The following is a 288,358-nucleotide window of genomic DNA, read 5'->3' as shown; positions in this document are numbered from 1 at the left end:
TTCTGAACAAAAACGTGGAATACTTTTATAGAAAAGAGAAGAATTGAAAGTGAAAGTCAAAAAGCAAAATGGGATCGGCTGGGAAAAATTTCTGAGAGCCGAGAAAAAATTCTGAGTCAGAAAAAAAAAGAAAAAATATATAATATATATATATTATATAATATATATTATAAATACTTTTTGTTAATTTTTATCATGTCTTCTAGACATGATAAAAATTAACTCATCCCCCTTTTGTCTGGGTATGTTGTCTCACCGTTTCTAAAAATAGACCAGAACCCAGTCTTTTCTTGGAATTTAAAAGGATGAGTCATGGTCTATTTTTAGAAAGTGGGAGACAACATTCCCAGACAAAAGGGGGGTGAGTTAATTTTTATCATGTCTAGAAGACATGATAAAAATTAACAAAAAGTTTTTTTTTTTTTTTTTTTTTTTTTACATCTCAGAATTTTTTTCTGAGCTCAGAAATTTTTCCTAGCCGATCCCATTTCGTTTTTCGACTTTCACTTTCAACTCTTCACTTTTCCTATCCACTGTCTTTGGAATTGTGTTCACTGGAGGCTATTTCTTTTTTTGCAATCTCGCTTTTAGTTTTCTCTGAGATTCTATAGAAATGGCTATACAAATTTCACCATCTATATAGAAATGATGTCCAAACAAAGTCGTCCCCGGACCATCTTGATGACCGAATATGTATAGAAATAGTCTGAAAATGGGCTTGAGGGCCGGTTTCTGGGTGATTCCTCTACAAATTCGGCCGCATCCAGAAAAACAAAAATACATAGTTTCTTTTTTGGGTGGACAGGAGATGATAAATTTCTTTTCTCTCTCTCTCTCTCTCCCAATATTGGAGGAGAGAGTGGCCCAAAAAATGGGTCTCGGAAGGAATCGAATGCATTTTGAAATGCACTCATTTCTTCCAAGACCCATTTTTTTGGTCTCCTGATTCAACTCTCCAGTCTATGGAATAGGGAAAGCGGAGAACGTTTCCCCTTCTTTAAGCGACTGGAGACCATATCGCATCATCATCATCATCATCACCATCACCATCGTCCTCTTTCTGATACTTTTCAAAGAAGGCTTGATGTCTCTGGATGATTTTGGGGAGATGATGGATCCCGAATTGAGTGATGAAAAAGAGAGGACTCTTTTTCCTTTCTTGTTCGTCTTGCACAGTCTCTCGGAGGGTGATATACGTTTCCCCGTCCTCCTCAATTTTCGTCAGAGGTCTCCAGATTATTTTACACATCCAAAGGAAGAGCGACTTGTTATGCAGGGATTTCGAAGCGACGAAGGCCGCTTCATTCGAAGTGAGGACAATCTGGTTCGGTTGACCCCATTCTTTGGAGTAGTTGTCCAAATCGCCTAGTCGAAGAAAATGGTGTCGATTAGGAAAAAAGACTTGGAGAACACTCGTCGTATGCGAGACGTTCGTAGGTAAGAGAGTCAAGATATCTTTGGCATTCCAGTACAGGAATCCTAGATCCACATACGCGTGCACGTAATAGTCATCGTTATATTCCAGTTTGAGCAGCATGGCTTTTGTATTTTTTTTTTCCGTTCTCAAGGCGAAACACTCGTCTGATATGAACAAGAGCTCGCTGGCGATCCGTTTATATAGACTCCTCAGAGAGAGAGAGAGAGAGAGGGGAGGAGGAGGAACAAGGTTGATGAATTCTAAAATAAAAAAAAATGATAACGAAATGAGTGTTTGTGAAGGTCATAGAGAGATGATTATAGAGTTTTTTATTTTTTATTTTCTCAAAAGAATAAACCAAAAGGGTCCCATTCCATACGAAATGGCCTTTGAGAAGGTGACGGGGTCATGTGTCTACAAAGTTGATAAACTTTAGAATAAAAAAAAAAGCTTTCATCACGTAGCTCTCGAGAAGAAAATGACAGGGGTCTCTAGGAGATGGTCATAGGTAGTATACAAAGGATGGTTGTTTTTTTTTTTTCTTTCGTTCCTCTCAAACCCATGACCTTTGAAAAGGTGACGGGGTGTTCTTTAGGAAAAAAATAGAAGGTCATAGAGAGAGAGAGAGAGATAGACAAAGTTGATTTTTTTTCTAGAAGTCAACCGTCACGTCGCCCATCAAGTGGTCTTCTCGTATATATAGAGAGGCGAGTGGAAGACAGACTCTATTTCCCAGAGAGAAAGAGACTGCTGTGCGTATCCATATTTCTACTCAAGATGATGATCCGCGTCTTATATAATGAGTTTGTGAGCATTCGCTGTTATGTGGATGACGGAAGATTGTTTTGGAACGCTACGGACATTTTGCCTCTGATTCATACTTCCAGTAAAAGAACCTGGGATATTCTCTCCGTGTTTTTCGACGAACACCACGTCTTCAGGAAAATAAAAGATCTTGAGAGTCTCGGCAGTTCTCAAGAGGGATATGTCCTCTCCAGCGAAGAAATGTTACATCTGGCCGAAAATAATCTTAAAAATAATCAGCTTCTGGCCTGGGTGTATAGCATTTTAACTCAGCCGCTGGTTCGAGTTGTACCCAATCAACCCTTTTACCGACTGCTCTATCCGGGGAGAAATTTCCCTTCATCACCCTCTTTAATCTGGGAGTGCGCTACATACCGCCTCATCCAGGCATGACGGATTCTTCTACTTACCCTAAACAATATGCCAGCGCTTATTGCCAGACAGACCCCCGTCAAGAAAAGGTCGTCGAGACTCAAACGGATCCTCTGGTGGTCTCTTTAAATGTCACTAAAGTTATCACCTTCTAAAAAAAACAACCACCACCACCCAAAAAAAATTTGCTCCTCCTCCAAATTTTTTTTTATCTTCTCGAAAGAAAAAAAAAAGAAACTTTTCCATCTAGCCTCTTTCTTTCAATCCCTCTTAAGAGAGAGAGGGAGGAGAAAAGAAAGAGAGTTCTGAGGAGGCAAAAGAAATGGGTCTGGAAGGAAACGGGTGCATTGCGAGAAAAAGAGGGTCCTCTTTTCTTTTCTCGAAATGCACCCTTTTCCTTCCAGACCCATTTTTTTTTATCACTTCTTCAAACCAATCTTGGAAAGGTGGGGATACAATAGATTGTGCGTAAAGTCCATTTCGATCAAGACTGGATTTTTTTTTTGAAAAGAAAACATAATGTTATATATAGATAGCTAAATCTTTATCATGATATTCTTTAAGAATTTCTTAGCCATTTGTCAAAGAAGGGGACTATAATTGAAGAATTTATGAATTTGGGAACATGTCACCCATGACAAATCTAAAATCTTGGAAGTGGATACTGGAAAGCCCCGCTCTGATTATAATTCTGAGTTCTAGCATGGGACATTTTTTAGATCAATAAGCTAAACTATTTTTCTAGTCCCATATTCTCTCGTGACTAGGGTTTCAGATTTGGGTAGAGAGAGACACTGTTCTGAACAGAAACGTGGAATGCTTTTATAGAAAAGTGAAGAGTTGAAAGTGAAAGTCGAAAAACGAAATGAGATCGGCTAGGAAAAATTTCTCAGAGCTCAGAAAAAATTCTGAAATGTAAAAAAAAAAAAAAAAAAAAAAAAAAAAAAAACTTTTTGTTAATTTTTATCATGTCTTCTAGACATGATAAAAATTAACTCACCCCCCTTTTTGTCTGGGAATGTTGTCTCCCACTTTCTAAAAATAGACCATGACTCATCCTTTTAAAGAATAGAATCCAAGAAAAGACTGGGTTCTGGTCTATTTTTAGAAACGGTGAGACAACATACCCAGACAAAAGGGGGGTGAGTTAATTTTTATCATGTCTAGAAGACATGATAAAAATTAACAAAAAAGTTTTTTTTTTTTTTTTTTTTTTTTTTTTTACATCTCAGAATTTTTTTCTGAGCTCTGAAAAGATTTTGCCAGCCGATCTCATTTCGTTATCATTTTTTTTATTTTAGAATTCATCAACCTTGTTCCTCCTCCTCCTCTCTCTCTCTCTCTCTCTCTCTGAGGAGTCTATATAAACGGATCGCCAGCGAGCTCTTGTTCATATCAGGCGAGTGTTTCGCCTTGAGAACGGAAAAAAAAAATACAAAAGCCATGCTGCTCAAACTGGAATATAACGATGACTATTACGTGCACGCGTATGTGGATCTAGGATTCCTGTACTGGAATGCCAAAGATATCTTGACTCTCTTACCTACGAACGTCTCGCATACGACGAGTGTTCTCCAAGTCTTTTTTCCTAATCGACACCATTTTCTTCGACTAGGCGATTTGGACAACTACTCCAAAGAATGGGGTCAACCGAACCAGATTGTCCTCACTTCGAATGAAGCGGCCTTCGTCGCTTCCAAATCCCTGCATAACAAGTCGCTCTTCCCTTGGATGTGTAAAATATTCATGAGACCTCTGACGAAAATTGAGGAGGACGGGGAAACGTATATCACCCTCCGAGAGACTGTGCAAGACGAACAAGAAAGGAAAAAGAGTCCTCTCTTTTTCATCACTCAATTCGGGATCCATCATCTCCCCAAAATCATCCAGTAACATCAAGCCTTCGTTGAAAAGTATCAGAAAGAGGACGTTGTTGATGGTGATGATGATGATGATGATGAGATATGGTCTCCAGTCGCTTAAAGAAGGGGAAACGTTGTCCGCTTTCCCTATTCCATAGACTGGAGAGTTGAATCAGGAGACCATAAAAATGGGTCTTGGAAGGAATGAGTGCATTTCAAAATGCATTCGATTCCTTCCGTGACCCATTTTTTTGGGCCACTTTCTCCTCCAATATTGGGAGAGAGAGAGAGAGAAAAGAAATTTATCATCTCCTGTCCACCCAAAAAAGAAACTATGTATTTTTGTTTTTCTGGATGCGGCCGAATTTGTAGAGGAATCGTCCAGAAACCGGCCCTCAAGCCCATTTTCAAACTATTTCTATACATATTCGGTCATCAAGATGGTCCGGGGACGACTTTGTTTGGACATCATTTCTATATAGATGGTGAAATTTGTATAGCCATTTCTATAGAATCTCAGAGAAAACTAAAAGCGAGATTGCAAAAAAAGAAATAGCCTCCAGTGAACACAATTCCAACGACAGTGGATAGGAAAAGTGAAGAGTTGAAAGGGAAAGTCGAAAAACGAAATGGGATCGGCTAGGAAAAATTTCTGAGCTCAGAAAAAAATTCTGAGATGTAAAAAAAAAAAAAAAAAAACTTTTTGTTAATTTTTATCATGTCTTCTAGACATGATAAAAATTAACTCACCCCCTTTTGTCTGGGAATGTTGTCTCCCACTTTCTAAAAATAGACCATGACTCATCCTTTTAAATTCCAAGAAAAGACTGGGTTCTGGTCTATTTTTAGAAACGGTGAGACAACATACCCAGACAAAAGGGGGATGAGTTAATTTTTATCATGTCTAGAAGACATGATAAAAATTAACAAAAAGTATTTATAATACATATTATATAATATATATATTATATAATATATATATATTATAAATTTTTCTTTTTTTTTCTGACTCAGAATTTTTTCTCGGCTCTCAGAAGTTTTTCCCAGCCGATCCCATTTTGCTTTTTGACTTTCACTTTCAATTCTTCTCTTTTCTATAAAAGTATTCCACGTTTTTGTTCAGAATAATACGGGCTGTTGAAAAGGCAATATGTCTGGTCATCAAGATGGTCCGGGGACGACTTTGTTTGGACTCCGCCCCCCTCCAAGCCCATTTTAAGTATATTTCTATACAAATTCGGTATAAAATTGTCCGGGGACGACTTTGTCCGGAGACGACTCTATCCGGGGACGACTCTGTTTGGACTCAACCATGACGTCATTTTAATATAGTGGAATGTGTATAGAAATAGTCGGAAAAAGGACTCGAACGCCCGTTTTCAGTATATTCCAATACAAAATTGATTGTCCACAACATAAAAAAAGACATCATTTTTTTCTTGGATGGAGCTCCATTTGTATTAGAATATACTGAAAACCGACTCGAACGCCCGTTTTCAGTATATTCCAATACAAAATTGGCTGTCCACAACATAAAAAAAAGACATCATTTTTTTTCTTGGATGTAGCTCCATTTGTATTGGAATATACTGAAAACCAACGTGAACGCCCGTTTTCAGTATATTCCAATACAAAATTGGCTGTTCACAAAATAAAAAAAAGACATAATTTTTTCCTTGGATGGAGCTCCATTTGTATTGAAATATACTGAAAACCAACGTGAACGCCCGTTTTCAGTATATTCCAATACAAAATTCGCTGTCCACAAAATAAAAAAAAAGACATCATTTTTTTCTTGGATCGAGCTCCACTTGTATTGAAATATACTGAAAACAACGTAAATGCCCGTTTTCAGTATATTCCAATACAAAATTGGCTGTCCACAAAAAATAAAAAAAAAGACATCATTTTTTTCTTTGATCCAGCTCCATTTGTATTGGAATATACTGAAAACCAACGTGAACGCCCGTTTTCAGTATATTCCAATACAAAATTGGCTGCCCACAACATAAAAAAAAGTCATCATTTTTTTCTTGGATCCAGCTCCACTTGTATTGTAATATACTGAAAACCAACGTGAACGCCCGTTTCCAGTATATTCCAATACAAAATTGGCTGTCCACAACATAAAAAAAAGACATCATTTTTTTCTTGGATCCAGCTCCACTTGTATTGTAATATACTGAAAACCAACGTGAACGCCCATTTTCAGTATATTCCAATACAAAATTGGCTGTCCACAACATAAAAAAAAGACATCATTTTTTTCTTGGATCCAGCTCCATTTGTATTGAAATATACTGAAAACCGACGTGAACGCCCGTTTTCAGTATATTCCAATACAAAATTGGCAGTCCACAAAATAAAAAAAAGAATCATTTTTTTCTTGGATCGAGCTCCACTTGTATTGAAATATACTGAAAACCGACTCAAACACCCGTTTTCAGTATATTCCAATACAAATTGGCAGTCCTCAAAATAAAAAAAAGACATCATTTCTTTGTTGGATCGAGCTCTATTTGTATTGAAATATACTGAAAACCGACTCAAACACCCGTTTTCAGTATATTCCAATACAAATTGGCAGTCCACAAAATAAAAAAAAGACATCATTTCTTTCTTGGATCGAGCTCTATTTGTATTGAAATATACTGAAAACCGACTCAAACACCCGTTTTCAGTATATTCCAATACAAATTGGCAGTTCACAAAATAAAAAAAAAGACACCATTTCTTTCTTGGACCGAGCTCTATTTGTATTGAAATATACTGAAAATCGACTCAAACACCCGTTTTCAGTATATTCCAATACAAATTGGCAGTCCACAAAATAAAAAAAAAGACATCATTTCTTTCTTGGATCGAGCTCCATTTGTATAGAAATAGCCTAGAAATCAGTTCGAACGCCCGTTTTCAGTATATTGTAATACAAATGAAATGACATGAAAAATGCAAAAAGAGGAAAAGGACCTTGACGGAAATTCTATTCCAAAAGGGGAAAACTTGTATCCAGGTTTGCCCACAGCACGGCCGGAACTCAAGCGAAACTCGATAGGTTGAAATCGATCCATTAAATAACATTCTTAAAAAACAGTAAAGTTTTATTCTATTCCAAAAGGGGAAAACTTTTATCCAGGTGGGCCCACAGCACGGTCGGAACTCAAGCGAAACTCGATAGGTTGAAATCGATCCATTAAATAACATTCTTAACAAACAGTAAAGTTTTATTCACATCGAGTCGGCTGGGAAAAGTTTCTGAAAAATAAATTACCCCCCTTTTTAGTCTGAAAATTTGAAAATTGATGTCTTCAATTTTCGAAAAATTGAAGACATCAATTTTCAGACTAAAAGGGGGGTATTTTTTTTTTTTTTTTTTTTTTTTTTTTTTTTTTTTTCAGCCAGAGAAATTTTTCTCCGGCTCTCAGAAATTTTTCCGCACTCGACTGGATGAATAAAACATCCACGTTTCTTTAAGAATGGGATCACTGTTAACTATTTCAGCATTCGACGTTTCGCGTCCAAGAATAACTGCCGGGTGTTCAAGAATGCAGATGCACCTACTAGATTTTCTACAGAGAAGCTTGACTGGATGGAGAGAGTGGATGACTTTTTCCAAGATTCTCGACTTTGGACCGTCAAGAGGTAAAGGATCTTTTTGTTTTTTTTTTCTTTTAAGAAAATTTATGGATAGATTCATTTCTTTTTGAATGGACCTAGAAAAATAGGACAAAGTTCTTTTCCAAGATTGGATGAGAGAGGGACCCAAAAAAAATGGGTCTCGGAAGGAATCGAATGCATTTGCACTCATTCCTTCCAAGACCCATTTTTTTTGGTCTCTTGATTCGTCTCTCTCTCTCTCTTCTTAGTCCATTTGCATAAATATAGGGAAAGCGGAGAACCTTTCCCTACTTATTTCTAAAAATCTTTTCTTTATTTTTTTTTCTCCTGAGTTTATGTATATATCAATTCAAATACTTTTGAGAACGGTAATCCCAATTCTCTGTCGTCTTTTCGGTTTCATCGTCCAAACATTCAGTGGACATAGTCTCAGTGGATTTTGGAGCATGGGTCGTCCGTTCATTGTCCCAACATTCAGTGGACATAGTCTCAGTAGATTTTGGAGCATGAGTCGTCTGTTCATTGTCCCAACACTCAGTGGATATAGTCTTAGTGGATTTTAGAGCATGAGTTGTCCGTTCATCGTCCCAACACTCAGTGGATTTTGTCTTTGGATCCTCTGAAGATATTTTGGGGGTCTCATGAGATTCTTTGGAAGGTTCGTCCCAACAGGCTGCTGGATCGTAATGGGGAATATTTTCAGGTGTCTCCCCAACTCTCCGTCTTCCTCGAGTTATTGGAGGAAGTTGACGACAAAGAAGAAGAGTCCATCAAGTTTAAAGGCGTATGCTCATCCGGATGTTCCATCACTTGGAAACAGGACAGATTATCCCATTTCTGGATGAGGTTATCGTACGCTTTTGGGGACGGATCCTTCTCTAACTGATCGTAGGCCTTATCAAAAGCTTGCAGAGGATTGTCTGCTTCCTCCTGAATCCTCTCCTTTTTCTCCGTTCCGTCTGGATAGACGTGATTGATATGAAAATCTCCTTCCATAATATGCCATCCATAGTTGCGCACTTTGTTTTCGGCACAATGGAAATATTTCATCCTTTGATGATGTCGGGCACATTTTTCCCGATAATTCCAAATGATTCCATCTGGCACATAAATTTCCGTCACGGGTTTTTCATAATCCAAGGCTTTAGCAAAGAATTTAGCTTTCTGGCATCCCACCACATAAATCGTGGAGAAGCTGTGAGTGAGCGATTGGAGAATGCGTCCTAAATGGTTGTAGGGAATATGACCCTCGTTCCAACGAAGTCCGTGCCGGTTTCTTGTCAGCCAGGCATTGGTCTTTTGGTTTTTTTCATTCAGTTGGTGGAAGGGGTGAGGAGGAGTAAACGTCTACGATCCCACGGTCAAAAAATCTTTTGTCGCATAGCCCAATTCATTTAAAACGTAGGTAAATTCACCCTTCTTGTGGTTGTAGGACTGGAAACCCTCTAGATCGAGCACGATAAAGTTTTCTGAACACGCCATGGCCATGAATACGGTGCTATCTTCCACAAACAGGAGCAAGAAAAAGAATCGAAAAGGTATATATGTATAACAGGGAAGATCTAGAAAGGGAAAAAAAACAATAAAACGTTTTAGAGTCGTCGTCTTGAAAGAGACATTTTTCTTTTCAAAGGGTTAAGAAGTTTCAAAGGTCTTTTTAAATGAAGTTATGATTATTATCATTATTAAAAAAAAACTAAGAATCAAATCGAGTTTATAGATAACCATATTCATAGGACCAAAGGGACTTACCAGCTCAGTTCACGTCTTCTTCTGTTCTATGAAGAAATCTCGCGGAGGACACACACTTTTATACTCGCGCGACATCTGTCGGGATCGCGACCCCATCTAAATGTCAGGGTCATTCCAACCTCTTAAAAGGATCGGAATGAAAGAAACACTTTGATAAAAAATATATTTATGAAAAGATATCTGAGGGTCGTGAGAACATTTTCTCTCCCCACCCCCCGCTTATTTCAAAAAAAAATAATAAAAAGTCTTTCTTGGATCGCGTCAAGATTACAAAACAACTCACAGGACTTGTTTATCTCGATCTTGTCAGGGTCACCGTTTCACACAAGAAGATGGATGGACCCTGAACTTTAGACATGATAAAAATTAACTCTACCCGCCTTTTGTCTGGGAATAGGGTCTCACCGTTTCTAAAAATAGACCAGATCCCATTCTTGGAATTCTATTCTTTAAGAAAGGAGGAGTGATGGTCTATTTTTAGAAAGTGTGAGACAACATTCCCAGACAAAAGGGGGGGTAGAGTTAATTTTTATCATGTCTAAGACATGATAAAAATTAACAAAAAGTTTTTTTTTTAGGCTGAAAAATTTTTCTGAGAGAGCTGAGAAAGATTTTTCCTCCCAATCTTTTTCGACGATGAAAAGGGAAAAACTACTGATCCGATCTCCCTACGCTTTAGGGAAAAAAATACTTATGAAATATTCATGTGTTGAAATTGGCTATTCAAATAAGTGACATTTTGTTTCTCATTGGAACTGTTCAACGGCGAGTCCATTCGTCTCATTCTTTGGGGTAGGGGATGAAAGTACAGCGGTTTGTTGAAATCGATGATAGTTTCCTCTTTAGTCGGCGGAACTGTAAATCTATCCCGTCTTAACTCTTCTAATCTCTTTGAAAGTCTTTCCACTTGCTCTGCTAAGGTTTCCTCGGTACTCATGATCTCTCTTAGTTTAGGGAAGTCTTGACGTATTGGCTAGAGAACAGAGGGTTTTTTTCTCTCTATACATATATCATGTGGGAGCGTGTGATTTATAAATCCTTGTGAAATATTTCTACGTCTTGTGTAACTTGGAAAATTCGTCTTCTTCTCGTCGATTGGGGTGGAGTTATGGAAAAGAAATGGGATTGGAAAGAAATCAACATATTACAAAAAAAAGGAACTTTTCTTTTTCTATTTTTTTTTCTCTAGGGATTTACATACCATTTCATTCATGAACATTCAAGGGTTCTCTCCAAGACCAAATTTTAGAAGAGGACCACAAAGAGTACACTTGAGGATCCTCTTTCAGGTCTAGGTGAGATAAGGGTTGAGACCAATATTCTTGGGTCTCTAAAGCATCCCAACTTAGACATTTATTATTATTATTATTAGAAAATTCATCCTCCTCCTCCTCCTCCTCATCGTCGCACGAGTTCTCCTGGGGAGATTCTTCCGCCTCCTCTTCGACAGCTTTGCTCTCGGAGGGGTAACAATGTAATTTCCGGAAAACGTAACTACCCTCCATCAAATGGTATCGAAAATTTCTCACCTTGTTCTCGGCACAATGAATCATCTTTTGGAAATATTGGTGTCGCGTGCATTTCGACTTGTTCCGCCACTCGGTTTTCCCTGGGATGTAAAACTCATAAACGGATCGCTGGCAGAGCTTGCTGAAAAATTCGGCTTTATCGTATCCATTGACGTAGATCACCTCCACATTTTCGGTCAGTATTTTCAGGATTGTAGGAAAATGCTCGTAGGAAAGACGACCCTCGGTCCATTGCAGGCCGTGTCGGTTATTTGTAGTCTGGTTGACCACAGCTTGATTGCGGGACGATAAGTCATCGTAATGGACAGGAGGGAGAAAAATCATGGATCCGCATAAGGTTAAATCGCAAGTGATGTAGCCCAGTTCTTTCAAGATGAAACATATATCTCCCGTCTTTGGATCATAACAGTGAAATTATTCCATGTCCAGAACAATGTAGGAATCTTTGAGAGGTTTGGCACTCAAAATGTCCATCTTCTTCAATTGAGGAAAAAAAGAAAACAAAATTCTCTCTCTCTCGCTGTGTGTCCTGAAGGAAAAAATGGATAGCGTTCTCTCGCCGTCTCCTCTTTTATATATATATAGAGAGAGAAGGTTGCACGTGACAGGTCGTATGAATTCTGGGAAAGGTCACATTCGTATATATATATTTGTTTTTTGAATAATATCGTGCGTATCTCAATACACATCCATCATCATAATAATAAAGGTCACCTTGGAAAGAAAAAGAAATAAAAAACATGGAACTCTTGCTCGACTTTGCAGGTTTCTACGATTCTCAAGGAGCCTTTATTGTGAAAGAATTGGCTTACGTCACATTGGACGGTACTTCTCGAGGGGTATTTGTTTTTAAACCCCCGTTTCCATGGCAAATGCTCACCGAGAAAGAAAAACGAACCGCTGTGTGGGCGAGTGATTATTATCACGGCTTGTCGTGGTACGAAGGAGAAATTCCGTACAGTTATTTTCCATGGGTGTTAACGATGTTGACGGAACCTTTTTCCATGATTTGGGTGCGAGGAGAAATGAAACGGCGGTTTTTAGAGAAATGGTGGCAAAGATCCATTTATCTCATTTCGGGATCGACGCAAGAGATTCTCAAATACAATGGGATCGAACACATGAATTGTCCTAACCATACAAAAGGTTTTTTCCATTTCGCTCTACAAAAAGCAGTTCGGTATCATTATTATTTAAAGACACAGAGAAGAAATTCGCAAGGTCGATCCTGCACAATTCAATCTTGACAGAACTCATTAAAAAAAAATACATATATCACGTTACTTCTTCAACAGCATAGATGGTTCTGAAGCGAAACTTGGAATTTTGAAATAATAGATCAGAGAGAAATCATTCTTAAAAACAAATGGTAAAGTCTCGAATCGGCTGGGAGAAAAAAAATTTCTCAGAGGTGAGATAAAAGTTCTGTAATGAAAAAAAAAAAAAAAAAACTTTTGGTTAATTTTTATCATGTCTAAGACATGATAAAAATTAACGAAAAGTTTTTTTTTTTTTTTGAGTTATAGAATTTTTCTCAGCTCTGAAAATTTTTTTCCAGCCGACTCAAGACTTTACCATTTATATTTACGAATAGTCTTTGGATTATTTATTTATTTTCTTTTAAAAAGAAAAATTCTGAGCTAGACCTATCTATTGGCTTAACATTCTGGTCATAGAAACAGTCTAGAATCTCATTTTATTTTTCGAGGCTAATGCACGGATTCTCCAATCAAAAGGGTTACTATAAAGGGATTGGTTTGAATGCATTTATCTGCAAATGTTGTAGGATTCTGTTGTTGAGAAGGGGGTATATTATTATTATGATGATGATGATGATTGTGGCAGATTCGTTTTCTACATGGAAGTCTAATCTCCTCCGAAGACCTTTTCTGGGGATCGTCGATAGATGGTTTTTCAATAGGAATCGTTTCCCTCGGATCCTCAAGAGATAGAGGGGGGTCCTGTCTTGAGACATGGAGCGGTCTCTCCTCCTCCTCGAGAAGTCTTGAGAAAGGGAGAGGATTTTCGGTTCCCTTATTCTTGAGGGGTCTTGACAAATTGAGAGGTCCCTCCTCTTCGAAAGAGAGAGAAGTTTTGGTTCCCTTATCCTCGAGGGGTTTTGACAAATCGAGAGGTCCCTCATTTTCGAGGGGTCTTGATAAATGGAGAGGTTTTTCATCTTCGAGGGGGTTTGATAAGGGAGAGGTTTTTCATCCTCGACGGGTTTTGACAAACGGAGAGGAATCTGAACAGGCTTCTCCTCATCCCCATCATTATCGAGGAGGATGAGGATAGGCTTTTGGAAAGGTTTTTCTTTTTCTTCTGAACAGGCTCCTCTTGATGCTCGGGGAGAGGGATGGGGTAGTTGTTCCACCATTCTATTTTTTCTTGCTCGAGGATTTTTTCAAACGTCGTGGCCTCTCTATGATGAGACGAACGAGGAGAGTCCTCGAGAAGAATATAATATGTATTCTTCCCAGTCTTCTCGATCGAGAGAGGTTCGTGCAAACATTTATGCAACCATTCACTAAAATGAACGAGAATCCCTTTTGTCTTCTCAAGACGATCCATAATCCTATTCATTTGCGAGACGGCTAGAAAGTGGGACGTGTAAAAATATTTGGCTCGTTTCATTAACAAAATTTGTGCATCCAAAGGTGGAATGTCACGAGCCATCAACACGTTTTCGTCGGATAAAAATTCGTCCCGCATCTTTTGATAACTCCCCACGGTATAATAACCCGCACATTTTGAAAAATCGGAGGCTTTCAAGTAAACAACTCCTTGGATGATATAAAAGGAAAGATCAACATATTTATATTTGAAAGGAATACACGTAGTGAGCTGGGGATGCCTCTTCATGATCCACTTGGACAAAAATACGACTTTGTGGCTCTCCCCTTTTATTTATAGAGAGAAAGAGAGTGTGACCTTCCCTTCCCTCCTCCTCCTCTCTCCCTGCTTCCTCTATCTTTGGACGTCCTTGGATTGGAAAGGTTGACTTTGAAAAAAAAAAGAAGGTCATGGTTGGATAATTTTTTTGTTTATTAAATTATTACTTTCACTTCCTCATTCCCACACACATTCATCTTTTTAAGAAAAGAAAAAGAGGTCATGGAGATAAGATTTCTTGGAAAGAAGAGAGAGAGAGAAACAAAAAAAACAAATAAAACGGACGTCATAGAGCCTCTATGTGTGTCTGTGTGTGTCTATATAGATATATAAAAAGACGAGAGTACTGGGCGAGATCATTTCTTTTCCATTGGGAGCCATGTCGCTATTAGATGTTTTTCCAACTCAACGGATTTCGAACGGGGAGGATTTGAAGACGCTAAAGCAAATCTCCAACTTGAAAATTTTTTTGGCGTGTTATTGTGCGACATTTATTCCGCATTTACCACCTCATCAAGCGATCGTTTCTTTCAACCAAGATGTCGAATCCTCCAACCTGCTCGTTCAGAATATATACAGAAATTTATTCGAATCGCAACAAACGAAAGAGGAATCTCCCTTCTATTGGAATCGGATGGATCGAGCTTTGAGACGGCCCATTCAAACAGACCGGCAATATACAGATCCGCGCACGAGTTTTCGGTGGAAGAATATTTTTCTCACGAAACGATATTTTACGTTTGGAGTGAGAACGACGGCTGAGGACGAAGTTCATATTGTTCAAACCACAGCCGCTCCTATCGCCTATTACGAATCATCGCCCCCAATCTGAAGGAAAGAAGTTTTAAAGTCAGCGACAGGATGAAATATAAGAAATATATTCTAAGACCTTTTCAAAACTATGTCTTTCCCCCGAAAACGCAATATCTCATCGTCACAACCCAGAAGAGTCTCTTTCTCGTCGATCGGTGCTCGTACTCGCTTTGGAAACAATTGAAAGAGGAGATTTCTTTCCAATCGCCGATGATGTTTCAAGAAAAAGAAGAAGAAAACCCTCCGCCACCTTTACCCATCCCTTCCTTAGATGATAAGAGGAGCTGGACCAAACCGTTATTTCCCGAAACAAAATCGACCCGGCAACGGAATGAAATTGAAGTCATCACAATTGAAGATGAGGAGGAAGAAAAAAAATTACCTCTTAAAAAACGGTCGACTTACCGGAACCTACCTGGCGTGCAAGATCCGCTTCAGAATCCAGAAGCTTCTTCTTCTTCTTCTTCTTCCCTGACTTGTTCAAACAGGCAACCTCTTTCGGACTCCTCACAGACAGAACCTCTTCCAGTATCCTCTTCTTCTTCTTCTTCTCCTCCAACCTGTCCCGACATCGTAGAGGTAGAATGTCAGACGGGTCCACAAGCTTCAAAAAGTCCCGACATCGTAGAGGTAGAATATCAGCCGGGTCCACAAGTTCCAACAGGTCCAGAAATCATGGAGGCAGAATCACAGCCGGGTTCACAAGTTCCAACGGGTCCAGAAATCATGAAGGTAGAATCGCAGCCGGGTCCAGACATCCTAGATCCCTCCACTCATCCCAAAGAGACTCCAAGTGTTTCAAGACAGCCTTGTGAGGATCCAGCCCTTCCCGTATGGAATGATTATATGGACTTACAAAATTTGGTGCAACAGGAAGGAGAAGAAAATAATCATACGGATGGGTGGGTCAAAGACTGTTTAGATCATTTAACCTCGAATGAAATTGAACTGTTATGGAATTGCATTTCTGAAATCACATCGGAAATGGGCTAAAAACCAAAACAAAAAAAAAAACAATTTTTTTAATAACAAATTGGAGGAGGGTCATGATGTCATTTTTTTAAAAAAAATATTATATAGAGTCCAATCTTGGTGGTTCACTTCAGTTTTCCAGCATGAGGTGATCTACGTTTCCCGAAATATGGATCCCATTCCAAGAGAGATTGTGTAGAGCCTTCACTTCTGTTCTTTTTTTTATATACCAAGAGGAGAGGGTCCCCAAAGGGTTACCCATGTCCAAAGAGAGAAAGTGTAGAGCATTCATTTCAGTTTTTTTTCAAGTTTAGGGGAGGGAGGTCTCAAAATGACCCCCCCCCCCATTTTTCAAAGAGAGATGGTGTAGAGCGTTCATTTCTGTTTTTTTTCCACAGTTAGGGAGTTTTCAAATGGTTCCCATTTCAGAGAAAGAGAGAGAGAGAAGGTGTAGAGCGTTCATTTCAGTTTTCCAACATTAGAAGGTCCCAAAATACCTTCTGAATTCAAAGAGAGATCGTGTAGAGCGTTCATTTCCAGTTCTCCAAGATCAGAAGAAGAGGGTCCGCTTTTCCCAAAAGGGCTTTCCGCATTCAGAGACAGCGAAATGCAGACTTCAGTTTTCTCCCTCCCCAAGAATAGAGGGTCCCAAAATGGCTTCCCATTTCAAAGAGAGAGGGAGAGGCGTTCATTTCCATTCTCCAAGATAGGGTCGTCTGCTTTTTCCCAAAATGGTTTCCCAATTCAAAGAGAGAGAGAGAGAGAGTAAAAGGGTGTGTAGAGCGGTCATGTTCATTCTCCAAGATAGGGTCGTCAGCTTTTTCTCAAAATGGCATCTCCCCATTCAAAAAGAGATCGTAACCAATTTTTTCCAGTTTTTTCCAAGATGGGGGAGCGAGAAGAAAACCTAGGATGGAATAACACGACACACAGAGAGAAAGAGAAAAAAAAACGCCATCTTGTCATTTTCTGATAGGGTACCGGTGTTCCAATACTTTTGTGACCGACTGTCTGATTATACTGGGAGAACCATAAAATCGGAAAAGCGATGGATTTCACAGTTAACGAGGCAATCGAAGACAGACTGGGAAAGAGAGATCCTTTTTTTTTAAGCTGAGAAGCAGATTGCCCTGGAAATCCATAACTCTGACCATATAATTTCTCCATAGACTCTTTGAACGGTATTCAGGAGACATCCTCCATGAGGGAAAAAAAATCTCCCCTTCCCCTTCTAAATCGACTGGAAAGAGAATGAGGTGGAAGAGATCCATCCACGAGAGATCATACTCTTGAACGTCAGACAAATATGAAGTCGAATAGCTTAAACAAAAAATGCTTGAAATGTCATCGAGTCTCGAAAATCTAGGCCTCTCTCTCTCTCTCTGAAGGAAATGAGAAAATGGGAATCTGTGTTTTTCTTCCTCAACGGCTGACATTCATCTGAAGTGACACTCGAAATTCTTAAATAGATAAACGAGAGTCCATTCTTAAAAAAAATGGCGCTGTGTCGTCAATTGGAGAATCGAGTCGGCTGGGAAAATATTTTGAGAGCCAGGAAAAAAAAATTTCTAACTCTCAAAAAAAAAAAAAAAAACTTTTTGTTAATTTTTATCATGTCTTTAGACATGATAAAAATTAACTACCTTCCCCTTTTGTCTGGGAATGTTGTCTCACCGTTTCTAAAAATAGACCATCACTCATCCTTTCTAAAAAGAATAAAATTCCAAGAATGGGTTCTGGTCTATTTTTAGAAACGGAGAGACAACATTCCCATACAAAAGGAGGGTAGAGTTAATTTTTATCATGTCTAGAAGACATGATAAAAATTAACCAAAAGTTTTTTTTTTTAAGAGTTAGAGAATTTTTTTTTCCCGGCTCTCAAAATTTTTTCCCAGCCGACTCGATTCTCCATTGACAAGACAGCGCCATTTTTTTAAGAATAAACTCTCGCTTATCTATTTAAGCATTCCCAGTTTGGCTTTAGATGAGTGTCAGCCGTTGAAGACGAAGCATCCTGTCACTTGGGAGAGACATATTTTGAGGAGTCAACATGTTGTGTGGACCGTTGAGATCGATTTTTCTCTTCCCATTGTGTGGACATTGTTGAGCGTTTTGTGAAGCTTTGAAAGAATGGAGGGGTTTTGATAGAGAATATTTCTTTTTATTGAATTTTTTTTTAAAAAAAAAGATTTAAGATTCACATTTTATAACAGGTTTTACATGGAAAGAAGGTTTTTCTTCTAGTTTGACGATTTCTTTTTCTTGGGAGATGTTTCTATTGGAAAGATGGAAGGAAAGACGATTCCCACATTGAAGAAGGTTCATGAGAAACTCGTACGGATCTTGGTTCTCTTCTCGAGCCGAAATATCATACGGAATCCGGGACATGTTTTGCAATCGCTCCAGTTCCTCCTCGTATTTTTGCTTGCTCGCCAATTTCATGCGGGGACGAAACTGGTCCAGAATATACAATCCCTGGGGTTGAGTCACTCGAGAAAAAGCGACATATTGCTGAAATCGATTAAAAGGTCCGTGCATGTAAATTGCGATCAACGGAAAAGTGGCTCCTTGGGCTTTATGAGCCGTAATCGCTTCGGCTAACATCAAAGGAAACTGTTCGCGATAAAATGCGAGTGTTTTCGTCGAACAGGTGTCAATACGAATGGAGACGCGATCGATAGGAGCTAGACTATTCGAAAATTGCAGCCAGACTCGCGTCACAACTCCGTCTTCATCCTGGTCTATTTGGTGTAGTGTTCCAATCGCTCCATTCATCCATCCTTTGGATCTGTCGAGCGTTTTAGTCAATTGATATCGCGCTCCTCTTTGTAAATGGAGGACGGATTCGAGATTCGCCATCTGAGATCGATGTAAATGTTGACTCCGTTTCATCATCCTCTTCCGCAATTTTTCGCTCTCGGAATAAATCACGTCTCGAGCCAGACACGAACAGTACGTCCCTCGGGATTGGAGACGTTTCATATTATATTTCTCTGCATCCTTGCTCGAAAAACAGAGAATAATAGCTTCGCGAGGAATTTCGTCGAAACTGCGAACGCGGGACTGGAAAAATCCCACATCGTCCGGTTCTAAAAAGTGATTTCTCGTTAAACGATCGAGTCTCTCCTCGTAATCCAGAGAGAATCGCATACATTCGACTAGTTCATAGTAGAGCATGGATTGAGGCGTCCACCACCCTTCAGAATAAAAAATGGGCATGTCGCGAATCGGTTGGAGCTGCTGCAAATCTCCGAATTTAATCATATGCACATTCCCAAACGGCTTATCCGGCACATGACACAATTGTCGAAGTTGCTGGTCCAGGCGCGAAAATAAATTGGATCCGATTGTGGAAACGTCATCCAAAATCACCATCCGTAAAGGAGCATACAGGGGTCTGTAATAGTCTAAAGTCTTTTGGGTCAGAGGTCGAACAAAAGTCCCGTTCATTTGAAGACGCAGGGCATGATGCAAAGTATCTCCCGTAATGTAAACCGCTCCTTAAGCACTGAGTGCGAGTTTGAGAACCGAGCACGCTTCGCTAAAAAGAGGCGTTCGAATCAGAGTTTGGTATAAAGCTTGGATCAGGAAAGATTTACCCGTTCCGGCAGATCCTTGCACAATAATATACAGAGGAGGGGGACGTTTCGATTCAGGTAACGCGTAATAAGTGTACAAACGGACGAGAACGTAGATCAGGAAATTGTATTGCTCTTTATTACATTGTCGAATACATTTTTGATAGGCTTCTTCGGACCACATATCCTTATACTGCAAATTCGTATAGCTTTCCCACTGCTTGGGAGGAAGATATTTCTTTCGCGGTCGGGAGTTCTTTTTAAGAACAGCATAACGTTCCCTTTGAAGTATTCGTTCTCGCTCTCGATTAGCTGAATTGCTTCGCCAGCGTCGTTTCTGTTCAAGCATTCTTTCCCTAAGACGTTCTCTACTGGATAGGCTCATCGTGACACCACTCAAAAAGGTGAAGTGTGTGTATAGAAAATCACTTCCTATAATTTATATACATATACTATTTGAGGAGGAGGAGGGGTGTGTGTGTGAAATGACCTCGTCTCGAAACGAACCAATAGTACTTCGAGAAGACTTGGAACGAGATAGGTTTCTTAGAAAGAGAGAGAGCGACACAAAAAAAATATATAAAAAATCAGAATGATTTATCCGTCGACCTCTGGGCTAAAAGTAAACAAACAAAATTTGAAAAGGTCAAGGTGAACTCACTGAATTCATCTTAGAAATCAGATAGGAAAAAAAAATGAGGGTACCCATGTTTCCTCTTCAACAACATAGACTCATCTAAAACGAAACTCGGAATGCTTACACAAATAAACAAGAATCCATTCTTAAATAAAAAAATGGAGACGTCTTGTCGATCGAGTGGGGTGGAAAAAATTTATGAAACTCTGAAAAAAAAACTTTTGGTTAATTTTTATTATGTCTTCTAGACATGATAAAAATTAATGAACCCCCCTTTTTGTCTGGGAAGGATGTCTCACTCTTTCTAAAAATAGACCATCACTCACCCTTTCTAATAGCAACAATTCCAAGAATGAGTCATGGTTTGTTTTTTCGAATGGGTGAGACATCCTTCCCAGACAAAAAGAGGGGTCAGTTAATTTTTATCATGTCTACAAGACATGATAAAAATTAACCAAAAGTTTTTTTTTTTTTTTTTTTTTTAAACTCTGAGAATTTTTTTCAGAGCTCTGACAATTTTTTTCCCAGTCAACTTGGCTGGACAAGACATCTCCGGATTCTTTCTGGAATGGACTCTATGATCTATTTAAACATTTCGAGTTCCGAGTTTCGCTTCAGTTGAGTGTGAGCCGTTCAAGAAGAAGAAACCATCCTGTGAGTGGAGAGAGAGAACTATTCCTTTTTCCTTATGCCAAAGACGAATTGGGGCATGAAATGTATCCTAAAAAGGCGGATGGAGTCGAATATTGTTTAACGGCCGGCGATCGAATTCGTTATGCTCGCGATGCTTGGGGAAACGAGTTTTATCCTCGAAGAGCGGATCAGCAAACGGAATACCTCTGTGAAGAAGTGGTGTATGCGAAAAGAGCGGACGGATCCGAAACGTATCCTAAATTTTATATCTACACTTCTGGTTAAGATCTCTCTCTCTCTCTCAAAAGAGAAGAAAATAATAAAGAGTGTGTTACTGCAATGGAGCATTCTGACGCGGAACCTGTTTCGTATTCCATTTGGTGTGTGAAATGCCGAACCAAGACCGATACGGTCGACGTCCACTATCGCATGTCGAAAAATCGACGGCCGATTGTCACGGGAAAATGTCAGGCGTGTGGAACCAAGAAACAACGTTTATTACAAATGCTTCCGTTCCACCTGGAATTCAGTTCCTGGATGAGGAGGAAGAAAAAGGAAAATGTTCCGAGTAAGAAGAAACAAGTATATTGAAATCAAAAATTGGAAAAAGATGGATCTTACTATTATATGCTCTCCTAAAGCGGGTGGTTAACCTTTACAGTTTGGCATACAGACGGATTCGCATAATCCGATTCCAAGACTCGTGAATTTTCCTCAACCGGCAACTCCACCCTTAGATACTTCTTCTTTGAATGAGTTTTCTAGCATTCTGAAAGAATATCTAAACGTCGTGAGAGAATTGATTCTTCCCCTGCAACGAAATGTTGAAGAAAAGAGCTCTGAATGTGGAAGCAAGGACACGGATCCAAAGCCAAATTCGGAGGGTTGAAAGGAATAGGTGAAAGTCCATTATTAAAAAAAAGAAACAATGGTCATGTCATGTCTTGTCGATCGAGTCGGCTAGAAAAAATTCTCTAGATGAGATTGAAAAAAAAAAAAAACTTTTGGTTAATTTTTATCATGTTTTACAGACATGATAAAAATTAACTCTCTCTTCTTTTTTGTCTGGGAAGGATGTCTTACCCTTTCTAAAAATAGACCATCACTCACCCTTTTTCAAGGCAATTATTCCAAGAATGAGTCATGATCTATTTTTAGAAACGGTGAGACAACCTTCCTAGACAAAAAGGAGGGACAGTTAATTTTTATCATGTCTAGAAGACATGATAAAAATTAACCAAAAGTTTTTTTTTTTTTCATCATTTAGAAAATATTTTCCAGAGCTCTGAGAAATTTTTTCCCAGTCGACTCGATGATCCAAACAACAAGACATCCAAAATTGTTTCTAGAAGAAACTCTCGCTTCTCTATTTAAACCCCTCGCGTTTCCAACTTCAGATCCGTGTGTGCTGTGCACTCAACCTAGAATTGCGCTTCTCCTCCCTCCTGGAAAGAGCCTTTTTTTTCCCCTGAGCTCTTAGCATTTTTTCTCAGCTTCATTTCCATTCTCCAGGTTTCTGTCTCCTCCTTTCCGTTAATACTGCAAAATTTCTAAATTTCTCATCACTCGGAGCTTGGAAATCTGTCATCAAAAAAAAAAAAAAACATGATATAGCTCTGCTTTCAAGAAGTCGGTTTAGATTCGTCAGGATCATGGCTGATTTTCCATGACGGCTCTCCAACCTCAATATTAGAGTTTGAAAGGAATAAGGTAAAAAAGTTCGTCCTAGATATCCAACGAAACGTAAAAAGAGCGACGAGGATCTAAAAAAGCTACTACTCTTTCCAGAAGGGGGAAGGAGCAATGGATATTCAGGTGAGTCCACAGCATGGACTGCACGAAAATGAAACGACTTCCGCAGATAACAGAATGTTCGAGATGTCTCTCGTCGATCAAGTCAGCTGGTAAAATTTTTCTAAGAGCTGAGAAAAATGTTCGCATACCTTCACAGAAATTCTTTCCAGGAGGGAGAAGTGTGTATCCAGGTCGAATTCACAGCACAGACTGAACTGAAGTTGGAAACACGAGTGGTTTAAATAGAGAAGGGAGAGTTCCTTCTAGAAACAATTTGGATCTGTCTTGTTTGGATCATTGAGTCGGCTGGGAAAAAATTCTCAGAGCTTTGGAAAAAATTTCTGAATAATAAAAAAAAAAAAAAAAAAACCTTTTGTCTTCTAGACATGATAAAAATTAACTCTCTCTTCTTTTTGTCTGGGAAGGATGTCTCACCGTTTCGAAAAGCAAACCGTGACTCATTCTTGGAATAATTGCCATGAGAAGGATGAGTTTTGGTTTCGTTTTCGAAACGGTGAGACATCCTTCCTTGACAAAAAGAGGGGACAGTTAATTTTTATCATGTCTATAAGACATGATAAAAATTAACAAAAAGTTTTTTATTATTATTATTATTATTATTATTATTATTATTCAGAAATTTTTTCTCCCCCTCCAACCAACTCAATGGACTAGACGATGAGTTTTTAAGAATGGACGTTTTGTTATTTATGCAGATATTCCGAGTTTCGCGTGAGGTAAATGCGCGCTTACCTTAGATTGGATTCCCTTCATACAGGTCTAGAGATTGGATAACCCATCAAGAATTCTTCAACAGGTTTTTGGAAAAAAGAAATCGTCAAGAAGTGAGTATTGATTTTGATATTTTCTTTTCAACCTTGGGTCAGTTTCTAGTACTTTCCTATACTAATTCCATTGTATTTAAAAAAAATAATGTCAGCACGGACTGATCTGACCCGAAACGCTTGCCTATCCAGTTGGCTGCTGGAGGGAGGGGAAAAAAAAAAGAAATTTGTTTTGAAGGATATGTCAATTCTTTTCTAAAAATAGATTTCTAAGAAAAGAATGAACCTTTGTTGGAAATCTATTTTTAGAAACATGTCTAGACAACATGTTGACAAGAAAAAAAAAATTCTTTTTTTTTTCCTGAGAGTGAAATGATTTTTTTTCTTTCCACCCACTTTTCTTATTCTTTGGGAGGAAGGAAGAACTTCCCTTCCCCCGCCTTTTTTCCACTAGTATTTATATAGATCCGAGTTTTTCTGCTTACAGGGTTCATTCTCGTTCTTCCTTCTCAACCGAGCAAAACTAAAATGTCGACCGATGCTGTTGCAGTTTTACCTACCCTGGTGGAAATCACGCCCGTCTGTCATCTCGATGTAGCTGATCAATGGGAACCGCTCTCCCGTTTCGAAGAATGGTTTCGGGACCCGGAGCGTATGGAACAAATCGTCCAAGAAACCATGTGCTATTTATCCTGTTACGATGGAAAAATCCTGCATTATTTTTCGTCCATCGAAGTTTTCAAGCACTTTGCTTTCCAGTCGATGATGGAGGCAGGAACCTTTCGCTTACACGTTTATCTGCGATGGGAAAATGTGATCGCCGTCGATGCTGGAACTTTTTTTAAACTGTTTTACGTTTTACCCGAGTGGGTTCATATTCTTCAAACCGGAGAAGCTTCTATCCGTCTTTATGGATGGGAAATGGAATCAGAAGCCGACGGGTATCGTATGATTCCCTATCGACTGCGAGCTCGCTCCGTGTACATTATTCACGGACCTCTTTACTACCAACTCCAATTTCATGACAAGACGGTGTTTGCCGTAGACGCCCTCTCCAGGAAGAAAATGGAGTCTTTACGAGCGTTGCATCCTGAACAGCATTTCCAATTCCCTGCTCGCGAGGAAGAGAGGAGAAGGAAAAGATCCAGAAGGAGGAGACACCTAAAGAGGTACTAAAATGAAGTCGGAAGGTAGAAGCATATTTGTTTTTTCATTAACGGAAAAAAAACTGTGGATCATTCTTTGTATATTTCTTGGAAAAAAAAAAGAAGAAAAGACTAATAGTCATAATAGAGGGAGTTAGGAGGGACCCTATCTATATATAACTCTCTATATAAATCGGAAGCATCAACAGGACGGTCCACCGCAAACAATCTACCTTATCTTTCTCAGAGCAGAGTGGAAGAAAGGCCAAGATGCGTGGACTCATTGGAAGCAAAAAAATTCGAGTGGTTTAAATAGATAAGTGAGAAAAGATTTTGAGAGGTGTTGTTTTATGGATGGAGCTGGCTGGGAAAAAAATTGGCAAAGCTCAGAGAAAAATTTCCTAAATTAAAAAAAAAAAAAAAAAAAAAAAAAAAAAAAAAAAAAAAAAACCTTTTTGTTAATTTTTATCATGTCTTATAGACATGATAAAAATTAACTCTCTCTTCTTTTTGTCTGGGAATGATGTCTCACCGTTTCGAAAAATAGACCATCACTCATCATCCTTTCTAAAATAATAGAATTTCAAGAATGGGATATGTTCTATTTTTCGAAACGGTGAGACATCATTCCCAGACAAAAAGAAGAGAGAGTTAATTTTTATCATGTCTATAAGACATGATAAAAATTAACCAAAAGTTTTTTTTTTTTTTTTTTTTTTTTTAAACTCAAAATTTTTTTCCACAGCGCTGAGAAATTTTTCCCAGTCGACTCACTCATCCAAACAAGACAACTAAAATTGTTTCTAGAAGGAGCTCTCATTTTTTTCTATTTAAGGAACTTGAGTTTCGGCTTCCCATCAGTTTGTACTGTGCATTCAACCTGGATACCCATTTTTTGGAGATAGGGGGGGAAACTTTCGCAGTTTTTTTTTCCTGAAACGCTCTATGGATCAGAGAATCTCACACATATCCTCCTCCGTGGATCGAAATGGACTGACCGCCATATCTGTTTTAGATAATAATTTTGAATTTTCCACCTCCTCCCCAAGATTGGACTATCTCAATATTTTTTTTAAAAGAAAAACAAAATTATTTTTTATGATTATTCTACAATTTTTAGTTTTCCCCACTCCTCTTTAAGAAGAATAAAAACATAAAGCACATTGAAACAGTTCCGATAAATTTTGAAACTGAAAATCCATCACCTTGTTCTCCACGGGACTAAAATATGTTTTCCCGGTCTGAGAATCTTCTTGGATTTGAAGAGGTTCTCTCATCACACTCTGAAGCCAGGTCGAAAAGAGGAGAGCGTCTGGACCCAAATCGTTGAGCAGTTTTTCCAGGGAATTGAAGGTGATAAAAGGAGTATAGCGGAGAATCCGGCTAGGGCGGTCCGACGTATCGATCCAGAGATCCGTCGTTAAGGATCGGTAAGGGCGAAAAGGGGTTCGAGAGATCCATTGCTGAATAGTCCGTTGACTTTTCAGACTCATCCAAGTCCCTTGCTGGGAAAGGCAAGTTACGAGTTCCGATCCTCGAAAATAGAGCGTGCCCGACCCCAAGTAAAACGTGAGGGGAATTGTCTTGGCGAAACGGAAACGAATCGCGAGGGAAAAAGACTCTCGCCGTAACCACTCCATGGCGTTTGGTTTTCTCTCTCTTTCTCTCTTTCTCCTGAGGATGAGATAGAAAAAAAAAGAAAAGACAACTTTTCTCTCGGTTTCTTTTATATATAGGAAGAGAGAGGAGAAGGAGTGTTCTCGAAAAGACTCATGGGAAATTTCTTCTTCTTCTTTTTGGGGTAGGTGGGAGGAACTCGTTTTTTTTTTTTTGGTGGAGAGAATGCGTCGGATGACATCCCGAGACATTTAAAAAAAGAATAGATAGGATGGATTCTTCAAATGAGAAATGCGGGGTGGCTAAGGGATCTTATTTTAAAGAATATTATTACCATTCTTCGAGGGTGAGACGTCTTACCATTAAGTCAGGTAATCCGAGATGATGAGCATTCCTTTTGACATGCCTCATATGTTTCCTAATAGTTATGTAACATAAATTTTCCAGGCTAAGAATACGTGGTTCAACAGCATAATTGAGTAACCGCATATTTTCCTCTTCCAATTTTCCATTTTTTCGCCAGCGTTCTAAAACGCTTTTGGGATCGCAACACGGGACATTCGCACCAGCAAGCAACAACATATCCACGATGAGTTTGCATCGTAATTGACAGGCATAGTGTAAAGGGATAAAACCAAAAATATCATGTTTGTTCATGTCGCATCCAAGAAGAATCAGTTGCCGAACGATATCATCCATTGAGAACAAAATAGCGAAATGTAAAGCATTTCTTTTCGTTAATCTGTGTTCATAAAAAACGGGTGGTTCCGCGTTTATTATTAATTTTGTGAATATCCATTGATGAAAAATGTTAGAAAAACTCATATTGAATTCAACTCTATTAAATTTACGCGTAGCTTCTTTGATAGATAGGTAGGAGATATCCTTAAATTCTTCACTGGACGGGGTTCTTGAGAAGAGAGGGTAGAACCATGTTGGAGAGCACACACTCATTCTAAAAGGAAACACGGATTGAACTAAAGCGAAACTCGGAATGCTTAAATAGATGAGCGATAGTCCGTTCTTAAAAAATTGGATGGTTTTGTCCATCGAGTTGGCTGGGAAAAATTTCTGAAAGCCAAGAAAAAAAATTTCTAAACCTTAAAAAAAAAAAAAAAAAAAAAAAAAAAAAAAAAAAAAAAAAACTTTTGGTTAATTTTTATCATGTCTTAAGACATGATAAAAATTAACTGTCTCTTCCTTTTGTCTGAGAATGATGTCTCATCCTTTCGAATATGTTTCTAAAAATAAATTTCCAAGAAAGAAATGAGTCATGTTCTATTTTTAGAAGCATATTGAGACAATAGGTTATCAACATCATTTGAAAAAGAGGGTATAGTTAATTTTTATCATGTCTAAAGACATGATAAAAATTAACAAAAAGTTTTTTTTTTTTTTTTTTTTTTTTTTTTTTTTTTAAGGTTAAAAATTTTTCTGAGAGAAATATTTTTCCCAACGACTTATCTTTTTTACTCTTACCTACTTTCATTCCCCCCTCTCACTCTTTCTCTATATAAACGATTGCAGAAGGAATCGCGGCTCATTTTCTTGAGCAGATAGGTCTAGAACAGATGGCTACGGGAGACTTAATCATGACGTGTGAAGACGATAATGAACCCTGTTTGGACTTGCAACCTTCTTCGCCTTTATATGAATGTGTTTCTTCGGAGAATGAGTATATCACGTCGTGGTCTGATATATCGCCAACTCCTTCTCCTCCACCTGTCCGCCGTAGGATCAAAAAGAAGAAACCTAATCCAATTCGTGATACTCCTTCTCTGAATTTCAATCCGCCGTTATCGCCCATTTCGTCTTCTTCCTCTCATTATTCAGAAATAATGGACCAATCCTCTCCACCACACATGCGTTCTACAATAGAAGAAGATCTTCCCTCCTCATCTCATTCTACTTCTTCTACTAAAAAAAAGAAATATCGAACTGAAATTCATCCGAGTGTCATAGGTGTGCTGGCCATCACGTCTGATGGATACACTCTGACAAACAGTGTCCGGTTTGCCTCTAGAGACATGAAAACGTATCGACCGCATACCAAATGGATTCAGCAATTCAATGAGGATCTGCGAAAACTTCATATTCAAAGACTGTATGTCGCGAATGAACATTGTCGAAAAAAAAAATTATCAATTGCTCCGTGTTGAATCTGTATGGACAGTAAGCTATAAACCTTCTCGTCGTCCACAGCAATGTGAGTATTGTGGAACGAAATATTGTCATCGATTTATGGCTATGATCGCCCTGCAACAAATAGTGAAATATGGTGTCAATAAATATATTCATTGAAGAACCAAATGAAGTGTCTTTTTTTTTATAGATGATGATTAGTATTTTGTCCAACCTCCTCTGTGTTCTTTGACAGATGCAATTCGTCGAGGCATGGACGCGATTAATGTTTCAAAATAAGTTTCTTCCAAACTATAAAAAGCATCGCGGACCAAGTCCCATAATTCCAATCGGTTTCGAGCTACCCGATTCGCTAATCGACGTTCTAATTCCGCCCAAACATTTTCGACGGGATTCAAATCAGCTCCTTTAGGAGGCCAGTCTTCCACCATAGGAATTTCATGTTCTCGAATCCATTGTGTGACGCGTAAAATCGTATGGATCGGAGAGAGATCGTGCATGAACAAGAGACGGTGTTCGGTGATCAAAGGGTTTAAAGAAACATCGGGAGGTTGACTATGATCGAGAAGCACCGGCTCTAAAATATTAGAGAGGTAATAGTCGGCATTTAAATGCTGGATCCCGATTCGACGGATTTGGTTGGGAAATTTTCCGCTCATGCACATCCAGACACTGAGATTAAAACGACCGGAACGTTGACGGCCTTCTAACGCAGAAGAAAAATAACGTTCGTCTTGATAACGCAGGACCTGTCGAGGCCGCCATACGCGAATAGGATCGTACCCGATCGAACTGAATACTTTCTCGTCGGAAAATATAATCCGGGACCAATCATCGACCGTCCATTCCGCACGTTGAGAAGCAAAGTCGTAGCGTCGTTGACGATGAATCTCCCGCAAATAATCTTTTCGGACGGGGATGCGCGACACTAATCCTTTTTCTTTTAATCTTCGACGAACCGTTTGAGCGGTGCAAGGCACTTGTAATCGACGACCAATATCCGTCGCGGGTAAAAAAGGATCACCAGTCGACATTTCAAAAATACGTTGATCCATTTCTTGGGTCGTGGCTCGAGGTCGGCCGGATTTGTGTTTGGTTTGATAGTTCTCCTCATTTTCCGAGGAGCGGGAGATCCAATATTGAACTGTGGAAGGAGCGACATTCAAGTGTCGAGCAATTTGACGAACCGTTTGCCCTCGTTCATAATACGAACGACGAATTTCCCGTCTTATTTCAATAGGTGTATACGGCATGATAAGAATAAGAATAATACAAGTAGGATCTTGGTTACCATGTTCCTTGATTTCATTTCAACGTGTCACGGTCCCGATAAAATCGTAGCAGGTGTCAATGGTCAATTGCAGTGCACGGAATGTGATCAAATTCAAGATGCGTATGCTTTTATTTTACAAGCATCCTTTCCTGATGACAGTGATCCGTTCTTATCGGCGCGTCTAGCTCGAGAATATGCGAATTGGACGGGAGATTTGAACGTACCCTGCACATTTCCTCTCATAGGGATTCCTGGTATTTTACCGATCCGTAATGTTTCCGTCACGTTACGTATTTTATTAAACGGGATTCGATTATTACAATGCGTGAATGCCCCTTTTCGATCCCAGGCCGAACCTTTTGAATCGTATGAATCGCTCGAACGGTTCATGATCGAATACATGGACGAATACGCCCAGCATATTGAAAAAATCGCCAATGAAGAGAATCACTCCCAAGTCGATAAAGCGGCTCTGCACGCTCTTTTCACCAACATGAAATCGCTCATGGAAAATGTCCATCAAGACGAGGACCAACCTTTCAATTTCTTAAGTTATTATCACAAAGTCCTAGCTCCCTATGTAAAAATATGTGACGGCGACAATGCTTCGTTCCTTCTACCTTCTACTTCCAAGGATGTTGAAAAGGATCCCGCTTATCAATTATGTTTGGAAATGAAAGCCTCGAATCAAATTCGGGCTCGTTATTCTCCTTACACGACCCTATTTGATCTTGTGCACGTCATGATTTATTGCAATTTATGCCGGAACGAACTCAACGTGGTGGCGAATTTCGTGTTTGAGTTTGGAGTTCGCATTTGTCGTCGCCCCTTCTTCTTCAAAGAATCGTTCTTGACCCAGCAATTGCGAAAACTGGTCACTTCTCAAATTACGTACCATCGGAATACAGAATTCTACTACCTCCTTCGAGAGATTCAACAAGGCGGCACGTGCGATGCCTTATCACTAGAATTTATTGAAAAAATGAGTCGAATCGAAACCTTTTTAGCAAAAGTGTTTCTAGGAAAAGCGGATGATCGAATAAAGCAGTTTGCGTTCAAACAAAATTTGCTCTACGTCCTGTTTGTTCCGAAAGAAGACGAAGAGATGACGAAAAAAGCCACCCAAATTGATGAGTACCTCGGATATCTTTTCGGGAACGGGTTTATTATTTCCAAGCTCAAAGGTAAAGGATTAGTGAAAGGTTCGATCGCGACGGGTAAGAAATTTTACCGTCTTGTACAGAAAGTGGCCTTGAAAATACGCGAATTTGAAAAATCCGACGAAGAAATTTTCTGGACGATGGAAATGGTGAAACTGTTCTTATGTTCCGACGGGTATATGGAAAAAGAATTGAGAATGTTACTCAATGTAGCGACGAAGGAATCTCAAGTTCCCTCTCGTCAAGAAATATGTCAAGGAGGAGGAGGAAGAAGAAACGAAGATGGCGAAGAGATGGATATGTCATAATCAAGTAAATAATTGGGAAAAATGGCAGACGCAGAGGAAGAAATCTGTGGAATTTGCCTGAAGGCCTTCAAAGAAACGAAACGCCATAAAGTCTACAATCTCGATTGTGAGCATTCCTTTCATATTAAATGTATAAAGAAATGGATTCGAGAGTATGGTAAAAAGAAATGCCCGACCTGTCGGACTCGTATCAGCCAGGATGATATGCTGTATTTTACCAGCGGAACATTGCAAATGGAACATTTAAGAATAGATTCGGATGAAGAGGAGGAGAAAGAACCAGAGGTGGAAGAACCGCCAAGGCAACGACGAAGACGAAGACCCGAAGAAGAATTAGTCGATCTGGGAGGCCATGGTCTCATTTTTTCAGGGCCTAGTACCAGTCAAACGAGACCCAGAAGACAGAGAAGAGAAGATTTAGTGGGAGATTATGCTTATATGGATACACCTAGACAAAGTTCACCTACCTCAGATGAAGAAGAACGGGAAGTCAACCCTTATTTTGGTCGACCGAATGCATTTTGGAGAGAAATGAGACGACAAAGACGAAGTAGAAGGAATTAGATGATTCTTAAAATAAAAATAAGTACAGTACGCAAAAATGGAAAAGTAAGACTCACGACTGGTGTATAATATTTTGTTATCAACAGATCCATCTCCTATACATTCTTATATCAACAGATCTATTTCCAAATGGAAAAGTAAAACCGACCGACTGTTGAAAAATATTTCTCAAAAAAATTTGATAGTAAAAAAAAAAAAAAAAAAAAAAAAAAAAAAAAAAAAAAAACTTTTTGTTAATTTTTATCATGTCTTTTAGACATGATAAAAATTAACTGTACCTTCTTTTTTATTTTGAATGATGTCACCTTTTCTAAAAATAGATTTCTAAGAATGAATCATGCTTTTCTTGGAAATTTATACTTAGAAACATGTCTAGACAACATGTTGACATCATTCCAAACAAAAAGGAGGGTAGAGTTAATTTTTATCATGTCTAAGACATGATAAAAATTAACAAAAAGTGTTTTTTTTTTTTTTTTTTTTTTTTTTTTTAATACCACATTAGATTTTTTTGAGAAATATTTTCCACCAGTCGGTCGGTTTTGCTTTCTTTTTTTGGAGATGTTGATAACGATATATAAGTCGATATATAAGTTTCACTCACTGGGTTCTGATTCATTCGTTTTCGCCTTTGCTTTCACGAGATATCGAGACCGCTTCAGCATTTCGAAGGAAGCCCCTTTGATGTTATACTGTTTCTTCAATCGTCGCTTTAGATTAAATAAATACTGGTAATGAGTTTTTCCAAATAGTTTGGATGGAGGAGCATTAAAAAGAAACTGGAATAACTTTATCTGATTTGGATCCTTATAGACTTCTAAAGATTTAGACGCAAACGCTTTTCGTTTCTCTGAAGCCCAAGATAGCCCAAGATGTGAATCATCCTCAATTCCGTTTCTAAAAGTAATAAGACTATCAGCGACAGTTCATCTGTTTCATAATTGGAGAGACAGTGATTACGGATTTGATTCATCTGCTCTGCTGTAAAAAGTTGGTGTTTTCGACGACGAGGTTTCTTGACCACCACCTCATCTGCAGAAGGTAAGAACCATTTTCGTCGAATAGCATTTAAAGCATTTGAAATATATTTCGCGGAACGTTGTTTTTGATCGATAAGATATTGGTGATATTCTTGAAGTGTTTCGGTATGATTTAGATCTTTATGCATTTGTAAACACCAAGTTTCATATTGATTTTCATAAATAGAGTAGACTAATTTACTAGTTTTTGAGGGAGACATGATGCTTCTTTTATTTTTGGTATAATGAAGAACTCTTACTTATTTATAATTTTTTTAATAGGTTTTGAATCAAAAAAAAAATATTTATAATAAGAAGAAGAAACAGTAGAAACAAAATGGCCGAATGTTGTCCAATTTGCTTAGATGAACTCATTGCCGAAGATGTAGAAACCATTTCTACTTTAACGTGCCAACATCAGTTCCACACGAAATGTATTGACATTTGGAGAGAAAAAGCATTGACGTGTCCTGTCTGCCGAGAACCGTTTGAAGATGTCCTGCAGAAATTAATTTCTATGTTTCTCCCTTTGCGACGTTCTTTTTTATATGATGTAATTTACGATTATGAAAACCGCATCAGGTTTTCAGACGATGAGGCTGATGTAGATGATTTACTCATGTATGAATTATTGGGACCTTGGGAAACTTCTGAGGAGGAAGAGGAGGAGGAAACAGAATCAATCGAACCTGAGGAAGAAAACCAGAGTGAGGAAACTAATTGAGACTGGAAAAAGGAATCGAGACCATAGATGGGTTTGAGTAAATTAGCCGATGACGGATGTGAGGATCGGACTCGAACCGATGGAATGGATTGGGACTGATATTCATCCCATTTCTTTAATCCCATCCGAAGATTTAAAGCCAATGACTTTTTCATATATTCGGAAAGAAGGAATCGCCAGGTTTTGGGACGATACTTTCCAACAATCTCGAGAGCGTTTAACATGCTGAGATAGCATTCTTGAGCTGTCCGACACAGTTTCAAATGAAAGACAACATCCATTTCATTCTCGACTTGCTTCCACCATCTCCCAGTTTGATATTTCCTTGGGTACAGCACTTCATTGTGTGGATATATTTCAGCCTCATCTTCGATCCACGGTTTCATGGTACTGGAAGGAAGGTCGTAGGGATCGCCTAAATGATAATTCAGTAACTGAGAATTAGATAAATTGAGATGAAGATGGCTCGTGAAAACAATGAGACGATCGGCATAGGCTGGTTTGACCACCGAGTCTCCAAAATTCGGTTCGATCCAGATGAGAAGATCGCAATGCGTGCCGTCGCATTCGTAAGACGGATCTAACCCGCTGACGAACCAATCGTTGGAATCGTCGAGAAGAATATGAACCGTTTTATGATGTCGAACAAAAAGGGTTTCCAAATGATAGGATAAGAGGGAAGGATGCCTTCCTAAATTACCTAATACAACGGTCACGGGTGCGTCTTGACATTTCTTGAAAAGATCTTGAATGGAACCCATGCTGGTTGTTCCGCATACTTGATTCCCGAGACGAGTCAGAAAAGATCCCATGCTTCTTTATTTTTTTAACGCAGCTCACATATATTCTTGATCTTTCTGGAATTCCGATTCAGGATAAGGTGGCTTTTGAAGACTGGCATTCACTTCATTATGAAATTGAAACCAGACATGGGCAAAGTGTTCGCCTAAAAACCGTTCTTTATACGTTTTGAGTTTGGATAAGTAATGATACACACAAATCCCGCATCGGAGAGTTCGATATAAAGATTCTGTCACAAAGTCTCTCCAAAGAGTTTTCGCGAGACGAATATCCTCGTCCTGCTCGTCCTGAACTGAAAACGCTTCGGCCATCCAATGTAAAAGCCGCCAGTAATAAGGACCAAAGACCAACGTGTTGTGGTAATTGATGTGATGAAAATAATCTTCGGCTGAAAAAGGTTGTGGGGATACGGAAATGCCGATCCGGGTCATCAAGTCTCGAATCGCCTGACTTTTCCCCTGGAGTAATTCAATCACCGCTTCGTCTAAAAAGAAAAAGTATTCGCTCTTCCATCGAATACGGTACAGGAGCGTTAAGACGCAGTACGTAGTCAATTTAAAGAGTTGAATCCAACTGTATTCGCCTACCCAAGCTCCAGGTCGTAGAAACGTCCGTCCCCATTTATCTTGGTTCATTAAATTGGCCATGAATAATAAATAGGTGACGACGACTTCATCTAATCGTTGTTGGGGCTCTTCTTCTCGGAAAGCGGTCGTAAAGTGGGTGACGTCAATACCCGGAGGAGGAGGTGGAGAAGAAGGGGTTTTGAAGTGTAAAAGTTCATGAATTTTATGAGCCACGAACGGTGAAACACGAGCCTGGCTTTCTTGGAGTTCGTTCGAAACGATCGGTTCATCTTCTAAATAAGTTCGTTTTAAACGTTTAAAGGTTTGAGCATCCATTCTCTTTACTTAAACCACCATTGACGAAAACGGCAATACCAATCTCCCACGTCTTTATTTTGCACCAAACTGCCGAGCAATTCCCCGAAAGTTGTAAAAATCGTCAGCTTGCGAATGTATCCAAAAGCCAGAAAGAGAAAAATGAGTCCGTTGATGAGGAGGAAAAGGAGAAAGAACCAGCTTTGTGTCAAAATGAGACAAAACAGGATCACGAAGGACGTATACGCTCCAGCGACTAAAAGCGTTCCTAATGTTAAGGAATCCATTTGTTCTTTTTTTCTTCTTCTTCTCTATTCTTGACCTAATGTCTCGTAATAAAGGGTCCGATACGTAATATTCTGGTAAGCATTATAAACGGGATGGTGGATAAAGAGAAATAATAAAATCCATAAGAGGATCGATACCATATTTTTGTTTTCTTTGTTCTGAGTCAGAAGAGAAGAGATAATAATAAAGTAACTCATATTAATTAAAAAAAATGGTTCGAAGGGATAAATCCAAATCTGATAAAGCGGAACGAAAATTGCTTCGAATGGAAGCAGCTCCTCCTAATCATGTAGGAGACCCAGTCGTTGACAACCCCCTTAACAATCACCCTCCAAGAAATCCATCTAACCATCCTCCTCCAATCCATGACAATCCTCCTAATAATGATAATGTAGGCAATATTCCCATGGACGTGGATGAGGAAATAATTCGTCGGCATAGGCGAGATCTCCTCAATTACGAAGAATACTACCCCGATCGAATGAAATCAGATAAACGCTATGCCAAATTGGCTGACGGAAATGAGATTTATGCTAAGAATCGACAAGGAGATGAATTTTATATGCTGGATCCCGATGGAAATATTGTGTTTGCAAAACAAATCTCTCCCATCACCGGTAAAATAACCCCTGTCTATGCCGTCGATCATCTGAACCGTTCTATTTTACCCGTCGACGCCTAAAACCGTCCCGTGTATGGATTTGATAGTGATGGGGAACCCATGTTTCCCATGGAAAACGGAAAAATGGTGTATCTGTTCTACGGAGGAAAAGAATGGTATCCGGAAAATCCTCAGACCAAAGAACAAATCTATGCTTTAGACGAGCACCATCGACCCTATTTTGCCAAAGACGAGCATCAAAAGCCTTACTATGCTCGAAAACTCGATGTCAATCAATTCCCTATCGAATATGCCCCTCTCGATTCCAACGGTCAACGGATCTATATTCCCTTAGAGAACAATAAATTCCAATACCCGTTTAATCTCGTCACAAAACGACCGCTGTTTGAACTCTCTCCGGATCAGGACGAAATGTATTTCCGAAACAATACGCTAGGCGAATATTATCCCGTCAACGAATTCAACGATGAAATTTACGCTCGAGATCGTTTGCACAATGAAATGCCGGCTAGGAACATCGATGGAACCCCTTATTACGCTAAGAGAGCGAGTGGGGACGAATACTATCCCAAGCAACTCAACGGTTTCGAAACGTATATTCGAATTGGAAATAGGGACGAACCGGCCTTAGATGCTTTAGGAGGAGGCATTTATGCGAAAGATGAAAACTTGGACGAATATTATCCGAGAATTTACCATGACGACAATGACGAATAAAGCAAAACGATTACCAAAGGATCTTCGATGGCAAAAGATGAGTATTATGCAGTCGACAATCTTGGAAATCAGCGATATAGAAAGGATCGAAGGGAATTTGAAACATATATTACCACTGACGATCCCAGTCTACTGTATGCCCTAGACAAATATAAAGTTCCCCATTATGCTAAAAAACCCGTGTATATCGGTGGAGAAAAAAAATTTGAGGAGTATTATGGAAAAATCAATAACTTGCCCGTCTTTCTAAAGTACCAGGGTCGAGAAATTTATGCCAAAGAGCATTCCGGGGCCGAGATGTATCCCAAAGATTTGTTTGGGAACGACATGATTGCTCGAGATGCCGACGGGCGGTATTATTATGCTAAAGATGAGACAGGAAATGAAAAATATCCCTTGTTCGCCGACGATACGGAACACAAGCCCGAATACATGTCTTACGCCCTCGATAAAAACGGTATTCCGTTCTATCCTATCAATTCTCAGGGTAAACCCATCTATCCTAAAAATGCTACAGGCGATGAATTTTATCAAATCCTTCACCCTTTCACTCAGCAAGTCATCTTTGGAAGAGATACCGATCAGAACCAAGTGTATGCGCGGAAAGCGGATGGAGGCGAAATTTACCCGGATAGCGGTCAATTCGCCATGACGAGGCTGAAAGAATTCTTTTATGCTCATGATAAGAACGGGGTCATTATTTACCCGGTCGATCAACACGGCAACGAACGATATTTAGTGACGGACAAAGGATCGTACGATCAATTGATGAAAGATCCGGCCGTGAAACGATACGCGAAAGATGCAGACAATAATGAAATCTATCCGGAAATTATTCATGCCGATAAGCGCATTACCCAAAAACCTTTAGGAAACCGGTACGCTCAAAATAAATTGGGTGAATATTACTACCCGGTCGATCGATATAATAACGAGTACATTGTCCAGTTCAAGAAAGTGAGTGAGGAACAAATCTTTGCGAGTGGATACCCCATCACGTGTGATCAAATCATCATTGTTCCCAATTTAAATGACAAGCCCTGGACGCCTGCGTTTATACGAGACCCTAGAATTGAACCCGAAAATTTGATAGGCTACTTGTACCGATCGCATTCGAAACCGATGGATTATTTGACCAATTTGAGATCTAAACGCGCTTCTCGACACGGGTTCCAACCCTATAAAGTTATATATAATAACTCGGAGGGTAAAGTGGTCGAGAAAGTGGAAAGCGGTCTTCCAGGACAAGAAGATCCAGTGGAAGAGGAAGAGAAAAAGAAGAAAAGAAAGAAGAAAATATATGCCAACCCGATACAGTCTGATGAAAATAATCATCAATCCACCACCAACTGGACAAAAATCATTCTTTCTATGATAGGTATCTTGGTCATACTTGCGTTCCTAATCTGCATTAATATACTGTTTAAAAACTAAAGTCGTGAGAGAAAGAAAAATATCTGAAACAATCCATTCTTAAAAAGATTGGGATGTCTTTTCAATCCAGTCGGTTGGAAAAAAATTTTCAGAACTGAAAAAAAAAAAAAAAAACTTTTTGTTAATTTTTATCATGTCTTCTAGACATGATAAAAATTAACTATCTACTCTTTTTGTCTAGGAATGATGTCTCACCCTTTCGAAAATTAGACCATGACTCACCCTTTCTAAAAATAAAATTCCAAGAAATAAATGAGTCATGGTGTATTTTTAGAAACATGGTGAGACATCATTGAAAACAAAAGGGGTTAGTTAATTTTTATCATGTCTAGAAGACATGATAAAAATTAACAAAAAGTTTTTTTTTTTTTTTTTTCATTACAGAATTTTTTCTTAGCTCTGAAAAATTTTTTCCAGCCGACTGGATTCACAAGTCATCACCATTTTTTTTAGGAATGAACTCTTCCTTATCTATTTAAGCATTTCGAGTTTCGCTTCAAATGTGTACGTGCTGTTGAAGAGGGACCCACCTAGATCCTAGTTGACTCATTCATGGGGAAGGAAAAAAAAAGTATTCTATAACGTGTTGGATAATGTTGGAGGTAAGTCTCTTTCTTTTTCATTTTTTTCTAAAGATTTATGAATGACAAACGGAAAGGTTTCTTTCTTGTACTCTTGAAGGCGATGAAAATAAAACAAAGCTTCTTGGAAAGCACAATATTTGGTCCGACCTATATGTTTCGGACAAAACGATGAATATTCATAGTTCATTGGTATGGGCGCGGTATGAAACGCCTCCTTGTTCTTGGAGACGAAATTGAAATGAATAGGACGGGCCAGTATCTGGTACAAAACATTAATTTTCCAATAATGAGGGCAGTAAATGTTTTTATATCCTGCCGTTAGAGCTACGAGAAACGGTTTTAATTGATCGTACGGCAAATGACCCTCATTCCATGAAAAGCCATGCGTTATATCCGCTAACGGTAAATGAACACTCGATACACTTTGTTTGGCGGAATAGGATAATTCAGACCACGGTATGGGTGGTTCCACGTAGATAATGCCTTGGGAACGATCATGGGTGATATAAGCCACTTCTTTATTAATATAGTCGGAAAAGTCATCATTATAAGAAAGATTAAGTTCTTTGGCGAGAGGATCACCATTCAATTCGAAACCTTCGAAATTGAGAACGATATAGGATTCCATGTTTTATTTTTATCGGTCATCTTGTTTCAGGAGAACATTGAATCTAAAATCCTCTACGGTTATCACATGAAAATCTCTCAATTTGCCTTTTAGATAGGTGGCTCCAACTAAGTGGATGGATTGAGTTCCATATTTTTTCTTTAATTGTTGGAAACAAATCCGCTCTGATACTTGTACTGCAATAGGTCCTAGACGTATCTTATCCTTGCGAGTGAACAGAGTTATATATTCTATACCCACTCGATGTTGACGAAACTTTTGTAGAAATTGTATTAAGGACCAAGATTGAAGACCCAAGGTCGATTTTAAATCTCTTTCCAAATTAAACGTGGCAGTATGGGAAATAAGAACAATATATCGAAAGGAGGGACCTATTTGTCGATTGAACCGTTCGGTGATTCGCCATGGAAGAAAGGTTGAATGATTCATTTTTTTTTTCAATTTAATTTAATTTTTTTTTCTTCTTCTTCGGTTCGAAGGATTAAACAAGCATGGCAGAGTATTACGATATTTCTGTTTTGAAAACTATTCAATTACCGATTGATCGACTCATCCGATTCGTGATTGGGCAAAATCCTCAACTTGAAAACTATCAAGCGACGTACCGGTTTCTGAATTTATTTTTTGAGATTACGCCTCGACTCGTTCGAGATTTTCAATCACAGGCCGTTGCTCATATCCGTCACGTTTTGATAATATGTCGCAATATGGACACCTATATCTTTTAATCGATCAGCAGCCCCTGTTTAATGCCCTGGAATGGAATGATGAAGAATTTATTTTATCGAATGAAGAAGTCTTAGACCCTATTCGCAAAATGGCCAGTCAGTTTTTTCCTAAAGATTCTGCTCATTACCATATCACTTGCATCTATCTCTTATATTTTTACGCACTACTCGCGAATCCGAAATATACTTGGATCACAATGGATTATTTAATGCACGGCAATAAATATCATCAATATTTATTAGCTAAACATGCTCACGAAGAAAAGTAAAAATAAAATCATTAGACGAGAAATTTATTTTTGAAAAGATAAAGCAATATAATGGAATTTTATCCGAATCGATATGGTAGCGAATATTACAAATATCGAAAAAAAGATCCAGTCTTTGTGAAAAGTGAATATGGTCATGAAAGGTATGCCATTCACTCCCAAAAGGGGGAAATCTATCCCGACAAAGGTGATCCTTTCGCTAAAACCCGAGACGGCCTTCCATATTATGCCAAAGATCGGAAAGGAAATGAAAAATATCTTCTACAACGTAAAAAATCCCTCGTTATTCAAATTCAAAACGAATTCGTTCTGGCCAAATACGCGGACGGAAAAGAACGATACCCGGTGGATTTTAGAGGGAACGAATATTATTTAGTGAAAAATGAAGAACCTTACGTCCTGAAAGATGCCCAAGGTGAAATCTACTTTGCTAAAACATGTAGTGGAAAAGTCCTCATTCCCTGGAATTATTTTGAACAGTACAAGTATCTTCTCTCAGAACATTATAAACGCACATGCGATGCTGCAGGAAACTGCGTTTATCAATCCACGGTACCCGTTGAAGAAATTCTTAAAAAGTTGTTTCCATGCCTCTGTTTGTGCTTAGCTGAAATACCTACAATGGCTTTTATTCTAGCAGCTACGTTAATGTCAATACCAGGACTGTAAGAACAACGTTCTTATATATAGTCAGTGAGAAGAGAAAGAATGACTCGAAGCTGGCTGAGAAAAAATTCTATTAAAAAAAAAAAAAAAAAAACTTTTTGTTAATTTTTATCATGTCTTTAGACATAATAAAAATTAACTCTACCCCCTTTTTTCTTTTTGTTGTGAATGATGTCTCACCCTTTCTAAAACTAGATTTCTAAACAAAAGAATGAGTCATATCGTTCTTGGAAATTTATTTTAGAAACATGTTGACACCTGATTCAAACCAAAATAGGGGTGAGGGGTGGTAAAGTTAATTAACAAAAAGTTTTTTTTTTTTTTTTTTTTTTTTTTTTTTTTTTTTTTTTTTTAATCTTTAGAATTTTTTCTCAGCTGTTAAGAAATTTTTCCAACCCGACTCGATCGACCGGACATCACCCTTTTTTAAGAATGGACTCTCACTTATATATTTCAGCATTGCGAGTTTCACTTCACATGATTCTGTGTTTTTGAAGAAGAAACATCTTGAAATCTGGCTTTCTTCAGTCAACTTTTGTTTTTTCCAAGTCATTACACAATGAAATGTTGGGAACCTACCTCATGCATATGTAAAAAGGTTAGTAATTCTTGTCTTTTTTCAGATTTTTGATGATAACATTATCGTAATAAATAACTTGTCTTTTATGCTGAGGCAGATCAATGGGTTCATCGTCCACTTTTAAATGTTTCGTGGTTGAGTGTTCTCCCTCTTCGTCGTCATGCTTTCGTTTGAGAGACGAATTCAATTCGGCATTTTCAAACTGAAGGGGTTCTACTATATCCAAAGAAGAGGAAATATTATTTTCGGCTGAAAAGGAACTGAAATCCATTTCGGTCCGTTTCAAATGTCCAAATTCATCATTGAAACGCATAATGAGTTCCGTTTCGTGGATGGAGGTGTCGCGCATCGTTTTCAAAAATTGTCGAATCGCCGATTTCAGTTCGTTAAAGGTCGTAACAGAACCGGGAATGATTTGTACATCGGCATACTGTTTGAATTGTGTAAAAATATCGGTCGAAGATAGAAATTCTTTTTTGAATTCTACTAATATTTCAGGTTCGGAACGGTAACGGATCATGCCGTCCTCCATGTTAATATTGTGGGCCAGATGCAGATAAATCATTAAAAAGAAACCTTTATAGGAATCTTCGACGATAGAATCTTTGGTTTCGAGTAAATATTGATCCTGCATCACTTGTTCTGAGGTGAGGGATGGAGCATTTTTCGTAAACACGGCGTCAAAAGGAATTGCTACCACGCGATCATTAAATGCCTCTGTGGCCGTACACACTGGGAACGTATTGGTAGAAGCCATGAGTTTGGCACTGGGAATCGCTCCTACATTTTGCTCGTATAAATTCCGAAAACTGGTGGTCGAATTACCCGTGATTTCTTTCACGAGGTTTTCGTTTAATTTTCCCGACATTTCTTCAACAGTCACTACTCGACAACAAAATAACGAAGAGGCCAGTTCGGGTTGGGCTGATAGTCCTTGACCACTCGTCGTTTGTAAATTGACGGCTCGAATACCATGACTATAGCCTCCAAAGACCTTCGAGATCATTTGAAAGAATTTACTTTTTCCATTGCGCGTGTTGCCTTTCAAAATAAAAAATTTGCGACCGTAATTGGTCGCAATGAGAAGACTGGCCAGGACATCTAAAAGGTACATGAACAGATCGTATTCGAAACACGTATATTTACACATGTGCACATAAAAATGAAGCATGCTTTGAATGAGCGGGTTGGTTTCTAGTTTGTCATGAAACTCGCGCACTTTTTCCCGCAGCGTATCCAGTAAATCGTCCGTGAGGTCGAGAAAACAGCTTTTCAGGTATTGTCGAAAAAATTTCCGGTCGGTTAATAAACGAGAGATGGCTATCAAATCCGGATCGTGACGAAATTGTATCAACTCGTGTCGACTAAAATTGATGCCCAGACGTCGATCCGATAGGTAAAATTCCGGAACCGTCCCTCCTACATGACCCGTCAAGAGATTCAGAACCCCATCGTGGGTTCGAATATGCCATTTATGTCGATCCATTTGAATGATTTTACGATCAATGTTGGTTCGACTCAGAATGGACGAGACCACATAATTAATGTTGACCTGTTTCATAATGTCTGTGAAAGGACACATGTTTTTAGTTTTATCGGCAAACTGATTCCGAGCATAGGCCTGAATGGAGGACCAGATGGCATTCATCAGGTTTAGAATTTCTATCTGGTGGGGCACTTCTTGCCAGTACTCGTGGATGTTATTCCACATATAGCGTTGAGGTTTCTTACAGGAATTGTGCATGGTAATGACGAGAATCGGAAAATATCGCTCTTGAATTCGATGAATTTGTTCCACAAGCTGATCTCCAGACACCGAATATAAAATAACGCCTTTCATGGTTTTGATAATAGCTTCCAGTTTATCTTTAAATTTGTAAATTTTAGGATTGAGATTCGAACCACAAAAGAGGATCGTGTCGAGAGTAAAATCTTGGGAAATGATATCTATAATTTTACTGTTGATTTTTTCTACAGAATCTATGAGTTCGTGAGATTCTAATATCGTACGCAAATGGGATGCGAGTGTATGGGAGGACATTCGTAAATGTTGACACAAGGCACAAAAGACAGGTAAAAAATAGTAACCTTGATTGTACTGCATAATCGTACGAAGGGGATTGGGATCGGAATGCAAACTAGGATTGTCTAACTTGAGAGCTTGATTCACCGTCTGGAATACATCGTTTTCGATGACGATAGAATTTTGACTTTCCCGGTACCATCGTTTTAGAACCCGGTTATTCGATTCAAAGTCTGAAATCACAAACCCGTTAAACTTGATAAAGTAAAACGTTTTTAACCAATGATGACCTTCGGTTCCAAAATCCTTCCCTTTGTAAATATACATCGGGGTTTTTAGTTTATACACAAACGTAGCCACTTTTTCATCGTCGGGTCCAGCTTCCTCATCTTTGCTAATAAGCGTGGGATACGATACTCGATACAAAGGATCGTACAGTGTCACCACAGGCATCATATATTCATAAAGTTGTTTTTGAATATCCATTGGCTGGAGGTGGAGCAGTTTACGAAAAAAGGAATTGGTATTATCCTTGCGACGTTTAAATTTTGATTGAATGCCTAACAATCGCATGCTGAAAGCATTAGGATTGGTCAAATCTAAACGCCAGGTGGTTTGTTCGTCTACATAAATAATCAGCATGGGTTCGTATTTATTCGTATAGGGCTTGGAGGAATTCACAAGCGTCGCATTCGCTAAAACGTCCAACTGAAAAATAAATTCAGATGTTTCGTGATAGAACCGGGGTTGAAGTTGGCTGCAGAATTGAATATAATCATCATGAGCGATCGAGATTTCCGGCAAATGGACATGAATACCACCTCCTGGACGAACAGCCACAATAAAAGTAAAATGCTTAAGGGATAAAAAGTAAAATTTTAAGGTTGAGAGAATAACAGAATCTACATAATCGTAGAGCATAGATGAAGGAAGGGATGCATCGCATTCAGTTTTAATATCAATATCTAGGATAAGGGAATGATGGGTCGTCGAGCAAAGATCCATCGTTAAAAAAAGATTTTCGGCAGACGTTCGAGTATAAAATCGAGAAAATTGTGCGTAGTCTTTTCGGTTACAGTAAAAGATTCCTCCCGACATCTGGTAGAAAATGTAAGCATCGTTGGGCGCATCTCCAACCGAATTAATCCTTGTTAAATAATGGAGGCTCTGCGACATGATTATATATCTTTAACTTGATTAATATTTCTTAAAAAAATACAAGCAATGCTTTGTAAGTAAATATCCTATAAAATCTCCACGTGCTCCTCTAAAGAATAAATAAACTGAGCACTTTTACCTTCATAAAGTCTGTTCCTATATACTGTTGAATTCACGGCACAGAATGATTTAAAGTGAAATTCGTTTCGCACGTCTTAAATAGATAAACCAGAGTTCTTTCTAGCCAGAACTCAGAAAAAAATTCTAAAGTAGATATTAAAAAAAAAAAAAAAAAAAAACACTTTTTGTTAATTTTTATCATGTCTTTAGACATGATAAAAATTAACTACCTTCCCCTTTTTTCTGGGAATGTTGTCTCACACTTTCGGAAAATAGAATATGACTCATCCTTTCTAAAAATAGAACTCCAATAAAAGAATGGGTCAAGGTATATTTTTTAGAGAGTGAGACATCCTTCCCTGACAAAAAGAGGGGACAGTTAATTTTTATCATGTCTAAAAGACATGATAAAAATTAACAAAAAGTTTTTTTTTTTTTTTTTTTTTTTTTTTTTTTTAAATATACATTTCAGATTATCTGAGAAATTTTTCCCAGCCAGCTTTTACTTTTCTAGACATAAACGTCCTTGTTTATGTCCTTGAATGACGTCATTTCTCATGTATATATAAAGCGTGTAAGTTGGCTCTGTAGACTTATTCCTTTCGAGGAAGAAGGCGAGATAAAGTAAGCTCTGTCATGGATAATGAAAAGTACTACAATGTTTCGGATTATGTGGAAGTGTATGGAAATGTTTATAGACAATATTATTTTATAGCTGTTCGTTTCAAATTACCCATCTTCCATGTCGATACTTTGAAACATTTTAGCCCGGGTCTCGTTCGAGCACCTTGCATTCTCGTGGTCAGTGAAAATCGACTCGTTTTCCAAGGAGAAAATTTAGACAAAGACTATCCGTTTCCTCGTGGGTCTTTAGTCTTTTGCGTGCATGGAACAAAAGAGGATCCTCGTTGGATTAACGTCTCTAGAGATACGACCGATCAGTTTTTACAAAGTTTATTTCCCTCTCGAGATTTTATCAAGGTCTCCTGTGAAAATAATACCTTATTTGTTTGTTCGACCATCAATCCGTTTTCCTTGTTCTGGAAAGTACTTCCTCGCAATATGGCTTTTCGCGCCTTAAGCGATCTGACGATGACCTACATAAAAAGAGAACCTTTCCAGTTAGAGCATTGCATGCGCCTCCGATTTTTCAAACGAAATACGCACGTCTGGGAATCGTGGTCCAACTGGTATCACTATTTACATCCCATGCTCATCCTCCACTTCATACATTTAACGGGACAAGCTGCGAGTGCTCAATTGGCTGCCAAACTTCATAAATTGTTTAAACGCTCCCTTCCACCTTACCTGCATACGGATTCTATTCCATCGGACTTTTATACTTGTGAAATTACTTTTGACGACACGAAATTAACCGGTGTTTGGTTTGTCGTTTTGAATATGTCTTTAGTGATGTATGTTTCGCCCATGATTGCGTCATTCCATCATGAAACGTTCCTCGACGTGAATCGTGAACAATGTAATTATTGGCTACCGTTTTACCGAAATAATGAATTATGGACCCGAGAAAGATTTAAAATATACGTTTCCCACTTTAGAAAGAATCGTCGCTACTTGAAAGAAGTCGTGATTTGGTTATCGTCCCGCTCCGAAGAAAAATATCAATATATGTTGCTCGATTTGAACAAAGTAGCCTACCTTTTAATGATTTAAAAAAAAGCAAAAAGAAAAGAATGTTACGAGAACTGGTTCGATGTCTTATTCAATACCAGTCCGACCCCACTTTTATATCTTTAAATGTTGTCGATGGTCTCAAACAAAATCTTCGAGACGACGTGATCGATGCTTTTCTCCTGAGTCGACCTTTACTCCATCTCTATCCTCAACTGTATAAAAAGAGTTCGAGCATCATCGATTTCTTGTTTCGCATTTCGGGCTTGCATTTGGAAGAGATTGTTCCGATGGAATCTCAGGACCTGGAAAACAAAATCGCTTCTTTGGAAACTCAATTGGAGGCAGATCGGAAAGCTTTTGAGAAACAAATCGAGACGCTCCAACAAGAGCACAGGAACGAAATGCGTTATTTTCTAGCAGAAAAAGAACAATATGTGAATACCGCTCGATTCGGAAAAGAGCATTCAGTCGTGGATTTGCAACGACAATTGGAACGCCTTACATGGGAGAAAGAAACCCTGCAGACTGAGTTGGAGCAGCTGAAACGGAATCACGAAACCTTACAAACTCAGTGGGAGCAATTGAAACGAGATCACTAAACCTTACAGACACAAATTCGAACGCATGAGTCTGAAAAAATACAATGGCAGAGGCAAATAGTAGAACAACAACAACAACAACAACAATTGAATAATAATAATAATAATAATAATAATATCGAGTTTCCAAACCGTTTGATGAACGAATGGCAAATGCTCCACCAACGCTACGAAACGGGACTTGAAGAATGGATGCAACGAACGGAAAGTTTAATCCGCCCTTTGCAAATGGCTTTACAAGAAACGATCGAGCAACTGAAACTTCCTCCTTCTTCTACGACTACGGTCATTGAAACTTTACCGCTCGAATCGCCTCCTTCTCAGCAGCTCATGATCGAGTCGTCGCGATCTAAATTAGAGCAATTACAAGAAACCCTCGACCAGTTTTTAACATCGTATCAATCGGAACAAAAACAGCACGTCCAGCAATTGAACGAGGAACTGAAAGGACAATTGACCCTTTGTCAAAACGAAAAACGGATGTTGGAAAAGCAGTTGGAGCAGGGTCAGAAAGAACGAACCGACCTCCTGCAAAAATGGAAAATCGAGTCCGAAACACATTTCCAGGAAGGTATTCAACGCGTTCTTGACACGCTGCAAAAGAAAAATCCTCATATCGAGACGATTCTTCGAGACGAAATGGCTAAACAAATGAAGGAGTTCCACGAAACGCAGTTTATGACGTTTTTACAGACGATCCTTCCCCCCTCATTTTGGAAACCTTTAGGTGCGAACCAAGATTGGAAAACGTTTTTCTTCCAGCAAATTCAAACGTATATCCAGTATTTACAAAATTGGCAAACCCAGCTTTTGAACCAATTAACACTTCTCGGGAATGCTTTAAATCAATCGCTAACGCCCGACAATTTAGCTCATTCCGTTCTTCACAGTCTCCCTTCTTCCTCTAAAAGCATGATGGAAGACACGACCCTCTTGCAACGATTGCACGATCTTCAACAATCGATTGAGAACCAGAACGAAGCGAAGGAGGTCCTACAACAAATCCAAGCTCAACTCCATCGGGATCGTAGCCAAGAACATAAAAAATTACAGCAGTGTCTAGAACATGAAAAACGGCAACGCGTCGCTTTGGAAAAGAAACTGGAGGTCCTGAAAACGAATTTGGTAACTCTGATACGGACTAAATGGAATGCGTATTTTGGGGCCACGGATTACGATCAGATTCTCGCGGAACTCGAAAAAGTATTCCATTTCAAAGAAAATCTAGAGAGGACCCTCGAAACGCAATTGGCGCAACTGAAAGGTCATTTTCCCGAAATACCGGTCGTTCAATTCGATAATTTGGCGTCGAGCATGATCGAATGGGCTCGACAGGTCGAGAATCGCAACGATTGTGAAGTCGAGCTCCGTAAAACCAAAGAACAACTTTTCGAATTGAAACAGAAACTCGATCAAGTCGAAAGTAATTATACGAAATGTAATGAGTACCTTCTCTACGCCAAAACGAAATTAACCACGTTCCTAAAAACGATCCTTCAGAATGACCCTAGTGATCAGAGGGAAGATTGGCCGCAAGCTGTTGTCCATCAACTCCAAAACGTGATTCACGAGCATCGACAATTTCAAGATCTCGTTTATAAACAAATTGTCACGCTTCGAGCCCAGTTTCCGAACATACCGGATCCCATTGAAGAATTGGCGAATTCGGTGATTTTATATTTCGAGCAGGAACGAGACCTATATCGACGGCAGTTAGAGGAACGTCCTCACATTACCGAAGTGAAAGAACCCACTACTGCACCGGCCATTACGTATCCTACGGATCAAGTGGAGGAATTACAGCGGGAAGTGAAAGATTTACAAAACCAACTGGAAGTGTCTCGGTCTCGAAACCAAACTTTAGAAAACCAACTGGCTAAAGCTCTCGTAGCTCCGCAGGATGTACAAATGTCCGATACTTCGAAATATAAACGAAAGCACGTATCGACGGTCGACGAAGACTATGTAAGAGGTCTGTCATTGGATTTACAAGAGGCCAAACACGCTTTAGATCGATGTCTGGATGAAAAAGCCCACTTGCAAAAGGAATTGGAACACATTAAAACCGAACTAACCCCTTCTCCCTCCGTATCGTCCGATTTCAAAATGCTCAGATCAAATTTTATCAAATTATACGTGTCCTATTTTCGATTACGATTTGATGTCGTGTACGGAAAAACCGTTTTTTCGTCGAAGGAATATATTAGATCCGTGCTGAATAAATTGGATTTCGTGGATCGAAGCATTCGATCCAATATGACTGTGAAAGAATGGACCGATGTTTTATTGCTATACATCAAATGGGACGTACAAACTCTGACAGGAGGGTTAGATTGGCAGGGGTCGCATACAGCCTACATTAAAGATGAATTCTTAACCTATTGCATGAATCAAACGATTGAAATCATTGACCGGTACGCGAAAGAATTGAGGAAACAGACCGAGATGTTTAGAAGTCCATAAAATAATAATAAAGGGGAACTATGGAATATTCAGAGTTAATCGATCGTATTCTTGCGCAGCCGATTTTAAAAGCGGGGATTGACGAAATCGTTGAAAATAACCCGAGAACGTTAAACCTCGTGAGCCGAGAATGGAAAAATATATTAGCCAACAATCCTCAGTTTCAAGATTTTCAAGCTAAAGCGATCCCGTTCCAGCATCCCGTAGAAAAAGGTTATATTCAGATTGAAAATATTAAAGATTTCAATCATCATTATAATATTCTCGTAGCGGGGTATTGGGTTCTCTGCGCTACTAATTATAAGAGGAATCTGAATGCCCATTCTTTCATATGTAAACTCTGTCCTCCTCTGGTGGACATTACCAAAGCCGTGGCTGCCGATCATTCCCAAATGCTGATTTCAGAACAATGTCGGTTCTTCATTGAAAAATGTAGACCTTCTCTCTGTAAAGCGTGTCGACAAATGAGTCAACGAAATGATCTGAATTCTCAGATGTCTCAAAATCAATGGTGTTTACGCAAAACCAAAGTGTTTGATGGAACGACCCTTTTAAACGTGTTTCAAGAAACCCTGGACCAAGAATTTGTGAATAACGATATGTTTATTGGTATTTTAAATATTAAAATTAATTCGCGGTACTTTTACGAAACGGACGCTTTGTATTGTAGAGTAGGAGGCATTTGTAGAGATATGATTCTCTTTCAAGAAGATGCTCTGAATATGATCGAAAAACCCGTGTTTCAGTTAAATATTTTAGAACCTTCTTCGAGAAATATTATTAACGAAACCATTTCCACTACCTTCGATAAAGAGAAAATCAAAACTGAAAAGGTGGATCCAGACCAGGTTCCCATCAAAAGCAAGATCAATCCAGATCTGTGCAAACCATTCAAGAAAGAGAAGTCTAAGAAGGAGGCTGAGGATGTAAAAGGCAATGAGGATCCAGTCTATTTAGGTGAGGTTTCTGCCAGTTCTATGAAGAACAAGTTTAGTAAATTTGCGTATAAACCGTACGCTCTCAGGTCTCGTCGTGATCTGGATTAGAAGTTAAAAAAAAAAAAAAAAAAAAAACTTTTTGTTAATTTTTATCATGTCTTTAGACATGATAAAAATTAACTACCCTCCCCTTTTTGTCTGGGAATGTTGTCTCACTCTTTCGAAAAATAAACCGTGACTCATTCTTGGAATGATTGCCATTAGAAAGGATGAGTTATGGTCTATTTTTAGAAAGTGTGAGACAACATTCCCAGACAAAAAGGGAAGGGGATTGTTAATTTTTATCATGTCTAAAGACATGATAAAAATTAACAAAAAGTTTTTTTTTTTTTTTTTTTTTTTTCCAGATTTTAAAAATTTTTTCCAGCCGACTCGATCAACAAGACCATCATTTTTTTTTCAAGAATGTGTTCTCACTTATCTATTTAAGCCATTCGAGTTTCATTTCAGATCGTTTGATGCTGTGGCCTGTGTACAAGCTTCTACATGATGAAAACAGATTCTGTGTCAAGGTATATTACCATTTTGTTTTTTTTTTCCTTTTTACATAATAGAAATTTTTCTGTACTGACTTTTTAACCCCCAACCAAATCAATTTTTTTCTCCAAACCTTTTCGCATTTAGCAAGTTAGGAACCGCGTATCAGAAAACTGCATGGCATTTTTCATAATGAGATTATCGGGCAAATCCTTTCTCGTCAATTGTTTATTTAAAGCCGTTTCTTTGTGATACGTGATGCATTTGGATTGATAGAGATACGAAGATCCTGTTTCTTCTCCCATCACAACAATCGGTTCAGGGTGACAAATATCTTCTAACGTATAAAACCCAACCCCTTTCTTGTACGCGACATTCGAAATGACGGTTTCGGGAACGAGGTCTAAATTGGGTAGTTTATGAAAATCGAATAAACAATGCGCCAGCAGGAAAGTGTAAAAAGGAGAGAATTCCGTTTTAGGGTCGACAAAAAGACCTCCATTCGCCATGTCGCATATCTTTATCTTGTCGAAGAGCGTCGCTACATTTGAATTATTAATATAGTGATATAAACCGCAAAGACGTTGCTGAAGCGTGCTCTTGAAATGCACCATCATTTCTTCTTGCATCTTCGTGGTATTGTTCACGCCTAAACCAATTTCGTTCGTGTTGCCAACACTTAAATTCCGTAGCAGTTCGTAATGGAAACGCCGATCAAACACATCCATGGCGTTATTGCGTTTCAAGTCGGTCGGGTCTTGAGAATACAGGTGGTTGATATAGTGCTCGATGCACGGGTTGAGTTTAAATGTGAGATCGTCCAACTGGACGTCGTGTAAATCGGGTCGGAAATGTTTATCCAGGAACTCGCGCGTCGGTAAAATGACAGTATTTTTCGGAAACGAGAAATTTTCCTTCACAATCAGGAAAGGTCCAACGACTTTGGTATGCGATTCCGATTCCATTCGATGATAATAAATTTGCAATCCATAAGGATTTCGAAGATGGTTCAGGCAGAGAATATTCCGAAACGCCGAAATATTGTCCGACCCACAAGGAATTTTTCGATTACTAAAAATACAATTGGATTCGTTCATTGTCTTGGTTTCTGAAAATCCGGCAAGGGTCAAGAGACATGCGATTTTTTAACAAGTCTGGAGGCAAAGTCGCTAAACAATTTAAACAATTCGACATTCCTGTCAAACGAGCAGGGGAGGTCGCTAAAGTCGTCGCAAAGAATAAACCCCTTCAAAAAGCTTTTGATAAAGTGTTTAGTAAGAAAGCTCTTCTGACCGCAGGAGGGGTGACGGCCGTCGCGCTCGGTTCTCAATATGTCAACCAATACATTCGGGACAATTCGGGCTGTTTTCTCTACAACGGAGGGGACATGGTTTGTAAACTTAAAGAATTGAGTTGTTGTCAACCCGAACCTGTTCACGGGATCGAATCGTGCACGGGATTTCCTATTCAGCAATGGAATGCGTGTGAAGGGTACGACAACGAGAAAGAGGATACGTGTTGTCGATTATGTGATTGTCAATATCACGATTGTACACCGACGCAAGAATTGAAATGCCGTCGACCCACGATCGGAGAAGCTTTAACGCATTTCAGTCAAGACGTGACGGGTTCCATCACGAGTGGTATTTTAGATGTTTTGAGTAATATACCGTACCTAAAACCAATCTTGTTGGGAATCGTTCTTGTCATCATCGGCCTTATTATTTGGAAATTCGTATAAGAAAAGATGGATATCGTTACACTTCAATCCTTAAAAACTCCTATTGATCACCTTCTTCATCATAAATATCGTCCTCGACTGAATACCGTGGTACCTCAATATATCAAATTTCATAAATTTCCGCCCTTCACGAGCCTCGTCACGCTCGAACTGGTGCGCGATCCAGAAGTACGGGAAGCGGTGCGAGACTATATTCAAACGCTGTTTCGAGAAAAAGAGAAATACGGCTATTTGTATTTTTTGAGTGAACAAAACCTCGTACTTCCATTTACAATTCAATGGAATACAGAATTGGTCGTGGATCCATTGAACTTTTTTACTATCATTACGGAAATAGATCAGATAGCCGACCAGTTCGCTCAACGGGGAGATATGACGTACGAAATAACTCGCGTTGAAATACTCTATTTTTTAGTGTTGATTGTGAATATTCAACTCAATTGGATCACGGTCGATTATTTGCTACGATGTAATCAGATGTATGATTACTTGATTGCTGCTCCTAATCGAATCTTGACCACTTCCGAAATGGAAAAGAATACAATATGATCTCCAAGTTACGAAATGCTTCTTCTTCAACCCTCCTGAGCGATCTGAAGTAAAACTTGAAATGTTTAAATAGATAAGCGAGAGTCCATTCTAGAAAGAATTTTGAGATGTCTTGCCAATCGAGTCGGCTAGGAAAAATTTCTGAGAGCCCAGAAAAATTTCTGTAGATGAAAAAAAAAAAAAAAAAAAAAAAAAAACCTTTTTGTTAATTTTTATCTGTCTTAAGACATGATAAAAATTAACTCTCTCTTCTTTTTGTCTGGGAAGGATGTCTCACCGTTTGAAAAAAGCAAATCATAACTCATCCTTTCTCATGGCAATCATTGCAAGAATGAGTCACGGTTTGTTTTTCGAAACGGTGAGACATCCTTCCCAGCCAAAAAGAAGAGAGAGTTAATTTTTATCATGTCTTAAAGACATGATAAAAATTAACAAATTTTTTTTTTTTTTCTTTTTTTTTTTTTTTTTTTTTTTTTTTTTTTAGTTCTCAGAAATTTTTTCCAGCCGACTCGATTCACAAGACATTTCAAGATGACGTCATCGTTTCAAGAATTGTGTATATCAGTGGATAACTTTCGAACTTTCGCACTTCTTGTGAGTTGAGTTCCTAGCTGAGCTAAGGGAATCACCATCTCTCAATCTACAGATATTTGCTTCGTTTTTTTTCTCTTTACAACAGAACAACACATGGAGAGGAAACTGGTCGTTCCATAAATTCAATTCTTAACCGGACAATATCAAGAAATTTTCGAGCTTCCCGACTTAGGCGAATGACGATCGGGGACGATGAATTTCTTGGTACAATGATACCTTCTTCTTCTTCGGTTTCGACCGTTTCGGCCGAAAAGCATATTTTATGTCGAGCCAAAGTTAGAGCCAATTGAAAGAGTTTCAGATTGCCGTACCTGATTTCTGGATCCGTGGAACGATTCTGATGATAAAACTCCAGCCATGATTGAACCAGGTAAAGTAGATGAGCATAGGGTTTAGCAAGTGGAACTGGTTTTTCTTCTTCGATTTTGGTCAGACACCATAAATCATGAGGAATGGAAGCATATCGAACTCGGTGAAGCGCATGCTGACAATCGTATTCGTAACTCTCGAGAAACGTCAATTCGCTCACATCTGTGACGGGATGGAACAGACACGCCGTGTTTCTATTAGCAGGTTGTTTCGGATGAGATTCGAGCATGACATAACTTAAACATAAGAAAGCCTTTTTGTATTCAAACCCGATGATCGTCGAACAGAGTACGACCGGTTGAAGTGGATACGTGGTTTCTGGTTCGTAAAGAATAGGAATCCAGTGCACGGTCGTGGGGATGGCTTGATATTCCATGTACCGCTGATACGGTGATCGAACATATAAAATCGTTTCCGGTTCAGAACCGTTGACGACGAGTCCAATGCATTTCCCGTTAGGATTCGATCGAGTAGCATTTTCGAACCCGATTTGAAACGGGTATTCGATCAAGAGTCCGACCTTCTCAAGCGAATTTCTCTGATCGTACGTATTCAAAATATCTTGGACAATATATTGAGGATGGTGCTGATACGTCCATTGTTTTTGAATGAGCGCCGTACTCTTATTGTACTCAATGGGAAACGGGATGGGTTTCTCAGGATTCACGGACGGTAAAAATTCAATAAAGGAAGACGGAAAAGCCGTTCGCGTTTTCAGAGGATCGTAATAAACGTCCGGTCGATCTTTCCATTCGTTGATGAAATTATGGACGAGGTCATTCTCGTGATGGACCTGGTTGGACAAAAAACAAAGACGATACCTTTTCCCTCCGTCATCTTCTGGTAAATGTAATCTGGGCCCGTTTTCATCATCAAAGTAATGTCCTCCTGGATACGGTATATCCCATTCGTCTAAATATAGAATTGTATGATTATTTTGGGAGCGGTACACGTTTTCGAACACGGGATTTTGTAAATACCGTTCGATCGTTTTAGGATCTTTCACAAAAAATGGTGTGGCGAAAAGTTTGAAAAGATTGTGGGAGGATTCCGATGAATTCGGGATCGTGGGGAAAATGACCCGTTCGTTTTCTAAAAGAAGGATCCATGATGCATTGCGTTGAAGAAAAACGGTACACGACAAGTCCGACATTTTACAATAGGCGGCTAGGGCGAGAACGAGTGGTTTCTGACTCGGGACGACTTTATCGAAATGAGCGAGTTTTCGAATCACAGAAGGTTGAAGCCGCATATGGGCTAAGGGAAAAAAATCGTATCTTGAATCACATTGAATCCTCCTAAATGCAAGCCATGGAATTGGCTGTAAAGTGTAGCGTATTTATGAATATTCATTATCCTTTGTTTTTGAGAGGGTCGGATTAAAAAAAGAAGAAAATAGACATCTGAGAAAGTATCCGCAAGTGGAAAAGCTTACGATGAGCCGATTTTATAGTTGGCGTAGTATCCGAACTGACATTCGCTAAGGGGTCTAATAAAATCTAAAATCCATGGCTAGAGAATAGATGGGAAAGTCTTTTATGCTTCTGATAAAAACCGCTCGTTGTAAATCCAGAATCCATTGGTTAGAACAGATGCGGGAAATGTATTTGGAATTCTAATAAACAGACCAAACTGCCTTGAGTATCTGCAAGTAAAAAATCTTACGATGAGTCAATTTTATAGTTGAAGTAGAATCTTGGATCCATTAAGGATATTGATAGAACTTGTATGTAAATAGAGAGAAAGGAATGAACAAGATAAAATGAGTTATGAATCATTTCTCCGATCCGTTTTTGGATCTAATTATAAGACATTTATGCCTTTTATTCATACTATTCAGCTTTACTGTTTATTTGTCATTACATTAGTAATTTGTCTGACCATCTACATGATTTATGAAACACAGCAAGATAAACATTAGGAAAACTATGTTCCCCCTTCATGGTATTTGTTTTTCAGACATATATATTATGGATTAAGTTATTTCTTTATCAATAGCGTCAGATCCTGGCACCCATTCAAAAAATCATTAATAATAATTTAATATCATTAATAAAATTTTGAAACCTTCTAGTATAAACCTTTTTATCAAATTTTTAGTAAAATAACAAAGATCCTAAAATCCTTACCTTTTAAATCTAGTGTGTCCCATAGGACAAACCGGTTTGTCCTATGGGACACACTACATTTAAAAGGTAAGGATTTTAGGATCTTTGTTATTTTACGGTCAAGGAAAATTTAAAAGTTTTATGGAATCCTTATATTTTTTTAATCAATTTACTTTTTAGGTACCAAAAAAGGATTAGATTAAAAAATATAAGACGAAGTGAAAAATAATAGATAATAATTAATAATGAAGGGTAGGAGTCAAGATGGATACTGAGGAACCTACAATTTTATCTGAAAGGAAAAGAAAAAGAAAAGCATATTTGAAACATTATTGGTCACTGGAACGAGTAAAAGAAGCAAATCGATGGAGAAAACGAGAAAGGCGAAAAGATCCAAACGTTCGATTCAAAGAAAAAGAATACCAACGAATGAGACGATGGAAATGTTGGGATAACGCTCTTCCTAAACATAGACATAAGCCTGACAATACAGTATTCAAACAATGTCCGTCGATGGAGGAATGTCAAAATATTATTAAACGTATGAATATTTCGGAAGGAACACGAGCTAAGTATGAATTTTATTTTAATGAATTCTATGATTGGTATCAAAAACATGGTGACGGTATAAAATATCATTATAAAAGAGCACTAGAGATATATGAAAAGTATCTGACTGAGGAAAAGAGGAAATCGTATAATAAAATAAAAAATAAAATCGTGTTTTTATACCGTTTGCTCGGTGAAAAAAGGGAGCGCTCGAAACAAATTCATATTAAAAGATGTCAAGATCCTCTTCTTACATTAAATGATCTCAAAAAACTTAGAAAAATAGTTATAGATCGCTATGAATATGAAGAGATGGCTTTATTTATTCTTGTCATTCTTGAAACTGACTTAAAAGCAAACGAAATTTTAAAACTTCTGAACGAAACAGATCTTCGACGACATTATGCAGAAAAGAAATTGGCATCGTCCAATATATGGGATCAACGTAATCGGTTTTTGTATGAATTTTTGGCTTGGGTTATTGCCGGCCCACTTTTCCCTCGATCATTAGATGGTTGCTTAAGAAAATTAAAACGATTCTTTCAAAAGTATTTTCCGAATCGATCCTTTAGTCCTTCCTTTACCATCATTAAACGTTCTATGAAAATTGCAGGTTATCGTAAATATATACAAGAAGAAGCTAAAAAGGAGATGGAATCAGTAACACAAGAGTCTATTCTTTAAAAAACTTTCAAAAAATACAGGGATCATTGCTTTTATGGATTGAAAAAGATAACCAGATTGGATCTTCAAAAGCACTTCGTAATCTGAAGTAGAACTCAAAACACTTAGATAGGTTCAAAAAAAATAGGATAATCATTTCTTTCTAGTAAAACGAAAAATAATTAAGAAGGAAAAATCTCTTACCTTTATTGAAGCATTTGTCGTAAAGTAGAAGCTGCGTTGAAAGATGTTACCTCTTCAGCAGTACAGACTGATCTGTAGGGAATGTCGGATTGTTTAAATAGATAAGTGAGAGTCTGGATAATTAAAAAACCATAAGGATCAAGTCGATTAAATTGGTAGAAAAAAAAAATTCTCTCTTTTCGTCCGAAATTGATGTCTTCAATTTTTCGAAATTGTGAGACATCATTTTCGGACGAAAAGAGGGGTAATTTCTAATTGCACCCAATGTAAGATAGAGTCACGGTTTGTTTTTTCAAAAAATTTGAGACATTTTCAGACGTACATTTTTTAATGATCCAGTTCATTACGGATCCCGATAAAACCGAGCTATATTCCTATGCACACACTGAGGTTTTCCTTGAATCATAGCCTTTACTTGTGGAAATTGACACATGCATTCATGCTGATTGAACCCCCTATAGATAAATGTACCATTTTGACAAACGTCTTTCGCCAATTCTCCACAATCCGGTCCATTGTAAAAAGCTAGATCCGTACAGTAACACGACCACTGATAGAATCCATTTTTTTCGGTAAGAATAATCATACCCCCTTTTTCAGTTTGACACGGGTAAGGATTCAGTTTGGGCATACAGAGTCCTCGAACACATTGCATTTCTTCCCCGTTTGTGCAAAGAAAATCACATGTATCCACACACCAGACTTTTTCTCGTCGACAATCTTTAAGCGGTATAGATTCGTTCATGGGGATGGAATCCGATTCTATGACAGAAGTAGGAAAGAAAAATAGAAAGAGACCAAACATCATCAAGAATATATACATTTCAGCCATCTTTTTTTTTCTTTGGACAAAAAACAAAAGATAAGGATATGGAAAGACGAGTTGATCAACACGAAGAACGTCGATCTTGTCGTCAAACGGCTCTTCAGTCTAAAATTAATACTTGGCGAGATGCTTGTACGGCATGCTTTAAAATCATGGATGATTGGGCCACGATCGATTTTAAAAAATTCCATTTCATATTTGAACGATGGGTCTCGATTCTCAATCGTATCTTGGAAAATCCAATTCGTCGATTGGACCGTTACGAAATGTCCATGTATTATTGTGAAGAGCCAGGAGGACCCAAAGAGGTTATTCAGTTATATATTAATGAAACCGAAACCGAGGAAGGAAAAATTCCCGTCTACGTTATTTTTAATCTTTTCGAGTTTATTAAAATTCATCGCAATTACTGCTTAAACTATTCCACTTCGAACAAGATGCTAGTAGATCAAAACAGGGGCACGATCAATATGAACACCTATTATGCTAATCAGGTCAATGTAGATCAAACTCGATTTTATCGTAATGAAACGACATGGCAATTATTATTCATTTTTACTTTACATGCCTTGGCTCATTTAGATGTGTTTGATTTATACGATCACGCTTACTATGATACACACCAGCACGTTCGAGATTCAGTTTTCTTCCGATTATATTTCTATGGACAAGTCATTTGGGGAATATAAAGCAAAAAAAATGTCTTATCCTTCCAAAGTTCCTATTGAGTATGTTCAAAAAGTGTTAGAAGAGAAATTAAATCGAAACGTGCGTCGTTTTGAATTGACAGGGACATGTTCGTTGGGGCACGTTTTATTCGACTTGTCTCATTTACAAAAATTTTTCCCCGCTATAGTCCAGAAGAGTTTATAAAGTTTCGAGACGATAAATTTATAATCATTTCGGGAAATTACTGGTATGACGCTATGAGTGAAGAACCTCGTGTCCAAGACTATGTAAAACGTTTCTTAAACCGTAATAAAGTAGAAATAAATCCAAATATGCGGCGTCGATCTCAACGTCAACGTTCTAGAAGTCGATCGAGAAGTCGATCTCAAAGTCCAACGAGAGTCCGAACACGATCTCAAAGTCCAACAAGAGTCCGAAGTCGATCTCCAAGTCTAACAAGAGTCCGAAATCGATCCCGAAGTCGCTCTTCGAGTATAGATATACCCATTCGGCATTACTTGGCTCCTCTACCCAAAAAAAGAGGGAGAAAGAGAAAGTCCAAACTCAAAGCTCGTGTTGGCTACGATCAAAAGTTTATAAAAGCCCTCGAGACAAACGAATCGGGTCTGATTCTAAAACCGACTCGAGGAATGGATCGAGATTTAAATTTGCCGGGATCTATTTGTCGGGGTATTCGCCAAGTCTGTCGCTACAAGGATCCTCAAACGAAACGTTACATCAATTTTGTTCGTGACGGGAGTGAAGATGATGAGTACGTGCTGCAACTGGAATATTAACAAATGATGGGATTTTCTAACGGATTAAAAGCCAGCGGGACAAGAGCCTTCCAGTGATCCGAATAATATAAATTATAAGGATCGTAATCATATACATAAGACGGTAAAATTGCTTTATCGGTATGATTCTTCCAAGCATAATCATCTCGAAGGGACAATAATACTGATTTAGAAGTGCACGGTGACAATAAACCTTGAATCATGCGTGTTTCCAGTAAAAGAGATGAACGAGGTCCAAAATATTCGGGATCCATAATTTGATGAGTGATCTTGGCCGTTTTATAGTTATACACCCATAGTCGTATGGACTGGGGTAAATATCGAGTACTTTCGTCGTGAGTTAAGTTCAAAAATTCTCGAATGGCAGGAATGTTACTATTCAGATACATTATGAAATTATAAATTTGTTCTTCGAACATCTTGTATTTAAACATATCAAATTCAGCAAGATGGTGACTGGACAGTTTAACACGAAAACATTTTTCCGGATATTGATTTATATTAAAATCTTTAGGATCGATTTGTCGTCGAATAACCAATTTACTACTCTCGTCCGAAGTGATAAATTCCAGTTTATATGGATTGGGTTCTTCTAAATATCTTTGATTCAACTCGAAACATGGGGAGTCAAATCGTTTTACTTTCCCGTCTGATTTATAAACCTCTTTGTAATAAATATCCATGACCACATAACCCACTAAAATGGGATATTTTTTCTGTTTAAATAAATCGAGGACGAGTTGTTTATAATCCATCTTCTTGTTTATCTCACAGAAAGCCACGTTCGAATGAGTTGACGAATAGGCTCATGGGGCATGAGTTCTTGAAAAGTATCTAAAACCTCGGCCAGACTGCGTTGTCGACTTTTACAAATCAGTTGATGCGTTACATCGTTGAAGACGACTTTCTCGGAGAGAATGCATTGACCACGACATTTCTTCTTAAAATAATCCGGATGCATGAGTTTCACGACCGAATAATGTCTCGAGTCGTTCGTCAAGAACCGATGCCATTTCTTCTCGTTTAAAAATTCTCGATGACCGATGCGTTCTCTCTTTTCCACATTCAGAGCTCCAATATCCACGAGCACGGGATGATGGTCCGTGTACACAAAAGAACATAATTTTAAAACGGGAGCCTTTCCTCCGAGTCGATAACAAATACTACACAAGAAAACAATGAACGTGTAAAACGTTTCTGCTAAATATTCCGGTTGAAGAATGCGAGCACTATAAAGTCCAGGATTCATTTCAAAGAGACCTATTGTATATCCCGAACGTTCTCGGAAATGCGTCGCAAAAGGCAACACATACTCCGAACTCAATTGTCGATGAAGAAGGATCAAATCGAAAAAATGTTCGGGCAAGTCACAAGAGCTGCTGGCACTGTAAGATCTCCACTGCATCGAGTGGGAAGTAAACAGGCAGTGGAATCGTCTTTGATTGAAATTATTTAAAATGAGAAAACAGGCATAATCAAAATGCCAAGGACATTTGGAAGGAGCATAATAAACAATTTCTTTCACGTGTTCAATAATAGTATGAGTGGTGGATCGACTCATCTTCTTCTTTCTTTAAAAAAGAAAGATGGTGGTGGTCTGTGTCTTAGATATGGATGAGACGCTTGGATACTTTGAAGGAGAAACATTTCAAATTCGACCCAAAACCAATTTCCTGATCCAGTTTTTACGTCTTTGCAATATCGATATCATTTTGTGGAGTAAAGGTTCGGATGATTATGTCGAGCGAGTGATCAACAGTTCATTGCACGATATTGCACGATATGCGTATCGGATATTTGGCCGCACGCAATGTGAAAAGTCGTGCCGAAAGTATAATATTTCAAAATGTTCGGAACATATCAGAGTCTTGTACGATTACGACATTCTTTTAATTGGGGTCGATGATAACGTCAATGAAAATATGGACGAGCGCTATGATTTAAGAATTCACGTGAAGCCGTACAAGCAGATAGATCCCCGTGATCAAGAACTGTATAAAGTCGTGGAAAAAATTACCCAATTTTGTATAGATCATCAACGAGAGTTGTAGATGATCTATACAAAATTGGGTTTTTGCTATGTCAGCTGGGAACCCCATTCCGTATAGAGAAGTGAGTACGAGAAAGTTATGTGTATATAGTTCTTGAAGCAATGACGTCATTTTTAAACAAACCAATAGTAAGCCAGTTTTAAAAAATGATGATTGAGAAAAGGTCGGTTGAAAATCTGGCTGGAAAAATTTACAACTAAAAAAAAAAAAAAAAAAAAAAAACTTTTTGTTAATTTTTATCATGTCTTCTAGACATGATAAAAATTAATGACCCCCTTTTTTGTTTTCAATGATGTCTCAGCACCATGTTTCTAAAATACACCATGACTCACCATTTCTAAAAATAAAATTCCAAGAAAAGAATGAGTCATAGTTTATTTTTAGAAATGGTAAGACATCATTCAGAGACAAAAGGGTGGTAGTGTTAATTTTTATCATGTCTAAAGACATGATAAAAATTAACAAAAAGTTTTTTTTTTTTTTATTTACTCTCCAGATATTTTTGTTCCAGCTCTCACAAAATTTTTTTTTTCCACTCGACTTCATCAACCAAACAAGACATTGCAAAATTCCTTCTAGAATGAATTCTCGCTTATCTATTTAAGTCATCCCATTTTCGCTTCAAATCAGTTTGTGCTGCTAAAGAGGTAACATCTCCTAAGGCCAGTAGTCTAATAACCAAGATACTACATTCTACTTTGTTCGAAAAAAAGAAATCTATTGAGTAAGAATGGATTATTCGTTGATTATCAAGAATATTCTTTCTTCTCCCATCCTTGAGAAAGCTATCGACGAATTAAAAGAACGTCAAAGTGCTCTCAACTTAATATGTCCCGACTGGGAAGATGTTTTAAATCACGATCCGCTGTACGAGACACATTGTCAACAAAAAGTTCAATTTTCCAAAGGAACTCGAAAAGATACTGTTCACATCCGAAACATTATTGGTTTACAAAATTGCTATAATGTTCTCGTGGCTGGTTATTGGTATTTGAAACCGGGGGAGAATAATAAAACAGGAGCTTCGTTCATGACTCGACTGTGTGCTCCTTTAACTAAAATTGGCGAAAGCATGAAAGAGAATCCGCAACACAAATTTGCGGAGAATTGTCGTTTTTTCATGGACCGGTGCGATCCCGCGTTTTGCTCTGCTTGTAAAGGAGCCCAAGATAAATTTCAAATTCATAGAAATATGTGGTGTATACGAAAGAGTCGGATCTTTAATGGAGAGGGTTTAAAAAATACTTTTCAGTGTTCGATTGAAAATATGTTTGGTACGACGACTTCTTTTCTAGGTATTCTAAACCTTCAAATTTCTAACCGGTACACGTTCGGAGAAAATTCGTACAAGGTAGGAGGTTTAGTTCGCGAATTTATCTTATTTAAAGAATCTGTCCTGTTCTCGACCGATCTGGATATTGAAACTCCTCTTTCCCTCCCTGTAGTCGAAGAGATGGAAGAAGGGGAAGAGAAGTGTCCCGAAATTATCGGCATTCCCAATTACTTCAAACCCGTTACTCATTTTTAAATAAGAAGAAAGCATTTAGAAATGGATTTATGGAAAATCCATCGTCGACATTTATTATCCAAACGACGTTACCGATTTTTTGCCAAGATGGCTCAAAAAGAAATGGATCAACTTCGCTATCTCACCCCTCATAATATGTTTATTCATCGAGGTTTATCGGAATCGCTGTTGAGTAACAGTTTTGTGATTACCGATCATATGCTTTCCAGCATTATACACCGAAAAGCTCTGTTCTTCAGCTACGGGAGAGTGGGTTCTGGTGACTCAAAAAGGATTGAAATTCGCGACCTGTTTTTGTAAATATCCTCATCTCGTCACGCAAAAAGAACGCGGGGGGAATTGTGACGTAGACATTGCTTGCGGACCTCACGGCCGATTAGATCCTTTGAAAGAAGGTAAATGTGTTTGCGATTTTGGATACAAACCGCTTTTGCAAGGTTTCGGGTGTGAAGAAATGACCGCTCACGAACGATTAGCGTTTTCGAAGGAAGAAGAAAAAAACAACGTATGGGATCCGACCGTATTTTCCGAAAAGTATCTCGCGTCTTTCCAAAAACCCGGTTACTTCCAGCAGCCCTGTTCCTTCGATGCTTTTACAGGTCAGCCTTTAAAACATACTTTTTATCATGCAGAATTTGGAAGTTGTGTGTGTGATCCGAGGTATGGGAATATCGGGGTGCGACTCGATCATCCCTATTATTTGAAAAATAACGATAAGGGCTATAATGCTTGCGCGAATATTTTTAAAAGCGAACCCGATTCCCCGATCCATCATGTGAAACTGTTTGCCTATTTCTACATGTTTGATTATTCGCCGGTCGCGTTCATCGAATTTGAGAATTTAGACCCGACTCAATTATCCTATCCTTTCAATTATTACGTGGTCCAATCCAAGAAACACCATCTACAAATCGAAGAAACGTGGCCTTTTGACTACATGCAATATGTTTTTAAGTACCTTCCCTTTACGGTGCATACGCGTCACTGCCACGAAGATCCTATTTTTCATGTCAAAACGTGCTACGAAACCATTATTCGACAAATCCAGCTCACACGTTGCCAGTTGATCGAGCAAGAACTGGATGGAAAATTAAGTCAACACGCGAACGCCTACACGCTCCTGTATCGATATCCCGTATGTCTTTTTTCAGAGGAGGATCGACGCTTTCCCGAAATTTATCAAGGCCATGTCGTTCTCAATCCTTTCCATTTACTGTTGCAAACCCTCCCAAACCTTCTTCGATCGAACGGTATTCAGATGAAACCGAATGAGGAAGGCATGTGGCATGTCACGTTCGCTCGAGCTCCTTATGTAGAAACATATGCGGCGACGTTAGATCCAGCCGTCTTTCCCGATATTAAAGGAGAACCCACGAAAGCGTTGAAAAAGGTCATTTCTTTTAAAGAGAAAGAGAGAGAAAATCAAAATAAAAGAAAGGGAGACATATAATCAAAATAAAAATGAAACGCGCTCATGAAGAATCCGAAAAGGAAATGGACCATGAAGAGGGGGAGAAGGAGGAAGAAGAACCTACCCATAAACGAATTAAACAGTCGGACGTGTCTCTATTATTAGAGCTTCAAAATAAACACACGGATCCCGGTCAGCAAATGAATCGAGAATTGGAAACGGCTCGCGAAAAATATCTCGTTTCTTATCTACGGAAAGTCATTGAAAAATTGCCCATGAGTAAACACGTTCTAGATTCAACAACCGAAATTCCAGAAGGCTACGAAGGATTTTTAAAAATGTACAGTATCGCTAAAACATGCGTCCATTCGGAAATTCAGTTAAAAAAATTGATGGCGTTTAATTCCATCTTTGACATGTTGAATGGCGTGATCGGGAAAGTCATTCACGATAAATATATCGCTCCATATTTAACGAAACTCGTCACCGATCACGATTTGAATCGGGCTTTTGCCGTATTCCAAGAAACTCTGCAAGCAGACGATACGAACGTATCCACGGAACTTCATTGCGTTTCGTTTTTGATTCAAGACGAATTGTCAAAGAAGGAACCTCTCAAAGTCCCCAATCCTTTGTATAATCGTTTCACGCAGCAAATGTATGCCGTCAGTAAATACGTGACAAGTATATTAATGGCGATCGCAGCGAATCATGCAACTGCATCTACGCCTGACTTTGAAATGATCGGAACACCTAGAAAAGGAGAAAAATAACCAATGAAAAAAAAAGCTTAGGAATACGAAAGTCCATTAGTAACAAAACATGACAATGTCAGTTGGAAAATTTTTCTAAGAGCTGAAAAAAAAAAAAAAAAAAAAAAAAAAAAAAAAACTTTTTGTTAATTTTTATCATGTCTTTAGACATGATAAAAATTAACTCTACCCCTTTTTCTTTTTTGTTGTGAATGATGTCTCACGCTTTCTAAAACTAGATTTCTAAGCAAAAGAATGAGTCATATCGTTCTTGGAAATTTATTTTAGAAACATGTTGACACCTGATTCAAACCAAAATAAGGGGTGAGGGGTAGTAAAGTTAATTTTTATCATGTCTAAAGACATGATAAAAATTAACAAAAAGTTTTTTTTTTTTTTTTTTTTTTTTTTTTTTTTTAGTCAATTCGATGTGGACAAGAAGTTACCCTTTTTTAACCAGAATAAACTTTCACTTAACTATTTAAATCGTCAGTCAGTGCTGTGGCCTGGATCCAAGCTTATACTCCATCATAGGAAAAACCTACTTATTTGGGTCCATATTCTTAAAAGAATTTCTTTTTTTGAATGTCTATTCTCCATTCGATAAACCACGCAACCAACACCAGAAACACGATCCATCGAAACTGAAATATATAGAAGAGTTTAGGAAAGAAATGAAATACATGGAATATAGTTTCGGCCGCTTCATGATACCGTAAACGCCGATCAAGGTTGACGAGCTGTTTAACCGGTTCAGGAGCGATTAATAATTGTCTGTCTTGATTCACCAGAATCACGGAATGAGCCCAATCCACCTCATTTAAAGAATCCACGTTGAATTTTTCTGCCGAGGGGTAATTGGGATAAACATGTTCCGTTACATATCGTAAATGCGCATCTAAGAGTTGAGCTGTAAAAATAATATTTTTGGGATACGTTAATAACAATTGACTTCTTAGAAATTCTTCCTGATAAGGAATCCAAGCTGATGAACGATCAAGAATCGTTTCCATCATGATATTATTTCATCTACTCTGTTTTTTCCTTCTTTACCTATTCCAATGTTTCATGTACCGAAATTTACTCGTCTATTATTCGGGACAATCGATCCCTTTACATTTCAGTCTTCTTCAATGGTATCGACAAGTCCATCAAGAAATCACATAATAAAGGAATCATTAGTGGATAAAACAATGTTTGGTTTTAATCTTCGTTCGACTCTCGCCATAACCATTTTAATATGTCTGGTGACAACACTGGTCATCATGGCCCTCATCGTATATCGTCTCTCCTACGGCAGTGTGGCTTTCGTTTACGATGCTGCTGATCCGAATAAAGTCACGACCAAAGGAACGACAGCGAGCGATTTCTGGGCCAACAATAAAATGTTGCTCATTGCTCCAACGGTTGTCAATGTGATCAATATACTAATGGTCGGTTTATTACTTTACGTGTAACCGAAAAGAGAATAAAGACTAGATTCAAAAATACATCACGATGGATACAAAGGCTATCATGGTAATTATCTTATTAGGAATTGTATTTGTCTCGTTACTCAATTTCGGCTACCTGGCAACAGCTATTTACAGTGATGTGACACCCAAAACAGGAGCCGAACATTTTAATCAACGCAACTGGATGTTTTACCGAAATATAATGTTACATATTATAGCTCTGATGCTAGGTGGAGGCATTTTTATGAAAAAGTAATGATTTAATTTAAAAAAATATGACAAGACCTACCCAAGATGAATCCAAAATCTTTCAGAGAAATACTTTCATACATAACGATGAGTCACTCGTATTCATAAACACGTTCAAGGTGATGGACGGGCGTAACTTAAATCCAAGAAGAAATATACCAACAACTGCTTTTATTGACATCTTGCCCACTCAAGAAGGAAGAACAAGAATGATCAGAGTCAGCTAGAAAAATTTCCCAAAAGCTGAAAAAAAAAAAAAAAAAAAAAAACTTTTTGTTAATTTTTATCATGTCTTCTAGACATGATAAAAATTCACTCTACCCTCCTTTTCGTTTTGAATGATGTCAACATGTTTCTAAAAATAGATTTCTAAGAATGAATCATACTTTTCTTGGAAATCTATTTTTAGACACATGTTGACATCATTCAAAACGAAAAGGAGGGTAGAGTTAATTTTTATCATGTCTAGAAGACATGATAAAATTAACAAAAAGTTTTTTTTTTTTTTTTTTTTTTTTTTTTTTTCACTACTAGAAAATATTTTTCTCAGCTCTCAGAAATTTTCCCAGCCAACTCGATTGACCAGACATCACCATTTTCTTACAATAATGAACTTTCACTTATTTATTTAAACCATCCCAGTTTCACTTCAAATCAGTTTGTGCTTGAATACAAGCTTCTGTTCAGGTATGTTAATAATATATTTTTTGTTTCTTTGGCTTTTCGCGTTTAGTTTATGTGATTCGTCTTTCGCTATAGAGATCCAATATTTTATAATGGCAATTTTGATTTAAGATGGTCACCATTTTTGCCATTTTCCGTAGCGCTTGATCTGCTCGAGTGTCCATGTTGCGTCTATCTTCATAAGACATATCTAAATACAGCTCATTGGCGTTCGGTTCAATATTTAGGTGATACACTTCATGATTGCGTTCTTTGTCCATGAGAAACTTGAACACATCAAATTCATTTGGCCGGCGATCTGATTTGAACGGTTTCAGGACTCTCGGACTGTAAAGTCGTTTCCCCTTCGGATCAAAGACGAAACCCGGACAAGGTCCACCTTTTTGAGAACGAACTTCCACCTCGTCCGGTTCGACATCTTCTTCGACCTGTCGGCCATTGTCGGAACGATACTGTAATTTAAACCGTCGCCAATTGTCAATAAACGCGTCGAGAGTATCCTCCGATTCTGGAAAATATTGTCGGTAAAGCGTTTCGGCTTGAGTTTGTTCTTCGGGTAATAAATTGGCATACTCCACATATTCAGTGAACAATTTCCGGAAAATAGGATCTTTCTCACTTAAATAAGTGGCCATTTCATCCAACGTCATTTCGTATAACTGTTCGACAAAATTCATGATGGAAGTGCTTTTTTCTTCTTATTATTATTATTGAATTTTCAAAGCGGACATTATATCTTCCATTCTCTCACATTGATAACGGTATTTTAAATATTTGAAAGATGTGATGGCCATGAGCGCTAGAAAAATGACGAGCGTTAAGACCGTGAAATGAAATTTAAAGTGAGTTTCTTCCTCATGCACAATCAACACCCAAATGGAATAGAGTAATCCGCTCGCTAAAGCAAAGATACCGAACGGTTCTAGCTTCGAAATATTCATGGGGATCCTAAAAGCGACTGGGCAACAAGTTAGTAAATACTTTATTCCAAAATTCTTCGTGAATAGCGAGCGAATTTTCTAAAGAGGCCTGGAACGTTTCGTACTGAGGCAGAGTTTGAGCAAACGATAAAATACAATCTTTGGGATTCTGCATCGGCGTATGAACTAACTATTCGCGTAACCGGTTCCACGTCTCGGGCCAACATTGAATTTCTTGGTTGAACCGATCGGCAATTGAGGGACCGAACGTTTCATTCAAAAACCAAGAAATGCAAGCTACAGTTTGTTTCATAATCGTTTCTGAATTCATGGTTCCTTATTTTTAAATATTTTTTTTTTCATTTATTTCAGAAAAAGAAAAAGAAGAGCAAAGAATGAATCATTTAGACGAATTGTTTCAGTACCTTCTCCAACACAAGAAAACAATTGTGTTTGGGAACCTGAGTCGATTACCCTATGTGATCAACGATTACATTTCCAAATATTTATCCCACCTCACCATTTTTGTCATTTGTCCCTTTTATACGTACCCGTCTTCCCCTCATGTGCGTGTGATTAAACCGGAAGAATTGAGCACGAACACGTGCGATTTATTATTCTACATTGAACCTTTTCCGCATGCCGTTTTACACCACGACATTAAAACGGCTCAACACCTCGTCATTTTAACGAGCCACGTGATTTTTATCGATCGATACCATACGTGTTCCTATTTATCCTATTTTCATTTCCCGGGAAGTTTAGAAAGGTATATGGAAAAAACCAAACAGCTGATGGATTTGGAACAGACCTTCCTTTACAAAACGGATCTACCCGAAGTTAAAGAGTCCAAGAAAGCTCTTTCGATCGGTCCTAGTCCTACCCTGGATCGATGGATCAGTCCCGAGAATCCCGATCCGACTCCCTTAGAAAACATGTCATGGATTTTAATCGATCTCACGTCCTTCCGGAATACGTCGTCACTGTTATTTCATTTTTGGACAGCTTTTGATTACATGCTGAATCATATCGATCGCATTGAAGGCTGGCAATTGTGTTTTAAAACGTCCGCGGAAGCTCGTGCTTATAAGAAACTCGTTCAAAAATGGATCGATTATCTCTGTTGTAGGGAATTCCAGCACGGGAACGTGTTACAATTGAATGAAATTCTCTCCCTCACGCCTTTTTATCGAGCAGGGACGGTCGATCTTCCCATTATTTTAGAAAAGAAACGATTCGGACCTTTGGAATATATTTTTTTCACATCGGTTCAAGATGCGTATCGAGCTTCTATGCGATATAACTTAGATCCTGTCGTCGGATCCGTGTTTCGATTGAAATAAAGTCAGAATGAATGATCCTAACGAGTATGATGTTTCGAAGGAAATTCCACCTCTTGGAACACCCGAAGTTATTTATTATGACGATATTCTACCTTCACAAATTCAAAACCAAGTCGACCTTCCCGACGATTTCGAACTTCAATTTCCTCTCCACACGTATGCCAAATCCGATGTAACCACTAGCCCTTACATTATTCGACCGTCCGTTTCTCCTTCTTCTCGAAGTTCGAGTCCAAGTTCAAGAAGAAGTCCAAGAAAACGCAGTCCGAGTCCAAGAAGGAGCAGAAGTCCAAGTCTAAGCAGGAGCAGAAGTCCAAGTCCAAGAAGAAGAAAAAGTCAGAGAAATCGTAGTCGTAGTTTAGAAATACGTCATTCTAGAAGAAGAAGTCCTGTAAGAAGAAGTCGTTCGGCTTCCTTTTCATCGTCTGCATCTTCTTCTTCTTCTCCTTCCAATATCAATCGTAGAGGAACACAAAGACCCATTCGTAGAAGACCTATGAGAAAACGTCGAGGATACGTTCTTGGATCTCGAACCGTTCGTGTGGGTCCTAATCGATTGCTTCATAAATATGGTAACCATTCCATTACGTTTGTGACCGAAGGTGGGGCCCACATACGAAATAAGAAAATTCCCAATAAAGCTTGTCGATATCTATTAAGTCATTGCTCACGACGGCATCCAACAGCTCGAGATCGATTGCCATGACAAGCTCGTATTGTTTTGAGAAAGAAAAGAGCTTAAACACAACGAGTTGAAAAAGAAACAATATCCAAGCAATTCAACAAAATAATAAAGTTCACTTACCAAAATGTGTATATAATAGACTTTAACTGAAGCTCTTTCGAGGCTGGTATCCAAAGCACAGACTGATCTGAAACCAAAACTCGAGTAATTTAAATAGTTAAGTGGAAATCCTTTTTCTGGTTTTATCGATCGAACCAACTGGGAAAAATTTCCAAAACTGTATTTAAAAAAAAAAAAAAAAAAAAAAAAAAAAAAAAAAAAAAAAAAACTTTTTGTTAATTTTAATCATGTCTTCAGACATGATTAAAATTAACTATCCCCCCTTTTGTTCAAATGATGTTAATCTGTTGTCTCGATATGTTTCTAAAAATAGAACATGACTCATTTCTTTCTTGGAAATTTATTTTTAGAAATATGTTCGAAAAGATGAGACATCATTCCCAGACAAAAAGAAGAGAGAGTTAACTTTTATCATGTCTAAAGACATGATAAAAATTAACAAAAAGTTTTTTTTTTTTTTTTTTTTTTTTTACTACCCAACTTTTGCTTCTCCTTTCTACCTCCCCCCTTTCGGTTCACAGTATATAAACTGCTGGAGCTGAGACGATTTTCTCATTTCATACTGAGGACAAGATGGATCAGGAAAACACTGTAACCCTGGAGCCTTTGACATTACCCTTGAAGGATCGTCTCAAGTACGTGTTGGATGAAGTCGTGCTGGAAGAATTTAATCAATCTAATTTGTTTACGACTAAAACCACCGTTCAGTTGAGAGTTTTAAAAAGAATAGCTAATATGATGATGTTTCCGTGGACCTTGATTCAAGATTTGAAACCTCTTGTACCCGTCCATCGATACTGTTTAAATACCATTTGGCGTTTATGGATGGATGTCCAACAGCAGTTGGTACAAAATAAAACCATCTCCACGCCAGATGAATGGAATATGATCGAGAAAGTTTTATCTAAAGACTATTCTAGATCGACCGATCTAATAAGACTTTCCAACATCTTATTCAAACGACAGGAAATACCTAAGATAGAAGTGTATAAATTATTTGCCGTAGACGGATTGCTGGGCGAGGATCTGCAAAAGTATGTTTTTAATCTACAGTACGGAGGAGATGAAAAAACACCTTTAAACGAACAAGAAGCTCTAGATTTTAAAGCAGTTCATGCTCGAATCGTCCGTTGTTTATATCACGAAGTTTCCAAACAATCGGAATCTCTTCTCTACGTGGATGTGATTCGACGTACTATAGAAGAAATAATAAACACTACACCTTCTACCAGTGATGAAGTAAGCGAATGGGGTGCATTGTATTTAAAGTATCTTGGAGAGGATCTATTTTCAAATATATTTTACGAAATTAAAGTCTGGAAGACGAAAGAATTGGAACAATACCAGGCGAAAAAGAATCAACAAGAAAATAATTCTCAAAAGAGAAAGAATGTGAGAGAGGATCCTAGAATCAAGAAGAAAAACAGAAATAATATGTCGGACCCTACTTTAGCTTCAAGTGATTATTTCGACCCTTCGATTGTCGATTTGCAACCTGTTCGTTATCCTTCTCCCAAAAGTCCACCTCCATCGGAAAAGGGGAAAGAAGATCCTATTTCTCCCGAGAGTCCACCTCCATCGGAAAGGGGAGGAGAAGATCCTGTAGAAGCTTCCTTCGAAAGACTAGAGTGTGAAGACGAAAATGTAGAAACTACAAGTAGTGAACAAGGCAAAATGAACCCCTAGAGACTCGGAACATTTTTTCCATGGCTCTTTAATGGAATATAAAGAGTGAACAGTCCAATAATACATTGAAGGTATGTGGGAGACTATATATATATATTTTTTTTGGAATAGATTTAAATACTTTAGATGCACAAATATTAGACGAAATGAACTTGTTTTTGTCCTTTACAAGAAGAACTACTAACCATGATAAAATGTTTTTCGAATAGCATCCTTTCCAAAATATTTTTTCATCAGGTTCCATCCTCAACTGTAAAAACTGATTTTGACAAGACTTTATAGATAAGATAGTTCATTAAAAAAAATTTTTGAGAACTGGTTTTTATCGCTATTCCATACGCAACTGTAAAAACTAAAATTTATAGGATTTTATAGTTGAGACAATTTATTTTTTAATTAAAAAAAATTTTTTTTCGAACTGGTTTTTGTATATGTTCCATACGCAACTGTAAATACTGAATTGAATCTCATTTTATACTTGTTACTATAAAAAAAACGAATCCTTTTATTTTTGTTGTTAAAAAAGCAACAACATCGAACATTTTTTCGATATATAGGAACAAAGCCCTCCTCCAAGATGAAATGGGATTCGTTTCAAAATAGAAATGAATATACTGTCACTTCTTACGATCTCGATCACGCTATTCGGTATGCTCAAGAAGCGACTCAACTCTATATTTACGAACAAGCTCTTCAAAGTCGGTACGCTTTTATTTTTAAATATACCACCTTCCAAATAAGAAAAGCCGACTCCAAACGGGATTACTACATTCCTAAAACCCTCGATCCGGAACAATGTCACGTCGTCGAAAAATTTGTTTTTACGCAAACGGCATGTGACATGATTGCCTGCTTCCCTTTCCAAGAAAATTTAGAATCGTGTTCCCTGGAAGATGAACCGCGATGGATTCGACTCGGAACGGGTTTCAGTTTAGCTTGCCAACCCGCCTGCGATCGTTTATATTCCAACACGCAGCAGAGTATGGACACGGAATATCGAAATGGAAAATGTGTAGCCGTAAATCTCGCCAAGAAATTATTAGCTCTCTTGCCCGAGCAAGTTTTCTTTCAATCAAATCATCCTTCTCTTCCTCGTCATCATGCCGGCCTCAATCTCGTCGACGGTCATTTACGACTCAACCAGCCTTATTGTGAAGTGTACGGTCTTGTTTTCAACGGGTCTGATTGTGTGACGACGACGGGGCAAGATATTGGCGAATTTTTCTTGGGAAGCAGTATCTATCGATCTATTTCCACTCTGCAAAAAAATCATACGTTACCACCATATCCTCCTCATCTTCCCGACTTTGTACAAAATTGGCCCAAGAAACATGTGAAACGGTCCTTGGTTCATGAATTGGCGATTGATGTAGGGATCGATATCGGATTAGAAGCCGCGCAAAAAATCCTTGAAAAACGGATGCCTAAACTCTTAACCAAATTGAGTATGCAGTCTCTTCCCATTCAATCGGCCATCCTTCAAGCCGTCGTTCGGACCCAATTAAGTACGCTCGCAACACTTTCCAGAATCGCCGCGACAGGATTCTCGGTTAATTCCAATGTGCTGACGGGTATAAGTATTCTGTCCGCCGTACTCGATATATTGGATCCGTTTCATTTCAATAAAGTGCTGACCGCTCGAACTCTTTACGATATCGACTGGCGATTAGACGTTCAGTTTTATCAATCGGAAACGGACCATGTTCTAGAAATCACACCCGATCTTCTATGGGACGTGTTAGAAGAAGATGCGAGCGATCGATACCTCTTCTTTGCCGAGAAAGTGCAAGAATATTTAGATGCTATCCATAAAGTGCCCATGACCGATCGACCCCAAACGCGAATGTCATTTCTCCAAAAATCACGAACAGACGAAAGAACCCCGAAAAATTGGATTTATTTCACGATAATTGTTTATTTGTTAACAGGATTCACCTTCCTATTTCAACCCTACATGCATTACTTATGCGTGACCATCTTTTTCCTATTTGTGTTTTATTTTTATCGTCATTCTAAATGAAAGCTGAAGATTTTTGGAGAGAAAAAAAACGAATGACTTGGAGGGGGAGTAACTAACCAGTGAATAAACTAAAAATCAGTTAGTACTTACAAATTACAAGAAGATGTTTCTTCTTTCACAGCACAGAGTGATCTGAAGTGAAACTTGGAGTTTAAATAGATAAGCAAGAGTCTCTTCCAGAAACAATTTTAACATGTCTGGTTTTCTGGATCAACTCGGCTGGGAAAAAACTGTAAGAGCTGAGAAAAATTTCTAGATGAAAAAAAAAAAAAAAAAAAAAACTTTTGGTTTATTTTTATCATGTCTTTAGACATGATAAAAATTAACTACCTCCCCCTTTTGTCTGGGAATGTTGTCTCACACTTTCTAAAAATAGACCATCACTCCTTTCTAAAGAATAGAATTCCAAGAATGAGTCATGGTTTGTTTTTTCGAATGGGTGAGACATCCTTCCCAGACAAAAAGAGGGGACAGTTAATTTTTATCATGTCTATAAGACATGATAAAAATTAACCAAAAGTTTTTTTTTTTTTTTTTTTTTTTTTTCCAGCTGTGAAAAATTTTTTCCAGCCGACTCGATGGACAAGATACCATTTTTTAATAATGGACTCGTTTATCTATTTAAGCTTTCCAAGTTTCGTTTCAGATGAGTCCATGCTGCGAATACTGTTCTCCTGAAGATCTTTCAATAATACCACTTTCTCGGATAAAATTCATCACCATTCGCTTTTTTAGCATAACTTAGATAGATATAGAGAAATTCCTCATTTTTATGATCTTTCGGGTAATAGTCATTTCCATTTTCGTCTCGTGCATATCGGATGTAATTCGTCTCTGGCTTTTCCCGAATTCTATCCTGTATATAATATTCTTTTCCAATGCTGGATTTAGGATAAATCTCTCCTCCCCTCGCATTGACAGCATACGTTTTCACATTTACATCCAATGAATTTAACGGGTATTCTCCTCCATTGTTTAATTTAGGATAAAATTCGTCTCCGGAATTGGATTTGGCGTACCGACGAGGAAGCGCTATATATTCATGACCCCGATATTCCACAGCGTAATATTCATTTCCATGCTCGTCTTTGGCAAAAATAGGTCGATTGTCATTATCGAAATAATACAGCTCCTGTTTAGGTTTTTTAGGATCTTTTGGATATCGTTCCTTTCCAAATTCATCTATGGTGTAAACCGAAACCATGTTTTTTTTCCTTTACCGATCTTGATATTTACATGAGTCACCTCCGATTATCCAGTTATCTTTTGATACATCTTTCGAATCCAGTCTTCAATCGATTGGCCCGTCGTTTTGAGATGTTCGGAATTATGAACGGTCAAATAAGCCATGTAAGCAGCTAGACCAAACGTGAGGACTAATAAAAATAAAAAGATGAGCCGGTTCGTTAAGAGGGTGACTGCGACTAGGATGATGCTGATATAAACCGTAGAGTAAAACAATATGCCTTGACCTAAATAACGATCCATTTTTTTTTCTACTTTATTCCATTTGAATCAACGAGTCAGCCGAGACCGGATAGTCATCGGTCGTGACGGGCTTTTCGGTCATTTCACCTGTGTACAACAACGTCATGTCAGGATCGGGGAGGGCTTTTAATTTTCGGTCTTCCCAGTAAGCTGAACGAGGATGCGTGACGAGAATTCTAAAAAACAATTTCATGTCGCGCTCGGTCCAAATTTCATAGACTGAGGTAAGGAGGGGAATACCTTCGGGATGCTGCGTCGCATCAAAAACAGCTTCTCGTCCATCTATTTTATATCGCGCTCCATGTTCCGGTATAATACGACTCAGCTCTTGAACTTCAAGTCGAAGGGTTAATCCAGCCGGTAAAATCCCTTCATAGGCTTCTTCTTTGGGTACGCATACGTGATACCCGTACGGAGTGGCTCGAATTCCTTCTGTGGAGGAAGAAGGACAAAAGACAAAAGGTTGACGCCAATTACAAGTGGCGTATAATACGGAATCGGGAATAAATCGTCCCGATCGTATGCGATGGACTTCACGACACGTTTCGGGAACGCTATAAGTCGAAGCCTGTTTCACGAATCGCTGCGACCAAAATTTTAAACCTTGCCGTCGAACGCGTTTCTTTCGAATTTTTCCCTTTTCGAAAAGACACATGTGAGGAGAAGTGGGTAAATAAATAGCTGTTTTCAATTGTTTGAGGAATGGGTACGGCGTGCAGTCGGGATGAGAACAAATATTATAGCCGGGAATATAAACTTCTTCGTTGGTTTCGTCACAAGAGGTACGAGGTTCATGATCAAGAGTCGCTCAGGGCCGAATCCAATTCGCAACGATCGATAAATGATCGAATTTAAACACATCGAGATGCCGATACTGAAACGCGCCGGGGATGCGCGGTCGACATTCATTTCCGTCAAAAAATATTTGAGGAGGACACGTTTGAATTTCCCTCCGAGCGCAATCAAAATATCGATCGCTCGTATCGCCTATCGCGAGTTTTGACGATGACGACTTATCCTCACAAGCCCATTCAACCGTATATTGATCCGACACTCGATAGCCTGGTTCTAGAACCGTACGTTTTCGGGTTGGATCACACGTGTAAGCTACAGCTCGATCCAAAGATGTTGAAAATGGATAGGACGGGAGATGTTTCGTATACTCGTGAGCGGGAACGACAATTTCTTTCGAGCTCGGTTGAACATTTTCACAGAAAAGAGGCGGTTGACATGTTTGGGACGTTTCGTCGTACACCATCGGTAAATGGAATAAGGCATCGCCGATCCATGTATCCCAGGAAAGAGGACAGGATATAGTGTCGCGAACCATTCCGTTTTCACAAATCGCGTAACCCGGAGAGTACAGAAAAGATCCTTTTTGGACGATGGGGAGAGGTCGTTGCGTATTATCCGGAAATCCGTCGCAGAGATCAGACACGCATCGCCGATAATGTGTCGAATATTTTTCTCCGGGTGAACATCGAATCATTTTCGGTCGATGGCCACGACACTCGATATACGTCACCTCGTCAATCGGAAAATGTTGACCGTCTTCACAGTAAGATACGAAATGTTTTCGCGAAGTGCAAGCGTCGTAGCAGAAAAATGTCTTGGGCGGACAGGCGATTCGAATCGGTTGTTCGTTCTGGCATTCGTAATAAAAACGTCGATTGGTTGGATCGGGTAAAACCGATCCGTCATGCTGATCGATGCAGGGATTGACAGGAATGCAGGTAGAAGGAGAATGTTCTTCTTGACACATGAGCACGTCTAGAACACGACCGTGCCGACATCGATAATAATAATACATCATGGACTTTTCGCGGGGTACAAAACTCTGCGATCGTAATAAAAACAGGTAGAGGTTTTTCCCCGTTGCGGGGAGCTGAGTATCATCGGGCTGTCCAAAACATTCATCTTTTTCCCAAATCCGTCCTTCCGCGAAATAATATTCGGGTGGGAGAGGAAACGTCCATGTTTTTCCCGTGGAGGTGTGAAACGAAACCTCGTTGTCGTTTGAGGTCTCGATCTGATATTGGAAACGCGTCGTTGTCGTCGGAGGAGAAGAAGGAACTTTCGGGGACGGGACCGAAAAATTATAGAAATACAAGTAGCAGTAGTATAAACCCAAAACGAATAAAAGTATGGCGAGCATCCAGCCTTTATTCATAAACGAGATGTGCCAATTATGGAAAGAGCAAAAAATTCCGAAAAAGGACGCAGCAGCGTGTTGTTCCAAACCGAATTATCGACATTTTTTAAAACAAGATCGCGCGTTGGATGAAATGCCGGCTCTGTATCGTGAATGTTTATCCTGTCAACAAAAAAGAAAGATCTTGGCGCGATAAAAAAGTAAGTCAGAATGGATTCGTATCGTCTAACCCGACGTTATTTTCGTCAATTGCAACGGCTTCACTTCCTCTCGCAAATGCGGCAACGCGATTGGTATCATCATATCGTCATCCAATACGTGATGGATCCCCAAAAAGGACGCCATTTTACACTCTTTCATCCGGCTAAGGATACCCATACAGAAGAGTCGCTGGTTTTCTTTGGAAAACGTCGCTTGTTTCTTACGTTTATGTTGAAACGGATCGTTCACCAAGGTTTGAATGCCGAACAACGGTTACAACCGAACGCGTTATTACCTCTCAAATCGCTCGACGATCCCGTCTATGAAACACAACGCAAGGCCATTCAAAATATTTGGAAGGTCGAAGCTCATTGGTATACTACGGAGAATAAAAACGATATTGCCGTGAAGAATACGGCTCCTTTCATCAAAACCGAACCTCAAGCTCTGTAATTTAAAATATCCATCGGATGGGTGAGATGATTCGGATACGACACGATTTCAATCGTATGAGGCCATTTTAGCATGTATTTATAATGTAAAAGATCGTGCCGCTTCAGCGTATCGAGCCGGATAGCTGAAATATAGGTTTTTTCTTCGTTGGTTTTCTCATACAAATAACAAATACCTTGATCGACGAACACGTAAACGTCTTGAGGAAACAGTTGCAGAAGCGACTTGTCCTTGGAAAAGTGTCGAATCACAGTATAATGAGAACTCGTAGGGATCGGAACCGGTTCTAATTTATAAAGGAGGAAAGAAAGAAAAATGATACACCCGAGCGCGATCATTCTATGCATTGTATTTCTAGTGACTCTCTTGAATCTTTTTTATAAACCCAATCTCCGGATGCCTTCTATTCCTCCCTCATCATCATTAGCCTTACCAGAAATTTCAACCGAGACGTATTGCCCTTTCCAAATCTTTCAGTGTCCTGATAGCCATTGCGATTGTTCTCAGCTCTGTGAAACAAATCCCACGTTTTACGAAAAACTCACTCTTTCTGATAAAACATGGAATCATCTCGAACCGGGTACTTATTGTATTCCCCAAGGAATCCGGACCGCTTGTCTTTCTTCCTCGGAAATTCCTATTTTTTCGGCCTCGGGATGGCTCTGTGCTCCTCGTTCCTCTTTCACCCATCCCTGTCAACATCCAGAAGCCCGTGATCCTTCTCTCAATGTTTTAATAGATCATCGAACCCAACAACCCGCTCAAGAAGTAGCCGATTATTACGAAACGTTAGAAGATGGATCGTTCCGATACCAATGTCAATGCCATTCTTTAGATCGACGAGGTAATCGAATGATTCAAACATCTCCGTGGGTCTGTTCTGTCGATTACTGCGTTCGAGATTTGTGGAACGTGCCCGGACTAGGATGGGACGCCGAACGACACGTCTGTGAATGTGGACCCTACGTGCATCGAGTTCTGGGCGATCTATCTTCCCCCTGTGTTTTGGAATATACACACATAGACGAAAAGCATAGGTTAACGGGAAAACGAGAATGTATGACCGACCAATCTGTTGAATTCCGACCGATTTATTGTCCAGAGAATCAGTCGGTTTTACGGTTCACAAAACGGGTCTTGCGAGGCAACACAGCGTACGATTATGTCATTGTACATGGAACAAGTGTTCCTAAAATTTCGAGAGGTCAAGAATGACATCTCATTTCAAACGAATCGAGAAAAATTTTCAAACGGACCAAGAATTGAGTCGGTTTGAAAAGGAAGACGAAAGCCCCAAAGAGGAAGGATGGTCGAAGAGACAAACGTTCGCCATTCATTTACTACTGGTAACGGCGGGTCCTACGATTCTTTTCGCTTTACTGGGCAACGTATTGAAGATTCATTATTATGTCGTCTGTTTAATTCTATTATTTTACTTTGGAGCTCTGGCCTACTTGATACGATACCGATTTCAGTGGCTATTGCAAGCTTTTAAAGAAAGCCAGAAATATATTCGTTGAATATGGGACTTGAAGAGTGGATTATATAAAAAAAAACTTTGAAAAAAATGAAGAGGGAGAAGAGTAATAAAAAAGGAAGAAGCAATATTTTAACCATGGCGATGGATCCTGTACTTATTCATCTATCTCCCAAAAATTCTGAAGGTAAAGAGTTAGATTTGGAAATATGGATAAAACCCGATGATACGGATGACAAGATTATAGAAATACATCGTCATAATCGCAAAGACAAAACGAAAGAATTTGAACCCTGTTGTCAAAATCCTTTTTTAACTCCCGCTATCCTCCAACGTAGAGAAAATGAAAAGAATAAAACGATAGATAAAACATTAGAATTGACCAAAGAAGCCATTCACATGTTGAAAGAAGTCTTTTCGGGAAATGGAGAATTCAGTACAATGGAATTTGATGCATCGTCCACTGAGGTAAGAGCTGATTTTAGACAGCCGACCAAAGAACCTGAAGTTGAGAAAGCAACAAATTGTCAAAGTCGTAAACATAAGAAAAGAGTTAATAAAAAGAAATAGTACATTTAAAAAGACCTCCCCATCTTTCCATGAATTTCTTGAACAATGAACTGTTTTCACGAGACTCAATCCACATCTTTGCTGGATCTAAAGAGAATCTTGAGAGAAGACATGGCTTAAACTGTTTCCAGGAGAGTTGAAGTGCAGGCTTTTTCAACAGCACAGAGGGATCTGAAGCAACAGTTGAAATGTTGAAATATATAGAACAGAAATTCCATTCTTAAAAAAAACTGGGATGTCTTGTCAATCGAATCGGGTAGAAAAAATTCTTGGCTGAAAAAAAAAAGAAAAAAAAAAAAAAAAAACTTTTTGTTAATTTTTATCATGTCTTTAGACATGATAAAAATTAACTCTACCCTCCTTTTTGTTTTGAGTGATGTCTCACCTTTCCTAAAAATAGATTTCTAAGAATTATCATGTTTTTCTTGGAAGTCTATTGTTTACAAACATGTCTAGACAACATGTTGAAATCATTCAAAACGAAAAGAAGGGTAGAGTTAATTTTTATCATGTCTAAAAGACATGATAAAAATTAACAAAAAGTTTTTTTTTTTTTTTTTTTTTTTTTTTTTTTTTTTTTTTTTTTTTTACTGAAGAATTTTTTCTCCTAGTTCTTAAAAATATTTTTCAACGATATCTCGATACCTCTACCTATTTTATTCCCCCCCTCTCTTAGTATATAAATGGTTGAAAAAGAAATCGGGGTTCATTCTGTTTCGTAAAAAGATAGCGAACACATGGCAACGGATAACTTAGTCATTTCATGTGAAGAAGATCCCTTTGAGGATATTCCAGATACGGAACCCACTTTTTATGGACCATTTTCACCCGTTTTTAGAGTACCGAAAAAGTCTTCTCCTTCTCCAACTCATTCTTTGGAAATACTGTCTTCTCCTCCCTCGTCATCCACTCATCAGCGCTCTAGAAAGAAGAAATCCTCACAGACCAAGCTCCACCAAAAAATTGTTGGTGTGTTGGCTGTCACCTCTGATGGATATACTCTTACGAACTGCGTCCGGTTTATAGCCAGAGACCTGAAAACACATACGAAGGAATTTATTCAGCAATTGAATGCGGATCTGGAACGACTTCATATTGAAAAACTGTACGTGGCGAATGAACCCACTCGAGAAAAAATTCATCAAAAGGTACATCTCAAGTTTTTATGGACTGTTATTTACAAACCTCAACATCGTCAGCCACAGCAATGTCCATCTTGTCGATCGAAATCTTGTCATCGATTTATGGCCATGCTAGCGCTCCAACAATTAGTGAAATTTGCTGTTCATAAATGTATTCATTGAGTGGATAGGTAATCAAGGAATTTTTCTCTCTTTTTCCTTTTTTCAGATGATCCAGAGAAACGAATACTCTACTTCATATGGTTTAGTGGTAAAGACCTCATCAGGACAGGTGGTGATGATTCATCGAAAAATGCCATACTGTTTTCAAAATTATTTAATTCAGCTTTTAAAAAATAAACGTATCGAACCACCCTTCGATTTGGAAAAAATATCGGTGCTTCAAGATGAATTTGAAAACCATATTTATCCGACTCTCCATCCCAATTTACAAGACGATTATGATCGGTACAAGGCTAAATTAGCTTATGAAGATGAATGGGATTTCCCGCATGGACAAATGGATAAAAGACGCTTCAAGACAGACTACGACCCTCGATTCAAATGGTTCAGAGTCGCGTATCAGGAATTTGAAGAAGAGTCCGGCTACCGATTCGCCTACCAACCCTCGGACGTGGCTCAGTATCCCTTAATCAAACTAGAATTTACGGGATTAGATCAATGCATTTATACACAATATTTTTTATAGTCGAACATCCTAAACATTTACGCCGTAATACCTACTTTGATAATTATTCTCCTTTCCAATCTCAAGCTGCTTATAGAATGGCTCTCGAACGCAATATCGGGAGTATTGATGATCGGATGGTCTATCGGGGTTACTTAATTAAAATCGAAGAGGCTCTAAAGTAGCTAACACGTCAACAGGAAATGAAAAAGGACGGAAAGGATCAAGTGTTGCTATATTTTTTAGAAGGAGATAAATGGAATCCACCCGATTCTATTTGTTATTTAGAAAAGTAAAAAAAAATGGAATAAGATCCCTTAACCACCCCGCATTTCCCACTTGAAGAATCCATCCTATCTATTCTTTTTTTAAATGTCTCGGGATGTCATCCGACGCATTCTCTCCGCCAAAAAAAAACGAGTTCCTCCCACCTACCCCAAAAAGAAGAAGAAGAGGAAATTTCCCATGAGTCTTTTCGAGAACACTCCTTCTCCTCTCTCTTCCTATATATAAAAGAAACCGAGAGAAAAGTTGTCTTTTCTTTTTTTTTCCATCTCATCCTCAGGAGAAAGAGAGAAAGAGAGAGAAAACCAAACGCCATGAAGTGGTTACGGCGAGAGTCTTTTTCCCTCGCGATTCGTTTCCGTTTCGCCAAGACAATTCCCCTCACGTTTTACTTGGGGTCGGGCACGCTCTATTTTCGAGGATCGGAACTCGTAACTTGCCTTTCCCAGCAAGGGACTTGGATGAGTCTGAAAAGTCAACGGACTATTCAGCAATGGATCTCTCGAACCCCTTTTCGCCCTTACCGATCCTTAACGACGGATCTCTGGATCGATACGTCGGACCGCCCTAGCCGGATTCTCCGCTATACTCCTTTTATCACCTTCAATTCCCTGGAAAAACTGCTCAACGATTTGGGTCCAGACGCTCTCCTCTTTTCGACCTGGCTTCAGAGTGTGATGAGAGAACCTCTTCAAATCCAAGAAGATTCTCAGACCGGGGAAACTTATTTTAGTTCCGTGGAGAACAAGGTGATGGATTTTCAGTTTCAAAATTTATCGGAACTGTTTCAATGTGCTTTATGTTTTTATTCTTCTTAAAGAGGAGTGGGGAAAACTAAAAATTGTAGAATAATCATAAAAAATAATTTTGTTTTTCTTTTAAAAAAATATTGAGATAGTCCAATCTTGGGGAGGAGGTGGAAAATTCAAAATTATTATCTAAAACAGATGTGGCGGTCAGTCCATTTCGATCCACAGAGGAGGATATGTGTGAGATTCTCTGATCCATAGAGCGTTTCAGGAAAAAAAACTGCGTAAGTTTCCCCCCCCTATCTCCAAAAAATGGGTATCCAGGTTGAATGCACAGTACAAACTGGTGGGAAGCCGAAACTCAAGTTCCTTAAATAGAAAAAAATGAGAGCTCCTTTTAGAAACAATTTTAGATGTCTTGTTTGGATGAGTGAGTCGACTGGGAAAAATTTCTCAGCGCTGTGGAAAAAAATTTTGAGTTTAAAAAAAAAAAAAAAAAAAAAAAAACTTTTGGTTAATTTTTATCATGTCTTATAGACATGATAAAAATTAACTCTCTCTTCTTTTTGTCTGGGAATGATGTCTCACCGTTTCGAAAAATAGAACATATCCCATTCTTGAAATTCTATTATTTTAGAAAGGATGATGAGTGATGGTCTATTTTTCGAAACGGTGAGACATCATTCCCAGACAAAAAGAAGAGAGAGTTAATTTTTATCATGTCTATAAGACATGATAAAAATTAACAAAAAGTTTTTTTTGTTTTTTTTTTTAATTTAGGAAATTTTTCTCTGAGCTTTGCCAATTTTTTCGGTTCCCATTGATCAGCTACATCGAGATGACAGACGGGCGTGATTTCCACCATGGTAGGTAGAACTGCAACAGCATCGGTCGACATTTTAGTTTTGCTCGGTTGAGAAGGAAGAACGAGAATGAATCCTGTAAGCAGAAAAACTCGGATCTATATAAATACTAGTGGAAAAAAGGCGGGGGAAGGGAAGTTCTTCCTTCCTCCCAAAGAATAAGAAAAGTGGGTGGAAAGAAAAAACATCATTTCACTCTCAGGAAAAAAAAAAGAATTTTTTTTTCTTGTCAACATGTTGTCTAGACATGTTTCTAAAAATAGATTTCCAACAAAGGTTCATTCTTTTCTTAGAAATCTATTTTTAGAAAAGAATTGACATATCCTTCAAAACAAATTTCTTTTTTTCCCCCTCCCTCCAGCAGCCAACTGGATGGGCAAGCGTTTCGGGTCAGATCAGTCCGTGCTGACATTATTTTTTTTAAATACAATGGAATTAGTATAGGAATGTACTAGAAACTGACCGAAGGTTGAAAAGAAAATATCAAAACCAATACTCACTTCTTGACGATTTCTTTTTTCCAAAAACCTGTTGAAGAATTCTTGATGGGTTATCCAATCTCTAGACCTGTCTGAAGGGAATCCAATCTAAGGTGAGCGCGCATTTACCTGACGCGAAACTCGGAATATCTGCATAAATAACAAAACGTCCATTCTTAAAAACTCATCGTCTAGTCCATTGAGTTGGTTGGAGGGGGAGAAAAAATTTCTGAATAATAAAAAAAAAAAAAAAAAACTTTTTGTTAATTTTTATCATGTCTTATAGACATGATAAAAATTAACTGTCCCCTCTTTTTGTCAAGGAAGGATGTCTCACCGTTTCGAAAACGAAACCAAAACTCATCCTTCTCATGGCAATTATTCCAAGAATGAGTCACGGTTTGTTTTTCGAAACGGTGAGACATCCTTCCCAGACAAAAAGAAGAGAGAGTTAATTTTTATCATGTCTAGAAGACATGAACTAAATTAACAAAAATTTTTTTTTTTTTTTTTTTTTTTTTTTTTTTATTATTCAGAAATTTTTTCCAAAGCTCTGAGAATTTTTTCCCAGCCGACTCAATGATCCAAACAAGACAGATCCAAATTGCTTCTAGAAGGAACTCTCCCTCCTTCTCTATTTAAACCACTCGTGTTTCCAACTTCAGTTCAGTCTGTGCTGTGAATTCGACCTGGATACACACTTCTCCCTCCTGGAAAGAATTTCTGTGAAGGTATGCGAACATTTTTCTCAGCTCTTAGAAAAATTTTACCAGCTGACTTGATCGACGAGAGACATCTCGAACATTCTGTTATCTGCGGAAGTCGTTTCATTTTCGTGCAGTCCATGCTGTGGACTCACCTGAATATCCATTGCTCCCTCCCCTTTCTGGAAAGAGTAGTAGCTTTTTTAGATCCTCGTCGCTCTTTTTACGTTTCGTTGGATATCTAGGACGAACTTTTTTACCTTATTCCTTTCAAACTCTAATATTGAGGTTGGAGAGCCGTCATGGAAAATCAGCCATGATCCTGACGAATCTAAACCGACTTCTTGAAAGCAGAGCTATGTCATGTTTTTTTTTTTTTTTTGATGACAGATTTCCAAGCTCCGAGTGATGAGAAATTTAGAAATTTTGCAGTGTTAACGGAAAGGAGGAGACAGAAACCTGGAGAATGGAAATGAAGCTGAGAAAAAATGCTAAGAGCTCAGGAAAAAAAGGCTCTTTCCAGGAGGGAGGAGAAGCGCAATTCTAGGTTGAGTGCACAGCACACACGGATCTGAAGTTGGAAACGCGAGGGGTTTAAATAGAGAAGCGAGAGTTTCTTCTAGAAACAATTTTGGATGTCTTGTTGTTTGGATCATCAAGTCGACTGGGAAAAAAATTTCTCAGAGCTCTGGAAAATATTTTCTAAATGATGAAAAAAAAAAAAAAAAAAAAAACTTTTGGTTAATTTTTATCATGTCTTCTAGACATGATAAAAATTAACTGTCCCTCCTTTTTGTCTAGGAAGGTTGTCTCACCGTTTCTAAAAATAGATCATGACTCATTCTTGGAATAATTGCCTTGAAAAAGGGTGAGTGATGGTCTATTTTTAGAAAGGGTGAGACATCCTTCCCAGACAAAAAAGAAGAGAGAGTTAATTTTTATCATGTCTGTAAGACATGATAAAAATTAACCAAAAGTTTTTTTTTTTCAATCTCATCTAGAGAATTTTTTCTAGCCGACTCGATCGACAAGACATGACATGACCATTGTTTCTTTTTTTTAATAATGGACTTTCACCTATTCCTTTCAACCCTCCGAATTTGGCTTTGGATCCGTGTCCTTGCTTCCACATTCAGAGCTCTTTTCTTCAACATTTCGTTGCAGGGGAAGAATCAATTCTCTCACGATGTTTAGATATTCTTTCAGAATGCTAGAAAACTCATTCAAAGAAGAAGTATCTAAGGGTGGAGTTGCCGGTTGAGGAAAATTCACGAGTCTTTGAATCGGATTATGCGAATCCGTCTGTATGCCAAACTGTAAAGGTGAACCACCCGCTTTAGGAGAGCATATATAAGAAAGATCCATCTTTTTCCAATTTTTGATTTCAATATACTTGTTTCTTCTTACTCGGAACATTTTCCTTTTTCTTCCTCCTCATCCAGGAACTGAATTCCAGGTGGAACGGAAGCATTTGTAATAAACTGTTGTTTCTTGGTTCCACACGCCTGACATTTTCCCGTGACCATCGGCCGTCGATTTTTCGACATGCGATAGTGGACGTCGACCGTATCGGTCTTGGTTCTGCATTTCACACACCAAATGAAATAAGAAATAGGTTCCGCGTCAGAATGCTCCATTGCAGTAACACACTCTTTATTATTTTCTTCTCTTTTGAGAGAGAGAGAGAGATCTTAACCAGAAGTGTAGATATAAAATTTAGGATACGTTTCGGATCCATCCGCTCTTTTCGCATACCCCACTTCTTCACAGAGGTATTCCGTTTGCTGATCCGCTCTTCGAGGATAAAACTCGTTTCCCCAAGCATCGCGAGCATAACGAATTCGATCGCCGGCCGTTAAACAATATTCGACTCCATCCGCCTTTTTAGGATACATTTCATGCCCCGATTCGTCTTTGGCATAAGGGAATAAAACAGACGTATAAAGCGAATACTCGTCCCCATTTTGAAATTTCGGGTAGTATTCTCGTCCAAAAGCCGTTCGGGCATACCGTCGAGGAGCTAAAATGTATTGGTTTCCGTTTAAATCTACCGCGTAATACTCATGACCATTTTCGTCTCGAGCCAAGATAGGATTTCCTTCAGGATCCGTAACGTATAATTCGTAATGAGGATGTTGGGGGTCGGTCGGGTATCGTTCTTTCCCCGATGCGTCTACTAGATAAACAGACATGCTTAGTTCTCGTCGCCTGCTCCTTCCTTCCTCCCACTCGAGACCCGTTGAGATGAGGGTATGAGGTTGATATCTATAAAATGGGTTGACCCTTTCAAACTATTCTATTGTTAAAAGACAGGTGGGTTAGGGAAAAAAATATTAATAAAAGCAAATATCTGAACGGTTTAACACAATGGGTGAATGGAAAAAGGAATAGTTCTCTCTCTCCACTCACAGGATGGTTTCTTCTTCTTGAACGGCTCACACTCAACTGAAGCGAAACTCGGAACTCGAATTGTTTAAATAGATCATAGAGTCCATTCCAGAAAGAATCCGGAGATGTCTTGTCCAGCCAAGTTGACTGGGAAAAAAATTCTCAGAGCTCTGAAAAAAATTCTCAGAATTTAAAAAAAAAAAAAAAAAAAAACTTTTCATGTCTTGTAGACATGATAAAAATTAACTGTCCCCTCTTTTTGTCTGGGAAGGATGTCTCACCCATTCGAAAAAACAAACCATGACTCATTCTTGGAATTGTTGCTATTAGAAAGGGTGAGTGATGGTCTATTTTTAGAAAGAGTGAGACATCCTTCCCAGACAAAAAGGGGGGTTCATTAATTTTTATCATGTCTAGAAGACATGATAAAAGTTAACCAAAAGTTTTTTTTTTTTTTTTTTTTTTCAGAGTTTCATAAATTTTTTCCAGCCCACTCGATCGACAAGACGTCCCCATTTTTTTATTTAAGAATGGATTCTTGTTTATTTGTGTAAGCATTCCGAGTTTCGTTTTAGATGAGTCTATGTTGTTGAAGAGGAAACATGGGTACCCTCATTTTTTTTTTCCTATCTGATTTCTAAGATGAATTCAGTGAGTTCACCTTGACCTTTTCAAATTTTGTTTGTTTACTTTTAGCCCAGAGGTCGACGGATAAATCATTCTGATTTTTTATATATTTTTTTGTGTCGCTCTCTCTCTTTCTAAGAAACCTATCTCGTTCCAAGTCTTCTCGAAGTGCTATTGGTTCGTTTCGAGACGAGGTCATTTCACACACACACCCCTCCTCCTCCTCAAAAAGTATATGTATATAAATTATAGGAAGTGATTTTCTATACACACACTTCACCTTTTTGAGTGGTGTCACGATGAGCCTATCCAGTAGAGAACGTCTTAGGGAAAGAATGCGTGAACAGAAACGACGCTGGCGAAGCAATTCAGCTAATCGAGAGCGAGAACGAATACTTCAAAGGGAACGTTATGCTGTTCTTAAAAAGAACTCCCGACCGTGAAAGAAATATCTTCCTCCCAAGCAGTGGGAAAGCTATACGAATTTGCAGTATAAGGATATGTGGTCCGAAGAAGCCTATCAAAAATGTATTCGACAATGTAATAAAGAGCAATACAATTTCCTGATCTACGTTCTCGTCCGTTTGTACACTTATTACGCGTTACCTGAATCGAAACGTCCCCCTCCTCTGGATATTATTATGCAAGGATCTGCCGGAACGGGTAAATCTTTCCTGATCCAAGCTTTATACCAAACTCTGATTCTAACGCCTCTTTCTAGCGAAGCGTGCTCGGTTCTCAAACTCGCACTCAGTGCTCAAGGAGCGGTTTACATTACGGGAGATACTTTGCATCATGCCCTGCGTCTTCAAATGAACGGGACTTTTGTTCGACCTCTGACCCAAAAGACTTTAGACTATTACAGACCCCTGTATGCTCCTTTACGGATGGTGATTTTGGATGACGTTTCCACAATCGGATCCAATTTATTTTCGCGCCTCGACCAGCAACTTCGACAATTGTGTCATGTGCCGGATAAGCCGTTTGGGAATGTGCATATGATTAAATTCGGAGATTTGCAGCAGCTCCAACCGATTCGCGACATGCCCATTTTTTATTCTGAAGGGTGGTGGACGCCTCAATCCACGCTCTACTATGAACTAGTCGAATGTATGCGATTCTCTCTGGATTACGAGGAGAGACTCGATCGTTTAACGAGAAATCACTTTTTAGAACCGGACGATGTGGCATTTTTCCAGTCCTGCGTTCGCCGTTTCGACGAAATTCCTCGCGAAGCTATTATTCTCTGTTTTTCGAGCAAGGATGCAGAGAAATATAATATGAAACGTCTCCAATCCCGAGGGACGTACTGTTCGTGTCTGGCTCGAGACGTGATTTATTCCGAGAGCGAAAAATTGCGGAAGAGGATGATGAAACGGAGTCAACATTTACATCGATCTCAGATGGCGAATCTCGAATCCGTCCTCCATTTACAAAGAGGAGCGCGATATCAATTGACTAAAACGCTCGACAGATCCAAAGGATGGATGAATGGAGCGATTGGAACACTACACCAAATAGACCAGGATGAAGACGGAGTTGTGACGCGAGTCTGGCTGCAATTTTCGAATAGTCTAGCTCCTATCGATCGCGTCTCCATTCGTATTGACACCTGTTCGACGAAAACACTCGCATTTTATCGCGAACAGTTTCCTTTGATGTTAGCCGAAGCGATTACGGCTCATAAAGCCCAAGGAGCCACCTTTCCGTCGATCGCAATTTACATGCACGGACCTTTTAATCGATTTCAGCAATATGTCGCTTTTTCTCGAGTGACTCATCCCCAGGGATTGTATATTCTGGACCAGTTTCGTCCCCGCATGAAATTGGCGAGCAAGCAAAAATACGAGGAGGAACTGGAGCGATTGCAAAACATGTCCCGGATTCCGTATGATATTTCGGCTCGAGAAGAGAACCAAGATCCGTACGAGTTTCTCATGAACCTTCTTCAATGTGGGAATCGTCTTTCCTTCCATCTTTCCAATAGAAATATCTCCCAAGAAAAAGAAATCGTCAAACTAGAAGAAAAACCTTCTTTCCATGTAAAACCTGTTATAAAATGTGAATCTTAAATCTTTTTTTTTAAAAAAAAAATTCAATAAAAAGAAATATTCTCTATCAAAACCCCTCCATTCTTTCAAAGCTTCACAAAACGCTCAACAATGTCCACACAATGGGAAGAGAAAAATCGATCTCAACGGTCCACACAACATGTTGACTCCTCAAAATATGTCTCTCCCAAGTGACAGGATGCTTCGTCTTCAACGGCTGACACTCATCTAAAGCCAAACTGGGAATGCTTAAATAGATAAGCGAGAGTTTATTCTTAAAAAAAATGGCGCTGTCTTGTCAATGGAGAATCGAGTCGGCTGGGAAAAAATTTTGAGAGCCGGGAAAAAAAAATTCTCTAACTCTTAAAAAAAAAAAAAACTTTTGGTTAATTTTTATCATGTCTTCTAGACATGATAAAAATTAACTCTACCCTCCTTTTGTATGGGAATGTTGTCTCTCCGTTTCTAAAAATAGACCAGAACCCATTCTTGGAATTTTATTCTTTTTAGAAAGGATGAGTGATGGTCTATTTTTAGAAACGGTGAGACAACATTCCCAGACAAAAGGGGAAGGTAGTTAATTTTTATCATGTCTAAAGACATGATAAAAATTAACAAAAAGTTTTTTTTTTTTTTTTTTTTTTTTTAGAGTTAGAAAATTTTTTTTCCTGGCTCTGAAAATATTTTCCCAGCCGACTCGATTCTCCAATTGACGACACAGCGCCATTTTTTTTAAGAATGGACTCTCGTTTATCTATTTAAGCATTTCGAGTGTCACTTCAGATGAATGTCAGCCGTTGAGGAAGAAAAACACAGATTCCCATTTTCTCATTTCCTTCAGAGAGAGAGAGAGAGGCCTAGATTTTCGAGACTCGATGACATTTCAAGCATTTTTTGTTTAAGCTATTCGACTTCATATTTGTCTGACGTTCAAGAGTATGATCTCTCGTGGATGGATCTCTTCCACCTCATTCTCTTTCCAGTCGATTTAGAAGGGGAAGGGGAGATTTATTTTTCCCTCATGGAGGATGTCTAATGAATACCGTTCAAAGAATCTATAAAGAAATTATATGGTCAGAGTTACGGATTTCCAGGGCAATCTGCTTCTCAGCTAAAAAAAAGGATCTCTCTTTCCCAGTCTGTCTTCGATTGCCTCGTTAACTGTGAAATCCATCGCTTTTCCGATTTTATGGTTCTCCCAGTATAATCAGACAGTCGGTCACAAAAGTATTCGAACACCGGTACCCTATCAGAAAATGACAAGATGGCGTTTTTTTTTCTCTTTCTCTCTGTGTGTCGTGTTATTCCATCCTAGGGTTTCTTCTCCCCCCCATCTTGGAAAAAACTGGAAAAAATTGGTTACGATCTCTTTTTGAATGGGGAGATGCCATTTTGAGAAAAAGCTGACGACCCTATCTTGGAGAATGAACATGACCGCTCTACACACCCTTTTACTCTCTCTCTCTCTCTCTCTTTGAATTGGGAAACCATTTTGGGAAAAAGCAGACGACCCTATCTTGGAGAATGGAAATGAACGCCTCTCCCTCTCTCTTTGAAATGGGAAGCCATTTTGGGACCCTCTATTCTTGGGGAGGGAGAAAACTGAAGTCTGCATTTCGCTGTCTCTGAATGCGGAAAGCCCTTTTGGGAAAAGCGGACCCTCTTCTTCTGATCTTGGAGAACTGGAAATGAACGCTCTACACGATCTCTCTTTGAATTCAGAAGGTATTTTGGGACCTTCTAATGTTGGAAAACTGAAATGAACGCTCTACACCTTCTCTCTCTCTCTTTCTCTGAAATGGGTAGCCATTTGAAAACTCCCTAACTTTGGAAAAAAACAGAAATGAACGCTCTCCACCATCTCTCTTTGAAAAATGGGGGGGGGTGTCATTTTGAGACCTCCCTCCCCTAAACTTAAAAAAAACTGAAATGAATGCTCTACACTTTCTCTCTTTGGACATGGGTAACCCTTTGGGGACCCTCTCCTCTTGGTATATAAAAAAAAGAACTGAAGTGAAGGCTCTACACAATCTCTCTTGGAATGGGATCCATATTTCGGGAAACGTGGATCACCTCATGCTGGAAAACTGAAGTGAACCACCAAGATTGGACTCTTTATAATATTTTTTTTAAAAAAATGACATCATGACCCTCCTCCAATTTGTTATTAAAAAATTGTTTTTTTTTGTTTTGGTTTTTATCCCATTTCCGATGTGATTTCAGAAATGCAATTCCATAACAGTTCAATTTCATTCGAGGTTAAATGATCTAAACAGTCTTTGACCCACCCGTCCGTATGATTATTTTCTTCTCCTTCCTGTTGCACCAAATTTTGTAAGTCCATATAATCATTCCATACGGGAAGGGCTGGATCCTCACAAGGCTGTCTTGAAACACTTGGAGTCTCTTTGGGATGAGTGGAGGGATCTAGGATGTCTGGACCCGGCTGCGATTCTACCTCCATGATTTCTGGACCCGTTGGAACTTGTGAACCCGGCTGTGATTCTGCCTCCATGATTTCTGGACCTGTTGGAACTTGTGGACCCGGCTGACATTCTACCTCTACGATGTCGGGACTTTTTGAAGCTTGTGGACCCGTCTGACATTCTACGTCTACGATGTCGGGACAGGTTGGAGGAGAAGAAGAAGAAGAAGAGGATACTGGAAGAGGTTCTGTCTGTGAGGAGTCCGAAAGAGGTTGCCTGTTTGAACAAGTCGGGGAAGAAGAAGAAGAAGAAGAAGCTTCTGGATTCTGAAGCGGATCTTGCACGCCAGGTAGGTTCCGGTAAGTCGACCGTTTTTTAAGAGGTAATTTTTTTTCTTCCTCCTCATCTTCAATTGTGATGACTTCAATTTCATTCCGTTGCCGGGTCGATTTTGTTTCGGGAAATAACGGTTTGGTCCAGCTCCTCTTATCATCTAAGGAAGGGATGGGTAAAGGTGGCGGAGGGTTTTCTTCTTCTTTTTCTTGAAACATCATCGGCGATTGGAAAGAAATCTCCTCTTTCAATTGTTTCCAAAGCGAGTACGAGCACCGATCGACGAGAAAGAGACTCTTCTGGGTTGTGACGATGAGATATTGCGTTTTCGGGGGAAAGACATAGTTTTGAAAAGGTCTTAGAATATATTTCTTATATTTCATCCTGTCGCTGACTTTAAAACTTCTTTCCTTCAGATTGGGGGCGATGATTCGTAATAGGCGATAGGAGCGGCTGTGGTTTGAACAATATGAACTTCGTCCTCAGCCGTCGTTCTCACTCCAAACGTAAAATATCGTTTCGTGAGAAAAATATTCTTCCACCGAAAACTCGTGCGCGGATCTGTATATCGCCGGTCTGTTTAAATGGGCCGTCTCGAAGCTCGATCCATCCGATTCCAAGGGAAGGGAGATTCCTCTTTCGTTTGTTGCGATTCGAATAAATTTCTGTATATATTCTGAACGAGCAGGTTGGAGGATTCGACATCTTGGTTGAAAGAAACGATCGCTTGATGAGGTGGTAAATGCGGAATAAATGTCGCACAATGACACGCCAAAAAATTTTCAAGTTGGAGATTTGCTTTAGCGTCTTCAAATCCTCCCCGTTCGAAATCCGTTGAGTTGGAAAAACATCTAATAGCGACATGGCTCCCAATGGAAAAGAAATGATCTCGCCCAGTACTCTCGTCTTTTTATATATCTATATAGACACACACAGACACACATAGAGGCTCTATGACGTCCGTTTTATTTGTTTTTTTTTGTTTCTCTCTCTCTCTTCTTTCCAAGAAATCTTATCTCCATGACCTCTTTTTCTTTTCTTAAAAAGATGAATGTGTGTGGGAATGAGGAAGTGAAAGTAATAATTTAATAAACAAAAAAATTATCCAACCATGACCTTCTTTTTTTTTTTTTTTCAAAGTCAACCTTTCCAATCCAAGGACGTCCAGAGATAGAGGAAGCAGGGAGAGAGGAGGAGGAGGGAAGGGAAGGTCACACTCTCTTTCTCTCTATAAATAAAAGGGGAGAGCCCCAAAGTCGTATTTTTGTCCAAGTGGATCATGAGGAGGCATCCCCAGCTCACTACGTGTATTCCTTTCAAATATAAATATGTTGATCTTTCCTTTTATATCATCCAAGGAGTCGTTTACCTGAAAGCCTCCGATTTTTCAAAATGTGCGGGTTATTATACCGTGGGGAGTTATCAAAAGATGCGGGACGAATTTTTATCCGACGAAAACGTGTTGATGGCTCGTGACATTCCACCTTTGGATGCACAAATTTTGTTAATGAAACGAGCCAAATATTTTTACACGTCCCACTTTCTAACCGTCTCGCAAATGAATAGGATTATGGATCATCTTGAGAAGAAAAAAGGATTCTCGTTCATTTTAGTGAATGGTTGCATAAATGTTTGCACGAACCTCTCTCGATCGAGAAGACTGGGAAGAATACCTATTATATTCTTCTCGAGGAATCTCCTCGTTCGTCTCATCATAGAGAGGCCACGACTTTTGAAAAAATCCTCGAGCAAGAAAAAATAGAATGGTGGAACAACTACCCCATCCCTCTCCACGAGCATCAAGAGGAGCCTGTTCAGAAGAAAAAGAAAAAACCTTTCCAAAAGCTTATCCTCATCCTCCTCGATAATGATGGGGATGAGGAGAAGCCTGTTCAGATTCCTCTCCGTTTGTCAAAACCCGTCGAGGATGAAAAACCTCTCCCTTCCTCAAAACCCCTTGAGGAAGAGAGACCCCTCGAGAAGGAGAAATCTCTCCCATTGTCAAACCTCCTCGAAGATGAAAAACCTCTCCATTTATCAAGACCCCTCGAGAAGGAGGGACCTCTTCCTTTATCAAACCCCCTCGAAGATGAAAAACCTCTCCATTTATCAAGACCCCTCGAAAATGAGGGACCTCTCGATTTGTCAAAACCCCTCGAGGATAAGGGAACCAAAACTTCTCTCTCTTTCGAAGAGGAGGGACCTCTCAATTTGTCAAGACCCCTCAAGAATAAGGGAACCGAAAATCCTCTCCCTTTCTCAAGACTTCTCGAGGAGGAGGAGAGACCGCTCCATGTCTCAAGACAGGACCCCCCTCTATCTCTTGAGGATCCGAGGGAAACGATTCCTATTGAAAAACCATCTATCGACGATCCCCAGAAAAGGTCTTCGGAGGAGATTAGACTTCCATGTAGAAAACGAATCTGCCACAATCATCATCATCATAATAATAATAATATACCCCCTTCTCAACAACAGAATCCTACAACATTTGCAGATAAATGCATTCAAACCAATCCCTTTATAGTAACCCTTTTGATTGGAGAACCCGTGCATTAGCCTCGAAAAATAAAATGAGATTCTAGACTGTTTCTATGACCAGAATGTTAAGCCAATAGATAGGTCTAGCTCAGAATTTTTCTTTTTAAAAGAAAATAAATAAATAATCCAAAGACTATTCGTAAATATAAATAGTAAAGTCTTGAGTCGGCTGGAAAAAAATTTTCAGAGCTGAGAAAAATTCTATAACTCAAAAAAAAAAAAAACTTTTTGTTAATTTTTATCATGTCTTAGACATGATAAAAATTAACGACCCCCCTTCCCTTTTCGTCTGGGAATGTTGTCTCACTCTTTTGAAAAACAAATCGTGATTCATTCATGGAATGATTGCCATTAGAGAAAGGATGAGTCATGGTCTATTTTTAGAAAGGGTGAGACATCCTTCCCAGAGAAAAAGGGAGGGTCATTAATTTTTATCATGTCTAAGACATGATAAAAATAAACCAAAAGTTTTTTTTTTTTTTTTCATTAGAGAACTTTTATCTCACCTGTGAGAAATTTTTTTTCTCCCAGCCGATTCGAGACTTTACCATTTGTTTTTAAGAATGATTTCTCTCTGATCTATTATTTCAAAATTCCAAGTTTCGCTTCAGAACCATCTATGCTGTTGAAGAAGTAACGTGATATATGTATTTTTTTTAATGAGTTCTGTCAAGATTGAATTGTGCAGGATCGACCTTGCGAATTTCTTCTCTGTGTCTTTAAATAATAATGATACCGAACTGCTTTTTGTAGAGCGCAATGGTCAAAACCTTTTGTATGTTTAGGACAATTCATGTGTTCGATCCCATTGTATTTGAGAATCTCTTGCGTCGATCCCGAAATGCAATAAATGGATCTTTGCAACCATTTCTCTAAAAACCGCCGTTTCATTTCTCCTCGCACCCAAACCATGGAAAAAGGTTCCGTCAACATCGTTAACACCCATGGAAAATAACTGTACGGAATTTCTCCTTCGTACCACGACAAGCCGTGATAATAATCACTCGCCCACACAGCGGTTCGTTTTTCTTTCTCGGTGAGCATTTGCCATGGAAACGGGGGTTTAAAAACAAATACCCCTCGAGAAGTACCGTCCAATGTGACGTAAGCCAATTCTTTCACAATAAAGGCTCCTTGAGAATCGTAGAAACCTTCAAAGTCGAGCACGAGTTCCATGTTTTTTATTTCTTTTTCTTTCCAAGGTGACCTTTATTATTATTATGATGGATGTGTATTGAGATACGCACGATATTATTCAAAAACCAAATATATATATACGAATGTGACCTTTCCCAGAATTCATACGACCTGTCACGTGCAACCTTCTCTCTCTCTATATATATAAAAGAGGAGACGGCGAGAGAACGCTATCCATTTTTTCTTTCAGGACACACAGCGAGAGAGAGAGAATTTTGTTTTCTTTTTTTCCTCAATTGAAGAAGATGGACATTTTGAGTGCCAAACCTCTCAAAGATTCCTACATTGTTCTGGACATGGAATACTTTCACTGTTATGATCCAAAGACGGGAGATATATGTTTCATCTTGAAAGAACTGGGCTACATCACTTGCGATTTAACCTTATGCGGATCCATGATTTTCTCCCTCCTGTCCATTACGATGACTTATCGTCCCGCAATCAAGCTCTGGTCAACCAGACTACAAATAACCGCCACGGCCTGCAATGGATCGAGGGTCGTCTTTCCTACGAGCATCTTCCTACAATCCTGAAAATACTGACCGAAAATGTGGAGGTGATCTACGTCAATGGATACGATAAAGCCGAATTTTTCAGCAAGCTCTGCCAGCGATCCGTTTATGAGTTTTACATCCCAGGGAAAACCGAGTGGCGGAACAAGTCGAAATGCACGCGACACCAATATTTCCAAAAGATGATTCATTGTGCCGAGAACAAGGTGAGAAATTTTCGATACCATTTGATGGAGGGTAGTTACGTTTTCCGGAAATTACATTGTTACCCCTCCGAGAGCAAAGCTGTCGAAGAGGAGGCGGAAGAATCTGCCCAGGAGAACTCGTGCGACGATGAGGAGGAGGAGGAGGAGGATGAACTTTCTAATAATAATAATAATAAATTTCTAAGTTGGGATGCTTTAGAGACCCAAGAATATTGGTCTCAACCCTTATCTCACCTAGACCTGAAAGAGGATCCTCAAGTGTACTCTTTGTGGTCCTCTTCTAAAATTTGGTCTTGGAGAGAACCCTTGAATGTTCATGAATGAAATGGTATGTAAATCCCTAGAGAAAAAAAAATAGAAAAAGAAAAGTTCCTTTTTTTTGTAATATGTTGATTTCTTTTCCATAACTCCACCCCAATCGACGAGAAGAAGACGAATTTTCCAAGTTACACAAGACGTAGAAATATTTCACAAGGATTTATAAATCACACGCTCCCACATGATATATGTATAGAGAGAAAAAAACCCTCTGTTCTCTAGCCAATACGTCAAGACTTCCCTAAACTAAGAGAGATCATGAGTACCGAGGAAACCTTAGCAGAGCAAGTGGAAAGACTTTCAAAGAGATTAGAAGAGTTAAGACGGGATAGATTTACAGTTCCGCCGACTAAAGAGGAAACTATCATCGATTTCAACAAACCGCTGTACTTTCATCCCCTACCCCAAAGAATGAGACGAATGGACTCGCCGTTGAACAGTTCCAATGAGAAACAAAATGTCACTTATTTGAATAGCCAATTTCAACACATGAATATTTCATAAGTATTTTTTTCCCTAAAGCGTAGGGAGATCGGATCAGTAGTTTTTCCCTTTTCATCGTCGAAAAAGATTGGGAGGAAAAATCTTTCTCAGCTCTCTCAGAAAAATTTTTCAGCCTTAAAAAAAAAAAAAAAAACCTTTTTGTTAATTTTATCATGTCTTAGACATGATAAAAATTAACTCTACCCCCCCTTTTGTCTGGTAATGTTGTCTCACACTTTCTAAAAATAGACCATCACTCCTCCTTTCTTAAAGAATAGAATTCCAAGAATGGGATCTGGTGTACTGAAAATCGACTCAAACACCCGTTTTCAGTATATTCCAATACAAATTGGCAGTCCACAAAATAAAAAAAAAGACATCATTTCTTTCTTGGATCGAGCTCCATTTGTATAGAAATAGCCTAGAAATCAGTTCGAACGCCCGTTTTCAGTATATTGTAATACAAATGAAATGACATGAAAAATGCAAAAAGAGGAAAAGTAGCCTACCTTGACGGAAATTCTATTCCAAAAGAGGAAAACTTGTATCCAGGTTTGCCCACAGCACGGCCGGAACTCAAGCGAAACTCGATAGGTTGAAATCGATCCATTAAATAACATTCTTAAAAAACAGTAAAGTTTTATTCTATTCCAAAAGGGGAAAACTTGTATCCAGGTGGGCCCACAGCACGGCCGGAACTCAAGCGAAACTCGATAGGTTGAAATCGATCCATTAAATAACATTCTTAACAAACAGTAAAGTTTTATTCACATCGAGTCGGCTGGGAAAAGTTTCTGAAAAATAAATTACCCCCCTTTTTAGTCTGAAAATTTGAAAATTGATGTCTTCAATTTTCGAAAAATTGAAGACATCAATTTTCAGACTAAAAGGGGGTATTTTTTTTTTTTTTTTTTTTTTTTTTTCAGCCAGAGAAATTTTTCTCCGGCTCTCAGAAATTTTTCCGCACTCGACTGGATGAATAAAACATCCCCGTTTCTTTAAGAATGGGATCACTGTTAACTATTTCAGCATTCGACGTTTCGCGTCCAATAATAACTGCCGGGTGTTCAAGAATGCAGATGCACCTACTAGATTTTCTACAGAGAAGCTTGACTGGATGGAGAGAGTGGATGACTTTTTATAAGATTCTCGACTTTGGACCGTCAAGAGGTAATGGATCTTTTTTGTTTTTTTTTCTTTTAAGAAAATTTATGGATAGATTCATTTCTTTTTGAATGGACCTAGAAAAATAGGACAAAGTTCTTTTCCAAGATTGGATGAGAGAGGGACCGAAAAAAATGGGTCTTGGAAGGAATCGAATGCATTTGCACTCATTCCTTCCAAGACCCATTTTTTTGGTCTCCTGATTCCTCTCTCTCTCTCTCTCTCTTCTCAGTCCATTTCCATAAATATAGGGAAAGCGGAGAACCTTTCCCTACTTATTTCTAAAAATCTTTTCTTTATTTTTTTCTCCTGAGTTTATGTCTATATCAATTCAAATACTTTTTAGAACAGTCATCCCAATTGTCTGTCGTCTTTTCGGTTTCATCGTACCAACACTCAGTGGACATAGTCTCAGTAGATTTTGGAGCATGAGTCGTCTGTTCATTGTCCCAACACTCAGTGGATATAGTCTTAGTGGATTTTAGAGCATGAGTCGTCCGTTCATCGTCCCAACACTCAGTGGATTTTGTCTTTGGATCCTATGAAGATATTTTGGGGGTCTCATGAGATTCTTTGGAAGGTTCGTCCCAACAGGCTGCTGGATCGTAATGGGGAATATTTTCAGGTATGTCTCCCCAACCCTCCGTCTTCCTCGAGTTATTGGAGGAAGTTGACGACAAAGAAGAAGAGCCCATCAAGTTTAAAGGCGTATGCTCATCCGGATGTTCCATCACTTGGAAACAGGACAGATTATCCCATTTCTGGATGAGGTTATCGTACACTTTTGGGGACGGATCCTTCTCTAACTGATCGTAGGCCTTATCAAAAGCTTGCAGAGGATTGTCTGCTTCCTCCTGAATCCTCTCCTCTTTCTCCGTTCCGTCTGGATAGACGTGATTGATATGAAAATCTCCTTCCATAATATGCCATCGATAGTTGCGCACTTTGTTTTCGGCACAATGGAAATATTTCATCCTTTGATGATGTCGGGCACATTTTTCCCGATACTTCCAAATGATTCCTTCTGGCACATAAATTTCCGTCACGGGTTTTTGATAATCCAAGGCTTTAGCAAAGAATTTAGCTTTCTGGCATCCCACCACATAAATCGTGGAGAAGCTGTGAGTGAGCGATTGGAGAATGCGTCCTAAATGGTTGTAGGGAATATGACCCTCGTTCCAACGAAGTCCGTGCCGGTTTCTTGTCAGCCAGGCATTGGTCTTTTGGTTTTTTTCATTCAGTTGGTGGAAGGGGTGAGGAGGAGTAAACGTCAACGATCCCACGGTCAAAAAATCTTTTGTCGCATAGCCCAATTCTTTTAAAACGTAGGTAAATTCACCCTTCTTGTGGTTGTAGGACTGGAAACCCTCTAGATCGAGCACGATAAAGTTTTCTGAACACGCCATGGCGATGAATACGGTGATGTCTTCCACAAACAGGAGCAAAAAAAAAGAATCGAAAAGGTATATATGTATAACAGGGAAGATCTAGAAAGGGAAAGAAAACAATAAAACGTTTTAGAGTCGTCGTCTTGAAAGAGACATTTTTCTTTTCAAAGGGTTAAGAAGTTTCAAAGGTTTTTTTTAAATGAAGTTATGATTATTATCATTATTAAAAAAAATTAAGTATCAAATCGAGTTTATAGATAACCATATTCATAGGACCAAAGGGACTTACCAGCTCAGTTCACGTCTTCTTCTGTTCTATGAAGAAATCTCGCGGAGGACACACACTTTTATACTCGCGCGACATCTGTCGGGATCGCGACCCCATCTAAATGTCAGGGTCATTCCAACCTCTTAAAAGGATCGGAATGAAAGAAACACTTTGATAAAAAATATATTTATGAAAAGATATCTGAGGGTCGTGAGAACATTTTCTCTCCCCAACCCCGCCTATTTCAAAAAAAAATAATAAAAAGTCTTTCTTGGATCGCGTCAAGATTACAAAACAACTCACAGGACTTGTTTATCTCGATCTTGTCAGGGTCACCGTTTCACATAAGAAGATGGATGGACCCTGAACTTTAGACATGATAAAAATTAACTCTACCCGCCTTTTGTCTGGGAATAGGGTCTCACCGTTTCTAAAAATAGACCAGATCCCATTCTTGCAATTCTATTCTTTAAGAAAGGAGGAGTGATGGTCTATTTTTAGAAAGTGTGAGACAACATTCCCAGACAAAAGGGGGGGTAGAGTTAATTTTTATCATGTCTAAGACATGATAAAAATTAACAAAAAGGTTTTTTTTTTTTTTTTTTTTAAGGCTGAAAAATTTTTCTGAGAGAGCTGAGAAAGATTTTTCCTCCCAATCTTTTTCGACGATGAAAAGGGAAAAACTACTGATCCGATCTCCCTACGCTTTAGGGAAAAAAATACTTATGAAATATTCATGTGTTGAAATTGGCTATTCAAATAAGTGACATTTTGTTTCTCATTGGAACTGTTCAACGGCGAGTCCATTCGTCTCATTCTTTGGGGTAGGGGATGAAAGTACAGCGGTTTGTTGAAATCGATGATAGTTTCCTCTTTAGTCGGCGGAACTGTAAATCTATCCCGTCTTAACTCTTCTAATCTCCTTGAAAGTCTTTCCACTTGCTCTGCTAAGGTTTCCTCGGTACTCATGATCTCTCTTAGTTTAGGGAAGTCTTGACGTATTGGCTAGAGAACAGAGGGTTTTTTTCTCTCTATACATATATCATGTGGGAGCGTGTGATTTATAAATCCTTGTGAAATATTTCTACGTCTTGTGTAACTTGGAAAATTCGTCTTCTTCTCGTCGATTGGGGTGGAGTTATGGAAAAGAAATCAACATATTACAAAAAAAGGAACTTTTCTTTTTCTATTTTTTTTTCTTTAGGGATTTACATACCATTTCATTCATGAACATTCAAGGGTTCTCTCCAAGACCAAATTTTAGAAGAGGACCACAAAGAGTACACTTGAGGATCCTCTTTCAGGTCTAGGTGAGATAAGGGTTGAGACCAATATTCTTGGGTCTCTAAAGCATCCCAACTTAGAAATTTATTATTATTATTATTAGAAAGTTCATCCTCCTCCTCCTCCTCCTCATCGTCGCACGAGTTCTCCTGGGCAGATTCTTCCGCCTCCTCTTCGACAGCTTTGCTCTCGGAGGGGTAACAATGTAATTTCCGGAAAACGTAACTACCCTCCATCAAATGGTATCGAAAATTTCTCACCTTGTTCTCGGCACAATGAATCATCTTTTGGAAATATTGGTGTCGCGTGCATTTCGACTTGTTCCGCCACTCGGTTTTCCCTGGGATGTAAAACTCATAAACGGATCGCTGGCAGAGCTTGCTGAAAAATTCGGCTTTATCGTATCCATTGACGTAGATCACCTCCACATTTTCGGTCAGTATTTTCAGGATTGTAGGAAGATGCTCGTAGGAAAGACGACCCTCGATCCATTGCAGGCCGTGGCGGTTATTTGTAGTCTGGTTGACCACAGCTTGATTGCGGGACGATAAGTCATCGTAATGGACAGGAGGGAGAAAATCATGGATCCGCATAAGGTTAAATCGCAAGTGATGTAGCCCAGTTCTTTCAAGATGAAACATATATCTCCCGTCTTTGGATCATAACAGTGAAAGTATTCCATGTCCAGAACAATGTAGGAATCTTTGAGAGGTTTGGCACTCAAAATGTCCATCTTCTTCAATTGAGGAAAAAAAGAAAACAAAATTCTCTCTCTCTCGCTGTGTGTCCTGAAGGAAAAAATGGATAGCGTTCTCTCGCCGTCTCCTCTTTTATATATAGAGAGAGAGAGAAGGTTGCACGTGACAGGTCGTATGAATTCTGGGAAAGGTCACATCGTATATATATATTTGTTTTTTGAATAATATCGTGCGTATCTCAATACACATCCATCATAATAATAATAAAGGTCACCTTGGAAAGAAAAAGAAATAAAAAACATGGAACTCGTGCTCGACTTTGCAGGTTTCTACGATTCTCAAGGAGCCTTTATTGTGAAAGAATTGGCTTACGTCACATTGGACGGTACTTCTCGAGGGGTATTTGTTTTCAAACCCCCGTTTCCATGGCAAATGCTCACCGAGAAAGAAAAACGAACCGCTGTGTGGGCGAGTGATTATTATCACGGCTTGTCGTGGTACGAAGGAGAAATTCCGTACAGTTATTTTCCATGGGTGTTAACGATGTTGACGGAACCTTTTTCCATGATTTGGGTGCGAGGAGAAATGAAACGGCGGTTTTTAGAGAAATGGTGGCAAAGATCCATTTATTGCATTTCGGGATCGACGCAAGAGATTCTCAAATACAATGGGATCGAACACATGAATTGTCCTAACCATACAAAAGGTTTTTTCCATTTCGCTCTACAAAAAGCAGTTCGGTATCATTATTATTTAAAGACACAGAGAAGAAATTCGCAAGGTCGATCCTGCACAATTCAATCTTGACAGAACTCATTAAAAAAAAAATACATATATCACGTTACTTCTTCAACAGCATAGATGGTTCTGAAGCGAAACTTGGAATTTTGAAATAATAGATCAGAGAGAAATCATTCTTAAAAACAAATGGTAAAGTCTCGAATCGGCTGGGAGAAAAAAAATTTCTCACAGGTGAGATAAAAGTTCTCTAATGAAAAAAAAAAAAAAAACTTTTGGTTAATTTTTATCATGTCTTAGACATGATAAAAATTAATGACCCTCCCTTTTTCTCTGGGAAGGATGTCTCACCCTTTCTAAAAATAGACCATGACTCATCCTTTCTCTAATGGCAATCATTCCATGAATGAATCACGATTTGTTTTTCAAAAGAGTGAGACAACATTCCCAGACGAAAAGGGAAGGGGGGTCGTTAATTTTTATCATGTCTAAGACATGATAAAAATTAACAAAAAGTTTTTTTTTTTTTTTGAGTTATAGAATTTTTCTCAGCTCTGAAAATTTTTTTCCAGCCGACTCAAGACTTTACCATTTATATTTACGAATAGTCTTTGGATTATTTATTTATTTTCTTTTAAAAAGAAAAATTCTGAGCTAGACCTATCTATTGGCTTAACATTCTGGTCATAGAAACAGTCTAGAATCTCATTTTATTTTTCGAGGCTAATGCACGGGTTCTCCAATCAAAAGGGTTACTATAAAGGGATTGGTTTGAATGCATTTATCTGCAAATGTTGTAGGATTCTGTTGTTGAGAAGGGGGTATATTATTATTATGATGATGATGATGATTGTGGCAGATTCGTTTTCTACATGGAAGTCTAATCTCCTCCGAAGACCTTTTCTGGGGATCGTCGATAGATGGTTTTTCAATAGGAATCGTTTCCCTCGGATCCTCAAGAGATAGAGGGGGGTCCTGTCTTGAGACATGGAGCGGTCTCTCCTCCTCCTCGAGAAGTCTTGAGAAAGGGAGAGGATTTTCGGTTCCCTTATTCTTGAGGGGTCTTGACAAATTGAGAGGTCCCTCCTCTTCGAAAGAGAGAGAAGTTTTGGTTCCCTTATCCTCGAGGGGTTTTGACAAATCGAGAGGTCCCTCATTTTCGAGGGGTCTTGATAAATGGAGAGGTTTTTCATCTTCGAGGGGGTTTGATAAAGGAAGAGGTCCCTCCTTCTCGAGGGGTCTTGATAAATGGAGAGGTTTTTCATCTTCGAGGAGGTTTGACAATGGGAGAGATTTCTCCTTCTCGAGGGGTCTCTCTTCCTCAAGGGGTTTTGAGGAAGGGAGAGGTTTTTCATCCTCGACGGGTTTTGACAAACGGAGAGGAATCTGAACAGGCTTCTCCTCATCCCCATCATTATCGAGGAGGATGAGGATAGGCTTTTGGAAAGGTTTTTTCTTTTTCTTCTGAACAGGCTTCTCTTGATGCTCGGGGAGAGGGATGGGGTAGTTGTTCCACCATTCTATTTTTTCTTGCTCGAGGATTTTTTCAAAAGTCGTGGCCTCTCTATGATGAGACGAACGAGGAGAGTCCTCGAGAAGAATATAATAGGTATTCTACCCAGTCTTCTCGATCGAGAGAGGTTCGTGCAAACATTTATGCAACCATTCACTAAAATGAACGAGAATCCCTTTTGTCTTCTCAAGACGATCCATAATCCTATTCATTTGCGAGACGGTTAGAAAGTGGACGTGTAAAAATATTTGGCTCGTTTCATTTACAAAATTTGTGCATCCAAAGGTGGAATGTCACGAGCCATCAACACGTTTTCGTCGGATAAAAATTCGTCCCGCATCTTTTGATAACTCCCCACGGTATAATAACCCGCACATTTTGAAAAATCGGAGGCTTTCAGGTAAACGACTCCTTGGATGATATAAAAGGAAAGATCAACATATTTATATTTGAAAGGAATACACGTAGTGAGCTGGGGATGCCTCCTCATGATCCACTTGGACAAAAATACGACTTTGGGGCTCTCCCCTTTTATTTATAGAGAGAAAGAGAGTGTGACCTTCCCTTCCCTCCTCCTCCTCTCTCCCTGCTTCCTCTATCTCTGGACGTCCTTGGATTGGAAAGGTTGACTTTGAAAAAAAAAAAAAGAAGGTCATGGTTGGATAATTTTTTTGTTTATTAAATTATTACTTTCACTTCCTCATTCCCACACACATTCATCTTTTTAAGAAAAGAAAAAGAGGTCATGGAGATAAGATTTCTTGGAAAGAAGAGAGAGAGAGAAACAAAAAAAACAAATAAAACGGACGTCATAGAGCCTCTATGTGTGTCTGTGTGTGTCTATATAGATATATAAAAAGACGAGAGTACTGGGCGAGATCATTTCTTTTCCATTGGGAGCCATGTCGCTATTAGATGTTTTTCCAACTCAACGGATTTCGAACGGGGAGGATTTGAAGACGCTAAAGCAAATCTCCAACTTGAAAATTTTTTTGGCGTGTCATTGTGCGACATTTATTCCGCATTTACCACCTCATCAAGCGATCGTTTCTTTCAACCAAGATGTCGAATCCTCCAACCTGCTCGTTCAGAATATATACAGAAATTTATTCGAATCGCAACAAACGAAAGAGGAATCTCCCTTCTCTTGGAATCGGATGGATCGAGCTTTGAGACGGCCCATTCAAACAGACCGGCGATATACAGATCCGCGCACGAGTTTTCGGTGGAAGAATATTTTTCTCACGAAACGATATTTTACGTTTGGAGTGAGAACGACGGCTGAGGACGAAGTTCATATTGTTCAAACCACAGCCGCTCCTCTCGCCTATTACGAATCATCGTCCCCCAATCTGAAGGAAAGAAGTTTTAAAGTCAGCGACAGGATGAAATATAAGAAATATATTCTAAGACCTTTTCAAAACTATGTCGTTCCCCCGAAAACGCAATATCTCATCGTCACAACCCAGAAGAGTCTCTTTCTCGTCGATCGGTGCTCGTACTCGCTTTGGAAACAATTGAAAGAGGAGATTTCTTTCCAATCGCCGATGATGTTTCAAGAAAAAGAAGAAGAAAACCCTCCGCCACCTTTACCCATCCCTTCCTTAGATGATAAGAGGAGCTGGACCAAACCGTTATTTCCCGAAACAAAATCGACCCGGCAACGGAATGAAATTGAAGTCATCACAATTGAAGATGAGGAGGAAGAAAAAAAATTACCTCTTAAAAAACGGTCGACTTACCGGAACCTACCTGGCGTGCAAGATCCGCTTCAGAATCCAGAAGCTTCTTCTTCTTCTTCTTCTTCCCCGACTTGTCCAAACAGGCAACCTCTTTCGGACTCCTCACAGACAGAACCTCTTCCAGTATCCTCTTCTTCTTCTTCTTCTCCTCCAACCTGTCCCGACATCGTAGAGGTAGAATGTCAGACGGGTCCACAAGCTTCAAAAAGTCCCGACATCGTAGAGGTAGAATGTCAGCCGAGTCCACAAGTTCCAACAGGTCCAGAAATCATGGAGGCAGAATCACAGCCGGGTTCACAAGTTCCAACGGGTCCAGAAATCATGGAGGTAGAATCGCAGCCGGGTCCAGACATCCTAGATCCCTCCACTCATCCCAAAGAGACTCCAAGTGTTTCAAGACAGCCTTGTGAGGATCCAGCCCTTCCCGTATGGAATGATTATATGGACTTACAAAATTTGGTGCAACAGGAAGGAGAAGAAAATAATCATACGGATGGGTGGGTCAAAGACTGTTTAGATCATTTAACCTCGAATGAAATTGAACTGTTATGGAATTGCATTTCTGAAATCACATCGGAAATGGGATAAAAACCAAAACAAAGAAAAACAATTTTTTTAATAACAAATTGGAGGAGGGTCATGATGTCATTTTTTAAAAAAAAAATATTATATAGAGTCCAATCTTGGTGGTTCACTTCAGTTTTCCAGCATGAGGTGATCCACGTTTCCCGAAATATGGATCCCATTCCAAGAGAGATTGTGTAGAGCCTTCACTTCAGTTCTTTTTTTTATATACCAGGAGGAGAGGGTCCCCAAAGGGTTACCCATGTCCAAAGAGAGAAAGTGTAGAGCATTCATTTCAGTTTTTTTTTTCAAGTTTAGGGGAGGGAGGTCTCAAAATGACACCCCCCCCCCATTTTTCATAGAGAGATGGTGTAGAGCGTTCATTTCTGTTTTTTTCCAAAGTTAGGGAGTTTTCAAATGGCTACCCATTTCAGAGAAAGAGAGAGAGAGAAGGTGTAGAGCGTTCATTTCAGTTTTCCAACATTAGAAGGTCCCAAAATACCTTCTGAATTCAAAGAGAGATCGTGTAGAGCGTTCATTTCCAGTTCTCCAAGATCAGAAGAAGAGGGTCCGCTTTTCCCAAAAGGGCTTTCCGCATTCAGAGACAGCGAAATGCAGACTTCACTTTTCTCCCTCCCCAAGAATAGAGGGTCCCAAAATGGCTTCCCATTTCAAAGAGAGAGGGAGAGGCGTTCATTTCCATTCTCCAAGATAGGGTCGTCTGCTTTTTCCCAAAATGGTTTCCCAATTCAAAGAGAGAGAGAGAGTAAAAGGGTGTGTAGAGCGGTCATGTTCATTCTCCAAGATAGGGTCGTCAGCTTTTTCTCAAAATGGCATCTCCCCATTCAAAAAGAGATCGTAACCAATTTTTTCCAGTTTTTTCCAAGATGGGGGGAGAAGAAAACCTAGGATGGAATAACACGACACACAGAGAGAAAGAGAAAAAAAACGCCATCTTGTGATTTTCTGATAGGGTACCGGTGTTCGAATACTTTTGTGACCGACTGTACGCACGTAACAGTATAAACAGTACTTTACTACTTTGGTGAATAATAAATATTACAATTTATCATTCGCAACCTATTGTTATTGGTGAATAATTAATATTTAAATATATTCTTTACAGCCAGTCTGTAAGAGATCATAACACTGCTTCCAATTCAGTCTATCTTCATAAGGTGGTAGTGACTAAAAAGGTAAGGCCACTGAACATTAGCAGTTCTACCGGAGTTTAAATCCCGGTGAAAGGGCTAGCTGGGTGGGCGTTTTCTTGTTTTCCTTTTCTGAAACTTCTAATGTGCTATTTTCTCTTACGAAGCTATTCACGAGGGAATCGTTCTCATAAACAGAAAACTCTCACGTATTTAAACTGAATTCTTTTCTCATTACCAAAAAAAAAAAAAGTCACAATCATTTTTTCATCTGAAGGCTTGAAGATGTTTAATCCTGAAAGAACATGATATAAATACTAATTCAGAAGTCAAACAACAAAAATCAGCGTTAATTTACAAACTTTTCATAGGACTAGTTTCGATGGTTTTACCGAACCTTTTTTCTAACATATGCCTCGAGGCATATGTTAGAAAAAAGGAAACACAGAAGTCTTCTATTGCTCAAAATTGTTGGTCCGAAAATCACACTTTCAATTTTTCTGCTGCCAAAATTATTCAAAAAATATCTTCCATTGGAGAACTGGATTTTCTAGAGGCATTTCACATTCATAAAAATCTTTCTGTTCTAGTTAACGATCCTAATTCCAATCCAAATTTGCCTTTGGCTTTTAGAGAAATTATGTTTTAGTTCTGGTTTCGCCAACAGATGGCGCCACTTGCTTATTCTTGTCCAGGCTTTCTTATCTTATCTAAACATTATTTCCTATCTTGTTCATTTGCGGTTTTGCAGCTGAAGATGATGGTTCGGTAAAACCATCGAAACTAGTCCTGTGAAAATTTTGTAAATTAACGCTGATTTTTGTTGTTTGACTTCTGAATAAGTATTTATTCGGCGTGTTATTGTGTCTTAATGATATAAATGTTGAAGCTTGAATTCCTGTCATAGAATTTGCGCCTTATTATGCTCTTTATAGAAGTACTACAGAATAAAGCAGAAAACCCAGAGGCCGATTGAAAGTTTTAGATGCCAAATGATTTCGGTACTCTCTCATATACTTACGTCTGTTTTCCGCTATTTCTTCGCTCTCGGTCTTGGTTTAGTTACGCCAATCCGTGGTAAAACTGGCAGTGGAAATTTTTTGTGGTTTCCTTTTTCTTTGACGCTCTTTCTTTGACGTCTGCTTGCCTGCTTGCTTATTTTGTTTAATGGTTAATCCAGCTGTGTCAAAACGTCTCCTGTTTGTTAAAGAAACATATCGTTAGGTAAATGAAGGGATTTCGTTTTAAAATGACGCCAGCAATTAGTCATCAAAATTCGCATAAACTGCTGAAGTTTCATAAAGGGCAACATATCAACTTAAAACAATAACCATAATTAACCACAAAAACTGACATGTAGTAGAAGTACCAATTAGCTATCCATTAAATCTTTTGTTAGTAAACAAAGCTTAAATGGCGCCAGAGCGTACCGGACCCCGGCTACAGTATTCCTCACTTTCTGAGGTAAATCGTAATTCTACCGAAGCACTAAATAAAAGGGTTCCGGCCCTTCTTTATGTAAGTGAAACACGGTTTCAGAAGATAAATTTTATTCTAAAAATAAATATGCCTTAAAAATTGATTATGATGTCCGAATGATGCATGTCTTTTTCTGGGAAGCAAACACTTTGACGGAGGTTAACACTTTTAAGGAATTAAAAGCTCTATCCATATGTTAAAGACTTATTCTCCAGGTAAGCGCAATGAATTTATGAGAGAGGTTTAAATGTTTTGCTCCCGAAAGTAATGAAAGTGCACGGTTACCTTGCTCATGCACATCCATCGCTAGTGACTTCTAACTGCAGAGCTCCTGCGGACGTGGACTATTAAATTAAATGCGTTGTGGGGGGGCAAAAATTTTCACTTGTGCAAACCTTGTTTCTTCTCATGCTGTAATCGGATCGTATTCGGGGAAAATATTTCCGCGCGTTCGTATTCAGCTTGACAGCTAGAATTATATCGGCAGGTCTTCGAGGTTATCAGGTTCAATGTTCCGTCTTACTTTCTTTGGGAACATGCAAGGACCTGACTCGGAACAGGGAGCTTACTAAAGCTATGTTCAATAACTGTGGGAAGTAGACAAGATACACAGGAAGGGTATACAAAACCCTTTATTTTTCACTCTTTACAATAGTTTCCGTACTTCGGAATACAGAGACCAACTACTTGTGGTCTGAACGTAAGAATATAAAATATAACTAAACTCTAACTTAAATTTGGAATAATCAACAAGGGCCTACGTGTACGATTGGCCGGATATTAACAGGAAGCCGTATGTAGTACAGAGAACTGTTAACACTACAATACGTTAAAAATTATCACGAGGATTAAACCTCTGGCCTGGAAGGCAAACAGCAACCGAGTAAAACTTCTAAGGCAAGCGGCCTGCTTCGACTAACTCCTTCCTCTCTGTCGCTTGGCAAAAAGCCACAACTTAAGTACTTGGCGTTCGCCAGACAAATTTTGCATAAATAAGTTAACGCTTTTAATTCTGGCCGGAAGTAGAAAATAAGAAGTGATAGTAAAGATTTAAAATAAAATAAACGTTAGTAAAACTTAAGATCCTTACAAGGTTAGAAAGAGTTAGATTCTTCTCTCTTTGTTTCCGAAGTTACACATCTGCATTAAAATTTATTTCCATACTCTCATATTTTTCTAGCATTCTCTCTTTTCTCATTGACAATCATTTTTTGTTTTTGTTTTTCATTATTTTGCTGGAAAAGGAATGGCTTTGGTGTTTCTCTCATCTTTTGAAATAGGGCCGATGATATTCCCACCAGCGGTGCGATTATCCGCTTAAGCTATTCGCACCAACATTAACCATGCATGCGCATTGAGTTGTCAGATCCGTCATTTGATCCCAATCGAAAAGAACGGATTCTACGTACGCGAACTGCCTAAGTGTTGTAGTGAATCTTTTTTTTTTTTTTAAAGACGTGTTACTACCTTGGCGTAGTTTATCATTTTTTAAGCGTTGGCGACTTTTAAAAGTTTAGAAAGGAAAATGGGTTTCCTTTTCTTATAAAAAGAAGAAACACATTTCCTTTTCTTAAAATATATATAAACAAAGAGTAGATTTTTATGTTCGCAATGTTTATCGTTTTCCTGAACAGTTGGAATAATTTAAATGACTGATTTGAGGGGGGATGGACAAAATCTTCTTTGCATCTTTTTGTACTTCTTAGAATGCATTTAGCTTCAAACATGTGTTTTGAGCAATCAAGACTTTAATTCATTCCTTTTTGAAAATTTTCGTCTTTGTAACTGATAATTATTACTTGCAAATTATTCTCTTGCTGGTGAACTATTAACAACCCTTTCTATTGCTGAGTTACGGTTAACCACCTTCGCTCTCGCTACCGCCTGCCTTACGGAAATCGGCGTAAAATGCTGGTACCTGGGCTGATTGTGCGCATGCGCGAACGTAGGTGGTGCGATTAGCCACTGCGGCAATAGAAAGGGTTGTTAACAGTTCACTAGCAAAAGAATAGATTGCAAGTAATAATTATCAGATACAGAGACGAGGTCAATCTATATACATGATAATGTTCAGGAAATGATTAGATAAAATAGGGATTTGGTAATGGTTCTAATTGCAAGCGAGGACGTGTAACTAGTTAAAAATCTTTAATGTATTGTCAAAAGGCTACAGAAATTACTTAAATTCTTTTATTTAACAGAGGAATTTTTATGAAAACTTAGACCCTAGTCTTATAGCATAGGACTAACAGAATTTATTATTCAATAAGAAAACTTACTGAAAATTATAATATTCTTATATATTCATCACTTTTTCAGTATCCACACATGTTTATAGGTTCAAATGCCATATTTCAAAATCCAAGTTATTTATGAAAAAAAAATCTGATAAATTATTTGTGTGTGCAAATTTTTAAATCTAAATCTCTAAAATTAAATTATTTCCGTCTTTTAAATTACATCCGATTATTTATTTCAATTTAATTTAGTAATGTGTTTGTACTAATATTTCTAATTTCTTTGAAGTACTTTTTGTGTCTTGAAAATGCCAATTATTTCCATAAAAAAAATAAACAGTCATACAAAATTGTTAATAACCAGTATTATACGATTAATTATTCATTTAATAGTTGCTGTAATCGCTTTTAACTTATTTCATGTCTAAATTTTCTACACAGAATTCCTCAGTCTAATTTTTATCATCTTTTCCCGGACGAAAATTTTCAAAGAGGAATGCATTAAAGTCTTGATTGCTCAAAACACATCTTTGAAGCTAAATGTATTCTAAGAGTTGTTTCAAATTCTAAGAGTTGTTTTAAATGTTTTACTCAGAAATCAACAATGGATTATTATAGAAGTATTCACCAAGTTGTGATTTCAGTTGTGAATCGTGCAGCAAAAGGTTTACGGAAAAGTTTTACGCAATCTTAAAACACATCTCATCTCTCACTCAGGAATTAAACCATACTCATGTGAAATTTGTGGTCGTGGTTTTGTTCTGAGAGGAAATATGAAGACTCATCTTCGAACTCATTATTGAGAAAATTCATCTGAGTGTGAAGGTTGTGGGAGACGTTTCATCCTGAACGGTAATTAAAATACTCATATTTAATGTAATTTATACTCATTTATGTAATTACCTAAATATCTGCTTTTATTTATTAGTTTTGGTAACATCATGCTGGGTTAGAATTTAGCGTTCGTGAGTTTTTATTTTCTATAAATATCTCGTCAGAAGTTCTTATTTCCTCAAATATTTTATATAAAGTTTACCACTTTCCAGAATTTTCGCAATATTATGTTTCAAAGGAAAAAAAAATAATTTTGGATTTAAATCACACAAATTTAAAATCCGATGTGCATTATATGTGGTAATTTGTGAGCTCATAAAATTATCTTCTATAAATACGAAAAAAAAAAAAAAAAAATTATTCGCTGTGATTTTAATCAGTCTGTAAAATAATATTCCTTAAAAAATCTGACGCTTGATTTCATATCAATAAGTGAGTCAAATTAAATTAGTGTTTAACATTATTATCATCTATGTTCATAAATTTTCATCATCTACGAATGAAAATCAAAAGTGGTCTCGAAATTTTGCGGCAATAGTATTGCAGTTAAATCAATACAACAGGACTCAGACGGGCGTAATTTTACATGTCTTCGTGGTTAAGTATATGTGCATTTTACCTTTTAAAATTCGTAAGTAGCTCATTTTATATATACTGTTTTTCATTTTTATACCTTGTACGTTAGATTACTTTTGCTTTTTATTATTGATAGCTTGAAAAGAAAATCAACCAATCACAGTAAAGGAAAAACTGTATCATGCGCCATTAATATACAACTTTAGAGTATAATTAAGATTCTTTTTGTTATAAAGAGAAAAATGAAACTTTTGTTTTTAAATATATTATGCTCTAAATACAGGGTTTCAACAAATTAAAACATATTTTTCCGTTAACGTTACAAATAATACTTTGAAACTGACAGAACTGGCATTAGCTTTTGTGAACAAGCAAACCAGCTAGTTTTTTCAAAGCGTTTTTTTTACTCATCTGATGGCTTTTATCGATATGGAGTTATAGGGTGCCATTGGTTTTGTTTATGTGTAGTGGCTGTTATTTTTGTTCATTATGTGACAGAATCATTTGTAAATAGTGTTTTCAGCATGTTTTTTGCATCAATGATCTAATTTTTTAACTTTAAAATGTGTAAAAAGGCTAATTAGCGTCGATCAACTTTTCTGAGAAGTAGGATCCACTCGCCCATTGTTTATTGTGTGTCGCGGATTTCGCGAAAAAAGGTTTTTGTGCTTTAATGTTTTCCCGTGTGTTGATAAACTATGCTTATTGGTTTATTATTCCTAAAATACAGTTTCTAAAAAGAAATTCACGATGGAACATAACTTTTTACCTTCGGATCTACCGACCCAAGTACCTAGCCTGGCTGCCGCTATTGCGATGAGCTCATGTGCTTACGCTTATAGCATTTTCAGTGATCATCCGATGATGGAAAAACCTCCTATGCTTTCAATTCCAAGCAGTACAGCACGCACAGAAGGTGAAGTTCCAAACCAAAATTCTTACTTAACAACAGCACCATCTAATGGTAATATTAATCGTGTCAATCCGAGCTCGAATGCTGGTCAGTCTGAAAGGGAAGATAATAAAAAAGCGAAAATATTTCCCTGCGAAGTTTGCGGGAAAAAATTTTCGCAAAAAGGAAATTTAAAAAATCACATGTTCTGCCATTCAAAAATAAAGCCATTTAACTGTGAAGTCTGTGGGAAAGGTTTTACCCAGAAATCAACAATGGATTATCACAGAAGTATACATCAAGGTTTAAAACCTTTCAGTTGTGATTTGTGTGGCAAAAGCTTTACACAAAAGGGTAATCTTAAAACACATCTCATCTCTCACTCAGGAACTAAACCGTACTCATGTGAAATTTGTGGTCGTGGTTTTGCTCAGAGAGGAAATATGAAGACTCATCTTCGAACTCATTATGGAGAAAAACCCTTTGAGTGTGAAGTTTGTGGGAAACGTTTCACCCTGAAAGGTAATTTAAATACTCATATTTTATCCCATAAGGGTATTAAACCATTTTCCTGTGAGATTTGTGGGAAGACTTTTGCTCAAAAATTAAGTATGGAATATCACATGAATAGCCATACAGGTAATAAACCCTATAAGTGTGCTGTTTGTGGTAAATGTTTCACTCAGAAAGGCAATATGAAAACTCATATGAGGTCTCACAGTGGGGAAAAACATCATGCTTGCCAAATATGTGGAAAGTGTTTCACTCAAAAGGGTAATATGAAGACCCATATGAAATTGCACTGCCGTCCACCAGATGTTGATAAACCGTATCAGTGTGGTATATGCTGTAAATCTTTTGTTACAAGATCAAGTCTAGAATGTCATATGGCCAACCATGTTAATCGAGGAATTACAGGGGCAAATAAATCCGTTGTTGGCACAACTCCAACATTGTCAGTGAATAGACGCGGCAGACCTCCAAATGATCTGTCATTAAAACAACTTAATGAGCATTTAGCTAAACAGGCAAATGATCTTTCTATGAGACAAATGAATGAAAATTTGTATAAACAAGAAAATAGTGAACATGGAAACAAGCAAATAAATGATCATTCGGTGAGGCCACTGAATGATCCTATGTGTAAGACAGAAAATCCAGTTTCTTTACGGACTATAAATGATCATCTGATAAAAGCTGGGAATTCATCATTCAAACCTAATGATCCATTTAGCAAGCAAGGGAATGAATTATTGGGGAGAGCATTAAATGATTTTGGTAGATCTGGAAATGAAGCGCTATATAGATCTTTACATGAGCATATGGGTAGACCAGGTCATGATTTTCTGAGTAGGTCACTTAATGGCCATTTAGTAGGTAGATTAGGAAATGAAACTCTAAATCGACATGTTAATGAACACATAGAAAGATCTTTAAGTGGTCAGTTAGGGCGATTAAGTAATAATTACCTTGGTGGGCCTAGTAGTGACCCCATGACACGTCTCAATAATGAGCAGATTCTAAGGCAAAATGAACATATGAGAAGGCATGTAAATGAACAAATGTTAAGGCCTACGAATGATCACATGGGTAGACCAAATGCTGACCATTTAAATAGGCAAAATAATGATCATTTGAACAGACCAAACAGTGATCACATGGGAAGGCCAAATAATGATCATTTGGGTCGGCCAAATAATGATCATATGGGAAGACCAGGTAATGATCACATGGGCAGGCCTGGAAATGAGCACATGGTAAGACCTGGAAATGAACATTTGGGGAGACCAAGTACTGAGCATATGAATAGAACTAGCAGTGACCATTTGGTTAGAACGAATGATCACTTAGCTAGATCAAACGCTGAGCATTTAGGTAGGCCAAACAGTGAGCATTTAGGTAGGCCTAATAATGAGCATTTAGGCAGGCCAACTAATGATCATATGGGTAGGCCTGCTGGGGAGCATATGGCAAGAGCATCTCATATAGAAGAGCACTTGGGAAGACCTGGAGAACATTTAGGACGACCAAGCAATGAACATATGACACAACCTGGTAATGAACATTTAGGCAGCTTAAATAATGATCATATTGTAAATGATATGAGTAGATCTACGAATGAATTAATGGCCCGACCTAATAATGATCACATGGTTCAGCCTGGTAGTGATCATATGGGAAGATCAAATAATGAACATATGTCAAATAGAGGAGGAGATCATATGGGCAGATCTAGCCATGAACATATAAATAAGTCTGCAAGTGAACTCATGGTTAGTCCAAATCATGATCATTTTGGAAATGCTAGGAATGAACATTTTGATCGTGTTAATAATGATCATATAGACCCTGCTTCAAATGAGCATTTGGGAACTGTATCTAAAGACCATTTCCCAAGACCAGGTCCTGATCATCACAACAGAAATGAACTTCTGAATAGCCCACATAATGAGCACTTAGTACGACCAAGTAGTGCACATCTTGGAATGACTGATAATGAACCTGTTTGCAGTAATGGCAGCGATCATTTGGATAGGCCATCAAGAAATGCATCTGTTGATCCATCGGTCAATGAAAACATGTCAGAGACAGAAAACGAATTACTGAGGACCCCAGAAAATGAACTTCCTGTACAACTGACTCAAAATTAATCTCCTCTGATATGTGAATAGTGGGGTTAATGCTAGACTGCTTTGTCGTTAATGCTTGGTTTTTAATTTAGGAAATCTGCTTCCATCTGTGACAAGTTAAAAGTTTTAATCTGTACAACGTTTCATAATTCCCTAGCAGTTGATAGCAGAATTAATCACAAAATGTATGCAAAAGACAGATATCATTGCCACTACACATAGCACCAAGAGCCACAAGGACTAATAGAACTTTTAGTAAAAAAGCCATTTAGGAAATTTCCTGGTTTTTTGTCATTCAACTACAGTTTTTTATACAGAGCTTATCACACTAGAAAAATGTTATGCAATAAGAATTCATAAACATCATATGTTATTTTACTTAATGCCTCTATCTTGAGGTGAATGGTTACATAGTTTTGTAACTGTTCATAGATAATAATTGCATTTCATAGCCTTGATCATCTGCCTAGTTATTTTAATTAATCAGTTGTGTCAGGAGCAAAACATAAAATCAAAGAATTTCCTATGCACTTGATCTGCTTCTGAAACAACTGATTTCTCTTTATATCCCACCTACTCACTGTAATATAGTTTCAAAGCAGTAAAAGGATGGCTCAAATTGGAAATAATGCTTTGACCTTGTTCAAGGGAAAGTATGTTTCTGCTCTGTATCAGCTAAAGTACCTAAGTGACTTTATTTGTGTATTGGTAATGTATAGTAAATGAAAATTTCAGTTTAAAGCATAATTGATGTAAAACTTGGAAACGTGTGAAATTGACATTTTGAATGTAGCAGGATGTTTTCCTAAGTACTTATCTATTGTAGTTTCTGGACAACAAAATAGATTTAGTATCGTTAAACATTTTATTCATGCAATAATTTTTATCACTGGGTGCCCATATTGCAGATGAGATGAAACACATATTAAGAATGGAAAAAGTTGCTATTTAATTTAGGTAACTAGTAAGTGATTTTTTTTTTTTTTTTCAGTTTACATTTTAGCAGAGAAATATTTAAATAATTTAAATTATATATATGTAAATATTGGTTAATGAGAAATTTGAGTAACATCCTCAGCATTCTGAAGAAATTTGTTGTTAACAGATGTTTAATATTTATGTTACTAGAAAGTTTTTATACACCTTGAAATTTCTTTACATATAAAAAGAACTATATTACTAAATCATTATGGTGTCAAATGGGGCTATCTAAGAATGATTTAATTTTCATTTATGAAATTATTGATAAAATGTCATTTTTTTCACTACATATTTCATAATCATATTTTTCCATTAGTAAAGATTTAAAATTTTATATAAATTTTTAACCCGTATGAAGATTTAATTCCATATAACAAAATTGTTGGTGATAATTTACTTAGTCCACGACTTCATACTGAAGGTCACTTATTATTTTGAGAAGTTGGCTAATCTAATAGAAATCTATATTATACAATCATGTATCATCTGTGTGCCAGTTACAAAGCAACATTAAGATTTAATTTCTGTAGAATAGAATTCAAACACGTGACTTTTAGGATTTTATCGTTATTTAAGAAATACTCATTTACAATGCAATGCTACGCAAAAGCGTAGCTAAGGTTTTCAGCGCTCGGGGACACCTAAAGATTTTGCGCTCCTTTCTGTGTTCCAAGAATGGAAAGCATTTCATTCTGAAATGTGTATCATCAATTTCGTGCCTTCTGTATGCTAAACCCCCCTTGTCCCACCCTAGCTACACCACTGCTTTCACGTATTACACACAGTGTAGGGCGATGCCGAGGAACCTGACAAAGTGATGTTACCTATTCTGCAATACTCATTTGGCAAACAACTTTCTTTATTTTTGATGGTCATATTAAGCATTGTTTTTTTTTTAAACTTATGTTTAGTATTGTTTTAACATTGGTTGTATGAAGCATTGTTTTTCTACTTAGTATTATTCTCGAATAAATGTTTCTTTCATTTAATTTTCCTGTGCTTTGCCACAGTGGTAAACAATATGTGGCAGCATATGTGGTTTTATGATTTTCAATTAAAATGCTTATTGCAATAAGATACTGTAATATATTTAACATTAATTAAATTTAATTGTTAATAAATTTATCCAGTTTCCTAATTCATTTGTTGAGGCCCTTATGATATCTATAGTCTTCATTTTTTAACTTTTTCTATTTTATTGACAGTATTTGTATTTACTTTGGGTTTGTTAAAAAATTGTAAATTCTTTAAAGAAGTAAATTATTACATTTCATTTGTTATTCTAGGTACATTAATCTATTTTATATTTGTTTTATAGTATCTCTTAAACCATTTCCCGGCATATGTTAGTTTTCAAAGTAGATATATTTAATAAATAGTGTATTTTTCCTCTTTTCTTAGGGTAAATTCTCTATTAATAATTTAATTATTAATAATGCAAAAAATACCCAAAACAAAAGTAAATTTTAAATATTAAAAAACTAGTTATTGTCCTTGATTGTAAATTATCTGCAGATTATTAAACAAGAAGTTGAAATTACTATATAAAATACTAATTTAAATAATTCTGACTAAAGAATTTTTTTCATTCATGGTTTTAAATTGAATTTGTGTTCCTTGGAGATGGTATATGGAAAGTTTTCTTATTATAAATTATATATATATACATACTTGCTATCTTATTCAATTGTTTATAATTTATAAATAGTTTAAAATAATGCAGCTTATGAAATAGTTCATATTATATTGTATAATAGTACATATATTAATTCTATACCAGCTAGTATAAATATTATTTTGAACTTCATAGCTTCCATTTTATTTTTCCATAGTGTAATAAAATGAAAGGAGAATGATAGTATAAGAGTTATTCATTGAAGTAAAACATGAAGATAAATCTATTTTAAGTTGTAAGTTATAAAATTTGTTAAGAATTTTATATCAGTAAAGGAAATTTGTTCTAGACATTGTTAAAATAATTGAAATACATATAATGCATAATAATTTTAGAGTTAAAAATTATTAAAATTTGTTTCTAATGTTTTGAAAAAAATTTTATTTCTGTTACTCTTCTGTTATCAGGACTGGATTTAGTAATGTTTATGTGTATACATGTGCGTGTAGATGTAGTTATATACATTTATGCATGTGTGTGTACACACATGCATATATACATACACTACATACGTACACATGTGTCTACATACATACATTTCTGAATCTGAGCTTTCTTATTATGGTTATTTAGTATGCCAGATGGGACTGAATATATATTCACAAATATTATTTGTGCAATAATGTTTAATTATTCTTTTCTTCATTTTAAAATATTTAGCTAAGAGCAAATAACTTTGAGGTTTCATCTTAATATATTACTTTTATATAGTTCATTTTCATCAGTAATGCTTTTTTCAGTTAGTTTTTTTTGTATATTTTAGACCTTAAGTTATAGGTTCATGAAAGCTGTAATGATCTTAATTATGCATTTAGTACCTTTAAAATTAAACAGATACATATCTAGTATAATAATATGATATTTGTATATAACTGCTTGGTATAATTAAAACATGCATGTCAATAATTCATGAATATATAATTTATATGCATCTTCTAGTCTGTAATGAAATATATTTTATATTCACATAATATCTGATTATGTGTACAAGCTGCTGTTGTGCATGTATAGAGTTTAATAACAGCACAAGGTGGGTAGGTAATTTATTGTGACTAGTTATGCAAATAAAATAATAACAGTTGAACATTTTTGTTTATAGTTCAGTGTTTAACAAGGGCTAAAATTGTGAATGCAAAATGTTTAACCTTTAAATATTTAAACATAATGTAAAAAACATTGATATTTTCCTACTACCTAAGATCTGCTAATATAAAGATTCATTTTGTGGTGTGTAAAACTTTGTTCATTGCCAAAGGTTATTTTAAATGATTTTCGCAATTTCAGACTTGGGAGGGAAAAGGGTTGCAGTGAGATTTTGTTCCTAACCACCTTCATTCGTTCCTTTCATGTTTTTTAACATAAAAATTTGCCATTGGTAGAAGTGTTCGTGGTAAACAGTTTTTAAGTTTATGTCAAAATCATTTGAAGAAAATACTTAATGTTTTCTTAATTTTAAGTAGTTTTATTTGATTACTTCTCTTAGGAAATCAATATTTGTGATCATGTATCTGCTATGAACTCCTTGTAAGACATTTAATTTTGAAAATTGACCCCCTTTTTTAAAATTAAACAAATCTGTTTCTTAGAATTATATAAGGTCTGCTTCATTTTTAGGAAAGATTTGATATTTTAATTAACTATGTGATAAATATTTTAGAAACTTCTATCCCAGCACTGGAATTCTGTACTTCCTCTACTTCATTTTAAAGCATTTCATATAATTTTATTATAATCTGGATTTTTATTGATTGACTTTTAAAATCTATTATTACAGTGTAATTTTAATATATATATAATAATAATAAAATATAGTGCTGTAATCTATTATTACTGCATAATCTAATTGAAATTGTTGCTTACCCAGTCTAACACACATGGTTCATATAATTTTAGTAACTTTAGTTACCATATGAATTAAATGTTTATTTTATACTGTGCATACATATTCGTACATGGTTACTGAAAATATTTTTGTTTTCAAACCTAACAATAATTTGGATATTTGTATGCCAAGCTATAAAATTTTTCAGTGAAACTGCATTTATTTTGGAGTTATTAATTCCTTTTATGTATCTGTGGGCACCCATGTAACATTTAGCAAAATAATTATTAGGGTATTTTAAGAAATCTACTTATTTGCATGATATCTATGCAGATGGTTGAAAATGAAAAACTGAACAAATTATTTTTTATTATATTTATTAATTTTTGTATTTTCATATTATGCATTTCCTTATAATTATTATAATTTATGTCATGCTTTATTGGTCTTTTTGCTTAAATATTTATAAGTACATAAATTTAATTTCAGAGGTGCTAAAAATTTGATTCCTTTCTTTGTTGAGTATTATGTACTGTTCAAACCTTTTACCTATTATGCATTTTGCTATCCAGCAACTATGTAACATTAGAAACTAAGTGATTGCAGAACATTTGCTATGCAAAGTTGTAGTGTGCCATTATTAGACTGTCAGTTTCTACAGGGTAGTTAATGTTATATGGAAATAGATGTGTTAGTAGTTTGTTTACTTGCTGCCGGTGTATTGTATATATACTATGTATCTGTCATAGCAGAATATGTTCAAAGTATAACTATAATGCTTGTCTTACTGCATTTTAAGTGAAAGTCTGAATTAAATCAGATCAGTAAACAGTTTTGAACATTTGTATTTATATTAGCGTTTAATTTACTATTGACATAAACTACTCTACATAAAAATTTTTTTTAAAAATATATTTTGTTTTTATTACTCTTGTTATAGCTGTATGATGTTTTTCCAATTTTTCAAGTGGTAAACATATATTTTATTTTCATGTCAAAAATGAAGGTATCCATAATTAAACAAATCTGTTTCTTAGAATTATATAAGGTCTGCTTAAATATTTTAATTATGTTAATTGGTGAACAGTAATTGGTGAACTTTTAATGTATCTATACTTGTTGTATACAAAATTAGGTTTGTAATTATAAGACAGTTATTTCAATTTTTATGCATAATTTGTATCTCATTTGCGTAGTAAAGTTAATGAGTTTTTATAATCCTCTTTAAATTTAGAGGCTGTAATTTTAGTACTATGAAAAATTTGTTACATCATGTTTTTCCTTTAGTGTTACTGTTATTATTGTTTATAAAGAATGACGGTTATTTTCCAAAAGTTTTACTGAATTGGCATACCCTTGTAAAATTTAGTAAATATATATATATAGTCTAAGATTTAAATCACTATTAATCATTTTATAGTGATAGTTTGTTTGAGACACGATATGCATTGTTGAATAAGTAGACAACAAATTGTCACATTTTTACTTTTATCTGTTTACTTAAAATAAAGCAGTATTCCGACTAATTTTATATTATATCTTATGATATACTTTTCACTGTGTAGTTATTCTCAATTTTATGAATATACTATATTACGGAAATATTTGGTCTTTACATAACGTATATTAAAAAAATTATGAAATTTAAAATTGGATACAGTTTATTTAAGTGTTATTTAACTAAATTTTAATAAAAACTGCAAGTTTAATTATTTTCATTTTTGTATTAAATATATTTAAAATAATATATTTACATTAATTATATTTTTATACTTTTAATCATTAAATAATCAGTTTCTTTTAAAAGTGCCTGAATTCGTTTTATTTTCTTTGACTTTCAAACTTTAAGATCATTAATTTCATGAATTTTTATAACATCAAGATAAAATTAGTACTATAATATGACATTGTTTCTCTTTCTAATGCCATACTCTGCTACTTACATTAATTTTTTGAATGTGTATATTTAAAAGAGATGTGTCAAGGATTGATTACTAATGGAGGTGGAGATTTGGGGAAGAAAATAACCTCCCATTTTGACATTTTATGTCATCATAATTTTTTGGCATGTTATTTTAATTAATTTTTAAGTAGGTGATTGCTCTCCATACATCATTTAGATCTTATTTTTACTGTGTTTATATCATCATGCTTTTATAAAAGCTTTGCATAACGTGTCTCTTGTTTTTGTGTATTTGCTTCTCATGCATGAACAGCAAAATGTGCTTGTAAATATCAATGTCTTTGTGGTTTTGTACAATGTTCAACAATGACTTCAACAGCTTTTTAATTACCCCTTTTTTTACAGTTTCACAGCAGATTTGTAGTTGCGATAACATTAGAATCATAAGCACTTAAACAAGGTGTAGTTTTTATATTTAAATTTGACATTTCGGTTATTTGGGTTGTTGATACGTTATTAAAAATGTTTTTGCTTTGCTCTTTTGTGTCATTATTTAAACAGCAAACTGAAGATAGACACTGGATTGCAATTTCAAGAAGACATCAAAATATAATGCTTAAATAGTTTTTGAAATTCTTCCAGTCTCGAACTTGACATATGTTATCAAATAAAATCATTTTCTTCTATTTATAAGTAATCAACTTTAAGAAGTAAATAACATTATTCATTATCTTATGTTTGTATTTTCTAAAATTTTTTGGAAAGCTTTGGAACAAGAGTTAATTTTTTTTTAAGTCAATCCCCCCCTTTCTTAACATTTACAAAGTAGCTGCTCTTATAAATCCTCTAAAGGGCAAATTTTTAAAATATTTTTGCAAATGAAAAATCATGAATTACTCTGTGGGATATTTTTTAAAATAATTTTCAACATAAATTACAGCTGTTAGATAATCAGTGATCATCAAACTTTGCCAAATTAAGAAACTTCATAAAGCTAGCTGTACATATATTTACACATTACATATGAGGTGTGACCAAAAAAAAAAAAAGAAGAGCGACTAAGTGTGTAGCTTGAAAAGTGGAGTTGACAACAGCTGTTATGGTGACATCATGCCACACACCTCTATCCATGCGGCCAGTTTTGACTTAACTGACCACGCCAATGGGGAGTACTGTGTCCTTGAGCGAACACGTACAACTGCATTCTGCCGGGAAAATGTGTAATTTAAAAACCGAACAGCGAGTCAACATAAAATTTCTTGTAAAACTTAAAGAAATCAGCCACGGAGGAAACATTTCAAATGTTAACCGAGGCTAATGGAGATGAAACTTTTGTCTCATGCTCATGTGTTTGAATGACATAAGTGGTTTTCAAGAAGGGACAGTGTGGAGTTCATCATGATTGAATGGGTTCCAAGTGGTCAGACTGCTAATCAGTACTACTACATTGAAGTACTAAAAAGACTTCATGAAAAAATTAAGAAAAAAAAAAAAAAAAAAAAAAGGCCACAGTTGTGGAGTGATGGATAACTGTTGCACCAGGACAATGCACCTGCTCACATGGCCCTAACTGTCAAACAGTTTCTGCCCAGAAAAAACATTACTGTGAATGGGGCATCCTCCTTAATCAACTGATTTGGCTCCATGCGACTTTTTTTTTTTTTTTTTAAATTTCTTGTTAAATCTTACATAAAGGGAACCCATTTTACCTCAGCTGAAGAGGTTCAGGCAGAAACAGAGAATCTCCTGAAGGGCCTTCCAAAAACCTTGTTTCAGAACTGTTATCAGCAATAGCAGCACCGAATGCAGAAGTATCTGAATGCTGAAGGGAACTACTGTGAAGGTGATAATGTCACTGAGAACTAATTCTGTAAGTATAATGATTTATTGGACCAGTCTCTTTTTTTTTTTTTTTGGTGTGTGTGTGCGTGATACCTTGTATGCTGTACATATATTCACACATTACACATCTGTGCGACACTTTGGGCTTTTGTCATTCTCAGAATACACAGGATGATCAAAATGTTTATGTAATAGGGTATAAGAAACAATGCTAAGAGAAGCAAAGATATATATAATCCTCTCCTGTGGCAATCCAGCATTTTGGCAATGTACTTATTAAAAAAAGAAATATAGAGATTATAGAAAAAGATTATTCATCCTTGCTCTAAAACCTTTTGTCAGTAATATCCATAACATCATCATCACATGAAAAACACATCCAGCAAAGAACATTTTTCAGATTTCTAAACAGATAAAAATTACTTAAAGCAAGATTTGGCAAATATGAAGGGTGGAGTACCACTTGGATTCCTGCAGCAATTTCCTTTAGCAGAGTATTATGATCATAAAGAATTTCCTGTGGTAACTTATATCCTTCTCATAATCAGTCTTCATTTCTTACAATTTTATTATTACTTTACTGCACACAATGCTTTTATGATTGTTGTTCAATGCTAAAAAAAGTCGTCATCAACACTTTAGTATCCCAGAAACACTGGCTATAACTTTGGCTGAGGATGCTGACACAAAAAACTTTTTTTTTTTTTTTTACAGAAGAAAGCATGTTTCCAGATCATGTTTTGTTGCTTTACTGCCAAAGTGGTATGCCCACATTTCATTTGTGTACAAGTATCTATAAAAAAGCTCTTCTGGATCGTGCTGATACACTGTTTACATTGACTCGAAAAATTTCATATAATGAATTTTATATGTCTCTGTTAACTTTCTGGGCTGAGACTTTTCCCATCCTAAAGCGTTATTGATGCGTCCCATCCTAAAGTCTTTCCTTAAAATTGATTCTGTGCTTTCAAGTGATATATGTGCAATTTCTTTCATATGCCTTAATTCTATTACAAACTGAGTTTTTAAATGTCTATATGATATGATTTATTCCACTTTGGCAATTACTTCTCTTGTGATTGATATAAATAGATGATCTGAACATGAATTATCTTCACAAGTAAGGTGGGCTATTATCTCATAATATCTCACTTAAATTCCTGACTCGACTTGTATTTCAAACGTAAATATTTCGTAATGATTCAAATTTGTATTTCATCTATCTATTCAGCTGCTTTAAAAAAGATAAAATTACATTACTGATATTAAATTTACTATTAAATCTTACACTGAGTTATGTTTAGTAAAAATTTCATCTAAAGCTGTCTACTTTTTAGCTTCTCTACAAACATTTTGATTGTTCCTCAAAGACCTTCATCTGATTTATTCTCATTCTTGGGTAGTATGTAAATTTTAACACACCACCCTGACCATTAAGTGGTTAGTAAAAAGAAATCTTGGAGTTTTTAAGTGAATAGTGTCTGTGTAGCATAGGATAAAGTAACCAGACGTCCCTATTTTGGCGAGACAATCTTGCATTTTGGAGGACTGTCTCGCATCCCGTCGATTTTTAAAAATGTCCCGCTTTTTAGAAAACATCTGTATTTCTTATTTTAAATGTACTGTAAAAATATATTACCTATTATTTATTAATTATTATAGTAAATATAAAGAAATAAAAAAACCACATAAAATTCATGCAGAGTAAACTAAATTAGGCGATGCAACGAGTTAGGTTTACTCTGCGGTGTTGGATCATTGTCGTTACATTTCGTCAAGGAATATGTAATGTTAACGGAGGAACAGCTAGCATTAGCTGAAGGTCTATTTGCTTTCCACACCATAAACCAGAATCAAAGTTTCAGATCTATTGACTGTACTGACTGACTGAAAATTTGCAGGGCAAGGAGAAAAGCAATTATTTGGAATGTTTTTTCACTATATTCGTTTTCACAATTGCAGAAAGAATTAGCTAAATGCACATTTATATCCATATATTATGATACTTCCAACCACAAAGATTTAAAATTATTTCCCACCATTGTTAGACTTTTTGATATAGAAACAGGAATTAAAATTAGAATATTAGATTTTATTTCATTGTCGGGTGAAACTTCATAAAGAATTTTTGATTCAACAAGTACCTTTTTTTAAAAAAGAATAATTTGAACAATAAAATTATTGGCTATTGTGAGGATAACACTAACACAGATTTTGGAAGAAAAGCTAGAAGAAGCATCAATAATGCTTTTACGAAACTCAACGATTTGAACCAAAAAGTTTACGGAGTAGGTTGTGCAGCACACATTCTACACAGTACTATTCAAACGGCATCTGACTTACTTCCAATGGATCTTGAAAATTTTATTGCAAAAATTTATATATATATACTGTGTGTGTTGAATATTTGGAAGATTTTTGTGAAAGCGCAGAAATCGAATATAAAAGAATTGGTTCAGAAAAACATGATGGCTAGCTCTTTTACCAGCTGTAGAAAATATTCATAAAATATACGAACCATTAAAATAATACATTTTATGACAAGATAAATGTCCAAGAATATTGCAGCTCTTTTTTGAAAATGACATCACAAATTTGGCTTCAGTTCATCCACAACCAAGCTACATTAGTTCACAATGCTGTGAAAATTATTGAAGGCGACAAAATTTCAATTACGGAAGTGGTAAATGAAATCAAAAAATATTTTTAATAATGTATTAGCAACCATTTTCTGAAAAATAATATTTTCAAAAATGATCTTTTTGATGAGGTGTCATTGGTAAAAAGATACGTTACTGAAGAAAAAATTAAATGTTGGTTGTCTGCAAATGTGGAAACAGACAAAAAATGGACGAAGTTATTCCTTCATATAATATTCCTTATGAAAATATTTTGAAAATTGTAGAACACGTGCTCTCTCTTCAGGAACAAATGCAACAACAGAACGTGTTTTTTCTAGTATCAATAAAGTATGGACAATTGAAAAAACGCAGTAGAGCATCAAAACATTAAAATCAGTATTAAGAGTAAAATATAATTTGACAAACTCATGCGAGAAATTTCACAACATTTTAATAAATGATCTGAATCTATTGCAAAGTATTCACTCGAATAAAAAATATGATCGTGAAAAAAATATTTTTTTAAAAATAAAAAATTAATTAAAAAAACATAATATTCAAATTATAGTTTTTTACAAATATTTTTATAGTTACCAATAGTTAATAATAAATTAATTTTTCTATATTTATAGACAAGTATATGAATGTATATAATATTTTTTTTTGAATTATTAGTCTGCTTTTATAACTAAATTACAATTCTCATTTCATTCCATTTGTTCCACTTTGTCATAGGAGCACTTAAAATACTGGCTGGCCAAATGTCTTTTCGAAAGGTTACGCGTTTAGAGGGAAGAGAGGTGGGAGATCCTTAGATCCATTGCTCAAAGCGTTCTTCATCAAAATTTGAATGGAATTTTCCTTTTCTCGCAGATGTATATCTGCCACACTTGTGTGCAGCTTGTGCTGTGGTCTTGGTGATAAGACATCTAAATAATTTATACGTATCAGTCATTTCCAATGAATGTATTAAAGCGCAAGTATCCAACCATTTGAAACAACACATTTGCTGAACAATAATGGCAGGTTCTCTATGGTTCGAAATACCACTTGTGTTTTTAAAAATTTCACCTTATTGGGCCTAGTAATGCTAAATTTTTTCTAATGTCTAGCTTATTCTTTTCATCAAAACTTACATTAGAAATATTCTCAGTGAGATCAATTTTATTCACTTTAAATATTGAGTTTTCTATATATATAATACCTTATTACTTTGCATTAGGTTATAAAAATTTAAAACATATTCATGTATAATTTCACTTCTATTGAACATAGCTTTCCCTCCGAGTTTTTTCGGAGTTAAATTAACTTGGCTACTTAATTGGTAAATTGTATTCCTTTGATTATTTTTTTATCAGTGTATCCAATTTGTATTTGCATTTTTGTATTAGCATTTCATCCATTTTCCCTTCATTTATTATTTAGAATATATTTTGTGCATATTCTTCACTAAGCTACCTGGATATGGCAGGTGTTCTTAAGAAACTTTCAAAACATGTGATTTCTATTATTTATGTTTCCTCTATTATTTTTGTTCCAGCTCATTGTAGCTTTACCTATTGCTGATGCATTCGATCTTTCAAAATCATGGTCTTTAGTTTGCTTCCCTTCTTTTTGTTCCTCCAATGTCCCTCTCAGTGGCAGCTTGTGCCTAAAATTAGTGGGGGTGCTGTTCCAAAAAAATTTAACTTTTGTTTTAAAATTGTCTAAAAGAAAATAAACATGTATAAAAAGAATATTTATTTTGAAACTTCATGAAATCTTACAAGAAAAAAATTAAACAATTCTTAATTACTTTAACCAAAATTGTTACAGTTCAGTCTTTGTATATTCATTTAAAAATGAAATCCATTCTTCTTGTTTTAATTTGCACGAAAAGATCAATAATTTTCTCCTTGATCTCTGGATGACAACTGAGGAAATTTTTCTTTATTGAAATCAATGCAAGCACATTTAGTCTTGCCGAATTCCTAGTGCTTCTTAGAAAAGTTTTCATTCTTAATGTTGAAAAGCAGCATTCTGCCTCTGATGTAATCATGGAAACTCTCAAGAAAATTTTTATCTGTTTCGTAATTTCTAAGAACATCATCTAGATTATTTTCAAAGATAAATTTCAGTAGCTCAATTAATTTGCAGTATTCATGGACATCAGACCTACAATAGAATACTTTTAGTTCAGTTTCAAGCTTTTCTTTCTCAATCATTAAATATGCTTCAGTGGTCAGTACTATTTCTTCTGTAGAATGTTCATTCCTAAAACTAAGCATTTCTTGTTAAACAATTTAGCAGCTGCCAAGTGTTTAGTGGAAGAATATCTGTGCATTATATCAATACCTAGTATAAAGTCACATATTTCCTTAGCTTCTGCCATCAGTGTCTTTGAAAAATTCATACAGTACTTTGAGTTTCTTAATTCTAAAATAGCAGTTTTGAAATTTGTTATATATTTGTTAACTTTAAACAACACACGAATTTCTCTAGATTACATTTAGTCGTATATTATTTCAACATGAGGCATCTGATAAAAAACGCTCTAACCAAAACTTGAAATTATCATCATATAGTTTTTTTTTTTTTTTTTTTTTTTTTTTTTTTTTTTTTCAAAATTCCTGTTGCTTTTGCAATAGTTTGATCTGCATTTGATGTTGATTGAATTTCAGTAAGGAAATTTTTAAAGGTTGCAAATTTTCATGAACTCTGTTTATGGTCCATATGATGAAGTTCCACCTTGTGCAGGAATACCACACGTGCGGAGTAAAACGAAATAACGTTCCCAACAACATGCCAGAACTTCAGCACTGCAAGAGCGACAGTGCTTCTCTCTCCCTGGCTCGGTGTGCAGCTTTCTGTGTGCACATGTGCAGAACAGTCAAATACCATGTCTGTGGAACTGTGAAGTGCAATAGTTTGATCTGCATTTGATGTTGATTGAATTTCAGTAAGGCAATTTTTAAAGGTTGCAAATTTTCGTGAACTCTGTTTATGGTCCATATGATGAAGTTCCACCTTGTGCAGGAATACCACACGTGCGGAGTAAAACGAAATAACGTTCCCAACAACATGCCAGAACTTCGGCACTGCAAGAGCGACAGTGCTTCTCTCTCCCTGGCTCGGTGTGCAGCTTTCTGTGTGCACATGTGCAGAACAGTCAAATACCATGTCTGTGGAACTGTGAAGTGCGCAGTTCCAAACAAAGACATTCGTACTTTTTTCACAAACTGGGATGTGGCTACTGACATTAAGCTTAAGGATTATGTATTGTAAAAGTATAAAGAAAGAATTAAAGACTAAAGGGCACACTATATTAAATATTAAAAATAATAATAAGTGGAAATAGGGGGTGCTGCAGTTCCACAGTGCTTATTACGAGCCACCACTGGTCCCTCTTCAGAACAATGATCAAGTCTCATTCATGTGAAGTGCTCTTGGGTTACAAGGTAACTGAGCTGGGCATGTAATGCTGGCTGAATTAACATAAGAAATTGGCTCAGTATCCATCAGCTAGTGTTATTGTTCATATTACTATGTATTCTTATTGGAATGTAGATTCCTTTTAAAGAAATAATATGATAGTTACCAATAGATTGTTCATGTCTACTTTTTATATGCTATGTTCTTACTGTAACTACGTTCTTTGGAAATTAAATTAGTCACATAATTTTCACCTCTCAATTTTCAGATGATAGAATTAGTTAAAAAACAAGAAAAAATATGCAAGGAAATATGGTATATTCTTTAATATGGTACTACATAAGAATGTTTTAATTAATACAAATAATCAGACAACAGCAGCAAAAATATTTGATATTTCCAACAATTGCATTACTCAACTTAATTGCCATTACTGAAAATTCAATACCACAATCAACAACAACTTAGACTCAATATATGTTATGCAAATTTGTAGACCTCAAATAGTAGACAGTACTTCTAAAGATTGTAAATAATATGCAGATATAGAATTTGACATTCTTAATGCAATCTTTGACAATTCAGAAATTTCCATTTTAGCCTGTAATTCAATATAGTGTCATAACATTTTGAAAATATTTTATTTCAATAAATTATTATTCTATTAAAATTAACTATCACAAAACTTGTTCAGAATTTTTTTTTTCATCACAATTTTTAAAGTTAACGTTCATCATTAATAAATATTTACACTAGTTTAGAATAACCCTAATATATTTTAATACTTGATAACTTCATATGAGTGCACTACGCACTGAAAAATAAACTTTAGCAACAATTTTTTACTATGCTTAGTGTTTATCAGATGCATTTTTTATATTTCAGAAGTTGAAAATGAAAAAAACTTGTATACTGATATTAGAAACATGCATTAAAAAGATCTACAGTTCAAAAGGGAAATAATTATTTATTTCATAGCAGATCTTTAAAAGCTCAGGCAGATCATATGTGGCCTGTAAAATTTCAACTCCCAGATCTTTCAATTTTTGAGATTTTCGATTTAAATACCATTGTAGTGTAGAAAAAAAGCTGACTGGGAAGATACATTCCTGGACCTCTGTCGATCATATACTACTCACCCGCAAAGTTCCAAATTTTTAGGTCTTATTGGATCTGAGAAATTTTGATTTTAAATCTATTATTAGTCTAACATAATTTAAGCAGACAGTTACTCCTGTACTCTTATCAATACACACATATCAAACTATCTCTTATTAAAGGGGGAAAAAAATCTAGAATTAAATATCAACTTGATACATGGCAGCTGCTTCATTATAGTGCAATATACAAAGAGAAGGGAAATCTGCTAAATTAGATCTAAAGAAAAAGAAATGTCTTTAAATGTATTGGATTGCAATCACAAGTTAACTCTATCAATTTAATCAATGAAAAAGAAATCTGAAAGCTTTCAGAGATTTTACATTACGCCCAAAGGTTTTTTTTTTTTTTTTTTTTAAATGTCTTGTGTGTTACCTTTATTTATAAAAGATCATGCTCTTCGCACTTAAACCATAAAATTCAATTCAACAGCAATATCTCAAAATAATTTTAAAATGAGCATATCTTTAGAATACACAGTCTCATGCACTGGAGATAAAAATGTTGTTTTTTCCCGTACAGTGTTGCCATTACTCACTTTGAAATCGCCAAGTTTATTAATGAAAAATTCGTTAAAAGTGTTACAAAATATGAAATCGATAATAATCAAATTCCAAATTAGGGCTTCCAGATGCCCATATTCCATGGAGGATTACATTATTCAAAATTTGCTGGCTCTATTTACCGTTGTTTCATCACAATGCGAGAAACATGGATACATTTATGCAGATTCTTCATTATTTAATTTCTTTAAATATAATACAGGATGATAATATTTGGTGGCAAGAGTTTGAAAATGAATATCGCATTTCTAGTGATTAAACGCAAAATGCCAAAATGAAATTAATAACCCTTCTGGGCTAACACCCTTTCTGCTAAAAAAGATCTTCATTTACCTAATAAATTGTCGTATGAATCTTAAATACATAGGCTTACAGTATATTAAAAATATAATTCGAAGATGTTTTTACTAGGCTAAAATGAGTAATAATGCAGCATGGAAAATCCCCTATTTGCAAATGGTATTTCAGGAAGACTTCCAGAGTTTATAATTAATTATACAATTAAAATTGCAAACTGCTTTGTCAAAATTTCAAGCAATGAATGTTGTCCTTTACAAATCAAGTATACTAAAAACCAAGGAATTTTTTATACATTAAAATGACTTAAAAAATTTGTGCATTTAAGCAATTTTTGTGTCACCAAGTCAATTTAAAAATAGACTCATGCTTATTTTCATTTCTACAGTTATATTTAAATCACCTTTTATGCCGTATACTATCATTTGTTGCTGAAGTAATATAAAATAATTTGCCTAATTTAAATTAATGATTATCATTTTATTCTTATAAAAATTATAATTTATTTCACATAGATATTTACAATGTACATACAATATTTTCAGAAAACAATACAATTTATTTATTTTCACCATGAACTAAAATCACCAAATTTACCAGTTACATTTTTCTTCTTCTTAATTTCAACTACATCATTTTCAGTTTCTGTCCTGGAAGAAAAAAAAAAGGAGATTATGTCACATAAAGTAATACAAATACTTTATGTATTAGTTTTAATTTGTTTAGTAATATGAAGTCTATTTAGATGCATAATACAGTACAAAGCTGTAATCCGGACTCGTCGGGACTTTGGTGATTAGGGGATTTTTCGGATTATAGATCATCAATTTAAATCCGGTAAGATGGCATGCAGAAATTATACAATTAAAAATATGAAAACGTAATTGATGAAATAAAGAGCAATTATGATCTAAAGGCTATCAAAATTTAGAAAAAAAAAGCTTAATATTTATTTGTTTACTTTATTAGACATTTCTTTCAACGCGCGCATGTGTAATGTATGCGCATTTTCTACGTGCTGCGTAAAGTTTGTGGCTTTGAGGTCTGGATTATTTGTATACTTTATTAAACATTTCTTTCAATGTAAGTTTTTTAAGTTGCTTCATTTTTTGTGCTAATACTTTGTCTTTAATTCTATAAACAGACATAATTTCTTGTTCAGCTACAAAGTTCCACTGTTCAAGCTCTGTAATTGCTGTGTCGAGAATACTGACTAACTTGTCAATCGAATTTTTTTCGTTTTCAATAACCTCTCTGTCACTTTCTTCACTATCAAAAGCGGTATTTTCTGGATCTAGAACCATAGTATAGATTTCACTGTCCATTAACTGATTGATGATTGGGGCATTGTCGTCGCAATGAAAAACTTCTGTTATATCATCTTCATTTATTACCACTTCTCCACATTTCTTTACAAAATCCAATTACTGGAAAATTTCACCTTTAGTTTATGTCCAAAACCTTCAAATTCGCAGCTATCATCTTTATCGTCCTCGCCATGAAATATGGTAACTGGCCATAAATTATTCCAAGCATTTTTCCGTGGTACATTAAGAGCGCATGCGTAAAGGATACAAAACAAAAGTTTGTGGCTTTGAGGTCTGGATAATGGACGTCCGGATTATGGACTTTGTACTGTACAATCAAATCAGAAATTTTTAAAGATTAATTTTCATTTCCTTAACTAAAGTAAACAAAATTTTGATTTAATGAAAATTTTACTTTGATTTAAGAAAATTATCTCAAATTTTTATGTTCTTCCTTTTTTGAACTATTTTAACTGAATGGCAGCTTTAAAACAGGAAATGAAACTTCAACTCATACAATTTAAATTGTTGTGTGTCACCCAGATAGGAAAATGGTTAGTGACTCTCATTGCCATACCGAAGGGCCTGGGTTCAAATCCCAGAAATGGAATGGATATAATTTGCCTATCCCCTTATAGGAGGTAACAGTGGTCTATCTATTAGGTGCCTCCACAATAAAGTGACCACCATTTCTGGCCTTAGGCATGGCCAATGTGTATATAAATGGCTAGAACCCGCCATTAGGGTGAAAAAAATTGTATGTTGTTGATATGATTAGTTCTACTCAAGATTTGTGAAGTTAATTGACAATCACTAAACAAGCAGGTCTGATATTAAAACACGAGATGAAGATACAACAAACTACATTTACGTATGCTTTTCTAGTCTAAACATACCAAAACAATTCCTAGTAAAGTATGAAACAGTACATAGTCCCTAACATTTCCCAAATTAATAATGATGATGATGATAATAATAATAATAACAATTTAATAATAGAATGAAATTTTGAATAAATATTGGACTGTTATATCAGACTTTTCTTTCTGAACAATAAAATATTGCAAAACTTTTTAATATTTAACCTATAATTATGTTTATTTTTGTACTTACTACTGTTAGCAGCTTTCAGCACTATTGTTTCTGTTTCCTTTCAAGGTTCTTTTGTCATTTTCTGATTGGTAAATTTGCAAGGTTTTTTCCTTTAATACTGGTGAATTTTTAAGTTTTTAGTTTTCCTTCCAAAAAGACTAACTGTAAAGTAGGTTAGCTTTCTCTTTACTTTTATACCTGAGCTCAGTTAAAGTCAATTGAAATAAATGAATGTAAAAATTCGCTTTGAAAAACTTGTAAGTTTAATGCCACTTCTTCTCCACTCATTAAAAAAAAAAACCACAACAAATGTTTTGAAAAACATTTAATTGTATTTACAAGATCACTTGTAATAAATGTAACGTAAGTTACATCGGACAAACCAAGAACAAACTTAACATTAGGATTAATAACCACTGAGCTCACATTAAAAAATCTAAAAGTCTGCCTCATAAGGAAAAGAAAGTTGTCGGTAATAATACAGTGATTCTTGAACATTTTCAACTGCACGATTTTGAACAAATTAATATTTCTATTTTGGATATTACTCCCAACACCAAAATAAGACTTTTAAAGAAATCCATTTACATATTACAAAATAAAACACTTTACCCTTACGGGCTCAATTCTTATTTACAGAATAATTTAAGAGATAAATTCAGTTTATAGCCAATTTGGAGGATTCTGTACCAAAACAATAAGAGGAACAAGAGGAGGAGATAGAAATAAAAGACATTTTTTTACTTCAGATTTTGAAAAAGTGTTTACAAAATTTCACTTACTTAAATTCAAAATTTAAGTATTATCAATTTACTCCACATCTTCAAACACAAAATCCTTAAGCAATTGCTATACCACTTTCAATTTAAATATAAATGCCTCCAATTACTAAAAGACATTATAATAGACTTTTGTAAATACAAACTACATAGCAACAAATCTTTTGAAAATAAATATTTCTGTGCTATCAACTTCAAGCATCCCGTTTATAACTGACTAAAATTAATAAGATCTTTAAACTATACCAACATCTGTTTCCATACAAAGTACAGGCAATACCAAGCTATCGATATGAAAGAACACTAAGTAGCTTAATAATTAACCACCATGAGGTTCGATGATGCTCTAGATACTTGAAACTACAAACTTTCAGAATACAGCCCTTATGTCAATCAACACATTTATAAATTTAGAAATTATAGAAGATAGAAATTTAAGGCAATTAATGAAATCTTGGCACCAAATTTCGACCCACTTTCAAAGTTAGCAAAAAGTTCTGCATTCAACAATTCAAAAAAGATCTCACATAATATGCAAGATTTAGACAAGAAAGTTAAAATTTTAAAGGATCTTTTCACCATTACGAATATAAACAAAGTCAGTAACTGGCCAGTAAACAGGCAGTATTATTTGAAAGGCTTTCTACTATAATCTGATTAAAAAAAGAACTTCATAGTGCAGTTACTTACCATAATATTAAAACTACGGCAAATATGCTGCAAAGACATTTCACTGCAATTCATTGAAGACAAAATAACTACGAATAAATTTTCTAATATATTTTCCAACTTATATGCATTGCCAAAATTTCATAAAATGTCAAACAAATTTTGATTTATAATAGCTAAAGGGACCAGAAATTACATGAAAGAAATAGACTACCATTTTACTAAATTACTTTAAAAAGTTCTCTACTTTATTAGATGAAAGAACATAATTTTAACTGGATAATAAATGAGTAATAACAAACCGATACTAGAAGAACTTCACACTTTAAAGATTAAAAATATTTTCTGATACAACTTTGGGAATTTATACATGGCTTTTCCTTTACAAGATGTTTTTGACAGTCTTCTAACTAGATTTATTTCCACAAATTATTACTGTTATTTCAAAAGAAGAATGACAGCTATGTTTAAAATGTATTCTTTTTAATAACTACATTGCATTTAATAATGCTTTTTTAAAACAATGCTTTTTTAATAATTTAATAATGCTTTTTTTTTTTCAGCATCCTGATGGAAACTAGCACTAGGTCTGCAATTTGTAATTTGTACCTTTTCACCAAGGAATTTCATTTCCAACAACAGTTACCTTATGAACAACGTTCATATTACTCTAAGATTTAAAGATACATGGATGGTATTATCGCATTCAACAACTTCAGTTAAAATAAAAATAAATTACATTTATCCTTTATGTTTGAAATGTAATAAAACTAACTTTCAACAAGGAGATATTAATTACCTAGATTTTCAAATTATCAACTTCAAAGATATAAAAGATAAAAATTTACAACAAAAGATGAGATTTTGATTTCCCTACTATAAAACTCATCCATTCGCACTCCAATATCTCCAAAAGAGTAATACTTATACCATACATACTCAACTCCTTAGAATAAAAAATATTTCCAACAATGTCGAATTTACAAGAAGAAATCACTAAGTTAATCACAATTCTCTTACAGATTAAAACACCTCTATTTAACATTTCTCTAAAGCTAGTATTAACTATTAAGCTAGTATTAACTATTTTTTACAAAATTTCTCATCTAAAGTAATATGATAATTGATGCTTAAACCTTAATCGGAGGTAATACATGGATGACTATGATAAGAAATTTAATGTAAATATGTAGAAATATATTGTTTCTTCTCCCTTTTAATTATTATTTATACTATCTTTCTACTATTTTGTAAATTTAATAACTGGCAAAGGGCTTTTGAGCAATTTATTTTGAAAATGTACATGAATTGCATTCCTGGTAAAATGTTTTCTGAAGTATCTCCTCTCATTCTTGGGTTAATTCTTTAAATTTGACAGTGGAAAACTACCCTTTAACTTTTCACTGCTTGCATTCCGACCATACATTCTATGACAAATATATTGTTTGTATAACTGCAGCCTATCACCCAATAAAGTTTTGCCCACTTGTTCAGATTCACCCTGTATTTGATATCCTACATAGTCCTCCCCTTCAAAGGGAAAACAAAGGCTTGGCAATAGAATAGCCTTTTTAGAAGAAAGCATTAGAGTTTCCTAAAAATTTTTCAGTCGCTACCCCTTTTTATTACTGAGATTTTTTTTTTTTTTTTTTTTTTTTTTTTTTTTTTTTTTTGCGACCCTCAGGACCCCATAATATTTAAAAAAAATTTGTGGGACCACCATAAGTATTGTGCAAATCCGGCACTCGCATGAGTGAAACTGTCAATTTTTTCACTAGTACTGTAATATACTATTGCAGTTTTAGGTCACTAACTTTAATTTTTATTTTTAAGACATAGAACAATATTAAAATTTTAAATAAGTAACAGACGAAATGACACTGTCACGTGCAAAGAAAAGAAAATGAATATTTATATTATAAAAAGAATGTGTCGAAACGTTTTCGTTTTTTCTTTGTCTGTACTGTCTTATCTTTATCTATTTTCAGATACATTGCCTAAAAATATTTGTAATTGTAAAATTATTATAATAAGTTAAAGAACTATCAGAACTGCTAAAATTTTTGGCGAACCCCTGCTGCAGGTCCCCCGACCTCCAGTTTAAGAAACCCTGCATTAGAGCATGAATGAGTGAAGATAAATATAACTTTTGGAAAAAATTATAAAACTTTGAATTAAATCATTTTTATTTTTTAAAATTCTATTGAAATTTTCAGTCCAGAGTTTGACGTTTTTTCAAAACTTTTGCAATTCTATATAATTTGTCTCAATTCTGGTACTATGTATAGTGCCGGAGGAGGGGGAGGCGGACAGTTCTATATCTTCCGTTCTACTGGGCCATTTGATGAAATTCAATTTCAGTTTTTCATGTCTCGAAAGCAAGACTTAGGATATATATTACATTTATATCTAGCATTATTCTAACATAAATATTTTGACACAAAATCAGACTTTTTGTTAAATGACATGCCAATTTTTCTCCGTATTTCGATTCTACGACTCAAATTATGCCAAACTGCCAAGTTTTGTAAAAATTGCATGAGTAGTTTTTAAAAATTAGCTCTCAAAGTTTTACCTCCTCAATGTTAATTGAATTGGATATGTTTTTATTAATATCTCTTTTTTTAATTAAACTTACTTGATTCCTTCTTTCAGAATTCGAAATTTACACTTAATATAATTCACACATTTTTTATGATTTATTTTTAAAATTTGTATTTTTAAATATATTTTATAAATTTTTCAAAAAAATTTTTGCATTATGAGTTATAAAATTTTTAACATCCTCTTAAAGTAGACCTATTTCTAGGCACACCTGCAAAAAATTAGATTTTTATTCAAAATTTTCTAAGATATACATGAAATTGCATATTGGCACATTTTGAAATTTGGCATCTTTTTCTTTTAGTGATAATAATGCCAAATGTGGTTTACACACTTTGTTAAAATTATTTGAAAGTATTAAAGATGACTTTTTTCCTGCTCGTCTGCAATGCAAAACAGGAAAGGAAAATTGTGTTGTTATAAATTAAGAAGTTTGCCAAGTAAATTATTCTTGGCGCAAACTGAAAAAATTCCGCCAAGATAAATTTTCGAATTTCTCTGTAAATTTCGCACCAAATTTTACAAAATTGAATATGTAAGCATATTGAATCATAGAATTGAAATATGGAAAAAAATTGGCATGCCGTTTCAGAAAAAGTATGATTTGTGTCAATGTTAGAATAATGCTATATATAAATCTGATATATAAAGTCTTGCTTTCGAGACATGAAAAACACGATTTGAATTTCGTGAATTGGTCCAGTAGAACAGGAAATATAGAACTGTCCCTTTTTTTTTTTTTTTTTTTTTTTTTTTTTTTTTGCAGTGTACATCCTTACATACATTACTGACTTACAAAGAAGAACAGAGGAGAATTGTAGCTCCATTTAAGTTTTTATTCCTGATATACTGATTATGAATGACACTAAAAACACTTTTCTTTTACAATATATCTCCTCTTATGATCCCTAACGCACCCATTTATTTTCCCCTTCATAATTAGTGTCATGCTCCCGTTCTTGACCACATTTGCAATGCCACTGGTCCAAAGTAACCTATGCTTTAGTGATGTTAATTAGAGGTACACCTAGGTAGAAATCAGAGGGTTCTGAGTTCAAATTCTAGTGGAGGCATAGCATATTTTTCACATTTCCTGTTCTACAATGGACATAATGACTGTATATTGATTAAAATAACATTAAAAACAAATATTTATTGATAAAAAATTTGGTTGAATCTTCATAAAAATATCTGAAAATGTCTACAGTACATTAACACAAGATCAAATTTTATCAGATCAAATAAAATTTAACAAGAAAAATTTTATTGAAGATCACTAGGGATGAGGGATTGAAATGTGCACAGTTTAACTTCATTAATTCAATAATGAAAATTAAACTGTGCAAATTTTAAATGAACAATTTAATTTTATTGCTGAAAATTTTCTTCAATAAACGCTAAAAGTTAGAAAAACGAGAGGTGTGATGAAAAACTGGGAATCTCCTGGTAAACCCAGACGAGTTGGTAGCTATGTATGTACAAGAATCTTCCAATTTTATAAAATTTATTGCTTAGCCTCACCAATTAGTTAAATTTGGGTTGCAGCTTATACATTTTTTATCACATGAAACTCTGTTAATAACTGTAAATATACAGATCCCCCCCTTATGGTTAATGATATAAATAAGAAATCAAACCAGTCATTTTAATGATGATTAGTGTGTAGTCATTTCATAAATACATTCATATACATAATATTTCTCAATTAAATCAAATTAACATCTTATGTGACTTTGTGCTTTCTTTCTTTAAAATAAAATAAGGAAAGTGTCATACTCCATGCATGGATTTTATAGTAATTTGTTGAAACTGAGAATTTTACATGCACGAATATGAAATTTTCAGCACCCAAATATTACAGTAGTCAACTATCAAGAAATTTCCTAATGATTGAAATACATTTATTCAATTTATATGTGAAATACAGTTATTTAAAAAGAAGAAAATGCATATTTGCTAATAAAAAATGCTGTTAATATCTTACACTGATTTTGAGTCTATGTATTTTCCTACACCATTATGAAATGTTTTCAGTTTCTTTTGCTCTGGTTCAACCTTTTTCACCAACAAACTTTCTTTTTCTTCTTTTTCCTGCTCTCTTAGTTTCAGAAGCTAAAAAATGAAACAGAATAATTTTATTTAAAATAAGTATCTCTGTGCAACAGTTTGTAAAGATTGAAAAATACAAAGGGAACAAATTGTATAATTATAAAAATATGGGGAATACTGTATTCCCTAAAACTGTGCATTAAGGAAAACATCATTGTACTCAAAATGAATGCATTATGACTGGTAACAATAAATTACCATCACAGATCTTATTCAGATTTATTTATAAAAGTTTACTATGAGCTGCAATAAGGACATTTTGATAAAATTCAATTTTGTTAATAAAGCTATAAAGTATTACTTAATGGATAAATACAAGTGAAGACCCTTGGCAAGCTATACACTAGCATGGTGATTCTGTCAACTCAGGGAATCATAAAATTATTTTGGGAGCTCAGGTAATCCATACAATTATAATTATCTTTTGGAATTCCTATCATTTTCAAAAAGGCTCAAGGATTTAAAATCTATTAAATTGTAATTTGGAAAAATCAAAAAACATTTCAGAAATATAAAATATATATTATAGAAACTGATCTACTTCATGTTAATTTTACATTAACTGCTCTGAAGATCAATGAAAATCTATATTATTTACAAACAAATCTAGGATGGCTTTGCAGAGTAAATTCAGATGCTGACTGTAAGGAAACAAGTAACATGATATTAATTCCTGTGAAAGAAATATTAATAGTATTTCTAAGTTGTGCCACTTCTGACAGATATACTAATTTGTATTTGCTTTTTAAGAGAAACACAAATGCTCGCAGAATATGATCCTGGATCCATTTGTCATAATATGATCCTAGATCCATTTGCAATATAAGATTTACAATAGGATAACTTGGCTGCATACCAGTGTAAAATATTGATGATACATCCAAAAGCAGAGTATGATATATTTGGAACAGTAATCAAAAATTCCTAATGAGTATAAGAGAAATACACCACAGAGGCATGTTGCTAGGCTCAGTCTTCCTTCTTAGCATGGAATGACTCTCTGAGGGACCACAGACGAACAATGGTTTGTTAACATCAACATCTTTAGCACCATTATTGACAACCAAGACTATAAGATTGCCAGGAATGACTATCTTTCATATTGCGATAATTGTCCATTTAATTTCTTACAGTTATCTCCAGTTATTTTTTATATAAAAGAAAAGTTTGATTTAAATTTTTGAAAAATATTATAACACCTTTATCACATGCATACTAATGCTGAAACAAAATTGCTTTCAATATTCACAAATTTTATGAAAAAACAATTCTAGTCATTATCAGCAACATATACTGTTGAAAATGTAGCACATATTTCATTAATTAAAACTCATCAATGAAAGAACCTCACATAACTTCAATAGTTAAATACTAAGAAAAAAACTTACACGACAACTCAAAAATAATATTTGCCATGCATTAACAGATATATATATATATATAAATTTTATTTCACATATACTATTTTCTTCTTGCATGAAATGAAAATAATCCATTTTCTCATTTATGTGATAATAACTAATAAAAAATCTGATGTGTATACCACATGATTTCCTTGCATGGAATATTATTTGCATTTTTCCTTGCATTTCATTTAAACTTACTAGATTGAATTAAATCTACTTCGCCGATGCATAAACTACACTAGAATAAATGCACTCTTTAAAGTTCACTATATTTGTTTACCACAGTATTACATTTCGTTCATATTATAACTCAGAATGCACAAAATTTATATCATTTGAAGAATTATCTAATTGCTGCCACATGTCCTATTCAAATACTATAATAAATCTGAAACAATGTATAACAGAAATTAAGCAAACAAAACAAAAAATAAACAGCTTTTGACAGACGATTCAATATTTCTCATTCAATTAATTATTTCACTTCGCAACAAGGCAAAAATACATAAAAACTCAAAATATCTATATTAAAAATTACAAAGTAAATCTTTATTTCCTCAAATAAATTCCAGAATGGATTAAGCGTGATTTAATTCACAATAATAAAAAGAAGGTGTTATCTTTGTTATTGTGAAGCTTAAAATCTCTAGATTCGCAACAAATCTGCTATTCTAGTAAGTTTCAAATGTAAACAAACATGTCCACCATAGCAAAAATAATTAGGCTTAGCTGCACTTAAACAACTTTTAAATTGTTGATAATTCTACAAATATTGCATGCAGATTTACTAGAGGCATAAAAACCTTAACCAGAAGATAAGAACAACATAATTCAATCATTTTTAAAGCAAAAAATGCATAATTTATGAACACATAGGAATAAAGAAACTGTGATCACTGACCCGAATAACAGATTGGATATATATATACACATATATTTATATACTTTTGGTGTGCCTGATTGCAACCAAAATACGAGGTGCACATCTTCATGTTATAGCAGTCCTATATACAAAATTTCAACATTCTGAGGCTACTCGTTTTTGAGTTATGCGAGATGCGTACGTACGTACATACAGACGCCATGAAAAATTCTCTTCAGAATTCATTTTATATCAGTTTTATAATATTTTGGGGGAAAAAAAGAGTCCTGTATTTTGTCCTTACATACAGATGTCACGCAAAAACATCATTAAATTGCATTCGATAGTGGTGAAAATGGATATTTTTGTTGAACTATGATGCCTGAAATCCTTCCCGATTACAATACTTCCTTTTTACTTTATACAAGGAAATAAAAAGGATCTTACAATTAATTAGATACTGATTTGGGATATACTGAATTAGTACCAATAATATTGTCAATGGAATTATACTAGTAAAGTATTAATACACTTGTTGAACTCGAAGTAAAAGTTATGATGACTTACAACAGTTACTCGTAAATTTAATTAAAACTCTAAATGTGAAAAAATAATTGTGACAGGAATTTTGTTGCTAGAATCATTTATATAAAAGTTATTGCATTTTAAGATCATTTACAACAACCTTTGACAAATGAACTCTAATATTTTGGTAAGACTCCAAACACTACAAAAGAATTTTTTGTAACAAATATAATTCACAATAATCAATCTGTAGTCTGTTGATGGGTACCATCAACCAAGGCTGGTATTGTATAGAAACAAAATAAAAATAATTGCATTATCATCTTCGGAAATATTTGTCTGTAACTGACACAATGCGCAACAATAAATCTACATTACCTCATCAACCAAGGGTGTTATCACACAGAAATACCAAGAAAATAACATATGAATTGCATCGAAACATAATCAATGATCGAGAGGACATAATAAAATACCTATACGTGCTTATGTGAATAAAATGAATTAAGAATATGACAGAGTAGTCACAATATTTCATTATGCAAGATACATTGCACTTATATTATATAATTTCATAATGGTGTGCACTATGACTTTTCATCATCCATTAAAACTGTCACTAAATGCCACTGCATTTTTTTTTAATAACAAGATATTCTCATTAAAAAGTAATTTTTTGAAACACCCCCAAATTTTAATATCATCTTAAAGAAAGCATAGGGGGAAAAAATAAAACACTACTATGCATACTTCATGCATAAGAATAAAATTTGGCAAAAGTAAAAGTCTGAAATGAGAATTTTGCATATTTTAGCAGGTGAAAAAAATTACAAATCATTGTTTTTTTTTTAAACTACCATAATAAAATAAATTACTACAATAAAACTGAAAAAAGAAAAAACTAAATGAAAGCTATAACAGTAGCATCACTTTAGTGTTACATGAATTGTCTTTAACTACCTACTTCAATTTTCATTCAAAAATTCAAAATGATTATTTCATATCTAATCACTGATACAGTCAAATACCGAAAATCCGAAGACCTGAAATCCTCATTGCCTCTAAAAATATAAACATTTTGTTTATAGGTTCCGGAAACCACAACATGGAGTAAGAAATATCAAAGAAAAAATACTTACTGGATAATGATGTAATAATTACCGAATAATAATGAGTCATAATGGAAATACCAAATTATTGACATCATGATAAAAGTTTTTTCCCTCCAATCTGCATCGAGGTAAAAAAGCAGACGATTAACTCTTCTTTCAAGTTCAAGCTTCACGTTGTTGTACTTTCTGAGCTTTGCTATTTCACGAAATTATTTAGTAATGTCATTTTTTTTTTATCCGGATATTTTGTGGATATATTAAGAACATTTTAATTTTAGCGCTTTTTAATACAATGACAGATGAAAAACGCTCTCGTGATTTTACAGCTTGCAATGTTGAAAAAAGTAAACACGTTGCATTGACGGTATTGAAAAAAGTGGAAATTCCATCTAAAGATGTAGGCAGGTTCTACTGCTCGGTTTATAGCAGAATCATATGGAATTGCCACAGGGACTGTGCATGATATACGGAACAATAAAGAAAAGCTGTTGAAATTTTACAGCAACAGTGATTCTAACACTGGAATCCGAAACCGGAAATCTTTACATGAGGCGAAATTGGCAAACCTCGATGCTGTCTTGTACGAGTGGTTCCGGCAGCGGTGAAGTAATGGGGTAACTATTTCAGGACTACTCCTGAGAGAAAAGGGGAAGCAGATTCATGCTGATTTAAAAATAGAGGAGCCTAATGTAAATGAACAATATAATATAATCAGTTTATATATGTAATAATAATTTAATTCATATAATTAATTATTGTATTAATGTATATAATAATTTAATTAAATGTATCTAATACACCTTATTTATTTTGCCCTTTTAGTCTGAATATTATCTTTTCTGTCCTAAAATCTGAAAAATCATAATATCCGCACTATCTCTGGTTCCAAGCGTTGCGGATTTCTGAACTTCTACTGTATTGGTAAATTCTACATGAGTTCACTTATATTTCACAAATATGAAAATTGCATACCCTATCTAAGACATTAAAATGCATTTAACTGGTAACTTAATTTTGCTTGAATAGATATAATTATATTGAATTATTTGTATAATATGAATAATAATAATTTTATTTTTAAATGATTTAGATCAGCAGTTCCCAGACTGAGCTCAATGGCGCCCTAAGGGCTCAATGCACACTCTGCATGGGCTCTGTGGTCACTTCAGGGAAATAAGATTACATAAATTGAATTAAATTACAAAATAAGAAACAAAAAGAAGAATCAAAATAAGAAAATAAAAAATTATATTTTGAATAAAAATTTTCAAATTTGAATTTAGTGCTTCCTTTAGCAGATTTACACTCTAGCAGATGACTCTAAAATTATTACAAAGAAAAACAGAAAAGATAGTGAGGCAGAGTGGAGTATTGGCCAGTCATGCACACTCTGTATTTTAATGTGTGTCACAGTTAATTCTAATAGCAATACTTCAAAGATTTTTCTGTATATGTGAGCTCTTTGCGTAGTTGTATAGCTGCATCGTTACTTTAGAATAGAAATTTTGTCATAACCATGGGAGTGACAATCACAGCAGATGATTTGAGTAGCCTAATTTTCCTCTGCATTTTAGTGAGTTTCACTTCATGAAAGGTGCATGAATGAAAGTTCACTTGTACTATATTCTTAAATGAGGAGGAAATAAGTGCAATGCAGAGGTAACAACTCATGATCGCAAATAGGGAGGTCTTGCAAAGGCTTTGAAATGCCTATTTTAAAGTAATAGACTATAACAGATGTCCATAAACTGACTATAATATATGTTCAATAAGTGTATTCTGTACTACAACTAAAAAAATAGCAATGCAATATTTAGAAGAATAATGTTAGATTATTGACTGACTTTTGCTCTTTAGTTTGCAAGCAGGTAAATATTTGTATTTTGTTATAAATTTTTTATTTGCTTTAATTTTTGTATGAGATGAGTTTACAAAAGAAATCACTTCTGAGTCTACATGGCCATTTCAATCATTATTTGAAAAACTCAATATAATTCTTTTAAGAAGGAATAAATACAGTACAGAATCCAAGATCCGGACGTCCAATATCCAGAATGATCTAAAATCCAGACCTCAAAGCCACAAACTCTCTTTTTTTTGTATGCTTTACACATGTGCATTTGATTTTTCCTTCCATAATAAAACACGTAGAGAGTCCCGATTATTAATTTCACTTAGGCACTAAATAAAATACTTCGTTTTTGAAGAAACAATCATGTAAGCATAAATTTGTGAGATTAATAATTTGGCTCCGTAGCTGCATGTCTGCTTGGCATACATCTAAAACCAAAACATTCTACATGGGAACAGCATTGATTTTAAACTTACTGTATATCTCTGATGCTGGCCTGGCTTATCATTATTTATTATATTTTGCTTTCATCGCTGCATGTTTATCAATACATGACAGCTTCAGTAATGACTCATGCAGCAAATGTCTAAACATCTGACGGCAGAATTTAGGGAAGACAAAATTTTTGAAATTTGGAGAAGCACCGAGCAGCAAAATTAAGGGATGACACATTTTTTACAATTTAGGGAAAGCACTGGGACCGAAAGTTTAGGGGTGGTGAAAATTTAGAACTTGGGAAGGCGCTTTGTAGCAGAATGTAAAACCTGCAGACTGCATAAGGTGGTACCTAGCACCAGCTCTAGATAAGGCTTAAGTATATGTGGGAGTTTATTTATTCAAACTCAGATTAGCCTTAAGCATGTGCAAGAAATAGACGTAGGTATAATAACTAATAGAATTTAGGCATGATTCAATATGCATTAGAAGAAAGACAAAATTCAGCAGAACGACTTGCCTTTCACTGCCAATCTTGTGATACATAGCCAATAATAATGTACAGCGGATGCTATCAAGCTAGGCTAAAATTATCTTCACTGATTCTAAGGAATTTCAGTTAATGTAGCCGACTTGTGCTGCTTCTTAATCTTCTAATTTGATCCAGCTTATTATTTTTTGCAGACTGTTATTATTATAGCAATTTTACAAAAATTAAAGCTTGAATTTTCGATTATGCCGAAAAGAGTTTCTAATTCTGGAGCTGCCAAAGGATCTGCAAAGCGAAAGCATGTTTCGATGTCCATTAGATAAAAAGTGGAATTGCTGCAAAAAATCGATAAAGGCATATCCGTCTCAAAATTATATGAGAAGTATAGCATTGGAAAGTCAACTGTGTATGAAAGGAACTTTTGAATTTTTTTTGTTTGGACACCCCACTTACAATGAGTAACAGAGTGATGATTGAATGGGTCAGAAAGCATCGCAGCGAGGGCATGCCAATGATGGGTTCAATGCTAATGGCTCAAGCCAAACTATTTCATGAAGAAATGATATTAACAACTGAGTACACATATTCAACAGGTTGGTTAACCAAATTTAAAAATCGTCATGGTATATGGCAATTAAAAATTTCAGATGCCCCAACATCAATCAGTTAACGGACAGTGAAATTTGTAATTATGTTTCTAGATCCAGAAAATACTGCTACCGATAGTGAAAACAATGGCAGAGAGGTTATTGAAAACAAAAAAATTTTGATTGACAAGTTAGTCAAAATTCTGGACACAGCAATTACAGGACTTGAATAGTGGAACTTGTAACTGAACATGAAATTATATCCGTTTATAGAATTAAAGAGAAAGTATTAGCACAGAAAATCCAGCAACTTAAACACAAAAAGCTTCCCTCTCACAAAATGCTTTTAGAATGAAAATAACATCAGGAATTCAAGATAAACACAAAGAAATTTAAAAAAAAAAAAATTAAATTAAAAAAATAAATAAAACATATCTTGAAGCTTTGAAATACTCGTTCAAACATTATTTTCTGTTAGGTCAAATGAAGATGCTTAATGACTTTAAATAGGTACTGAATGAGTTCAACATGAACACATAAAATAAATCATTCAACAGAGCAGAATACAAAATTCTCATAGATTTTCCATCTTACACAGAACTAAAAATCCTTAAACCAAAGTGTATCAGAGTTCTGGCCGCATTTACAAGATGAATTGAAATTTTGTCTGAGGAAAGCAAAACTGGTATTATTGCCTTTCTCAATTACATATATCTGTAAAACAGTGTTCTCCACCTATACAGGTTCCAAAATAAAATACAGAAAAACACAGAAATGCAGAACTAGATACTTCCCTGTAATTAATATCAACTGAAACTAAAATAAGGAAGTTGTTAAAAAAGGTGCAGTTACAGATGTTCCATTACACATTTATATGTTAATTAATGTTATGTCTTAATTTTGGCCTGTGTTGTTTGTTCTATAGTGTACATAGTTAGTAGAATTAAATTAGAGTATCTTTTTTTATAATTAATAATAAAATTCTGAATAGAAATAATGAGCATATACAAATCTGAATTTAATTGGAGGAATGGAGTTTATTGTGTGGACCTTTTTTATCATTGCTCTTAATGTACTAAAACCTGTTGTAAGTATATGCCTTCATTTATTAAACTGCAGATGGATGTTTATATATAGCCATGTTTTGATAACAGCATATATATTAACGATAACTGAGAAAAAAGTCAGATATAATGATAAATATCAAAGATCTTAGAACGCAATTTCATAGCATGCCACCGTGCAATTGTTTAGACCTCTCTTTATAATCCCTTAATATATATATATCCCCTCTTCTCTACCCCCATACTATTACTCCTAAACACCATTACCTAGTAAGACATGATAAGCCAGAGGAGCTCCGCAACTGAATGTCCATTAAAAAAAGTAGCCTCATGTTCCTCATTTTCAAGACTCTTGGACAAATGAATATATATTCCGACATAAAAAGAGTTGTATTGTATGTGTGTTATGTCACAAAGCATTCGCATGTCACACATTAAGTATACAAAGACGTTTTCAAACTAAACATCACTCCACATTTCAGAATTCTGATGAGAAACTTGAAGTTATAAAAAGAACTGCTTCTGGATATAAACATTTTTGCATTTTTGGTCAAACAATTGGAACCAAACCTAAAGCAACAAATATAGTATCATAACTGCTCATTGTTTAGTTGCCAAAAGCAAAACTTTCATAGATGGCGAATATATTAAAAGAATTTTTTAAAAGTGTTGAAATATTGTTCAGCGATTTACCAAATCTACAAATCATAGTACCTCGAATTCAAGAAATATCGGCTTCTATGGGAACTATTGATAGACGATTCACTGAAATAGCAGAAAATGTAACAACAACACAGAATTCTGGATTACAAGAAATTGTTGAAGTGAGCCTTGCTCTTGATGAAACTACTGAAGTGAACGATGTTGTAAAGTCAAAAGTCTTTAATCCGGACTCATCGGGACTTCGACGATTCCAGATTATAGATTATCAATTTAAATCTGGTAAGATGGCATGCAGAAATTATAAAATTAAAAATATGAAACCGTAATTTATGAAATAAAGAGCAATTATGATCTAAAGAGTATCAAAATTTATAAAAAAAAGTTTAATATTTATTTGTTTACTTTATTAAACATTTCTTTCAAAGTGGGCATGTGTAAAGCATACATTACGCATAGTCAAAATTAGAAAATTGCAACCAGAATACTATTTGATGTGTATTCGTGATATTTATAATGACGAGGAATTTGATTTAAATCATATCAGAGTACATCGAGATGAAATACTACATTTAGTAAGGAATTATAAGCCGAATAAAATAAAAACATCTGCCCTGAAGATAAGGATAGTGCTGACAGATCAACTTCCAGTTCATTGCGCGCTGCATTTATTTGTATATAAAATTACATTATATTTTATACTATATAAAAATTTATATTTTTGTTTATTTTATATTAATAAATACATTTAAACAATGCATAATTGATATATAATAAAACTTTAACTCTGCATGCATTGCTGGGGGAATTTAATTTTTCAAATATTTCCTACTGTGTGGTACCCTGAATCATATTGGTGGATTAGTTTGGCACACCACAGCTATAAAGTTGCTGACTCCTGTATTAGACCGAAATATAAAACCTGATTTTTGTTTAATTCAAAAAATTTTATACAATTTATAAAAATAAGAAATAAAAATTGGTGGGACTGCTTGTTTATTATTCCATTTTCTCTTCTGATTAAACAGCATATAAAAAATTTGACAGAATTAGAAGTGCTCAGAATATGAATTGACATATAATTAAAAGTTTAAAAAAAAAAAAGTCACATCTGATGCATTCTGAAACTTAATCCTATTTTATTTGTTTACATTTCTTTATTATGTTTCTTTGTTATTTTTGATTGGTTGTTTTCTGTGTCTTAATTGTGATTCGTTAAACCATGATCTACTGTAAAGTTATATATATAAAAGCTCTATAAACCTTTTTGGTGTGTGTATTTCTTCTTTTTGCTCTGTAATATATGTTTGTTTTTCGAACCACTGTGTTTTAAATGCTCAACAGCAGAGCGTGGTTCGTCAAAAGTTAGAATGCACTGATCTTTTTTTTATCTAATTTTCTATGCCAGTGTCATATTTTATGGTTTGCATGATTTTGATTTTGTTTTGGTTTTTTGTGAATTATGGCTTTTTCAAGTGGAAGTGAAAAAGAAATTTTTTGTGTTGCATCATTTGATGGCGTTAATAACTTTACTGTTCGGTGTCAAAGGGGTTCAAGCAGTATTTACTGCACAGGAATTGGATACATTTTAGAAGCAAGTGTGGACAGAGCTGCAGATGTTTTGAATTCAAAAAAGGTTTGTGCCTTAATTCTTGCGCTTTTAAGTGATAAGTCTTGCTTTTCTTCAAAGTGAAGACATGCCACGTAAAATATGGAAGAAACTGCAAACTACGTATAGTGCTAAAGGTGCAGTGAGTCAAATTTTAACGCGGAAATGTTTAGCTACCATAAGAAAATTTAAAGTTGTGTCAATGAGACAACATATCGACAACATAATGAACTTGGTTAGTAATCTACGCATCTCTGGATCTGAAGGAAGTGATTTTGATGTAATTATTTACATTCTATTGTCACTGCCAAAGGAATATGATAATTTTAAGGCATCACAAGAAAATCAAATAATAATAAGTGATAATTTGAGTTTGGATTTTGTTACAAACAGACCTATTGATTCTGAATCCCTTATGTTTGATTACAAAAGTGAAAATAAGTATTCTAAACCAAATATGGACAACCCTGTTTTTATTAGAGCTTGTAAAGAACTGTTTTGTATTTGTTGTAAAAGAAAAGGACATTCTGTTAAATTCTGTAGGAAAAAGAACTGCATCTGTCATAGCTGTGGTAAAACTGGTCATTTCAAAAGTGAATGTTTTGATAATACTAAAAAGCAGGCAAATTCAAATAGTAATAAGTATGCATCACCTGTAATGTGTTTTATGGCTGGAAATCTTGTGCATGACAAATTTATTATTGATTCTGGTGCAACTTCTCCCATGTCTTCTCACAAGGAATGGTTTACCTCAATTAAGCCTAAGACTGGAACTGTTAAATGCACGTACAAATCGGCAGTTTTAGAAATGGAAGGCATTGGTGACATTTGCTGCAAAACTAAGAATGGTGTTGAAATAATGTTAAAAGATGTTCTTTACGTTCCGAAATTAAACCAACAATTAATTTCTTTAAAAAACATTGAAGCAGCAGTTTTAAGCGTAATTTTTTTAAATGAAATAGTTTACATTGAAAACAAAAACAAACGTTTTAGATTTGGATATTTGGACAAATGCGGACAATATTTTAGTGATTTTTCTCCAAACTTATATACAGCTTTAGCAGTAAAGAATGATGATTTATGGCACAGAAGATTAGGACACTGTTGTGATCAAAAATTAAAACTAATGAATCTTCCTGCAAAAGAAACATTTTGTGAAGTATGTGTTCGTGCCAAACAAAGTGCATTGCCTATAGGAAAGGGTTCTTGCAGAAAAGAATCCAAACCATTTATAACTATAAACACTGACATATGTGGTCCAATAGAACCTCAAACACTCCATGGGGAAAAAGTATTTCATGACTATAACTGATGACTACTCGTGATTTATGAAAATAAGACTGCTCAAAAGAAAAAGTGACATTGCTGATGAACTTAAACTATTCTTTAAATTGAATCCAACTGTCACAAAACTGCGCTGTGGCAATGCCAAAGTATAAGTCAGTGGAAAAATTTATGAAGTTGCTAAAAGAGCAGGTGTAAAAATAGATCCTGCACCTTCCTATACACCTTTTCTAAATGGTGTTGCTGAAAGAACAAATAGAATTGTGTTGAAAAAAGCAATGATACTTCAGGTAAATTTACCAAAATTCTTTTGGGGTGAAGCAGTACTTACAGCTGCTTATACAGGGTGTTTCATAGATCATAGGACAAATTTGGAGGGGTGGTGGAGTGTACTAAAACATGCATTTTTTGTAAAGGAATGTAGAGTCTAAAGTGACGGGTTAAGGCAGGAACGCAAAAAAACGACATGAGAGGAAAATGTGTTTATGTACAAAATAAATGCAAAGTGCTTCTTTGCAGCAATACATATTAACAACAAATGTCCAAAAATGGGAAATAACAGTAATAGGAACTACAGCTGTGATTGGCTGGCAATGCTGTGGTAGAGGGCGGTAGTGAGCCGGACAAACCATGATCCGATGCATCAGAGGATCATTCGCAATTCTAAAGTCGAGCATGACGGGTGAGTTTACACACAAGGAAAATGCTGACATGCATCTCATGTATGGTGCTGCTAATGGGAATGGTAGAGCAGCTCTACGGTTGTACAGAAATAGTTTCCAAACAGGCGTATGCCGAAGCACACAATGTTCAAGAGGTTGCACTGGTCTCTGTGTAAAAGCGGGTCATTTGAAACCACCTCTGACACTAGGAGTGGAAGAAGTGCATGACAACCTCGCATTGAAGAATCTATCTTGAACATTGTGCATGAATCACCTCAGATAAGTACAAGAGCTATTGCACGTTGTCTGCAGCTGAGTCATTCCACCGTTTCGAGAGTATTGCATGAAAATGGTTTGCACCCATACCATTTGCAGAGAGTTCAAGCCTCGCAAGAGACAGATTACCCTCTTCAAGTTCATTTCTGTCATTGGTTCTTACAGCAGTGTGCAGCGTTGGCATATTTCCCATTGGATGTGCTATTCATGGATAAGGCAACTTTCTCACAGGGCAGCATCTTCAATAGCCACAACATGCACGTGTGGGCAATTCATAATCCACATGGCACACGCCCACATGCAACCCACCTCTCCGTGAATGTGTCGGCGGGTATTGTTAACGACTACCTCATAGGCCCATACCTGCACGTACAAATGGCTTATGTTATCATATTTTTCTCAAGAGGTGCTACTTGAATTGCTGCAGGATGTTCCGGCTGTTGTTCGTGATTGCATGTGGTTCCAGCATGATGATGCATCAGCCCATAACCACGTGCGGGTCCGCAATTATTTGGATCGGACATTTCCGGGCCGATGGATTGGCCATGGTGGACCCATTCGATGGTCACCCCGTTTGCCAGATTTATCCAGCTTAATTTTTTTTATGGGGCCATCTGAAGAACATCATTTACGAGACTCCTTTGACTCACTGGAGGACCTCGTTGCACGACTATCCATTGTGGCTGCAAGCGTGCACAAAATGTCTGTCGTTTTTCAAAATGTTCGTCAATCTCTTCTGCGATGTTACCAAGCATGTATTACTGCTGCTGGTCGCAATTTTGAACATTTATTGTGAATACTGTATTGCTACAAAGAAACACATTGCGCTGATTTTGTACATAAACACATTTTCCTCTCGTGTTTTTTTTTTTTTTTCCCTGTCTTAATCCGTCACTTTAGACCCTGCATTCCTATAAAAAAATTCATGTTTTAGTATGCTCCACCACCCCTCCAAGTTTGTCCCATGATCTCTGAAACACCTTGTATAAATAATCGACTCCCAAGTTGTTCAACTGACAATCATGTTCCTTATTTTCTGAAGTACGATGAAAATCCTAATTTGACAAACATGTGTGTATTTGGCTGTGATACTTCTACTCTTGTGCCACCATCCCAAAGAAAGAAACTAGATGAAAAATCTGTCAGAATGATATTTGTAGGTTATTCCACAATGGAATATCATTTAATGATTCCAGAAACAAGACGCATCATTGTTTCCAGAAATTTTAAGCTCAATGAAGAAAAGAAGAAAGTAAAAAGTCAAAAATACATTCCCAATAATTCTGATTTGAGTGAAAATGACAATGATGACATTAAAAATGAAGACAAATCAGTTTCAAACACTGATAACAGTGAATTATATGCTTCAAATGAGAAGAAGGAACAGAGAAAATCTTCAAGAGAAAAGAAACAACCAGTTAGGTATCCTAATCCTGAGACTTACCAAGTGATGTTTGCTCAACAAGACACTCTGACATTTGAAGATATTGTAAATCTACCACACGTAGAACAAGATCTATGGAAAAGAGCTATGGACGAGGAAATGAAATCTATGGAAGATAACGACGTTTGTGATCTACAAAATTTACCCCCTGATAAAAGAGCTATTTCCTGCAAATGGCTTCAATGTAAAAAACGAGATGGAACTTATAAAGACAGGCTTGTTGATCGTGGCTTCATGCAAAAAGAAGGCATAGACTATACAGACACATTTTCTCCAGTAATTTGTATGTGCTCTTTACGTTAAATCCTAGTAATCATCAATAATGAAGGTTTACAAACTTTTACTTTAGATGTCAAGACAGCTTTCTTGAATGTAAGTTAGATGAAACCATCTACATGAACCAGCCCAAAGGATATCATGATATGAGTGGTAAGAAATGCAAACTTAAAAAGAGTTTATATGGTCTTAAACATTCTCCTCGACAATGGTATCAGAAATTTCTTAAGTATGTTATTAAATTAGATTTTACGCAATTGGACTCTGAACCATGTATTTTCATCAGAAATCTAAATTGTAAAAAAGTAATTATGGCTCTTTATGCGGATGACTTATTAATTGCAGGTTTGGGTGTAAAAGAAACAAGTAATATAATATCATTGTTATCTAATGAATTTTAAATATCAAAATCTGCAAGTGTCAGAATTTTTAGGCATTAGACTGAAGTATGAGTCGAGTTGTTTATACTTAGATTAGAAACCATATATTGAAAAATAACTTGATAAATTTAAAATGTCTGATTATAAAACTGCCCAAACTCCTATTGAACCAAAATCTACAGCAGCTGTTTTTTAGAAAGGAAATACATTCAGGGTTGCCACTTAAATAAAATATGTGTAAATCTTTAATAAATCAGACTGGATCTCAGTTAAAGTAATAAACAGAGGAGCGTTCTTCCACACAACATTTATTCACGAACACCAAAGACGAACTGATACATATACATAATTGACATCACAGTTTCTTTTTACAAACAAACATTACCGCCATCTATTGGCGATCTATGGATACACAATCCTAAACTTAACACCACTCAAACAGGAGAATGAAATTCCCTGACTTTTCCAGGTTTTCCAGGTGCGTTTCAAGAAAATTCCAGTCTATCCGCGTAATGTACGTTGGCTACGCTAAGAGGTAAATTATGGTATTACTTGTATTGTGTGTAGCAAATTCACTTAATTATTCAATAAATCCCAGAGGACATTTATTCTTAATTATTCTTGGTATACTTTGTTTGATAATTTTGTTTACTTTTCCACTTAAGAAACTTAATAAAATTTAAGATATATACATTGGATAACAAATGTATGTTTTATTTAATTATTACTCATGATCATCACCAGTTCAACACGAGGCTAATCCGGTCCTTATAAATCACAACGCAATGCTAAATAGTTAGGTTAGATTTTAGGTAAATTTAATTAGGTATGTTCTTAAAAAGCACCTTAACACTTGAAAACACAAATATAATTATAATAGTTCTTCAATCAAACTGGAGCTGCGAAAATTGGCTCTATGCCAGCAGACACTCACGTGATAGGCAATTCGCCAAAAAAGTTATCTCTTCCGACGTCGGCGCAAAAATCGCTTTTTTTGGCGGGATCATTGTATGAACTTCCCTGACTTTTCCAGATTTTGACAAAAATACTTAAATTCCCTGACTTTTCCCTGAATTTTTTGGTCAATTTTCGAATTCCCTGACTTTTCGCGGTTCTCCAGGTAGCGTGGCAACCCTGTACATTTCATGGCCCATATAAAGAATTAATTGGATCTTTACTTTACTTAGCATATATTATTACAAGGCCAGATATTTTATTTACAGTAAATTGCTTAAGTCAACTGCAGGAGCATCCTACTGATGTTCCCTGGTGTGCTCTAAAGAGAATTCTTAGGTACTTGAAAAACACCTTAAATTAAAAATTAATATACAAAAAGGATGATTTGGAAATGGCAAACTTATGTTTGTATGTAGATGCAGATTGGTGGTGGGAGAGATACTCAAGATAGGAAATCAATTACTGGTTACTTTATAACGTTTTCAAACTGTCCTATTATGTGGTGCTGTAACAAGCAAAAGTGTATTGCACTGTCATCAACAGAAGCTGAAATAATTGCTTTATGCAAGGTATTCAAGATGTTTTATGGATAAGAAATGTAGTAAATGAAGTTTCCAGTGTTAAAAATGTTTATATTTTTGAAGATAACCAGTCATATATTAAAAGTATTGTTAATGAAAACTTTTTAGGTAGGTTGAAACATTAGGATATAAAATTAAAGTTCACTCGTAAGACTTTTAAAGAAAATAATATTAAAATTGAATATGTACAATCAAGTTTACAAATCGCAGATATGTTAACTAAGGCTCTGTCCAAAACAAAATTTTATGAACTATTGTCATTGAACTGTTTAAAAATTGTGTCATTCTTTTAACTTTTCTATAATGTGCAATTATTGCGGAGTGTTGAGATATTTGTAATCGCATTTTTATTGGTTAAAAGGAATTATAGCTTTCTGTCACATCCAATGCATTCTGAAACTTAATCCTATTTTATTTGTTTATATTTATGTTATTTTTGGTTGGTTGTTTTCTGTGTTTTGTTTGTGATTCATTAAACTATGATATGCTGTAAAGTTATATACATAACCTCAGTAAACCTTTTTGCTGTGTGTGTATTTCTTCTTTTTGCTTTGTAATAAATGTTTGTTTTTCGAACCACAGCGTTTTAAATGTTCAATACTATGCAAAGCTGACTTTTTTAAGATAGCTTTATTTTTTTACGATGAAGGGTAACTAGACATAGTAAACCATCAAGCATAATAAAAAATTATAATAGATGATAATGCTAAAAAAATTCAAAATATTTCCCACTAGTATCATAATTAAACAATCATTTGATTATGCCGTTATATAATATTTATAACTAAAATTCTTGCACTAAGAGGGAAAAGGAAACTAATAAACAGATATAACATTTAATCCATTTTTTGAAAAAACACAAAATTTTTCCTGGCAGATAACATACATAAAGCCTTCAGAAACTTCTTATTTACCATTTTTTAAGAGCTTCTTTGTATTATATGAAATTTCATTTCATTTTTATATACTTTACCTGATCATCAACTTCTTGAAAAGGATCCACAAAGACTATAACTTTCAGTATTTTGATTTCTTCCTACAATATGAAAGATTGCTGCTGAAAGTCTTCACATGATTAGACATGCAATTAAATTGAGAAATATAACATTATTATTAAAATGTGTACTTTTAAATGTGAAAAATCTATTTCCATAATCTATATCAATAAAAAAGGAAGGCTATAGAACATTTTTTGGCTACTTAATTTTTTTTTTTTTTTTTTTTTTTTTTTTTTTTTTTTTTTTTGCTGTTTATTCCATTTGCTGAAGTGCTCACAGACAGGAAACAAAATGACTTATGCACTAGAAAATCAATGACGGATTATTCTACACTATTTCCCACCTCTCCCATTTCCTGTGAAAACACTTCTGTGGGAAATCCTTTGACGCAGTTATGTGACATGAATTCAAGGACTTCTTTGTATGCACAATCTCCAAGTTTTATCTGCTAGTTATTGCACAGCTGCAGGAACACTGGCAAAGAGGACTGGATGCTAAAGGACCACTTTGATACATAATATACTGAGTAACATATGCTGTATGTCTGTCTGTTTCTGATGATCTTGAATGGAAAGAACTTTTTGGTTACTTTGTATACTCATATACTGGCAGATGTCTTTTTTTTTTTTTTTTTTTTTTTTTTTAATCATTAACTTAAGTTGTAACTTAAGTTTCTCTCAATATACATCTAAGCTTCAAATCTTTTATAATTAATGTCAGTTAAAAGATTCCTTATTTCCTTTTTCAGCATTCTCAGTTTTATAATTTATTACAAGATCTGCATGCTTAAAATAGTTCTTTATTGCATTTTCTGAGACAGTTTTAAGATATATCTCAAATATGTACACTCTGCACAAAAATAGGGGGGGGGGGGCAGTTGTATATCTCAAACTCTAATGGGTCAACTGATGAGATTTAACTTGTGTTTTTTGTGTTTCTCATGATTCAAAAGTGTGACTTAGAATATATATTAGATTTATACACAGCTTGATCTAACATAGGTATTTTGACAAAAAATGGTACTCTTCCTGAAATGACATACTAATCTTTTTTCCATATCTTAGTTCTACGACTCAAATTATGCCCAAATATTAACTTTTGTAACATTTGATGAGAACTTACAGAGAAATTAAAAAATGCATCTTCATATACTTTCTTCAGTTTGGTTGTCAAGAATAATTCACTTGGCAAAATTCTTAATTTATAGTAAGCTATTTTCCTTTCCCTCTTTTCACTGTGCACATGAAAAAAAAAAAAAAAAGAAGAAGAAGAAGAAGAAGAAGAGGTGCATCATTTATTCATTCAGATAATTTTAACAAAATGCGTAAAACTCATTTGGCATTATTATTGCTTATAACAAATATGCCAAATTTGAAAAAGTGCCAATACATAAATTCATGTACATCTTTGAAAATTTTGAATAAAAACCTATGTTATATATATATTTAATTTATATCCGAAGTCATGCTTTTGAGACATGAAAAATACACGTTAAATTTCGTCAATCAGGCCATTAGCAGGATATAGAGAACTCCCCACTTTTTTTTTATTGCAAGGTGTACAGCATCAAGAGAAATAGGTCTCCTGAACCAGCTTATATTTATATTTTCTATGTTATGAAGGATTTCTTATAACCTGATATCCTTTCATCATTTAAGTGATCTCTTAATTACACGGTTAAATTACATATGAGGTATTTGCTGGAAAGCATAGAATACAACTTCAGTAAGATTTTCATATTGTGCTCTGCATTACTGCTAATGTAAGAAGTACATCATTCTTCAATTATCATCACATTAAAAAAATATTAATTAAAAATTCCTATCATCAGTTATGCACTTGACAATTTTATCTTATATTTGGCTACTTTACTTTAGTAAAAAATAAATTCCTATTCTATAACATTTTAATCATATAAATGACTATTTTATTATAATAAATGATGAATTCTATATGTTATTATACATAAACAAATAAATAACTATATCTGAATGGTAACATTAACCATGACCACATTAAATTACAGCTACTGTACTTTTTTATGCATGATTTTCTTTCAATGCTGGTGTGTCTTTATTCTGAAGATCAAGGTAGTGCTGCTATAACTGTTTGCAATTTTGGCACCAATGTTGCATTTATGCTTAAAGCAAAAATTTAAGCATGAAGATACTAAATAATAGGTTCTCATGGAAAATTCAAACAATATACGTTACATCAACTAATAATATATTCAAAAGCATATCATTCATTTGCAGTTCATAAATAATATTGAAGATGCAAATACATCTATTTTACTAATATTAGCCTTTAAGAGTTTCTGCAATTTCACTTATGCATAGGATAGCACTTAAATAAACGAGGAAATACTAAACACATATATAGTATAAGCTTAACTATCATGCTATATACCATGCATTTTTACAGGAGCTAATAAAGTTTTGCACTGGTTGATATACTGGTAATCGAGAGAAAACACTAAGCACATATACAATATAAGTTTAACTATCATGCTACATAACATGTACTTTTACAGCAGCTAATAAAATTTTGCACTGGTTGATGGCTTTGAGCAAGTGTCTATAGTTTTTGTCACTGCTTCTACCTTTTCCTCTCAAGCTTCTTCTGCTTGTGAAGAGCATTCTATCTTCTACTTAACTAATTCCTTCAAATAAGTGGACTAATATTAAAAACCAAGGTGACTTAAAACTCTTTTTGTTCTTTGTGCTTTTAAAAATGTTGCTATACAGACAGAAAGTGATCTTATTTGCCAGTAGACAAGCATCCTTACATAACAAAGGAATTAATGCCATAATAATACTTGACAATGAGTTCTATAAAATGTTATTAGAATAATGAGCAGTTTTGTGGTAGCTCAGTCATTTTTTTCAGCATATCTTATACTATGATTCTAATATCATATGCATAAAAATCCATCTAGTATTAAAATTTCTAATTAGTTTGATATTCAGTTTAACTCTTTGAAGACCATATTGGCCCAGACAACCACAACCAGACCAAACAGCTGAAATTCTGATGTAGTCTTCTTCCCTCCCCTAAGGTATGCAGTAGCAGGTGCAGTTTCCCCAAATGCATTATATCAGTTTATTGCAGACAGCTTACCCTAAAAGGGTTTATTTGTGGTTTCTTAGCTTTATTAATTAGAAATAGAAAGGATGCATTTTGAAATCTTCACTCTTCTTTGTTTCGAAAACCATTTTGAGTGTTTCGGTATTTTAACATACAGGTTAGCGACGACAAGCACTTTTAATGAGTTAAAGACCAAAATTGCAACTGTCTATTGCCAATGGTTCAAAAATTGTTAATTTTAAGTTTTGAATCACAGAAGTTTTCATACACTTCACATATAGATGAAATCCAGTTTACACATAAATACAAATTTAAGAACAGATTACTATTTTAAAATAATGCAATGAAAAGTATAACAGAAATACTTTAAACACAATAAAAATAAAAAAGTCATATTTCAAGAATTTTATTACGTTATGTGTTTCATGAATATGTATATTGCAATAATACAAATATCATTCCATATTTACCCCATGTATAAATATTATACAAAAAATTTTTGAAATAAAAATAAAATCCTGTCAGAATAATAAAGTTAAGCAATGCAATAAAATATCAATTATTTGCATAACACTACTGAATAAGTACACAATACTAAGGAAAAAGTATGACAAAACAATGACTTACAAGCGGTTTATCATTTTTATCGGTTTCAATTTTTTCCATTTTGCTGAGAGTATCCATGCCTCCTACAACCCTTTAAAAATATATCCATTAAGAAAATGATCTTAGCAATTTAATGTTCTGTGAAATTAAATATTTAATTTCAACTGGAAATAAAAATAGAAATAATTGATAAACTTATAAAAATTAAATAGAATTAACATAGGATAAATAAAAAATATGATTATTTAATTTGGTTTTAATACATTGACTGCCCCAGCACTTTTCGGATTCTGGTCCAAGACGCCAAATCGATTTAATCATATTATATTATTAAAAATACTAATTATGATTCATAACAATCATTAAAAAGTTTACAGGAACTTTTTTTTGTAGAAAAAAGGGTCTTACAAATTATCTCGTAGTCGGCTTTTGTTAGACAAAGCTGTACACAGAAGCCCACTACAAGTTGATTCGTACATACATCCTTCGACTTGTCGCCTCGGTACAGCTAAAACAAGCACTAAGGGAGTAAGTAGCTCATAGAGGCGCAAAAGTGGCAAGTAAAGAAACTACGAGATAACTCATATTGGGCATACTGAAGAAGAGCGCTAATACAAGTTATCTCATGTTGGGCAGTCAACTGGCTAACTATAATACTTATCTGTCCAAAATGCATACAGCAGAATTTTCAAAATGGAGTAGATTTCAAGTGTGCTATTAGAAGAAACCATTCTCCAGTTCTAATACATGCTTGAATGTGAGCTGTCTTTAAATGTTTGCGATAGTTGTTATAAAAGTGCATGTCACTTCCATTACATTTAGAATGATAAACTTGTCATTCAGTTGACGACTGAAGCAATCAATATGATTAAAATTTATTATATATCCATGCAGGTTAGGAATTCTTTTTTAGTGTTGGCTCTCAAAGTTTACATAGTGCTACTTTAAAGCACAGTCAATATAAATATATTAGAATTTTTTATTATTACCAATAATTTTGTTTATTATTTTAGGTTAATATATAACTAAAGTTAAAATAGGTGAAATAAAGATAGGAACTCTTTTCAATGTTGGTTCTGGAACTAAATATGAAAATTTCAATTTGATGGTGAATGTTCTCAGCTATTATCATAGGTCATAATATTCATTACAGATATTTTAATACTATTTTAGTAAAAAAAAAGTATTTGTATATTGAGCAGATATAAAATATAACCAGTACGTTAAAAATATCCCAATTAAAAATGAAAGTTTGACTAGCTATGACATTTTCATTATGAGGTTACACTGAATAACAGGGCCTAGAGTCATCAAGGCAAGAAATGCCACTCAATACAGTAATTCAGTCATTTTAATAATACATTTATGTGAATTATAATTTCTCTAGACAAAAAATAAGTATGTGGTTTGTTTACTTGCTTAGTGCATGCAACAGTTTTGTGCACTCACCTGGTATCAGACTTAAAATAATAAAAAATGTTACAAATAAATGACGGAGGAAAGTCTTATTCCTGAAGGAATGGTATTTCTGATAACTTTAAATGGCAATGGAGAAAAATAGTTAAAAATAAGAGCAATCAAGGCAGAAAAGAAATTATTATTTATTTATTATTTTTAAATGCTACAGTGTCCAATTAAGTAATTAAATTTTGATATTCATCCACCCTTCAGACTTATACAAAAGTCAGTACTTAGTACATTTATATTAAGCTACTTAATGGAAATTTCTTGCATGTATACTATAATTACATATTATAAAAATTTTAAAAAAAAGTTAATGAAATAAGTCTGAAAGCTTTCAGATTTTATACTGCGCACAAAGGTTTTATACTGTGCCCTTTTAACATTTCGTGCATTTACCTTTATTTATTAAATATCATATTCTTCACACTTAAACCACATAAAATTCAGTTCAACAGCAATATCACAAAATATTTAAAAACAGCATATCTTTAGAATTTCCGACAGACACTCTAGCACGCTGGAGATAAAAATGTTTTTTTCTTTACAGTGTTGCCATTGCTCGCTTTGAAATCGTTGAGTTTGTTAATCGAAAATTCATTAAATTTTACAAAATGTGAAATACAAAACAAATTCAAAATTTGGGCCCATATTCCCATCATAACTAAAGGCCATTTGGGCAATAATAAAAGGTGCCCATATTTGGGTGGAGGATAACGTTGTTCAAAATTTGATGGAGGTACTGTCGTTTTTTCACAATGTGAGAAGCAAACATACATTAATGCAGATTCCTCATTATTTAATTTCTTTAAATATAATACAGGATGGTAATATTTAGTGGCAATAATTTAAAAAGTGATTCACTGTTTATAGCGTAACCGCCACAAAATGCCGTTTGAGACTAATGGCTTTTCTGTTCTACTAAAGCAATAAAATGTTTTATACCATGCATAGAAGTTCATATTACACTTAAGAATTATGTAACAAATTGCAGAAAATATCATTTTACATGGGAATGAAAAAAACTGAGTATAAGAACATTAAAAAAATTAGCACTATTATCTGCCATGCCCTATTGCAAGTTGAATTTGAAGAAAAAATTTCAAATGCAGAAAATATATATATTAAAAAAAGCATAATATTGATATTATTTTTATACTTTTTCTAAAAAGAGGAAATACAGTTATTTAGAAAGAAATTAATTTCTTTTTGCCATCAAGCTGTGAAGCCTCCATTATCTATGAAGAATGGCATTGCATTCAGTGAAAAAAGTACAATCGTAAGCATGTTCAGAGAAAGAATTAATTGGGTTAAACCAAGGGTTCCCAACCTCTTTTTTTACTTGTGGACCTCCTAAACCCGAACTTATAGTATGTGAATCTCCAAATACACATATGTAATATTCCTAAGAGAAATATTAATTTGTATCATAATAAAAGCTAATAATTAAACATTTAAAAATTCCTAAATGAAATATTTATTTATAGGTTATTAAAAAGTAACAGTTAAACAATTCCAATACAATATAAAAAATGTAAATTAACACTTTTTGGACATTTTTAAAGGGTTCACTAAATCTTTTGCCTATCCACATACTTTCTAATTGCTCTAAACCAAGTTACAAACTGAGGTACTATTACGATGTCTGATAACCGTGATCAAATAATATTTTCAAACAGATTTGGGTCATAAATGATGAAGCAATGTAAACTAGAATATTTGGAAGAGAAGCACATCAATGTGAAATTTAATATTTGGCAAAATAAAATTTTAGATTACCGTATTTGACGGCATATAAGACGCACTTTTTTCCCTAAATTTGGTCTCAAAAAAGTTACCCGCATCTTATATGTGAAGGATACAGGTTAACTTTCAATACTGAATGCTATTTTTAGCCCAGATAAAGGTCTAGACTCACATAACCTTTTTTACATCTGCCATAATTATTCTGCGCATGTGTGAAATATCTGCCGCCAAGAAGCGCCAAAGCTTGAAGCTGATGTCGAAGTTCGAACATGTTTCAACAGTCACATTACGTCTATGAAGCCTTTCCTTTACATAGACTTTCTTTGACACAGCCGACACACATTTTGGTATCGGTGCTACTCCATGTCGATATCGATGCTTAAAACTATTTGTTAAAAAAAAATACCCTGGAAAATATGACTACAGGAAACGAGATTAAGCTATAAAATTCAGTATAAACTAGGAGTGTTAAACTACGCCAAAGTGCAGGAAAACAGAACAGCAGCAAGGCATTTCGGTCCACCACCTACCGAAAAAATGATACGTACTTGGCGACTGCAGGAAGATCAACTGAAGACTACTAAAAACCAAAAACATAACCTTCGATGCCCAGCTCTATCTTGGCCTGAACTTGAAAATGCCGTAAAAATGTGGGCGATAGATAAGAGGAAATCTGGGATAAGTGTTTCAACCAAAATGATAATCAATGAGGACAAAGGATTTGCAGAAAAAGATGGGAATCAGAATTTTTCAGGGTCTGAGGGCTAGTGCTACAGGTTCATGAAAATGAGGCTTATCAATGCGCACAAAAAGAACTATTGTACAGAAAATGCCAGCAGATTATGAAGAAAAAATACTAGTACAGTAGAAGTTCAGAAATCCGCAAAGCTTGGGACCAGAGTTTGTGCGGATTTTAGGATTATGCGGATTACAAGACAGAAAAGATAAAGCATTATATTCGGACTAAAAGTGCAAAATAAATAAGGCATATTAATTACATTTAATTAAATTATTATACACATATTGCAATAATTTATTATTACATATATAAATTGATTCTATTATTCACTGTACTATATGTACACAGCATCGAGGTTTGCCGATTTCACCTCATGCAAAGATTTACAGTTTTGGATTCCGGTGTTAGAATCACTGTTACTGTAAAATTTCAACAGCTTTTCTTTATTTTTTCATATATCATACACAATCGTGTTGCAATTCCATACCATTCTGCTATAAATCAAGGAGTAGCACCTGTTCCATCTTTTGCAGAATTTGCACTTTTTGCGTTACCGTCAGTCAATGCAACGTGTTTACGTTATTCAACGTTGCAAGCAGTAAAATCATGAGTGCGTTTCTTATCTGTCATTGTAATGAAAAGGGTTGAAATTTAAAATATTTTTAATTTACCCATAGAATATCAGGATAAAAAAAGGCAGCACTAAACAATCTCGTGAAATAACAAAGCTCAGATAATATAACAACGTGAATCGTGAACTTGAACGAAGAGTTGAGTGAATTGTCTGTTTTTTTACCTCAATGCAGAGATTAGAGGGAAAAAACTTTTATCTTATTTTTTTACACTTTTTTTTATGTCAATAATTTGGTATTTCTGTTAGGACTAATTATTATTCGGTAATTATGACATCATTATTTGGTAAGTATTTTTTCTTCGATATTTCGTACTCAGTGTTGCGGTTTCCAGAACCTATAAACTGAATGTTTATATTTTGAGAGGCAATGCGGATTTCAGGAGTCGGTAGATTTCTGGTCAGCGGATTTTCGGTATTTGACTGTATTTCATAGGTTTCTTATAAATGCATGCAAGAAAACTTCTTTTGAGCTTGGTCAAATAGGAAATATGGATGAAATTCCACTCACGTTTGATGTACCATCCAACAAGACTGTGAGTATTAAAGAGTCTAAATCAATAACCATAAAAACCACAGGTCATGAAAAAACCCGATATACGGTAGTTCTAACATGTTGTGCTGATGGCACAAAACTACCGCTGTTTTCATATTCAAAAGAAAAACTCATCCGAAAGAAAAACTTCCAATGGGTGTAATTGTTCATGTTCATCCGAAAGGCTGGATGGACGAAGCTGGAATGAAACTGTGGTTACAGAACGTATGGGCGAGGCGACCTGGTGGACTCTTAAGAAAACCCTCTCTTTTGGTTTTGGATCAATTTAGCGCCCAACTGCAGCCTTTAGATGTATCGGTGAATAAGCCATTTAAGGAAAAAGTGCAAGAACGATGGAACAAGTGGATAGGAGAGCCAATTGTTAAGTCCTTTAAGAAGTGCGGAATCAGTAATGCTCAGACGACGCATTATTCGAAGAAGATGATACTAGCGATGACGAAAACAGTACTGATAACGATATTCTCGTTTTCGATGATGAATCATAGTGAAAAGGATTTTTATGGTTTTAAAAGTGATTAAAGTCTAATTTCATGATAGGCAAAATTTTCCTTGAATCGGTGTTTTTTGTTGTTCAAATATCATGTTCAAAATAGCTTGCCGTTTGTTAATTTCCTTAATAAAATTGTGTTTGGTAATTGCATTCAATGATTGTTTATTTGGCTTTTACAAAACCTGAGAACTAAAAGAAACCACATTTTAAGTTACTGTAATACCGTGCTGTCGTGCAGACTATTGAAACTTTTTTCCCTTGTGTGTGGCCTTCTAAATAAGGGTGCGTCTTATATGTCATCAATTACGGTAATGTAGTACAAAGTTCGAGATGTGGACTCGTCGGAACTTTGGCGATTCTAGATTTGGGATTTTTTTAGATATTAGATCATCAGTTTAACACATTGATGCCAGCTCGGATATTCGCAGTCCGTTCCGTTCGGCGAAGCTTCAACTAGCGGTCCATCCTGGCACCACATTACACTGTTTAATGCTTGTGCCCTAATACCCACTAGCTGATTCGAATAGACCGAATTTTCAAAATTCTCGCATGGCCCGTGCTTGAGTTGGCCTGCCGATAGGACCCACGGTGGCCAGTCGCATGAATTGGGAAAAATCCTAATTCATTTTTTTATGGCCATAAGCCCAGTCGGCGAGCAAACGATGCATATGGTCAATGTCGTACTAGGAAAATGAAATAGTCGGGCATTTTTTGTAAATTATGTTGAGTGCGAGCGGTGATTTCGTCGAACCTACGACTGACAATTTCTAGGCGGCCAGGCACTCGAGGCCCCAATAGTATTTGGTTTTCTGGGCCACTGACAAAAGATATATATTGCTGGGCTAAATGGCTGGGGACTATTGCATGGTTTTCCAGAGATCGGTTTGTTTTTCGTTTGGAAAATCGTAGGCCTTGGAGTGGGCTTTAGTTGGGCGAACATTGACCCGCCTCCAATTAGAAGTACAGAACTGCCCACACATAGTGGAGAAAATCTGCAACTTTTTGGGAAATGAATATGCCCCAATTGACACGTTTTGAAATGACCTAGTAATGAGGGACTATTATCGAACATTTAGACGACGATGTGAGTTTTACTAAGTTTAGAGTTGACGGCAAGAGAGAAAGAATACTGTTAGTGTGCAAGTAGTCTGTGTGAAGTGCCTGTGAGGTGCGAGGTCAGTAGAGTTCTGACATAATGAATTATCTGAGCACACATTTCTTCCAGTAAGTGTAATGGTAGTAAAAAGTTTCTTTCCTTCTAAAAAGGCAGTTAGCATTTTTCCTTTTTAATTTTTGCCCATCTAAATATTATATGATATGGAATTCAGTGATTCGTCTGATGAATCCGTATCTGGAATCATGCAAAAGAGACAAAGAAATAGAATACTTTCATCATCGTCGGACACGGCAACTGATAGAAATACCACAGAGGAAGAAGTTTGGGAGTTTGATGTATTTGACCAAAATGATGACGTGGAATTGCGGAAAACAGCAGAAAAATTTGCATCAGAGGAAGAGTATTCGGAAGAAGAAGAGCTACTGATCGAAGATACGGACTGCGACGATCCTGTTGCATTATATAAATTATTCTTCATGGACGAGATATTGGAGATCACTGATGAGACAAATAGGTATAGTGAATAGTGAGTGATACCTGAATAGTGCATAGTGAATACGGCATATGGCAGGAGACAACATCAATAAGCATGGAACTCCGTTACAAAAAGTGAATTTAATACCTTTATTGGTATCTTGCTTATTATGAGTGTAGTGCAGGTACCCGAAATTCGACTATATTGGTCCAAAAAAGGGATGTATGCGAATGCGTGTATACAGAAAGCAATGAAACGCGATCGATTCATGGAACTCCGTTAAAAAAAGTGAATTGAATACCTTTATTGGTATCTTGCTTATTATGATTGTAGTGCAGGTACCCGAAATTCGACTATATTGGTCCAAAAAAGGGATGTATGCGAATGCGTGTATACAGAAAGCAATGAAACGCGATCGATTCTTAGCAATATTGAAATACTTGCACTTTTCCGATAATGAAACGGCTAGAACCGAGGATCAGTTACATAAACTCCGAAATGTAATTGATAAAATTCTTTGTACATTCAAAGATGCAGTAAAACCCAATAAAAATATAGTGATTGAGGAAAGCATGGTTTCGTGGAAAGGGCCCCTTAGTTTCATCAATATATACAGGTAAGCGGCACAAGTATGGAACAAAACTGTACAAACTCTGCCTTCCGGATGGATATACATACAATATGCATATTTATTCTGGAAAAAATGAAACGAAAATTGTAAAAACACATTCTCATGATGTAGTCATGAAATTTAAAGGAGATCTATTATTCAAGGGCCGGATTTTATTTACCGACAGTTTTTATACAAGTATTCCTTTAGCCGAAGATCTTCTCACTAAAAGATCATATATTTGCAGTACAGTCAAAATGAATAGAAAATTTCTACCGGCACAGACAAAGCAAAAACAGAAACGGGGGGCAACATTATATCTCTTGAAAATTGGAGCAGCGTGAAATTTTTAAAGTGGAACAGCAAATGACCCCTGTTCATATTAACCACTTCGAGATCTCACATTTGTGCCATTATTTGTGGAAAAGATGATAAATTAAAACCAGATACCATTTTTTCTTACAATAGTGAGAAAAAGTTGATATATCTGACCAAATGTGTTCCTATTATAAATGTTTATGGAAAACGGTATCGAAAAGTTGTCATGGAGCTAATATGCAGGACCTCTTTAGTAAATGCATGGTACATCCACAAAAAGCGGGAAACCAAGCATTATCAAATTTTAAAATTTAAAGAAAAAATTATTGATTATCTATTGAAGAATGTTGAGAATCCCCCTAGTGAAGAATTAATAGTAAGTAGATGGAAAAAACATTTTTTAAGTTCACACCAAGGATCTGCGAGGAAGATGAGGAAAAGATGTAAAGAGTGTTACAAACGCTTAACAAACTTAAAAGATACATAGTACGGCACAAACAAAACAAAAAAAGTAATGACCTTTTGTAGCAGTTGTCCGGATAAGGCGATACTTTGTTTAAAATTTTTTAAAAAATTGCATCGGTAACATAAGTAGTTATATTTTGTTATATTTAATGTATTGATTAAAGTATAAGTTATGTATTTTGTGTTAAATTTTTTATTATAAGTTAGAAATGCTAATGTATAATGTTAAATCAACAAATTACATTTTGTACTACATATTTTTTGATATACAAACGTGGCCCATCGGTGATGCATGGCGCCCCACGCAACAATCTAGCATAGGCCACCGGTGGGTCAGGTCGCTCTATGAAACAGACAAGCATGGGCCACTGGAGGGTCATGCCAGCGTCAAAGTGTTAAATCTATTAAGATGGCAAGTAGAATTTATAAAATTAAAAATATGAAATCATGATTTATGAAATAATGAAGCATTTATGACCTAAAGTGTATCAAAATTTACACACACACACACATACAAAAAAGCTTAATATTTATTTGTTCTTTCAATATTTCTTTGAATGTAAATTAGTTAAGTTGCTTCGTTTTTTTTTTTTTTTTTTTTTTTTTTTTTTTGTGTGTGTGTGTGTGTGTGTGTGTGTTGATAAAACTTTTCGGCTTGCCGTTTGCATTCCATCCATATATTCTATGACGAATATTACTCATATACCTTCTATCAACCCCTTAAATTACCCTCTACCAATTAGGATAACTGTGCAGCCAATAATATTTCTGACCTCTTTCTGAAAAATATTGCTGTCCTTTTCTACGAATACAGCTTCTAAGACTCAGCCTTTTACCAGAGCATTATATAAGCTTTTAAATGTCTTTACAGAAAAAATGTTCGGACACTGATAAATAGAATTGAATCTTGCAAAAATGTATTTTGAACGAGATAACTAAGCTGCTATCTCTGCTAGAGGCCATGAATATTACAATCAATGCACACGCTTAATCACTCAAAACACAGTTAAAATCTGTTTTTGAAAATGTGTCTTTTATGTAGAAGAGTTAGAGCAATCATAAGCTACACACAATGTTTCAGATGTCAGTGAGAAAATTTAGGAAGATTCATTTTTTGACTATATACCAACTGATGGCAATATTGAGACAGCATGTGTAAAATTGACTACAGTAGTATAAAAAGTATTAAACTGCAGAAACTGATAGTAAAAATGATACCAAAGTAAATAAATGATATGGCAACATCAACCAAATGTAGAAGAGCACTGCAAATTCAAAGAAAAACTCTTAAATTGGGAGGTTTTAATTAAAAAAGCTATCCCCAGTTTTATGAAATTGAGAATACAATTAAAAAATTATTGATGAACAATACAAAACAAACATGGATGGAACAATACTTTGTAAATCTAGTCAGTTAATTTTTTTAGTATATAATAATTAAAATTTAAAAATTAAATTTCAAAATTGCATAACTATTTTAATTTTTAACATTTTATTTATTAATTTAGGATTAATTGTTAATTATTAATTTACTAGATAAGTTTAAAACTGATGTTAAAATTTGAAATAAACAAATCAATGCCTATTAAACTAAGTCATTTATTAAACCTGAACATGAAAGTAAATGAAAATTATTTTAATAAGTGGTGGGTACTGTATGTATGTGTGTGTATATATACATATATATGAATATATGTGTGTGTGTGTGTGTAAGATTAAAAACATGTAAATCAAAATTATAATTTAAATTAGCATTAGTCCTTTTTATTCCCCATTTTAATTTGACTATTTCTTTTTTTCTGTTCTAAATGGTTTATAATAATTTTTCTGGACTGTGTTTCCAATTAATTCATTCATGCTTCCTTATGTAATTCTCCTGCATTGCAGATGGTTCTCATCCAATCATAGAGTCTATAAATACCACTGCTACTATTGCTCTGCCCTCTTTTTTCTGCCTCACCTTGCTGCCAGCCACATAGAGTTTGCTTTTTGCTTCATCCTTTGTCTAAGAAGGTGCAAGCTGTACAAAAGAAGGCAGTTCATCTCTCACCCATAAATGCTGCTGTATGAATCTGTTTATGCATATTAAGACTTGTTCTGTTACACAAATAAAATTATTTGTTTAATTCAGTGACCAAGTCTGAAAGCTTTTCTTTCATCTTAATAATCCATGCAGCTGTTTTCTGAATCCTCAAATCATCTACTAAGTTATTACATTTTAATTAGTCAGACAGGATCCCTTAAGTGCCTAATGGGAAAATTATTTAGGAAGCTCTTCAAATCCTCACATATTTGATAATTCAAGTGCTATAGCATGTTAATAATGCATCACTTAACCTATCAATGCTTCAGAATATAACCATGCATAGTCATGTACAAAGATGTAAGCTTACAAAAAGAAGGGGTTCATTTCTCACCCATAAATGCTGCTGTGTGAATCTGTTTATGCTATTAAGGCTTGCTCTGTTACACAAATAAAATTATGTGTTTAAATCAGTGGCCAAGTGTGAAAGCTTTTCTTCCCTGTTCTTTCATCTTAAGTATCGATGCTGCTGTTTTACGAATCCTAAAATCATTTCAAAAGTGCTTTGAAGATCACCCAACTGCATGTTTTAATTTTTGCTTCCTCCAACTCTTATGCAAATAAATTAGTCACATTATTTTTCACTGGTGCAGAATTGAAAATTGTGTTTGAAGTGTATGCTAGAAAATTATTTTCAATTCTGATTTTCTAATCACACTTATATTGCAACTTCATATTTTCCTTACTATACTATATTTTGAAAATGTAGCATTGCTACATGAAAAAAAAAAAGTATACTTTTATGGTATTAGAAATTTGATTTCTACCTGATTTAGTAGAGTAAGTAGAGAATTAAAAATTTTTTAAATTATTTTTAGGGTTATTAAGATAGATGTTTACAATTTTATGTTAGCTCACTGGTTAATAATATGGTTATTAAGATATATAATTACACTTTGAATTTATGTTGAAAATGTTGAATTATTGTAAGAATTTTATAATTATTTTGAGAACAATGCAAATATGGAAGCAGAATGAAAAAATTCTGAAATATTAGTACAGAACATGGATATAAAATTATGCTTTGAATATAATACAGAAAATATGTAATGTGTAAAATATTAAATATTGTTATTAATATTTCAGAAATAGTAAAAAATTAAGAGATTGAGTAATTGTGATAGTTTATATGACTAATGTAATTAAAAAGTAAAATTGTTTTGAAATTATGGTAAATGAATGTTATATAATTGTACGAGGCATATTCAGAAACTAAGTACCATTTTGAAAAAAAAAAAAAAAAAAGTAAAACAATTTTTTCGAATCCAATTTTATTTTTACATGAAAATACATGTCTTAAACTATTTTTCAACATAGTTTCCGCCAATGATCAAACACTTGTCATAGCGGGTGACCAGTTTTTGTATACCATCGTCAAAGAAACTTCCCGCCAATTTCGATAACCACGACTCCACAGCATTTTTCGTGTCATCGTCAGATCCAAAGCGCTTGCCACCAAGCTCGCGCTTCATGTGCAGGAACAAGTGACAGTCGGACGGCGCCAAGTCCGGGCTGTATGACGTGATCGAACTGCACCCAATGAAACTGTCGAATTAACGATTGAGTGACACCAGCAGTATGGGGCCGAGCATTGTCATAGAGCAACACAATTCCTTTACTGAGCATTCCTCTTCGTTTGTTTTGAATGGCACGCCTTAGTTTTGTTAAAGTCTCACAATATCGTGCCGCATTAATGGTTTCACCTCTGGGAAGATATTCAGTAAACAAAACGCCTTTCCTATCCCAGAAGACAGTGCACATGATTTTTTGTGATGACATTGTCACTTTGAACTTTTGTTTTTAGGGAGAATGAGTGTGTCTCCACTCCATCGATTGTTGTTTCGATTCTGGTGTGAAATGACACACCCAAGTTTCATCACCTGTCACAATTTGGTTTAAAAAGTTTTCTCCCTCATCACTGTACAGCGTGAGAAATGTCAGGGCACTACCAAGTCGCTTTGTTTTGTGAACATCAGTGAGCATTTTGGGAACCCATCGGGAACACAGTTTGCGATAATTCAAGCGGTCAGACACAATTTCGAACAAAACAGTACGTGAAATTTGTGGAAATGCGTCTGAAAGAGTTGTCATTGTGAAGCGTCTGTTCTCATGAATTGTTTCATGAACTTTCCTTACCAAATCATCGGTGACAACAGAAGGCCGACCACTCCGAGCCTCGGCGTGGACATTTGTTCGACCTGCATTAAACATTCTTACCCACTTTCTCACCATTCCATCACTTATCGCGTATTCACCGTAAACTTCTGTCACTTGACGATAAATTTCGGCCGGTTTAACATTCCTCGCGTTCAAAAATTTAATCACGGCACGAATCTCACAGTCAGCGGGAGAACTAATTGTCTTAAATATTTTGAATGTGCACAGCAAACTGAAAACACAACATAGAGCAACAAAAATGGCGACAATTGAAAGTCAGTGAACAAGAAAGACTAGTGCGCATGCGTGGGATACCTACCACAGCGCTGCGACGGCGCTAGAATGAAACGGTACTTAGTTTCCGAATACGCTACGTATGTAATGATAGAATATGTCGAGAGAATGCTGGTTCAGAAACAGAGGCTTGTTTTTACATCTGTATAATTGTTCCTTTTACCCTCCTCCATATAAGATAAACTTTGAAGGCTTTCCTTAAGAAAAAAATGCAATTTTTTTTTTACACAGAATTATTTTCATTTTTATTTTTTCATATAATTGAGTTTTATTTATTAATTTCAATATATAATGGAATGTTTTTGTGTAGTTCACTAAGCTAATTTGGAACTCAAAATTCCGAGAACCAAAACCCTTCCCTTAAAAAGCTTCCATATTGGATAACTTTCTGCCCTTCAGCCTAAGTAGATTGCTGCTTCTATTTTTACAGCACAGCTATCAAAAATGTAAAATGTTGAAATGGCATTGCATATACATATATGTATTCCTTTTATCATGGGTAACATTCATATAACATATATTGATTGGCATTATATTTATTCAGTATTCATTCTACTTTTTTTTTTATTCACTTAAACCAAATTACTTACTTTAATAAGTAAGCATAACTGAAATCTCACCTTCCAAAAATTGAATGCTTTTTATCCAAATGTTGACAAGAACGATATGTGATAAAGCTGAAATTAAAACAAATTACTTATTGCATGATTTTAAAAATTAATTCACAAAAAGATTGAATAAGTTAACTTAAAATTGAAATACATACAACAGAAAGCTTAGTTAGTTTTAAAACTTAATTTAACAATATCAAAGATTTAATTTTCTCAATTAAGTATCTAGTTTTCATTCAAATGAATAAAATAAATTGCTTTTGTGCAACTAAAAATACACAAGTGAAGGTAAAATATACTAACAACTGAGATTTATTTGTATTTGGGCCTGAATTTGCCATACTGAGAATTCCTCTGCCTTGATGACTAAGATTTGGGCTAAATTCATCTTTAAAAGCCTTTTTCCAAACTGATTCTCCACCATTCCCAGTACCAGTGGGATCACCACCTTGAATCTATTTAACATTGCAAAATAGTTTCAAATTATATCATGTGACATACATATATATGACTACATTAAAATGTGTATAATAATTGTAAAATACTCACCATGAAATTACGGATTGATCGATGAAAAATAGTACCTTCATAATAGCCATTTTTTGCTAACTTAATGAAATTTTCGCATGTTTTTGGTGTAATTTCACAGTGTAATTCTAAATTCAGTGGCCCTAAGTTAGTTACAATTCGTGCATATCCTTTTTTCTTCACTCTACCATATCGCACAATGTCATCATCCAGAACAGCTACAGTAAAAATAAAAAATTTCACATAGCAATAAGAATTTTTTAAGCATATTTTTAACTAAATAATTCATATTACATAAAATATTTATTCTAAGCTTTAAAAAAATCCATTTTATGGAGACACCCTGAAAATCAATATACATACTAGCCATTACATCAAATTTAGTCTGATACTTTAAACATAGTATAATGAAAAGCATGCACATTAAAAGTTATACCAAATGTATGCAATTACCTTCAGTTTTGAATGAAGAAGAAAAACTCTTCTAGAATATTCAATCACTGTGCCAAGTTTGGATGTTTTTATTAACAGCACATAGAAGAACACTTCTGTGTAAAAACTGCTTGTTCAGTGGTTTATCAAGAAATATTAGAAAGGGATGCATATGAAAGATCATTATAAGCAGCATTCAAAATTTACCAGAAATAATTTACTACAACATAATTTTTTTAAATGACTAGAAATGGATTAAAAAAAAAGTTGTAAGTATAGCAACTATGAAGAATCTATTACATCAAATAACATATGATATAGCATAAGTATAATGAAAGTTAAATATATGAAGAATCTGTATAGTTTACAAAAATAAAGGGGAAAAAAATTAAACTAAATTATTATATTTGTGTTTTACCATTCAGTTCTTAGAGACTCTGTAATTGAATTCAGAGAAATTTGTATATCATCAGACAATGTATTTTATTATACGATGGTTAAACTTGAAGTATTTTGAAGTTTTAATTGAAAAAACATGAAGCTTGCCTCCTATAGGCTTCTACAGTCAAGAAAGGGAATTGGGGGGGGGGGGCATTTTAATAAATAATCATTGTGTTGGTCTCTCAAGCAATTTCAATTTTTACTTATCTACAAAATTTCCTCCATTTATAAATTAGTTCTCCACGAAACTCCTTCTTCACAGAAAACTTTCATGTGAGAACCAGTCCTAACAGTGACTAGTATTTGGCAGAACACAAGTAAACATCAATATTAATAATATAGGTATCTGCAAAGACCATTCTCTAATCCAAATGAGATCACCAAATACATTTATTCATGACCAACAAAGCATATTAACTTCATCAATGTAAAATATTTCCAAGGAAAATACAAATTAATAAATATATCTCCAAACACAAGGGGGGAAAGGGGAACGCGAACAGGGATATGGTTGTTCATAAATTTCCGAGACAAATTTGATCCATATCTCAGCATGAGGTGATTTATCTTACAGACTTGTTTATTATGCTATACAGTCAAAAGTCCTTAATTCGGACACCCATAATCCGGACCTCAAAGCTACAAACTTTCTGCGCATGCGCGTAAGACCTTTATGGCTGTGCATATGCATGTACGCATGCGCATAATACATTTACGCATGCGCATTTAATGTATAACGGACGGTATAAGCTAAAATTATCTATTTCAGTTAATGTTGCAGATTTCGTTGTTCCTTAATCTTCGAATTGGATCCGGCTTATTATTTTTTGCAGACTGTTAGAGCAATTTTATAAAAGTAAGCTTGAACTTTCGATTATGACAAATAGAATTTCTGATGCTGGAGCTCCCAAAGGATCTACAAAGCAAAAGTATGTTTCGATGTCCATCAAACAAAAAGTGGAATTGCCGTAAAAAATGGATAAAGGCATATGCTTTGTTTCTCTAACCATTCCAAAATCTGTTTATCAATTTCGCGCTGCCTTGTGGAGGGGGGGGGGGACATCGCAGAGCGCTATGAACTGGAAGTTGATCTGTCTGATCCTTATCTTCAGGGCAGATGTTTTTATTTTATTTGGCTTATAATTCCTTACTAAATGTAGTATTTCATCTCGATGTACTCCGTCTTTGATATGATTTAAATCAAATTCCTTGCCATTATAATTCGCTTCCAATAGTGAAAAAAGTGACACAGAGGTTATTGAAAACGAAAAAATTTCGATTGACAAATTAGTCGGTATTTTCGACCCAGCAATTATAGGACTTGAACAGCGGAACTTTGTAACTGAACAAGAAATTATGTATGTTTATAGAATTAAAGAGAAAGTATTATCACATAAAACGAAGCAATTTAAATAACTTACATTGAAAGAAATGTTTAATAAAGTAAACAAATAAATATTAAGCTTTTTTTTCTAAATTTTGATACCCTTTAGATCATAATTGTTCTTTATTTCATAAATTACGGTTTCATATTTTTAATTTTATAATTTCTGCATGCTATCTTACCAGATTTAAACTGATGATCTATAATCCGGAAAAATCAATAATCCGGAATCGCCTAAGTCCCGACGAGTCCGGATTAACGACTTTTGACTATATATTCTAAATCAATGGTTTCGAATTTGCAACCTGCAAATACATTTTATTTGTGTATTTGTTGCAAATACAATGCTTATAGTTTAAGAAAACATAAAGATACGGATAGAGCTCATGTGCCCAACTACTACTAAAGGAAAAAAAAAGGGTAGGATTGATAGGTTGGGGCTTCTTTGTCACTGTATGCTTGTTTTCCACACCATATGACTAAAATAAGGTGGCAGAATTTCTCATACTGGTACAATCAGCATATTTAGTTTGCCAGCCGACAGCTACTGGTGCTTTAATATTAGTGTTTCCAATTTTCCAGCTTAGGTCAAAAGTAAGTTATTTAGTAGTTCATCAACATATTGCAATTACCTGAAATATATATCAACCTAAAATTTGATATTTAGTTGTTAATACATTGAATTATACAATTATAAACAAGAGAAATTTCTAGCAGGTACCAACCTCTAGACTTCAGCTAGAAAATAAACATAAATTCAAATTTGTTTCCATTGTGTTATTACTATTATTTTTTATGTATGTTTTGATAAATATTTCATAAATCAAATTTTAAATTTAGGCCTTTTTTTTTTGGTTTTGTTATGAATGTTTTTAAATTTTGTGAAAAAAATTGTTCACACTGTCAGGTGCCTTCAGATCAAGCATTCGGCCCGCATGTAGTTTCAACTTTAAACTACTGCTCTATATGATTCATATTACATGCTTGAAGTGTTTATACCAAGTTTTCCACTTCCTGTCTGAGCAGCTGATAAATACGGCAAACCAATTTTCAGTATTACCAAAAGGGAATGCATTTCTGCTTTTGAGATTATCACAATTAGCTACCTTTATTTCAAAATTATAGGTCAGTTGATGCATCTGTGCAGTACATTCCATAAACATTAAGTGATTAATCTTATACTAAGGCACAAAACAAAAAAGCACAAAACAATGTTAACATTCACTCAAAATGTTGCTGGCAAAGGAAACTTTCACATCCAAGAAAAGCAAAGCAAAAGTAAATAAAAATAAATAAATAAATAAAATAAAAGGGAGCAATTAAGAGTGCAAATTTCATAGAGTGAATACAGAGTGTTTTTGATATTACTAAACAACATTTATGAAATAAGGCTTTTATAAGCCCCCTTTGCATAAAAATCTCTTTTTCAAATTAAAAATAATTTTCACAAATTGAATTTGAGAAAATTAAGAATGAAATAATTTATTTCTCACGATTTTATTTTTGGTGCATTATTTTTTGAAGTTATAAATTTATTAATATAACATTATCAATAAACCAATATATTTCAATACACTTCAGTATTTCTGTTCAACAGATTTCAAGAGCAATTTCTTTAACAGATTTGAACAGGGTAAATTCATTATGCTGATGGATAACTGCAACCACAATAATTTTCTATAAAGCAATCATCTTCATAGAAAACCAAAATTGTCTAGAATCATGGGTCATCATCTCAAAGAGAGAGTTCACTATATATCTCTTCTCATAAATTCCATATAATAGATGATACTACCAGACCCTATTGCAGTTTTATATAGAATGAACAGAGTAATTTTTACCATGCAGAAACAGAACCGTATGTTCTTGATAAATGCATCAGCCATTTTTTTAATGCAGAGCTAAATATTTTATTTTTACAACACACACAAAAAAAGAAAAATTGAATCTATCCATTAAGTAATGCAGGCATGCTTTTTTGGGAAATTTAAGAGAAAACATGAACATGTCATGTCATGAAGACTTCAATCTTCTAAGCTTCTGAACATGACATGTTCAGAAGCTTAGAAGAAGCTTAGAAGATTGAATATTTACTTTTCTTCATTCGTTGAATGTTCACATTCAATGAATGTGAACATTCATTGAATATTCAGGCTCAATATTTATTTTTCTTCTTTCAGGTATCGTAGTTTTTCTATATTAGTTTTTGTTAAATAAACCGATATCATATCAAGAAGGAAGTCAAAAAAATAAGAAATGTATCTTTTCACATTTTTTATCGAAACTTAACAACACGTGCACAACATTACACCGACATTCATAGCTCGCACGCAGAGAAGAAACTTAGTGTTGCCAACATGGTAAAGATAAATGTACCAAACTAACAGTTTTATAGTGAAATAATTTTTATTATAAGCTCATTTTAATATTTAATGTTCATATATATATAAACTAGAAGCATGGATTTTCTACAGCTTTACATCTTTTATCTCATGTACATGCCTCTGGATGCTCCTTAAAGGCTCAACTGCTGATGTTAATGCCATGGAGGATGTAGTGAGTTTTAAAATGCTACCAAAAGCATGAAAAATAAGATTTTGTATGGCTGAAGTAAACAAAACACCCATCACAAGCATGTTCTGAAAATTCCACCTTCTGAGGATGGGGGATCAGGATAGTATTGGTAGGGGTCTCAGTACACCTGTATTGTTTCCTGAGATACGGGGCATCAAAATATTTTTTACATATTTTATTCTAGGATTAACATGGAAGATGACTTTTGAAAATGTTATTTGCTGAAGCACCAAACTTTTTTTTCTGCTAGCTTTAGCTTGACAACCTCTATCTATTTGGGCTAGTGCAAATATCCCAATAAAAATACTGGCCCTTCAAATTCAGCACTGAAATGTTTGCTACATATCGGATTTCATTACGATTTGATAAACATCTATGAAGATGATTTTATATATGTGAAAATGAAGACTGGAAATTCTTCAAGCCCAGCTCTGATGACTGCAAGATGATTCTTCCTCTCTGCTTCCTAGAAATATGACAATATAAATAAAAGTCGCACAGTATTGTAAAGCTTTTCTTCCGTGGATGTATACAGGCTGTTTTTCAAGTGATAAGTGGTGTTGTACGAATGTTTACTCCAATGAACTCTCAACAATTTCCAGTGACTGGACTGTGAAAGAAAAAATTAGAAAAGTGATTTAAATTTAATGCTGTGTGTTGAAAGTTCATCGATCACGAAGTGATGACATCTGATAAGATCTGCGGGTGCTGTGATCTGCATGGGTTTTCCTGTTTCAAGGCCGTGTGTAATGTTTAAAAAGTCCTGTGCTGTGCTTTTCATCAGCTACATGATGAAAAAATTTCGGTGTTTATAGCAAAAAAGTGTCTTCAAGTCTTTATCTAGTGATGTGTGTGCCCATACCAAGTGTTGTGTGCTGTGCAAAGTGATTGGTGAAAACCAATTCAGTTATTTAATGTGAATTCCTCAGAATTAGTTTTGATTACCCTTTTCAAGCAGCGTTACCTAATGTTGAAAGATCTCGAGTTTGGGAGAACAGATGAATTTAGGGGGAGATTACCAAACCTAGAATGTTAATTTTGAGGTCGGCAATTATTTTTTAAAGGAGCTATCATATTTTGTTATATAGTCAAAAGTCTTTAATCCGGACTCGTCGGGACTTTGGCGATTCCGGATTATAGACCATCAATTTAAATCTGGTAAGATGGCATGCAGAAATTATAAAATTAAAAATATGAAGCAGTAATTTATGAAATAAAGACCAATTATGATCTAAAAGGTATCAAAACTTAAGAAAAAAGCTTAATATTTATTTCTTTACTTTATTAAACATTTCTTTCAACGCGCGCATGCATAAAGCATACATTACGCATAGTCGAAATTAGAAAATTGCAACCAGAAAACTATTTGATGTGTATTTGTGATATTTATAATGACAAGGAATTTGATTTAAATCATATCAAAGACGGAGTACATCGAGATGAAATACTACATTTAGTAAGCAATTATAAGCCGAATAAAATAGAAACATCTGCCCTGAAGATAAGGATAGTGCTGACAGGTCAACTTCCAGTTTATTGCATGCCGTTACGTTCCCCTCCCCCCGCAGAGAAGCGTGAAATTGATAAAAAGATTTCGGAATGGTTAGAGAAACAAAGGATATGCCTTTATCCATTTTTTAGCAGCAATTCCACTTTTTGTTTGATAGACATCGAAACATGCTTTCGCTTTGTAGATCCTTTGGCGTCTCCAGAATCGGAAATTCTTTTTGACATAATCGAAAGTTCAAGCTTACTTTTATAAAATTGCTCTAACAGTCTTCAAAAAATAATAAGCCGGATCCAATTAGAAGTTTAAGGAACAACGCAATCGGCAACATTAACTGAAATAGATAATTAGATCATTTTAGCTTTGCTTATACCATCCGTTATACATTAAACGCGCATGCGTAAATGTATTATGCGCACAAGTAAACGCATATGCGCATACGTAAAGGTATCATGCGTTTACGCATGTGCAGAAAGTTTGTAGCTTTGTGGTCCAGATTATAGATCATTCCGGATTATGGACGTCCGAATTAAAGACTTTTGACTGTGTCTTATATATATGACATAATAAAAGCAAGAAAAAGACGGAGCACTGTTGATGCGTAGTTATCCTATATTGAAGAGGAAGTATTATGATTACGTCGTAAGCTAATGTGTTGACTTTGTAAATAAAACTTGGTAGTCGAGGTGATTTTAATTCAATTTTTATTTCCAATTGACATTATGTGGCCACAGATCACTTGGCACCCTAATTGTGCCTGTTCAAGAACATTTACATTATTGCTATTATTGAAGTAGGAAGCAGTGTCGTGAAATTGCATCCAAACACATCACAGACAGCAGCTGAAGTGCGTAGTTATGAAAGATGGAAGCACTCGAAGAGAAAAGTTGGGTTGGTTTATAATGGTAATTTCAATTCCAAACTATTACGTCATCAGAGCTGCACAGGCCATAGAGTGATCTAGAAATGACGCAATCCAGAAAAGTTATTGCGATTTTTAGAATAGAGAGGGAGAATTAATGTTTTACCGTTAGTTTAAATTATAATTTTGATTCACATATTTTTTATCTTATATATATAATATAGTAAAATTATAGTACAAATTAAGTCCATATTAGGCATGACAATTTTACTGATAGAATGGCAGCATAATCCAGTCTGTTATGTAATAAAATCCCATAAATATTACTCTTTGATTGCTTTTGAACTAATATGGGCATAAATTTCAAGTTGATTACCTATTGAGAAGGTAACAGATACCTGCATAAATACTTCGGTATAAAAAAAGACAACCAAAATTTAGAGCAATATATTGATATCAAATTTTGTGTGAATGGAAACAGTTCTACCAAAATATAAGTATTACTGAAAATGACACACAAAAATGTCATGGAAAAAAGTGATTGTAAAATGAATTGATTCTAAGCTATATTAAATGAGAGAGAAGTATATCAATTTAAAATTTAAAACTAGATAAAACTCAATCTCAAACTGCTACTGTTTATTTAAGGGGGGGAACAGTATCATGACAAATTTTTGCATAAATAGACCAAATCTAAGCTCTAATTGACTAATTTTAAGCATTGCATTAGTAGCCTGGCTATTATTTTAGTTTACTCTTTAGTTATTACAACAATTATTTAAGCAGGCCTAAAAGCTAATCTTTTTACATTATAAATGTGCAAAAAATATTAAAACATATACAGTACAAAGTCTGCAATCCGGACTCGTCGGGACTTCGGCGATTCAGATTAGAGTTTTTTCCGGATTATAGTTCATCAATTTAAATCTGGTAAGATGGCATGCAGAAATTATACAATTAAAAATATGAAACCGTGATTTATAAAATAAAGAGCAATTATGATATATAGGGTATCAAAATTTACCAAAAAAAAAAAAAAAGCTTAATAGTATTTGTTTGTTAACCAAAAGCTTAATAGCATTTGTTTGTTTACCTTATTAAACATTTCTTTCAATGTAAGTTGTTTAAGTTGTTTTGTTTTTTGTGCTAATACTTTCTCTTTAATTCTATAAACAGACATAAATTCTTGTTCAGTTACAAAGTTCCACTGTTCAAGTCCTGTAATTGCTGTGTCGAGAATACCAACTAAGTTGTCAATCGAAATTTTTTCATTTTCAATAACCTCTCTGTAACTTTCTTCACTATCGGAAGCGGTACATCGAAACATGCTTTCGCTTTGTAGATCCTTTGGCAGCTCCAGAATTTGAAACTCTTTTTGACATAATTGAAAGTTCAAGTTAATTTTTATAAAATTTCTCTAACAGTCTGCAAAACATAATAAGCCGGATCCAATTAGAAGATTAAGGAACAGCGCAATCTGCAACGTTAACTGATATGCCTTAGAATCAGTAAACATAATTTTAGCCTAGCTTATACCATCCATTATACATTAAACGCGCATGCGTAAAGCATAAAAAAAAAAAAAAAAATGTGGCTTTGAGGTCCAGATTATAGATCATTCCGGATAATGGACATCCGGATTACGGACTTTGTACTGTAATAATACACAGACATTTAAATGCCTTTAAAATTACAATCTAAAAATTAACATAAATTAAATAGCTTAACTTAGAGCTACTTAAATTTGTTAATTTTTAGATAAACTAAGACTTAATAAAAGAAAACAGTTTAAGACTTATACAAAAATACCTGCTTCATGAAAAGTAGATGGTTCTACAGCAGTAGATGTGCTACTAGCAGCAACAGCACCAGTAGAATAATGTGCAGCATTAAACTTGTCAGCTTTTCTCTTCACATGTGTCTCTTTTTCCTATGAATAAATATTAAATATTTTTAAAATAAAGGAAATATGAATTTCCTCCTCTCTTCTCACTGTTCTTTTCTGAAAAATTTATAAAATAAATGTTATGATTTATTAGAATTATACCATGATTCTTTGAGATTATATTATTTTAATTAATGTACAAATACAAATATATTTTTCAATTTTTATTCTGAAGTTCTGGCTGTTCCAAAATTATTACAAAGAATATTGTTCCTTGTATTATATAGATATGTATGTATATGATATATATATGTATACCTTTGTGTGCATGTGTGTGTACATACTGTATATTTATGAATATAAGCGCCGATAGTGCATTTTTTTATTAAAAAACTTATCAAAAACTCAACACCCACATATAGGCTGAAATGATAGGGAAGGAATCCTATAAAGTTGAAACATGTGGCCAAACAGGTAAAACGGGTAGAATATTTTCCAATGAAACTGTTGTAGAGTAAAACGCAAACATCAGCGATGATAGTTTTAACTTCTGCTAACCCTACATAAAGTTAAGTCATTTTTGCTGTTCATTTGTTGTTTTGTATATGATTTGTAGTATCAGTGCTAGTGTTTTGTTATTTTAATGATGCAACAAACCAGCAATATAAACGATTTCGAAAAAGAAAAAAACAGATAAGTCATTTCAATAAAACAGATAAGTCATTTTCATAAAACAGATAAGTTATTTCAATAAATAAAATTAAAATAAAAAAATTTTCCATAAACTTAAATATTATGAACTCAAGAAATAAAATGCTATACTTGGTAATGTTTGCTTGTGCTCAAGTGACAGAAAAGTACCTACATTTTTTTGAATTCATATATAAGCTAGCCAATGTAATTTAGCTTTAAAAAAGTTTTGAAAATTCTCAGCTTATACATGGAATGTGTGCATATATACAGTGAAAATCATTTAACACGAAAGAGGAAACTGAAATATTTTTTAAGGTATTGCAATGTATATATCTATATACATATATATATACATATTCAACCAAATAAAGTTTAATTAAGTCAAACAACAAAAATGAGCTTTATATTTTCAAATTTCCACAGGACTAGTTTCGATGGTTTTACTGAACCATCAACCTCAGAACAAATGAACAAGATAAGATACAGTGATTCGGTAAGATAAGAACTACTGAACAAGAGTTAAGCTACTGCCACCATCTGTTGATGAAACGAGAACTAAAACATAATTTTCTTATAGGGTGAAGTCAAAGCTGGATTGGAATTAGTGTCGTTAACTAGAACAGAAAGATTTTTTTGAATGTGAAATGCCTCTAGAAAATCTAATTTACCAATGGAAAATGTTTTTTGAATAATTTTGACTGCAGAAAAATTGAAAGTGTGACTTTCGGACCTGCAATGCTGGGCAACAGAAGACTTCTGTTTCCTTTTTTTCTAACCTATGCCTCATGTTGCTTAACGCGAAATTTTAAGGCCATCTTAGTTTGACCAATGTATAGTAAACCACACTGGCAAGGAATTCTGTAAATACCCCAGGAATTAATATCCAGAATGGGATCATTGAGTACAGAAATTGGAATTTTATTGATGGGAGAATAAACAACCCGAAAGTTAAATTTCTCTGTTCAATTTTATAGCTAATTGATGGAAAGAAGGGAAAGACAACAGAATTCTTATAATCTCCTAAAACAAGAGTGTGCCTTTTGGTGTGTGGAGATGAGAATTAATAATTTAACTGCTGGATTAATAATTTTGGGTAAAAAGCCCCTGTCAATAGCTACTGCTTTTAAATAATTTAGTTCTTCATCAAGAGATAGTTTGGAGGAGCAAACTTGAAGTGCACGGAAAACATAGGAATAAAATGAAGCTAACTTTTGTTTAGTCAGATGACATCATTTGAAGTGTGGTAAAAGGCAAACCGATGAAGGTTTATGGTAAACCGTAGTACTGAAGTTGGATGTGTTATGCGTGACCAGAATGTCGAGGAACGAAAGAGATTTGCATGTCTCAGGTTCGAAAGTGAATTGAATAGCCTGCAATAACACGCTGAATAAGTCAGTCTTTCTTATCTTATCTAATCACAATAGCTTATCTCATTCATTTGTGCTTTTGCAGCTGAGGATGATGGTTCAGTAAAACCACTGAAATTAATCCTGTGAGAATTTGAGAATATAATGCTGATTTTTGCTGTTTCACTTCTAAATTAATACTTGCTTGGCATGTTATTGCATCTTAACTAAGTTTATTACAGTACATTTTGTTTACATAGATATGTATATATGCATGTAGTTAATAAAAATCAATGCAACAAAAACATCCACAAGAACTCAATTTAATTCAAAATTTTCAAGTTTTTCGAAAAACAAAGCATTTACCATATTTACTTACATAACGGTCGCACTTTTTTTGCCAGTTTTTCATTGTGAAAGTTTAGGTGCGACTATTATGTGGGGAAATCTACAGCACAATATTATACACTTTTGACGATTTTTTTCTGCTTCAAAACGGGGGTGCAACTATTACACGAGTAAATACGGTATTCAGGTTTTGGAAAATAATCTGATATTTTTCTTTGCATTGTCTGTTTTAGCAGCAAATTGTCAACAAATTATTCAATGTCGTCCATTTTGTTATTCATTTCACCACAGGAATGTGTGTCTAAATAACTGTGCATGCTTTTCATGATGTTCCTCATTTCGGATGACATGGGAACAGGAGCTGCATTATTCGTTTCATTTTTGTCATAAGAATCTGCATCAGGGATATGCAGATTCTAATTAATCTTTTAGCTATGAACAAACTCCAAACTGTCTTTGTCTGACATCATCGGGGCTGTACATACATCATCATCATCTGCTGCAACGAATTCTTCCAATGATGCAGTAGGAAAGCCCAATAATACAGAAACTTTCTCAAACATTTCATTAGGTGCCGGCTCAGGTCCTTCTCCATTTCTTTTTCTCACGCGAACCAAACTCACTGATTTTTACACACACTGCGATGTACTCGTCACTGAATTTCAATGCCAACTGATGAGAGATGAGAGTTTTTAAGTGCCATTTGTAGGGGTTGAAGGTGAAAGTAGCTTAGATAAACAAAACTGGCTCATGTCACAGGCTATTCCGAAAGTAATTTAGAGCCAACTTAACTTCATTTCTATGAAACATGCGAAAACACCTCTCTTTCATTTCACATCTCTCTTAAATCTCACTGGTGCAGCTGGTGTTTTCCATATTTTGTTCATTCCCAGAAGGGAAAATCTTTACATGTTAAGCGATTTTCGTTTCGTGTCCAAAGAAAATAAATAGCAATTTGTCAGGACCGTTGCATTATTTTGTGTTAACTGATGTTTCATCTTAACTGTTTTCGCGTTAAACATATTTCACTGTAATATGAACCAAAACGTTATGACCATCCCCACATTTTTCAATAAACTCATTTAATTTATGAATTGCTTTTATATTTATGTTGATTAGTTAATTACTACAATTTAAATTTCTTTTTTGGTGGATTTTTAATTTTTTATAATGTATCACACATAGAAATTTACAAAGGACTATGCATAAACTAAGAATAATTACAATATATACTGATGAGCCAAAATATGATGACCCTCACCACATTTTTCAATGAACTCATCAGGATGACATGGAGGGCACATGATTAAGTGGGAATGGTATTTAACTGCTGCTTGGAGAAGGTAAGGAATCATTCTTATACTTACTTTCATAAATGATTGGAAAGGCTGCTGATCTAAGTGAATTTAATAGAGGGCAGATTGCAGTGGCCTGAAGACTCGGAATGAGTATCTCCCAAACAGCACGACTGGTAGGTTGTTCTCGATCTGCCGATGTTAATATTTATGCAAAATGGATAAATGATAGTAAAACCAGCAGTAGACACCAAGGTGTTGGACATCCATATGTCATCAAAGAAAAGGACGTTGAGGACTGTCCCGCTTGGTATAGCAAAATCGGCACCAAACAGTGGCTCAGATGACAGCCTAATACAATGCAGGTCCTAGTGCATGTGTTTTGGAACACACAGTTCAGTGGGCACTGTTGTATATGGAACTTTGTTGCAGATGTCCCACCCTTGTGTGCCTCTGTCGACCAAGCATCAGTGTCAACTATGCCTACAGTGAGCCCAGGAACATCGAGACTGGACCATGGATAAGTGGAAGGCAGTTGCTTGGTTGGATAAATCAAGACTTTTCATTCATCACATCGATGGTCGTGTCAGGGTATGCCGTTTTCCAGGTGAACAGTTCCTCCCCTGCTGTACAGCAGGTCATACACAGGCTGGTGGTGGCAGTATTATGCTTTGGAGGATATTTTCATGGGTGGCTCTCACACCCTTAGCTGTGATAGAACTGACCATGAAAACTGCAGACTACCTGAACATAACTGCGCATCAATTGCACCCTCACATGGCGTTTGTCTTCCCAAGTAAAAATGGAATCTTCCAGCAAGACAATGCCCCATGCCACAAGGCTTGAATTATGCTGGAATGGTTCGAGGAGCATAAGTCAAATTAATGTCCTGACCACATAACTTACCAGATCTTATGCCGATATATCAAATTTGGGATGCCATGGAGCGACAGCTGAGAGCTTAAACACCATTAAGTCAGAATATCTCGATTTTACGTGACGATCATAAAGTTTTGGCTCTTCAGTGTATATATATATATGTATGTGTGTAAGGAAGAATAAATAATATATTTAAAATTTGTCCCAATTCAGAACAAACTATATGTGATAATAAAAACCTGAAGCATTATGGTACACGTATGAAAGGGGAAAAAATGTTAAATGAAAAAAAAAGTAATTTACATCTTTTGTTGCATTATCATCAGGGGGTTGTGGTAGGAATGAAGTAAATACATCAACCTGAAGTAATAATGCCAAAAATTAAAAAATTAGAATTTAATATTAAAATAATCTCAGAAAATTAATAAAAGTAATTTTTCTCTTTCTCAGTCTAACTCCTACAGGCAGTAGTAACTAGTGCAAAAAATTGAAAAATTATAGCATTAAACCATAAATAAGGTTAAAATTCTAAAAACAAAATTAGAGCAAGAACTGTTTAGAAAGAAAAAATTAATACGTGCCTAGTAGGACAACACTGGAGATAAGCTTCAAAAAGGAGGAGAAAGTTTCCTGGTGTTAGGATATTGAAATTCCTCATACATTACTAAAGCATAAATAAGGTTTTAAATTACTTGCTTTAAAATGCCATATCTTTCTTTGTTTACATTATGGTAACTATCAGACATTCTTTGAACAATTTTTCTAGTTTTCTCAATTAGTGGACATAGATTTTGATTTTTGATTAATGGACCACATAGTAATCTTCTAGACACTAAATAAGATGGTGGGAATTTTCTCAGAGAATGTGTTGTATTATTGTATTCTTCAGTAACCTGTGGCAGCAATTTGGTCATTGCAATATTACATTGATAAGAATTTAAATTATATTTTAATCTAGTTATAATAATAATAAAGTTATAATAAATCTAGTTATAATAAATATTGATTAACTCTTTCTACTTTACCATTATTTTGTGATCACTTAGCAATATTTAATAACTGCATGACATAATAGTTTCTCAATAGTTCCATAACAGTTTTTTCCAGTAGTTTGGTGAGAAGAGATATTGGTATTAAAATTTTATACAATCCATGTTTCTTTAGTAAACACATTATTAATTTTCTCGAATTTACAGTTACAAACATTATCCAAATTTTGATGATTTTTAATTTCTTTTAATGAACATAAATTAGTTTGTACACACAAATGTTGAAATCCCTGATTTTGCAAGTTAATTCTTAGCTGACATCCCTAATTTTCCTAGTTTTACAAAGGATTCCTAGTTAACATACAGTAGAACCTTTTTACTTCCTTGTACGAAGTAAAAAGGAAGTATTGTAATCGCGAAAAGTTTCAGGCAGCATATTTCAACGAAAATATCCATTTTGACCGCTATCGAATGCAATTTAACGATGTTTTTGTGTGATATCTGTATGTAAGGACAGAATAAAATACTCTTTTCCTTCAAAAAAATTATAAAACTGCTTTAAAATTAATTCTGAAGAGAATTTTTCGTGGCGTCTGTACGAACGTATGTACGTACGTGTGTATCTCGCATAACTCAAAAATGAGTAGCCTCAGAACGTTTAAATTTTGTATATAGGACTGCTATAACATGTAGATGTGCACCTTGTATTTTGGTTGCAATCGGCCGCACCAAATGTATATAAATATATTTATATATATATCCACTCTGTTACTCGGCTCAGTAATCTCAGTTTCTTTACTCTTATATGTTGGTAAATTGTACATTTTTTGCTTTAAAAATGATTGAATTATGTTGTTTTTATCTTCCGGTTAAGGATTCTATGCCTTTAGTAAATCTGTGTGCAATATTTTTAGAATTATCAGCAATTTTAAAGTAGTTTAATTGCGCTAAGCCTTTTTTAATGGCGGCCATTGATGTTTACATTTGAAACAGGAGACTAGTGGATTTGTTGCCAATCTAGAGAAACTTAGCTTCGCAACAACAAAGATAACGCCTTCATTTATTATTTAAATCATGCTTAATCCTTTCTGGGATTTTTTCGAGGAAATAAGCGTTTAAGATTTACTTCGTAATTTTTAATATAGATATTTTGAGTTTTTATGTATTTTTGCCTTCTTGCGAAGTGAGAACTGAATTAATTAAATGAGAAATACTCAATCGTCTGTGAAAAACTGTTTCTTTTTTGTTTTGTTTGCTTAATTTCTTTTATACATCATTCTAGCTTTATTATAGTATTTGAATAGAACATGTGGCAACGATTAGATTATTCTATTCTTTAAATCATATAAATTTTGTGCATTATGAGTTATAATCTGAATGAAATATATAAGTTAACTGTTATATAATTATTGGATTATATAACAGTTAACTTAGTTTCCGTTATAAAATTATTATATAAGTTAACTGTTATATAATTATTAATACTGTTAAGTGAATCTAGCGCCAGAGTGTCGCTACGGTAAACAAATACTAGAGTGAATTTTAAAGAATGCATTTATTCTATTGTGGTTTATGCGCTGTCGGCGAAGTAGATTTAATTCAATTGAATAAGTTTAAATGAAATGCAAGAAAAAATGCATATAATTTAATATTCCAATTTAATATTTCAATACAAGGAAGTCATGTGGTATACACATCAGATTTTTTATATTTTAAATCAAAATCATGCACAGATAATTTTAAAGATCACTGAAACAACCTGTAGATGTTTCAAATTCCTAAGCCAAACTAAAGCAACACAATCAATATATCCAATAAAATGGCTTCTATGGAAAAAGTAATAAAATATGTCTATAGCGTCTACAATTGCTAAATATTCCAATTCAGTGATTGCACAATTTTTTTCATAAGATCCTAATTTTCGAGAATGGAAAGCTATATAGTGCCAGTTACCATTTGGGTGCCTTGTTTTGAAACTGCACCAATAACTTCTTTAGATGCATTACAAATACATGACAGGGATATTTTGTATTACATAAGGTTAAAATGGCTCTTGAAATTAAAACATCTTTTAAATTTTTAAAGGCCATTTGGCATTTAGTTATCTACTTATATGGAATATCTCTTTTAAGTAAATTTGTTAGAGAGGCTCTAATTTTTGCATAATTTGGAATAAATTTATGATAGACATTAATTTCCAAGAAGTTTTTGTAATTCATTAGCATTTTAGGGGGGTTGTCATTTTTAATAACTTCAATATTCACATTACTGGGTTGATATTTTCCTGCTTAAACTTCATGTAATAGAAAATTTATTTTTTCTTTAGCAAAGTGGCACTTTGATTGTTTTAATTTTATATTTTCTTTTTCCCATACATCAAATATTAACTTTAAGATGTTCTAAATGTTTTTCAAAATTTGGGAAAATACTATGATATTATCAAAATAATTTAAAGCATAATGAATTTGATATTTATTTTAAATTTGTCTAACAGCTCTTCAAAGAAACTGGTTGTAAATGCTAATTTTTCAGTATATTTTTCATTTAATTTTATATGCCAATAACCAGATCCTAAATTTGATGTAGAAAACACATTTGCATCCATTAATTGGTGTAGTACTGCATCAATTCTAGGTATGAGTTTGGAATCTGTTCTAGCAATTTGGTTAAGTTTCCTATAATCAATACTCTAGTTTTTGCATTTTCATCTCTTTTGCAGGCTAAAGTAAGTTTTTTTTTTTTTTAAAATTCTTCATTCCTCTAGAATTTGTCACTTTAAACCTCCTTTTCAGCATTTTCATGTGCTTCCTTGATTGCATTCTGTAAACGCCTTGATCAAACTTTACACTGTCATTCCCAGAGTGTACCACTGCTAACATAGTGTATGTTGGTTAGAGCTTTGGCATATTTATACAAGTTAGTAATAAATTCCAGAATCAATACGCATTGGTTACTCTTCCAATAATATTAGAATCTCATAATGCACACATTTCGTCTATTTATTCACTAATTTTACTTTATTTACTTATGCTGCAGCTAATAGCAAGTATTCTCCTGCTACCTCTTTATTTTGCTTCATTGAACAAAAGAAAGAGAAATTTTTCATTTAATTTTTCATACACACACACACACATACATACATACACAGTAAGGCAACATGTATCAAATTCACAGACAACTGGCAGAAATAACTGCACAATCAATAAAGCTATGCAGTAGTAGTACATTATATCAAAATTTCTATGTTGTATTTAACTGGTTTTTCTATATGCAACAATGAACTCATTTTCCAATACAATCATTTTAAAATTACACCATTCAGTTATTATGTATTAGGATTTACATGCATCCATATTTAGTACTTAATTTACAGTTTGCATTTTAATCCTTTGATGGGCACCAGGCACTTTTATCAGTTTTCCTCTCCCAGATGAAAGCTGCAAAATTCCATTTAACCTTTTGAAGACGGGATGGCCATTATAGTGGCCATAGAGACCTCTCTTTGAAAAGACGGGGTTGTCCACTTTGGTGGCCATGTCTTTTCCTCCCATTTTCCAGGCTGAAAAGTGGGGTGAAATGTCAAATTTGACGTCCCTAGGGTTTTAACCACTTATCTCTTTCAAAGGTCTTCCTTGAAAGGTCTTCCTTTTGCGACATAGATGCACCCCTCTGAGAATCCATTAAACTACACACAAGAATCTTTGTTGCAAATAGGAGGTGATTTCTTAAAGGGGGGAAAGCATTCGGTTCAAGATTCCCCATCCTTTGGTAGCTTTTATTGCTACCAAAGCCCCGGCCTCAAAAGATTAAAATACATACAATTTATATATAAGTTAACTGTTATATACCTTTGATTTCTCTAAATGAGATAATAATAAATAATTATGTTCTCTAAATGAGATAATAATAATAAATAACACCTTTGAGTTCTCTAAATGTATAACAGATGGCAGCACTAGTATTCATTCATGGAAATAATATAAATAAAAATTCTTTACAGGTCTAATTTTGAAGCAGTTTTTTTTATTTATTTCTAATGCAATTTAAATTATCTGAACAACAACTTTTGGTGTTAGAATGAATATTTTTATGTAAAAGTTCCCTTTTCTTCTAAAAAAAAAAAAAAAAAAAAAATTGAATTTAATATATTACTTAAGAATGGTTGAAATTAAACGGTTGGACCAAATACATCCCATCAAGCATGTAGGAATTGCTGCTACTAGATGGCAGCACCATTCAAATATTTTTAAATTCAAGTAAAGTATCAAGTATGCTGATAATGCAAATTTTTATTTTTTAATAAATTGCAATAATTTTAAACTTGAAAAATATTTAGTATTTTTTACGAAAGAAATGAAAATATAACTCTGTAACATGAAATGTCATTGAATACTGAATATGTAAGTGATTACTTGCATGATATGTAAGTGTGATTCACCATAGAAAAATATCTTAAGCAGAGGAAAGAGAGGTGAAATGTAAATCATGACGGCCTTCCTTTTCAAACCCATAGCAAATAAAGTACTGGAGCCAAAATCTTTTCTGTTTCAAATCTATTATGAAATCATTAAAAAATATCTAAAAAGTCATACAGAGATCGATTTTTAAAAAAAAATTTTTTTTATTTTGCAAATATATCAATATTTTCTACATAATTATTCAAAAACATTTTTTTATGCTAAAACTAGCACTTTAGATAAGCATGTTAGGAGAATTTACGCTGTGGCAAAAATGCCATTTTACTGCTCTATGTGCACGGTGGGACAAGTGGTATCCCACCATGTCATGAATTACCTAAAAGGTTCACATGTTTTTTTTACCCCCCCCCCATGAAATAATATTGTATGAGGAGCTAGTTATCTATGTGTAAAGTTATTTTTTTTTTAATGCATCGAACTTCAAAGGCTTAAATGCCCTATCCATTAAGGAAATGTCCATACTTTTAATCAATAATAAAACCATAGATTTTTTTAAGTTTTTAAAATTTATTATGGTAATATACAAAACAGCTATCAGCCTCATTCCTTCATGGAACACTTTCTATAAAATACTGAATCATATTCATGTTACACATATGGAAGATTATGATTATGATCAAACATCCATGTAACTAGCCCATTCACGTTGAAAAAAATCAGTATTCAGCAGCCTTATCCCCTCAGCCTCTAGAAGGCTGAGGCTTTTGCAATGGATGTAGTTCACAATTAAATTATTAGCTATTATTATCAGTACCTATTAGCTTGCCCTTTTGCTGCAATAGATTCATCTACCAATATAATAGAAAAATGCAAGCCAATACAGAGGGTGTTCGCACAATTTTGTAAAAGATTTATATGTAAACAAACCATAGAATTTTATTTTCTAATATGTTTAGTCTGATAGCTCTTTTGTTGAACCATCTAGGACATTCTTTTGTAATGCTTTTCTTCCTACCGTGATACAGTCAAAAGTCTTTAATCCGGACTCGTCGGGACTTTGGCGATTCCGGACTATCGGTTTTTCCGAATTATAGATCATCAGTTTAAATCTGGTAAGATGGCATGCAGAAATTATAAAATTAAAAATATGAAACCGTAATTTATGAAATAAAGAGCAATTATGATCTAAAGGCTATCAAAATTTACAAAAAAAAAAAAGCTTAATATTTATTTGTTTACTTTATTAAACATTTCTTTCAACGCGCACATGCGTAAAGCATACTTTACGCATAGTCGAAATTAGAAAATCGCAAACCAGAAAACTATTTGATGTGTATTCATGATATTTATAATGACGAAGAATTTGATTTAAATCATATCAAAGACGGAGTACATCGAGATGAAATACTACATTTAGTAAGGAAATATAAGCCGAAAAAATATAAACATCTGCCCTGAAGATAAGGATTGTGCTGACAGATCAACTCTTCTAGTTCATTGCACGCCGCGACATCCCCTTCCCCACAGAACAGCGTGAAATTGATAAACAGATTTCGGAATGGTTAGAGAAACAAAGGATATGCCTTTATGGATTTTTTGCAGCAATTCCACTTTTTGTTTGATGGACATCAAAACATGCTTTTGCTTGGTAGATCCTTTGGCAGCTCCAGAATCAGAAATTCTTTTTGACATAATCGAATGTTCAAGCTTACTTTTATAAAATTGCTCTAACAGTCTGCAAAAAATAATAAGCCGGATCCAATTAGAAGATTAAGGAACAACGCAATCTGCAACATTAACTGAAATAGATAATTCGATAATTTTAGCTTAGCTGATGAAAGTTTGTAGCTTTGAGGTCCGGATTATAGATCATTCCGGGTTATGGACGTTTGACTGTACAGACTTTTGACTGTAGTACCAAAAATGCAAATGTTCTGTAAATAGGCCCTACTGGAGTGCCAAGTAGATTGCAGCCACAAATGTCAATTTAAATAAAAATAAAATTTAATCTGCCTCAACTTCCAAGTTCCTATTCATTATGAATTAGCATTATATGCAATCAAAATTTTTTCTCTTCAGTATGGATCCTTTGCATTATATGGATCTATGTGGTTCACAATCATTATTTCTGCATTTCTACATCTAAGTGTTCCTTCATCAGTACTTCTAACTTTTTTATTACATTTTTAGTCAGTAGGAGCATCACATATAGAGGGCAATAGATGGCAAACGTTACAAAAAAAAAAAAAAAAAAAAAAAAAAAGAGGAAGGATATTTTTATAACTTGGATGCTATAATTGTAATTAAAACATACATATATTACAGTAAGAAAAGAAAAAGAATTCTCCAAGTTTGCAGATTTCAAGTGCCAATAAAAGGCACTGTCTTATAGAACTATAAAAATTATAAGGCTAATATCATGCACCAAGGAAATTTAGGGTAGGGGTAAACAACACTTTGATACAGTTTTTACATAGTTGCCATGTATAGAAAAACTGGACTGAGCTGTTATTCCATATGACAATAATCATGAGAAACTACATGCTGATAGCTTATTAATAGATACGTGAAATCTACAAACATTTGCATATGGGAGGAAAAAGAGGCGATTTTTATTTTTCAGTAATAAAATTTAATTATCCCTAATACTGCTTTTTTGGACAATTAATTGTTAAAGATCTTGAAGTTAGCTACTTGCTCTAAAAGGGAACCTTTATTTTATTATTATTATTATTATTATTATTATTATTATTATTGAGCTGTAGACAATTTTTTCTTTCTTTCTTAGTTCTTGTCCAACATAATCAGGGAATATTTCTTCAAAATCCTTTTAATTATTGTTAGTTTTATTCTCCCTAATTTTTTGAGAAATTGTGCAGCTCTTTTTCTCCCCTTCCTTTTAAATGAAACTTTGAAATAGTTTTATGACAAAAGTCATAATTTAAAAAAAAATGGCACATGTAACTTATAAAAAAGTCAGTTCTAGAATGGTATATTTTAGTGTATCAATAACACCAAAATCGCCCTAAGATTTTGGATTTATACTGTGCGCTTTCAAAGGCAGTTGCTAGGAGAGGTTTCATTAAATTTATTTGGCACAAAATATTTCATTCTAATTTTCTTTAATCAAATTTTTTTTCTATATTTTGCTTTTGTTGTTTTGTAGTTTCAACTAATAATAACAACACAAATGGAAAAAAAATGCCTTTTTAAAATTTTCAAATAATTAAGAAAAAAGAAATACTTGAATTAATAATAAAATAAAGTTGCTTACTGCCGGTTTATTCATAGCTTCTTTCTTTAACTCATCTAAGACTTCCTTAGTAACAGAATTTATACTTTTCAAGTTGTGATAACTATCTTTGCTTTTCTCCTCTTTATCCTCTATATCAAATCAGAATTAAAAGAAATGAAATTTATTAACACAATTTAATTGACTTTCATTGTGTGAAAATGTAATTACAAATTTACTACTTAATTTTAAAAGGTTTTTCTGAAGAGTAAAAGTAATAATACTAATTCACAAAAAGAAAAGAAAAAAAATAGGCTGTTTTCTTCTTCCACAATGAGTTTTGTAGGGATTTTATCATAAAATCAGAAAATGCTCCTTGTTGCTGTTCCAAATTCTGCATTGTCTAGTATCAACTGAAGGCATGGGGAAAGAAATAAACCAAAATACATCAATATGATGCTGAAAATGTTTGGTTGTTTGGCATGTCTTTAATGGAAAAGTACCCAAAATTCTGAGTAATCAAAAATTGAAGTTAATAGAATTTCAGGAAATTACAGCTAAAAATATGCTGGATCTTATACAGACTGCATATAAAGAAATATTTAACTAAACAAGATAGGATTTAGTGTTACTAAATTACTTAAGTATATGTCGTATATTGAAACATATTTAAAATCAAGATATTCAGTATTTTAAAGATACAAAATATTTTCCTTGAATTTGTTAAAATTTTTTTTCTTTCAACAGCGTTCGTACACATTTCTGCACGTGGAAATTAAGTACTTTTAAGGACTATCAATGAAAAAAATTAAGGACCTATCAACAAATTCAAACTGAATAATCTAAAGCCATTATCTACACCTGAACTTCACTTTTGTAATTTGTATGAATAAAATAAATCTGCAAATAAGATCATTAAACCTAATCTAATATTTAACTTAATTTTAAAACAAATACAAGAATAAAATGAACTTCATAATTTGTTTTCAAGTAATTAGTGTTAAATTATGAATTTTCTTGAAACATTTATACTTATAATAGTCCCACATATTTTAAAAAAGTTATGAGACTTTTTAATTTACTAATAGTTAGTTTCATACTGATTCTTTCAGTACTCCTCATTTCGTCATGTACTCGCGCACTCCAAAGGTTAATGCAGATTTTATGTCTGGTATTAATTAAATTGAGAAGTAAAATAATAATCAGCATGACTTATAACATTAGTTTGGCTGTTGCCTCCTGCTTGCTTAGAGACAGAGAGCAACTGATCAGAACACACATGAATGCTTGATATGGTTGGTAAGTGTTGAAAGTTAGCTGCATTTTGTCTGACCCAGTTAGTATTATAGCTTCATGTACATTTGCTGGAGTTGTAATGCACAATATAATAACAGTTAATACACAGTATTTAATATAAATATTTTTTTTGTACTATTCAAAATCTCATTAGTTTTAAGGAAAAAACTAAGATTTAATTTTTACATTTTGTGTTGTAACTTACATCCACAATAAGGAGTAAAGAAAAGCGGTAATACAACATGTAGAGATGACTTATATGGGTAAGCAGTTGGTTATAAATAATAAATTATGTAGTTAAGATATTCTTAGTCAAAATAGATTTACATAGATACAATTATAGTTTTTTTATTATTAGTTTTAAAAAATATCCAATAAAATTCCCTAAGAACATTTTATAGCAATTAAAATTTATGATATTGATTCTAAAATGATCTTAATATAATTGTAGGTGAGCTATCATGAAAGGCTCCAAGTATCCAGAGGTGTAGTTACAAGATGCTGTTTGTGGTCGGTGACTTTTCAAGGATTAAGCGAAGTTCACACACAACATTTATTTTGATGATGAAACATTATATACAATATTATATACATATTTCAGGGTGGGGCTGCAGGATTTTAGCCCTTTCGATACTAGCATGACACACGTCCGCTGATGCTGAGTTACAAGATCTAATTCTTTTGACGCGTTAGCGCCACCTATCCTAATACTTCATAACAATAATTATACAAAACATTTATTTTTTATAGCCACAGCAAACAACAAAATATTTATGTAAATTTTTAATTTGAAAATTTTCAACATATTTTAGTTAATTTACATCCGTTTCTTTCTCTTAGTTTCAATAAATATGTCAATGTTCCCACTAGGCTCTGCTTCATCTCCAAATTTGTTAATGTTTCAATAATGTGCCTCTCAAGAATAATTTTCTTTCTTTTATAAAAGCAATTTCTTCTTCAATGAATTTCCTCTCCATTGTCGAATTTTCAGATTTAATTAAAGATTCCATTTATTCTAAAGAACTGATTCTACTTAGAATGTGTAGAAGCAACTGCTAATTTTATTTCTTTAATACGAGGGTAAGTTGAAAAAAGTTTCCCCTGTCGACTGTGGTCAGAGTTGTGTATGAAAGTCAAAAAATAGAATGAGACATTAAAGATATGACATACCTTTATTTTTCCACATAAGGTACCAAGTACATTGAGACATTTGTCATATCGCTTGATAAGCTTCAAAAAGCCCTCCAGGAAAAAATCAGGGCTCTGCATATGGAAGAAGCGTTGAACAACTTATTTCACTTCAGTATTGCTTCCAAAGCGCCTTCCCCCGAGATTTTTCTTCAAAGCCGGAAACAGATGGAAGTCGCTTGGTACGAGATCAGGACTGTATGGCGGATGATGTAGGCGCTCCCAACCAAGAGTTGCAATATGGTTTTGCGTGGCTGTCGCCGAATGTGGTCTGGCATTGCCATCCAACAGCAAAACGCCAGATGTGAGAAGGCCAGGCCGCTTTTTCCGAATCGCCTCTTTCAATTTCGACAGGGTGTCACAGTAGCGCATAGCATTGATGGTTCCAACCTCCAAAAAGTCCAGCAACAAAACCCCTTGGGCATCCCAGAAAACTGTGAGGAGCACTTTACCTGCAGAGAGAGTTGTCTTGAACTTCTTTCGGACAGGTGATGACGGATGTTTCCACTCCATAGATGCGGCCTTCAATTCTGGCGTGAAATGGTGGACCCACGTTTCATCCCCCGTCATAATCCGAAACAGAAAGTCATTCCCATCTTCATGGTAACGCACGAGATGTTCCAGGCTGACCCCCATGTGTTGTTCCTTGTGTGTCGAGGTCAATTGTTGGGGCACCCATCGTGCTGACACTTTTCTGTATTGAAGAATGTCGTGGATGATGTTTTGAGCTTGCTCATGTGAAATTCCAAGTTCTTCCGCTACTTCATCGATGGTGATACGCCGGTTCACTCTAATCATGTCATCCCCCTTCCTGACATTTGCATCTGTAGTGGCCGTGCGCGTCCGTCCAGCTCTCGGTATGTCCTCCACTTGCTGACGTCCATCACTGAATATGCGACACCATCTCCGCACCATTTGCTTCGACATCACACCTGGCCCATAGACTTCCACGAGGCGGTTATGAATTTCTGTTCCTGATACTCCACGTGCCCATTCATAGCGGATAACCGCTCTCACTTCCTCCTTTGACCACGAATTCAAAATGCACCTTCTGTCCATACCAACCAGGGCTCAAATGAGAGGCTGGTCTCCGCTTTGCGCAGGCACTGCAACAGCGCCATCTGCTTGATTTGCAGCGACCTCTACCCAATGGTGTATCGGTGACTTGCGCGTTTTCCTGCTGTGTCGTCTTTTGCCCATAGCCGCTCAACGCTTCTTCCATATGCAAAGCGTGAATTTTTCTTGGAGGACTTTTTGAAGCTTATCAAGCGATATGACAAATGTCTCAACGCACTCGTACGAGAATAATAAAATAAAGGTATGTCATATCTTTAATGTCTCATTCTATTTTTTGACTTTCATACACAACTCTGACCACAGTCAACAGGGGAAACTTATTTTTCAACTTACCCTCGTAATATGAGTATTGAGAAAAAATTTGAAATGACATAAGGTCAGAGCTGTTGCCAGAGCCTGGCTGAGAGTTATATATATATATATATATATATATATATATATATATAATTTACTTAAGCATCGAGCAACAAAATCTAGGGATAGCTAAATTTTTAGAATTTAGGTCAGGCACTGATGTATGTATAAGTGCACTGAAACATATAAGATGAATCTTTTAAGAAACTGTTGGTTTTTAATTTCTTTGCTTGCTTCAAAGCTTGTGTCTGGTGGAAAGATAAGAAAATAAAGGGAAGATAAATATGTCTTCCATGATCAAAAGGAAAAATTCAAATAATTTTGTTTTCACTGTTCTTTAAAAAAGTCTTCAAAGATAAGAAATCCAACCCCAATTCTCTATGAAACATGTCCATTAGTTAGTATATGAAATCATTTTTCATTTCATCATATTTTTCTAGAATTAAAGGGCTATAAATCTTGCGTTTAAATCCTTCTAAAACTTCTTAAAATCATAACCAATTCTGTAAGAGGAAAAAGCTATACAATTTTTGAAGGGGGAAAAGTCCAGAAAAGAAAAGTATCGAGTGAATTTTTTATTTTGTTTATTTTTTAAAATCAAAATATTCGTAAGTCACAAAAATGGAAAGTAATATTACTTTAAAAGAGGGCAGGAGAAAATAAAAATGTTTTAAGATAAATTCTTAAATATAATTTTAATATATCATTATTTTCATGATATTTATCAGTGTCATTATATTTGTAAAAAAAAAAAAAAAATCATTCTCAAAATTATCAATTCTCAAAGTATACAAATTGACCTTGAAATCATCAAAATATTAATAAATAGCCAAATTTAGCATCCCATAATAAAAGAACTCATATTTCAAAAAATAAACAGTTTTTCTTGATGTAGTATCTTATGAACTGTTCATTCGCACACACACACGCACAAAAAAAAAAAAAAAAAAAAAAATTGAAATTGTTATTGTTATTGTTTTAATTGAGACAGTGCCTCATGCCTAAAGCTTAAGTATATACTGTTTATACACTACCGATATTGAAAATGCAATGCGAAGAACGACTGGCCCGAAAATTATGCACATTTTATGGTAGACATTTGTCACCGAATTATGCGAATGATGTGAAATATGCAGCTCTCCAGTGCATGAAGAAGATATAAGCAAAAAACCTGCAGAATGTTCAATTTTCTTGCCATCATTTCTGCTAGGGAAATCATCATACAAAATGTCTTCATCTCTCAGAGGATGCATGTAACAGAAAAGAATGGCTGGCTGTCATCAACAAAGGCAATTTTATGAGAGGCATGGTGATCGGACTGGAAGGCCATATGGCAAATTTCAGCCAACATACCCCTGGATGCGACCACAATGCACTGGCTGTGGTGACAATGCTTGGAACATGAAAATGTGGTAAGTTTGAGGGGTGCCAGTGCAGCTAGATAAATGTCAGCATGCATGGATCGACACATCCACCGTCAAGCATTGGTGCACCCTTGCTTCTACATCCATTCTCAAGACCCCGTGGATGTTCCCATATCGACCAGAACCATTTGCCATTGACTGGTGGCTAGTGGTCTGCACTCGTGGCATCCATTAAGAAGACTGACATTGACCCCACACCATAGACAGTCTACAATAGTACTGGGCTCAAGCAATGTAGACGAAGGAATGGCACAGGATTGTGTTCTCATATGAGTTATGATTCTGTTTTTCCAATAATAGTCAACATGTATGAGTGCAGCATTGATGTAGAGACATTGCCAATCCAGCAGCTATTGTGGAACGCTCCATCACAACAATATACCAGCATGGTTTCAGGCCAATTGCATATGATTCCAGGTCGCCTCTAGTTCATATTCAGGACACTATGATGGCTCAACCATACATGGATGATGTGCTGCAACCACTGACATTCCCCTACCATCAAAGAGTGCCCAATGCCCTTTATCAGAAGGATAACGTCCGACCACACACTGCTCGCATCAGCCAACGTGCTCTGCAAGGTGTACAGATACTTCCCTGGCAAACGTTTTCTCCTAATCTCTCACCAGTTGAACATATTTGGGATGTGATCGGATGCCATTTGCAGACCCTACCATTGTCGCATTCGGAAGATGAACCATGGTAAATGGTTCACAAGGAATAGAGAGCCATTCCTTAGGACACCATGCATAGTCTCAATGAGTCTGTACATCGACATGTTGCTTCGTGTATTACTGTCCAAGGTAATCCAACAATCTACTGAGCCGACGCTGTTCTCACTCTGTATAATGCATATTATTTCAAAATAAAGACCACTTATTGTTCATTGCTGTTCCTCTCTGTTTGCCGAGTTTCATCATTTTCTGACCACCCGTTGGCGTTGCATTTTCAATGTCGAGCAGAATATTAAGTAGTGGTAAAGAATTCAAACATTAAACCATCAAACACATATTTGCCAATGCATTGCCAAAAAATATTCCTTCAAAATGTTAATTCACACTCAAAATAGCAGTCATAAAAAAACTAATGGAAATGTCAGATGAGTAAAATTAAGAACCTTTTGCCGATTTTGGTCAAAATTAAGGACTTTTTAAGATCAAAAATGGTTTCCAAAAAACCTAAGGACTTTTAAGCATTTTTAAGGACAGTACGAACCCTGTTCCAAAGAAAAAATATTAGTGAAAATGTTAATATGAATGACAAAAAAAAAATTAAAGCTATTATAGTACAATGTCCGAGACTCAGACAACGTCGAGGCTTTGGCAATTCTGAAATTGGAATTTTTCTGGATATTAGATCATCAGTTTAAATCTAGCAAAATGGCATGTAGAAATTATAAGAAATAGTGCTTTATGAAATAATGAAACATATATGACTTCTAAGGGAATCAAAATTTACAACAACAAATAAGGCTCAATATTTATTTGTTTATTTTATTAAGCATTTCTTTCAATGTGAGTTATTTTATTTGCTTCATTTTTGGCGCTAATACTTTCTCTTTATACATAGTCATAATTTCTTGTTCAGTTGCAAATTTTCATTGTTCATGTCCTGCAATTGCCAGTTCAAAAATTCCCACTAAACGGACAATCAAAATTTTTCTGTTTTTAGCAACCTCTCTATCAGTTTCTTTAGTATTGGTAATTTCCTAGAGTTAGAACCATACCATAAACTTAGCCATCCATTAGTTGATTGTTGATTGGGGCATTTCCATTGCAATAAAAGATTTACCTATTATATCATCTTTGTTAATTACTTCACATTTCTTTGCTAATTCCATTAATTGGAAAATTTTCACTTCTTGTTTGTGACAACTGAAAACTCAAATTCGTGACTATCATAGCTTAGTTAGAATCTGCCATACACTATTATTGGCAATTTTTCATCAAATTGGCAACTAAAGACATGTCATTCTGCTAAATTTTGTCTTGATTATACCACACGCTAATGAAGATAAGCCTGAATTATATTAGTTTAGTTATTTATTATACTTAAAAAATTAAAGCTATTATAGTACAATAAAGACAAGTGACTATTTCCTTCCCATGCTTATGGCTTATCTGAGCCCTGAATAAATAATTCATGCATATACTTAAGACTTATACAGGCCTGCGCTAGACATTTTGCAGATCAGCACACTCTCTGCGGTCTGAAAGGATTGCAAGGATATGTCTGACTTTTTAAGTACGGCCATTTCAGCTTATCAGCAATTAAAATCCACTGTTGTTAAACCTGATGAAGAATTAATTGCAGGAATAATTTTAGCTAATTTATCTGATAGGTTTGAACCTCTTATAATGGGACTGAAAAACTTTAGTGATGCAATAACAGTTGATAAATGTTAAAAATTGCTTGTTGGCTGAAGATTCAAAACTGCTAGTCAATGAATGTAAGGAATAGGCATTTGTTGATTACAATTTTGGAGGCAAAAGGTACTTTAAAGGAAAATGTTTTAAACGCAATTTGTTTGGCCACAAAAGCTCCGATTGTCAGAAGTCAACTCTCAAAAAGGGTAGATATAATGAAAACAAGCTTGATAAAATGTTTATGTAGCTAATTTGAATCCAGATCCCAAAATTTGGTACATGGATTCTTGTGCTTTTTACCACATGACTTCACATAAAGTTATTAGATGATTATAAGGATGCTAGTATTCATCAAATAAAAATAGGAAGTTCAGTGATAGAAGTAGAAGGTAAGGGTAAAATTTCCTTTTATTTAGAAATAAAAAAAGGGAGTCTGTAACCTTTAATGTTTTACATGTGCCCATGTTAACAGCCAATTTACTGCCCATTAAGTATTTAAATGAAGTATTTGGAATGCTTATTACTTTTACAAGTGAAAGATGTTTTGTGTTTGTTGGTAAACATTTAGTTGCTAGTGGAACAGTTATGGGAGACAATTTTTGTATTTTCATGATTTATGTAATGAATGGACTTTAATTACTACTCAAAATATTTCAAATGAATTATTACATAAAAGAATGGGCCTTCTAAGTGAAGGAGGAATGATCAGATTAAAAGATATGGTTGAAGGTTAATTAAAAATTGTTAAATTGTGTATCATGTATTAAAGACAAAACACAGAGACAACCATTTCTTAAGGGAAAAGCTAAGCATGCAAAAGAGTTACTAGGCACAGTACACAGTGACCTGTGAGGGCCTAAGAATGTTTCATCAATTAGTGGTTCTCACTACTTTATTAGTTTTATCGATTTTTTGTCATGAATGATTTTCACGTTTATTTTTTAAAAAATAAGTCTGAAGTCTTTGAAAAATTTAAAGTATTTCAAACATTTATTGAAAGGCAAACTGGCAAATCAGTCAAAGTCGTTACGTTCTGATAATGGTACTGAGTATGTAAACAATGAGATGGATAACTATTTAACATCAAATGGAATTCAGTATCAAAAATCCATTCCATTTACATCAGAACAAATGGGTGTAGCTGAACGTAATAACAGAACTCTTGTTGAGTGAGCATGATCAATGTTGGTGGATGCTCACCTTGATCAAAATTATTAGGCTTAAGCAGTGCAAACTGAAAAATCACAGCAAAAATAAATCTCCAACTATGGCAGTTGCAGGTATGACTCCTTATGAAAAATGGTATAAGCCAAATTTAGAATACTTAAGAGTGTTTGGATGTCATACATTTGCTCACATTCCAAAACAAAAATGTAAAAAATGGGATATAAAAGCAAAGAAATTAATACTTAAGACACAATAACAAGCCGAACACATACTAATTCAGAAGTCAAACAACAAAAATCAGCGTTATATTTTCAAATTTTCACAGGACTAGTTTCGATGGTTTTATCAAACCACCATCCTCAGCTGCAAAAGCGCAAATGAATCCGCCTCGCAAATTATATTCTATATCATTCATTTGCGCTTTTGCAGCTGAGCATGGTGGTTCGGTAAAACCATGGAAACTAGTCCTGTGAAAATTTGAAAATATAACGCTGATTTTTGTTGCTTGACTTTTGAATTAGTAAATTAATACTTGCTGGATACTGTCAGGATAGAAAAGGATATCGATTAATAGATTGCGAAACTTATGAAATAAAAAATACACAAGATGTACATTTTTTGGAAAATGTACCTTAAAAAGACAAGTTATATGCCAAAATTTTACAATGAATCCTCATTCAATGCGAGCATGATTATGGCATTTTCAGATACTGAGAATGCAATAGCAGATGATCAGAATAGTGAATTGGAAGGGATGGTTAACGATAGTACTAAATCTGATCATCATGAATTAGTAAATGATAGTACTAAATCTTACCAATATGGACATAATACTGCTCAAAGTAATGCCATGATAACAATAATATAGTCGATGAGCCTCTATATTGACCAGAAATAGAAAAATTAAATTCCCGAAAAGTTATCAGGACTTTGACACACACGGGATGCCAAAAGTGCAAATGCCAAATTTAGATCGTATATGCTTTGTCAAAGCTTTAGCAGCAGTAACAAATGATTTATATTCTGAACCAAAAACCATTGATGAAGCATTAAAGGGCAATGATGCGAACCAGGGAAAGGATTCTATACGTGAGATTATATTAGGTTATATTAAAAACAAAACATGGAAAATAACAGATAAACCTTATGATACAAACATCATAGATAGTAAATGGGTTTTCAAAATTAATTCTGTAAGCAAGATTGAAAGATATAAGGCACATTTAGTTGCTAAGGGTTATTCTCAGATTGAGGGACAAGACTTATGACACATTTGCACCATTTGTCCATTACGTAACATCAAGAGTTTTATTAGCTACATTTGATTGGGAAATTGACCAAATGGATGCTGTAACGGCTTTTGTACAGAGAACTCTAAATGAAGATATTTATATGAACATATCAGATGGTTTTAGTGAAGTTTATAAGCAAAACTTGAAGAGAAAAGTCCTAAAATTAAACAAAGCATTAGATGGTTTAAAGCAGAGTGGTAGAGACTATGGTACCAAATGTTAGAAAAGGGCTCAATAGAAATTGAACTGAGGCAAAGCTCTTTTGATAGTTGTGTCTATATTAAAATAAATGGAAATAAAGAACTAGTTATTGTCACTATTTATGTTGATGACTTTTTAGCAATAACATAGAACTTAAAAATTGGGTAAAACAGCATCTTAAAGAAAAATTTGAAATAAAAGATTTGGGGCCAGCAAATTATTGCTTAGGGATTAAAATTGAATGAGATAGGACTAAAGGGTTCATTAGCCTTAGTCAAACTCAGTATGCAGAAAGTAAGCTTTGCAAATATAATACGCATGAATCTCATGGGGTAAAAACGGCACTAGACCAAAATCAAATTATCTAAACTTCAGTTACCAACCAGCAAGGAACAAAAACTAGCTGTTCCTTATCAGGCTGCCATTGGGAGTCTTCTTTCTGCAGCTCAAGCAACATGGCCAGATATAACTTATGATGTGAATTTGCTTAGTCATTTCTCCAATAATCCAGCAAACAAAGGTCGCTAAAATGTTGTCAAGAGCATCATGCGATGTCTTCGAACTGCTACAGATGCTACATTGTCTTTTTCAAAGGACTATAATGCTGATATCCTTGGTAACAGTGACTCAAACTATAGAGGTGATGCTGGGGATTGACAATCAACCACTGGATATGTTTTCCTCATCAGAGGTGAAGTAGTATCATGGTATAGTAAGCACCAACCTAACACTGCAACTAATACAACAAAAGCCAAATATATGGCTCTTTCTGCAGCTACAGAAGAAGCCATATGGCTCAACAAAATTGTTACAGAACTTGGACTTACTACTGCAAAACCAGTATTAATATACTGGGATAACAACAGTACTATTAATCTCAGGAAAAATAGTGTGTATCATGGGAGATTGAAACATATTGATACACAACACCATTCTGTGTGAGAAGCTGTGAAACTTAAACATACTGATACACAAAATATAACCACTAATGATGACTGCAGATTTTTTGACAAAAATTGTAAACAGTGTAAAACCTGAGATGTGTGCAAGGATGATAGGTTTAAAATGAAGACAAATATAATTTAATGTTTTGTTATATGTATGAGTGTTAAAGTAATTCCTTATTGCATTTAATCAAAGCGATACTTGATATAAACCTAAAATAGTAGCGTAAAAAGGTTAGCTTTAAATATGGTCTTGGTCCATAGAGGGTGCCACTGGTTTGTATACTTCTATAACTGTGCATATACAATAAAACACACTTATGTTCCAAACTCCTAACAGGTATGTTGTGTGTTATTTATTTTCATGCATGGAAGTAACTACTCTCTGCTATATTGAGTTTCTAATAACATTTGTTTTTGGTTCGTACTTCAATGAAAAGGTCACTTTCATAGGTATGAAAATATGCTCTTTCACAAGTGCTCAGTATAAAGAACATTTCAGAACTCAAGCAACAAACAGTCATTAATGACATTTTATGAATGCAAGATGATGCTCCTCTACACATCACCATATGTGTCCAGCAAGAGTTGCAACAGAACATTTCAGTTTTGTGGCCACCACGATCCCACAACCTCATTCTGAAGGATTTCTGGTTCTGGGGTTATCTGTCATCTACAGTGTATACTGCAAATCCACAATATTTGTCAGAACTAAAAGATGTTATAAATATGAAATTATACAGATTCCTCCTGCAAATATTCGTTCGTCATCATTGTCAACAATTTCTAGCATGCAATACATTATTGTCAGAGAAAACGGGCAGCCTGAACACTTGTAAATCCAATAAAATTTTTTCCTCTTTGTTATGTTATCATTGGTCCTTTACAATGCTCTTCTTTGCTAATGTTTTATGCCGGTAATGTTTGTCATATGTGTATTGTTCCAATGCCATTAATGGTTTCTACATGTGTTGATCAATTTGTGCAAAGAAAAAGGTGGGTGTTGCCATTCGAAAATTTCAAAATTTTTTCACAGTAACTGTAACCACGAGAATTCTATTGTTTAAAATCATCACAATCTTGAGCACATACCTTCAAATAACAATATCTGAAATTTAATTTCGATTGGTTGAGAAGATAGGGCTCTAGGGATTTATATAATAGGAAGTGCTTTCATGACCAACCTGTACTTTAAAGTAACAAATACTGACAAATGAAAGTTTGTTCCTTTTTTTTTTTTTTTACTTTATATATCTCAATATTTTAGAGTTTGAGAGATACTTTTAATTTCGGTAAAACAGAAATACACAAAACGAAATAAAACTTAAAACTATAACCCTAACATTTATTAAGTTTAAAACACAACTTTAGATTCCAAAAGACATTTGAAATTTTTGATATTTTAATTAACAGGGAAAGAAAATTTATATTTTTAAAACATATTGTATTCAGATTATTAATTTTCAAAAACTCTCACTCTTTACAAGCTGCAGTCTTATGAACAATTATCTACATCAATATAACATCTGTAGCTATTCAAATAAACACACTTACACAAAACATCAGAATAAAATAAATAAAAAGGAAATAATTTTTCCAACATGTAAGATAATTTTAAAATATAATATTAAAATTCCAAATTACCATCTCCAATAACCATTTTGTTTTTTACATGATGGAAATTATGAAAGTTAAACTTTTCAAGATTCGATGGATCCTAAAAAATTAAAAAGAAAAAGAATGGAAGTTAATAATAAATCATATGCCTATTTCTAGATATAAAACTCACTTAAAATTTTAATTAACATATAATATATACTTGCCTGTAAAGTAACTATATCATTTCTTGTAAAAGGTTCATCAGTGAGGAGATCTTTAAAGTTTTTAGGTTTGAGATTCAGTTGTTCAACAGCCTTCAAAACAAATAAAAAATGATGTGTAACAACATTTAAATGCAAAATACAAATAATAATCTCTAAGTAATAATTCAACAATCAAATAATAATTCATTGTGAAACTACTCCCATCCATGAAGTCTGTTTTTGTACCTTACTGACAGATAGTTTTAAATTTGTTTTTGTGCACCCTCAGACCATAGCATCTCTAGAGTCACTGGCTAGTTTTTATTTATTTTACTTTTTTTTTGCCAGTAGCAGTATAGTCCAAGTTCAAAAGTTAGGAGAGGAGAGAAAATTCATCTGACTTCAAAATGAGAGAAGAAAGGTTATGGTTTGTTACAACCTTTCCCTCTTGCTTTGACATTGTCCTGACAAGAAACTGGCAGTAAGCCTTTGGGATATCCTCTTTTATGAAGGTGGTGCAGATGATGTATTTTAGTCATGGCATAATGAATCATGGAAATAATATGTAACTAAAGAAGCACTTGAGCTTGAAATTTCACAAGTAATTGGTGGGCATTGTGTCATAATAGCATAACGGCTGCTTTGATGAGCACAAACTTGAACATTTTCTGTTCAACAGCAGGTTTAGTTAACAAGGTGCTTGGAAATCCAAACTTAATCTCCAGATTTAAACTCATATCCTCTTTCATCAGCATACTGCTTTTGAAAATATTGTTTCTTTTTAGAGTTATCTTACCTGGTTTACTGTGGTGGCAAATCTTTTCAAACATAGAATAATTTCTGCAACAAAATTGCCACTAGAGATCATATTCCTAAGGTTATGTGTAACACTGTTAAGCATATATAACTCTCTTTTAAATTGAAGGAATGAGACAGTTTGGTTAGTGGTGCACTTTTGACTATTCATTACGAAAGAAATTGTTGGTGGTTTTTTGGTCTGAGAAGAATGTTTATTTCTCATCAATTTTGATGGTAGAAGCTTGCTAATGACTTTTGTGGTCGGGCTCAAGAGTCACTTTCTCCTGCACACAGTTGAAAAGCAACAAAAGATCAGGACAGCAAGGCCCACTCTGAAAGAGCAGGTTCTGAGCTGGTTCAAAGGCATGGGAAAAAATTTGTTACGGAAGCCTGGCAGTGCAACTACCAATGAAGTTTTAGTACAGTGAAACCTCGAGATATGAGCTTAATTTGTTCCAGCATTCAGTTCGTCTAGCAAATTTCTTTATCTAAAAACAAACTTTCCCATTGAAAATAATGGAAATCCAGTTAATCCGTTCCGCACCACCCCAAAACATCAACATATAAATCAATTTTCCTAAGAAATAACACTGGTAAATTACACCTGGTATTTTTTGGAGAAGATCCAAGTACAGATTCTTAGCCTTAGTGCAAATGATAGCTTCTGACACCAAATTGCCTTTTAACTGCTTCTTGTTAATCCACACTGACAACAGCTTTTCAACATCTTCTAGGAGTTTTGGATGGAACTTGGAAGTAATGGTAACTCATCAAGTTCCTTAATTTCTTCCTTCTCCTTCAGAACAGTGCAGATCATTGATGTTGAATGGCCATAAGTCTGCGCCAATTCCTTCACATTTACACCATGCTTACATTTATCTATGATTCATTTATTACTTTCAACGGTCATGGCTTTCTTCTTTTTCTTTGCAACACTATCTGAGCCAACAATCTTCTTGGGAGGCATTATGAAATTATTATTTTGATGTTAAATGTAAATAAACAATTAACTCACAAGCGCACAAACACGTAGATCAAAGAAAACTGAGTGATCTGACGAGGGTATTCCAGAGTTGAGTAAGAACGAGAAACACACCCCGCATGCCAACAACCTGGCTCGCTACTCGAGTCGATCTTATCTCGAATTTCTCATATCTCAAGGTTCCACTGTATCTTTAATGCCACACTGATTTTCTTACAGAAAGAGATGACGTTGTTTACAATCTGGAGTATTTGGGAAAATATCAGATGGTAGGGAAAGGATTGATACTGTTTACTCTACAAAAAGTTTACATCTTAGAATTACTATAAAGAAGAAGACTTTTCTGTGGCTGAAAGAAATGAACAGAAGATAGCAAGCTCTAGCATGTTATTGGATGTATTGAAGCAGGAAATTCAGAGATTCCACTCTTTCCTTTGGCAATGATCATTTGATAATTTTGGAAATGAAGAAACAATTCCAAACAAGCCAAATAGTTTGTCTGGAGACCTCTGCCCCATTAATCAAGGATTACTTCCCCTTCTGATGATTGGTTATTGCTATAGTAGTCATGCAGAATTGACATGCGACCTCCAGAGATGTTGCATCCATGGTTACATTACTTGACAAGACATCTGCCAGGACTGAAGTCTTCACATGGAAGGACTGTATTACCTGAGTACCAAGTATTTGTGTTCCACTTACTGCTCAATCCAGGCCACTTATTTTAAGGTGACTGGATCTCATCTACTTTAGCGTGAACAATACTGACTAAAAAAAAACTGGAATCTTTCTCTGTATGCAACTTTGCGAAAAAAACCATTTGACTTCATTGAGACGGAACAAGGCTTCAAAGTGCTTTAGACCAATCACAGTATAGATAAATTATGTAGTTTATGCATGCGGAAGATGAAATTTTAGGAATATTATATTCATTTGCTCTGGACAGGTCAGTCACATAGTGAGAACTTTTGCTGCTCAGGTGGTGCCTGAATTTATTGCCCCTCTTGATATACAAACAAGTAACTAAAAAAATGTCAAAATGACATACAGAAAAATAAATTTAATTTATTTTTGAAGACAGCCAGAGTGACTTCAGAACTCAATCAGTATCTCGATTTGCCAGTGTCAATAAGTACAGTTAGGAAGCACCTTCATAAACACAAACTTGCCAACCTATGACACTCAAAAAGCAGATTTTTCTCAACAACAAAAAAATGTCCTAAACTATAAAAATATATCTTTTATTAATGAATTAACTTTAATACTTTATTAAAATACAAATATAAAATTTAAATACTTTACTTCCTTGCATGAAGTAAAAACGAAGTATTGCAATCGCAAGTTTCAGGCATCATATTTCAATGAAAATATCCATTTTCACCGCTATTGAACGCAATTTAACGATTTTTTGCGTAACATCTGTACGTAAGGACAGAATAAAGGACTCTTTTACCCACAAAAAATTATAAAACTGATTTAAAGTGAATTCTGAAGAGAATTCTTCATGGCGTCTGTATATCGCATAACTCAAAAACAAGTAGCCTCAGAGCGTTTAAATTTTGTATATAGGACTGCATAACATGTAGGTATGCACCTCATATTTTGGTTGCAATCGGCCACATCAAAAGTATATAAATATATGCATATATATATAGATCTACTCTGTTACTCGGCTCAGTGATCTCCATTTCTTTATTCTTGTATGTTTGTAAATTGCGCATTTTTTGCTTTAAAAATGATGAATTATGTTGTCTTCCGGTTGAGATTTTTATGCCTTTAACATGCAATATTTGTAAAATTATCAACAATTTAAAAGTGTTTAAGTGCCGCTAAGCCTAATTATTTTTGCCATGGTGGCCATGTTTGTTTTTACAACTGAAACTTAGCATAATAGTATATTTGTTGCCGATCTAGAGAAAGTAAGCTTCACAACAACAAAGACAACGCCTTCTTTTATTATTGTGAATCCTTATTATTCGAAGAAATAAGTGTTCAAGATTTAATTCTTCGTAATTTTTAATAAAAATATGAGTATATATATATTTTTGCCTTGTCACGAAGCGAGAAGTGAATTAATTGAATGAAAAATACTGAATCGTCCATGAAAAACTGCTTCTTTCTTTCTTTTTTTGTTTTGTTTACGTAATTTCTTTTATATTTTGTTTTATATTTATTATAGTATTTTAGTAAAATGCGTGGCAACGGTTAGATTATTCTTCAGATGTTATAAATTTTGTGCATTGTGAGTTATAAAAATTAGCCATGAGATTGCTACTACTCAAGAGACTGCTTTTAAAGATGACGATTTCACATGCCATCTTATTGCTCCAGTCATAGATGTACCTCCGAATTTTCGGAATTTCACGAACTTACGTTTTTTGAGAGGCTATGAACTTTCAGTGATATATGGGAGTAAAGATCTTCTGATCGCACACTTCGCTACATAACTGCCAATTTACTGAGCTACCGTTATAAATATGAATGATATGTAACACTGTTAAGTGAATTTAGTGCCAGAGTATTGCTATGGTAGACAAATATAGTGAATTTTAAAGAGTGCATTTATTCTATTGTGGTTTATGCGCTATCGACGAAGTACATTTAATTCAATCCAATAAGTTAAAATGAAATGCAATAAAAAATACATATAATTTATTATTTTATACAAGGAAGTCATGTGGTATACACATCAGATTTTTGTTTAGATGGTACGTGCTAGTCAAAAGGTTGAGAACCACTACCACAGAGAATTGTCAGTAGAACCAACATTATTTAAGATAGTTCACTATACTTTAAAATTCAATCAGTAACTTCCAGTTTTCCAATTAAACTCCACTGGGTGTCAAACCATGTTGGTTTTATAACTTTATCCAAGTTTTCTAATTGTAAACTGCAAAACTGTGACTACATTTTATAAGCTGCAACATCATCATCTTTCAAAAACTGGAAATCTATTTGTGAGGTTCCATTCTTTTATCTCGCAACTAAATGTGGAGGAACCTAGTAAATAGCTAAGCAAATAATCTCTTTAGTTCAGGAACAGATACATAAACTTGAGAAGGGTTAACTAACTTTTATTGCTCAAAATAAGAGTTTAACAGATGGCCCCTGTCTCAGGACATACAGCAAAGCCTCCACTTGGGGCTTGAACTCAAAATAATGAAAAATAAGACTTAGCTAATGCTTAACTAAAGAAATATAGCCAAAGCTTTTAAAATTCTAAGTAGTTGGTTCCTAAATATCAAACAAGCTAGCATAGCTACCAAAGGCCTGTAATATGGCCGAGCGTAAGTAACAGCTTAGAGAGTCATAGCCAAAAGACAAACACGCACTAGTCAGAAACTCTGAGGCTCTCTCTCGACGTCAGTGGAACTTCGACTTAAATGCTTCTCCTACTCATTTGCATTAATCGCAATTCTAAAAACATATTCTAGTAGGAAATTGTAAGCTGAAATTAGGATGGACAAGAAAGTAGCTTTAACTAAAAAATAACTGTTAAAAACTTAGAATGAACCTTACATATTCGAAAAATATATCAGAAAAAGATACATTTGCTAGTAGCATCTGCAACTTTTACATGTAAAATCACTTCATTGTTGACTGGAAATTTATGTAGTATGCAATCACAGACTTGGGAAAAGTAGCTTATGGAAATAAAATTTATTTTTGTCTTCCTCAGAAAGTTCTTCCACTTCTTTGTCAGTTGCAGCCCCTATTACCAAATCTTCATCTTTCTTCCGTTTTCTATTTCATTATATATAGAATTAGAAAACAAAGCAAAGCTTGGTTTTACAAATTTTGATCAAATGTATTTAAAGAGATCATAAATCACTAATTGCAAAACATGAATTAATTAAATTCTACTTTGTAGAACTGTGTTCAGAATATCGAATGATGGTAAAATTAGTTGCATAAAAAAGCAAAAAGCTTTGTTAAACCCGAAGACAAAAACATAAATATTTGTTCTTCACAAGATAAACTTGCAACAGTCGGAAAATGTTTCCCTTGTTCAGCAATTTTTTTTTAATTTTGAGGTAAATTTGTATCAGCTTTATACTTATGTTTTGTAGTACTATTTTGAAAACTGTCAATTAAATTACTCACTGGTGCAGAAATTACTTTTCTCAAACCTATATTTAACAGCGGAAGTAGTAACTACATCTCCATTTATTTTAGGTATAACTTTCAATTGTGCCTTTTATCTTAATCGTAGAAGCACTTATTTAAAACATGCAGAAATTGGGTTCCATTGGTCAAGGATCCTAGATAAATATTTTTGTAAAGATAGCCAGCATGTACACTGCTCAAAAAAAAAAAAAAAAAAAAAAAAAAAGGTACAGTGCTTATCTGTACCTTTATATCTCCCGTTCTACTGGGCCGATTGACAAAATTCAAACTGCGTTTTTCATGTCTCGAAAGCGCAACTTATATATATTAGATTTATATATAGCACTTTCCTAACATAGGTATTTTGACACAAAATTGGACTTTTTCTGAAATAACATACCAATGTTTTTTCATATTTCGTTGGCAAATATGTTCATGTTGGCAAATATGTATTAATATCTCTTTTTTATTAAACTGTTTTGATTTTTCCTTTCACATTTCGAAATTTAGGTTCATTCCAAATAAAATTTACCCATATTTTGTGTTTTATTTTTTAAATTTCTATTTTTAAATAATTTTAAAAAATTTTCGAAAAAAATTTTGAATTATAACCTATAAAATTTTTACTGTCATCTTAAAGTAGGTGTATTTCTAAGCATACTTGCAAAAAATTAGACATTTTTATTCAAAATTTTCTAAGATATACACGAATTTACATATTTTCATATTTTGAAATTTTGCATCTTTTTCTTTTGAGCGATAATAACGCCAAATGTGGTTTATGGATTTTTGTTACAGTGAATTGCCACAGCTATTTTTAACCTTAAATTTCAAATAACATTTTACGGAGAATTAGTTATATATGAAATTTTTTCCCTCAATGATGCGTAATAAATATTTATTAATACTACATGAAAAGCTATTTTTTTTAAATTATAGATGATATTATTCAAATTTTTATCTATTTTTTAAAAATTTCTCTCTTTTTTCCTTTTTTAAAAAAAATATTTGTAAGAGTAAATTTTTATCTTCGGCGTTTTATCGTCTGCTACTTTACTGTAATTTCGTTTAAATCGAATTGTCTAAAACTGAGAACTTTCGTTTTATGTTTATTTGAATTTTATGACATTAACTGCTAAATTTATTTCTAAAAAAGCTGTTACTTATGAAGTGGCTGAAAGAGCAGTTGATACTATCATCCATATTTTTAAAGCACAGTATATTTTTATAGAAACATAAGATTTAGAATAATTATTTTTATAAAAGCCAAATTATGATATAAAATTACAACTCTCTAGAGACCGAATTAATGGAAGTTCAATGGTTATGTAGAACTGATCTGCAGCTACTTAATGGCTGCATAAGTCAGCAGGTTCTGTGGACAAGTAAGAATAATTATATAAACGATACTCAACATTCAGGATTCAATTAACAACGAGGGTAAGATGTTTATTAAATGAATTTAAGAAAATTTGAAACATAAAAAATCCACTAATTTTTTATCCTAAAAAGTTTTTTTTTTTTTCATAGCGTATTTTCATTATATCCTTAGAATTCTAATTTAGAATGTAATTGTCGAGAACTGAATTTTAATCATCAGTAATATAATAAGTAATTATTACGGTTATTAATAAATCCTTCTTATAAAGTAGTTGCAAATATTTCAAAAAACTTTCTGTCTGAATGCAAATATTTCTAATTTTATATTAATTAAGATTGCACAAGATATTATTTATTTACACTTCAATTCTTACCGTCAGCTCTAGTAGAAGTTACAAATCAATTATATTTAATTAAGGAATTACCATCTAAGTTTAAAAACAGCGTATCGTAACAGCAATTAAATTATTGGTGCCGTATCTTTCATGTTACTCCCGATTGGCAAGTTATATGATTTTTAATGAGTATTCGGGTTTTGCTAGTAACTTAACTTGGAAATCGCACTTAAACTAGGTTAGTTGGTTATTTGAACATAGAAAGAACATGGGAGCTATTTGGTTAACATGCTTTCATAGAGAACCCTTGTAAAGGTTTGGTTTGGTTTACTTAATTATGGCAAAGCACACTAGGGCTATCTGACTAAGGGGAGGGATGCCTTCGTGGAGGACTTTCTAAGGGAAACTGGCTCTTATACACATTACACATGGGGAAAACCACGAAAACGCCCATGCAGCCAGCCCATTCGCAGGATTCAAACCTCGAACCAAACTACCAGTGTTTAGCGATTTTACTGCTCTTAAACTGTCACACCATGGGATGGTCTTTATACAGTCACAGTTCAGATCAGTAGGAAATACAGTTCTAAGCCTCAAGTCGTTCATTATCCCTTTGGCTATAGTATATAGTCCCCATAGTGCACATAATGTAAGTAGAGCATAAGTTTACTGACATATTTGTATGTAAATTTGCAAATTTTTGTATTTAGTTATTGCTTTAGCAACTGATTTGCCTGTCTAATGTAACATAAAAATCTATAGGAAGAATGCTCTGCTGGAAAAGTACGAATACAGGGACAATAAAGTTTATTTAACAATGAGTAAATGGCTATCCTACTAATGTGGAAAGATATCACCAAGTTAGCAACAGTTTCGGCGACTAACTTTTGTCACCAACTTTGGCAGGAAATCGCCAAAAGTTGCCAACTTTGGCGACATTTTGTTTTGGTTCCTGAATAACTGTAATTGATCCTCTAGGTAAGTCACCAACATTGGCGACGTTTTGGTTCGGTCCCTGAATAACTGTAATTGATCCTCTAGGTAGCTGTAACTGTAATTCGCTGCAAATATGCCTTCCAGTAATTTTGACAAACAGAAAGTACTAGAAATATCTCGGAGGTCGGGTGAAAACTATATTAAACCAGAAAAAGCATCTGTCCTCAGCTGTCAGTTCAGCATGAGTTTGGAGTACTGAGATATCTCCGAGTCAACTTCACTCTTTAAATGTGCTTTGCATTGCATTCTGTTAAACGTTCTTAGTAGTTCCGAGTGTAACTACTAATTGTACTCTGTGATACTGTGAAGATTTGCAAGAGCACATTTCTGTGAAAAGTTCTAGAACTCTGAAGTGTTTCTTTTGGTAAAATAAATTTTATCAACCAATCATCGGACCTGTGTGCATTCAATTTATTATGAACCAACACTATTTTACATGACAGCAAGTAAAACTATGTTAATACAGTTAAATCATATTCAAGTCTGAATATTCAAGATTCAAAAACATTTTGTGGAGAACCAGATAAAAGCTGAAATTTTGCTATCATTCAATCTATTAAGACCCTGTACACGCACAACAATATTTTACGACAGCAAGTAAAAATATGTTAATACAGTTAAATCATACTCAAGATTCAAAACATTTTGTGGTGAACCATATAAAAGCTGAAATTTTGTTATCATTCAATCTATTACTATCCTGTACACACGCAACAATATTTTGCATGACACTAAGAATATGTGAACATAAAGAAGTCATATTCAAGTCTGAATATCAAGGTTCAAAAACATTTTGTGGAGAGCCATATGAAAGCTGAAAATTTGTATATTCTTACTGAAAATTCTCGTATGACTAAAATTATCATAGACAGCATATGCTTTATTTGATTTATATTTCAAGCCACTCCTCTATGATCATTCAAGATAAATTCAATCATGATCACCTTTTTTTTATTGCAATCTATATACTATTAAATTTTCCCAAATGTGTTGTGATATTTAAAAAAATGTAAACGAGTACTGATCTTATGTATATATGTGAATCATCAAATTATAAAATACTACAATAAAAGCTAAACTAACAAGTAAAGTTCAGGAAATGTTTAATGCCAGATAAGTGAAAATTGCATATAGTTGAGCCAAATGAAAGAAAGAATAAATTTCTGGTGTGAAATTATAAAAACACAGTATCTTATATACAATCAGCTGCAGTACGTATACAATCACCTTATACACAATCAGCTTCAGTATATACAATCAGCACAGTATATTATATCCAAGCAGAATATCTTATATACAACCAGCTTGAACTTTAAAAGTCTACACTTAATATTATATAAAATTTTGAAGGGAAAAAGTGTGTTTCAGACATGAACCCCATCTTATTTTTGTAAATATGAAATTTACAGTAACGTATGAAAGTAAAACATGTTATCTAATTATGAAATCCTGTTGACAATGAAAATTGCTATAGGTCCTGCCAAACTTGCACAAATAATTTTGGCAGAAGTATGAAAGAATCGGTCATTCTTCATTTAGTTACATAATCAAGAAATACAAATTGCAGATATAGCATATAAAAACACTTAAATTGCTTGTCATAATTCTTCACACCGCATTGCCATTTTTTATCCATTTTCAAATAAAGTCACATGTACCCATTAAAGTACACTTTTCATGATGCCAGAATCCCATAATTACTTCAGTGCAGAACTCTTCAAGGCAGGTCTTAAATTTTAATATTTTTTTGAAAATGTGAAATAAAACAGATAAATAGCAAATACCTTAAATTCTTCTTCACTAAAATTAAACTGGCTTGTCAAGAATTAATCAGGTTTACATACAACCAAAACGATGACATTATCACTGCGTTGTGACATCCTATTTATCCAATACTAAATCATACTGTTTGGTGATGCATTTTGTTTGTTCTTTAATAGACTTACATTTGCTTTATAATGGCTTAGTGTTTAATTTTTCTGTATATTAATCTCGATCACTTGCATATATGCATTTAAATTACTTCTGACAGAAAACAGCAAAATAATTTTGTAGTGATATTTCAGATTTAATAATTTTCCCAAATGTGTTGTGATATTTAAAAAAATGTAAATGAGTACTGATCTTATGTATATATGTGAATCACCAAATTATAAAATACTACAATAAAAGCTCAACTAATGTATCAACTCAGAATGTATATGGAAATCAAATTAGTAATCAAGTGTCATGTGGAAAAAGTTAATCAAATACTAATACTGAAAATTATTTCATTAAGAGATTCATGAATCTGATTCAGTATATATATTTAAAATAAAACTGAACTAGTACTGATCTTAACATTCTTAGCAGAATTTATAACTCTTTCACATGAAAGATGATGAATGTATTCTAATTGTGATTATATTATGAGCGAAGAAGTTTCAAAACATTTACCTGGTTCTCAGATATATTTGTTGTTAAATATACACTGTTGTGACCTTTAATTATTAAATTCATATGCAAAAAACGTAAGACCTGTATTAAACTTTTCAGTTTTTTTAAAAATCACAATGCTCAAGAAAATGAAACGCGGTGTTATTATAAACCATCCTATTCACAAATATCGAAAAGCTTAAATTAGTAGATTATGAAAACAAAATTCAGCAGATCATTGTTTTTCAAAACCATACTGAAGATAAGAAAAAGGGTCTTTTAAAACACAACTGCAAACATGTGCACACTCTGGAACATAAAAAGAATAGACATAAAAAACATAAAAGTTTTTTGTAAGATGATTTTCTTCAAAAGTTAAATAAGTCTGAAATAGGGCAGCAATCAAAATGAATGCATGCACAGCAATGGAAAGCTACCTTAAACTGTGAATGCACCAACCATTATCACTCATCATTTTTCAATTTAGGTGTGTTTTTCATATAAAATTTTGATTCAAGAATATACCATTAAACCAAGGTTGGGCAATACTTGATGATCTTTTGCAGATCTATTATTTATAGGATGCAATGGAATGGGAAGGGAAACATTGCCAACATTTCTTTTAGAAATTACAATTAAAAAGTAACATTAAAAAATTTACAAATATGCCAAAAATAAGATCTGTTCTTATTGGTCATCAAGTGTATACTATTTCATCTTCAAATAAAAATTTAGAGATGAAATGTTTTCCCTCTAAGCTAATTTTTTTATCAGCCTTTTTAAAAATATTCATATGTCATTGTTTAGTTTCTAAATTAATTTAAGCTGTTAAAAATGACATGACTATATTCTTCAGCAGATGCACCTGCTTTCTAGCATATCTAATGTTTTCAGCTTAGGTTGATTGTTAATATAATCTTGCATACATATGCACATATACACTATAACTATAGATGAAAACTCCTACTGCTAATATTGGTATTTTTGATTTTTGTACAAAATAGGGTAAGAAAGAGATTAAAATATTATCAATTAGGATTTCATTATGGACCAGATTAAGCAATTAGAAGGGTCCCATTTGGCCCATAGGCTGACTTCTACCCACCTTGGCTTTAAAATATGAAATAAGGAAAAGGGAATCCATAGTAAAAGACAGTTAAAATACTTTCAAGATAAAGTTACAATTCAGGGCTGCAATAATGAACAGAACATATCCTTAAGCAGCATGCACTATTTCAGGCTATATTTTGTGCCAACATTTATTTTTGAGAATGATTTAAAAGGGTTATGCTTTCTCATAACATGAATTTTTCAGAGGGAGATAAGCAAAACAGAACATTTCAGAAGTCAATATTCCACCAATCATAAATATATTCTCACTATCTGAAATTTAAATTCATTACTTGTACAAATTACAAAGTAATATGAAAAAGTGAATGTTACTATCTGTATCATAGAAGGTTGTCACTCTGCAAATTATTTCATAACACTTTCATGACTGAAGACTGATTTTCAAAGAAGTCTTAAACTTAAATATTTTAACAAAAACATATGCTAACAAAATGAAACATATAATTTACGTGTTTCTAAATGTATGTACAATTAAGGTTTTTTTTTACATTTAAAGGTACAGTTAAAAAAATCATAATTACCTCATATGAAAATACATTTCCAGTTGTTCTTATTGCCACAATGTGTGAATTCTCATTGAAAACTTTGAACAAAACAGGGCAGTGATAAAATCCATCTGAATTTTTGGTAAAATTCAGTTTCAGCAAAGATTTTGAATCTAAAGGCTAAAAGAGAAAACTTTGCAAACTATTATACAAACATACATGATTATAATTTAATTACACATTTAAATTTATTTAAAAAGCACGATAAACTATTCTCTGGTAAAAACTATTATCATCTATAAATCGTACCTTCTGGTAAAAGACTTGAATTAGATAAACTAGCTTTTCTTTTATTACATTACACATAAAGTTAGATGAAATGAATACTGAAATATGGGAAAAAAACTAAAAATGAAAACACCAACCAAAATATTTTGCTTTATCTCAGTTGTTACCTTTAAAGTAAAGGATAATTTTACTCATCCTCCTCTACAATTCCCCCTTTCCTTGAATTACTTTTTACAAGAAACTGACTTTTTCCAAACAAAATTATTTTTAATTAGAAAAAAAGACACACAAATTTAAATTTATCAGATAATTTCGAAATTACTAAAAAAGTATAAATTTTGCCCTGCCAAAAAAATCTAAATAAGCCTTCCAAACAGAGACATATGCATTAAAGAACATTCAGGAAAACATTCACTTTAAAGAACATTCACTTTATTTCAAACATCTATTACTTAACATTGCAAAAGATAGCTGCTAACAACTTATTATACATGATATTCTAAAATCAGCTATAATTTCTGCAATCAGACATGCTGCATGGAAAATGCATAAAATTTTATTTTTTGGGATACAGAATCACTACATCACAAAGAAGATTATAGCTAGACTCATGGTATAAACTGCAACAGTACCAGATACTGTCATTTTTAATGCTGCTAATTTAAAATGAGAGTCCATAAATAAGAAGAAATTTTTAATTTGGAGCAAAATTCATAGTTTCTAATTTTGATAAAAGGTCATTCTAAGAAATAAATGCTTAATAGATTATATGCACTCAATGAAGTACGAGTACTATGTACTCAATAAATGGCCAATTAGAATTTGAGTGCATGTTCAATATTTTACCTGCTAATTAATAATAAATATATGAAACTGTTCCATCTCCTTACGTTTAAAAAGAAAATTAGCCTTTAGTAAAGCAAAACTAAAATTATTCAAAAAATAAATTTAAGAATGTGACTATTTTCTTTTTAAAGAGGAAAATATATTATAATCAAACCCTACTATAATGAAATTCAAGGAATTAAAAATAGTTTACTACATCTAATCTGACACACACAGAAAAAGGATCATCTTACAAAATGGTGTAAAAATCAACTGAAGAAACAACAAAAAACTGATTCGCATTGCCATAGCATTAAAAAAAGTGAGTAACTCTACTTAAAAAAAAAAAAAAAAAATCATATTACAGGTTAATTATAATTATTATTGTATGCAATTATTAAAATTTTTTACACTGCTTTTCAGTTTTACTATATGTTAATTATTTTAAAAGCTTAATTACTTAACATAGAAGTCATCGAGATTAGTGTTTCTCAACTGGATTTACTCCAATGACTGGTAAAATAATATTTTGGTATGTTCTTGCGGACCGGTAAGTTTAATAATTCGAACCATTGGCACAATTTTTGGACAGATAGCTGATTTTTGCCAGATATCTGGATATTTCGCGGACCGGCAAATATTCCTTACGGATCGATGCCAGTCCGTGGACGGTCAATTGAGAAACACCGATCTAGATCTCACCTTCTAATTACATAGTTTTATTCAAAACAAATATTTATAATTATCAATAATCCTTTTATCCATAAAAAATTATAAATAAAAAAATATTCATGAATTTACTTTTAATTTTAATTTGTGCTAAACTTCTGAGCACAAAAACAGTCTCTAATTCTGTACAGGTTGTACGAAAATTTTATAAATATTTTTGTTTCAAAACTTAAAAGATGTTAATCACAGTATCAATCATAGTAACTGTAGAACCATTTTTGGTTCTACAGTTTAATTGAATAGTTTTTTTTTTTTCTTTTTTTTCTTTTTTTTAATGACATACATCATAGCATTGCCATCCATGGTAGTAAAGAATTTGCTTCCACTGTGGTGCGGAGTGTATTGTGTTTTTCAACTTTTCATAAACATCAGAACAAGAATCATTGATATTAGCAATTCTCATTTTAAGTGCTGCTGCAATAGCTTCAACAAATGAATCTTTGTAGCAATATTATCATTGAAGATTTTGAAAAGCTTTATCTCACATTCTGAAAACAAAGAAGCACAATTTTTTCTAAATATCAGCAATAAGCAAATCCTCATTTTTATCATCCTCCTTTTCAGCATCCTTCTTTGTTCAACTAACACACCAAAAACAATTCAAAATGTGCAATTTTTCACCAAGTTATCAAGACTAACAAGTTATCAAGATTAGTGCTGTTATTACATTGAGAAATGAAGTGGTATAATCTACTTGATTGTCCTACTTTCCAAAATGAACTGCTTCCTCCAGTAATATTTTACGCTCCTGATCTCATTTTGGTCCAGCATTGCAACTGAGAACACAATTATTCCTTGGAAAGTTGCAGTTGGGGAGGGGGCGGCATGAAAGTAACTTTAATCTATTAAAAGTTTTGGACACCAATGCATGTAGTATGTTCAAAAGAAGTGTATGTCAATAAAGAATAGAGTATTTCACTTTTGGAGTTAAGAGTTCTTCATCCCATTTTCATAATTCTCCCTCAAATAATTCTGATAAAATCCATATCTTTGAATTAGCTTTACAGGCAGAAGTTTTCTATTTTTTAGCATTTTGACTTTTCCCATTCTCTAATCACCAAAATTCTATATCAGTCAATGTCATTTATACTGGCACACAAAAGAATTGCGATTGGCAATTCTGACAGATTTTGCTAGAGCATCTTTGGTTTTTAAATTTTAAAATCTGTTTTGGCATCATCTTTTTTAGAACAATCCAGCTTCACTGGTGCTGAAAATACCTTTTCCTTTGCACTGATGACATACAGCTTTCCAATAGTTTTTTGTCCAGGTTCTTGACATCTATTTTGGAAACAATTTCTAGTTCTCCAACAATATTGTTGTGCTTCATAAACTTATATAACTAGTCATTTCAGTACAAAAAGGCAGACTCTCCAAAGATATTGATAAATTTATTGGCCTTTAATTACAAGCTTTTTTTCCGCATATTGGTAGATTGTGGTTTCTTTGAATAGTGAACCATACTGGCAATGTTTCTTCAACATCCTCATACTTGCTCTTTCTCAACTCATTCCTCGTATCCAACTTTTTTCTATGAGTACAAACTATCTAGTTTTGATTTTTTCACAATACTTACTATATAAACTGTAATCCAGGTAATTTGTAATTTACTTAAATTAATTCTTTATTTTTTGAATAACATTCACATTATCTTCAATAAATCACTCTACATTTACAACTTAACATACAGATGAACTTTTAGTACAAACAGTTTCTCCAATGCAGAGTTAAATAACAGAATACGTGAAGCTTTACCATCTAGAAGATACTAAAAGTGAAGACATTAAACATAGCAAAGTAAACATAGTAATCTGTCTGTCAATGAGACGATATTCATTTTTCCCAGAATATGTATGACTGATTGTAAAGCAAAGGTGCAATAGCTTTTATAAAAAATATTCTAAATCCTTCAAAAAATATAATGCAAAAAGTCCTATTCAGAAGACACAATCTGGTCAATATTTTAAAGAGTGAAACAAAATAAGCTGATGAGTATAAAAAATGTTTTTGAAACACAAATCACCACTCGCCCGAAGTTCAAATCGCCTGAAATTCATAAGAATCTATTCAGTACTTCCTCTTTACCTGAAAAGCAAAAATTTCGAAATTTTCATCATCATATCAGCTTTGAACAAAGCTATGTCTGACAGCTCAATCAAAAAACTTGAATACAGAATCCATTTAAGTTACTTGGTTCAATGGTCATATACTGGTTCTCCAACCACTCCATATGACACTTGCCTGCCAAAAGTATTTGTTTAGAACGTGAAGATAAAAGAAGTGTAACATAAGAAAATTTTCGGCTAACCTAACATGAATCAAATATGGATTCTAACATCCTAAACATGGAGTATTTTAAGGGTTAGTAATATTCAGTTGAAATTTGCAGAAATTCTGAGAAACATCATTATGAAAAATACAAAAAAAAAGTTATAAAAGTTCATTATATTTGATTTTTATTTATTTGAAAGTTCATTACAGTAGGATAAAACTGCACCGCGCATACAGAAAATTAGATGGGACAAAGAATTCCTTGTTATGTCCAAGGGTTCGGTATCAACCAGATTCACAGCAGTGGAATTTGGTTATATTTTCAGATCCTTCAAAATATTTGAAAATTAAATAAATATTAAATAAATCTGACATTTGCTCATAATAACATAAAATCACAGCAGATGGAAATAATGTGCTAAACAGAAATATTACTCTGTGAAAAGCAACGCAAGACAAATTTCAACCTATGTTAATAAATGATGTATCTAAAAAATGGAAAAATACATACCTTTCCTGTGGCGGGATCAATATGATATTTCTTAAGAAATGGAACTATATGCCTAAAAGGTGCATAAAAGGTGCATTGTAAAAGTTTTAGAATATGAATAATATATACATCTTTTGATATAGCACAACTTTAGCACAATAAAAAGCTGAAGATTAATAGATAAAAAAATTATGTATTATTTTATACTAATTTAATTTCATTAATAAAGTAAATATTAAGTACAGGGTAATCCAACTATAATTACAGCAAAAGCTTTTTAAACCAAAAACATTTTACATAATAAAATTTAAACAGAAACAAAAGGAAGAGCAATTGTAGTGCTTAATATAATTGCATTAGCAGTATTTGATAAAATGCTTAGTTTAGCATAAAATTATTAGAATAATAAGAAAAAGGAAAGAAAGAATATGCTTAATAAAATGCTAAGGTTCTTTAATGAAATTGAAACTTACATAAGATCATATATAGTGCCATCTGGAGTACATAAGGGATGTTCAAATGGTTGCAAAGATAAAGCACAATGGTCAAAAGGTAGCCGCCGAAATTCCGCGCCACCAGTATTTGCAACTATTAAAGATATTAAAATATTAATTAAAAAAATATCTGAAAGGTTTCAGATTTTAAATTACGTCCAAAGGGGTATTTTTTTAACATTGTGTGTGTTACATTTATTTATTAACTATCACATTTTTCACACTTAAACCATAAAATTCAGTTCAACAGCAATATTGCAAAATAATTTTTTAATGAGCATATCTTTAGAATTTCCAATACAGAGACTCGTGCACTGGAGAGAAAAATGTTTTTTCTGTACAACATTGCCATTGCTCGCTTTAAAATCCTCGAGTTTGTTAATAAAAAATTCGTTTAAGTTTTTCAAAATATGAAATCGATAATAAAACAAATTCCAAATTTCAAATTTGGTCTTCCAGATGCCCATATTCATAGGAGGATTACATCATTTAAAATTCGATGGCTCTATGCACTGTTTTTTTATCACAATGCGAGAAATATATATACATTTAAGCAGATTTTTCATTATTTCATTTCTTCAAATATAATGCAGGACTCTAACATTTGGTGGCAAAAGTTTGAAAAGTGAAACGAACATTTATAGTAACGCAAAATCGCAAAACGAAAACAATAGTCATTCAGGGACAAAGCCCCTTTGGACTAAAAACATACACACAATTAATTTTGGTGCAAATAAAATAAGCGCTATAACATTTATTTTATGCTCAATCAATAAAACTTATGTTTTAAATTCATAACATATTGAAGAATTAAAAGGTACATGTGGTTAGAATGAAGTTAAAACTGAAATACATTGTTCTAGATACACTAAAACCACATTTACACATTTAGTACAAATAAGTAAAATTAGAAGCTATGGCAGATGATTCATTGAATGAAGCAATAGAAGAAGGGGAACTTAGTTCAGTAATCCGATCATCCCAGCTCTAACTGACGAAGTAGATGAGTTGTCTAAGAAATTTCACCTATTTTTACTTACATTGAGACAAAATTTTATTTTGTTTATAAATTCATAACCTTTTCAAATAGTTTTAAAATATTAAACACAGACATAGGGAAAGCATGCAAACCTTATAGCAAAATTCAGTTTCAGAATCTGCTAATTTTACTTAAATACTCTATCCACTTTTACAGACATTTTTTAAATTAATTTTCTGTCGATCTTTTCTTGAATAGTAGCGATGTGCATTAGATTAATACTTGAAAAGCATGCAGCATTTAATTAAAATCAATATCAATTAAATCAATTTTTTGCCTAAATTTAATCTGTACCAAACATTTTAGCCCAATAATAACAGAAATAACAGAATAATCAAAATGACAACTGCAATAAAACTATGTTTAGCCCTAAAAATTTCAGAACACTGTCCTATATATGTCCTACTGTCCATTTAATTAAAGAAAATAGATAATTGATTTAATCATGCAGGAACTGAATCAGAATGATGTCACTCAAAAACATTTTTACTCAAATTTCATTAAACTCTTCCTCAAAGAAATCTTTTTAATCTTTACAAAAGTATAATTCCCAATAAAATGAATGCAGTGCTTCTGGTTCCTAATACTGTGCAAATAAAATCAGAAAACTGTAATGTAAAAATTTTGTTTTTTTTCTGTTAGCAGGAACCCACTTAATGATAAACATAAATGCTAGCGCAAAATCTAACTAATGATGGTAATCATAATGATACATAACTCTTCATGAAAGGAATAACTACTTTAATTTGTCATGAATATCCGAGATATGGACTTGTTGTATTTCGGCGATCTTTCTAGATGTAATACTTTTCTAGATATTACACCATAAGTTTAAATCTACAGGCATGTAGAAATTATTAAATTAAAAATATGAAATCCTGGTTTATGAAATAATGAAGTATTTATGATCTAAAGGATATCAAAATTTACAAACAAACAAAAAAGCTGTATATTTATTTGTTTACTTTATTAAACATTTCTTTCAATGTAACTTGTTTAAGGTGCTTTACTTTTTGTGCTAATACTTTTTTCTTTAATTCTGTAGACACGTAATTTCCTCTTAAGTTACAAAATCCCATTATCCAAGTCCTGTAACTGCTGTATCGAGGATTCTGACTAACTTGTCAATCAAAATTTTTTCATTTTTTCATTTCCTCTCTGTCACTTTCTTTACTATCAATAGTGATATTTTCTGGATCTACAGATTTCGCTGTTTTTTAATTGATTGATTATTGAGGTATTGTCATTGCAGTGAAAAACTTCTGTTATATCGTTTTCATATATTACCGCTTTTCCACATTTCTTTACCAAATCCATTAACTAGAAAATTTCCCCTTCAGTTTGTGATGTCTGAAAACCTTCAAATTCGATGGTATCATCATCATCTTCACCACGAAATATGGTAGCTGGCTGTAAGTCAAGCATTTTAAAAAATATCTGGAGACATAATTTATAGTTTATTTCTGGTATGTTTACATGATTGCTAAAGTAACTATAATAGAGATTCTAAGACTAATGTTAAGAAATAATTACTCAGTAATAGTTTGATTTGTAAAACAATAGTACCGAATTGCTGCATATATTTTGATTTTCCAAGTAATGGATATATATATAAATTGCAATAAGAGTTAAATAAATAAGTTTTTTTTTTTCTAGATCAATCAATGGTTAATTCATTTTGTGTGCTCATGATTTTCCCCAGTTTATTTCTAAAATTGATTTTAGGGTTAATCCAGACTAAACACAATGCAAAATGATAATTTTTATTGATACCAGTATCTTATTGTTGAAATGAGTATTTTTAGTGTTGTGGTCAACTAGTAGGTTACCTTATTGGTAATTTTAAAAACGACACAACAAAATTGATATCCTCCCACAATTTTGTGATGCTTCACACAGCAGATTTCAAGCAGATGCATGCTAAATTATTTTTTTAATTATGAATAGTTTGGCCATTATGCAAGAAATTTAACATGGATTTTAAAACGGCTACTTTATATTTGCATTTCAGTGCACATACTATTCTAATATTCATAGGCATACAGTTTGGGGGAAACAATAATACGGACATGTTATCTTTCACTAAAACTCTGTATGAGCTTCTGAATTGAAGCATGAGCTGAACAGTTGATCAGGACAATTTTTGCAGCATCAGATAAACCAACTGATTTCAAATGTTGCTAAGCCTCGAGTATGAAATAATTTTCAAACCAGCATTCATTAGCACTTGTTTCACACATACTCTTTTAGTATTTGCATGATATATAACAGGGAGAATCTTCACTCCTTTAAATGCTTGAGGTCAAATTTTGTTTTCCGATAACAAAAAGTAAACACTTTAGCATTTACACATTCTAAAATTGTTAGTCTCACTTTGGAATCTGACACCAGTTGGAGGCTTTTCTGTAGATGTTGCCGAGGTATTTCATGGTACATATTGTCAGAGAGACAAGTTTCATCAGCATTGTAAATTTTTTCTGGAGATATCTTTTTACTATTAACGAGTTCAATGAATTCATCTGCAAATAGTTCAGCAACATCAGTATCAGCTAAAGCTTTTTCATCTGAAATTTTTAATTGCCTTACACCATGGTGATTTTTAAATTAGGTTAACCAACCTGTTGAATATGTGCACTCAGCTTTTAAATTCATTTCTTTATGAGATTATCGGATCTTAACAATATCCCGCTACAGCAAATATCGTCTGCACAAACAGTTCACATTGTCATGTTTAACCATATTTTGTCAAACAATTCTTGGCATTTGAAAGAAAGATACTTATTTTAGAGCTATGCTATGAAATAAATAAATTTAAAAAAAAATATTTTAACTGTGCTATGAAATTTGTAAAAAATATAGTGTTATCATTAAGTATAAGATGTCTGAAATGGAGCTATCACACTACCAGATTAGAACCATCATGTACTTCCAGTTCTGTAGCAAAAAGTCAGAAAGTCACCAAATCATGTGCACAGCTTTATGTACTAATGTTACATCATATGACACTGTGAAGTTTTGGTATCAAAAGTTCAAACCAAGGACTATGGCATTCAAGAAGCAGAGCACTCTGACCAACCTACTGTTGCTGATGAGGCCCGTCTGCAAGAACTTGTGGAAGAAGATCAGTATGCAACTAGTGGACAGCTTGCTAAGGAGTTAGACGTTAATGCCATGTCCATTTAGTTGCGCTGTGCATTGCATAAACTTGAACGAGTTCAATTGTTGGGTGCGCATGAGTGGACTTAAGCAGATAAAGACAGACGTGTTCAGGCCTGCACTAATCTACTCGAATATTAGCAGAAATACAAAATTCTGGACTGGATCGTCACTTTTGATAAAAGTAAATTTACTTTAACAACACAGGCCGAAAAGGCAATTGGACACCCTTGACAAAAAGACACTGAAGGTGCAGAAACACTTAATTCACTATTCTGCTAAGTTTCAAATGCAAACAAATATGGCTGCTATGGTATAGAAAAATAGGCTTAGCCACAATTAAACTACTTTTAAATTGTTGATAATTCTACAACTATTGCATGCAGATTAACTAAAGGCATAAAACTCTTAATCGGATGATAAGAACAACATAATTCAGTCATTTTGTCATTTTTAAAGTAAAACACATACAATTTACTAACATATAAGAATAAAAAAACTGAGCTCAGTGAGCTGAGTAACAGAGAGGGTATATATATATATAATTTGGCACTACTCTTATATATGCTCTCAAATTGCCAAATGCGGCGATATGTGTTGTGCATTGGTTTTTCGCACGGTTGTGTGTTCTGCGATGGTTTTGGGGGCGACATTGGTTTCTATGGCAACCCCTTTTACATTGACACTTGGATTTTACTGTTGTAAAATTTTAGTCGCGTGCCTGGTACAACTACTTTTTCGGGTGGCTGGAAATTCTACAAGTATTTAGGAGAAGAAAGTTTTGAACATTTATTTGTGAAAGATAGTATCAATTTTGTGGACAGTGAGTCTGGCTGTCACATAAATACGACAGAGATTATATGGCAACATGTTAAAGCTACCTTGCCTACTTATAATCGGAAACGCGATTTTGAATTTTATTTGTTGGTTTATATATTTTCCCATCATTGTTCTGAAATGGAAGAAGATGCTTTTAACAAATTTATGGTGAAATTGTTTTGGTGATGTTTGAAATTGGTATTTCTGCTGTTCAAAGAAGCATTCATTCATGGTAAGTGCATTTTATTTTATTCTTGTTCTTGTTTTGTAGACTGTTATGTTCATTGTTTTTTTAGTACGAATTTCTGTTGTTATTGTTATTTTTTTTTTTTTTTTTTTTTGAATTCCTAGAAATTTATTTGTTATTTTAGTTTATTCTGTTGATTAGGGCGCAATGCCTAGATTGTGCAATTCGTAGAGATGTTTTTTAAAATTTAAACAGAATGCTGTGTACATGGTATTTTTGAAATTTACTGTTTTTAATTTATTAAAGCGAGGTGTGCGTAGTTTGTAGTTTCCTTTACTGCTTAGATTGTGCAATTCATAGATTTTTTTTAATGTTTAAACTGAATGCTGTGTACATGGTATTCTTTGAAATTTATTGTTGTTACGTTAATTCATTAAAGCGAGGTGTGGGTAGTTCGTAGATTCCTTTGCTTCCTAGATTGTGCAATTCACAGATGTTTTTTTAAGTTTAAACAGAACACCGTGTACATGGTATTCTTTGAAACTGATTGTTGTTAAGTTAATTTATTTAAGCTAGGTGTGCGTAGTTCATAGATTCCTTCATTGCATAGATTGTACAATTCCGTGATGTTTTTTCAAGTTAAAACATATCACTGTGTACATGGATTCTTGTCAAATATTTTTGGTTAGAAACTTTACGTTTTAGCTTTCTAAATTTTTTGTTTTTGTTTTGGACTTTTAGCTTAAATTGTGTGTTTAAAACATGGTTTTAGCATTTGCAAAAACCGCTTTTTTGGAAACATTTTAGGCTTAAAGTTCGAAATGCAAACTAAAAATTTAGATAGTAATATGGCACTGTGGAGTTTCTCACCAAAAATATTTGGCGAGAAATTTATCACCAAGCGAGGGCGTATATAAGAGTAGTTCCTATAATTTATATACTTTTGGTGCAACCAATTGCAATAAAAAAAAACTGAGCTCACGAAGCTGAAGTAACAGAATGGCTTCATATATACACTTCTGGTGCAGCCAATTGCAACCAAAAAGGGAGGCACACAACTACATGTTATAGTAGTCCCACATAAAAAAATTTCAATGATCTGAGGCTCCTCGTTTTTGAGTTATGCAAGATACGTACATATGTCATGAAAAAAAGTGATTGCGATTCCATTTTAAATCCGTTTTTGGAAAAAGAGTCCTTTATTCTCTCTTTATGTACAGATGTCATGCAAAAACATTGTTAAATTGCATTCAATAGCAATCAAAATGGATATTTTCATTGAGAAATGGTAACCGGAATTTTTCATGATTACAATACTTCCTTAACTTCATACAAGGAAGTAAAAAACTGACCTCATCGAGACGGGAACTTTTTGAGTGGACAATTGCAACAAAAAAGGGAGCTGCACAACTACATGTTACAGCAGTCCCATACACAAAATTTTAACATTCTGAAGCTACTCATTTTTGAGTTAAGCAAGATACAAATGTACACAGGTACAGATGTCACCAAAAAACACTCTTTTAAATTAATTTTAAATCCATTTTACAATTCCTTTTGGAAAAAAAAGTCCTTTTTTCTAAACATATGTACAGATGTCATGGAAAAACATCATTCAAATGGATTCAAGAGCAGTCAACATGGATATTTTCATTGGAATATGATACCTGAAATTTTTTGCAATTACAATACTTCCTTTATTTTGAACATGGAAGTAAAAAGAATGAATGACATACAATTGCAAAAAAATATTTACTACATAAATACATTGTTAGGTATTTATTTATATTAACCAGTTATTTTACGTTATGTATTTTTACGGTCATTTCATACTTTTTTCCTGCCAGTATGCAAATTTTAGTTTGCGCGTGATAGTATTTGAATAGACGAGGTTAAATGAGGTAGAAAGAGACAGTATTTAACGGAAGGTTTTAGATTGCTTAGACACAGCATGTTCCACCTGCTGAGGGCGACATTACTACTTGAATTTTTACGATAGCAGTCCTGTCTTTAGCGCTGTTTTACTCTTGCCAGCAGTGCTTGGCCGATGTAGGTTTGAGCCAACTCGCATGTCTGTTTAGCCTTTGGGTAATGCCATATATGCTAGTTTGTTTTGTAAATATGAGAACTGCCTTCTGTTCAACTATGCAGTGTTCTTAATAAAATGGTCTTTTACACCCTTCTTACATCTCTGTGTGATTAAGGTCCATTTGAAAAAAGTTAGGAAGACTGTGATTTTTTTTTTTTTTTTTTTTTTTTTTTTTTTAAGAAACAGAAATAGGTAACAGACAGTGGAAAACACTAATCAGGCCAAAAAATATTTTGATAGAAGTGATATGCAAATGTTTAATGATGTTTTACAGGAAGCGCAACATGAAAAGACAGCCAGCCAGTAACAATGGCAAAGTTTCACTAACATTGCAAATATACACTCCTGGAAAAAAGAGATGGGGAACTGCAAATAGAGAGGAAAATCCAAAAATATTAAGATTGGAAACAGACACTAGAAGGAACAAGACACCAAGGAAACAACCAAAAGTACAAATATCCAGGAGTTCCAGTGAACAACCTATAGACAACCAACATACACACAAAGTGTTGAAAGAAAGTCAAGTGCTTATTCTGAAGTACAATGACGGACCCGTACTGAAGGTTCTATGGAAGAAGTGCCCAGCAAAGGAAATTCCAACACCACAGAGGAGGCCACAAAAGTTCCAGCTATCTGGTTCGCCTAATTTGCCAGCTAAGAGGTCTAGTAGAAAGTCTAAGACTACATCTCCAATTTACGAAATGGCTAGCGAAGCCAGACTTCTTCAAGGACATGGAAAAGTTAGAAGATTCTGGGAAGAAGCCCAGGAGAGGAAATGGCAAATTCAACCAGATGGTGTAACATAGCCCTGGAGACAAAATAGAGAGCGACAAGCAGACCTCTTTCCCTCCTGGGAATAATTTATTACCAAACAAATGGAGGAATTCTGAAAAACTAAAAGAGAAGTGAATCTTTTTTACCTTAACAAGATCGTCAAAGACCTTCATTACAATTACTTAAATTCTGGCAGGGAAAACTGTAAGGTATTTATTTATATTAACCAGTTATTTTATAGTGCATATCTTTACTATCATTTCTCCCTTTATGTTTACTTGCCAAAAAGCAAATTTTAGATCATGTATATTTAAATGAGAAAGAGACAGGGGCTTAAAGGGAGGCTTTAGATTGCTTAGATAGAGCATATTCTGCCTGCTGAAGGCCATGTTACTAGTTGAATTTTTATGATAGCAGTCTGTCGTCAGTGTTGCTTTACTCTTGCAATAGTGCTTGTCATCTTGGTATAGGTTTGACCCAACGTGTGAGGTAATTATTTCTGTATAGCATTTGGCAAATTTATGACTTAGATTTAGTTTGAATTTCAATTCTATCTTTTGAGTTATGCAATAAATGCTGGCTGGTTTTGTGAGCACAAGAAGTGCTTTCAGTTCAATTATATTGAGCTCATAATTAAAAGAGCCTCTTACACTCTTATGTCTCTGTGTGATTAATTCGATATAGTGACATGTCATGATCATTTTTTTTTTTTTTTTTTTTTTTTCAAGAGTCTTGACTTAGTATATGCTACTCAAAACAGTGAAACTATACAAATATATTTTAGATTTTAATTACTTATCTCAAAAAATCTATCAATAAACCTACTTTATTCTCCTACTTTATTTATGAAGAAATATTATTTCTGTAGAAATTTCTCTCAGTTTCTTCCACGGCAGCATATTTTAAAAGTGACTTGAAGACAAAACATATTCTCCTTTATTAATAAAAACCATTGGAACTAGAATGCATGAAAAAAGGGCAACACTGCTAGTTAAAAATAAAGAACTGTTATACACATGATTGCCAAAGTTTGGTCATATTCTGAAAATTTGGCACATTCTGCTAATGTGGGCACTAATACCTAAATATTTAAATTTGAAACATTTAAAAAAAAAAAAAAAAATACCAGTTTTCTTTCCACCATAAAATTGACTCCATTCTGTTGCAGTCAGGTACCTAAATAATAAAAACAAAAAGTATTAGAAGATAAATGCCATAAAAACCATGTACATGCAATGAAAGTTTTTATTACATAATTTTAATTTTTATGCACTATTTTCAAAATAAACATTATATATGAGTGAATTATTATCTTTTGATAATAAAATAGGAAAACCTGAATGGCAAAAACAAATTATAGTCTATTCATAAAGAAAGACTGGAAATAAGTAAAAGCAGACAAGTTTGATAATAACTGCGAAATCATGGAGCATATAAATGCTTGTAGACATTCTGCAGTCTCTTCACTGGAAATTTGAGCATTTTTCTAATGTTTTAAAGGTACTTTCCCGTTTTGCCGGCACAGGTGATAAATTCGCCAATAATGGTACAACTGACGCCAAACGTAATATCCTCGTTGGTAACCTTTTACGTCTCATTTTCAAAACAATTCGCAGCCATTTCTTATCAGATTGATTGTTTCTTTCAATACTGGCATATAATTACATAGAATTTTTACCAGATAGTTCAATTTTATGCCCTAAGGCCATTCATGGTAATTAAGTCAATTAGGAAGCAATCACACCACTCACCCGAAGGCGAAAAATGGCAAGGGTTAAATTCATCAATTCTAATGAGAATGCACTAGTGAAGTAAAGCACTACGGTTTTACATAATTTCTGATCGTACGAATTGAAATAATTCTTGCATTTAAACTTGTATTCCAAATTAAGATTTAACTCAAAATTAATGTAGATAATTACTGAGAGAATTAGATTTTTGTAGCTTAGTTTACGTGAGATGAGATCACTTGGTGTCACGTGATATGAACCGTCGAATCAGGATGCTGAAACATGAAAGCATAGTCAATTCTTAAATTAAAGTCTTTTTACAAATTTGTTGTCTTTATTTATTGGCTATTTACACAATTTTAAACGATATTAAAATGTTTGAGTTCAAAATAAAAAAATTTTTAGAACTAACATTTGTTAACATTTTTTATGTGTATACTGTCACTGATGTTGTGTCACAAAAAAGTCTGCTTGGCGAGATTTGTGCCGGCAAAGCAGAAAACTACCATTTTAAATTACATTGGCTTAGAAATGCTTCGTATTTAAAATTACAAAATTTTACAAATATTTCATATTTTAAATGAAACAAGATGCATGTAATATGAGGTGAACAAGAATCCAAGAACAGATAATTCTTATTTCAAGAAGAAATAAATATATTTTTCCTATTTACATTCAGCTTATCAATTAACAGGAAACATCGGTTAGAAATGAATTTAGGATACCCCTTGCATTATCGTGAAATTGCTATTTCATTTATCGCCAAGTTGTTTCATTTATGGTAGCCTGAGTAGTTGAATGTTATGGAAACCCTATTATGACATAATCACTGCGGTAAATTCGTAAGGGCTTGTGTGTGTGTGTGTGTGTTAGGAAGTATATTGCTTGTTTCGTGGTTTAGACTGTAAAATGACCGAATCTGGGAAGATTTATTTAAAGTTTCTGTACGATTTGGAAAGGAAGGGAAATAGAGCATTACTTGACTGGCGTGTAAATGAAAGTTTACTTAGTAGCCATTTTAAGGTGTCCTGTTTCTAGGGAGCAAATGGGTATGGTTGAACTTCGTTACGAAGGATATTTTTTATTCTTATTTTGGGAATTTATGCAGCGATGCCAGTATACAGATTCTAAATCAGATAATTTTAGGAAGTTTTGGGATGCTGTTAAAGAATTTTTGGTTGATCTTTACAATATGGTAACTGGTAGTTTGGCGACATTTTGGAGGCGATAAAGGTTACTACCTGGGACTTTGGTAATAATGTGAGCAGTACTCAGTTCCGATTACGCATTATTTTGCATGAGGGAAATGAGAGATCATGGGATATGTCATGTGATATTAATGGACGAATTACGGTTCTTTAATCGGAAAAGGTGGGAAATCGGGAAAAAATCTGGAAATTTTGTATTTAGCTTTATTCTGTGTTGTATGAAACAGTGTTGGTTAATTTTTGGATCCCATGGCCCTAACTAAAGTGAATTCGAAATGGGTATTTAGGCATTGTGATAAAGAGAAGTTTGCTTTTTATTTAGCGGAGGAAGTATGGAGGAAAAATTCGCAGAAAAAATCTTTCAATAATTTTATTGAATGAATTAGAAAAGTGTATCCGCCACGTAATCAAGATTCTGAAGAAGATTAGGTAAGTTAGTATTTTTAATTATTTGAGGATATTATTTTTATGCATTGTTCTAAATGTAAGGTGGAAAGGAATTTGGTATTATTGGAAAAATTGTTATTAGCAATGATTTAATTTAAAGTAATTAGGATTGTAAGGTAATTTTTATTAATTTAATGTATGTGCTCATTTATATTTTAAGTAGTGTTTTTGAATTTAATTATATTTTAATGAAATGATAGTTATTTTGTGAATTTTATGTTTGTAGGAATTTGGTATACGTTTTAGTTGAAGTAAACGTGCATGGAAATAATTTAAATATCTGACACTAAGTATTTGTAATGGTTGCGGTATGAATTCGTTGGTGACGTTTATAATATAATAAATAATTTAGAGGTAAAAGTTTTTGGATATTTTATTTATTTTATATGTGGAAATGTTCATATTTGAAAAGGGTAAATACTTTTTCGCGATCAGGTAATTTCATATATGTTCTTTTTACTGGGTTTAAAGATTGAGAAAATTGTCATGTATTTTCGTGAAATTTTTCTAATTTATGAGAAAAAAGCAGTGTACATGGATATAGTGAAGAGTAGGCGCAATGCCATTTTTGTGCAATTCTGGGATGTTTTTTTAAGTAAAAATAAGTCGACGTGTACATGGTTTAGTGATATTTTAATTAAATGATAGTTATTTTGTGAATTTTATGTTTGTAGGAATTTGGTATACGTTTAAGTTGAAGTAAACGTGCATGGAAATAATTTAAATATTTGATACTAAGTATTTGTAATGCTTGCGGTATGAATTCGTTGGTGACGTGTATAATGTAATAGATGATTTAGAGGTAAAAGTTTTTGGATATTTTATGTATTTTATATGTGGAAATGTTCATATTTGGAAAGGGTAAATACTTTTTCGCGATCAGGTAATTTCATATATGTTCTTTTTACCGGGTTTAAAGATTGAGAAAATTGTCATGTATTTTCGTGAAATTTTTCTAATTTATGAGAAAAAAGCAGTGTACATGTATATAGTGAAGAGTGTGCGCAATGCCATTTTTGTGCAATTCTGGGATGTTTTTTTAAGTAAAAATAAGTCGGCTTGTACATGGTTTATGTGTATGTGTTATTTTGAAAAACGCGTAAGGAGTATGGTATTGTGCACTTTTTCCCAATTTTGCAGTGAATATTTGTCATGATTAAGCAGTTTTGTTTGATAAAATTTCTAGCATAGCATTAATTCTAGTAGATTGTTGGAAGAAGTGTTCAGTAGATAAAAAGAAAAGAAACATGTCTTTACTTCGTGAAGACAAAATGGCGGCGGGGAAAAAAAATAGAGGGTTGCTGTAGGAGAGTTGGTTGCCAAATTTTCGCCAAAAAAATCGCCAAGTTACCATAATGTAAAGATCAACCGAATTTTCTTTGGCTGAAGAAGTGTGAATTCGTAAATAAGGTAAGTGGATATTTCCTTTGTGTAGTGCAAAGATGAATTTCCTTTTTCATGTTATTTCAATGTTTGATTTAAAATGTAGTTTATTGAGATTATATATTTTTTTGTTGGCTGCTGCTTTGACTTTTGAAGTGCATATAGTTCGATGTGTACATGGACAAACTCAAGGGAGTGCGCAAAGCCTAGTTTATGCAATTCTCTGATTTTTTTTTTAAGTGAAAATAGGTCAATGTGTACATGGATAAAGTCAAGGAAGTGCACATTACCATATTTGTGCAATTATGGGATTTTTTTTAAGTGAAAATAAGTCGATGTCTACATGGATACCGAGTTTGTGCAATTCTCTCTCTCTTTTTTTTTTTTTTTTTTTTTTTTTTTTGCTTTGTGTAGCAGCGATTTAGTCTAGTTTGTGCAACTCTATGATGTTTTTTTAAGTGAAAATCGGTCGATGTGTACATGGGTAAAGTCAATGGAGTGCGCAATGCCATTTTTATGCAAATGTGGGATTTTTTTTTTAAATGTGAAAATAGGTCGATGTTGAACATGGATACAGAGTTTGTGCAATTCTTTGTCTTGTTATTTTGGCTTGCGTAACACGCCAAAATAACACGTCAAAGAATTGCACAAACTCGGTATCAATGTATCGCCAAGGGGTATCCTTAAATATACTTTTACTGAAATATCATTTCAGACTATTCTCAAATTAGAAAAATACTCACAATACTCTGAAAATGAATTTGGAATTATTTATATAAGCAGTTTACAATTTTACGTGTAATAATCCATGCTGACACATTTTCCTGTTGAGATAAAATTCAAAAATATTTAAATCTTTTTTTTTTTTTTTTTTTTCAGTTATATAACATCTTGTTTACTAATTTACTTGTAACGGCATTTTTTTTTTTGTAACGTTAAAAATAACACATCATAAATTTTATTAATTGAAATCTTTTCAATTTATAGTTATATTTCAGATAATGCATTACAATGATGCATGATTAAATTAATAAACTTAGTTACTAGCTTTAATTACTTATTTTCAGCTCATTTTATGATTAAGAATTTACAAAAATTACACACATTTTAATTCCTAGCTGTGCTGATTTATTAACATTAAATTTAGCTCTTACAACCTATAAAGTATTGAATAGAATGAATAATTCATTTTCCTCAGTTAATTTTTGCTGCCTATCGTTATTTTTTAACCCTTTGACATGCAGTGGTTGCGCCCTGAAACCACCAGTTTTCGAATTTTTTTCTCCTCTTCTTTCCGAAATTGTTGAGAGAAAATTGATTGATTACTGATCTTTTACCTCTAAATAACACAAAATGACTGCAGAATCATACATGTGTTAGGTCTTAGTATTTCAAATCAGATGCCTTTTAATTTCTTTTAATTTTAAAATTTCTTTTCAATGAAACAAAATAACTTCCTTTTATTAATATAAAAACTTTAAATTTCAAAAGTTATTCATCGCACATCATGATTTCTATCATACACAATAAAAAATAGCAATAATTAAACTGCATATATAAAAAAACTCATCTATATGTATGGCATTTGCTTTGTGGTTTCAGGGCGCGATCACTGCCCCACTAGAGCATTGTGTCAAAATGGCTCGCTGGTCACACCTTGAAACCACTGCTGGTTGATCTTTACATTATGGTAACTTGGCGTTTTTTTGGCGAAAATTTGGCGACCAACTCTCCTACAGCAACCCTCTATTTTTTTTTTCCCGCCGCCATTTTGTCTTCACGAAGTAAAGACATGTTTCTTTTCTTTTTATCTACTGAACACTTCTTCCAACAATCTACTAGCCGAATTACACTTATGCTAGAAATTTTATCTAACAAAACTGCTTAATCATGACAAATATTCACTGCAAAATTGGGAAAAAGTGCACAATACCATACTCCTTACGCGTTTTTCAAAATAACACATACACATAAACCATGTACAAGCCGACTTATTTTTACTTAAAAAAACATCCCAGAATTGCACAAAAATGGCATTGCGCACACTCTTCACTATATACATGTACACTGCTTTTTTCTCATAAATTAGAAAAATTTCACGAAAATACATGACAATTTTCTCAATCTTTAAACCCGGTAAAAAGAACATATATGAAATTACCTGATCGCGAAAAAGTTTTTACCCTTTCCAAATATGAACATTTCCACATATAAAATAAATAAAATATCCAAAAACTTTTACCTCTAAATCATCTATTACATTATACACGTCACCAATGAATTCATACCGCAAGCATTACAAATACTTAGTATCAAATATTTAAATTATTTCCATGCACGTTTACTTCAACTTAAACGTATACCAAATTCCTACAAACATAAAATTCACAAAATAACTATCATTTAATTAAAATATCACTAAACCATGTACACGTCGACTTATTTTTACTTAAAAAAACATCCCAGAATTGCACAAAAATTTCATTGCGCACACTCTTCACTATATCCATGTACACTGCTTTTTTCTCATAAATTAGAAAAATTTCACGAAAATACATGACAATTTTCTCAATCTTTAAACCCAGTAAAAAGAACATATATGAAATGACCTGATCGCGAAAAAGTATGTACCCTTTCCAAATATGAACATTTCCACATATAAAATAAATAAAATATCCAAAAACTTTTACCTCTAAATCATCTATTACATTATACACGTCACCAACGAATTCATACCGCAAGCATTACAAATACTTAGTGTCAGATATTTAAATTATTTCCATGCACGTTTACTTCAACTAAAACGTATACCAAATTCCTACAAACATAAAATTCACAAAATAACTATCATTTAATTAAAATATAATTAAATTCAAAAACACTACTTAAAGTATAAATGAGCACATACATTAAATTAATACATACATAAAAACCCATTTCGAATTCACTTTAGTTACGGCCATGGGATCCAAAAATTCATGAACACTGTTTCACACAACACAGAATAAAGCCAAATACAAAATTTCCAGATTTTTTCCCGATTTCCCCCCTTTTCCGATTAAAGAACCATAATTCGTCCATTAATATCACATGACATATCCCATGATCTCTTATTTCCCTCACACAAAATAATGCGTAATCGGAACTGAGTACTGCTCACATTATTACCAAAGTGCCAGGTAGTAACCTTTATCGCCTCCAAAATGTCGCCAAACTACCAGTTACCATATTGTAAAGATCAACCCCACTGCTCTTCACAATGGCATTTCTTGCTTCTCAAATAGGAATGTTTATTTTTACCCAGATATAGATAAGGGGTTTTGAAACCAGAGTTATTTCATTACTAAACAATTCATGCACCTGCTTAGTAAAAATGTCTTTCTTTTCCAGAGACTTTTCTCTGACCTCAACACACTTGTTCCCAGCGCTTAAAGTTTTATTTAAATTTAAAATATTTTCTGAATATTTTGGGATGAAATACGAATAAAATAAGTATGAATGGGAAATGAATGATTCGTTCCAAAGCCAAAAAGACCAAGCTCCCCTCCCCCCCCCCCATTAACATAAAAAAACACAAATTTCTTGTGCCAGATGAAAAAAACTAAATAATGCTATATACCAGTGAAATTAAGATCCAGGCAGTGTACATTTCATAGCACAAGGAAGAAAACTCATAGAAGATACATGTGTGAAACGTGCAATGTGGGTCTATGCACGTACCAAAAAAGACAAAACATGCTTTGAACAGTATCACAAAAAAATTCATTCTTTGAAATTAAAAAAAAAAAAAAAAAAAACCACCGAGTCTTTTTTTTTTATCCTTATTTTACTTAGTTTCTTTATCCATTTAGTCAAATGTCCTTATTATGTAGGCACTTATATTTTCACTGCTATAAAAAAATTACATAAATGTTTATTTTTTTAATTTTTTCTGAAGAATTACTTTGCAAAATAATTTTAAAAAATTATATATAATGCAATTCTTATATACATTTTTTTAAAATTCCTAAATTTCGTCATTTATTGGAAACGCGAACGGAGAAGGTAAGTTTTTTTTTTTTTTTTTCCTACTACCTCAGTAAAGTGTCAAAGTCCTAGACTCTCGGTGGTTTCACGGTGCGACCACCACCCACAGAACAATGGACAAGAGTAGATTTTTTTTAATTCATATATTATTTGTCTCTACGATCATAATATTCAATTTCTAGAGTTTTTAGTTAAAAAATTTATAAAAATAATATCGCGCGCGTCAAAAGGGTTAAGCTGGTTTAATCAACAGATTAATTCGCTTATGTGATCACATCTTTACTTTTATACAAATAGTTAAATATAAAGATACATATATATATTTATATACGCACATTTTGTCTTTTTGATGTTGTTTCTTCCCCATTTTCTCTAAATATCAGCAAACGTTGATTAAAAAAATTACTTTTAAAATATCTTTTCTAAATACCACACAATATTTTTACCAAAACGTTTTTCTTTCCTACAAAATAACGGAATTCGTTGTTGACAGGTTATCTTCACGAGAAAAAGGGGGAAAAAATGGGAGGAGTTACGAGATTCTCTGGGTTGCATGAAGATCTACTAATAACTTTCTCGCCAAGTAATTTGGCGTCATTGGCTTATTCTTATTTCTGGAACTGTGGTTGAAGAGTGGTATGTTTTTGATCCGTAAGTATGCTAAAATTCTATCGTAAATTTTTAATACCTTGTTTTCCAAATTTACACATTTTGCTTGATTTATTTGAAGTTGTTTGTTTTTAGATGTGCGCAATGGCAAATTTCAGATTATTCGTCAAATACCCAAGGTTTCTATTTCTCTGGTAAGTGTTTGCTTTATATCTTATATTTATTATTAAATATGAAAAGTAATTTTTGCATGCGTATATTTTTTCATGCTCATTTTCTGTTTTATGTGCTGGTAGATTTCTGGCCGATTACCGTGTTTTTAGATAAATGCGCCATTTTCATTTAGGTCGTGTAGAGATTACTGTTTCCATTTTTTTTAAGTAACCACGAAAATTCTAACACATGTAAAAGCTTTACTAGTAAACTTTTGATTGAGGATATTTCAAGTAAATGTGCCATTTTTACTGAATTTGTGTAGAAGTTGCTCTTCGTTATGCCTTTTTTGAGCCAATATGTTAATTAGTTGTATTATTTTAATGTGTTGTTTTGCAGATTAGTGCAGTTTATTTGACAGATGTGTAATGCTGTTTGTTGAAAAATGCATTAGAACCAATGATGGTAAGAGCTTGGCCTAGCAAATTGGTAAAATATTACCTGCTCTTAATTACTGAATCATATTGTAGGATAAAATCTGCTGTTTATGTATGAAAATTTGTACTTTATCTCTGATTATTTGGTATATGCCCAGAATTTCATTATTAATGATCGATTCATTAAAATTATTTTTAATTGTCTACTTTGTTTTGTGTTGCTGCTGCTCATTCTGCATTTTTTTGGGGGGGGGGGAGTAGATATAAAAATTAATTCTTGTTTTTTCTTTTTTTTCCCTCCATGTCTCTTTTTATTGTGCTAGTAAATTTCTGACTGAACTCATTTCAAGTTGAATGTGGTATTTTCTTTAGCTCATGTAGAGATTCATCAAGTTTTTGCTGGTAAATTTTTGACAAAATTTCAAGTAAATGTGCCGTTGTTACTTAGTTTGCATAAAAATTGTTTTCTTTATGCCTCTTTTGAATAAATATGTCAATTCTTGTTTGTATTATTTAATATCTTGTTTTGCATATTAATACAGTTTATTTAACAGATTGAGATGCGAGAATATTCATTAAAACTAATGCGGGTAAGTTCTTGGCCTAACAGATTGGTAAAAGATTTTCTGATCTTAATTACTGAATTTTATTATATTCTAGGATAAAAGTCTGCTTTTTACGTGTGAAAATTTTTATTTTATCTGATTATGTGCCAAATTTGATGATTCAAGAAAAATGCCATTTCTGTGTGTAGCTAGTTCGTTGTTGCTGTTCGTCATGCAGTTCTTTTGAATATGTATCAGTTTGAAAATTTATTCATACATGTGTATTTTTCTCATCCATTTTTGCTGTGCACTTTTCCTGTGAATATTATTTTTATTTAGTCTATATAGAATTTCCTCTTTGTATTTTTTTGAATAAGTATGATAATTAGTTCTTGTTTGTGTTATTTTAATGCCCAACAATTCACTTTCGAATGTTTGTTAATTATAGAAGCTAATTTTACTTTCTGCTTGCAGTTTTTAACTCTCTACCTTTTATCCAGACATTAATAACATCTGCCTTTTCATTTCTAAACTTAAAATATCGCAGTCGGGAAAAGGTTTCAATTTGAAAAGTAGTGGCTTTTCTAATTGCAAGAATTTCTCTTCAGAATTATAATTAACATAAGCTGTGCATTCTCTGCTGAGTATTTCATTTCTCGAAAAGTCTAGTAGACCTTTTAAATCGCAATTTTAATCTTTAATTTTTTGGATATAATTAAGAACGAATTCATTTGGAAGCAATTTAAAAAATAAAGGTATTAAAATATTTCTGTATAAGTCGGTATATTTTTAATGTTGCCGTGCAGCGTAAAAGCATCTCTACTTTCTCCCAGAAGTCTTGCTATTTTTCAGATTTCAAGGTTGACTTCTGTGCCTTGCTTTGCAGATTAACATGCTTTATTTGATTGCATAGAAGTTAACTTTTCGTAAAAAGGCCTTAATTATAGTATCATTATTGGTAAATTCAATGCTTAAACAGATTGGTGAAATGTTTGACCTTAACTACTGAATTCTGCTAATTATATGGGATATGTCCATAATTTAAATTTTCTCATAGTACTCATAGATCAGTTGGAACAAAATGTGAAATGAATTTATTAAAGAGTATGTCATTTGCTGTATTTATAAATTTCCAGCCATGCATATCATTTAATAATTATTTATTTTTAGGATAAAAAAAAGTAGTAGCAGATGGTCCTACCAATTTGAATAAATATGGAATTTAGTTTTTAATAGTTTTATTTATTTCATGTAATTTATGGTATTAAAGTATAAAGGCTATGCTCGTGGATTTTCTAGTAAAGGCAAGTTTCCAATCAGTAGCAGTTTTTAGTGGTTGAGCTATGTATCCAGCATTTTTTTACTATGAAGACTAATCATACTAAAAAAATTTGAGCATTTTTTTCAAGTAAAAATTAGTATTGTTACGAATTTGGTATTTAAAAAGCTAATGTTAGTTCAATTATAAATTAAATGGTTTTATTTCTCGCGCAGTGCAGCGCGTGACGAATATTAAAAGAAAGCTAAGCCGGAAAAATTAAAAATACAAGAGCGCGTGCGTTAAATAAATAAATATCTCTTTTTGATTTCGAGAAAGTACTGGAAAATTCTAGCGCGTGATTTTAAAATCTTATAAAAGGAGGAAAACATCTCAGTTTGTAGTAGTTGCTTAGTTTGTTGTTGTTTAGAAAACTACTGTTGTTGATTGTAGCGAATTCGCGGATTAGCGTTCTTTAGCTGTTTTGAATTACGTTCTATTGGACATTTGAGTAGTTAAAAGAAAACTACTGTGAGATATTGTAATACTGCGTGATAATTTGAGAAAATTTAAGCATTTTTGTTGTGATAATAATAAATTTTTGTTCATTTTTCATCGGACTTGTGCATTCATTTAGTAACGAATCCGTACGCACGCAACAATTTTTGGTGTCAGGAGTGGGATTTGAATGCCAATAACAAGAGCGATGGAAGAGCAGTTAAGGCAATTGATAACAGCCTTTGCCTCGTTTAAAGAAGAAATGAAAGAAGAGATGAAATCTAGCCAAGGAAAGATGGAAGGGGCCGTCAACTCTGTTAAGGACGAAATGAAAGCCGTTCAAGCTGGTCAAGAAAAGATTGAAGCAGGTCAAGAAGAAATGAAAAGAGAGATTACCTGCATAATAGAAAATAAATTTGAAGCTATGGAAGGCAGAATTGACACAGTTGAAAATAAAGTTGGACTAATTGAAGAAAGTTTCTTCGGTGAAAGAAGAAATAGAAGAAAGAATTTCTTCTGTAAAAGAACATATAGAAGGGAGAGTTTCTGCTGTGGAGGAACGAATTGAAGGAAGAGTTTGTGCCGTCCAACACCAAATCGAACAACAAATTGATGAGAGAGTTTCTGAAGTTGCCAAAGAAATGGATACTTTAAAGAAATTCGTAGCGTCGGCAGGGAGCAGGAGTGATGATTTTAAATTCTTACCAATGCCTGCTCGTCCACCTCTGAAGCTATCCACATATGATGGGAAGACCTCCTGGCAGGTGTATAAGACACAATTTTCTATCGTGGCGAATGGATGGGATTCCCAAGCTAAGGCCTGTCATCTCGCCGCTTCTCTAAGAGCCGACGCAGCGGATATCCTTCAGACTCTTCCCGAAAACAAAAGGTTAGATTTCGAAGCTCTGTCCGGCACCTTGGAGTTGAGCTTTGGGGAGAAGTGTTTAAAAGACTACAGCAGGCTCCAATTAAAATCTCGTCAACAGAAGCCTACCGAAACACTTCAGGAGCTCGCCGCGGATGTTGAAAGGCTGTCCCATCTCGCCTTTTCGGAATGCCCGACAGAAACAAGGGAAATCCTGTCCTTGCAATACTTTATCGACGGCATCCGAGATACTGAAATACAGAAAGCTCTACGAATGGCGGATGTTAAAGATCTGAAAAGCGCTTTAGTGTATGCCATGAAATTTGAGGCAGCCCAGCAAGCAACTCTTAGGGATAGCTACCCAGTCAAAGCTGTGCGAGTCCACGACCCAGGGGACCAATTGATGGCTCATCTAGATGATTTATCCAGACAAGTCGATGCTTTGATACGGAGTAGCAGTGAGAACAAAGTGGCTGTAAGATGCTGGAGATGTGGTTCTGAAGGTCACCTACGACGGCATTGCAGAACACCCCAGGGCATGGATAATAAAACAGATGAGTTGACAAGACCAGTGAATGCTTTAAGATGGAATAGTGGTGAAACAAAACCGACCCTAAAGTGCTGGAATTGCAGTGTTGAAGGCCACCTACGAAGGAACTGCAGAACTCCCCAGAGCACGGAAAATAAGGCATACGATTTAAACAGACAATTAAATGCCACGGGAAGGAAAAGGACTGACAAGAAACCAAAGTGCTGGAACTGTGGAGCTGAAGGCCACGTACGAAAGAATTGCAGAACACCCCAAAGTACGAAAATTGAGACAATTTCTGAGCAACGACGCAGGAAACAAATTAATGACCATATCAAGGAACGGAGGTTGCCAGATAATGAAAAACCCTGTTTTAAAGCGCTTAAGATCTCTATAGTGAGTGGCAACAATAACGGACTGTCCATCAATGGGAATATCGATGGAGTTACTTGCAATATGATCATTGACACAGGAGCTAATGTTACCATCATCAGGAAAGATTTAGCTGAACAGTTTAAAGATAAACTTATTTGGACGCCATCCTGTGTTACCCTTCAGACTGCGTCTGGTGACAAGATCGACATAACTGGGAAGTTAAACGTAAACATCATGTTTGGAAGTGCCGCCCACCATCACACGGCATATGTGGCGGATATTACAGATCCATGCATACTCGGATTGGACTTTTTAAGGAAATACAATTTTTCCTTAGATTTCAAAAACAATAAGCTGCATTCAGCATCTGATGGCATGACTATCCATCCTCAAAAGGGATCCTCGCCTGGAAATGTCGACGCCTTGTCCGAAAGATCGAGCTCGGGAAGCTGCCGAAATCATACCAGTGTCGAAAAGAAACTCAAGACTACCAGCTATTCTCCATCCCAGAAGCTCTTCGGTCGAGACCTTCGTCTGCCTTGTGACCGCCTGTTTAGTCGCCCTACGGATGCGCCTTCATCGCCTGAGGAACACATCCAAGATGCCCAGGCCCGGTTTGAGGGGATGCACCGTTCTGCACGAAAGCGAGTCAACTTGGCGACGGAGAAAATGAAGATCAGATGCGACACAAGAGCTACTAGACAGAGATCCAACAAAGGAGACAAGGTGTGGTTGTGGAACCCAATTCAACGAAAAGGACTGAGTCCTAAATTACAGTCACCTTCGGATGGTCCATATACAGTGCTGAACACGAATGACGTCGTGGTTCGGATCCGTGAGTCTTCGAACTCTTACGACAGGTTAGCTTATTACTATGGCCATAGTACGTAATGTAAATAATTGTAAATACTATCAGACCATGGTCCTTTTTGTTTTTAAATGTGTATTTGATTTGCATTTAGTATTTGATTTGTATTTAGTATTTGATTTGCGTTTAGTATTTGTTTTGTATTTAGTATTTGATAGCATTTTATTTGTTTAAGTTAGTTATTGCATTTATTGTTTATATTGTTTGATATTGTAATGTAATGTTTATGCCTCAGTTGCATTTATGTCACAGTTGTAAGTTTAGCTTCCTGTCCAGGGATTGTACTGCCCGGGACGTGCAGTCCTTGGGAAGGGGGCGGTGTTACGAATTTGGTATTTAAAAAGCTAATGTTAGTTCAATTATAAATTAAATGGTTTTATTTCTCGCGCAGTGCAGCGCGTGACGAATATTAAAAGAAAGCTAAGCCGGAAAAATTAAAAATACAAGAGCGCGTGCGTTAAATAAATAAATATCTCTTTTTGATTTCGAGAAAGTACTGGAAAATTCTAGCGCGTGATTTTAAAATCTTATAAAAGGAGGAAAACATCTCAGTTTGTTGTTGTTTAGAAAACTACTGTTGTTGATTGTAGCGAATTCGCGGATTAGCGTTCTTTAGCTGTTTTGAATTACGTTCTATTGGACATTTGAGTAGTTAAAAGAAAACTACTCTGAGATATTGTAATACTGCGTGATAATTTGAGAAAATTTAAGCATTTTTGTTGTGATAATAATAAATTTTTGTTCATTTTTCATCGGACTTGTGCATTCATTTAGTAACGAATCCGTACGCACGCAACAGTATGTTATGGCTGTGCCAGTATCATTCTGCATAATGACAAAAGTTCATTAAATATGTTAGTGACATTTAAGTGTTGGTTTTGATTATCATGCAATACTGAAACTAAATTCAGAATTTCATTATTGACAAAAAAAAATTTTTTTTTAATTCTGGGTATGAATGTCTGAGCATGTGTGTAAATTTTAAGTCATAAGAAACGAAATTAATTTGTTAAATTTGTTTCTTTCATTTGATTAATTCGTTAAACTTGCTGTTGTCTGTGAAAAATTTTCCTATTGAACTTTACCTTCATTTTAGTGGCACATGTGATAATAGATTTTTAACCCCCCAAAAATGAAAATTTCCAAGTGTGGCTATAGAGAGTATGCTCAAGTTCATAAAATAACTTAGTTTTTCTTTATCATCACCTTTCTGTTCGAGAAGCTGTTCTGCAGCATACATTGACCACCCCTTTTCTATTATAAGAATACAGTCAGAAGTCTTTAATCTGGACGTCCATAATCGGCAATGATCTATAATCTGGACCTCAAAGCTACAAACTTTCTGCGCATGCTCGTTTAATGTATAACGGACGGTATAAGCTAAGCTAAAATTATCTTATTCAGTTAATGTTGCAGATTGCGTTGTTCCTTAATCTTCTAATTGGATCTGGCTTATTTTTTGCGGACTGTTGGAGCAATTTTATAAAAGTAAGCTTGAACTTTAGTTTATGTCAAAAAGAATTTCCGATTCTGGAGCTGCCAAAGGATCTACAAAGCGAAAGCATGTTTTGATGTCCATCAAACAAAAAGTGGAATTGCTGCAAAAAATGTATAAATGCATATCCTTTGTTTCTCTAACCTTTCCAAAATCTGTTTATCAATTTTACACTGCTCTGCGGGGGGAGGAACATCACGGCGCGCAATGAACTGGAAGTTGATCTGTCAGCACTATCCTTATAATTAGGGCAGATGTTTTTATTTTATTCGGCTTGTAATTCCTTGCTAAATGTAGTATTTCATCTCAATGTACTCCGTTTTTGATATGATTTAAATCAAATTTCTCGTCATTATATTACGGATACACATCAAATAGTTTTCTGATTGCAATTTTCTAATTTCGACTATGCCTAATGTATTCTTTACGCATGCATGCATTGAAAGAAATGTTTAATAAAGTAAACAAATAAATATTAAGTTTTTTTTTTGTATATTTTGATATCCTTTAGATCATAATTGCTCTTTATTTCATAAATTATGTTTTCAAATTTTTAATTTTATGTTTTCTGCATGCCATCTTACCAGATTTAAATTGATGATCTGTAATCCGGAAGTCCCAACGAGTCCGGATTAAAGACTTTTGAGTGTAGTAATTTTAGAAATTTATCTGCATGTCTCCTGTGGACTTTCATTTAATAGATAACTAAAGCCAGTATGGAAATTAGGACATTTTTTATATTGAAGAATAATTCATTGCTGCCTACTCTCCTTTTTTAAATTTTTAGTCTTAACAAAGGAAAATGTTTCTCAGAAATAAATGGAATGTATTTAATTAAACTTAAATTAGGCAAATTCCATTCCCTCAATCTCTAATGATTTTCAAAATTTTTAAATTCTATTTCATTTGAATTGTACTTTTTCTTGTTACATTTTATTAAATTTCATTTGGTCAGAGTTGTCTTAATCTGTAGTCATTTCTAAATTTTTATATAAAGATTTAAAAAATGGAATTAGCCAGAGAATATAAGAATTAAATGTTAATATATTTTACAACAGAATTGAGTTTCAAATAGTTCAATAATCTAGTCCATGTAAATTTGAACTGAATTTTAATTTGATTTTTCTATTAATTCATTACATTTATTTAGGCGCCTAGAATGTGAACATGGTAAATAAAATGGCAAGTACCCGTTCCTCAGTATATTTTGGTGGGAAAAAACTTCTGAAATTTATGTTCAGTTTGTAGTAATATTATTCAGTTAACTTCATATTTGTTTAGGAATTTCACAGGGTGGGTGATCTGTGCAAGATACTGAGAAAATTTTGATATTCTTTATGCTAAGAATAATTTCAAGAATTAATAAATTTCAGTTTTTTTATATGATAGACTGATTATTCAAAGTAATATACACCAAGGTCACCTTGGATGATCAAGAGCTTGTATCATACATGCATATTAACTGTTATAGGATAGCTATGGACTTTGGTCCTTCAAATTGTTTTATTAATATATATATACAGTATTCAAAGAACTACAAAAGGGTGGAATGTAGTGAATAAAACATTTTTGCTTCTGATAGAAGTGTACAACTGACTGAAAAATGTAACAGCCATCGTTAAAATTCAACATCATTTGAAAGATCTTTCTTAAGTATAGTACATATTTTTAAAAAATGAAACTGTATACAGTCAAAAGTCGTTAATTCGGACACCCATAATCCAGAATGATCTATAATCTGGACCTCAAAGCTAAAAACTTTCTGCGAACAAGCCGCGTTGGCACATGCGCACAGGCGTTTTACGCGTGCGCGTAAGACCTTGACTACTGCGCATATGCGTGTGCGCAAGTGCAGAATACGTTTTCGCCTGCGCGTTTAATGTATAACGGACGGTGTAAGCTAAAATTATCTAATTATCTATTTCAGTTAATGATTGCATTGTTCCTTAATCTTCGAATTGGATCCCGCTTATTATTTTTTGCAGACTGTAAGAGCAATTTTATAAAAGTAAACTTGAACTTTCGATTATGTCAAATAGAATTTCCGATGCTGGAACTTCCAAAGGATCTACAAAACGAAAGTATGTTTCGATGTCCAACAAACAAAAAGTGGAATTGCTGCAAAAAATGGATAAAGACATGAAGAATGTGACAGAGAGGTTAGTGAAAACGAAAAAATTTCGATTGACAAGTTAGTCGGCATTCTCAGCACAGCAATTAACAGGACTTGAACAGCGGAACTTTGTAACTGAACAAGAAATTATGTCTGTTTATAGAATTAAAGAGAAAGTATTATCACATAAAACGAAGCAACCTAAACAACTTACACTGAAAGAAATGTTTAATAAAGTAAACAAATAAATATTAAACTTTTTTTTTTTTTGTAAATTTTGATACCCTTTATAATAATTATCATAATTGTTCTTTATTTCATAAATTACAGTTTCATATTTTTAATTTTAGAATTTCTGCATGCCATCTTATGAGATTTAAACTGATGATCTATAATCCGGAATCGTCGAAGTCCCGATGAGTCCGGATTAACGACTTTTGACTGTATATGAATTTCTGGAATAATGTAACATATTAAAAGAAGATAAATTATGTATTGAAGTGAATTATGCATTCAGTATTTCAATAAATTTTCCATTTTATACATTCTTAAATCAATATAAGAATTATCAGTATTTTTAAAATTGTTAGTGCAGTTGTTTTAGGAAAACTTTGGTTTAAATTCAGGCTTAGATACTAAGAGTTCTGTTTTATGAAGCAAAAGTATCTAATATTTGTTTTGCAATTAAGTTGAGCTCAAATCATTAAATGTGAATGACATAATAGAAAAAAAATCAGAGTCATTTTAATGACTGTGATGATGATATGTTATCTCTTATCACAGGAAAATACTTGGTATTTTATTTCAAGAAAAAAAAAAACCAGCTGGGATGTTCTGTGGAGCAAGGTTTTTAAATTTTTAAATCCTGTTCCTAGAGCAGACTTGCTAGTTCTTGGTTGTAGGTAAAGTTCAAATGGTATTTTAAGAACCTGAGGCTTAAAAAAAGCGGGGAATAAATAAAGGTTTATTTTTTATAGAAAAATTAATTTATATTTCAGTAGTAGTTATTATATTGTGTGGCTATTCAATTTCTTCACTAAAACATTCTCCAGTACTTACATATTATCTCATCGACTGTAAAAGTTAGGGAGATGCTACCAAATTTCTGTTAGTTGTTCCTGTGGAACTCTGAAAACCTGACGCATCTTTATTTAACAAAAAATCAGTGTTCAACCTGCTTTGTAAAAAAGCTTTCATCAATTTCTATTAGTTTGTTTTGTCTTCCTGATTTTACTTGAAGCTCTGTTTAGAATGCTATGAGTGCAGACTTTCTGCAGGTAGTTTACTGTTTTGTTGAACATATTGTATAGATTACACTTTTTTATGTCAGATTTCATAACTTTGAAAGCAATCTGCTGCTTGCTGTTCTGTAGAAATGTTTCCTAATTAAATTTTTTTTAGCTTAAAATCTTACTGCATACTATCAGGGTCGAATTTATGTATAAGCTACACGAGCTATAGCTGAGAGCCCCCACTTTCTTGGGGGGGCCAAAAATTAAGATATAGTATAAATAATATTAAAATATATTACAGTACAAAGTCCATTATCCGGAATGATCCATAATCCCGACCTCAAAGCCACAAACTTACGCATGCGCTTAAAGCCAGTAAAGCGTTTACCCACGCGCAACTTCCGATAGCGAAGAAAGTAACAAAGAACGTTATTGAAAATGAAAAAATTTCGAGTGACAAGTTAGTCGGTATTCTCGACACAGCAATTACAGGACTTAAACAATGGAACTTTGTATCTGAACAAGAAGTTATGTCTGTTTATAGAATTATAGAGAAAGTATAGTATAAAGTAGAGAAAGTAAGAATTATAGAGAAAGTTGTTTGACTTCTGAATTAGTATAGAGAAAGTATTAGCACAAAAAAATGAAGCAACTTAAACAACTTACATTGAAAGAAATGTTTAATAAAGTAAACAAATAAATATTAAGCTTATTCTTTTTGTAAATTTTGATATGGATTAGATCATAATTGCTCTTTATTCCATAAATTACGGTTTCATATTTTTAATTGTATAATTTCTGCATGCCATCATACCAGATTTAAATTAATGATCTATAATCCGGAATAACCAAAGTCCCGATGAGTCCAGATTACAGATTTTGTACTGTATAACAGACTTATAAAGGGCCCCATATCTCAAATAGCTTAGGACCTTATTAAGTCTAAATATGGTTCTGCATACTGTTAAGCACGAAGTTGGAAGCAAAATGGTTTGTATATTTCTCGCTGCTCCTGGAATGGGAAATTTACTTTTGTAGGTTTTTTTTTTTTATTATTTTTATTTTTTTTTATTTTAAACAGCTTTCCTATATTTTCTTGTTTCCCACCTACAACTCCCTACCAAAATGATTTTTCAAAATCCCGTTTTATATAAACGAGGTGGAACCAGTATTTAATAAGAAGTCTCAGGAATGACCACATCAATTTTTTTTCTTCTACTTTCTAGTTACTTCCGTGGAAGAGCTTAGTAATGCGTGTCTTCCTTTCTGGCCACGTCATTGCTTTAAGCTAAATCTTACTACGTTCAGCCGTATTGTTACGTGCCTGTTTGTATTCACCAGTGAGGTTTAATTAAGGGCCAACTCTATTAGTTATTTCTGTACAGCTTTTTCTAGTTTTTAGTTAGTTAGCATTAGTTTCTTATTTTCTATCTTAAGTTAAAGCCCAAGTGGAGACTTCATGTAAGCCCAGGATTGGCCAACTGTAAATGGTCTCAAGTTAAATATCGGGTTGGAGGGAAAGTGGGAAAGTTCTGTAGTATTTTAAATAGGCAGGTGATTTTTCTTGTAAATAAAAAAAACATCTGGCTAGTGAGTCAATCGGATTTTTGTTTTTTTGTTTTTTTAGCTGCTGTATAATATAAAAGGTGCCCTTTTTTACCCTTCATCATTTACTTGTAATATTTAAAGTGAAAAACACTGCATTTTATATGAATTCCAAAAAGGAAGCAACGCACCTGTTGCATGTAAAAATTTATGTGCGGTATTTGGAAAAGATATTGTAAATGTTCGTACTTGTCAAAGATGGTTTAGCAAATTTTGTTCCGGGGACCTGAGCCTCAAAGAAAGTGTTCGATCTGGATGACCATCCAAGATCGATAATGATGTTTTGCGATCCATGTTGGAAAATAATCCACATTTAACAAGTCGAGAAATTGCAGAAGAGTTTGGCATTCATCATACAACTGTTGGACATTAAATCTCTTGGGTTTGTGTTAAAGCAAAGTGTTTGGGTTCCACGTGAATTAACGGAAAAGAATTTGTCTGATCGTGTAAGAATATGTTCATCACATCTGATTAGACACAATGTGGAGCCGTTTTTGGACAGGCTGGTTACTGGAGATGAAAAGTGGATTCTTTACGAGAATATTAAAAGAAAAAAATCTTACTGCAAACCAGGAACATCATCAGCAACAGTTCCAAAACCAAGTATCCATCAACGAAAAGTACTGCTTTGTTTGTGGTGGGACAGGAAAGGTCCAGTGTATTACGAGTTGCTGAAACAGGGAAAAAACATCAACGCGGATCTGTACTGCAATCAGCTTGATAAATTGAATGCAGCTATCAAAGAAAAAAAGGCCAGCATTAGCGTCCAGAAAAGGAATAGTGTTCCATCACGATAATGCTCGCCCGCATACTGCAGTGGTGACACTACAAAAACTGAATGCGTTAGGATGGGAAATCCTTAGTCACCCCCCGTATTCACCTGACATTGCACCCTCTGATTATTACCTGTTCAGATCTCTGCAAAATTATCTAACGGGAAAAAAATCAAGTCTTTTGAAAGTGTTTCTAAGGCAGTTGCTGACTATTTTAACTCCATGGATGAGAACTTCTACAAAACAGGAATTTACAGGTTACCTGGAAGATGGCAACAGGTTGTAACAAATAACAGAGCATATATAATTGATTAATATTAAACACATATTTTTATAAATGAATTCAAATATTTTCTTTAAAATACGACAGAACTTTCCCTCCAACCCAATAAAAGGATATTTAAACCCTACTTTGGACTTGTCGCTCTAGACTTTTAGAAGTCAATGAATAGTCGCTACACAATTCTCAAGTATTCTAGATACCAAGGGCAACCAATTTTACTAGAATCTTGTATCATTTATAGTGGAAAATTATATAGATCAGTATATAACTATTATGAAAATTTGAAACCATCTGCAAGAAAATTGGAATGCAAAATACATTCATGTTTTATCAGGATAACGATTCTAAACATGCAGCCCTAAATGTTGTTCACATGTGGTTTTAACTGTCCAGAAGTTATCACAACTTCTTCCTTCATTTAGTCTTCAGACTTAAATCAAATTGAACATGTACTGAGTGAGTTGGAGAAAAGAATAAGTAAAGTAACATTTCTTCAAAAGTTCTATTTAAAGCTATTCTTGTGAAGGAATGGTGTGTGTGTATGTGTGTGTGTATTGAGAATACGGCAAAGCACACTAGGGCTATCTGCCTAAGGGGAGAGATGCCTTTCGTGGAGGACTTTCTAAGGGAAACTGGCTCGTATACACGTTACACATGGGGAAAACCACGAAAACGCCCATGCAGCCAGCCCGTTCGCGGGATTCGAACCTCGGACCGAACTACCAGTGTTCAGCGATTTTACCGCTCGGCCGCTGGTGGGCTGTGAAGGAATGGAACAACAGTTACTCAAAAAATATAGATAAATGCATGTGAAAAGTGTAATTTTAGCTAAAAGATATCTAACCATTATGAGTATTGAATGTCCCATTATTTTATTAATTTATTTTATTTTTTTATTGACTCTTTCTTCAAAGTATTCGAATACTTATATGAGTTAATTTTCAAAACATTTTGAATATCTTTTCTTAACCAAAAAACGCTCAGACCTTTTTTTTTTTTTTTTTTTTTTTTTTTTTTTCTTTCAAAATAAGGAACAATAGTACATGTGAAAGAAAAGACATTTTACTGATTATTATTAACTGATATTTGGAAATAAAATCAAAGAATGCAAGTGTTACAAAATTAATTTCATAGGTTTTATAATTTCATGAGTTAAAACTGATATTTTAAATTTAAAAATACAAAAAACATGAATATTTGTCTTATTCAAAACATGTTTGTAAGTGCAAGTATATATGTCTAAATGGCTGGCAGTTACATAAGGCATAAGAACTTTTAAAGACATACGATATGTTAAACTTCATATCTTAAAATAATTTACATTAATGTCATAGTAGAAAGACAATTTGACTGCACTATATGTGATTTCTTTAGGGTAATTAAAGAAAATTACACCACATGTGCTCTTTCCCACCTTTCCATCTTATTTTGCAAATAAATTGAGCAGAACGTAATTTTTTTGGCCATATAAAACCTTCGGTATGACATACCAGGCTCTATCTAGTAATGCTGAAGTGGCACTTGTAGTAGTTCATTCAGGAGAAGGAAAGATTGAGAAGATTGAAGGGGGAAAATTGATCGCAATCAGGCATACTGGTGGTCCTGGTACGTACGATGAGACAACAGTTCAGTGATTCTTAACACAAGTTGATTTTTATGTTATAATGTAACCTGCTTGTAAACAAGATTTTTCTGAAACACAAAATAAATATAACAGCACAGAAGGGCTATTTAAGTCCCAGAAGTATGTTGATAAGTATGTTTTTCATTCAATCTTAGCCATTTGGTTAGGTGAACGGATCAACAGATTATCATGGAGAGAGAGGAGGCTTTTAGAAGGACCGAGCAATGGTGTTTAAATCATACTATAGAATTACATCCATCTAATCTTATGCTTATTATGCAAAAACTAGAGGAAGAATATTACTCACTTAGAGATGTTCCCAATCAGTCCGAGGAATAATTAGCTTATCTTAATGATCTCAAAAATCAAATCGCAGCACTAAGCCAGTACGTTATTGAACTCAAACTGAGGATGAACCCACTAATTACTCCCAGCTACTATGGAAACTCAATCTACCGAATCTCATCAATAAATCTACTCAATCAATAAATCTACCGAATCTACTAACGCTAAAATTAAGCGTAAGAAAAACATAACGGATAAAGAAGGTTTTACTACACCTCGCATAACACATAAACGCACTCTTTCAAACGCAGAGATTAATGAACCAGCACAGAAAAACAAATTCCAGGAATTAAATCTCGAAGACAATATGTATTCTACTAACGAGCAGGGTGACTTTATAGCCCCAACAAAAACGGCAGGGCATATCCCCTCCCACTGTCCTAGCCGATTTCAGGCGACTGAGACAAATTAAAAGATGCTATTGAAGAAAAGTTACGAATCAAAAAATTCCGCGGAAATTTATCCGGTAGAACTCTTACCATCAGAGTTTACGACTCTGAACATTACAGAATGCTCACTGATTTTTTAGATAAACTTGAACTCCCCTACCATACTTTTAAAATGAACATCGAGAAACCGATTAAAGCTATAATCGAGAAACTGCCAAAGACTGCTAATATTGAACGTATCAAATCTGAAATAAAAGAAATGGAAATACCCTTCCAAAAAAACCGTCAAATCACTCATGTTATTGAGGGGAAAATTATCCATTTACCTGTATACTTAGCTGAATGCACCCGCAATAAAGAAGGTAAAGCTATATATGACATAAAGAAATTAAGAGGACTCGACGTGTTCGTGGAAACCTTACAAATCTCGCCCTGGCCCCATGCAATGCCATAAGTGCCAACGGTCCGGACAATACACGGGATCGCCGCAAATACAAAGCATGCTGTTTAAAATGTACAAAACCTCACGAGACCTATACTTGCTCCCAAACAAAAAATGATGAAGATAAACCTCCAGTCTGTGTCCTCTGCGGAGCAGATCACATTTCTTCTTTTAAAGGTTGCCCTAAGCACCCACTTAATATACAGAAACAGATTGAAGAAATTAAAGCCAAAATAGAAGCGACGAAGAATCAATTCCATTACGACAAAAATGAATTCCCGGCCTCAATCCGAAGGAGATCCCTAAACGTAGTCCTGCCTGGCAACCGCCATCCAGAGATAAAAGCCAACCGAAAGGATCAAAAACTAGCCAATTAGGATTTTATGAGAGGTTAAAGTTACAAATTAAAGATTTCTTCTAAAAATTTTAAAATGCTAAAGGAATATTTGAAAAATTAGAGGTCGGCATGGCCGTTTTTGATTATCTGTCAAATATTGATTATGAATTTTAAGCCGATTCATAATATTCCTAATCTTATTTCAGCTACCAAAAGCTTTATAAAAATTAATTTCTTCAATGCTAACGGTATCCGTAAGCAACAATCTCAGCTCATCTCTTATTAGGGTATGGATAAACATGTAGTGGTAAAGGCTATCGGGTTGAACATCACTTAACGAATGATGATCTCCGATCTCCGACTTCCAAAAACATGACATTGATGTCATGTTAGTCAATGAAACACATCTTCGAGCTTGTGACAGATTCAGAATTCATGGCTATCAGAGAGGATAGACCACCACAACAGAGGAGGCGAAAATGCTATCATAATTAAAAGCCATAATAAAGCCACTAAATTATCAACAACGTAAAGCCAAGGCTTTGATAATATCTCAAATGAAGGGCTACAAGCACTGCCTAACAGATGTATAGTACTTATCACTAATATTTTCAACGCATGCATTCGTCACTGCTATTTTCCCTCTCAGTGGAAGCATTCAATAATTATTAACATCTTGAAACCTGGAAAAGACCTTAAATATGCTAAAAATTATTGACCCATCAGCCTGTTACCGGCTCTCTGCAAAGTTTTTGAACGTGTCGTCAGTACAAGACTTACCAAATTGGCATTGATAGGAACAAATTTGGTTTCCGAAAGGGACACTGTACTACTCATCAGATACTCCACCTGGTAGAATTTATAGCCCAAGAATTTAGAAAAAAGAATGGAGTAGCAGCATGCTTTCTCGATTTTGAGAAGGCATTTGATGCTTGGCTTACTCCACAAATTGTCAAATTTCCTTCTGCCTAATAGCTTCATTAAACTTACCTACTCTTATCTCTAGTGTCGCACGTTTCAAGTAAAGATGTGGAGAAATTCTCTCATCAAGAAAGAGATTTTCCGAGGCGTCCCTCAAGGGTCTGTTTTAGGACCGAACTATTTTAATATTTTTATAAATGACATGCCTTTCCCACTACACTCAAGTATTTATAAATATGCGGACAATACAGTTATCTTAACCAACTCTAGAAATCCACAAAAATGGTCTTGACAAACTCCAAATGCAAGCTAATCTAATCAACAAATATTGTGAAATTTGGAAAATTAAACTTAACGCAGAAAAATGTTGTGTTGTTTTATATCGCAGATACAGAAAAAAATTTCCAGTTAATTCCAATATTAAAATAGATAATTCACCTGTTCCAGTAGCAAGCTCATATAAATACCTAGGAGTGTACGTCGACAAAGCTTTAAATTTCAAGGACCAGTTTCAAGGACTGGTATCCAGTATACCATCAATAAAGCTAATGCAGCGTTTATGTCTCTTTACTCCCTGCTTGGCAGGAAATCTAAATTAAATCTGAATACTAAGAGAAATCTTTATATCACCCTCATCAGACCAATTCTACTCTATGGAGTTCCTGCATGGGCAGCTGCCGGATAAATTGAACGCTAGAAAAAAAAACGTCTTACCTAATAAGATTCTCCGTAGCATAACAAATGCACCTTGGTTTGTGCGGAACGCGCAAATCCATAAGGGTTTAAAAATTCTCCCGATTCATGATCAAATACTAACTACAGCACACAACTTCTTTGAAAAACTGAAAAACTCACAATACCTAGCCATTAAAGAACCCACAGATAAAAGACCGCGAACTATACATCATAATGCATTATGGGTGGTAGTGTACAGTGTATATCTTTTATTTCTACTTATTTTACGTATCTTATTACTCTTCATTACTCAAGATCAGTTTACGTTATGGACTATGCTCTGACAAAGCTTATGGACTTTGATTGCAACTTATATTTCTTACCTTTTATTTTTATTTAACCAAGAATTTATTTAGTACTGTGTAGTGTTTTAAAGCAAAGACTTTTCTTTCAGTGAAAATTTTAGTTCGCGGTCTTATGACTCCTTCACTCGCTATTGGCCACCTCGCATCACGTGGTGTTTACTGTGCAACTTTAAAGAAATTAATTTTCTAGCATGATTACTTAATTTTACTGTACCCAAATTGTGTTTCTGAAGAATAAGGACATTATTAAATCTTCAAATTCACCTTTTTTTTTTTTTTTTTGAACTCTACAGACTTATTTGGGCTACAATGAACTTCTGGTTGAGGGGATACCCCCATTTTAATGGATAATAAAGAGCGAAATAATGAAATATATCATTATTTCGCTCTTGGGGACTCGCATGCCATGGCTGAAGCTATGGCAGCGGTATTATAAATACTCGTATAACAAATAAAATACTTCACGGACATAATTAATGTTTTCTAAAATCAAAGTTTTTTAGGGTACTTGAAAAGAATCTTTATTTAACACGTGGGTGTGTAATCTTTATTTAACACAGTGCCACAGAAAAATCTGGTAAAATAGTCTGTCGGATCATTTTTTTAATTCTAGTGGTTTCGTGTCTTTTTTATCCTAAAAATCAGTTCAGTACCTAATCTGAATATATTTTTATGAATATTTAATAAATAGATAAACAAATAACAGGTTTAAAATATAAATCCTATTTATATTTTAAACAATAAATTTATTACATTTCAGTTCATTGTAAATTAACACAAGAGTTCTATGTCTCAATAGGAAAAATTGGTAAAATTAGACAAATACTGTATTACAATACAAATAATAAAACATAATACATAACCAAAAATAAATAACTTAGTGAATGTGTAAACATCTTAAAAAATATCGCTAGTCTTGTATTCTTTCAATAAACAACACAATGTGTAAACTGTTTCATTTGACTTATGAATAATTTAATGGGCAGTTTTTTTATTACGCACATTGGTGCTACATAAACTGCCATAAAAAATCAGCAAGACTAAGCTAATGTTTGGTCTTCATGACAGCTGGACGTGCTAGTCATGAGAACAGGCAAAGGCCAAATGCGATCATGACCTGCATTCTCAAATATAATTTTTTAAAACTGTTTTCGATAATTCGAATAATGTTATATACCAAGCTCGCAATGCCAAAAATGAAAAAAGTGCCAAGCATATTAAAAAAAAAAGTGTTTAAATTATAGCAATTTAAAAATCTGGTTAACTGATAAATGTACGAATTATTCAAAGTTATTTAAAATTTATAAAAAGTATTGTCAGTCTGTTATTGAACAGTTACATTATTTATTATATTTTTGAGACGAAAATGCATAGTTTCTAGAGATTCTTAGATTCAATAACGGTAACTGTTAAAAGTTAGCTGTGGATATTGTCTTTAAATATGGTTAAAAAATGGCATAACATTTGCATCATATTCAAATATCACACGAAATAATTTAAAAAAAGTTTCCCTTTATTTAATTATAATTAACAGGGCATAACATAAAATCATTCACAAATATTCAAACGTGATGAAATCGTTCATCACCTTATTTGTGACGGAATAAAACAAAATGCAGTAAACTCTCTAGTTGCGTCCATCTCTGAAAAGAACAAAATATTTCTAAGTCTAATATCGGTACTGAAAATCACTTTCGCACAAGATCGAAATCATATGGAACCTTGAGAAGTAGAGAGGATCACCTCAAAAACAGGTAAGATCCTGAATACTGTTAATTTTTTAAAAAGTTGAAATAATTTTTTAGAACTATCCTGAAACTGAAAGCGAAACTAACGATATATTATTTCAGTTAGGTGTTGCGTTGTTTAGAATAAAGGCATAAATACAGGAGAACTTCATTAATGTTTCTTAAACTTTCTATTTACACAGGAGTTCATCTGTCAAATTTATTGTAAATCACTTAAAATCGCTGAATATGAATTATTTTAAAATTACGCTATGAATATACATTTATAACAGAGAAAGGAATGTGACATTCCAAGTCATTTTATGTCTCATGATTATCAATGAAGCTCTAAATAAACATCGGTAAAATAAATTAACATCTCTCCAAGATCTAATATGAGGTATGGTCTTTTCTATAGCCAGACAGGTCGTGTAGCGTGACGGCATACTAGACAGGACGCAGATGAAGAGCCCTTATGGCAGTCGGTCTCATTCCTGCAACAAGACAGTTTTCAACTCCAGGATGGTTCTTGGAAGGGGGAAAATTGCCCTTCTAAGAGCGTCCCAGACATGCTTTATAGGGATATATTATTTCAGTTAGGTGTTGCGTTGTTTAGCCAGGTGGCGAATATCCTCACTTTCCAGGTTACTGTTGACCAGCTGAGCCCTATGTGGACGAGCTTTGTCATCCATTAACAGGAACACCAGACCAACTGCGCTCCTGAAACATACGATCTAAGATTGCCTCTCTATACCTCATAGAAATCAGAAAGCCTTTGTCAAACACATGAAGGGAGGTGTGGGGCTGTTCAGCATAATACCTACCCAATTATTACACCTCCACCACCGTAATGATCCTTTCTCATGATGAGAGAGGGATGGTATCGTGTTCCAGGCTCTTTCCAGATGCAGGCACAATAAGAATCAATGGCCAGGCATATCTCGGCCCGTGTAAAAAGCACGCACTGAAGTCTGTGTATTGAAGTGAGCGGAACGCAAATAGCAGGTCTTTTGGCATACAGCCCTATCTCATGAAGCCTTCAGACAACTGTAAACCGTGAAACTCGGATTTCAGCGGCAGCACAGATCTCAGGTGAGAGTTGTGAATCTGTAGCAGTTCTGTGTCGCAGCGCTGAAAGAGGCAAATAGTGAGCTTCAATCGTCGTTCTGGATTTTGGTCGGCTTTGGACCTTGGTTGTGGATCTTGGTTGAACTTTTCAAAGTCCTGAAACTGTTTCCATAAATTGCTGACGACACTGGGTGTCACATTGAGCTCTTTAACTACCTGCGCTTCTGATTGATCTGGCGACAATCTACCGTTAATCGCCGAGCGTGGCTTTGAAACAGGCATGTAACTAACTGGCTTTTACCCGAATCTGGGAGAACTCTTCTGGGCCATTGGCTTTATACATACACACCGTAATCGGCGAAATCTATAGCAAATTACTGTGGCTACCATTGCATTTAAGTCTTTGATTCCATCGCAAAAGTGGATGCTAGTCCGAACTGGTGATAAAAAATTTTCCAACATGCAGATAGGTGATTTACTGTAATGTGGTGCCAACTAGTGGTTATAGAACACATGAAATGGAGGGATGAAAAAATCCTCGAAGTCTCTGATATACACAGCAAAGGGACAATGAAATAAGAATACAAATGAAGTGTAATACAATTTAGATATTAAAAAAGGAGATATCAAATATACACAAATACATACAGGTGCAATCACAATGCAGATTAATATCCAGTATTGTTGATAACCCCTCGTGCGCTGACATTCTTTTCACGATCATAGCTCCGCAGATACGCAAATATACGGTTGCGTATTCGACTCTGAATATTTGCATAATTCTTTGGCGGCATAATTAGTACCTTAGATTCAAAACTTTTCTTAAAAATAAACATAATTTGCAAATTCTCTTAATTTTGCACACTAGTGACTTAATGAAAAGTTCATTGAATTAAATTCAGTAATTTTTTTTAAATTCCCTGTGCTATAGTCATTAAGTTTGTCAATTAAGGATGCAAAAATATCATTTCAAACAATTAAGAGTAATCAAAGTGTGACATAATTCATGAAATTTTTCATTAAATCAGGATATTGTAAAGTCGAGGTTATTTTTACTTAATCATATTTTAGGAAAATGCTAAAACTTTAGTGTATGTTTCCAAACTGCCAACTGTATGGTGTCTAAAACACAGGACTAATCACCTGGTGAAGTACAGGTGACGTAATTTTTAGAATTCAGGAAGTTACTTGATGGCAAAATCTTGAAGATATTTAGATTACATTGGGAAGTCAGTCAGAACGTTCTCTTCCTTTTTTAAGCCTCTTGCTACTGAAAAAGGACCAAAATTCTTATGCATATATGACATGTTCTTGTATTGCCTTCTTTATAGATCTTAATAAATTTTAAAACAAATTGCAGTTATATTCCTTTGAAGACTTCTATCTCTTAATTATTATAAAAATCAAAATGAAATAAAGATATAAAAAAGGATGCTCATTATTTTTGAAGTTTTAATGTGAAAGATAAATTAAATATTACACTACACTGAATTATAACTTCTGAAAACTGGCAATTACAGTCAAAAGTCGTTAATTCGGACACCCATAATCCGGAATGATCTATAATCCGAACCTCAAAGCTAAAAACTTTCTTTGTATGCGTCGCGTTCACGCATGCGCATAGGCGTTTACGCGTGCGCGTAAGACCTTTACGGCTGCGAATATACATGTGCGCATGCGTATAATACGTTTACGCATGCGCGTTTAATGTATAACGGACTGTATACGCTAAAATTATCTAATTATCTATTTCAGTTAATGTTGCAGATTGCGTTGTTCTTTAATCTTCGAATTGAATCCTGCTTATTATTTTTTGCAGACTGTTAGAGCAATTTTATAAAAGTAAGCTTGAACTTCGATTATGTCAAATAAAATTTCCGATATATATTTACTAATATGTAAAGGATCTACAAAGTAAAAGTATGTTTCGAAGTCCATTAGACAGAAACAGGAATTCCGAAATATGTTTATCACTTTCACGCTGCTCTGCGGGGGAAAGGAAACGACACGGCGCGTAATGAATTGGAAGTTGATCTGTCAGCACTATCCTTATCTTCAGGGCAGATGTTTTTATTTTATTTGGCTTATAATTATTTACTAAATGTAGTATTTCATCTCGATGTACTCGGTCTTTGATATGATTTAAATCAAGTTCCTCGTCATTATAATTCGCTTCCGATAGTGAAGAAAGTGACTCAGAGGTTATTGAAAACGAAAAAATTTCGATTGACAAATTAGTCGGTATTCTCGACACAGCAATTATAGGACTTGAACAGCGGAATTTTGTAATTAAACAAGAAATTATGTCTGTTTAATAGCATTAAAGAGAAAGTATTATCACATGAAACGAAGCATATTAAACAACTTACATTGAAAGAAATGTTTAATAAAGTTAACAAATAAATATTTAGCTTTTTCTTTTTGTAAATTTTGATACCCTTTAGATGGTAATTGCTCTTTATTTCATAAATTACGGTTTCATATTTTTAATTTTATAATTTCTGCATGCCATCTTACCAGATTTAAACTGATGATCTATAATCCGGAAAAATCGATAATCCGGAATCGCCGAAGTCCCGACGAGTCCGGATTAACGACTTTTGACTGTATTATGCAGCAAGGATGATAAATACTTCAATAGAATAACAAAATGTAGCTCAATGAAGATTCAAGAAAAAGATTAAGAAATTCTCATGTTTTTTATTACATTGTTCCTTAAGCTAAAAAAAATTTAGAACTACCACGAGTGATTTGTTTTCTCATAAGCTCAAGATTTGATTATCTCTGAAAACAATCATCTTGCAGAGGTAAAATGGCAGTATCGAATTAAAAATTTTAGTGAATCCAAAGTAAAATGAAATAAGTTTTGTACACACACTGCAGTTAAAAAAAAAAAAAAAAAAAAGTTGTGGTTGGATAAAAATGCTCTTGAGTTACATGCGCGGCATTAAACTGACTTTTCAAGTTTAATAATTAAACGCAAAAACAAATTTAGATTGAAAAATCAAAATTTTATGCATGCATACACACACACAGGGGGGAGGGTAAAGATGAAACTTATTTGTTTATTTTTATTAACAACAATTTATCCTTGCACTGTAATACATAAGAATTATAACTATTTCTGCCATATTCACTAAATGGAAAAAAATGAATAAAAGTTTAGATTAGGATATTTGAATACAGCAAAGAACACGAGGGCTATCTGCCTTCCCTAAGGAAAAACGGCTCACATTTACGTTACACACAGGAAAACCATACAGCCAGTACTTTCACCTATGATCAAACTTCCAGCATTCAGCAGTCTTAACTACTCAGCTACGTGTGGGACTAAATCAATAATCAGAATTAATATTTAGATATTCTATGACTTGAACCTAAGTATAATATATAGTGTTCATTAAAATGTTTTAAATAAATCTAATATATATATATAAAAAAAAACTTAAATGTGTCATTTACTGATATTTTATGTATGAAATATATGTCTTTTAGAAAATTTTTAATTGCTTAGATAAGGAGAAGTCTTTTGAGCAAAAGAAAAAAAAAAAAAAAAAAAAAATCAGTATGTTGGGGTTCTCTATCCACACATTAATAGTTCAAAGCATTGAAATCATTAGAAATGGGCAAGCCGTAAAGGTGGCTTTGTGGTTTTTCTGGATCCTAAATAGAATACCAGCCATAAAGGTAATTTTTATCTTTAGATAGTTAAGTCACTGTGTGCTTTTTCATAATCATTAAATGTTATGTTACAGAAATTTAGGTCAGTTATTTAATTTGTGATTATATTGCTCAAATGTGTAAAGCTTAGTTCAAATTTTGATGTAAGCACAATATCAAGATACCACACTATCTTGAACTTTTAATTATATCAGTCTTTGGAAGTTTTAAGGTATTTATTTTTTAAATGTGTGAGTAGTAAACTAATACATATCCATGTCATAATACATTTTAAGCTAATAATGAAATGCAAGATCATCACAAAGAAATTGGATTATTTTTATAATTTAACTCAGACACATTAAATCATTATTTAGCATTTTAATGTACATTTTTGAATAAGAAACTTGATTGTACACAGATCTAATGCTTTTTTAGAATGAATTATAAATAATTAAGGACATCAGCATCTCCTCAGCTGGAAATGGAACCAAAATTAACGAAACCACAGCACTAACAATTCTGTAATTAAATCAGCTATTAAATAGCAAATATAATTACTAATTTTTCAATAATATAAAGTGATTATAAAAATATTTCATATTATAATATAAATGTTTCTCCCTACAAAATGGCAAAAAGCATTAACATTATTGACTAGCTTTTGAACAATTAAGTACTATGTGACATCATTAGATTATTTTGAAGCAGGCGGTGTGAAAAATGTGCAATGTTCTCACAGGAACCCTGAAACTCTAGAATATGCATCGAGTCTGTTTTCAATTACACCATGAAGACATGTGGAAGGACAGGAGAAAATACTTTATTTCATAACTATCTTACAAGTAAATGATCAATAAACATTTTGAAAGGAACAGAATACATCTACAAAGAATATATCAGGACAAACTGGTAATATTTGAGTTGATCTTCATTACTAAAATAACCTTAAAATACAAGTTCTAGTAACCCAGTAGAAACATAAAATCATTATTTACCATCTTAATGTACATTTTTTTAAAAAGAAAATTAACTATACAAAGATCTAATGCTTCCTTAGAATGAATTATAAATAGCTAAGGATGTCAGCATTTTCTCGCCTAGCACAGGAACCCATAAATTCAAGAAATCAGTGTTACCTACTCTGCTATTAAATCAGTTGCACGTTAAAGTTTTAATCTTTAATTTGCACACATTTAATCAATATATATACTAATTTTTCAATAACTGGAATAAAATCTTTAAATCTGTTTATGTTTATGGAGTCAATCAACAGTTTATTTTTGTATTTCTTATATCAAGTGCCCAGAAAATACCCAGTATGATCATTATGTATTAGTTTCTATACTATATTAACTTATTAGTTGTATTTTGCTGTTTAACTTGAAGAGAAAAATTAAAAAATTAAAATAAATGATAATTAGCTTTTAGTTGCCTTTCATTTTTTAATTAATCTCAAATCAAACATAGTTCAGTTTGCTTTATAAATGAAGCTAGCTATTCAACAGAAAATTCTTCAGCATGTGAGTGCATAATTCAAGCATGTGAGTGCTATTTGTCAAAAGGGAGGAGTGCTTTTGTGGAGGACTTTCTAGAGTGGTATCCAAGTTACACATTGGAAATTTGCAAAAATGCTCATGTAGCCAACCCTTTCGATTGGAATCCAACTCAGGTCAAACTATTAGTATTCAGTAACTTTACTGCTTGGCCACTGATGGGATCCAAATCAAACATATGTTTAATTATTAAAATGAGCTATTGAACAGAAAATTCTAAAAGAAACGATAATTACTTATCCAAAACAAAAGTAACATAAATTTATCCAAACCATTTTAATTTGCTAATTAAAGGAGATTTAAACAGTTTATTTATAATTTGAAACCATGCAATATGATTTCTTAATTTTTTACAAAGTTTAACCATATACAACATGATACACCATTTACTTATTATTAACTAGTTGTATGAGGTGCATAGAAATTTGATGAAAATCTCAATTATAAAGTATAATTTATATATCACAATGACAAGTTTACATAAGTAAGTTGAATCAAGGATATTTTGTTGTTGCAAATCTGTTACAATATAAAAACAGATCAAATTAAATTAAGATAAATTAAAATTATTAAACATTTATTATTATACTTATTTTGTGTTATAAAAACCTCCTGAAATCGGTGTAGAGTAATAGCTATTCTGATCATTCACAATTTACGAATTTTATTTGAGAAAAGATAACGTAAGTTCAAAATTATAAAAGATCTAACTATGAGATATTAGAAAATAAAATTACGACTAATATTTTGAAACTACATTTGTTCAAAGATTAATAAACCATGCTTCATATCGAAAGACTTTTGATGATCCTGATAAAAACTTAATTCAGGAAATACTGAAAAATTATTTCAGTGATACGAATTATTGTTATAGTATTAAGTGATTAAAAAATATTTCAGAGTATATTGTAAATGCTTCTCCTTATAGAATAGCGTTTAATACGTTAAAGCATTAAAATTAGTGATTAGCTTATGGAAAATTTCTGTCTGCATACGAACAAAAAATTTCAGTAAAGAACAAAGAAAATGCGCGAAGATCCCAAAATCACGACAAATTGGCGATATTTGAGTTGCTCTTCATTACTATGACATACATAAAGTACTTCTTCTAGTAACCCGGAGCCCAAACTCTTCATCTCAACGTCATGCCTGATTGACTTTCATTATAACCAATGAGAGGGTTCCATTTAGTGGGAGGAGCGAGAAGAGGTCCGGTTAATAACGTGTCCCCAAAATAACAAATATACATGTTTAGTGCATTATGAAAGGAATCTTTCTGCCCGTTACAGAGGCTGTGCATTGAAGGTTCAGGTGGCACATGGAGAACAGGCGCATGGCCTCATCCTGTATGTAACGCATAGCGAAATGACATAGCTTTCCTACCATAATATTAGTAAGTGTTGGCTGAGGATTCTAAAAAAAAGAATTCTCAAAAGATGTTACGATGATAAAAGCCTTGCGCATAACACCTTCGGAAAAGAAGGTAGACTGAATAAAACGTAAAAGAAATTAAGTTCAGAAAATAGTTGTGTGACTCTTCTGCTTTTCTATTTGTCCGCCATAGAGGGAGTGCTAAATCTTTCCTAATCTGCGCTTATTTTTCCAATATAGGAGATGATGGAAGTTAAGAACGAGTTAATCTTTTCATCTTGAATCCATTTCATTGCGTCGCTGAGTTCTTTAGGGGTGGAGTAATTTTACCTTTTAATTTCTCGCTGTAGGTAGCTTGGCTGGGATTTTTCTGCCATGGGATTTCGGCAGTCTTGGAGCTAGGGAAGTTTTCCTTGGAGAATTCGGGAGCTTTAGGCTGGGAAGGGATGCTTTTCTTTTCGAATCTTTTCTTATACTCGCTGCAGTCTCTATAGCTGTTGACGTGGCAGAGTCCGCAGAAAATACATTTAGGCTTGTCTTCTGGCTTCATGTTGCATTGGTTGCTTCGAATTTGTTGCCCGCACTTTACACATCTGACGGGATTACTGCAACAATATTGCGAATAACCGAATTGCTGGTAGCGGCAGCATTGGACTGGTTTTTTCTTGGGATTGAATTTCTCTATGGTGATGTTAAAACTAAACATATTATTAAGCTGGTGCATCTTATTGCCTTCAGGGGATCTTTTTAGTCCCAGTAGGTAGATGGGGAGTTTAATTTTCTGTCCTTCATAGGTTTCGGAGAACTGCTTGACTTTTTCTATTGGATAATTCCTGAATTTAAGGTCTTGAAGTATGGCATCTTCTTTGATAGTAGCGGGAGGTTCTTCATGAGGACTCAAATCGGCTTCTCTTTTCTTAGTACATATACCAAAATCAGAAAAAAATAAGGAAGTATTCAAAATCAAACGCATAGTTTATATGAACGTATCAATAGAATCATTACGCAAGAAACCTGGCCCTCCTCAATGCTATAGATGCCAGAGATTTTTTCACAGTTCCCTACTCTGCACCGACTGGGTCCGTTGCGGAGGCAATCATAGACCTATAGAATGCACCCATAGCCGCGACCAGTCCTCACCCAGCCAACTTCTCAAATTGTCCGGCCAGACCAAAAAACAAACAAGTTCAATTCCAACCCAGCCCTCCACCAGAATTCAATCCCTGGACTAACAGAAGACAAGACTTTTCTCCGCTGACATCAAACAGTAACGAAAATCTCGCTCAAACCTCCATTCAAAAGAAAATTCAACAGAGGAAACTACCAGCACCGTAGAACCCTCCCTGTCAGACCTCTTCGACTTCTCTTCGCTAGAAACAATCTGGAAAATAGGGATACAAAGACTCAAAAACATTAAAACGAAGAAATCATCTCTTGATAAAATAATCGCAGTAGTCGAAATCATTGAAAAAAATAGGAAATCATCCTTAATTCTAATAAATTCAAGAATAGGTGCAACATAAAAAACCTCTCTTGGAACGCAAACGGTCTTTAACAAAAAAAAAAAAAAAAAAAAAAAAAAAAAAAAAAAAGGATGAATTATCCAACCTCATTATTGAAATTGAACCTGACGTAATACTCATACAAGAGACTCACGTTAGACCAGCACTCAAAGTACTTCATGCTACTTATAACACCTACCGTACGGATCGTGAGACAGGAAGAGGCGGCGGCATCATCACATTTGTTAAAAAGAGCATAAAACACTCTCAAATTCCAAATCCCAGCACCACTTTCGAAAGCAACACAAAAATCTGAATATAATTTTTAAATGAGCATATCCGTTAGAATTTCCGATACACAGTCTCGCGCGCAGTAGACAAATCCCCCCGTACAGTGTTGCCATTCCTCGCTTTGAAGACGTTAAGTTTGTTAATCAAAAATTATTTAATGTCTGACAAAATATGAAGCAGAAAATAAAACAAATTCCAGATTCCAAATTAGAGCTTCCAGATTCCCATATTCGAGGAAGGATTACGTTATTCAGAATTTGATGGCTCTAGGTGTCGTTGTTTGCCAGGAACATACATACATTTATGCAGATTCTTCATTATTCAATTTCTTTAAATATAATGCAGGACAATAATACTTGGTGGGAACAGTTTGAAAAGTGAAATGGACATTCAGAGCGATTCGACGCAAAATCTCAAAACGAAAACAGTAGTCCCTCAGGGACAAAGTCCCTTTGGACTAATAATAAATATTATTGCTATATTAATTAAACAGCAATAAAAATAACAAACTATACTGCACCAATACTTATATTTATATTTTTACAACTTATAAAAATAATTAGGCTACTTAGTTCTGCTTTCAATAAAGCAACTTACGCATGCCATCTCTGCTAACGATCAGCCATTTTCCAATACAATAACGAAGGTATTTACTAATACTTTATAACGATTAGACCATCATTATTCTATAAAATAACCAGTTATATCTCAGAATCCAATAATTTTATATACTTTAACTGATTCATTAAGGTAATTCATGACATATAGTTATTTTATAAAACAGCGAATTCCAGGCCTTTAACGGCAACATAAAAAACAGACTAAATCGAGCTGTGAACAAACTGTTAGTCTTCAGTCAGGAACAGATAAAATCGTTTAGTTCCACAGACCGTAATCATTAATACGTTAGAGCAGAAAAATTGTTTCCGCTTTGATTCTTTTCTTCCGGGGGACCTACCCTGAACTTGGATCTCTTTCCAGAACGGTGCGAAACGAAGTGTGGGAGAAGTGGGAGAAATAAGATCTTCCCAGACGCATCTTGAAAAAAAAAAAGGCCTCTTTTCTAGGTGACCTTGGTAATGTGCAGCTAGCTCAGCGTCTTACGCTGAACACTCCCTCAAGACAGGCCTCTATAACCCTCCTGGATAAATGAGAATTTGGTTGTTTTTCCCAACTCAGATTGGCGATATTAGTTGGCGAGATTTTAGAGTTCCTTTTTTTCCGTTCCTTATTTTCCGGGTGATATATTTTCCGCACACTCTAACTTTAATAAGTCCGTAGGTTATTACTATTATTCTGTTAATATTATTATTATACGTATATACGTATGTATACTGTTAAGTGTATTGAGTGTATCAGCATTTACAAACATTTTTTTTTTTTTTTTTCTTTGGCTAAAATAAAATTTCCTAGACGGAATTTTACCCCGTAGGGATGCAGACTTCTTGGAAACTGCCGATCATTGTTTCTTTGCTGGCTCCGACGACCCTAATCTTGGCCCAACCGTGGGGCGAAAAATCCCTCGTATAGTGTTAATGGTTTAGTAACGATATAAAGCGATGAACAGGAACAGAGTATCTCTCCCCGCTTTTTTTTTTAATATTTTTGGTTTTCCCTTTTCTCAAAATCCAAACATAACAAAAATGAGTTTAAAGACGCATTACTGAATTTCACATTCACTAAAAAGTTTTAGCAAATAAAATTGTTGTGTATGTCTGTGCGCCTGTGTGTGTGATAAAATAAGATAATTAAAAAAAAAAAAAAAAAAAAAAAAAAAAAAAAAAAAACTTAATACCGAAAAATTATGAAAAAAATTATGAAAAAAGTATTGGAAAGAATGTCAGTTATTTCGAAAATAAAAGGAATTCCTTTTTATTCCTTTCGTGCCTGAAAGACTGTTGGATTAAACGGTAATAAATAAATAAATAAATGAAATAAAAATGAAAATGAAAAACTGAAAAATAAAAAAAAAATAGAAGTAATTAATCAATCAGACAAAATAACAATATTAAAGCAAATTTTACATGCGACATTACTTTTTCCAGCTCATTTCTAATCTTAAGAAAGTAGAGAGCTATTTGCATATTATTTCACCTATCATAATGCAATATTAAAAAATCAGTACCAGAAAAGTAAGCTGAAAAATAATTTGATAAAATAAATAGGAATAATTTTGAAAGCTGCACAAACAGAAAGATAACTTCCTAAAACTTTACTTTACCCCCTGGACAAAACAAAACAAAAAAGAGGGATAATTCAAGTGATGTATTTGAATAATTTCCATCTTAATTAATGTCTAAATACCATTTAGATTAACATATTTAGAAAGTATATAATATATTTTGTTCGAAATTGGGCTTTTTAAAAATTCGATCCTTTAGTAAGTGTAAGGTCACTGAATTAAATGTATCTTGTTATTGCAAAATATCATTTAAACTTTTATTTTAATGTTTCTTTCATTTTAGCTCATGTTTTTAAGATTTCTTATTTTCTTTTACCAAAATCCGCAACCATCAGTTTTTAGAATGTATTTTAATCATTTTTATTTGATTTCATGCGTCAATAATATGTTAACGTATTTAGTTATGTGCATAAATTATAAATTATCGGAATGGGCTTTCGTGTACCTAATGCTTTATTAAGACTACCGAATCAAATATGCTTTTCCCTCCATAGTTTTATTTTCATATCCATTGTAATGTTTATTTCTTCTTAAAACCATGTTTTCAAGAAATGACCTGAATTTATTTTATATATTAAAAGAACCCACAAAAATATTAAGCAGCAAGCTTTTTAAATCATCACGAACAGACGCCGGAAAAAAAAAAAGCGCCTTATAAGGTATTTCTACCACCTTCTTAGCATGCCTTCCTGGTGTAGTGGTCAGCACGCTCGACACGTATTCGAGAGGTCCGTGGGTCGAGTCCCGGCGAGGGCATTGCTCACTTTTCGTCTTTCCTGCTTCGAAATAACCTGATGTCTCTAGAGTGGCGCCCGAACTATAAAAGGTGATGGCTGATGATTTTCCACCACCAGGATTTGGCGATTGGGTACAATAATCCCCAGTCGCCCTTTAAAAGGAGGAGTATATAAGGTATTTCTTCCGCCTTCTTAGCATGCCTTTGTGGTGTAATGGTCAACAAGCTCGACGCGTATTCGAGAGGTACGTGGTACGAGTCCGAGGGCATTGCTCATTTTTGTATCTCACTTGCTTCCAAATACCTAATGTCTCTACAGCCTTTAATCCAAAAATACGTCACGCCATGCCGGAAATTCTTTTATCACATATAATGTTAATTTGATTTCTCATTTGACAAATTATGACATTTTCCCAAATTTCTCAAATATAAAAGCTATTTTTTACAGATAGAGTAAGAATAATAACTATTAAAACTACCATTGCACTCTATTATTTAAAAAGTGTTAATTCCGTTATTTCAATTTAACAACGCTCTAATCGTGGAGGGGATAGAGCTGTTGTATACTGGTGTAATTTATTTGTCCAGGATTCATATCTCGACAAACGGGCTAGCTATGGAGCAGGAGTAGTCAAATTTATATTTAAAAAAAAAAAGACATGTTAGAGTTCAGGAAAACGAAGAATCGCAAGCAGATTTGCTTAAAATCTACAATAAGATACATAGAGCGATAATTTAAAATTTCGTACATTATATGTGAGCATTCCTTTTACCAGTTTCAGATAGCATTTTACAAATTTTTATTTTAAAAGGAAAAAAAAAAAAATTTAGATTCTTATTTTGCTAATTTTAATAAAAGCAATTTAAGAGAAAAACAAAATTAATTTTTTTCCTTTAATTCAAAACCTAAACTAAAATAAGACAGAATAGAGCACTTTTCGGAGCAGCTGTATTCAGCGTAGGAAATTTATTTAAAATACACTGTCAGCTTTTAGTACAGCTTTTGTACAAGCAAATAGTAGTTTAATTTTCGAATGTAACTAACATGCCGACCAGCATGCAGAGATAAATGCCCAGTGTCCAGTGTCATTCTCTATTAATTTGTAGGGTTTATATTTATTTTACCTAACGTTTATTTTAAGTTTAAACTATCTTTCCTGTCAAGCCTTACTTTGCCCTGGAACTGCCAATGCCAGAGTATGTAAATTTTAGTAGAACGCGCAAGGATTCAAATTATCAGCGGAAGTATTCTCAGTTAAATAGAAAGGAAACGAGTTCGAGGTGTGCTGTTCTTACTTCACGAGCGCGGAGGTAGTTAGCCAGAAATTGAAGAACCCCGCGTTTCGGCCTGTGTGCTTGCCTCGGAGAATTGTTAATTGTTCAACGTGATATTCAAAGTTTGCTGAATTAGCAGCGGTATTATAAAACGCGGTGAGGTTAGTTACGTTTAGAGAGCCTCGTAGTTAGAGTCTTGTTATTATTTCTTTTCAGGTACTTATTTTTCATTTTACCGCCGGGTCGGTGTAGTTTTTGAGCGTCAAGAGCACGCAATTGTAATTTCTTAAGTTGAATAAAAAGGGACTTAAACCTTTAGCAAGACTCTGTCTATTTTCCAGTTCAACAGTCACCTCTTGGTTGCGTGCAGGTTGGAGGCGCGCAACTCTACAAATTCATTAAATGAAGAGATAAAGAGAGAAACATGAAGAGATAACAAGAGAGAAAGACCTATAATAGTATTCCTGTTTATCCTTTGTTATATGACTAAAAATAAAAAAAAGTGGCTGCTATTCAACATTTATTTTTATTTAATTATTCAATTACAAATACTGGGCTATTGGTACTTAGTCTTTAAATATTATCACTTTTTTTATTAGACCTTGAAATTATGTTAAGGTCCTAATAGAATTCGTGTATGGTAATCCCATGATTACATAAAACTGCGGATATGCTAATAATGGCAAATTTTAAATGAATATAGAAATGCATTTAAATAGAACAGAATAGAAATTTATTTAAATTGGCTATAATTATTCTTGTATTCTATGTCATTTCAGTACTATAATTTCAATTATTTCCTGAAATACTGCAATGTAGTCATATAATTTGTCTGGGAGACCCACGATTTTAAATTTAGCCATATACGAGAAAAATATTTTGAAAGTTTGAAAAAAATATTTTACAACTCATTTAACTGAAACCGGAAGAATCAAAAGGGATTTTTGTATGTTCTGGTTTATGCGTTTAATCTGTAAAATACGAAAAAATGAGAAAATCCTGCCTTTCGACACTGAGAAATAACTCTTTCTAGTTAGCAGTAAGATTGCATCAAATTCATTTAAACTTCAATTTGAATTAGAAATGCAATCTCTCAAATCGATGAAGGAATAAATTTTTGATTTAAAATTCCATATTACTAGCAACTGCATAATAGCTAAACGGTGTGCGGAAAAAATGTCACCCGGAAAAAAGGGGAACGGAAAGAATGTCCCCGGAAAATAAGGAACGGAAAAAATGTCACCCGGAAAATAAGGAACGGAAAAAAAAGGAACTCTAAAATCTCGCCAAATAATGTCGCCAATTGGAGTTGGGGAAACCTGCCAAACGGGCAGGGTTATAGCGGGCTCTCTTGAGGGAGGTTTTAAAGGTAAGACGTTGAGCTGGCTGCAGCTGAGCAAGGTCATTTCGATAGCAGGTTTTTCCAACTTGCCTGCGGGAAAATCGTATGTTCTCCCCCGTGGTTTGCTCATGGAGGTAGGAAGTAAGTACTTTCCTACCTCCATGGGTTTGCTTCACCCGTTTCCTTTAGGAAACCGACCCACGTCACCCGGAAGGAAAAAATTCACGGGGAGCAAATGTTTAATAATGATTAATATAATCTGTTAAATAATCTCTGTTAAATAATGATTGCCGGCCTTGAAACTAAATTTCATCCATCCCTAACTGGAAGCTAAAAGTTTGTTCACATTAAAGTGTTGATAAATGACGAATTGTCGGTAAGGACGGCACGCGAAAGCTGCTTGTTTGCAGGACTAAATAGCTTAATAATTTGACAAACTGTAAAACTTTAAACAGAACTATTGGCGTAGTATAGTCTGTTACTTTGTATTACGCTTTAACGAATCTAGCAATAATATTATATTATGCATTCCTTTATTATTTAATCTATGCGTTATATGAAATATAATTTTCTAAATACTAACGATTTATCATCAGTTAATTTATAAAACGACAGGTATTTTATAGTATCAGCTTTTTTTTTCACTTTAACGGTTTTATCATTAGCTTTTCTTCTTCTTTTTTTTTTTTTTTAAAGTCCAAAGAGACTTTGTTCCTGGAGGACTATTCTTTTCGTTTTGCGATTTTGCGTTGAATCACTATAAACGGCGAATCACTTTTCAAACTGTTGCCACCAAATGTTAAAGTCCTGCATTATATCTGATAAAATTAAATAATGAAAAATCTGCATAAATGTATGTATATTTCTCGCATTGTGATAAAACAACGGTACATAGAGCCATCGAATTTTGAATGACGTAATCCTCCTGCGAATATGGGCATCTAGAAGTCCAAATTTGAAATTTGTTTCATTATCTATTTCAAATTTTGTAAAACTTTAACGAATTTTTGATTAACAAACTCAACGATTTAAAAGCGAGGAATGGCAACACTATATGAAAAAAAAAAAAAAAAAAAAAAAAAAAAAAACTATCTCCATCGCTCGGAACAGTGTATCTTAAATTCTAAAGATATGCTCATTTTAAAATTATCCCACCAGCGTCCGAGCGGTAAAGTCGCTGAACACTGGTAGTTCGGTCCGAGGTTCGAATCCCGCGAACAGGCTGGCTGCATGGGCGTTTTCGTGGTGTTTTCCCCATGTCTAACGTGTATACGAGCCAGTTTCCCTTAGAAAGTCCTCCACGAAGGCATCCCTTCCCTTAGGCAGATAGCCCTCGAGGCTAGGCCATAATCACACACACATTTTTAAATTATTTTGCGATATTGCTCTTGAGCTGAATTTTATGGTTTAAGTGCGAAGAAGATGATATTTAATAAATAAGGGTAACACACAAAACGTTAAAAAAACGCCCTTTTGACGTAATTTAAAACCTGAAACCTTTCAGATTTTTTTGTTATTAAGTTTTTTTTTTTAAAAATATGAATGTTGGGCTCTCAGCCGACTTCAACTTGGCCACTACTAAGGCCAGAAGTAGTTGTCACTTTATTATGCAGGCAGCTTTGCCTCTTATGAAGGGACGGAAAATTAGAGCTATGTATTCCCCTGGATTCGAACCCAGGCTGGGGTCTACCAGCGGCCGAGCGGTAAAATCGCTGAACACTGGTAGTTCGGTCCGAGGTTCGAATCCCGCGAACGGGCTGGCTGCATGGGCGTTTTCGTGGATTTCCCCATGTGTAACGCGTCTACGAGCCAGTTTCCCTTAGAAAGTTCTCCACGAAGGCATCCCTCCCCTTAGGCAGATAGCCTTAGTGTGCTTTGCCGTATTTTCAATACACCACCACCATCGAACCCAGGCCGTTAGGTATCGCATTTGGCTCCCCTAACCACTAACACCGTCTGGGCGGCATTAATCATTAGTTAGTTTATAGAATATTATATTCTATACTAATTAATATAGTTATTTTAAAATAATTAGCTAAACCGGCTTGGCTAGTTTTTCTCCGTCAAATACTTACTTATTCGAGGAAATAACTGAATTAAACTCTTTAACGGTAACATATATTTTACACTATATTTATTTTATATTATATAAAAATTGTAGTAAGCTCGTCCATTTTATATTATAATTTTTCCTGTATATAAATATAGATACGGGCATACACGCAATCGAATCGGCTTAATGTATTTTCATTTATAGAATAATGCACTTCAGAATGTGAACAGTGAACTTTCTTCTGGTGATTATCTTCCTATGATGATCAGTATTTCTGGGAATTTGGACATCGGTGCTGAGAGCTATTTCTTTAATTCGCAAAAGCCCAAAATCTTATGAACCTGTGTTAATCATCTTAGAAAGAGTTTACAATACTTTCTGTTCCTAACTGTAGCAATTTATTGGCATGAAAAAATTTCGTGTAGTAGAATATAATCCATTGATGCGAGCCCTATCATAAGAATAATTTAATAAAGAAGCAAAATTATCATTGTATTCAAAATTGCATTTTTCGAACGAGGTAGTAAGGAGTTCTGACTTTCTTATCGGTGAAATGTTGCTATTTCCGATTTTTAACTTGCTAACTTAACATTTATTTTGTTTTCCTTTAGCCCAAAGGGGCGTTAGACCCAAAGGGCTATTAGTCTCAAAACGACATTTTGTGTGGTTTCACTTTCTGCGTTAATTCACTTTTCAAACTGTTGCCACCAAATATTATTGTCATGTATTATAAAGAAACTAAATAACGAAGAATCTGCATGAAAGTTTCTCGCATTGTGTAAAAACAGCAATTCCTAAAGCCTATCAGATTTTTGAATAACGTAGTCCTCCAACAGAACATAAGCACTTGGAATCCCGAATTTGGAATTTGTTTTATTAGCTATTTCCAATTTTGATTTAAAAGCGTACAATGGGAACACTGCACGGGAAAAAAAAAAAAAAAAAAAAAAAAAAAAAAAAAGTATCTCCAGCGCCCGAAACTGTGTATCGGAAATTCTTAAATTATGCTCTTTTTAAATATTTTGTGATATTGCTGTTGAATTGAATTTTATGGTTAAGTGCGAAGAACATTGTATTTAATCAATAAAGGTACCACACAAAACGTTAAAATACATCCTTTTGGGCATAATATAAAATATTGTATGGGCGTAACATAAAGCTTTCAGATTTTCCTTTATTCTCTCTCTCTCTTTTTTTTCATCCAAATATAAACTGTAATATTAACAAAACCGACGTAGGGTTCCTACTTACGAAAGGAGTTGAAAATTCATTGATTAAGGGGTAGAGGCTTTCTGCTTTGGAAAGAATGTTTTTAAGTAGTCTTTATAAAGGAATTCTCGTAATTACTTTGCGCACTTGAAAAACACGTAAACTCTATGCACTTATAAATCTATAACTTTGGATTACAGTGTTTAATCAACACCTTGAAAGAACGGTAGTGGTGCTTACTGGATAAAATTGTATCTCCCATTAAGGCTTTTATTTATGGGATCGACATTCCACATCGATACTGCATATGATCGACAAGGCATAACGTCGACACACATAAAGTCAACACTGACATACGAACGATAGTTATCAGCACAAACGACATGGTAAAAAAGAAATTTTAATAATGGTATAATAATAAGTAAAAGAATTATTGCACATTTTTTAAGTGCACAAAATCTTCACAGGCATACAGTCGACACCACATACAGTTTGCCTATATATAATTGGTATTTTCATAATAGCCAACCATGTGTAACCAAGAAAATAAAAATTTGATAAAATTAGCAATTTCCAGGGTAACTGCATAAGATCGACAACGATGCAAATCGAAACCGGTTATTGAGTTGTTATTTTAATCGTACACATTACCGATCGTGGGCGTCATTTTCGTCGTTATGAAAGAAAGATTTGAAATATTAGAGGGAACTAAGTGTCCACAAGAGACACATTTTTCGTTTATTTACCAGTTGCAAAAGTGGGCCACCTGTAACCGAGAGCTGAACTCTGGTAGTTCAGTCTGAATCAATCCCTGCGAATGAGCTGGTTGTATAGATATTTTCAAGATTTTGTCTTATAGTAATGTATACAAGCCAGCTTC

At 34.4% G+C, this 288,358-nt stretch overlaps 3 protein-coding genes across 6 annotated transcripts; 2 read left to right on the top strand and 1 right to left on the bottom strand.

Moving 5' to 3' along the window:
• Window positions 1-115,398: 115,398 nt before the first annotated feature.
• On the top strand, window positions 115,399-125,441 carry LOC118194794 (uncharacterized). Its single transcript, XM_035365997.2, has one exon. It carries the CDS (start codon window positions 115,752-115,754, stop codon window positions 118,542-118,544), a length of 2,793 nt encoding a protein of 930 aa, XP_035221888.1. The 5' UTR covers window positions 115,399-115,751; the 3' UTR covers window positions 118,545-125,441.
• A 9,814-nt stretch (window positions 125,442-135,255) lies between these two features.
• LOC118194795 (RING-type E3 ubiquitin-protein ligase PPIL2) lies at window positions 135,256-249,263 on the bottom strand. The gene is made up of 16 exons (XM_035365998.2): window positions 249,106-249,263; window positions 241,103-241,152; window positions 231,892-232,006; window positions 231,440-231,491; window positions 226,852-226,995; window positions 214,208-214,297; window positions 214,029-214,101; window positions 201,118-201,227; window positions 187,800-187,920; window positions 178,812-179,008; window positions 178,566-178,717; window positions 178,272-178,328; window positions 164,531-164,600; window positions 160,792-160,854; window positions 143,232-143,359; window positions 135,256-135,446 (listed from the first exon to the last, which is right to left on the bottom strand). The coding sequence occupies exons 1-16, from the start codon at window positions 249,135-249,137 to the stop codon at window positions 135,365-135,367; spliced, it is 1,536 nt and encodes a 511-aa protein (XP_035221889.1). The 5' UTR covers window positions 249,138-249,263; the 3' UTR covers window positions 135,256-135,364.
• A 24-nt stretch (window positions 249,264-249,287) lies between these two features.
• LOC146995957 (uncharacterized) lies at window positions 249,288-259,340 on the top strand. Of its 4 annotated transcripts, none has more exons than XM_085822393.1 (3): window positions 249,288-249,421; window positions 249,515-249,573; window positions 249,932-253,071. In XM_085822393.1, the coding sequence occupies exon 3, from the start codon at window positions 252,461-252,463 to the stop codon at window positions 252,836-252,838; it is 378 nt and encodes a 125-aa protein (XP_085678519.1). In that variant the 5' UTR covers window positions 249,288-249,421; window positions 249,515-249,573; window positions 249,932-252,460; the 3' UTR covers window positions 252,839-253,071. The 4 variants fall into 4 exon arrangements, 2 of the variants coding, with proteins under 2 accessions (XP_085678519.1, XP_085678518.1); XM_085822392.1 differs by having other exon boundaries at window positions 249,306-249,421; window positions 249,501-249,573; XR_015042724.1 differs by lacking the exon at window positions 249,932-253,071 and adding an exon at window positions 258,866-259,340 and having other exon boundaries at window positions 249,309-249,421.
• The last annotated feature ends 29,018 nt before the right edge of the window (window positions 259,341-288,358 follow it).

The sequence above is a fragment of the Stegodyphus dumicola genome, chromosome 8 (genome assembly GCF_044657685.1).
Source record: "Stegodyphus dumicola isolate Sdum_Otavi_A_Nest chromosome 8, ASM4465768v1".
NCBI classification, from domain to species: Eukaryota; Metazoa; Arthropoda; class Arachnida; order Araneae; family Eresidae; genus Stegodyphus; species Stegodyphus dumicola.
Note: the sequence above shows the minus strand (reverse complement) of the source record. Positions and strands in the feature narration are given on the sequence as shown.

Bases quoted from the DNA above. Each gene is read 5' to 3' on its own strand.
- LOC118194794 (XM_035365997.2), top strand. From the start codon at position 115,752: ATGGAACATAACTTTTTACCTTCGGATCTACCGACCCAAGTACCTAGC.
- LOC118194795 (XM_035365998.2), bottom strand. From the start codon at position 249,137: ATGGGGAAGAAACAACATCAAAAAGACAAAAT. The intron at 241,153-249,105 runs GTGCGTATATAA...TTTATTATTTAG, and splicing joins CAACATCAAAAAGACAAAAT to GTACCTGACTGCAACAGAAT. The intron at 201,228-214,028 runs GTAATTTGGAAT...GATTTGATATAG, and splicing joins CAAAATGGTTATTGGAGATG to AGGATAAAGAGGAGAAAAGC.
- LOC146995957 (XM_085822393.1), top strand. From the start codon at position 252,461: ATGCCAATAACAAGAGCGATGGAAGAGCAGTTAAGGCAATTGATAACA.